Genomic DNA, 247,570 nt, shown 5'->3' with positions numbered 1-247,570 from the left:
CACTCACTCTTTCACTCACTCACTCACTCCTCACTCACTCACTCATTCACTCACTCATTCACTCACTCACACATTCACTCACTATTCATTCACTCACTCATTCATTCGCTATTCATTCACTCACTCACTAACTCATTCATTCCACTCTACATCATCGCTGTTATTCACTCTCTCACTCACTCATTCACACATTCCCACATTCACTCATTCACACATTCATTCATTCATTCGCTATTGACTCACTCATTCATTCACACATTCATTCATTCGCTATTCATTCGCTCACTCACTCATTCATGCACCCGTTCCACAAGCGCGGATCAAACAGCTGGGGCGCCCACTGGGCACCCCCCAGGAGAGCTGCTGGAAGGGAGCAGAGCTGGGCCCACCTCACTCTCCAGAAGGTGTGAGAATCATCAGGACAGGATCGTCATTCACTCACGCTTTTTCATCTGACAGTGTGTCGTGACTATCTGCCTGGGTCATTAAACATGCTTCTGCAACACACTTTTTTTTTTTTTTAATCCTCACCCCAGGATATTTTTCCATTTATCTTCTGACAGAGTAGGAGGGGGGGAGAGAGAAACATCAACATGAGAGAGACACATAGATTGGTTGCCTCCTGCACAACACTGGTCAGGGACAGAAACACAAACAAAGTACATGCCCTCGACCGGAATTGAACCTGCAAGTCTCTGGCCCGTGGGCCGACACTCTAACCGCTGAGCCAAACTGGGCCTGCCGGATCTCCTCGAAGGCGTGTTCCAGGGCTTATCGAACATTCCTTTGCTGTGGGCGGCGGGACCGGTGCCAGGTGTTAGGCCGGTGGGGTCAGACCGGACCTGGGTTCAGCAACCTCGGCATGTGAGTTCTGGCTAGGAAAGAATTCAGAGCCAAGACTCAAGCTATAAGAGAACATCGATTTGGAAAATCACAGAGGTGGAAGAAGCAATTCATGGAAGAAATGGGCTCAGGAAACAAGTTACAGAGTTCAAGGAAGGGCCCTTAGTGCTTGGGAGCGAGGAGGGTACTGGTACTGTGCTGGGGGGAGGAGCACGGGGCGGGGGGGGGGTGCGGGCGTGCTCCCAGTGGGGAGGGTGTGCTGGTCCTCGTCCTAAGGGTTTTAGGGGTGCGGGTTTTAGGGGAGGTCCCGGGGGAAGATCTCAAGAGCATACTCAGCAGCTTTCCAGGTGTGTCCTTCCAGGGTCTAGGTGTCCACTGACTGATGGGTCAGCACCAGGGCGGGGCTTGTTAGTCAATGCAGTTGGTCCTGAGGTCGGCCGTGGTGTTGCCTGTCTGGTTTTGCTGCATTTCTGGGTCTGGAGCTGAAATACGACCGAGGCCTAGATGCTGGGGCCAGGCCCGGGTTTTCTCTCAGCCTTCAGTTCCGCCCTGTGCTAGGCCCCCGGGCTCTCTGCCCTGGTGACCGTCTGTACCTGGCCCATCCCCCTCGCTCTGTTCCTGTCTGTCTAACTGCCCCCCTCCCTTAGTGAGCTCACTTCATCTTTTCCTTTAAATCCTCGCCTGAGGATATTTTTTATTGATTTCAAAGAGAGAGAGAGAGAGAAACATTGATGTGAGAGAGAAACATCAATCGATTGCCTCCTGTACACTCCCTAACTGGACATCGAACCCGCAACCTTTTGGTGCACAGGACGACGCTCCTCCCCACTGGGCCACACCTGCCAGGGCAAAGGCAGCTCACTCTCAAAGCTGCTGTGTGTGCCAGGCACCGGGTGAGCGTGGTTTCGGAGAGCCTGTGGACCAGGTTACCCCACCGTGCCGATGAAGAGACTGAGGGTCAGAGAGACGCCCGGCTATGCTCACCAGGGAGAGCACCTGGTCTGTTGGACTTTGCAGCTGATTTCCCCCCTCAGCTTCCCTTGGAGGGGCCCTTTCTGTCCCTCAGCAGAGTCAGCCTTGTCCGGGATGCCTCTCCCACCAGGTTCGTGGGGACCCAGTTAGACGTTGCAGACGGAGACCACAGGGCCAGGCAGTCGCGTCCTCCGCCACTGTTATCAGCATCTCAGGGCCTCCCACACCCGTGAGGACACACCACGACCGTCGGGCCCATCCGACAGAGGAGGAAACCCGCTCCGGCTGGGCCACCTGGCCCGGCGGTCCTGGTCCCCGGTGGGGGCCTTGTGCCCAGGCCAGGAGCTTCCAGGGACCCTACTCTGGCTCTGGGTCGCCTCTGAGCTTCGTTTTAATTGTGGTAAAATACACACGACATTGACCGTCCCCGCCACGTCCTAGGGCACCGCTCCGTGGCGTCGGGAACATCACACTGTGGTGCAGCCGCCACACCCTCTCCAGGACTGTCCATCCTCCCAAAGTGACTCTGTCCCCACTGGACACGAACTCCCCGCCCTGGCCCCACCGTCTACCTCCTCCAGGGAGTCCTCCAGGGACCTCAGATGAGCGAAATCATAGCGTGTGTCCGTCTGGGACGGCCCCTTTCACTCAGCACTGTGTCCTCCAGGCTCACCCACGGGGGAGCGGAGTCAGGACGTCCCTCCTTTTCAAGGCTGAAGAACAGCCCACAGGGTGGATGGACCACGTCTGCCGAGTCCGTTCTTGTCAGCGGACACTCGCGGTGCGACCCCGATGCAGCGGCTGTGGGTCACGCTGCCGTGTCTGTGGGAGCATGGACACCACCTCCGTCCCTACGGTCAGCTCCCGGGGGTGCGGCCATCGGAGTTTAACTTTGGGGGGACCTCCACACCGCCCCCCGCAGCGGCCGCACCATCACATCCCCGGTGGCGTTGAGCAAGGTCCCAGCTTCTCCACATCCTCATCAGCGCTTGCTATTTTCTGGTGTTTTCAGAAATGAATCCATGATCGTGGGTGTGGGGTGGGCCCCGTGGCGGCTGCTCCCGGCACTCTCCTAGCCGTCCGGGAGGCTGAGCGTCTTCCGTGTGCTGACGGGCAATTCGTCTGTCTTTGGAGAAACGTCCATTTGATTCCTTCTTCCATTTTTATTTTTTTAATCCTCACCTGAGGATATTTTTCCATTGATTTTCAGACAGAGTGGGTGGGGAGGACATCGATGTGAGAGAGACACATCGACCAGCTGCCTCCTGCACAACCCGAGCCAGGGCTGGGGACAAACCGAAACCAAGGTTCGTACCCTTGACCAGAATCGAACCCGCGACTCATTGGTCCGCGGGCTGACGCTCTACCGCTGAGCCACACCGGCCAGGGCTCCTTTGTCCATTTTTAATCGGGCTTTTCAGGTTTGGGTCGTTGAATTCTAGGAGTTTGTTATACACAGGGTGCGGCCAAAGGAGGGTTACCGTTGTGAGTACTCGCAATGCAGTTTATTCTTATATTCTCATTTGTTAATGATCGTGCTGTCCTCCAGACGGGCTACCGTGAGCTGACTTTTGCCCCACCCTGTATTCCGGTGTGACGTCCCTGTCACATGCGTGACTTGTGGACGCGGCGTCCGGGTCTATGGCTGCCTCTCGCCACCCTGCCTCGGAGAAGCCCCCGGCTCCTTCCCATCTGCACGGCGCGTCCGCTCCACCAGCCTCCCGGCCAGCCCACGGGGGTTCGCTCCGTGAATATCTGGACCGAGCAGCACCCTGGGCCCCGGCTGGGATGAGCAGGGAGTCCCCACAGCGCTGGGCATTCTCAGGCCGCCACGGTGAGCCACGCGCCAGGCTGCGTTGATCTGTGCCGGCAGGGTGGCTGTGGTCGGGCCTGCCGCCCGCCATGACCCGTCTGACTTGCAGGAGCCAGACTGGAAACCGATGAGCACAGGACGGACCCCAGCTCTGCAGCGGTGAGCCTCTGAGGGTGGCCCGGGGCCGTGCCACCTCCCCGCCGCCTGCTCTGAGCCACCGCACTGGGAGGGGCCTGGCTCCAGGGGCTTCAGCTGGCTTTTCCTGCCCGTCGGGGTCACTCTTCAGGAAACAGATCTCTCGGGAGGGCTTTGCTAAGCAGAGCCCTCCGGTCTTGCACTCGGGCCGGGGCATGACCACACGTGGCCCCCTGGGAAACAGGATTCCATTTATCACCAAGAGGGAGCCACGCCATGTGGCACTGCGGTCTCCCGATGTCCCCTCTCCAGCACCCGGTCACTCCGGGAAGGACACGCCGGGGGAAATGGCACTGTGCAGCTTCACTCGGCATTGCAGGGTCCTCCTGCAAGGGACCTGGGTGGGCTCACTGGAACGGGGAGGCCTGGGGGGGTTCTCCTCCTGCGGGAGTGAGGCCGGCACCTGGCCTGCCTGTCCTTGCTCTGACGGTGCAGGTGGCAGAAACCCCGACGGGCCCGCCCCGTGCCCTCGGCCTCGCCCGTAGCTGACTCGGACGTGCCGCTGAAGTCCATCGCCACAGCCTCCCTCCCGTTCCCGCAACCTGCTGGGCGCCACCTCCCTCCCCTGGACACTGCCCCCAGGACCCAGCTCTCAGACCACCCCTCCTCCACCCACGGTGCCCTGGGAGGCCTTCCCTCCGCCTTCCCACGGAGTAGCAACCAAGCCTCTCGAGCTGACCTGTCCTTCCTGGAGTCCTCTGAGCAGGGGGCACGTCACCCCAAAACCCAGGCTCTGCTGACCCCTCTCCTGGCCGACTCCACACCTGACCCATCTGCCTGGGTGAGCTTCTCAAAAGTGATCCTAAACCACAGCACCCCTGTTACAGCCCCCACATCCCCGCTCAACAGACTCAGGGTCCAGAGGCCTCCTCGCTGGGGGCCTGCATGACTGGCCACCTACTGCCCAGAGGACCTTGCTCCCTACCCGGCCCCCTGCACTCATGCTTCTCGGGGGTACCAAGTGCCTTGCGCCCCAGAGCCTCTGCGTGAGCCCAGCCCCTGCCAAGAGGCTCAGCCCCACAGACCCCCCAGACCCCCAGAGGCCTTTCCTGACCGCCCCAGGTGGGCACCGGGCCGCCCCAGATACACCGTGGTCTCCGCTCCTCGGTGAACAGGTGAGTGTGAGTGGGAGCCCACCCTCGCCCCACCAGACAGGCTCTGCCTCCTGCCCCCCCCCCCCGCAGGCTCTGAGCTAGATGAGGGGCTGCCCAGGGGCGTCCCCTACCCAGCCCAGGGCCCCCTTCTTGCCCTGCCCCTCGGGGGTTCAAAGGAGCCTTGGGGGGCCGCGCAGACCAGAAGGGAGGAAATCCTTGTATTTTTTAGGACAAATGGGAACAAATGGCTTCTTGTTTACTTCCTGGTGAATTGTGCGCAGGGTGGGAGTGGGGCTGGGGGCCGGCTGGGTTAACTCTTTCTCCTCCGAATTTAATTGTCCCCTCTTCCGCCCGGGCTCCTGGAGGCTCCGGCGTCTGCGGAACTGCCTTCCTGGAGCCAACTCCGGGGGAGGGGGAGGGGAGCGGCTGAGACACAAATCAAAGCCCAGGCGATAAATCAGCTCTGGCCCCGAGTCTGGGAACCTGGGACGCCCTGCCAGCCCCCATGACAGGGATGTGGGGGGCACCTGCGGGGAGCCAGGGGCTGAGCTGGGCCCGCAGGGGGGGACCCCTAGGCTTCTGCTCCCCTGCAGCTGGGAGGAGCTGCTGTAACTTGTGAGTGGCTTTGGGGATCCTGCACTGGGGGGTGCGCCTGCTGCAAGTTTTTCCCATGACCTCACCGGAAGGGCTGAGCTGGGGGGGGAGCCCAAGCGTCAGGCCAGTCCCCCAGCTTCGGGCCCCGCCCCCCGGCCTTTGCACGCACCTGCCAGGCAGCGAGCGGCCAGCTGCTGGGCTGACCCTGCGCTGGGCTCACACCCACGTCTCCGGGGACTCGGCCCCCGGTCTCCCCTGCAGCCTCTGGACTGTGGAGTACGGATCGAGGGCACCCACACTGCGGATTGGGCTCCACCTCGCAGGGGTGGCTCCGAGCTGGGCGGGCCAGCACCGTCCGCAGTGGGCACGCAGGGTCTCCCCGCTTCGCAGAGAGGAAACTGAGGCTGGGGGAGGTGGAACGATGGCTGCAAGCCCCACAGAAAGTGGGGGCAGACCCTGGGAATGGGGTGGCCCTCCGTGACCTGCCCCTCCCGAGGGGCTCCCTGGAGGTCGGCGGCACTTGGCCGCCTGGGCCTGGAGAAGCGGTCTCCGGACCACCTGCGTCTGGCCCCGCTAGGCTTTGGCCTGGTCACCTCCCCACCCCCACCGTCTGGCTGGCCCCTCCCGTGCGCTGGTTCTCACAGCCAAAGCGGTGACTCCCACACTGTTTCCTCAGCCGGCTCCTCCGGCCTCCAGGCCTCCCGCCCCCCAGCTCGCTAGAAACACCAACCAGATGTTGGGCTGCGGCCTGTGGGGGTGAGAGGAAGTGGCTGTCAGGAAGGCCCGGGCTGCAGGCGGGGGCCTGGCCGTCCAGCCGAGAGCCGGCCCAGCTCCCCTGCCCTTGCTCAGAAGGGGGGACGGGAGCTGCCCCTGCCTGGGCCCGGGGACACCAGCCTCCTCTGGGGCCTCCTGCACCTCAGCCTCCCTGAGCCTGCCACAGTACAGGGCACCCTGGTGGGCACTGGCGACGGCGGCGGCCGCGGAGGCTCCACACCCACGAGCCCTGCTTGAGCCATTGGTCGTTGTGGAGACCACCTGCAGCAGCCACTGCTGTCCACTGGCCACTAGAGTGCCCTGTCCCCCAGGAAGCCCTGGGCTGCAGAGCTGCTGACAGCCCCACTCCTGCCCTGCACACACGTGTACGATATGTGCATGCATGTACGCACTGCACATCCAAGCGTACAAGTGGGAGTGCCCTCCAGAACTCCCCCAGAAACACATGCACATGTGCACATAGTGTACACAGGCTGCCGGAGGAGATGCACACTCACACCAGCACATGTCTCTGGGTCACACGCGCTCATGCTTACACACACACATGTGTGTGCACATGAACACACGTGCAGCGATATTCACGAGGCCATGTTCCTGCACACACAATAAAGGCACACCTGCACGCAGACACTCACACTCACATGTGCACGCATGCCCTAGAGGCTTCCCCTTTCCAGGGCTCAGGTCACAGGGCACCCAGACCCCCCTTTGCACCCCCAGGCCTTTCCCAGGCCCGGATCTACACCAGGACAGTTCCCCAGCTGCGAAGTCAGAGGGGACTAGCCGAGGGCTCTGGTCAGGGCAGGGTGGGGGCAGGGAACATGAGGCTGTGGTGCCCTGTGGGTGTGGAGGGACACACTGCCGGGAACTTGAGTCTGCTCAGCCTCAGTGCAGGTGGGCACCAGGACTGCCCCCGGCTTCCCTGCACAGAGGGGCCTTCAGGGACTCGTTGAACCTCCCACCATCTGGAAGCACCCTCGTCTCCAGCCGCGCCCCCTGGCCTGGACAGGAGCCTGGAGAACAGGACCCCCGGGTCCCACGACACTCGGCCCCCCCAGACTCTTGACTTGGCCCTGTGTCACCGGATAAACATTTATTGGATATTTCCTGCCTGGCCCCAGCCCGTCTCTGCCATTAGTGTGAGAATGTGGGAGGTGGGTGAGTGAGTGTGAGCTGGCTGGCCCAGGGCCTCGTCTGCTGGTGTGCAGGCTGCCGTGGGTGGGGATTGGTTGGGGGGCCCTCTCAGCGGAGCCCAGCTCCCCTTGCCTTCCTGGCCTGGCCCCTGGGCTCAAGCCACATGGGGGCTGCCCTTCTCAAAGCCAACGAATGTGGCCTCCAGGTCTTTGCCTGTCTGACCTGGCACACCACGCTGTTCCCTGTGGGCTCACGTGACCCTGTTCATCACCCGGCCTCAGCCCCCGCCAGCCTGCAGGGCTCCCCTTTCCAGTGTGCGCTTGTGGGTGAGTTCCCAGAGGCCCTGCGGCCGGACTCACACGTGTGCTCACCAGAGACACGTGGAGTGAATAAATGAAAGAAAGAATGAACGAGCGAACGGAAGAAAGAGTGAATGAGTGAATGAGTGAATGAATGAGTGAATGAATGAATGGGTGAATGAATGCATGCAGGAAAGAATCTACGTTGCCTGGGAAGATCCTGAGGGAAGTGGTTCAGAGCCCAGGAGGGAGACTACCCAGCCTTGCTCCCTACCCCTCCCACAAATGCCTTTCTCTGCACACCCCAAGGGGCTGTCCAGCCTCTGGTCCCATGTCCCCACCCTGCAAATGCAAAAATCAAGGCTCAGAGAATTGAGGTGTTTGCCCAAAGTCACACAGGCCCAAACCTTTAACTTTGCAGGGGGACGACGAGGTGTTGCCCCATCCCGCAGCCCGGTTGCTGGTCCTGGAGGCACCACGAGGGAGGAGGTACAGACTGAGTGGCAGGACAGTGACCAGATGCCCAGAGTCCACGCCCAGCCGCCACTCTAGCTGTGTGGCCTTAGGCAAGCGGCAGCCCCCTCTGGGCCCGGCTCAGCATTTCCTCCTGTCGCGGGGCTAAGTGTCAGCTCCACTGGGGTGCCGTGGCTTCCAGCTCCTCCTGCTGTGCTAGCCTGTGACCCCGTGATCAGAGTGCATGGGGAGCGTGGGAAGCCTGGGTAAGGTGGGAGGAAGGCCCTGGCTCCAGCCAGCCGGGGGGAGGGTGAATGTGGGGACACCGCGGGAGCCGCTCATTGTGACTCGGGCCACAGGGGAAGGAGGGAGGAAGTTGGGGGGGCCTGCAGACCCCAATCAGGGAGCGGATGAGAGCAGGTGGGGCCAAGGACAAGCTCCCTGGAGACCAGCACCTTCCTGGCTGCAGCCAGTCAGCGCAGGGAGGCCAGCGGGACGGTGGCCGTTCCTGAGCCCCGTGTGTGCCCCGCTCAGAGGCTGGCACTGCGGTCAGATGGAGAAGGGGGACCCCGCAAGCCTGGGATGAGGCCCAGGAATGCGGGAGGCTGTGCCGGTGGGGGCAGGGCATCTGATGACACGGTAGCGGTGTCCCGTGGCCGCTGGAACGAAGTGTACGTTCCCTCACGGTGCCCAGGGCGGCCTCCCATCCTGACGTGTGCTCCCCAGAGGCGCTAAGGGGAGGCCCACCCCATGCTTCTCCGGGCCTCTGGTGGTCGCTGGCAGTCCGTGGTGTCCCTGGGCTCGAAGCTGCATCGCTCTGATCCTTTGGGGGCCACATTCGACCCACCATGAACCCCATGGGTCCCCAGTCCAGCACGAGACATTTGTGGCCCCTCCCCAGGGCTGCACTCCGTTCCCAGGGCGCTCGGGTCCGAGTTCGCTGCGGGAGCCTTGGGGAAAGGGGTCCTGGCAGAGGGCACAATGTGGGCAAAGGCCCAGAGGCAGGGCTGGGTGCTGGAGGCCCAGGCCCAGGAGCAGGCGGGCCTTCCCGCCTCTCGGGAGACTGTCAGCGGTGCCAGGCTTCCTGGAAACGACCAGCCCTCTCCCAGCTGTGCAGGTGGGAGGCTCTGCACCCTGCAGCCAGGAGCTGGGCAGTGGGCATCATGGCTGTGGGCAGAGCAAGGCCAGAGCACAGAAAGGAGACACCGCCTGTGGGCCCGAGGGCCTGGGAAGCCTACCGCAGGTGCGTCCCCAGCCCCCACGGCCCAGCCAGGGCTGGGCTAAGGTTTCCGAGCTGGTGCCGGGGACGGGCCGGGGCCTCCCCAGTGCGGGCCAGCCCGTGGCCCGGCTCCCAGGGCGCCACAGAAATGTCCTTTTGTTGGCTGAACAAAGCAGCTTTGAGCTGGGCCCTTATCTAGGGCCTCGGTGAGATGGGACACCACAGATCCGGGCGGGAGCCAGCCGGTCAGCCTGGACTGGCACCCCCCTCGCCAGGAGTGGCAGGGAGAGGCTGCCGGAAGGAGTGGGGGTGGGGTGGGCTGGGGCTGCCTCCCATTGTCAGGGGCCTGGCTGGGCTCACGAGGGACACAGCCAGCCCATGGGGTAAGGGCCAGGTGCACCCAGGCGGGCACAGCGGGCACAGACATACAGGTAGGCACAGGTGGGCACAGGCACAGAGGGCACAGACATTCAAGGTGGGCACAGGTGGGCACAGGCACAGAGGGCACAGACATACAAGGTGGGCACAGGTGGGCACAGGCACAGAGGGCACAGACATACAAGGTGGGCACAGGTGGGCACAGAGGGCACAGACATTCAAGGTGGACACAGGGGTGTATAGGCACAGAGGGCACAGAGGGCACAGACATTCAAGGTGGACACAGGGGTGTATAGGCACAGCGGGCACAGAGGGCACAGACATTCAAGGTGGACACAGGGGTGTATAGGCACAGCGGGCACAGAGGGCACAGACATTCAAGGTGGACACAGGTGGGCACAGGCACAGAGGGCACAGACATTCAAGGTGGACACAGGGGTGTATAGGCACAGAGGGCACAGAGGGCACAGACATTCAAGGTGGACACAGGTGGGCACAGGCACAGAGGGCACAGACATTCAAGGTGGACACAGGGGTGTATAGGCACAGCGGACACAGAGGGCACAGACATTCAAGGTGGACACAGGGGGGCACAGGCACAGAGGGCACAGACATTCAAGGTGGACACAGGGGTGTATAGGCACAGAGGGCACAGAGGGCACAGAGGGCACAGACATTCAAGGTGGGCACAGGTGGGCACAGGCACAGAGGGTACAGACATTCAAGGTGGACACAGGGGTGTATAGGCACAGAGGGCACAGAGGGCACAGACATTCAAGGTGGGCACAGGTGGGCACAGGCACAGAGGGCACAGACATTCAAGGTGGACACAGGGGTGTATAGGCACAGAGGGCACAGAGGGCACAGAGGGCACAGACATTCAAGGTGGGCACAGGTACAGAGGGCACAGCGGGCACAGACATTCAAGGTGGGCACAGGTGGGCACAGGCACAAAGAGCACAGACATTCAAGGTGGGCACATGGGAGCACAAGCTAGGAAGGGATGTGGGTGCCCTCCCTCGGGACAGGTGCCAGTGGGTCAGGGGCTGCTGACCCTTGGCCCATGTCGGAGCCCTTCTGCAGACAAAGCCTGGGCACCTTGAGGGCAGGAAGAATGGCCTTCAGCGGTGTCCTGCCCCTAGTGCAGAGCCAGTGTCCCTGGGAACTCCGAAACTGGCCCAGGTAGCAGATTGGGGTGCCAGCCAGAGTGTGGTCTGAAGGGGTCAGGAAGTCAAGACACCTCCTTCTGCCCTGCCCCTGAGGTCAGCTTGGACCTGCCATCGTGACCCGAGTCTCCGTTCCCCCATCTGTGCAGCGAACGGAAGGGCCCACGAGCGGAGCGTCAGTCACCCATCCTGCTGCCCACGACTCACCTCAGGCCACAGGGGAGGACGGGGTGGGTCTGTCAGCCACACAGCAGGTCTGACCCCTGCAGCCCCGACACGGGGAAACATCTGCTGGCCTGGGAAGGGGCACAGACCCGGCCACTCTGCTCCTCACCTTGAGGCCCTTCCCTGCCTCCCTGACCTGTGTGTCTCCGGCAGAAAACATCTGTTGGGTGAGTGGGTGAGGGAGGGAGACCCCGGGAGGAGGAGGAGGAGACAAAGGTGAGCCCACCAGCCCCGGTGTTCCCAGCAGGACATTGGTCTCTCCAGGCCCAGGGGCTGCCGGCTTTTAGAGGAGACTGGGGGCTGAGGGGCTTGACTGGAGCCGGCGAGGGGGCTGGCTCCTTGCCTGGTGAGGCCGCTCTGCAGACAGCTCCCCGCCCCCAGACTCCTTGGGGGCTGCCAGGCCACAGAAAGTCGTCCCTGTGGCTCGGCAGGGCTGGGAAAGGGTGAGACCAACTGCAGGCCTGTCTGAGCAGGCCTATTTCAGCACCCAGTGGGGGGCAGGGCCCCCCACCCCCGCAGCCAGCTCAGCGGCTATAATTAGCCCCTAGTTGGAGCCAGGCCCTAGAAGGACCAGAGTTGGTGCCCCACAGAAACCCCCTTCCCGCCCCCTGGGCACTCAGCCAGCCTGTGCCTCCCCAGGCCCAGAGGACAGGCCTTGCTGGAGCAAATGTCCCTTCGCGCCCGAGATTAGGGTCTTTCTGTCTTCCTGTCCTCTCACCTCCCCTGATTTTCCCACAAGCATTTTTGGGCATAAAAATAACTTCATGGGGAATGACAATCACTGGATGCCTCGCTCTGAGCCCCCAGCCCAAGGGGCCCTCTCTGGACGGCCCGCCGGACATCGGGCACCGGCAGCTCTATTTGGAGGTTGTTTTTCCAACAGAAATACCCAGGCTGGGTTATTTATAAGTGGCCGCGTCCAGGGGCGTCGGTGCGGAGCTGACGCGGAGGCTGGGGCGGGGGCCGCCCGGTCCCGGCGCCGGGGAAACGCTCCCCTTCGCCTCTGGTTCTCCTGGCCGGTGGAACGTTCGCGACACGCAGCCGATCAGCAGGAGAAAGTCGGCGTGCAGCAGGTTCCCACAGAAATTCACATAGCGTGGGAACCCCAGAGACAGCAAGGCAGCACGGGGCGTGGCAGTTCTTTTGGACTAAGGACGAGGACGTGGCAAGTCACAGGTAGAAGAAACAGACAGAGCGGACCCGTGGCAGATTCGGCGGGGCCCCTGGAAACAGCAGACGGAGGGAGCCCAGGGAGCCGGTGTCCCGTGCTGCACGGCATTGCGTGCTGGTCCCGCCCAGGTCCTCCCCGGGGCGGGTTCCCATGCAGACCCCTCGGGCAGGTGAGGGGGTAACAAACCCCGCGGGACAGTGCGGGGCTGTTGCTGTGCTCGGCTTGCCAGGGGGCAGGCCCTGGGCAGACTCGCTGCCGCCCCCGCCTAACACAATGTATTTCAGTGCCAGGGCCATGACATCTGTCACTGAGAACGTGCCCTTCAGAATCTTCTTTTCCTTATCCTGAAACAGTCTGTATGCAAAGCGCGGCCCCTCTTCCCAGGGGCCCACGGCGCTGGGAGACCCAGCATCACAGCCCTCGCGGAGGCGGCTCGGGGGTGCACTGTGACTGGTCCCAGAAGCAGTCTGCCCCAGAGGGTGGGGGAGGTGGAGGGCCCAGGAGCCTTCAGGCTCAGCGGGGGTTCGTGGGAGGGTCCTATGTGGGTGCGTGCGTGGTACCCGGGGCCGCTGTGCCAACGCAACGGTGTAATTATTCTGATTCATAGAGAGAAGCACCTGCCTGCCCCGACTCCCCTCTTCACCGAAGCCCCTCGGCCCCACTCTGGGCTGGAGCCTTCAGAAGTGGCTGGTGTCATCTGCTGTCCTGAAGCCTCCAGCGCGGCCTTTGTTCCTCTGTGGGTTTCCGCTGGTCTGTGCAACCATTTCTTTTTTTTCTTTTTTTTAAATTTTGTTCTTATTTTTTTTCCTTTATTGATTTTAGAGAGAGAGGAAGTGAGAAGGAGAGAGAGATGGAAACATCGATGAGCGAGAACATCGACTGGCCGCCTCCCGCATGCCCCCCACTGGGGATCAGGCCCACAACCTGGGCAGGTGCCCTGACCGGGAATCAAACCGGCGACCTCTTGGTGCAGGGTCCACGCTCAACCCCTGAGCCGCACCGGCCGGACTGTACAGTCGTTGCTTGAGGCGCGCTCTGAGCCGGGCCTTGTCTTCTGGGAGACGCTGGACATTTTTATGAATCTGGAAACCTAAGGGATCCGACAAGATGCCGCCAGCTTCCTCAAGCCTCCCCGGCCCTGGGTCATCGGCTCGCCCGGGATCTCTGACCTCACCCTCCCTGTGGTCACCCAGACTGCAAGGGTCAGGAGGAAGGCTCCCACCGATGGCCCACATGTGGGGACACCACAGTGAGAGAGGAGAGGACAAAGGTCTCTGCCTATGTGGGGCCTGGCACGGTGGACAGGGCGCAGGGCAGACATCACGCTTCGGTGGGGTTTCCGCTCGGGAAGTGGCATCCGGCGGTGCCCCACGATGGCAGGGAGGGGACCGGCCAGGCAGGTGTGAGGAGAAGGGCGTTCTGGTCACAGGGACAGCAGTGCAAAGTGCCCAGGCGGGTTCGGAGCAGAGGCGGGGGCCTGGGGGTGAGGTCTGGGGGCCACGACAGGACTGCAGCTCCTCAGAGTTCAGCGGGGCGCCCAGGGCCTTGCACCTGGCACCAGTAGGCCCAACAGGTGCTGGCCCTGATGTTGTGCTGACGGACCCTCTGCTGTTCTGTGCCTCCATTTCCACCTCCGCACCCCAAGCGCCCTCGGATCTTCCCGGAGCAGCAAAGCTCTGCGGCCAGGGTGCCTCGGCGGCTGGAGTTTGCCCGCTCGGCGGGGCCTGCTGGGCAGCAGCAGGCTCGGCACCGGTCAGCGGGGCTTTGGGGAACGCGGGGAGCTGCACTACCCCAAATAAACAGAGGTGGGAACCAAGCACAGGCAGAGGGTATCTCAGCACCACGTGGCTCAGCTGTGTGCAAATGGATTTGGAAAACTTGGCTGAAGTGGACATTTTTTTTATCCTCACCCGAGGACATTTTTGCATTTATCTTCAGATAGAGCTGGAGGGAGAGAGGAAGGAAGAGAGAGAGAAACATCGACGCGAAAGATACACATCGATCGGTTGCCACCCACACGACCCCAACCAGGGCTGGGGACAAACTGCAACCGAGGTACATGCCCTCAGCAGGAACCGAACCCGGGTCCCTCTGGTTTGTGGGCCGACGCTCTAACCGCTGAGCCAAACGGGCCAGGGCTAAAGTGGACAGTTTTAACCAGAACGTACTTTAAGGTACCGAGAATCTGAACACGTCAGTGCCCGGAGAAGAGAATGACCAGTGCTTCTGCCTGCCTCCCGCCCGAGCACTGGGCTCCAGCCGAACCTGCCGACGGTCAGGAGGAGACCCCCCGAAGCTCCCCAATCACCCACCAGAGTGGCTGCAGCCCAGGGGCTGGGAGGGCGGACGAGAAAGCTTCCCATCTGATTTTATGAAAACAGCACAGTATAATAACCGAACCCAACAAAAATTGCTCTAAAAGAGACAAGAGCTGCCCTGATATTGAGAATCAGCACAAAAACCCCGGGGAAGCCTTTACTGGCAGAGCCCAGCAGTGCGTGAGGGCTGGGGACCCTCTTCCTCTCCTGCCGCTGGGCCTGGGAGGTGCGCTCTGGCCCCCAACCCCACGGACTCTGCCACCAAGGCACCGGTAGGGCGGGTCACAGCTCTGCCACCTCCCCTCCTGCAGGCGGGGGTCTTCCCTGGACCAAGGGCCGGGCCTCTCTCCAGTTTCCCACACTCACCTGCCACCAGCTTCGAGCCTGGGGCTCATATGGCCCTGGGGTGACACTCCCCCCGGAGGGAGTCCCCATCCCTGCCGGCACCTTTGCAGACAGTCCGCCCCTTTACGGCATCTCCAGTTACCTCCGTTGGGCGCACCATCTGTGCTGTGCAGCCGGAGTTACGGGATTATACTCCACCCCTGATTAGCTCAGAAGAAAAAAATACAAAACACGGATTCATCTCCACGGATGCCCGAAAGGTATTTGGCAAAATTCTCGATTTAAAAAAATGATCATGTTTCCTTCCCTTGATAAAATATCTACCTTAACCCCAAGCCAGCTTAACGTGAACATTCTAGAGGCATCTCTATTAAAGTCAGCGCCAGGACAGCGGTGCCCACCAGGCGCTCCGTCTGGAGGGACGGCCAGGGCACCCAGACAAGGGAAAGATGCAGCCCCGGCCGGTTTGGCTCAGCGGTTGGAACATCAGCCTGAGGACCAGAGAGTCCCAGGTTCAGTTCCCGCTAGGGGCACGTACCAAAAAAAAGAAAGAAAGACGTAAAGGCCGCGCTTCTGGAAAAAGGAGGACCTCACATCCACAGCCGGTTTCATTAGACTCCTGAAACTCTGAAAGGGTCCGACAGTTGGGCAAAGTGAACGGGACTCTCCAGACCCTTCGTACACACAGGGGACAACCCACAATATGACTGCTGGGAGAATCGTAGGCTTTGGAAATCAATAAGAAATCTACCAGAGCCATATATATATTTTTATCCTCACCCGAAGACATTCTTTCATTTTTTATTCAGATAGAGTGGGAGGGAGAGAGAGAGAGAGAGAGAGAGAGAGAGAGAGAGAGAGAGAGAGAAACATCGATGTGAAAGGCCAGGGTTACTAGAGCCATATTAAGAAAGCTTTGCACCCTGGCCAGTTTGACTCAGCGGTTAGAGCGTTGGCCTGCGGACCATAGAGTCCTGGGTTCAATTTCAGCCAAGGGCACGTACCTCAGTTGCGGTTCGTCCCTGACCCCTGTTGGGGTAGGATCGCGCAGGTGGCAACCTATCGATATGTCTCTCTCTCTCTCTCTCTCTCTCTCTCTCTCTCTCCCCTTCCCACTCTGTCTGAAGATAAATGTAAAAATATCCTCGGGTGAAGATTAAAACATAAATAAATAAATAAAAGCTTTGCAATGCAGTTGAGGAACATTAAAAAAAAGTTAAACAAATGGAAAAGCCCTGTGGGTTTTTTTTTTTTATATAGAAAGACTTAATCTAATAAAAACATCAATTCCTTTTAATAAATCCATAGATATAATGACATTCCACTTCTTAAAACAAACAAGACATTTTAAAATTAAACAAAACCAATTCTAAGGCTCACACAGAAATCTAAACAAGTGAAAACAGCCAAGAACCTTCTGAAAAAGAACGCGTATGTTTCGATCAGGACGAGGTTTGGCTGCACCTAACAGGCACTGTAGTCAAAGCTTTACCTGAGGAGTGTTCTGTCTCCCGTCGAAGCAGCCCTGAGTGAGGCAGGCAGCCCAGGAATGGGTGGCCCGGTGGTGTCCAGGCCTCAGATCCTCCAATCTCTCTGCCCCACCCTCCTGTCGTGCGCTTTCCTTTCTAAGTTTGCCCAGTGGCCCAAGATGGCTGCTGGAGTTCCAGTCATCACTCCCACATCCCAGGCAGCCAGAAGGAGAGAGGAAGGAGAAGCATTCATGCTCTCTGTTATAGGGAAAGTCCTTGGCCACCCCTCGCTTCCACTTCCCTCTCACTGGCCAGCACATTGTCCCGTGATCACACCTCTCTGCACGGAAGCTGGGACATGCAGGTTCTGAGTGCTTTGCTGCCTCAAATAAAATCAGGTTGGTTACAGAGGAAGAAGGGGGAAGGCCAGGGATGTTGGGGTGGGCTCCTGCAGTCTCTGTCGAAGTGAGAAGTGGACACTAGCAGCCCCTCACCAGATACTAAGACATGTTATAAAGCTACAATAATTAAAACAGTGTGATGCCGGTGCAAGAAGAAGCCGGCGGAGTCACGCCACAGAACAGAGCCTAGAAACAGGTGCAAACCTGTAAGGGAATTTAGAAGGTGACGAAGATGCCATTTCAAATCAATTAGCAACCAGGGGTCACTCAGGACCCCACCCGTGCCTGGGAAGCCCAGCAGCCTGGGGAGAATGAAGCTGGATCTCACACCACAAACCAAAATAAACCCCAGAGAGGTCAGAGGTGTCAAGGTCAAAAATAAAACCACAAAGACTAGAGAAAAAACAGAGGAAATTTCTTTGTAAACCTAAGGTGAGTCCTTACCAAGCATGACAACGAATACATCAGTGTCATACACACACAACTGTGTGACAAATGTCTAATCACTGTGTTGTGTGCCTGAAACAAACATAATATTGTCTGTCAACTGTAACTGAAAAATAAAATTAAGAAAAAATTTTTTAATAACATCGAAAACATCAAATAAAATTTCTGCATCACAAAACCCCCTGAAGCTAAGCCGCGGTCTGCTGTTTGGCAAGGTGGGGACATGTCTGCTAACAAAATCACACAGACCCGGGGCTCGTTTCTCTCCTATGTAAAGAGTGTCGGCAAATCAACAACAAAGGTTAACAATCCAGGGGGGGAAGGAAAGACTGAGAGGAATGACCAGAGCTCAGGGCTCGCCAAGGCGTGAAAGGTCTCAGGTTCCCTCCTGGTGATGGAAACGCAGATCAAACAGCTGACGGCGAAGCCGCCCATCAGAGCGGCAGCGCCCTTGCCACACACCGATGTGCCCGCATTATTGCCAAGGGTCACGAGAGGGCAATTTAGCAAAATCTCTCAGGATGATGAATGCACATCCTTTGGCCCCGCAGTGGGTTCCCTCCTGGGAAGGCGCCCTGTGACCATCCACATCGGCCAGCCCTGGGCCGCGCAACCCCCAGCACAGCGAGGGAGGAGGCCGAGGCGGGTGAGGAGCACTAGCGGCTGCAGAGAGTGGAGGGGCAGGGAAGGACGCCCGGGATTCCCCACACGCTCTGGGCCCTGTGGAATGTCTTCTCACTCAGAACACAGGGCGGGAGGAAGGGGAGGAGGTGGGTGACGGCTGGGGTCCCACCAAAGCCCGGTCCCTGTTCCAGGCCTGGGTCAGGGCTCTGGGCGCGAGGGAGCAGGTGGGGGATGCTGAGGTCGCTTGTTTGTCCATCAGACACTGTGCTGGCCCAGAGCTCAGCCCTGACCAGGTAGGCCCTGTCCTCCCAAATCTGCCCTTGGCAGAGGCCACAGGGTGACAGCCGGGTGGGATGACAATCTATTGTGACAAGGGCCAAGTTGTGGAGGGGCACCTACCAGGCTGGGCTCCCAGACAGAAGGGGCGGGGAATAAGGGAGACCAAGGTGGACCGGAGCCCAGAGACAAGTGTGTGTGTGTGTGTGTGTGTGTGTGTGTGTGTGTGTGTGTAGGGGCAGGTCAGCCCCTCCCTCTGGGCTTCAGCGGGGCAGCTCCCAGACTCACTTTCTGGGGAGTCCCAGCCCAGGCTCATCAGCATCTCATTTACATGGCCATTCATCCTCTCCCAGCATTCCCAGCCCCCCAAGCCCTCTGTGCCCTGGGTCCCCCGCAGAGGGAAGAACAAGGGGTGGAGGGAGGCGGGGGAGGGGCTGGCTGGCCGCGGGCGGGAGCCATTGTGTGGGAACCTGCTTGTTTGCAGAGCGAGGGCCGGGGCTGCTGAATGGGCACAAGCATCCCAAGAATGCGGCCGGAGGCAGAGGGCCTGTCCCCCAGCACCCCGCGGCCCCCCTCACTGAGCTTCTGCGTCTTCCTGTCGTTCGCACCTGTGGTGGCAGAGTGAGGAGAGGGACCGGACTGGCCGGGCACCAAGAGGAAGTGGCCCAGTGTGCCAGCAGCACCCCCCCCCGCTCCCCCCGCCTGACCTCTGTGGTCGCAGCAGGAACAGGGCCTGCCCTGAGTGGGGTGTGCTGTCAGCAGGGGCAGCGGGCGGGGCGGAGGGCAGATGGGGGGAGCGCCCGGGCTGGGGAGGAGAAAGGCTCCCCCCTGACAGGCTGTGGGCATTGCGGGGTCCCAGACGCTGATGGGGTCCACCCTGCAGATGCGGGGGACCCTGCCGGCGGCTCAGAGGGTGCCACGTGTCCCTGTGGGCTGAGACCTTGCCCTGCTCCTATCTGAGAAGTGAGGTGCAGGAGGCCGGTAGAGTCAGCACCCCAGAAACCGCAGCCAGTCTGATGGCCACTGTCCCCGACGAGGTCCTGGGAACAGGGGGGCGGGCAGAGGGGGTGCACCTGGCCGGGGAACTTTCCCGGCAAAGGCCCCGAGGCCTGCAGGCTTAAGGGGGCCACGGGAGAGGCCACTGAGGGGAAGGAGGCCCGGGGGCAGCGAGTCTGTCCCTCTCTGCCCAGCCAGGGGCACCACCCTGTCCGCAAAGCAGGGAAGCCACAGAGAGGTTGGGGGGTCACAGGGCCCTGACTGCCCTGTGCTGGCATTCATGACCCTGGCGAAGAGATGCAGGCTGGCAGCACGCCCGCCAGGACCAGGGCATGTGCCAGGCCCGGATCCCTGGACGGCCAGCTTGGGGACAGGGCTAGGGTGGGGCCTGGCAGGCCCTACTGCTGCTCCTACTGCAGGGCCGGGTGAGGCTCAGACTCTCCATGGAGCTGGCCCACCGGTTCCTGTCCTATCGGAATAGCCAGGAGGGCTCCTGGTAGAGCAGCCCTGGGGGTGGGAACGTGGCCAACGGCAGTGGGCCCGGGGCCCTGGTGCTGGGCAGACGGGTTCTCAGTGTGAGGATGGGGAAACGGAGGCGCAGGAGTAGCAGAGGCTTGGCTCAGGCACTGATGGCGGGAGGAGGCCCCTCTGGGGAGAATGTGGAGCCTGAGCTATGGAGAGGTGGGGAGCGGGCGGAGGCCCCAGATCTCCCCAGGCCTCCGGAAGTGGCCCAAGCGCCCAGAGTCAGGACAGAGGGGGCGTCTGCCACAGCTCCCCACATGCCCTGCTAGGGTGAGCCCACCCTGGGCAGCAGTGCTGGGGCCCATGTTCCCATTTGGGGGCCTGATAGGAAGTGAGTCTCAGCCCAGCTCTGGCCCCGGCGCAGGGCCCTGGCTCAGCTCCTGGGCTCCAGCTGGGCCCTGGGCGACAGCAGGGTGAAGGGGAGGCCTGGCCGGGTGAAGGGCCGGAGGGACGAGAAGGGCAGGGCCAGGAGCTGTTTATACACAGGGTCAGACCGTCAGCCACCCCGGATGTGGGCGGGACGGCTGACCCTCCGGACAGAGCCTGGAGTGTGTGCTCCCTCACCTGGCCCCAGCCCGGGCCCAGCCTTTTTCTGTCTCCAGTGACACCTTGGGGACACAGGCCCCAAAACTGACCTCACCTCTCCCCATATCCCAAGTCTACTTCTGAGGGGGAAACCGAGTCAGGGTGGCCCCTCTGCACATCCGCTTTGCAGTTGGAGACCTGGCTTCAAACTCCACACTGCCCTCAGCCAGGTCACCTCCCTCCTGAGCTGAACTTCTTCACCTGGGAGGGGTCGGAGCCAGGGCTCACCCCTGGGGGGGGCGGGGCCAAGATGGGATCTGCTACCTGGAGACCCCGCTCTCATTCTTTTGTTTTTGTTTTTGAGGATATTTTTCCCTTGATTTTTTAGGTAGAGTGGAAGGGAGAGAGGGAGGGAGAGGGAGAGAGAGAGAGAGACACATTGATTGGCTGCCTCACGCAGGACCCGGACCGGGGCCAGGGATCAAACCTGCAACCCAAGTATGTGCCTGTGACTGGGAATTGAAACTGTGACCCTTGGGTCCCCGGGCCAGCGCTGTAACCGCCGAGCCACACCGGCCAGGGCGGATTCTTTTGTTTTTCCAGTTGAGGTGACGCTCACACAGCACAGGCTTGGACACCTGCAGGCGGTGATTCCGCGGCGTCCCGTGCGCTCTCTGTGCCCTGCGAGTATCACCTGTCTCGTCCTCCGAGACCGGACCTGCCAGTGCTCACCCCTGGCAGCCGCTCGGCTCCTTGCTGTCTCCGTGGCCTTGTCTCTGGGGACAGCGCGTGTCAATGCCCTTCCTGTCTGGTTTCTTTCACAGACACGATGCTTGCGGCTCGTCACAGTGTAGCACTCACTCATTCACGCATTCGTGCGAGGGAAGAGCCTCGGCCGGCCCCGCTCCGTGGGGTCACATGTCGCCAGACAGCCTAGGCAGCCCCGATGTCCCATCCCCCACTTTCAGAGAAGACTGAGGCCCAGGGAGGTTAGACGGCTGCAGTTCTCAGGGGTATGTCCCGCCCTGCGGGTGGACGATGCACATTCAGACTCTGGGACACTCCCACAGAGGGGCCAGGCTACGGGTCCCGCGTGGGAGCCAAGCTTCCTTAGGTCCAGGAGGGGTGGGGGGCCCTGCACCCCCACAGGAGGCTTGTTTGGGCCGGCCCAGCTGCGCCCCAGCAGGGATCGGATCGCGCGCTGCCTGGTGATCACGCGGGACCTGTCCCAGTGCCGAGGTGATCAGTGAGAGAGCGGCTGTGCTGGCCTCTCCCAGCCTGGCGGCCCCCCCATCACCCCGAAAGGGCAGGGCACTCCCGGCCGCTGCTGGGGTCTGGGGCCATTTCCCAGACAGGGCAAGGGGAGGCCCGGCTCTGTGTGTGGGACCCTGAGCCTGGCCCCTCCCCTCTGAGGGTCCCGAGGGCTTTGGGGGTCTGGAGACGGCTCAGACTCTCACCCCAGGAAAACTAAAGCTCAAAGTTGTGCATAAAACCACAGCGCGGCCCCGGCCTGTTTGGCTCAGCGGTTGGACCATTGGCCTGCGGACCAGAGAGTCCCGGGTTCGGTTCCAGCCAGGGGCATGTACCAAAAAAACCCCAAAAATAACCCGCAGCGTGTCCTCAGAACCAGGAGCGCACTCCGGTGGCCGCAGGGGGCCTGGTCCGACCCTGCCTCGGCCTTTCCCTCAGCAGGTGACCGGCTTCCCCAGACGCCGATGGACCTGCCTCAGGGTTGGTAACGCACTGGAGACGCCAGAGCGGTGTCTGCTGAGATGAACGTGCGCTGTCGTCACCGGCACCCCTCCCGCCACCGGCCCCAGGTGCACACTGGAGGTCCAGGGCCCACACCGGCCCCCGCCCTGGGAGCCCTGCCGCCTGGGAGGGGACGGACTGTGGTGGTCACTCTGCAAGTGAGGCTGGGAGCAGGGAGGTGCCACCCACTGAGCTGAGGCTACAGTGCAGAGAGCAGCCTCCAGCCCTGGCAGGCCCAGGGCAGCTGGCCAGCGGTGGCCGTCCCAGACCTGGAGGCCGTGGGTCCCCCCATGGCCCTGGGGTCCTGTGGACTCAGAGCCCTCTCGAGCTCAGGTCTTTGACCATGAGAAGGCGTGTGCCTCACCCCAGGGCCTGCACTTGGCTTTGGGGGGTGTATTGACCCTCCGCCTGTTGAATTCCTGACTACCCTCTGACCTCTTCCTTTCGTGGGCGCCCACTGTGCCCAGCCCCACACCAGCCCTGTACCCTGCTGGGTGGACACAGGCTGCAACTGCCTGCCTGGAGCTCAGGGTAGTGCCCGAGGTGCCCCTGCCAGGGCCTGGAATTCGTGCTTCTGCCCCGGGGGTCCGCCCAGCCTGGCCATCCTCATCCGCAGAGCGGCCCCCTCTGATTCTCCGGGGGCAGAGATGCCATCCCTCCTACTGGTCACTGTGCCCTGAGCTGCAGGCCCATCACAGGGCAGGGACACCAGCTAAACCCCGTCCATGTCCTTGTTGAGACCCCACAGGCTTGTGAGGAAGAGGTGGCAGTCGGGGGTGAGGCAACAGAACAGACGCCCTGGGAGGGGACCCCTCACTCCATGCACCCCTGGGGGTGCAGATCCCAAAGGGGGTGGCCCAGCAGTGAGAACCGGCCCCTCCTCTACCATCCATGCACCCCAGCAGGAGGACCACAGGGAGGAGGCTGGCGTGCTCCCTCCCAACTCCCTTCCCGAGACCCCACCGCGGATGCTGATCCAAGGACAGACCCGGACCCAGCCCCGGGGGGCCGGGCGGAGGGTCTCTGAGCTGCTGGGAGGCTTGATCTGTGACTCACACGGTGTCGTGAGCAGGTCCCAACCACGGACCAGAGCAGAACATGGTAGGAACCCAAACCACTGTTCTCCACCAGCCGGAACCGGGCGGACACTGGGGTGCGTTTGCATCTGAAATTCGAGGCTTTGGTCTGCTCTGCCCCGCTGCAGCCCCGGCAAAGACCCCACCGTTTCCTGCCTTCCCCCCTGTTTCCATCATTTCCCACGTCGTCGGCTCCCACAGACTCGCCTTCACCAACTGCACATTATTCAATTAGACGGACGTGTGCTGGTCTCCGAGCCGGCCTCGCGCATCTGGGCCGCGGCCAGGTTCCCGCTGTAAAGAACGCTGCCCGAGGGATGTCCCAGCAACGGGCCATCTGGGCTCCACATGGCTTCCTCGGCGTGAATTCCCAGAAGTGGGAGCGTTGGACGTGTCTCGCTGCACACTGATGTCAGGAGGAACCTGGATTCCGTCTGAGAGGGAGACGGACCCTCTGCGGAGCCTTCTCCTGGAGCTGGGGTCTCCCCACGAGGCATCGCCCCTGCCGCACCCCGGAGGCTCTGGCCACGCAGGACCGCCTCACGCTGAGCGGGCCCTTGCACCGCGTGGCTTACCTGATTCCATTTTTTTATCCTCACCCGAGGACATTTTTGCATTCATCTTCAGATAGAGCGGGAGGGAGAGAGGGAGGAAGAGAGAGAGAGAGAGAGAGAGAGGGAGGGAGAGGGAGACACCCATGTGAGAGAGACACATCAAGTGGTCGCCACCCGCACAACCCGAACTGGGGCCGGGGACAAACTGCAACTGAGGTACGTGCCCTTAGCGGGAACCGAACCCGGGACTCTCCGGTTCGCAGGCCGACGCTCTAACCGCTGAGCCAAAGTGGCCAGGACTTACCTGATGTCAAATAGTTCTCGCACTCAGAGACACGCAGGGACAGGCTTCCGTTTGGGGGTGACTCAGAAGGCCCCTGGGATCCGCTGGGGCTGGGGCTGTGCCAAGAAGGTCCCGGGGCGTCTTCTCGGGGCTGTACCAATAGACACACTCTGGTCTGAGAGGCCACCTGAGGTCAAGGTGAGGCCAGCCCCGACTCGGAGGCAGAGACCTGCCGCTGACTCCCAGGCTGACCTCAGGCTACCCCGTCCCCCCAGGCCCCCGTTTCCCAGGCACAGCTCCAGCTGGGGAGCCCAGGCCGGCAGGCCAGAGGGGGGGGGCGGGGGCGGGGGAGAGGGCTAGGCCACAGAGGGCCTGGCCAGCTGGCCAGGGACGGGGGCTTCGTCTGGGACGTTGAGTGGGCACCCATCTCAGCGGCTGTGGGCTCCCTGAAATTCACACATGCCGGGCCCTGGCGGTGGGACCTCAGCCGAGAGCTTGCTTCGCGCTGCGGGGGTGGACATGACACGGAGAAGGCATCATTTCCTGCCGGGTCTAAACACTCGGCAAAGCTCTTTGACCCGGCCCTTTCCTCGCTCGCTGGGGCTCCAGCCCCCCGTGGATTTTCCTGTTTACTGCACCCCAGAGGCTGGCCTTGACCTGGCTCTGCTGGGGCTGCTTCCCAAAAGGACAGTCAGACTCCATGTCCAGCCTGGGCCCCAGGTCCTCGCCGCCGGACTCCAGGCCCTGTCTGTTGCCCACACTGCCCCTGTCCTTTTAGCCCCTGACTGCTTCTCCAGCTGGCCAACAACCCCACTTAGCTGTCCTTCCTTTGGGACGCTGTCCCCACATCCCGCGGAGGCAGCAGAGGGGTCACCTCCTGTCATGGGCCTGCCCCGAGCTGTGATGGGCTGTCTATGTGCACTTGCCCATGAGGCCAAAACCCAGCGCCCAGGTCCCCGGCGGGGCTGGGCCCAGGGTGCACTCAGTAAATGCTCCCTAAGTCTGAATCTAAACCAGATGTCTTAGAGCCTGGAACCCTAAGGGGGTTTGGGAGCAGGATGGTGACCCCCAGCTTCCAAGTTCCAGGAAAATCCCAGACGGAGGGATGGTGCTGAGGAGGACGCACACAGGGTCTCAGGGACAAGGTGCCGCAGGGAGTAAACAATGGTGTAAACAACCTGTAAAGTGCCTCCCTTGCCTTGTGAATTACCACACGGCCGATGCCGTTTCGGGCTGATGCTTTCCAAGGTGGCCTGGGGTCCTGAGCAGTGCAGATCGTCGGCCAAGAAGAGTGGGAACTTCACAGTTTACGCAGCATTTTCACCCCATGTCACCTTTTTCCGTCCCTGGCCCACCTGATGGGGTGAGTGGGTAGGAAGGAATACCCCCGATTTCTGGAGGAGAAAAGTAAGGCTCAGAAAGGCAAGGTAGCATGTCCATGGTCGCAGAGCTGCTGAGTTACAGAATGAGGCCTCAAACCCGGGCCTCTCCTGTCGGTAAGGGAAGGGGACAATCCTGGGGGAGGGGGGCAGGGCAGGAGGCCCAAGGGAATCCCTGTGGACAGCTGGCCAAAGACCCCAGTGCCAGGGAGGCTGCTGCCCAGGAGCAGGGCCCCCCTCCCAGGTGAGTCTCCCAGGTGAGGCCCCGGGGCCCGCACTGGCAGCGGCACCTCCTGTTGTAACCTGAGTGTCCCCGTCCCACACCTCTCTAGACCGCCTGCCGGGCTGGTTCTGGGGGCAGGGTCTAGGCCACTCACTGCAGCTGTGAGACACGCAGGGAGGGGAGCTGAACCCGCCTGAGGAAGGGTGAGGACCATGGAGTCAGGGGGAGCCCAGCGCTGTGGCCCCGGCCAGCCTCCGAAGCCCTCATCTGTCAGGACAGAAAGGAGCCCGCGCCGCAGGGCCCGGCTGCTCTGGCAGGTTCCTGGCTGGCTCGTGGGCTGGACGCGGGGCCTGGCAGTGTCCAGGTGGTGTCAGGGTCCCACACTGCAGCCCGGCTCCTGCCAGGTGGATGGAAACCTTCTCCTAAAGCACACTGTGGCCTGGCCGGGGCCCTGACCCCCGCTGCCAGGCTCTGAGGCTCCCGAGCGCTGGGTTCGGAAACACCTGCTCGGCCTGGGGTGGAGGCTGTGGGCGCAGCTTAGCACACGGAGCGGCAGGGTCAGGCCGCTTCCCCCTGGAGCTGATGCCCTCCCTCGGTGGCTGCCCTGCCAGAGGGCCCACTGGGCTCAGTTTGAGGAAGTGGGCAAGCGGGTCTCGGCGGGGCTGCCGGCTGCTGTTTGGCAGCCGGGCCTCCGCGGTCTGGCTGTGAGCAGGTCAGCTGGGAAGCCCTGGGCCAGCCCCACAGGCAGGGGCTTGCGGACAGAGGTCTGGGGGGAGGCAGGCCTGGGCGCTCATCTGGCTCTGCCTCCAACTCCCTGTGCACCCTGAATAATGTCCCTCTCAGGCCTCAGGGTCCCCATGGTCCCCCTCAACTCGCCCCTTTGTCCCCTACTGAGCGTCTCCACCGCGCCAGGCTCTGTGTTGTCCCACCCACACCTTGTCCCCATCTGTGGGGTAGGAATGAAGAAGCAGGAAAACAATGACAATTCCCACCGGTCAGGTGGGCCCAGTGGTCAGTGGGGTGGCTGTTTTGGGAACCCCCCCCCAGGAGCCCGTGAGCCGGGCTGCAGCCCACGGCGGGTGCCCTGGTCATACCGTCCACCCTGTAGGTTCCCCTAAAGAGAAGTCCCCTGTTACGTAGGAAGCTCGACCTGCCGCGCTGGCCGAGATGTGACCCCCTCCTCTACGCTCCGGTTCTGTCTGCGCTTTCCTGGGGGGGGGGGCGAAGAGCGACACTTTCCTTCCCGCCTCTAAGCTCTTCCAGCCGGGCTAGTAGTCAAACAAGCAGACGAATGAACAGGAGGAACTCACATGTCAGGACAGTGGCAGGAGGGATTCACGGCAGTCCCAGAGGCCGTGGGGGGACCCTGGGTGTGTGGGAGTCGGGACAAAGGAGAAGGGGTGGGACTTGTTCCAGGAGTGAGGGGCAAGCTGCAGGTGGTCGAGGAAGAGTGGGGCTCACCTGGCGGGAAAACGAAGGACGCGGAGTACCTGGCTAAGGACGCGGGGTACCTGGCTAAGGACGCGGGGGTACCTGGCTAAGGACATGGGGGTACCTGGCTAAGGACGCGGGGGTACCTGGCTAAGGACGCGGGGGTACCTGGCTAAGGACGTGGGGTACCTGGCTAAGGACGTGGGGGTACCTGGCTAAGGATGCGGGGTACCTGGCTAAGGACGTGGGGTACCTGGCTAAGGACGTGGGGGTACCTGGCTAAGGATGCGGGGTACCTGGCTAAGGACGTGGGGTACCTGGCTAAGGACGTGGGGGTACCTGGCTAAGGATGCGGGGTACCTGGCTAAGGACGCAGGGTACCTGGCTAAGGACGCGGGGGTACCTGGCTAAGGACGCGGGAATACCTGGCTAAGGACGCGGGGGTACCTGACTAAGGATGCGGGATACCTGGCTAAGGATGTGGGGGTACCTGGCTAAGGACGCGGGGGTACCTGGCTAAGGACGTGGGGTACCTGGCTAAGGACGTGGGGGTACCTGGCTAAGGATGCGGGGTACCTGGCTAAGGACGTGGGGTACCTGGCTAAGGACGCGGGGGTACCTGGCTAAGGACGCGGGGATACCTGGCTAAGGACGCGGGGGTACCTGACTAAGGATGCGGGGATACCTGGCTAAGGATGTGGGGGTACCTGGCTAAGGACACAGGGTTTCTAGCTAAGGAGGTGGGGTACCTGGTTAAAGACATGAGGGTACTTGGCTAAGGACGTGGGGGCACCTGGCTAAGAATGCCGGGGTACCTGGCTAAGGATGTGGGGTACCTGGCTAAGGATGTGGGGTACCTGGCTAAGAATGCCGGGGTACCTGGCTAGCCCCCAGCCGGAAGCTCTCTACTTCCACACCTAATTCAAAGTCGGCTAAGGGGACACCCTGGGGTTGCCTTCCCGGAGGAGGTTCTGTGTCTGCATCTTTGGGGCAGGAAGGGGGAGGCTCAAAAGTTCTTTCTGAGGCTTGTTTCTTAATATTAGACTCAACACCCCAAAAAGGCGGCTGCAGGGCAGCTAAACTACGGTTTCCTTCGGGGCTGGGGCCATGGACCCAGTGAACACAGGCCGCTCCCTGAATCTCATGGCACCTCCCTTCCCGAGGGCCTCTCAGGACACAGGCTACATCTGGTGACCCAGGGCCGAGCTCAGGGCTGAGCCACACGTGCAGGGGTGGATAGCGGTAGGAGGAGGGTTGACCAGCGCCCCATCTGTCCCGGGGAAGCTGGTCGGAGCCTCCTGCCTGCCGGGTGTCTTTGGAGCTGGTGCCTGTCTCAGCTGAGTGTGGCAGAGGGCCCAGAAACACGACCCACCGTCGCCGAGTCCCTTTGGTCCTTCCAGAACCCACCCCCGGGCTGTCCACAGTGGCCGAGCGCCTCGTTCTGACATAGAAGGGAACCCCGGAAGGGGGGACTGTTGGGCCAAGGGCAGCTGTGAGGGAGCTGGGGCAGCGCCCCAGAGCCACACCCCCCAGGGGTGCCCCTCCCTGCTGTTCAGAGTCCCCTTTGGAACCAAAACTCCACATTCTTGCAAGAGAAGATGAGCCGTCTAAGCAAAGGTCGGACGTGGTTTCCTCGTGCCCGTCTCTGTCCAGCCCGCTCGCTCTGCTGGGAGGCTGGTCTGAGCGGGGCCGGCCATGGCGAGGGAGGGGCGAGGACGGCCGGTGTCAGCTGGGGCGTGGTGGGGGACCTCCACAGCTGTCACCTGCGTTCCTGCGTTTCCCCCGAAAGCCCGAAATTCCTGCCTCGGCCTCGGGGTGGGCCTGGCTGGAGACGGTGCGTGTGGACAGAGCACATTTGAGTCTCAACGTCATCACATTCTTGCAGTGTTGGCCCTGGTGGGGACGGGCGTGTCACCTCTTGTCCCTCTGTGTGGCTGGAAGCGGATTGGTCCGGCTCTGTGGACCAGCCTGGACACAGAACGTGAGCCCTTTGGCCATCAGAGAGCCTGGGGCCGAAGCAGCAGGCTCTCTGCTCCCTGTGAGGACAAGCCAAGTCCCACTTTGTAATTCGCAGACATGAAGGCATCTCATTATGTGGCCCCCTCTGAAGAGGGTCCTGCTGCAGCCACCGGCTCCCAGGTGGGCAGGGGGACCAGTGCCCGCCTGCGCTCCCCCGCCTGCCCCTGGCCACTCGACCTCCTGTGACTCCCTCACTCACTCTTACCCCGCAGCCTCGTGCAGACTCGGGAAACGAAAAAGCCACTTTCTCCGTGTTAAGATACCTCTACCCCTGTGTTCGTCTCCTGGGGCCACAGTAGCAGTGACCATAAACGGAGGCTTCGGACAGCAGACCTGTCTTCCCCGGCCGAGGCCAAGTCTGAAACCCAGGTGTGGGCAGGGCCCGCTCCCTCCAGGGGCCCCGGGAGGATGGCTCCCGCCTCCCCCCGCTTCTGCCGGTTGTGGGTGACCCTGCTTTCCCCAAGCCTGTGGCCATATCCCCCCATCTCCACCTCTGTGTCTGTGTCCACATGTCCTTCTTCTCAGGACAGCAGTCACTGGGGGAGAGCCCACCCTGCCGCAGACTGAGGTCGTTTTACTTGATTACACCTGCGAAGACCCCATTTTCAACTAAGGTTACATTTCTTTTTTTTTTGTATCCTCCCCTGAGGATATTTTTCAATATTTTGTTCAGATAGAATGGGAGGGAGAGAGAGAGAGAGAGAGAAACATCGACGTGAAAGGGACACATTGAGTGGCTGCCACCCCCACGACCCAACCAGGGCCGGGGACAAACTGCAACCGAGGTACATGCCCTTAGCGGGAACCGAACCCAGGTCTCTCGGGACCGCAGGCTGATGCTCTCACCGCTGAGCCAAACCAGCCAGGGCTAAGGTTACATTTCACTGGTTCCGAGGGGAACACATCTAACATGTCTGTGGGGGAACAGGGTGTGCAGGCAGAGTTGAATTCGCCCCGATTTTAAGGGAAGGACCCACCCACGGCTGAAGGCAAGGCCTTGGCCTCGGGGCTCGGCCCCCAGGAAGCAGATGCAAGTGGAGGGCGCAGAGGAGACTGCTGGCGGCCTGGGCACGGAGGGTCTGCCCGGGTACCCGCAGGGCCTGCTCTCTCCCTCCCTCGGGTGTCGCCTCCGCGCCGACTCCCATCTGAACTGTGCCCGGAGCTCCTCCCTCGGCCCTGCCCGCGCCCTCACCTCCGTCCCCCTCCACCGTCCTCCTTCCCCGAGCTCACAGTGCCACCGAGAAGCCCCGGTGTTGGCCACTGTCCTCTGCCAGCACCTAGCAGGGCCCCAGGCGAGGCGCCCTCTGACCCTAGCACGCCCCCCCCCCCCCCCCCCCCCCGTCTGGCCAAGGTGTCTCCCTGCTCCTGGCGGTGGGGGTGGGGTGACAGTGTCTCCATGTAGAGGCATCAGCTTTGCTTCGGGTCCTTCTGAGTCACCTCCAAGGCTCGAGGTCCAGGTGGGGGGGAAACATTACCTAATACAGCCACTCTCGGGGCCCAGCTTTGGGGAAAGGAGAACAGATACCCCGCGAGTGAGGGCCCCAAGGAGGGGCGAGGGGCACATGTCACATCTGTGAGGGACAGACAGACATGAGCAGAGCAAGGACCAGGGCCAGGTTCAGAAGGTCACCGGGGCAGAAAGGCCGCGCCCTCAGCACCCGGCTAACCTTTCCTCCACTAACAGGCCGCTGGCCAGGCTGCTGGGCCTCTGACTGTTCCCGGGAAAGGTGATGTTGAAGCCTCAGCTGCATTTCAGCTCCAGGCCCAGAAAAGCAGCAAAACCAGACAAGTGACTTGTGGCCGCCTCAGGACCAGCTGCACGGATTACAGGCCCCCTGCCCTGGCACCGACCAATCGGTGGAGACCATGACCCTGCAAGCGAGCACCTGCAAAGCTGATGAATATTCTGCTGAGACCCTCCCCTGAGATTCTCCCCTGCGGGGGGGGGGGGGGCAGAGAGAGAGAGAGAGAGAGGGGAACACCCTCAACACAAAGGACCTTGCCATTCCCTTCCTCCTCCTTCCCTCCAAGGGTCCCCCCGTGGGGCGATGGGGGGCAGCAGCTCATCCTGGGCCAACTGAACCTGTTGCCAACGCCCCTGTTCTCTGACTTCCCAGTGAGCCAGGGCAGCCGCACCCAGGCTTCCTCCCTGCCTTTCTCCGCGTCGCTGTCCTGAGAGTGTTTGTTGCTCTCTTACTCAGCTGCACTTTGTCTCGACTGAAATCTTTCCTCCGAAGTCTCATCATCTCGTTAGTAACATGTTCCTGGAGAGACCCACCTGCCGGGAGGGACTTCCCAGCCCAAAGTGGCCAAGGGGTGGTGGCAGAGGGGGACTACCCTCCTCCCGCAGAGCTGTGCCCGCGTCCCTTCCCGGCCCCGCCCTCAGGCGATGGGAACCAGAGAGAGAAAAATCCAGCGAGGCTCTTCCCCCCCGCTTTGTGGGTCCGTCCCCCGAGCGAGATGTCCGCACGGTGGGTGCTCAGCCCACAGTCGTCACCCCTGACTCGGGACACCGCCCTGAATGTGGGTCTCCGTGCAGGTCACCTGGCTGAGCACCAAGACGCATAGCGGCTGTGGGTTCCCGTGTCCGCCAGCCCCAGCTCGGGACCTCTGGGCCCTGCCTGCGCCTGCCAGCCCTGGGAACATGCAACCCAATCCCACCCGGCCCGCTGGCTTCGCCTCCCTGCACATGTCCCTGTCCTCTTCTGCCCCGTGACAGTCCGTCTGATTTATGCTGTGCAGAGACCCTCAGGTGGCTGCAGCCGCACAGTCACCGCCACGCGAGAGCCCTGACCCTCCTCACTGATTTTTAAAAATTATTGCACCAAATGTTGACCAGCGAGACGCTGATTGCGATGACAAGGAGGTTGGAGAAGCCAAGGAAAAAGATGAGGGAGGGGTATTGCCCGTCCCTGTCCCGGCCCGGTTCCCGGGAGGAAGCCACGTCCCCTGGCAGAAGCCACCAAGGTGCCTGTTTTATGTGAATGGCCCAGAGCAAGGCTCTGACTAAACCAACATTCCCACGCCAACACTCAGCAGCGCCTCTGGTTCTTGGCAAACTTTTCCCTGAGCTGTCAAGGCAGAAATATAGACGAATTCTGGTCTCACTTAGGTTGTTGGGGTTCTTTCCCTCCCCTGGAGACAGGCAATCGCTCACAGATGTGTGTACCTGCTTCCCGAGCGGAGCTCCCTGCAACCCACACCCCCGCGTCCAGGCCCACGATCCTTTCCTCAGTGGGCCGTGGGGGTGTGGGGGAGGGCGGAAGTGCTGAGCATGTTTCAATGTGTCTGGAGCAGAGAGGGAGACACCGGTGAGGAGCTCAGAGTTCCTGCAGGCGGATGGCGGAGGCCGAGGGTGGCGAGCCCCACCTGGGGGGCAGGCAGGGGACATGTCCCAGGGGGGCCGGGGGACACCCAGTCTGTAGGAGCTCCTGGGCCCCCTCCAGCAATTCCTGCCGGCGCAGAAGGTTCTGCTGTGGGAAGCCGTTATCCTCCCTGTAAACATACAAATGGACATTTTTTTTTTCTTAAAAGGAAATTTCCAGCTATTTTTAACCCTAGAAAGGAAAAAAGGGAAGGAAAATAGAGAAGAAGGAAGGGAGGAGGAAGGGAGGAGGAAGGGAGGAGGAGGGAGGAGGAGGGAAGAGGAGGGAGGAGGAGGGAGGAGGAGGGACCCAGCTTGGCTGCTTTTCTGTGGGTGACTCAGGCCTCTGGAGGCTCCGCTTATACCAAAGCCCAGGGGGTGGGGCACAGCAGTTTCGTCCCCTGAGGCCCTTTCTTTTTGGAGAAAGCTCTGAGCCCAGTCTGCAGGGCCAGGCAGCTGGGTGGCACCTCCCCAGAGCCACCCTGGTCCTCTGAGCGTCCCCAGCAGGCTCTGCAGGGGACCCGGGGTCCGGTGTGGGCAGACCCTGATGCTCACCCCAGCAGGTTCTGCAGGGGACCCGGGGCCCGGTGTGGGCAGACCCTGATGCTCGGCTGGGCTCCACAACCCCACCGGGAGCACCACTGTGCAGTCCGGGAAATGGGCACCGTTTCATGTTCCCTGCCGGCAGGGTGGGGTAGGGGCACTCAGCCAGCCCCTTCGCCCTCACCCTGCCCCTCCTCCATGCAGCCCCCTGATTTGGGCAGGTCCAGCCCACTTCTCAGCGCCTCCCAGCCCCCCACCACTGGCAAGGTGCCCTGGAGTCCCTAGCCGAGCCTTCCTTCCTCTGAGGGTGCCCAGAGGTGACCACTGAACCCCAAATGACCCAACCCCAGACCCAACTCAGCCCAAGCTCTGTGGCAGCTGAGGGGACCCAGGACCCAGGGCCACCTGCTTTGGGGTCTGTGCACCGAGCAGTCCAAGGACTGCTGGGAGAGGCAGGTGTCTGCGCCCTGAGCTGCCAGGAAGGACGGACAGGGGGTTTCCATCAGGGCCTGCGCGGTTCTGGGTTCTGGCCACCCCTCGGCCCGTTTCTCCAACGCCAAGTACCGGGTGGGCCCCGTGGGCCGGGCGTCGTCAGCGTACCTGCCGGGGAGGCCGGGGCAGGCTACCTGTCGGGGACATGCCCAAGCAGAGCCCTCCCCAGGCTCCGTGCCTGCTTCTGGGGTGCTGACCCTCCCTCACAGGCCCCGGGGCAGCGGGGAACTCTCGTCCACTCGTGCCAGCCCCTGAGCTGCCAAGAGGCCCTGGGCTCCCAAGGAGTGACCGCTGTGGAACACAGCTGAGTGGGGGCGAATCCCCATTCACTGAGCCCTCCATTAGTCACAGGCCAGTCTGCTTCTGTGAGGTGGGCAGGGACCCCACCCCAACACCATATGACCAATGTTGGGGTGGGGAGACCTTCCTGGAGGAGGTGGAGGCTGAGGAGGACGGGTCACTTCAGCAGGGGACAAGACACACAGAAAATAGAGCAGGAAACCGACTCAATGCAGGTGGCCTGGGGTGCAGGGCACCCGGGAGCCTCCCCCATCGGGCCTGATGCTGGCTCAGGTGCACACTGGGCCTGGGTGACAAACAGTCCCCGCTTGGGAGCAAGAGGCAGGCGGGGAAGCAAACTGGAGACCCCGGCCTCCTGCTGAGGAGGGGGACCCCTGGAGCAGAGCGCCCCGCCTGCCCGCTGCTTGGAGGTGCCCTGCTCACTGCCAAGCGGCCAGCATGGGGAACGGGTGCCAACCCTGCCGGTCCACCTGAAACCACACAGCCATTAAAACCAGGTCTCAGAAAAACCCTCAAGCCTCTGAGAGTTGCTCCGGGTTGGCTGTAAGTGGGGAAGAGACAGAGAGGACTTTAGAAATCACTTCATAGAGGGGAAACCGAGGCCCGGGGGCAGCGATGGTCCCTCAGTGCCGGGCCTGGGTCTGGCCGTGGTGAACGGGGCCGGGGAAGAGGCTGGGCCCTCTCAGGCGCTCGGCTCTCTCTGCAAGCAGGTCTGAGCCCTTCCGCAACCCACTTCAAAGGAGGACGGGCACTACCCCCGTCTGTGTTCTGGGATCTTCCCACCGCTGCCCCAGGTGGCACCCCCACCCAGGCCAGACCACTGTGCCCTCACAGGCCACCCCACCTCAGCCCAGCCGCCAGCCCGTGTCCCCGCCCCTGGCTCGGTGGGCTCCGAAGGCTTTCTCGAATTCACAAGGAGTAACTGAGCGGGAAGAGGGTACTCCCTTCCCAAGGCAGGAAGGGGCCAGCGCTGGAGAGCTGTCTCCGTGAGGGGCCGAGGGTTCAAAGGGCTGTTTCAGGGTTCAGCTGGGGCTCCGGGCGAGCTGGCATCAGGGGGCCCAGCGGCACAGATGCCGCCTTCCCCGGGCAGCGTGTGGTCAGATCTGGAAGAGACCTGAGCTGGGCAGCATGAGGGGTGGAAACTTACTGTGGGTTAAGTGAAGGTCTGTGGTCTCAGATGCATCATGGGTCAGGTCTGTCACCTCTCCTTGCTCAGGGCCACTGTAGGCCACACGGGGCTACGCCCGAAGTCCAACCCGCTCCCCCACTGGCATAATCCGTGAAGCAGGGGGACAGCAGCGCCCCCAGCCCTGTGGTGTGCACATGCCGGCCACCTGGCCTTCGAGGGCCTGACCCGAGCCAGAGAGATGGGAGCTTTGTTCCCATGCCAGCTAAGGGGTCACAGGCAGCACCCGGAATCAGTGCAGGATGGGAACACAGACCCCGGGGCTGGTATTCCTGGGCCTGGCTGCACCTGAGAATCCTGGTACCTTCATTTGTTATTATTTTAAAAAATTTCTTTTCTTGATTGATTTTTAGACAGAGAGGAAGGGAGAGGGAGACAGAAACACTGATGAGAGAGAACATAGATCGGCCGCTTCCTGCATGCCCCCCACTGGGGATCGGGCCCACAACCTGGGCATCTGCCCTGACTGGGAATCGAACCGGCGACCTCTTGGGGCAGGGTCCACGTTCAACCACTGAGCCATACCAGCCGGGCATCTTTTTTTATATATAATATAATTTTATTGATTTTCGAGAGAGAGGCAGGGAGAGGGAGAGAGAGAAACATCGATGGGCTGCCTTCTGCACACCTCCCACCAGGGGCTGAGCACAACCCGGCATGTGCCCTGACCGGGAATTGACCCAGGAACAGGTGCGCACGCGTGCACACACACACACACACACACACACACACGGTGCTGAGCCACATTGGCCAGGGCTGGGAAGGGTTTTCTTTGGGAGACAGGAAGGGGCCAATGTCAGCACGGATCCCCAGCCTCCTCTGACGATGGACCTCGGTATCTCTGGAGGCAAGAGAAAGGGGGATGGACGCAGTGGGCCTGGGGGGGGGGGGGCAGAGTGCAAGGGCCTGGAGATGCCCAGCACCTGAAGTGGCCCCTGGAGAAGAAAGTGGCCACTGGACGCTTGTCCGGCTCCTCTGCAAGCCCGGCCTGCAGCCTCACCGCGCTGGTTCTGGGCTCCCCAGCCGGCGTGGGCCTTCATGAGCTGCCCGTGCCCGGACTGCCCTGCCGACCTGGTCTTGCCCCACATGAGCAGGGCAGGCAGCCCAAAGTGACTACACGTTGCTGCCCCCAATCCAGCTTCTTGCCATCCACCATCCGGGGCCCCCCACCCCTTACAGAAGGTCTCCAGGTCCTAGGCCATCAGGACCCCCATCCTCCCTCTCCCTCAAGACCCCTGGCCTGGGAAGGTTCGGACATAGAGACCAGAAAGGGAAGCCAGAAATCTCCTGCCTAACCCTAACTTGAGAATGAGAAAGTTTCTTGGAACCCACTTGCCAAGGCTGGCCGACCCCTCCCCCCTTCCAAGCCTGGAGGGGACGAGCCTTTTTCCAGCCCTTCCTAGCCCCAGCCACTTCTGGCTTTCCTGGGGTCTCCTCCTCGGCCCAGCTGCTCTAGGTGGCACAGGGGTTGGAAGCCTGGGAGGTCTGGTTGCCCTGTCTGTTCTCTGGGCTAACGGGAGCACCTGGCTCCTAACAGAGTTGTCACCTCTGGGCAGATTCAGGTAAGACTCCTCTCTCCTCTTCCAGTGCCCCGCCTCTTGTGCTCCTTGGCAGAAGGGTGAGAACTTGGGGCTGGACAGTCTTTACTTTGGGCCCGGGACCTATTGGCAGAGACACAGGGCTCCAGTGGGGGGCACAAGGCAGTGAGTCCCAGAGGGGCACTGGCTTGAGGCCTTCAGTCCAGCCCCAGAGAAGAGGGGGCATGTGGTGTGCACAGCCCTGGGTCTGTGAGCTGGCGGGAAACAGGAGAGGGACTTCATAGCGCCTTCTTCCTTCTCTAAAATCTGCTCCTCCGGGCTGCTGCTATTATGTAAACATCTCTGCTGTCTCTGGGCGCCTCCTCTCCCAGCGCTGACCCGGACGGAAGTCACCCCAGACTCTGAAAAGTGCTGCCGGCTTCTGCAAGGAGGCAGGCAAGGGAGGCTCCCAGAAGCAGCTGTCCAGAGCCTGGACTAGCTGTCCCTCCAGTGCTCACCACAGCATCCCATTGGCCACCAGTGCCCCGCATCAGGTGGGGCAAGAAGGGCGGGCCCGGTGAGCTGTGCCATCTGCCGGGACTGCCCCTTCTGCCCACCTCTGAGGGCCTCCCTGGGAAAGGTGGCTTCTCTGTCAGCCTCGGGGTTTTCTGCAGTCCTGCCTGGTCAATGCCAGTGCCCTTCACTGGCTAGCTCCCTCTCTACCTTTAGGCTCCCCTCTGGCATCCACCTACTCCAGGAAGGCCTCCAGAATGCCAGACTGGATAGAGTCCCCTCCTGCCACCGTGCTCAGCGCTCTGCGTTGGGATCGGGCAGCTGTTCCCGGTGAGAAGCCATGAACTCTGGTCTCCTAGGGCTATGGCAGGCATTTTGGACGCCCAGCGCGTAGCCCGCCTTGGCACAGGATGCCCACATCTGGCATCGGCGCGGAGAAATAAATCATCCGGAAGGAGCACGTGGGAAGACCCAGCGCTGTACAGGCGCTAGCAGAGGGTCTGCCTGACCCGCACGCTGTGTGGGGCACCACAGGCGGGGGGCACCGGGAGAAGGGGCAGGACGATGAAGTGACCAAGGGGCGTCTAGAGGCAGGTTCCTCCTCGGGGAGCCGGTGCGCAATCCGTCTGCCTAGACATCGGCCACAGGCTATTCCCTTGGGGCACTAAGAGTTTCCTCCCCAGCGGCTGCCGCCGAGGCGCCACCATCTCCTGGGTCAAGTGCCCCAGCAGGCAAAGCCAGGGGTGTCAGCCTCGGTCTCCCGGAGGCTTAAAGCTGACGCCGCGCGGGGCTCCTGGGGTTGGAGCCCCCGGTCTAGGGTCTCCCAAACTTGGCTCCGGCTGCTCCTCCCCACCTCTCGGGACTGAGCTCTCCGCCGGGCACGGCCCCCCAGGGGCTCCCCCTTCTCTCCCAGCCCTCGCTTCCCCTGCTATTGAGATGTAAATGGTTGCCAATTGTCGCTGAGCCCGGCACAGCCAGAGCTGGATCCCTCCGCAGCCCTGGACCAAACTTTTGGCCTCTGAAAACTTTCCGAACGAGAAGTAGTCCCTGGGGCCGGTCCCCGAGCCCCCGAATCTCCGCAGTCCCCAACGCTGCAGGACCCGGGCTCCGGACGCGCGCCCCGGCCCGAGGACGTGCAAGGCAGGTCGGGGCGCGCGGAGGGGCGCGGCCAGACAGGGGGCGAGGGCTGCGGAGGGATCGGCGGGGGCGGGGCCCGGGGCGGGGCCGGCGGGCGGGGGCGGAGCGCACGGCCGCCCTGCACCTCACTAGTGCCTGGGCCGCGGGAGGGAGCGCAGGGGCGTGGGGCGCGGGCGCGGCGCGGCGAAGGGACCAGCCGGGGCGCAGAGCCGCGGCGGAGCGAACGCAAGGGCGCAGCGCCGCCCGCCAGCCAGGAGGGAGAGGGCAGTAGCTGGCCGCCGCCCGTGGGAGCTCCCGGCGCGCGCGTGCCGAACCCCGCCGGCCCGCCCCGGAGGCCGCCACCGGACGCAGCGGGCAGCGGGCGGGCAGGCATGCCGCCGCTCCTGGCGCCCCTGCTCTGCCTGGCGCTGCTGCCCGCGCTCGGCGCACGAGGTAGGCGCCCGCCCGACCGTGAGCCCGCAACTTTCCGCGCCCTGCGGAAACTTCGGCGGCGACCTGCGCGCGCGCCCCGGGCGGCGGGTGGCGGGTGGCCAGGGTGGAGAGAAAGGGAGACCCGAGGCCCCGGGGCGGGGTGGGGGGACAGCCGGAGTCCGGGGCTGGAGGAGGGCTGGCCCTGCCCGCGCTGCCGGCCCGTCGGGGGGGACTCGTGCCCGCCCGCCCGCTCCTCGAGCCGGGTTTGAAGTTGGTTTTGAAGCCCGGCGTGGGGCGCTGGGATCCCCCGGGGGCCCAGTCTCGGGCGCGCGCCCTTCACTCGCTGTGCGTGGGGCTTGCCGCCGGGACGGACGAACTGCCTACCCCTTTTCGATTTGAATCGAGTCGGTTTTGGTTTCCTGTTGTTTGGGGGGCCATTTATCTTTTTTCTCTGCCTCTGGTCCGCGCCAGGGGCGGATGTTGGGGCACGGAGTGTGGGGTCCGGGGCGCCTCATTTCCCTTTACCAAGTCGTGCGGCCCGGCCAAGTGTGGGGCGTGGTGGGCCCGGGCTACCCACCCAGTTAGCAGAGTTCACGAAAAGCCGGAGAAAGGGGCGCCGACCCAGGATCCGAGGGTCCCCGGGCTCCTGGCCGCTCCGCCCGCCAGTGTCCCTTGCCCATCCCACGCCATGTCGCTGCCCCCAGCCCTGGCTCACGGACTGTTTGAGGGGGGCAGGTGTGGAAAACTCCGCTTCGACTAGGGGGAGTTTCACTTCTCGGAGTTCAAGTTTGGAAACCTTGCCGGAGTGGGGAGGGGGCGCCCATTCCTCTCTTCACTGGGAGGGGATCTCTGAGGAATCTAGTGGTGGTTAATTCAGTCCCCCTAAAAGTTGGAGAAGAGAATTAGCTCCCCACTTCCAGAAGGTGGGGCTCCATGTCACTCCCTGTCCCAGCTCTTCGGAGGGGCTTGATTTACGCAGCCCTGGCAAATGGGGAAGGAGGGGCTTGATTAATTGATCTCTTCTCGGGAATGGGGTCAAATTCCTTCCAAATAGGGCATCTTCATCTTCTTCCCTTGGGTGCGTAGGGGGCGCAGCCCTGAAGATGCCGGAGGGAGCAGGTATTGGGTGTCCTTGGGGGCGGAGCCAGGTCCCCAGGGTGCAGTCCCGGTGCCCCAGGAGGCGGCCCTGGCACCACAATGGGCTGCTCTGATTCCTCCGCCGGCGGGCGCTTTGTTGGCGGGCGGGGCGGCTGGCCTTGCAGCTGTCGCATTTTCCCACGATGGGGGGGAACAGGGGGGAGCTGAGTGTGGCCACCCCCAGCGCCGCCCCCTCGCAGAACGCGTTTGAACAGCCAGACCATCCTGCTGGCTGGATAGGGGCCCCAGCCCAGCCAGGGTCCCCAATGAAGACAGCGTGGGGGTGCAAAGTTTGGGGTAGTGCCCAGGGCCCTCCAGGTGGCATTTCAGGCCACGCCGCCCCACTTAGAGCATGACCTGTTCACCTGCCACCTAGCCAACCTGTTCCCCCTGCCCCCCATTTCAACATTCTGGGCAGAATATTGAAGCCCCTTGGGGTTCATGCAAGGGCTTCCTGGGGCCCCCCTGCCTCCAGCAACCCCATTATATAGCAGGAGAGGTGAGGAGTGGGTGAGGCACCTTGAGGTGAGCCCTTCCCGGGGCCCACAGCTCTGGTGTCTGGTGCCCGGGAGGCTAACCTCTCCTCTTGCCTGTCCCCAGGCCTGCGATGTTCCCAGCCCAGCGAGAACTGTTTGAATGGCGGGAAGTGTGAAGTGTTCCCCAACGGCACGGAGGCCTGTGTGTAAGTACGCGGTGGTGCCCCTGCGGGACCTGTTGCTTTGTGGGAGCAGAGCAAAGCCCCTGCCTCAGCAGCAGGGCCGGCAGGGACAGAACACTAAGCCATTGTCTTCTGGAGATGGCCCAGAAGGCTGGGCGCGGTCACGTGCTGCTTCTATTGGACAAAGTCTGGCAATTACTTAATCACCCGCAATTATGCTGCGTGTGGAGCTGGTTTGGCCTCTGCAGGTTTGCGCTCTCCTTTGTGGGCCACCTGGGCTCCTGGGGTGCTGAGTGGGAATTCCCGATACCCCGTTTCTTTCTAAAGTCCCCGAGAGACAATTGACCGCCCAGGGAGGCTGTGGGCCCTGGGCTACAGGCCGTGTATAGAGAGGCCCTGCCCCCACCACCCTGCCCACCCGGAAGGACTTCTGGGCAGGTGAGCGCCTTCTCCAGACAGGCCATGCCTCTCCGCGAGAAACTGACGCTTTCAAAGCCAAACCCACCCTCCTTGGCCCTCTGCCATCCTCAGCCTGCTCCTCTGGCCTCAGGGTGAGGCTGGGGATAAAAGTCTTGTTGGCTGTGTCCCTTTCTTCTGGTTTGAGGTGGGGTGGGCATCGGAGTACCTCCTGGAAGTTTGGTTTCTGTCCTGGTATCTGCCTCTCTGACCCGACCCCCTACCCGCCTGGCCCCTCACCCTCGCAATCTGCGAAATGGGTACGTGTTGGGGAGTGGGGTGCACGTCTGCAGTCTGCCCGCCTGGGAGTCCCAGTCAGCCTCGGGGAAGTTTTTCTTCGGTGACAGATGCCCTTCAACTTGAATTCCTCCCTGATGGGAAGGAGGAGGAGGTGTTTGCTGGATGGAGGGAGGCCCCACCTCCCCTGGAGGCGGCGGAGGAAGCAGCGGCTCCCCAGCCCGCCATCCATTCCAAGTGCTGAGGGCCCATTCCCTTGACAACCTGGCGGTGGGCAAGCGGCCCCTCCTTCAGCTCCCACCCCGCCCACACCGAAGCCAATTAAGCAGGCCTGTGAGCAGTTTAATGGACCAAGTGGACTGTGTCTTTGTCACACGCTGATGAATACACACTACTTTTTTTTTTTTTGCTTTTTGGGGGCCTTTTTCTCCTGCAGAAGCCTCACCGACGCTTGATGCCCTAAATCTTGTTTCCCCTCATTCAGAGACCGACAGCTGGGACTCAGTGGAAGTGCAGTGGCTATTGTTGGGGGAGGCGGATTAATGCTGTGATTAATTATGCGTGGCTTCCCAGAATGCACAGCTCCTCCCGCCAGCCCGCTCCTGCGGGGGTGGGGGGTGTCTCCATACTTCTGCGGAGGGTTTGGGGAAGGCAGGAGGGGTGCTGTGCTGGGGAAAGTGGGGGTAGTGTCTTCCAGTTGCACCAGGGAGTAGGGACAGCCTGGCCCAGAGGAAGCTGAGGTCGCCCTGGGCCAAAGCCCATGCTGCAGGCTGCCTGGGCCAGAAAGGGGGTGCCTTGGGATGCAGGCTGCTGCGGTCCCTCTGGCATCGGGATGAGACATCGGGGGCAAGGGTGACAGTGCAGTGGGCCCTGCCAGCCCAAGCCCGGCCACTGATCAGGGTGCGGGCCTCGTCTCTGCCCGGGGCCTGCGCCCCCTCCTCCTTGGCGGGAAGCCTGTGTCAGTCTGGCCTGGCACTCAGCCGAACTGAGCCCACAGAGACCCCATTGTGCACACCCTACAGATCCACTTGGAAGATGAACGGAAGCGGCACTCTCAGAGGCCCCCCACCTCTGGGTGGCGCCGTGGTAGAGGTGAGGGAGCAGAGCAGGGTCGGGCCCCCAGCCAGGTCCAGGTGTGGAGAGGCCCAGGCTCAGGTGCAATTTGGGGGTGTCATGGCCACTCAGGAGCAGGACCCCGGCTCCCTCCACTTCTGGGGCTTGTGCCTTCCCACTTGGCCCCCACTGTTCCCCGGAGGCCCCAGGAGGTCTGCTAGTGTGGAAGACGCCCATCTTGTCTGGCTGAGGGGGACGCTGTCCCCTTTTCTCAAAGGTGCCAGGGTGCAGGCTTCTGGAGCCCACCACCCTGGGACCCTGTGAACATTCACCTTGCTGGCTCCCTTACGGACAGTGCGTGGGAAGCGGTGGTGTCATGGATCCAGGCACGTCAGGACCTGGTGAATCATTTCTTTCCGCCCCGTAGAGAAGGAGCCGTCCCCAAAAGTCGCAGTCAGGTGATTGCAGGGCTCAGGATCGGAAAAAGAGGCGCATGTGTCTTCCCAGGAAGTTGAGTGGCCAGTGGCCCCGAGAAAAGGCTTGTCCCCGTGTGTCCCCGTGTGTGAAGCTGTCTCTGCACAGCTGCTGGGTGCTGGTCACTGGGGCTGCGGTGCAAAGGCTGGTGGCCGGCAGGCAGGCCAAGGGACGGTCACGGCAGCCTTCCGCCTGACTCCAGCCCCTTCGCCGGCACTTCGGTGCTGAGGGGGTACTGAAGTGGGCCCCCCTCTTTTTTTTATTGGGGAGAAGATCTGTAGGGACTGTCACCCTTTGGGTAGGCATGCTTTCTTGGTCCAAAAGGGGCTGCCCAGTTCATCTGGGAGCTGAGGCCCCAGGATGACAAAGGTACTCCCTTTGCCTTTGAGAAAGTCAGAGTGTCCCTGGGTGTCTTCCAGGGAGTCACAGAAGCGGGGCGAGCCACCATGCCTGGAGCCCTGGGAGGAGAGTCCGGCTGGCTGGCAGGTTCTGGGCTTTAGCTTCAGACTCTCCTGTATTTGATGCCTGGCTCCAGCTCCGTGACCTTGGGTCACTGGGCCACCTAAGCTCAGATTCCCGTCTGCCGCGTGTGTCTCACACACGATGACCCTCAGTGGGGCGTGAGGGCGTGCGTCCAGGCACCGGGTGGGTCCGTTTGCTCCCGTGTTCTCCTTTTGAGCTGACGGCGCTGGTTTCAGGATCCTCATTCTCAAATGTTTGGTTGGCTGTTGAGCTAATTCTAAGAACCCAAGACGTACCGCCCTGTGCTTGGCGGAGGCCCGGCCCGGAGGGGCTGGCCCCACCTGAGGATTTTGTCACACACGTGGCCCCACACGGCAGCCCAGCGTCTCCCTTCTGCCGACGCTTGTGGGCTCCTGCTGTGTGCTGGGTCCTGCTGTAGCACTGACGTGGGGGCTCAGGTCAGACTTTCAGCCAGCTTGGCGTTCACTGGCTCACGTGGGGGCGGGAAAGGCTGAAGCCTGGGCATGTGGCCGTGCGGTGGAGGGAGGTGCAGAGGGCGGGCAGCTCTCAGCATGCAGCAGGCCAGGGAAAGTCATCGGAGCACAGAGAGGCCTGTGCTTGACCCCGGGTCACACTGCAGACTGCTGTCTGGCCCCGCCTCTTTCTCTCCTGAGTTCCTAACCACTGCCCTGCCCCGCCACACTGCCCGGGCCCTCCCTGGCTACTCCTCGAGGAAGCCGGGCCGAGACCACGACTTCCTTTAAAAGAGGAGGTTCAGAGGTACAGGCAGGAAGTGGCTTGGGTGGGAAGTGCCTGGGCCAGCCACCTGGCTCGGAGGGACGAACGTTATGTTGCGTCGCTGTCACCTGGTCTGACTGTTTCCATTGAGTCACTTGCAAGTCTTGGGTGAGGCCGGGGGAGGAACAGGTTAATGCTCATCTTCGCCCCGAGGCTGAAAGCAGAGAGGTTGAGGACTTCCTCTGTTTACGAGGTGCCTGGGCTTCAAGGACGGACACAGGGTTAGAAAAACATGTGAACACGCAGCGGGACTGGAAGGTCTCGCTGCCTCCCACTGTGGGGAGATGTCGGGAACACGCCTTCGTGAACGGAAGGCACCTTCCAGGGCCAGGCCCCGCCTCTGAACAGCGGCCAATGTTTTTTCCATCAAAAAGATCACAATAATATTTTTTAGAAAGAGAAAGAAAACCGCTCTGAGCAGGAAGAGAATGGGGGGCAGGGCAGACAGTTGACCGAGGAGCTGGGTCTGGGCCTTCAGGGCGCAGTCTGGGTGCTGGGACCCCAGGGGTCCCCCGGAGTGACCGCAGCCCGAAGGCCCTCGTTCACTGTGCCTCTGGTGGGCAGCAGCAGCCATCGCTGGCAGATGGGGCCCACTGGGCAGTGCCAGGCTGGACCGAGGGGCTGCGGCCTCCTGGGGTGGGAAGGACACCTTTCCTGTTTCATGTCTATAAATAGTGAGAGGCTGTGGTTTGCAAGGTTGATTGAGCATTTAGATTGCTTTCCTTAATAATGGGATCATAGAAACTCCACCCACGGACAGCTGCTTTGACCGGGCATTATAAAACCCTGGGAGACAGGTATTCAACGGGCTCCCACCCCTCCAGGTGGTGGCCGACGCTGTCCCTTTTTATGCCCAGTTTACAGGTGGGAAAAACTGAGGCTGGGCACGGGGTAGGGACCTGAGGCAGCTCATGGCCGGCGCAGTCAGAACTTCCCTGCGCCTTCCCAAAGCTTGAACGAGCGGCTGGCTTCAGGGCATCCTGACTGTGGGTCGGGGTGTGTTTGGTCCTGATGGTGCCCTGCCGGGCTGGGGCTTGGCTGTCTCGGGGCCGTGTGGGCCCCAGCCCATGCCCCACTGTGGAGGGTCTAGAAGATGCAATTCAGCCTGGCTCTGGTTTGCTGTGCCCACCTCAGACATGCGTCTCCTCCCTGGGCCTCAATTTCCCCCTCTGAACATGACGGGCTTGGGTTAGGTGGCCCCGAACGCTCCCTTCCAGCCGCATCGGGCAGGACCCTGGAATGGGTCTGCAGATGCCCGGGTGGTGGCGTTGGGCAGTAGCGTGGTGGGGGAAGGGGTGCCAGGGAGTCGTGTCTGGCCGTGCGCAAGGCAGGTTCTGCCAGTCTGGGGCGAGCTCTGGCCTCTGGTGTTCTTACCACCTGGTCCAGTGGTGGGACGTACCTGCTGGGGAGCAGGCCGTGATTGACAGGCGCTCTGGAGGAGGGGCAGCCAGCCAAGGAGTGCCCTTTCCCAAAGTGGCCTTCTCCCGGCACCTCCCTCACGACTAGATTTGGGGGAGTGGATATGCACACACGGATGTTGGTGGTAAATCGCACACATACATTTTGCCATCTTAGCTGCTTCAGGTGTGCAATTCAGTGGCATTTCGTACGTTCACAGGGTTGTGCAACCATCACCGTCCCCCAGTTCCAGAACTTTCCTCAGCTCAGACAGAACTCGTGCTCGTCAGGCAGACGCTCTCGTTAACCCTGGCCTCTGGCCAACCCTCCTCTGCTTTCTGCCTCCGGGCCACCCGTTCGTACGGACGGGCCCGGAAAACACGTGTCTGCCGAGTCCGGCTTCCTCATTCAGCGTGTCCAGGGTCCACCCACCTGTCCCGCCTGAGACCAGCAGGGATTGGCCCGCGGCAGGCACTGGCGTCCAAGGCCTTGTACCGTCTCGGACTTGGGTGTCGGGGGCGCAGGTGTCTGGAAGGTTTTCCTGGAAGAATGGTGCTCGTTTCGGGGCTCGGAGGCCCCTCGAGCAGGGCCGGGGTGTCCCTGGGTGAGTTAGGGTGGCCTGGCGTGCCTGCCCCGCCTGCTCAGTGCGCCATGCCGGCTCAAGGGCTTGAGAGCTGGGCATCTGGCCTCTTATGCTTGGACCTAGACGGGTCCTCTGCAAGCTGCCCTCGGGCTCAGGGGACCCCGACATCGGCCCCTCTGGTCAGGCAGGTGTGTGAGTATTAGCATCAGGACCCTGCTTGTCCCGGGGTGGGGGCTAGGTGGTCCCCCATCACCGCTGGCTTTGAGACCCATGGAATTCTGAGAACAGAAGCCCCCTCCCCAGAGTTTCACCCCCGAGGGGCCCCTTCTTGCTGCAGGTCTCCTCCCCTGGCACCGGCACCCCCGGGGACAGAGCATTCTGGGAAACGGCACCCCCTAGCCCTGTCCTCCATGTCCCCGTGCTCAGCGGCAGGGACTGGGGCAGTGTGACTTCCGAGTGACTTAGGTGACGTGATGCCCCCTCCTCAATGTGAAGCTGCTGCTTTGCATGGGTGCCCCTCGGGTGCGCTGTGGACCTCCGAGGGGCCTGGCCGCCTGCCAGAGAGCCTCCCGCCCGAGCCCCACCGGGGTTCCTCCAGCTGGGGTCTGACGGGGGCCTCTCTCCACCTGAGCGGTGGAGGCAGCTTCTGCAGCTCGGAGCCTGCAGCTCGGAGTGGCCTGAGGAGTATCTGGGTCTGTTTCACGTGGGCCTTGGGTACGGGGAGGCCTGGCCCCTGGTACCACACCTGCGGTTCCCAAACCCAAGGGTCACCCCGACACGGCTGCCAGGCCCCACCTGCTCTCGGTCTGGGGGCCCCATGCAGCTTGGGCCCTGCACCCAGAGACCTCATCCCCGAGGTGGGCTCCGACTCCAGGGTGCTCGCCTGGCCCTACCTGCACAGGGCAGCCTAGGGGTAGGCGGGGACAGGTGGGCATGGGCGGAGCTGTTCTCTCCACCGGGAGGTCACGCTGAGCCCTGGGTGTCGTTCAGGGTCCGCAGTGCCAGGACTGAGGCTGTGGCACTCGCTGGCCTTGCTCGGGTTCGAGGGCGAGCGTTGATGCCGGGCCTGTGCTGCTCAGCCTGGCGCTGAGCCTGTGTCTCCGAGGTGCTCGGATGGGCGGTGGTTCTAAGCCGCGTAAGAACGGTCCCCTTGCCACTCTGTTGACACTGTTGACTTGCTGAACGAACCCCCCGCAGGGAGCTCACAGGCAGCCTCCCCCAGCCCGAGCCCAGGGGGCAGCAGGTCGCGCATCCAGCAGCAAGTCCTCTTCCTTTTTTTCAATCTTACTAAGTTTTTTTATTTTTATTTTTTCTTTATTAATTTTAGAGAGAGAGGAAGGAGAGGGAGAGAGAGAAACATCGAGGAGAGAGAACATCGATTGGCCGCCTCCTGCATGTGCCCTGGGCATGTGCCCTGACCGGGAATCGAACCAGCGACCTTCTGGCACAGGGTCCACGCTCAACCACTGAGCCACACTGGCCAGGCAGCAAGTCTATCTTAGTGCAAGTGCGGCAGGCCCAGGAGAGGGCTGGGGTTCAGAGGTGACCACGCACGTATGCGACCCTGCCCTGCTCTGGACCGGTGAGGGGGCCACGCTGCCGGAGGCTGCGGAATCCTGTGGACCTTGTGCCAAGGTGACACTCAGGTGCTCAGCGCTGGCCCGCCTGCCTTCCTCCCCTACCAGTCACAGCTGAGCTGCAGGCCTCTGCCCTGGGGGGCAGCTGGGGGCGGGGCGAGACCTGCTGTAGACGCTTTGCCGGAGGTGCCTGGGGTTACTGAGCGTGCTCAGAGGGCTCGGCCCGGGAAGGTGTTGTCACCCCATTTTCTGGGCAGACACACCCCTGGCTGACTCTCGCCGGCCCCTGCAGGGCCAGGGCTGCTGCGGGCGGGAGGGACGCGTGTGAGAGAGGGTGCTGGGCTCTGGGAAGATCTGTCCCTGTCTGAGCGGAGGACGGGGGACGGGTCGTGGGCCGTCGGGACCTGCCTCCCACCATTTCCTCTCGGTTTCGGTTGCTGATGAGCGGAAACTACAGTTACTGGAAATGAGAGGTTTGGGGGAGAAGCCAGAGTTTTGAGTGTGTGTGTTTTTTCCTGATGGCTTTTCAGTAAGAAGAGCTTGACTGAGGCTGGGCGGCAGGGAGGGTGCTCAGGCCCGCAGAGGAGACAGGTGGAACCGGGCCCCACTTCCGCCCCTCGGGGCCTCTGTCTCTTCCTCCTTCCTCAGGAGGCCCAGGTGACCTGACTCCCTCCGGCCTTTCTGGGTCAACTTAAAGGTGCCCCCGCCCCATCAGGCGGGCTGCCCTCCGGGGGTGGCCCCAGCGGTCAGAATATTGAGAGCCAGCTGTGTGTTGTCCTGTCCCCGTGTGGCAGGAGCCCAAGCCTTGCTGGCATCCAGGACTCAGGGCTGGCATAGCACAGGTGCTCAGCAGGTGTCTCCAGTGTGCACACCTGGGCCCAGGTCGGGGCTGGGCCGGCTGGAGCCAGGTGGGCAGCTCCAGGTGTCCGGAAGCCCGGCTTCCAGCCCACAGGGAGACAGTCCGGCCCGCCTGCTGTGACCGGGCTCCTCCTCGCTCCAGGGTGCTGCTCCTGCTGGGCCCGGGTGGCGCTGCCGTCAATGGCCCGGGCTGTGGAATCCCCCTCCTCTCCACTCGTGGGCTGTGCGGTCTCTCTGAGCTCCCGTCCTCCCGGAGGATGGTGCCCGGCATGGGAAGCGGCCCTCGGCGGTCCTGATGGGCAGAGGCGTGTCCTCGCTGCCTGTGTTATTTTTAACTCGGCGTCTTGTTTTGAGATGACTCGATTCACACGGGCTGTAGGAGTTAAGACAGATGGGTCCCATGTGCCTCGCGCTCCGTTCCTCCTGAGGGACGTCCATGCTTCATTCCCGGAGCCCCCTCCTGCCCCCCAGCCTTGCCCAGAAAGCTTCCAGGGACCAGACCAGCTTCTGGATTTGGGCAACGCCGTGCAAGGGTGCAGAGTCAAGTCCAGCCCCAGATCCTTCACTTTCTCCAGTGGAAAGTCCCCAGATAGCCCGCCACCCATGCCCAGTGGCCCAGCCCCGGGGCCCCCACGTTGTGAGTGTGGCCCCTCCCTCGTCAGGCCCACCCCGGCCTGGGTGCAGGTGGCTGGACTCTGCCTTCTATCCAGCACTGCTGTGTTCCAGGTCTCCTGGTGGCTGTGCTGGGCCGGGGGTGACAGAGAGGGCTGGGCGGGGACAGCCAGGTGCACAGTGGCCCTGGGCAGGCCTGGGCGTGGGGGCGCAGGGCCTGGCGGTCTGCCAGGGGGGCCTGGGGGGTGTTTGGCTGGTATGAACTGGGAGAGAAGGCCAGAGAGAAAAGGAGGCTGGTGACCCCGGCAAGGGGAGGGTGGCTTACTCGGGCGCAGCCCACAGCCGGCCTGCCAGGGTGCCCGCTGCCCAGAGTTGGTGTTCTGGGAGCCCCCTGTGGAGGAATGCCCAGTGGCCAGCCAGGTGTGGGCTTCCTTCCCTTGTCTCCAGGGCCAGCACTGAGGATGACAGGGTGACAGGTGTCTAGCGCTGGTGTGCCTCTTCTGCTGGACAGAAGGGGTCCAGAGGAGCTGGGGCCCAGAGAAGCCGGCTGGGAGGCTCCCCAGTTCCCAGGCCTCTCACCAAGAACCCCGCCCCGCACTGGGTTTTGTGTTTCAGCCAAGCCTGTGAGGATGTAAGAATGCATTGTCTGCTCGGCCCTCCCGCAGGTCTGGGCGGTCAGGTGGTCAGGGGAGAGAGCCAGGCGCCCAGCGGCTCCTGCTGGCCCTTGGCTGCCACTGGGGAGGCCCTGGTCTAACTGTCCAGTCCCCCCAGCCTCTCTGAGTCTGGCCACCATGGGGGGCAAGGAAGGTTAAGTGAGGCATTGAAATCCAGGTGGTACCGTGGGCATTACCTGGGTGAGCCCAGCGTATACCTGCAAGGCTGCTTGAGAATCCAAGATCAAGTCGGCAGTGTCCAAGTGCAGGTGGGGGTGGCCTCCGTCTCTTCCTGCCGGGACCCAGGTGAGCTGGAGCCGGGCCGCCCCGAGCGCCCGCCCGCTTCGCCAGGGGACATCCCTCTCCTCTCCCACAGCCCCCGACGGCAGCTGCTCCTGTGAGCAGACGCAGGAAGTTGCCAGAATCGTTGCTGGCTTTGGAGCCCGAGCTCAGCCCGGCAATTGCTGACTTAATTAATCGAGTTCGGGATTAAGTCCTCCCGGTGCGCCTGGCCTCGGCGCCCATCGATCCATCACTGCGTCAGGCTCCTCCCTACTGGGGAGCAGAGACCCCTGGCAGTCCTGGGGGTTCCTGGGCTTGTCCACGTGGGTGTCAAGGGGCCGTTTGGGGTGGTGGGCGGGTGTTCAGTCGGGCGAGCCCAGGGGAGGACGTGTATTCCAACTGTGTCTCCAGCTTGGGGCTCTGTGTTTTGGAGACCAGGTGGGAGAGTCCTCCCAGGGAAGGGGCAGCAGGCTCTGCTGCCTTAGCCCACCGCTCAGGGGGCTCCCTTAGGACCGTGGTCCCTGGGAGATCCGCAGGTGCTGGCCTCGTGTGGTGCTGGGGGGCCGGCCCGCCAGCAGCCTCCGCACCCTGTGGCCGCCTGTGCTGCTCTGGCCACGTCCGGGAAGCTGCTTGACCTCTGCCTCCGTCTTTCCGCTCTTCAGACGGGCACAGCACTTCCCACACCGAGGGTGGGGCCGCCGGGGGACAATGATCCGAGGGGCATTGTTTTCCCTGCGGTGGGAAAGCTAGCGTCCAGGGAGGACAGGCTCCCCACACAAAGGGCTTCCCCGGAGCCAGGACAGAAGACGTCGCTTTTCCTGCTTCTGCATGTTCCCAACCGTCCACAGATGCAGCTTGGGGGAAAGACTGCGGACAAGAGCCCAGAGCCCCGTGGGCCGCCCCGGACCCACCCCGATGCGCCGCTGCCATTCTGGTCTGAGGGGCACCTGATCTTTGGGGTGGGGTCTGCCAGCATCAGACCCGGCTGTCCCCTGCTCTGGGCCCCCAGTCTCCCTGCCCCTCTCTGGCTTCCCAAGGCCCTGGGAGCCCTGCGGCCCCATGCATCTGTGAGCAGCCCTGAACCCCTGCTGGGCGGCCCAGGCGCATCCGCCTGACCCCCATGGCCTGTCGGGCCAGGGCCAGAGCAGAAAGGGTGGAAGACTAGGAGATTCAGGCCCCTCGGGGCACAGCGGTCACTGGTCGGGAGCCTGGCCCATCCCTCAGGCAGGTGTCCGGACCTTCTGCGCCACGGCCCTTTGTGCTGGGGCTTTGGGGGTGAGCGTAAGGCCGGGAGAGCAGTTACCTGGCGCCATTCTCCCTGGTTCTCACATCTCCCGGGGGCTTCGTTCCGGAGGGGCTGTTCCCAGCGGGAAAGGACCGGGTGGGGAGACGCGGGAGGAGGACTGCAGAGGTCTCCGCGCCCCTGCCCAGCCTAGGAGCACATCACCCCTCAGCAGTCCGTGGGGCACAGGACTTGGCTCTGCTCAGGGAGAGGCCACGGTCCCAGGACACCCCGAGCCCTGGCCCGGGGCAGAGTTGGGCTGATTGACCCCACCACTTTCAGGGCAGGCGTCTAGGGTCCCAGAGTCGGTGCACCCCCGTCCTGCACTGCCCTGGCCTCAGTCTCCCACATGGGCCCCGTTTTCTGGGCTGGGACGGGGATGGTTCTGTTCCCCCAGGACAGGGGTTTCAGGACCTGGCCAAGCTGCACAGGGGCGGGGCCGGCCTGCTGGCTGTGGGCCCTTTTTGGTGCTCATCTTGGTGATTTGGGCGGAGGGCGAGGGGCTTTGCTTGGTGTGGCGGGACCAGGGTCTGGGGAGGACGGCGGGGTGGCCCCGGGCCATCCTCACTCCCCAGCCTCTCGTCGGCATGGGGTCCTGATGCTGCTGAGTGGTTTGGAACACAGGGCAGGAGCCCAGGGACCCCGACTCTTTCCAGGGCAGGAAGGCTGTGGGGGCAGGGGGGCTGCGCTGGTGTGGGGAGGGGGAGGGGCTTCGAGGCGGAGCCCTGCCAGGTGGGCCTTCGGAGGAAGTGTGGGGGGTGGGTCGGGGTCGGGTTCGGGTTCGGTGTGGCTGGTTAAGCACAGGAAGGTAGAGGCCAAGACGGCTGGCTCATTACAGCTGGTGGCTCCTTCCACAGGTGCCCGGGCAGGCTGCCCGGCTCGGTGTTCGAGGGGCCAGGGACCCACAGGGCTACCTTTGGGGTGGAGGCCCCGGGCCCTGCAGACATGACCTCCAGCCAGCATTCTGCTGCTGCAGGTCCCGGGCCCCGGGCAGAGCGGGCCTTTGTGCCAGGAGAGCCCGCGTGGTGCCCACGCTTCCCTGGCACAGACACGCCTGCCCGGGCACAGTGGATAAACCGAGGGTCTCAGATCCAGCGCTGGCCAGAGCGAGTCCCCTCAGCCCCGTGGCCAGGTCGCCGGGCCGCAACTCATGTGCAGGAGGGCCCTCTGAGCCCTTGCAGTCCCCCGGGCCCCCCACTGCACCCTCGGGAAACTGAGGCCCAGGCAGGCAGCGCCTTACAGCAGGTGGTTCCCCCAAAGTTTCCCTGGTGGAATGACACGTCGCCCACCCATCCACGGAGCCCCCGGAAGCACCTCCGCTGGGTGTCTGGTTGTCCTGTGCGTGGCCCCCCACCTGGCCAGGGGATAGGGTCCGCCTCACCCCACCCCCCGGGCCCCAGTGGACCAGAAACACCTTGAGGGCAGAACTGAGTCTGTGGGCTCCCCACTCCTCAGTGGCTCCCCCTTGGCTCGTTTGGGATGGAGGGAGCTGTCCTCTGTCCCCCGGGGGTGGCAGATGGCCGCTTAGCTTAGAAAGGAAAACAGCACAATTTAGAATTCGTCCCGGGTGAAAGGTCGCGGCAACATCTGCCTCCGGGTGCTCTCCGGGAGTCACATTTCTATGGAGTGCGGAGGGCGCGGGGGAGGGGAGCGCACAGTGGAAACACTGAGGCCGGGAACAAAGCGCAGGCCGAGCTGGGGGACAACAGGCACGGCGGCCATTTGGCGCTCCTCGGCCGGCAGGCGGCTGCCTGCCGGAAGCCGGCCCCTCCGGAGCCTGAGCCCCCAGCCCCACCTGTCACTCACCTGCTGCCTGCCAGGACGGGTCATCCCGGCCAGGGCTGCGTGTGGGGTGGGAGAGGAGGCCGTGCAGGAGGGACAAGGAAGGGACAGCCAGGCAGGGCCACCCAGGGCGGCCCCGGGGCGCCTTCGCCAACCCCAGGCACCTGTCCCCACAAAGCACTTAACACTGACCCCCCGAGATACACGGTGAGGACAGGATGGCCGCCAGGGGCTCGGTCCCCTGCACTGTGGCCCTGGCCCTGTCTGAGCAGGGGCCTTGCAGTCCCTCCCACCTTCTTAGGGGAGTCTGGTCTCTGTGGGCAGAGGCGGCAGGTGTCATCCATGGGCAGGCTGGGAGACAGGTGCAGGCAGGTGCAGAGAGAGGTGGCATGGGCTGGAGGCCACCCAGAGCGGGAGCCCAGGGGTCAGGGCAGATGACCTTCCGGACTGGCCCAAGCCCAGACCCTGCTCACCTAGCATTCTCCCTCCCTGGCTGCACCCCGCACCCAGCCGCAGCTGTCCCACCTCCAGGGGCTGCTCCTCCCTTGTGGCCCTCCTGTCCCGTAGCTGGGGTGCTGGTGGCGGATGCAGGCCGTGCCCGGGCCCAGCCCCGGAGTGGGCAGCATGCCTCCACGGCTTGTCCGCCAGGCCTGGGCGGGAGAGGAGACACAATGGGCCCTCTCAGCTGCTGCTCCCCCAAGGAGGAGCCTCCCCGCTCCTGCCCCGCCCGCCAGGGTTGGCGGCCCACTGCCCCTGGCTGGAAGCAGCTGCCGCCTGCGTCCCCTGCTGCAGGCACACCTGCTCCCGGCCGCCCTTTGTCCGTGCCCAACGCCTGATTTATTGGGCGTATTTTCCCTCTCACCAGCCCAGCATAATACAGCCTGGCTGGCTCTGATGTGCCCAGTCTGACGGATTCTCTCACAGCCTCTACCTGGGGGTCCACATTCGGGACAGGGTGGCCAGAGGGCTGGGGCGGAGGTTCAGAGTCCTAGCTGGGCTGGGCTCCCTGATGCGTTTGGGGACACCCAACGTCTTGACAAACTGGGTGCTGAGCAGGGCATTGCTGTAGTGGCCGAGGTCCCCGAAGTGTCCCCTGGGAGGAGGGCAGTGACAGAAGGACTCGATCACAAAAAGTAGGGCGCCGGGCAGCGTTCCTTCCCCTTGGAGCTGGCGAGGCAGGGACGCAGCCCCCCCGCCTTGATGGGCACTGCCCTCTGTCCAGCACCCACCGCCTGCCGCTCTGTCAGCCGCTGGGAAAGAGAGAGGAGTCTTTCCTCCGAGTGGGAGCGGCAGCCAGCTCCTGCCGGACAATGGAGGGCATTGAGTGGTTGGGGGAGGTGCCCCGCTGCCCCCACCCCTGTTCCCAGTGAGCTGGGGGGGGGGGGGCGAGGCCTGTAACTGGATCTGAGCACAGTGGGCCGGGCCGCCTTCCCCAGGCCCAGGGTGTTGGCTGTCTGGGAGCCCCGGCCGTGGGTGCCGAGCACCCCAGGGTTCTGCTGGCAGGAGGGGCTCCCTCTCCCATGCCGGAGGGCGGGAGCCCCGGCCCAGGCCTGACTTAGCTCTCCGGCCCTCCCAGAGGGGCAGCTTATTTTCTTTAGCCAATTGGTTTGGGACTTTTGGCTTCTGGCAACAGATGGTGGGCTGGAGTGGCCATTTCGCATCCTCCCTGCCCACCCTGCCCCAGCCCAAGCCGCAGCTCCAGATAAAAGTCCTCGGGGAGACAAATGCTTCCCGGGGCCGCGGGGTCGGGGACAGCCCAGTGGCTGAGGAAAGCGCTGACCCCGGCCCCCAAACCACCCCTGTTGCCCCTATAAGGCAGGACTTCCGGGGCCACCCTGCCCATGCAGGGGGGCGGGGGCTAGAAGGGAAGGGCGTGAGAGCAGCTGGCATTTATGTGGCCGTAGCTTCAGGTGCTGGTGCGGGGGCAGCCCCCTCCTGGATGAGCTCTGGAAGACGGATGGTTCCGTGCCCAGGAGAGCTGAGCCCCCTCTTTATCCAGGGACCCCCCTGGCTCCCAGCCAGCCCCGTGAGGTCCCACCCACCCAGTGCCCAGAGCTGTGGGTGCAGCCGGGGGGCTGCCTTCCCAGGCTGCCGCGGGCTGCGGGCACGTTCTGCCCCAGAGGCTTTGCTTCTGGGAAGGGTGATGATGGCCGGCTGGTCCCAGAGCCTCTCCCGGGCGTCCCCGGAACAACAAGGCCACCACGTGACCTCGGCTGCAGTTTACGGCCCAAGCTCTGGAAGCTGGGCCAGCAGGTGGCCAAGCGGGGTCCTGGGTTGGGGGCGGGAGGACGACGCCCCCTCCTGGCTCACCTGCCCCTGAGGGCCACACGGGGTGTTCTGGGGCACAGACATGCCTCAGAGGCGGCCACTCCTGGCACCTTCGTTCTCCAGCTGTGAGGGGGGTTCCAGTCCTCACTAACTCCGCCTGGACCTCTCTCGTGAAGACTTGATCCCGAAAGGGATTGGCCCTGCCTGGTGCTGGGTGTGGGGTGGGGGTGACGGGAGACCCTGGACGGAAGGAATTCCACGTCGCCCTTGCCATTGCGTGGACACTGAGAGGAGGGACAACTGAGCTTTCATTGCTCAAATAAGGCGCATTCGGGTAGGAAAGCCAGACGGCAAAGGTGGGATTTGCAGAGCCCGCCCCCCTCGACAGCAGCGGGGACTGGTCTGCGTGGCCCCTTCCCGGGGGTTTGCTGGGGTGCAGCCACGATGCCTGTGTGGGTGTTGAAATCTAAGCCAGGTCCTGCCGGACGTCTCGGTCTCTAGCCGGTTCCCCCAGCTCACGTCATCCTTTTTGTACTTTTATTTTGTGGCGGTGACATTCACTTAATGTAAAATTAGCCCCTGTAGCCCTGGCTGGTGTTGCTTAATGGTCAGAGCATCGGCCCCCCACACAGAAGGGCCATGGGTTCAATTCCCAGCCAAGTGCACGTGCCTGGGTTGCAGGTCCGATCCCCAGCCTCAGTCAGGGTGCGCGAGGGAGGTAACCAATGTGTCCCTCTCACATCAGTGTTTCTCTCTTTCTCCCTCCCTCTCTCTCTTCCACTCGCTCTGAAAATCAATGGGAGAACATTCTCGGGTGAGGATTAATGGAAAAAAGTCTATTTTTAATATATGCATTTAACATATAAGTCGGGTCCCGCACAGCGCGCAGGTCAGTGGTATTTGGCACATCCGCGGTGTTGGACCGTCACAGCCCTGGCCACAGAACACGTCCACCGCCCCGGAGGAGCCCGGTCGCTGCCCGCCCCGCCGTGCCCAGCGCCAGCGCGAGGCTGGCAGCTGCAGGAGCTCCCCCAGGGGTGGCCACAGCCCCGGCGGACCCCGTGCTGAGGGTGGGGGCAGCCGTGGAGCTGACCACTCGTGTGTTTCCTCTGCCACAGCTGCAGCGGGGCCTTCGCGGGCCAGCGATGCCAGGAGCACAGCCCCTGCCTCAGCGCCCCCTGCAGGAACGGCGGCACGTGCCACGTGGTCGACCGGGGTGGCACAGTGGACTTCACCTGCAGCTGCCGCCTGGGCTTCTCCGGGCCCCTCTGCCTGATGCCCCAGGACAACGCCTGCCTCACCAACAACCCCTGTCGCAACGGTGGCACCTGTGACCTGCTCACACTCACGGACTACAAGTGTCTCTGTCCCCCGGGCTGGTCAGGTGAGGCGCTAGTGGCTGGGCCCTGAGGACCCCGTTGGACCCTCAGTCCTCATGAAGGGCCGACTGACCCTGGCCCTGCCCCATGGCATGTGACAGGCTGGCAGGTGCCCCGCCCCTGTTGTGTGGCTGGTGACGGGCCCTGGGCTTTCCTTGGGCCCTTGGGGTCTGTGATTCAGGAACAGCTCTGAGCCGTCACCCTGGAGAGAGTCCCCATTCCAGTCCTGGAGTTGTCGGTTCTGGTTGCCCCACTCAGGGTCCCCATCCCCCCAGCCACCTGCTGCCCCGAGATGCAGGGGCCCGCCCTCAGGAGTGAAGTGTCCAGCAGTGTGGGCTCTGAAGGCACAGACCCCGTCAGGTCTGGGGGCCGCTTTCCTGCACCCCCGTATGTCCTGGGATGGTGATTCGGCCTCTGGGAAGCTCGGCCCCTGGTCTGCGGACAGATGGCTGTGTCGCGTGGTGGGGTCCTGAGGGTAAAAGAGAGGATGCGTCCATCCCAGGCCTGCACCTTCGTGGTGTTGGGGGAGGCCCCGTGGGGAGCAGTCCGGCCAGAGTGACCCTCTTACCCCCTCCCCCACCAGGGAAGACGTGCCAGCAGGCCGACCCCTGCGCCTCTAACCCCTGTGCCAACGGCGGCCAGTGCCTGCCCTTCGAGGCTTCGTACATCTGCCGCTGCCAGTCTGGCTTCCACGGCCCCACCTGCAGGCAGGACGTGAACGAGTGTGGCCAGACCCCCGGGCCCTGCCGCAACGGTGGCACCTGTGTCAACGAGGTCGGCTCCTACCACTGTACGTGCCGGCCCACCCACACCGGTCCCCACTGCGAGCTGCCCTATGTGCCCTGCAGCCCCTCCCCCTGCCAGAACGGAGGCACCTGCCGCCCCACAGGGGACACCACGCACGAGTGCGCCTGCCTGCCAGGTACTGCTGTCCGCCGGGCTTGGGGCGGGCTCTCCCGTCGGGAGGCCGGGTGCCCAGTGTGGAGGGGTCGGGCCAGGTCAGACGGGTGCGGGCCCCTGGGTGGTGTGGGGCCAGGTCTGGAATGAGGAACGCTGTCAGGACTGCCTAGGGTCTAGGTGCTGCCTGCCCCCGCCTGCCCATTCTGACGGGTGGGATCTGCTGAGACTGGACAGCTGGGCCCGTGATGCCCAACACTCCTCCCCTGTGCCAGGGACCCAGGAGCCCTGCAGCCCCCAGGAGGGGCTCCTTGGGGAGGCCCGGCTCTGGGCGAGCCTGGTGGGGGCCTCCTGGGGCAGCAGGCCACTGTCCAGTCCCCCGATCTGGGGTTCCCTGGAGCCCACGTGCATGTTGTAAAACTCCCCGTTGCGGAGAGTACTTCACTGTGTACCCGGGGCTTCCCCTGGGTCCTGGGGTGGGGCCAGCCAGGGCTTTCTCCCCGTCTGGCTGACCTCCCATGGGCGGGGTGGGGCGATGGCAGCCACAGCCCCTCCTCCACCTGTCCCCCAGCAGCCCCCTGCACTGGTTGCTTAAACTGTTCTTCCCATCGAAGTCTTTTTCTGACTACGCTTTGTCGCTGATGACCTAAAAATAATAATGACGAGGCTTGAAACCTCTTGGTTTGTCTGTCGGCTGCACGCCACGGTGGAGAGGTGGGACCCCAGCAGGGCAGCGGGATGCGGGGGGAGTGGGTGGGGTCCAGGTGCTGGGGGCACGTCGCCCAGCTGACCCCGGGATGACCTGGGCGTCGCCCCGCCCAGCCCTGCCCGCCCTGGCAAAGAGGAAGTGCTCTCTCGGCTATAGCGCCCGGGCCTGGAGCCTGTCACCGCAGGGCCTCTGTGGGGACGCCAGGCAGGCACAGTTCCTGCGTGTCACCGGGTGCTCCCCTCACCACCTGCCCCCTGGGGGCTGCCGTCTCTGGGGAGCTGAGGCTGCGCCCTCTGGCCGGGACTGCCCCAGGCTCTCAGTTCCGATGCCTGCTTGGTGGCTGTGTGACCTCGAACGGGGACCTCAGTGCTGGCCCTCCCTGGGGCCAGTAGGGTGAGCTCCCGGTGGGGGTGAGCCCCACCCTCCAGCCCCACCCACTTTAGAAGGCGAGCCTGCGAGGCACGGCCCCCCAACAGAGTGGGAAGTAGAACACAGGCCCCTGACTGACTTGGGGTGCTCTCTAAACCACTCTGATTCACACTTGGCTTTTCCCGGGGCAGCTGAAGGCGGGGCGGGGGCGGGGCCGGGGGGGGGGTTTGCGCTCTCCAAGGGCAAGGGGGTGTTCAAAGGCAGCCGGGAGGGAAGTTAATTAGTAACTGGCTGCAGGTTTGGCTGTTGCCAGACACACCTCTCGGGCTGATCACTGAACCAGTGGGAGTTGAATGGATTAATAGCTGACTGGCAAAGAGGCCCAAGCAGAGGTTGGCCCCGGGCTGGGGGAGGAGCTGGGCACAACGTCCTTCCTGGGAAGACAAGGCCCCAGGCTCTGCGCTCCCCCCAGGCTGTCCCCCAGGCTGCCCCCCTGGGCCCCTGCCTCGTGCAGCCTGTCGGATGGAGTGTCTGGCCGACCCCCAGCACAGTGCCCGGCCTGCAGGCACGCCCAGTTTGGGGGCCTCTGGGGCTCTGTGCCACAGAAGGGCTCCTACAGCAGACCCTCAGAACCCGTGTGCCCGAGTGTCTGGCTGCTCTTTACACAGTGATTCCTTGGAGAGAAACCTTTGGCCACGGGAGTGGGGAGGGCAGGGGCTGGGCATGGATCCAGGGCGGTGGGCACCGCAGGGCCAGGGCTGACCAGCCCCTGGCTCCTCCTACCGCAGGCTTTACCGGCCAGAACTGCGAAGAAAATATTGACGACTGTCCAGGAAACAACTGTCAGAACGGGGGCACCTGTGTGGATGGCGTGAACACCTACAACTGCCGTTGCCCACCGGAGTGGACAGGCACGTGCCCGGGGAAGCCGCCCTCGGGGCACCCCCGTCACCCTGCTCCCCCGGGGTGGGTGGTGGTGGGGGGCAGGGAGATCCTGCAACCTGGGGCGGCCTCTCTGCCCACGACCAGGGTCTGAGCCCCCACCCCAGGGTCAGTACAGACGTGGGCATTGGCCACCGGGCAGCTCTGTGCCTGAATCAAGTCCCCAGATTTGGGCCCAGCTGGCTGGGGGGGGACCACAGGGACGCTGGTTGGTCTGATGGGGTACCTGCCCCCGGGCTCACCGCCTGGTGGGTGAGCAGGCGAGTGCGGACCCGGTGCACCCCTGTGCCATCAGAGCAGGGAGACGAGAGCCCCTGGTGCCCATGGTTGAGGAGTCCTGGTGGAGGGGGACCTGCACCTGTGGGGTTGAGGTCTGGGCCTGTGGTCAAGGGGGCCGGAGGCAGCCGCCCCGCCCAATGGTCCTGGTGCCCACAGGTCAGTACTGCACCAAGGACATGGACGAGTGCCAGCTCATGCCCAACGCCTGCCAGAACGGTGGGACCTGCCACAACACCCTTGGCGGCTACAACTGCGTGTGCGTCAACGGCTGGACGGGCGAGGACTGCAGCGAGAACATCGACGACTGCGCCAGCGCCGCCTGCTTCCACGGTGCCACGTGCCACGACCGCGTGGCTTCCTTCTACTGCGAGTGTCCGCACGGCCGCACAGGTAGGGCCGGGGCCCCGCGACCTTTGCCTCGTGGGGCAGGCCTGGCATGCGTCACACAGGCCGGCATTTCGGGGTCCCCAAGGACAACCCAAAGGGGCCTTTCTGGCGTGAAGAGGGGCAGGGGGTGCTGGTGATTCGCCTGGAATAAGCCGAGTGTCCCAGGACACACAACAGGGTCACTCAGCAGCGTCACAGTGAGGCCCCTGCAGGTGTCCGGGTGGGATGGAGCCAGGCCGGGGAGGGGTATTGCCCACTGACAGCTGTCGCTGTGGTCAGGTCTTCTGTGCCACCTCAATGACGCCTGCATCAGCAACCCCTGCAACGAGGGCTCCAACTGCGACACCAACCCCGTCAACGGCAAGGCCATCTGCACCTGCCCCTCGGGCTACACGGGGCCGGCTTGCAGCCAGGACGTGGACGAGTGCTCCCTGGGTACGCCGGGGCTCTGCCCTCGGAGGGGGCCCTCTGCCGGGGAGGCGGCGGCCCAGGGCGGGCAGGCGGGTTGGGAGCAGCCCCTCACCATGTCGCACCCCCAGGCGCCAACCCCTGTGAGCACAAGGGCAAGTGCCTCAACACGCAGGGCTCCTTCGAGTGCCGCTGTCTCCAGGGCTACACCGGCCCGCGCTGCGAGATCGACGTCAACGAGTGCGTCTCGAACCCGTGTCAGAACGACGCCACCTGCCTGGACCAGATCGGGGAGTTCCAGTGCATCTGCATGCCTGGTGCGTGGGCCCGACAGGGAGGTCGCTTGGGGCAGAGAGCCCGGTCCTCCATGCTCAGCGGCAGCAGGCTCTGCCAGCATCTGGGGAAATCAAGGGAGGCCCAGCCCGCAGCCCAGAGCGGAGAGCAGGGTCGAAGCGGAGCCCAGGGTCGGAACACACAGCAGGCCATAGTGGAGAGTAGGCCGGAGCGGAGTCCAGGGTCGGAGCAGACAGCAGGCCATAGTGGAGAGTAGGCCGGAGTGGAGCCCAGGGCCGGAGCAGACAGCAGGCCATAGTGGAGAGTAGGCCGGAGCGGAGCCCAGGGCCGGAGCAGACAGCAGGCCATAGTGGAGAGTAGGCCGGAGCGGAGTCCAGGGCCGGAGCAGACAGCAGGCCATAGTGGAGAGTAGGCCGGAGTGCAGCCCAGGGTCGGAGCAGACAGCAGGCCATAGTGGAGAGTAGGCCGGAGCGGAGCCCAGGGCCGGAGCAGACAGTAGGCCGGAGTGGAGCCCAGGGCCGGAGCAGAGTCCAGGGTCGGAGCAGACAGCAGGCCATAGTGGAGAGTAGGCCGGAGCGGAGCCCAGGGCCGGAGCAGACAGTAGGCCGGAGTGGAGCCCAGGGCCGGAGCGGAGTCCAGGGCCGGAGCAGACAGCAGGCCATAGTGGAGAGTAGGCCGGAGCGGAGCCCAGGGCCGGAGCAGACAGCAGGCCATAGTGGAGAGTAGGCCGGAGCGCAGCCCAGGGTCGGAGCAGACAGCAGGCCATAGTGGAGAGTAGGCCGGAGCGCAGCCCAGGGCCGGAGCAGACAGCAGGCCATAGTGGAGAGTAGGCCGGAGCGGAGTCCAGGGCCGGAGCAGACAGCAGGCCATAGTGGAGAGTAGGCCGGAGCGGAGCCCAGGGCCGGAGCAGACAGCAGGCCATAGTGGAGAGTAGGCCGGAGCGGAGCCCAGGGCCGGAGCAGACAGCAGGCCATAGTGGAGAGTAGGCCGGAGCGGAGCCCAGGGCCGGAGCAGACAGCAGGCCATAGTGGAGAGTAGGCCGGAGCGGAGCCCAGGGCCGGAGCAGACAGCAGGCCATAGTGGAGAGTAGGCCGGAGCGGAGCCCAGGGCCGGAGCAGACAGCAGGCCATAGTGGAGAGTAGGCCGGAGCGGAGCCCAGGGCCGGAGCAGACAGCAGGCCATAGTGGAGAGTAGGCCGGAGCGGAGCCCAGGGCCGGAGCAGACAGTAGGCCGGAGTGGAGCCCAGGGCCGGAGCAGAGAGTAGGCCGGAGCGGGAGCAGGGCCGGAGCGGGAGCAGGGCCGGAGAGGGAGCAGGGTCGGAGCCGGAGCAGGGCCGGAGCGGGTGGGTAGGCCTGGGAGGCCGGTGGGCTGCAGATCAGGTGTGGGAGTTGCTGGGCATCGCTTTCTGGGCCGAGACCGTTCACGGCCCCTGCCCCCCCGCCCCTGCCCCGCCCAGGCTACGAGGGTGTGCACTGCGAGGTGAACAAAGACGAGTGTGCCAGCAGCCCCTGCCTGCAGAACGGCCGCTGCCTGGACAAGATCAACGAGTTCGTCTGCGAGTGTCCCACAGGTGCGCCCGGCCCAGCCCCCACTCCCTCCGTCCCGCAGGACAGGTCGGAGCCCTGACGCTCCACTGAGGGTGGTCTCTGCCCTGGCCCAGCCTCACCCTGCAGGAGCCCCTCCTGTTCTGCACCTCGGAAGTGGATGGGGGTGTCCAGGCTGGGAAGGGAATACTCGCCCCCCACCTTGCTGGGTGTGCTTGCCCAGGGTCGGGGAGCCCAGGGCCAGGAGACCTCCTCCTCGCTGCTGGAACTTCCTGGGGGCAGCAGTATGCTCCTGGGACCCCTGGGGTTTGGGCAGAAGGAGGCACCAGCCTGGCTCTCTAAGGGCTCGTGGCTGGGGTGGGGGAGCCCCCGAGGGCATTGCAAGACCCCATTCTCAACCCGACTGGGTTGTAGCCATGGCAACCACGTCACTCTGGGGAGGACCCTTCTGGGAGGGCACTGGGAGCCCTTGGCCTGCAGGCCAGGAGCCACGTGGGGGAGGGGAGACAGCTGGGTGGGGTGCACCGAGCCCCTGCTGAAGCATGCTTGGGGGAAGCCCATCTTGGGAGCCCTGCTGTGGTCCGGCCGGGACTCGGCCGCGGGGCACGGTGCCCGCCTGACCCGGCGGCCGTCCCTCTGCCGGCTGCAGGCTTCACCGGGAACCTGTGCCAGCACGACGTGGACGAGTGTGCGAGCACACCCTGCAAGAACGGCGCCAAGTGTCTGGACGGCCCCAACACCTACAGCTGCGTGTGCACCGAGGGTGAGGGGCAGGGAGCTGAGGCAGGGCGGGGACCGGGACCCCTCGCGCAGGGCCGAGAGCGCACAGCCCTCCCCTGCTGGGGCACAGGGGCCTGGTCGGTGGCAGAGTCCCAGGACGGGGACGGCCGCGTGCCCAGGGAGCCGTCCCCCTGAGCCCTGCGCGCCCCCCTCCCGTAGGCTACACGGGGCCCCACTGCGAGGTGGACATCGATGAGTGTGACCCCGACCCCTGCCATTACGGGTCCTGCAAGGACGGCGTCGCCGCCTTCACCTGCCTGTGCTGGCCGGGCTACACGGGCCACCACTGCGAGACCAACATCAACGAGTGCCACAGCCAGCCTTGCCAGCACGGGGGCACCTGCCAGGACCGTGACAACGCCTACCTCTGCCTCTGCCTCAAGGGGACCACAGGTGCCTGGTTGGGGCTCGGCAGGGGGCGGGGCTGGGGGTTTCCGGAGCTGACCGCCATGCGTCCCCCACCCCGCAGGACCCAACTGTGAGATCAACCTGGACGACTGTGCCAGCAACCCCTGCGACTCGGGCACCTGTCTAGACAAGATCGACGGCTACGAGTGTGCGTGTGAGCCGGGCTACACAGGTGAGCGGCCCAGGGGGCCAGGGACTTCACGGGGCTCTGTCCCCCCGAGGGGCTAAGGCTACACTCTAAAGTCAAGGTCAGCAGTGGCCCCAGGGCCCAGCCTTGGCAGAGACCGTGGTGGGACTGGGGCTCCAGCCAGCTCCAGGCAGCCCAGCAGGCCGAGAACAGCCAGGGCCCAAGGCCCTGCCGGCCTCTGCTGCCCCCGTCTGCCCCCTGGCTCTCTGGGCCTTCGGTGTCCCCTCGGGCAGAGGGATCGTGCTGGCTGTGCCCTGGGGCCTCTGGGAGGGACAGCGCTGGGCCAGGCTGGCTGGTGACGTATGGGACACTGTCGTGTACAATGCCTGCCTGGCCAGTGCACACCTCGAAGAGCCAGGTGGAGGGGATGGTTATCCCCGGTTTAACGGGCGGGAAACAGACTTGGGGCCAGAACTTTCTTGCCAAGCCCTTCCTGTCCTGGCCCCCTTGGGAGGGGCGGGCACGGGAGCTGAGCCCCTCTCGCCCTGTCTGCAGGGAGCATGTGCAACGTCAACATCGATGAGTGTGCCGGCAGCCCCTGTCACAACGGGGGCACCTGTGAGGACGGCATCAACAGCTTCACCTGCCGCTGCCCCGAGGGCTACCACGACCCCACATGCCTGTCCGAGGTCGACGAGTGCAGCAGCAACCCCTGTATCCACGGGGCCTGCCGGGACAGCCTCAACGGGTACGGGGCGCGGGGCGCGGGGCCGTCCACCCCTCCATGCTGTATCCACGTGAGCTGTGCCCCCAGGAAGGCCGCCTTGCATGGTGGCTGGCAGGGAGCAGGCCAGATGTTGGCCCTGGGCCGGGCAGGGGTGACGGTGCCTGAGGATGGATATGCTCTCTGTGCCCACATGGCACCTGCTCAGCCCTGGTCTGTGCCCAGCGCTTCCCCGAGTTCTGTGTTGCTGTGGGCATGTGTCGTCACAGCCACCGTCCTGTCCCCGGAGACCGGTCTTCAGTGACCCCCCAGACGCCGTGCCGCAGCTGCAGCCGGTGTGTCTGTGGTTTCTGAGGTGTGACGAGAAGTGAGCGTTTCGGGTTTTGTCCTGGCTCCTGCAGCAGCTCCTCGGGTCTGTAAAAGTGGAAGGAGCATGTTCTGTTAGGGGACGAGGTGGCTAAGGTAACCGAAGGGTGGGGGCTGGGTGCCAGGGACCGAGCCTGTCGTTAGCAGGTGGCACCTTGCAGTCCCAACCTGCGGAGTGTGGAGGAGCCGGTGGCGCAGCCTGTCGGGGCTGGGCAGCCTCTCGCCGCTCTCTGACGGGGTCCCAGGGCGCCCAGGCCGGGAACGCACTGCGGTGGGGGGGTGGCCGCCTGCAGAGGGTGGGCCCTCCTCCCCCTCCCCCAGCCCGTGCCCTGTGCATCTCTCCCATTGGCTGGTGACAAGTTGAACCTTTTGTAATAAGTCACTAATCTACTAAGTGACTCTTCCCCTGACTTCTGCAAGCAGTTCTAGCAAACGACCAAACTCGAGGGGGTTGTGGGAACCCCTGTGTATGGATGGTTGATCGGAAATACAGGGGACCACCTGGGGCGTGTGATTGTCGTCCGATGTGGGGCGGTCTTGTGGGCCTGAGCCCCATTTGGTATCAGAAGTATCAGGGTGCAGGGAAGAAACAGGAGGTCGCTCCTGACGCCCGCTCTGTGCCCAGCCCGCTGTCTAGACGGGGCCGTTGAGGTGGGCAGAGACCCTGGGCCCTCGTTTGCACAGAGAGAGTAAGCCCTGTGTTCAAGGCCACACAGCCAGGGGTGGGGAGTCTTCTGATCCCCGCCCTGTGAGCAAACCGTGGCCCGCGTCTTGGGCTGGGTGAGTGCTGCGGCTTCACTTAAAGGACTGGGGTTGGGGGCACCGCCGCCTCCGTGCCAGGGGGCGAGGAGGGTTAGAGCTGGGAACGCCCACAGCCCAGGCCCGCACGCTCGGCCGCCCGAGCTGCAGCGTGGTCACCTCTACAGGTACAAATGTGACTGTGACCCTGGGTGGAGCGGAGCGAACTGTGACGTCAACAACAACGAGTGTGCTTCGAACCCTTGTGTCAACGGTGGCACCTGCAAAGACATGACCAGCGGCTACGTGTGCACCTGCCGGGAAGGCTTCAGCGGTGAGTGGGTGGGGGCAGTACAGACCCTGGGGCGTTGGCTCCAGACCCAGGGCCCAGTGCAGGGGGACAGATGCAGTGACTGCTGTCCCCTCTCCAGGCCCCAACTGCCAGACCAACATCAACGAATGTGCCTCCAACCCATGTCTGAACCAGGGCACGTGCATCGATGACGTGGCCGGGTATAAGTGTAACTGCCCGCTGCCCTACACAGGTGAGGGCACTGTGGGGGTGGGCGGGGCCTGCGGGGCGAGGGCGGGGCCTCGGAGGGGTGAGGTGGCTGAGGGTGTCTTTCCTGGGCCTGGCCGGGCCTGGGTTTCATGACAGCCAGTCTTAAAGGTTCTGCTTTGTGCGGTGAGCCTTGGGCCAGCTGCCTTTGGCCTTGCTCTGCGGGCGTCCTTGCCAGATGAGCCCACAAAAATGCAGGGTGCCTGGGAGAACGTTTTAGTATCCGTACGCCCCAACTCTCTGAGCTGGCAAGCCTGTTCAGGAGGAGACTCCTCAGCAGCAGATGAGGGGGGCCGGCGGGGGGGGGGCAGCCCCTGGGTTGTCAGCCTCCACCACCGGGGTGCACGCCGCCGTGGCCCTGGGACCGGGCAGCCTTCCCATGGTCGGGCAGGCGCGGTTGCTTTGACGGCAGGCCCTCTGTATAGGGAACAAGGAGCCTCTGTCCCACTGAGCAGAGGCGGGAGACTATTCCCTGGGTGTCCCAGCCTCTGTCCTTGTCTCGGCCAAGGGGATCACAGGAAACGTCTCTTCCCTGGAAGGATTATGTCAAGAGTTAAAAATCAAAAGTCCACAGCCACTGGGCTCCACAGAGGAGGCCGAGGGTGCTGTCCCCGGACCCTGGTGGGCCCTGGGAACCCTGAGACAGCCTGGCCTAGCAGGCAGGGAGGGGCGGGGCCGCGCCTGTGGTTCCCATGACATCAGGCTGCCTGAGGCCAGAGCAGTGTTTTCTTTGACCAGAGCGAGGGACCTGGACTTTCTCTCCCGAATCAGCGAGGAAGCCCCGGTGGCCGCCCAGGGCTCCACGCCCGGGCGCGCCCCGGCCCCTTGCGGCAGGCAGGTCGCTATCGAGGTGCAGGGCCTGGCGGGGCGGAGCCGGCCTGCGCTGACCTGCTTCCCGTCTGCCCGCTTCCTGCTTCCCTTCGCACAATTGTCGGAAACTCTGGCGAATTTCCTGCCTGCCCAGGTCACCGTGGAAACCGAAAGAAAGAAAGGCCCTGGAAAATCGGCCGGCAGGCCAGGGAGATAATGGGGGACGAGGAAGATAACGCTTCCTCGCTTCCTCGGGAATCGGCCCCACGGGCCGTAAACAGGAAAGCTCCTCGGGGCTCGTGGGGAGAGCGGCGCCCGGTGTGCGCGGGGCTCCGGCCAGGCTCCCTGCTCCGGCCCGAGGTCCTGCCGCCGCCCGGTGCCCCCCGATGAGGAGGATGTGTCAGGGCTGAGGCTGGCACGGTCCCTGCCAGGGGTGGCTTATCCCTGCTGTCACACCCTTTGCGGAGTGGCCTCCCTTGACGGGCACTTCCTGCCTGTGACCGGAGAGGCTGGAAGCAGGCCCGCGGCCCCTGGCTGTGGAGAGGTCGCCGGTCCTTATTGCCAGGCGCCCCTCGCGAGGCCCAGGCTGTGCCCAGAAGCCCCTGGGGGGCCAGGCATTCATCTGGTTTGTCCCCCAGTTCGGTCTGACTCCGCCGGAAGCTCACACGGGGCCTAAGTGCGGCCCATTTGCCCCCTCGGGTCCAGCCCAGTGTGCTCGGACAGTGGAAGGACCAGCAGGTAGTGGCCACGGTGGCCTGTGGATGCCCAGGGGCGTTGACCCTCTGGGTCAGGGCTCCCGGGGTCTCGACATCTAACCCTCTTCCGTAGGAGCCACGTGCGAGGTGGTGCTGGCCCCGTGCACTCCCAGCCCCTGCAGAAACAGTGGCGAGTGCAAGGCCTCTGAGGACTACGAGAGCTTCTCTTGCGTCTGCCCCGGGGGCTGGCAGGGTGAGGCCAGCCTGCAGAGTTCCAGGAGGGACTGGGACACGGAGGAGGTCCCCGGGGGCTCGGGGGCTCCAGGATGGCAGGGAGTGAGCTCCCCATCTCTGGAGATGAGCTAGGGGATTCTGAGCCACCGGCAAGGGTAGGGGGGCCCTAGAGACAGAACCGACCTTGCCCTTCCTTTCTTCCTTGGTGTCCCCAAGGGCCACCCTGGGGTCGAGAACACCCCCTAGACCTGGGTGGACAGGGAAGAGACCTGGAGTGGGGCTGAAGTGACAATCCCCCCACCAGGGCAGACCTGCGAGGTGGACATCAACGAGTGCGTGAAGAGCCCGTGCCGCCACGGCGCCTCCTGCCAGAACACCAACGGCGGCTACCGCTGTCACTGCCGGGCGGGCTACACGGGGCGCAACTGCGAGACGGACATCGACGACTGCCGGCCGAGTGAGTGACCGGCCCCCTGCTCACCTCTGAGACGGCAGGGAGCTTGATGGGGTCCAGTGGGAGGGTGGGTGTGGCGGTGGCCATGCCCGCTGCCACGCCCAGAGAGGCCAACCCCGCTCTGTCCAGCGGGGCATAGGCCGGGAGGGAGCCGGGTTGATGCTGGAGAGGTGGCAGCTGCGTACACAGCGTCACTTCGGGCCTCGCGTGGACCGAGTGACATGATTTCGGGTGGTTCCAGAAGGCTCCGGAGCAAGACCGCCCAGCTTCTATCCCATCCGACAGCTCCCGGTCGGTTCCAGTAGCTACTGGCCCTGTGGCTCCTGTTGGTCCTGGTCACGGCCCACGAGGAGCGATCTTTGGCCTTCACCCTGCCCCCCGCTCAGGCCTGCCCTCCTGTCCCTCCCCAGACCCCTGCCACAACGGCGGCTCCTGCACAGACGGCGTCAACATGGCCTATTGCGACTGCCTGGCCGGCTTCCAGGGCGCCTTCTGTGAGGAGGACATCAACGAGTGCGCCAGCAACCCGTGCCGTCATGGCGCCAACTGCACCGACTGCGTGGCCAGCTACACGTGCACCTGCCCCGCGGGCTTCAGTGGGATCCACTGTGAGAACAACACGCCGGACTGCACAGAGAGGTGGGTGGAGCCACGGCCCCGGACAGGCTCGCCACGCCTGGGCTGAGGCCTGGAGGGAAATGGGCCGTGCAGGCCACGCACGGTGGCTGGCAAGCTGGCCCACCAAGCAGGTGTCCGCCTGCCACCTCGGAGCTAGCCGAGTTGGGTCAGGCATTGGACTGCAGCGTTCCCTCTAAGAGGGCCATTGTCAGCTGACGAGGAAGGAACCAGAACCCTGATGGTGAAGAACTGGTGTGCCTCCTTTTAGACAAAGAGGGCTTGTAACCCATCTTGTTTACCTTTTTGCCTTGGCTGCCGGGAAGCTCAACATTAAATGTCCTCTTTCCTGTTTCCTGACCTGATTATCTTCTACATTTTCTGTACAGCTTTTGGCTTCTCTCTAGTTTGGATCTTAACCTGTGTGTGTGAGAAAGCTCCTCTCAGGATGCGTCACAAGGGAGACAAAGGAAGAGAGGGGCCGTGATGTGGGCCGAGAGTCTGAGGCCCCTGGCCCTTGTGTCATGGGCCTCCTGAGGCCAGTCAGGCTGCTTGTGGCCTGTTGGGGCCGTCAGACCCCGTGGGCACAGTCTGAGCCGAGGAGGAGATGCCAGCTTGGAGGTGCCTGCTTGGGCGGGGTCCTGCACCCTAGTCACCTCCCCGCTGCCTTCCCGCCTCCAGCTCCTGCTTCAACGGTGGCACCTGTGTGGATGGCATCAACTCCTTCACCTGCCTGTGTCTGCCTGGCTTCACGGGCAGCTACTGCGAGCACGACATCAACGAGTGTGACTCACGACCCTGCCTGCACGGCGGCACCTGCCAAGACAGCTATGGCACCTACAAGTGCACCTGCCCGCTGGGCTACACCGGCCTCAACTGCCAGGTGAGGGCGTGAGCTGCAGGCGCCTGGCCGGAGGTGGCTGCGTGGGGCCCGCCTGTGGCACATCATAGCAGCCGGCTGGGCCCGCTCCAGCCGGCCCCAGGAGGGACGAGCCAGGCTCAGAGGGCAGGGTGGCCTCGGTCAGTGCTCCTGGGAGCCTGGCTTGCCGGGCGGCCGTCCAGGTCGGGTCGCAGAGAGCGGTGGAGTGAGAGCGAAGTTAGGTAGTTTGGGGAAAGATTGTTAAACGCCGGTGTACTTATAGGAACTATAAAGTGTTCAAGGTTGATCTTGCTGGGAGACTTTCACAGAAAATGTCAGTTATAAAAACTCCCAGCAAAATGGTTGACTTCAAGGAGTGGTGGTCTGGATTTGTTGAGGGCCCAGAGAGAGAGAGAGAGAGAGCGAGCCCTGCCCCTCCCCAGGGCCCACGGGCCTCCGTTTCCACCTGTGTGGGGTGGGGCGCGAGGCTCTGGCGTGGGTTCCGCACGGCCGGGTGGGCTGAGTGCCGGCCTGCTGTCCCCAGAACCTCGTGCGCTGGTGTGACTCTGCGCCCTGTAAGAACGGCGGCAAGTGTTGGCAGACCAACGTCCTGTACCACTGCGAGTGTCACAGCGGCTGGACCGGCCTCTACTGCGACGTGCCCAGCGTGTCCTGCGAGGCGGCCGCACGGCAGCGAGGTAGCCCGCGTGTCTCTGCCCAGCCCGGTCTCCCTGGCGGCCGTCCCCCAGGAGGGAAGCCCAGGCCTCACGCTCCCTGCCACCGCGCCCCCTGCAGGTGTCGATGTGACCCGTCTGTGCCGGAACGGGGGCCTCTGCATGGATGCAGGCAACACGCACCACTGCCGCTGCCAGCCGGGCTACACGGGCAGCTACTGCGAGGACCAGGTGGACGAGTGCTCGCCCAGCCCCTGCCAGAACGGGGCCACCTGCACTGACTACCCCGGCGGCTACTCCTGCGAGGTGGGGTGTCCCAGAGAGGGTGTCTGGTGTGTCATTCAGTGCTTGGTTCTGGGCTGGGAGCCAGCGCAGGAAGGAAGACTAAACCCAGCAGATGCAGACACCTTTCAGTCCCGTTAAGGGAGAGCCAGGGTAATCAGGGAAGATTGCCTGGAGGAGGTGTCCTGGGCAGGGGGCTGGAAGAAGAAAAATACATGGACAGGGTTTCCCCTCCAGTACGGTTCTTTTTCCCTTGCTCATCTGACATCCACGCCGAGACCCCCACATCTATCCCAGGAGTTGGGGAGTCTGGCCCTTGCCCTGGGCAGTGACTCTCAGCACCAGAGCCTTCTCAGGCTCAGCTGGACAAGAGTCTGCCTCTGGCTCAGCCACATGTGAGGAACCCAAAGCTTCACTAGGCGAGAGGGCAGCTTGTGTGGCTTTGTCAGGGGTGGCAGGTCGCGCCCCAGCTACAAACTGAGCCACAGCCCTCCGTCCCTTACCTGTCCCTCCACAGTGCGTGGCAGGCTACCACGGGGTGAACTGCTCCGAGGAGATCAACGAGTGCCTGTCCCACCCGTGCCAGAACGGGGGCACCTGCATCGACCTCACCAATACGTACAAGTGTTCCTGTCCCCGGGGCACCCAGGGTAAGGCTCCTCACCCCCAGGGCTGAGATCCAGGAGCAAGTGGGCAGTCGGGCACCCTGTGGCTGGCCAAGGCAACCTGGACCCAGCCAGAACATCATGAGGGCAACAGGCAGGTGCAGGGCTGATGGGGAGCCCGACCAGGCTGCTTGCACGCGGCAGCCCGTCTGTGCCAGCCTCCCGTCTCTCCTGAGCATCTGCGTGGTCCCCGTCCTCACCACTTGTTCAGGGGTTCCTGGGGGTGGGGGAGAGCGGGGGCAGCCTGCGGCCAGCACAGGCCCCTGACGTACCCACACCCTTGCAGGGGTGCACTGTGAGATCAACATGGATGACTGCAACCCCCCCATCGACCCCATCTCCCGCGGCCCCAAGTGCTTTAACAACGGCACCTGTGTGGACCAGGTGGGCGGCTACAGCTGCACCTGCCTGCCCGGCTTTGTGGGCGAGCGCTGCGAGGGCGACGTCAACGAGTGTCTCTCCAACCCCTGCGACGCCCGCGGCACCCAGAACTGCGTGCAGCGCGTCAATGACTTCCACTGCGAGTGTCGCCCGGGCCACACGGGTGAGTGCAGGGGCCTGGCAGGCGGCACTGGGGCTGGGCCGGGCGGGCCTCACACCCCCTCTCGTCCCCAGGGCGCCGCTGTGAGTCCGTCATCAACGGTTGCAAAGGGAGGCCTTGCAAGAATGGTGGCACCTGTGCCGTGGCCGCCAACACCGCCCGTGGGTTCATCTGCAAATGCCCGGCGGTAGGCGCAGCTGCTGGGGTGGGCGTGGGAGGGCTCCCTGGTAACAGTTGAACCCCACCAGCCGGGGCAGCAGTTTTAGATTTACAGAAAAATTGTGCAGAAAGTAGCGTTCCCGTTCTCCCCTCCCCACCATACTCCCAAGTTCCTGTTATTGGCATCTTGCTTTCTGTGGTCCAGAGTTACTATTGACATTGTTGCTATTGACGAGCTGACATGATACATTGTTGCTAACTCAAGTCCATAGTGTTCCCCAGGGTGTCAGGGCCGCTCCCCGGGCTGTGCTGCATGCTTTGGGTTCTTACCATGCACAGTGTATGTGACACGTCCACTCAGCATTGTGTGGGGGTTCTCAGTGCCCTAAAAACACCCCGTCTTCCACCTGTGCATCCTCTCTCCCTCCCTGCAAACCCCTGAGCTGTTTATGTTCACAGAATATCTCCTTAAAGGGTTTTGCTGCCCAGGGGAAGGCTGCCGGCCCCTCTCCTGGGTGGGGGCCTGGCCAGGTCCCATGGTGTCTGGGGAACCAGTCCGCTCTGACTCCCCTGAGCTGTCCTCTCCGGCAGGGCTTCGAGGGTGCCACGTGCGAGAACGACGCGCGCACCTGCGGCAGCCTGCGGTGCCTGAACGGCGGCACCTGCATCTCGGGCCCACGCAGCCCCACCTGCCTGTGCCTGGGCTCCTTCACGGGCCCCGAGTGCCAGTTCCCAGCCAGCAGCCCCTGTGTGGGCAGCAACCCATGCTACAACCAGGGCACCTGCGAGCCCACGGCCGAGAGCCCGTTCTACCGCTGCGTGTGTCCCGCCAAGTTCAACGGGCTGCTGTGCCACATCCTGGACTACAGCTTCCGGGGCGGCGTGGGCCTGGACATCACGCCGCCGCAGATCGAGGAGGCCTGCGAGCTCCCCGAGTGCCGCGAGGAGGCCGGCAACAAGGTCTGCAGCCTGCAGTGCAACAACCACGCGTGCGGCTGGGACGGCGGCGACTGCTCCCTCAACTTCAACGACCCGTGGCAGAACTGCACGCAGTCGCTGGAGTGCTGGAAGTACTTCAGCAACGGCCGCTGCGACAGCCAGTGCAACTCGGCCGGCTGCCTGTTCGACGGCTTCGACTGCCAGCGCGCAGACGGCCAGTGCAAGTACGGGCGGCGGGGCCGTGCCTCCGCGTGGTGCCCACGGAGCGGGGGAGGAGGGCCCCTGGAGCTCGAGGCCGAGCAGCGTGGGGCGGGACACCCGGTGGGCCCGGGCTGGGGTGCGGGGAGGCCTGAGCCCGCGCTGTGCCCGCAGCCCGCTGTACGACCAGTACTGCAAGGACCACTTCAGCGACGGGCACTGCGACCAGGGCTGCAACAGTGCGGAGTGCGAGTGGGACGGGCTGGACTGCGCGGAGCACGTGCCGGAGCGGCTGGCGGTCGGCACGCTGGTGGTGGTGGTGCTCATGCCGCCCGAGCAGCTGCGCAACGACTCCTTCCACTTCCTGCGGGAGCTCAGCCGCCTGCTGCACACCAACGTGGTCTTCAAGCGAGACGCCAACGGCCAGCAGATGATCTTCCCCTACTACGGCCACGAGGAGGAGCTGCGCAAGCACCCCATCAAGCGCTCCGTGGACGGCTGGGCCGCGCCGGGGGCCCTGCTCGGCCAGGTGAAGGCCGCGCTGCTCCCGGGCAGCGAAGGCGGGCGCTGGCGCAGGGAGCTGGACCCCATGGACATCCGCGGGTGAGTGAGCCGCCACGCACAGGCCAGGCCCCGCGCGACCCTCTGGGCTGCCCCTTGAGCGCTGTCTCCCTTGCCTGATGGTAAAAGAGACCGAGGTTCTGCCAGGACCTGGCACTTCTAGGGGCTGCCACAGGCAAGAGGTAGAGCAGTGTTCCCACCCACCCCGGGCTCTCGACCCCCAGGTCCATGCCCTTGGGCCTGGGGCCAGCTCCCAGGAGAGGAGCGGGCTTGAAATCTTTGTCCTGTTGAGATGAGGAAAAGGGGTGTTTTTGTCACCCAAGGGAACCACAGTGGGTAGCAGACCCGGGGTGGGTGGGCACTTTGAGGGGCACCGTCCTCCTGCAGGGTTGTTCCTGTCCAAACCCTGCTCCCTGCTGCCCCCGGCTGCCCCCTCCTTGAGTTCTGGAGCATGTGTCTTCTCGGGGACCCGTCAGGATGAGGCCGCCAGGGCCACATCCAGTCCCAGCGGCGGCGTGCTGGGCGGGCACGGGGGGCTGGGCTGAGCCTGACCCCGCGCCCCCAGGTCCATCGTCTACCTGGAGATAGACAACCGGCAGTGCGTGCAGTCGTCCTCCCAGTGCTTCCAGAGCGCCACCGACGTGGCCGCCTTCCTGGGGGCGCTCGCCTCACTGGGCAGCCTGAACATCCCCTACAAGATCGAGGCCGTGCAGAGTGAGTGCGCCCCGCCCGCGCCCCGGGGTCGGGCCCCTCTCCCTCCGGCACACGGTGGCCTTTCGTGTCACTTGCCGCCCGTCACCTCCTCCCCAACGTAGCACCAGCTGCTGGTGGGGTTGGCCCGGGGGACAGGTGCGTCCGCCTGAAAGGGGGAGCCTTTTTCCCTCCCCGTCCCTTCCCCCCGATTTTTCTTTGTTGGGTATTATTTCAGAATCATTACAGCTTTTTAAAAAGGAGAGAGAGAGAGAAGAATTGATCGGTGTCATGTGAAGAGTTGAAGTTTATATCTCGAAAATCCCTGTAAATCCTTTGTCTTAACAGCTCAGTGTGAGCGCAGCAGTTTCAAGTTGGCTAATCCTCCTCCTTAAAGGAGAGAAAAGTAGAAGCCGCCTCCAGATACGCGGCTGGTGCAGGAGAGAATTTAGCGATAGTTTGCAATTCTGATTAATCGCGTAGAAATGACCTTATTTTGGGGGGCGGGGAGGAGGAGAGCGGGTGAGGAGGCGCCCAGCTGCAGAGCCAGTCCACCGCCCCCCGGCCACCAGCCTGCCGAGTAGCCGCAGCCTGATGCCCGGGCGCCCACCGCCGGCCCCTGTGCCTGCAGGTGAGACCGTGGAGCCGCCGCCGCCCCCGCCGCTGCACTTCCTGTACGTGGCCCTGGCCGCCTTCGTCCTGCTCTTCTTCGTGGGCTGCGGGGTGCTCCTGTCCCGCAGGCGCCGGCGGCAGCATGGCCAGCTCTGGTTCCCCGAGGGCTTCAAAGTGTCGGAGGCCAGCAAGAAGAAGCGGCGGGAGCCCCTTGGCGAGGACTCCGTGGGCCTCAAGTTAGTAGACGCTGCCGTGGCTTCCCGGGGGCGTGAGGGAGGCAGGGCCCCTGCAGCCCCACCGAGCATGGCCAGGCGGCAAAGGCCACCCCGGGGTTTCCTGGGGAGCCCTGCTCAGTCTTGCCCCCCCTTCCTACCCCCAGGCCCCTGAAGAACTCCTCGGACGGAGCCCTCATGGACGACAATCAGAACGAGTGGGGTGATGAGGACCTGGAGACCAAGAAGTTCCGGGTGAGTCAGGGGCTCCAGGGCTTCCCGGGTGCCCCCCGCTCCCCACCCGCCTGACGTGACGTGGCGTGGCGTGGCTCTCTGCTTGGCCCCCTTCAGTTCGAGGAGCCAGTGGTTCTTCCCGACCTGGACGACCAGACAGACCACCGGCAGTGGACCCAACAACATCTGGACGCCGCCGACCTGCGAGTGTCTGCCGTGGCCCCCACGCCCCCCCAGGGCGAGGCCGACGCCGACTGCATGGACGTCAACGTCCGCGGGCCTGGTAGGTGTGCACCGGCCAGGGGCTCGAGTCGGGGTCACTCACGTTCGGTAGCCTGCGCTTTCCTGACCCCGTAGCCCACCTGCCTTCCTCCCTGAGCCCCTGGGGTCAGTATTCTGAAAGCTGAATAGGGGTGGGGGGCACTCTGTCCTCATCTGGCTGGCTCCCCACGCCCACTCTGCCCTGCAAATTGATTTCTTCTCCCAAAATGCGTCCTTGGAGGTATCTGAAGTGTTGATTTCCTGACTGCATTTTACGTCGTTCTTTTCCTGGGCAGGGTGTCAGCAAAGATCCCGCAGGTCGTGAGCAGAGCAGAAGGTCTCATTGCCCACAGGTCCGGTCCGCTGGCCACTGGACTTGGCTCTGTCTCTCGGGAAGCTCAGATAGAGTTTGGTGGCTCCCAGGCCCAGTGTGCAGGGCCACCACGGGCTGGGCCACGTGTCCTCACAGGCTGTCCACCAGAGCCGCTGCTGGGGGCCTGCCTCCCTGACTGCGCCCACCCTGTCCTCCCTGCAGACGGCTTCACGCCCCTCATGATCGCCTCCTGCAGCGGAGGAGGCCTGGAGACAGGCAACAGTGAGGAAGAGGAGGACGCCCCCGCCGTCATCTCTGACTTCATCTACCAGGGCGCCAGCCTGCACAACCAGACCGATCGCACCGGCGAGACCGCCCTGCACCTGGCTGCCCGCTACTCACGTTCCGACGCGGCCAAGCGCCTGCTGGAGGCCAGCGCTGATGCCAACATCCAGGACAACATGGGGCGCACCCCGCTGCACGCGGCCGTGTCAGCCGATGCGCAGGGTGTCTTCCAGGTGGGCTGTCCCCGCAGCTCGCCTACCCTACTGGTCTGGGCCGGTGCTTCAGTTCACGTGGACCCCGGAGCTCTGAGCCCAGAGCGTAGCCTGACCCAAGCATAGTCCCAGGGACAGCTGGTGTCTTTATTCCAAGCGAGGCACAGGGCTGGGGAGGGCATCAACCCCTCGAGTTGTCCTCATAGGGAGGCCAGGCTGGAGAAGGTCCAGCATGAGCCCTGGAGGACCTGCTGGGGGCAGGGCCTCCTCACTCGGACCTGAGACAGGCTCCACTCCACTGCAGTGGCCCCTCACACCTCCTCCCTCCCAGCATGGCCAGAGGTGTCGCCTGTGTTGGTGTGGAGGGTTCAGAGCTGCTGCTTGGGGCCTGCAAACCTGGGAGCTGGCCTAGCTGGGGAGCCCCGGATGGGGGTGGATTTGGGATTTGGATGCCTAGGTCTCTGGGGAATGTCCCTGGCAGAGGCTCCTTCTGTAAGCTGCCCACTGGTCCACTTCCTGCAAGGCCCTAGGCTCTGGGCAGGTGAGATGGGCAGAATCCAGGGGAGTCACCATGGAGCTTTTGATCCATAGTCTTTAGTACATTTCCCTGCGGAAATCAGAATGGAGATTAGTTGAAAGAGAACAATGTAAACGAGCCCCGGGAGGCAGGCTCTGGCCGCGGGTGCAGTGGCAGCCTTTTTGGCACGTGGAGACAAATTCTCACAGGCCCTTTGCAGGAACGAGGTCAGTCCTGCACACTGCTCGGTGCCCAACTTTTTTCACCCACCAGCAAGCAGTGATCAGCTTTCTGGCCTGTAACCCAGAGTGGGCAGCATCTGAAGGCTGCCTGCCCTGTCCCGCACGCCCGGCCAGACTCAGCAGAGTTCAGCCGTTCTAAGTGTGGTTCTGGCCCCTAAGTGTTGTCACCAAGGGGCTGGTCTGTGGGCAACACAGCCTCTTCTCTGGCCTCGTCCCCCCCAGCAGCAGCCAGCAGAGTCCTGCCCTCCCTGCCACCACACTCCCTGGCCTTCCAGCCTTGCTGGGGCCACACAGACCCAGGAGGGCCTTGGGCTCCACTTTGGCAAGCCTGAGACCCTCCCTGTTGCCCAGATCCTGATCCGGAACCGAGCCACAGACCTGGACGCCCGCATGCATGACGGCACGACCCCGCTGATCCTGGCCGCCCGCCTGGCCGTGGAGGGCATGCTGGAAGATCTCATCAACTCGCACGCCGACGTCAACGCTGTGGACGACCTGGGTAAGCGGGGCTGCAGCTCAGCCTGTGAGGGACGGGCCGCCGCCACCCGCTGCGCCCCGCTGACCCTCTGCCTCCCGCACAGGCAAGTCCGCCTTGCACTGGGCCGCCGCCGTGAACAACGTAGAGGCCGCCGTCGTGCTGCTGAAGAACGGAGCCAACAAGGACATGCAGAACAACAAGGTGGGCCGGGGCCGGCGGGCAGCGCCCTGGCGCCTCTGCTTTCTGACATTGGGCCCCCAAACCAGGGACTTAAAAGTTCCAGGCCTTGGCTTCTCGACGCGTGCGTGCCACTGAGAACCGGGCACAGAGGAAGGCAGACCCCATAGCTCCGTGCCTGAGTTGGCGGTCCTTCCGTCATCCGGCCCGTGCTCACTGGCCCCTCCCAAGCGTAGGGCTGCACCACAACAGGATGTTCGTCCTCGCATAGGGAATGACCTGGACCTTCCCTTCTGTACCGGTAGGGCAGGGTGACCCAGATGGTGTAGGTTGAGCAGATGCTGGTGGATGTCAGGGGTTCAGCCCTGTGTGGGTGGCTGCTCATGAGCTTACCCACCTTTGCCATAGACTCCCCTGCAGCCAAGGAAACTTTTCTCCTGCTCCAGTCCGACCCCTCCTGTCCTGAACCTGCATTGGGTTCCTCCGGCACTTAGCACAGAGGTGCAGGCACACCCTCCTGGGTGAGGAGACTCCGCAGCACTGGGCACTAGGGGGCGCCATTGGACGCAGCTCCTGAGTCTCTGAGGGGGCATTGAGCAGACAAGGCTTCAGACACAGGGACTGGTCCAGGGCATCAGGCCATTGCCAGGGTCTTACGTGAGCCAGGCGGGCATGTGTGGCATGTGTGGCAACTCGACTATACAGATGAGAAAACCGAGGCCCAGGGCAGGAGCTGAGATGTCAGACTTAGAGGCCATCAGGATGGGGCTCCACCTTGGGGCCCGTGCATGTACTTTAGGGATCCCCAAACTTCTGACGCTACTGCCATGCTCGCGTCTGCAGCTTTGGGGGAAAAGAGGCCAGTTAGTCAGATTTCCTGTGGGGGCTGTGACCCCCCCACAAAGGTAAACCCTCCTGATTCAGAATATAGAATCGCACAGACCACTCCTGGGCAGGTCTCAGAATGTATTTAAGGTTTTTTTCCCCAATCCTCAACCGAGAATATTTTTTTTCATTGATTTTTAGTAGAGTGGGAGGGGAGGAAGGGAGGGAGAGAAACATCGATTGAGAGAGAGACACCCACTGGTTACCTTCCACACGACCTCGACTGGGGCCGGGAATCGAACCCGAGGCTCTTCGGTCTTCGGGCTGACACTCCACCTGCTGGCCAGGGCAAGGTTTTGGTTTTTCAGAAGATTTGATCGGGTGACAGTAAGATGCTGGGTCAGGTCAGAGCAGCTCTCTCCTCTCTGCGGCGGGCGGGGGCGTCGAGCCGCTGGTCCCTCTGGTGATGGGGCATTGGTGAGGGTGACCCTACCTGTCCGGTGCCTGTGTCCTCAGGAGGAGACGCCGCTGTTCCTGGCCGCCCGGGAGGGCAGCTACGAGACCGCCAAGGTGCTGCTGGACCACTTCGCCAACCGGGACATCACGGACCACATGGACCGCCTGCCTCGCGACATCGCGCAGGAGCGGATGCACCACGACATCGTGCAGCTGCTGGACGAGTACAGCCTGGTGCGCAGTCCCCAGCTGCACGGCGCCACCCTGGGCGGCACACCCACCCTTTCGCCCCCACTCTGCTCGCCCAACGGCTACCTGGGCAACCTCAAGCCAAGCGTGCAGGGCAAGAAGGCCCGCAAGCCCAGCACCAAGAGCCTGGCCGGCGGCAGCAAGGAGGCCAGGGACCTCAAAGCGCGGAGGAAGAAGGCGCAGGATGGCAAGGGCTGCCTGCTGGACAGTGCGAGCGTCCTGTCGCCCGTGGACTCCCTCGAGTCCCCCCACGGCTACCTGTCGGACGTGGCCTCGCCGCCCCTCCTGCCCTCCCCGTTCCAGCAGTCTCCGTCTGTGCCCCTCAACCACCTGCCTGGCATGCCCGACACCCACCTGGGCATCAGCCACCTGAACGTGGCGGCCAAGCCCGAAATGGCAGCGCTGGGCGGGGGTGGCCGGCTGGCCTTCGAGGCAGGGCCGCCCCGCCTCTCCCACCTGCCTGTGGCCTCCAGCACCGGTGCAGTCCTGGGCACCGGCAACGGCAGCGGGGCGGTGAATTTCACCGTGGGCGGGACCACAGGCTTGAACGGCCAGTGCGAGTGGCTCTCCCGGCTACAGAACGGCCTGGTGCCCAATCAGTGCAACCCTCTGCGAGGGAACGTGGCACCAGGCACACTGAGCACACAGGCCCCGGCCCTGCAGCACGGCATGATGGGCCCGCTGCACGGCGGCCTCTCTGCCACCACCCTGTCCCAGATGCTGAGCTACCAGGCCCTGCCCACCACGCGGCTGGCCACCCAGCCTCACCTGGTGCAGACCCAGCAGGTGCAGCAGCAGCCAAGCATCCAGCCGCAGCAGAACCTGCCGCCCCCGCCGCTTCAGCCCCACCTCAGTGTGAGCTCAGCCGCCAATGGCCACCTGGGCCGGAGCTTCCTGGGCGGGGAGCCGAGCCAGGCAGACGTGCAGCCGCTGGGCCCCAGCAGCCTGGCTGTGCACACCATCTTGCCGCAGGACAGCCAGGTCCTGCCCACATCGCTGCCATCCTCCCTGGTCCCGCCCATGACCACTGCCCAGTTCCTGACGCCCCCCTCACAGCACAGCTGCTCCTCCTCACCCGTGGACAACACCCCCAGCCACCAGCTGCAGGTGCCTGAGCACCCCTTTCTTACCCCGTCCCCCGAGTCTCCCGACCAGTGGTCCAGCTCATCCCCACACTCCAACATCTCCGATTGGTCCGAGGGCATCTCCAGCCCGCCCACCAACATGCAGGCCCAGCTCGCCCACATCCCCGAGGTGTTCAAGTAGACCACCGGCCCTGGACTGCGCCTCCTCCCCCGGCCCTGCCGGGGTGTTTGCCGGGCACTCCATGGATGCTGGGCCGACCAAAGGAGCTTTTTTTTTTCTCTCTCTTTTTTTTTTAAAGAAACCTGTTTTTATACAAAATAAGAGAACAAAGATTTGAATTTTTTTTTTTTTAGTATTTATTTATGTACTTTTATTTTACGTGGAAACACTGCCTTTTTATTTATATGTACTGTTTTGTGTGGCACCAGGTGGAGACTTCCCGGTCCCCGGAAACTCAGTCGTTCTCGGCCATGACTTTTCTGCGTAGGGTCAGAATTGTTACGTATTTGTAAAAAACATAAAGATCCATGGTCTGTAAATGCCATTTATTTATTGGTTTCTTTTTCTCAAAATCCAAAAAAAGAAATAATGTTGGAGAAGGGAGGTTGGAGCCAGTGTCCGAGCAGCTCTTGCAGGTGCCCGGGCCGGCCGCCAGCACCCACGCCAACCTGCAGAGAGGGGCCGAACCCCTCGCTCTGGGCACGTGGGCTCGTTTGTGTCTGCAGTAGGAAAGGGAGATGCTGTGGCCTATACGTTTGGGTGTTTCTGGGTGGTTTTTTAAGAACATGCTTCTGCCTGTGTTTTCGGGGTGCCTAGGGCATTCGGGGTACCGATCACGAATCTTTGTTTCAGGGTCAGTGTTACGTAGTCACTCGTTGGTCTTACGAGGTCGCGTCCCTTCCTCCTCTGCCCGTGGTGTCTCAGCATCGTGTAGCGTGAGAAGTCAGGTGTGGCTGTGTGGCGCCCACCTGGGCCCTCGGGGAGGAATCCCACTCTTTTCTGGGGAAAGACACTGCCTGGGCCATCCCGCCCGACACCCCAGCACCTCAACTTGCACAGAGTCTTGCAGTTCGGCGGAAGGTGGACTGGCGCCGCCTGGGGTGGGGCTCGGCCCGTGTTTATAGACTCTCCCGAGGAACCTAGATCGAGGTTCCGGGAAATCGCAGCTGTCTGGCCTTGGTGTGCGGCTGCGGCGGTGGCCACGGGGACGGCAGGGGCTTGCTGTTGGGTCACCCCTCCTGATTTTGGGGGGGGCATGTGCCCCGGGAAGGGGCGGATTCTTGCAATATCAAGTATAAGCCTGTGGCAAAATAAATGTCTGTAAATACAGTTTTAAAGGTGGATTTTGTTTAAAAAATCTGAATGAACAAGTCTGTTGGGGTTCGTGCTGATGGGGAGGTGTCAGGAAGGGTCCCCAGCCCTGGGACCTGCGGCTGCCACCGCCGCTTCTAAGCAAGCCCGGGAAGGGTGTCCGCGTGCCTGGGCGGGCGTCCGCCCCGTCGGCAGCCTCTCCAGCCTCTCCAGGGGCGGTGTGTACAATCCCTTGTGGGTATGGCCCGACACATCCTAAGATGTTGATTCTTACTGTGTTTTATAAAATAGAGTGTAGTTTACAGGAAAAGGAACCTTTTGTAAAAGCTAATTACGTGCAAAACTGTAGGTAATAAAAATGATGTATTTTTTTCATCTTTTTGGTTAACTGGTTTGCAATAAAAACGATACTGATGTCATCCAGGTTTTGCTCAACTCGGCCGTGCTGTGGGCTCCCTTTCTGGGGGCTGGGGTGGGGAGAGGAACAGACACCCAGCATCCCTCTGCCTCTTCTGACAGGAGAGCGATGGAGAGACCGCCCAGCTGGGCCCCCCCCGCCCCGCCCCCCCCCCCCGTGAGCTGCTGTCCAGAAGTTCTGCAGCCCCATCGGCGGGGACTGGGCTACCCTAGGTCCTCCCATCCTTCTGGGCCACAGAGGAGCAAAGGCACCGCTTACCCAGCCTAGGGATGGCAGGCAGGCAGGAGGCACGGCGGTGTGGAGGGGACAGTGAGCTGGGAAGGTTCTATGAAGCCAAGAGGGTGCTGGCTCAGCAGCACTATTTACGTGGGAGTACTGAGCGGGACCATTAGACCCTGGCCCCTGCCAGGTGCCCGCGTGGGCCTCCCCTTCCTCTGCACCTGGCCCTAGCCCCAGGCAGGTGGATTCAAACCAGATTCGAGAGCCTGATGTCCCTTCCTGCAAAGTGCCGGCCTCCAGCCCTGCCCTGCCTATGCCGGCATGAGCCCGCCTCCTGCTGCCCGCCAGGGCTGGCATGGATACGTGGATGGTATGGGTGTCTCCAGGAAATGTACGGTTACATGGCCCACCTTTCAGAGGGACGGGTTCATCCCGAATTCTGCCCAAAGCGCCCTCAGCACCCCAAAATCCCAGTCCTAGGTGTACATCCAAAAGAAGCATCAAAGGACTCAGGTCCACGTGCACCCACGTTCGCAGCAGCACCCATCGAGGTGGGACCAGCCTGTGCCCGTCAGCTGACAGTGGGCGGACAGTGTGCACTGTCCACACCGTGGTGGTTCCTTCCGTGTCAGCTTGGCTGGGCCATTTGACCAAACGTGAGCATGTCTCTGGGTGAGCGTCGTGTCTGCACAGGTGGATGGAGCAAAGCAGATGGCCCTCCCCAGTGTGGTGGGCCTCATCCAATCAGGTGAAGACCTAAAGAGAACAGAAAGGCTGAGCACGAGGTAACCGGACATCAGATCAGCCTTCCCTGCCCCTGGACTGAATCGGCAGCTCTCCCGGGTCTCCAGCGGCTGAGCCCAAGTCTGGGGACGTGGTGTCTTTCATCGTGTGGACCAGGTCCTTGTAAGAAACCTCGGTGTGTATAGTATGTGCACATCCGGTTGGTTCTGTTTCTCTGGAGAACCCAGACTAACAGACAGTGCGGCATTTTCCGCCCATGCCAAGGCCCCGCCTCGAAAACGGCGGGATGGAGAAGCCGGACACACAAGGCCGCGTAGAAGCGACTTCATGTACGACCGGGATGTCCACGAACATCCAGTTTTATGTTCTGCAAGTTTCACCTCAACAGATTAATTTTAGAAAGAACAAGCAGCGTTTGACCTTCCAGGACACTCGTTCAGGGTGTGGGGTTCCCACGGACGCCGCAGGATGGGCCTTGGGGACCGGTTGGTCTTGAGGACCTCTCTGCTCCCCAAAGTCAGTGGAGCCCCTGCAGAGGACATGATGCCCCCTCTGAACCTCAATGTCGTGTGTAACTGGGCATGCTGGACATTGGCCCTGCCCGTCTCCCGGCAGGTGCCTGGCCTCTAGTTTCTTCATCAGGGGCTTGATCCCCACCGGTCCCAAGGCTCTGAGACACCGGTGTAGATTCCCCAGGCCCCAGAGACGCCCACTACAGCCTGAAAGGGGGGCCTGACACTCACCCACCTGTCCCACCGGGCCCCAACCTGCTCCAGCTGCCCTGGCTGCAGAGCCCCGTGCCCCGCCACCACACACCTCCAAGGGAGGACACGGCCCCTCCCTCAGGGCTAAGCTCAGCCAAGACACCCCTGACTTGGGAGGTCTTCTATGGGCTGAACTGTGTCTCCCCCAAATTCATCTGATAAAATGCTAGCTCCCAGCACCTCAGGATGTGGCAGTATTTGGAGATGAGTCTCTGCGGAGGTAATTAAGGTAAAATGAGGTCACTAGGGTGGGCCTAACCCAGTCTGTCTGGTGACTTTTAAGAAGCTCGGGACACAGACACACGCAGAGGGCAAACAGTGCAAGGCCATGGGAAACCAACCCATCCACACCCAGATCTCGAAGGTCCAGCCTCCAGGATGTGAGAAAATCAGTTTCTGTTAAAAGCCACCTGGTCTGGCCCTGGCCAGTGTGGCTCGGTTGGGCATCACCCTGTGCACTGAAAGGTCGCTGGTTTGATTCCTGGTCAGGGCACATGCCCAGGTTGTGGGCTTGATCCCCGGTAGGGGTTGTACAGGGAGCGGCCAATTGATGTTCCTCTCTTACATCAATGTTTCTCTTTCTCCCTCTCCCTTCCTCTCTCTCTAAAAAAAAAAAAAATCAATAAAGTACATTAAAAAGCCCTGGCCGGTTTGGCTCAGTGGTTAGAGCGTCAGCCCACGGACTGAAGAGCCGCTGGTTCAATTCTAGTCAAGAACACATACCTCGGGCCCTGGCCAGTTTGGCTCAGTGATTAGAGCGTCAGCCCACGGACTGAAGAGCCGCTGGTTCAATTCTAGTCAAGAACACATACCTCGGTTGCGGTTCATCCTCGGCCCTGGTTGGGGTCACGTGGGAGGCAGCTAGTCAATGTGTCTCTCTTAACGTCGATGTTTTTCTCTCTCTCTCCCCCTCCCGCTCTATTTGAAGATAGATAGAAAAATATCCTCAGGTGAGTATTAAAAAAAAAAAAATTGAAAAGAAAAAGCCACTTGGTCTGTGCCTAACCCCCTGACCTCGGGCTCCCTTCTTATAATGCAGGCCACATCTGTAATTTAAAATATTTTAGTAGCCACATTAAAAAAAGTATAAAGAAACAGGTGAAGTTTATTTTAATAATACATCTTAGTGAACCCAATATATAGTAGGCCCCAGAACAACATAAGGGTCAGAGGTGCCAACCCTCCGAGAGTCAAAAATCTGAGTACAACCTTAGACTCCCCCCAACTCCCCTTCTCACAGCTGCTGTTGACCGGAAGATTCGCGGGAATGCAGAGCCAGTTCACACGGATTTTATACATTGTGTGCATTACATGCTCTATTCTTACTCCAAAGTGAGCTAGAGAAAAGAATGTTATTAAGAAACTCGTAAGAGATAGAAAATACATTTACAGCATTTATGGGGGGGTGGGATCCACATATAAGTGGACCCGATGGTTTAAACCCATGTTGTTAAGGATTACTGTATCCAAAATATTACCATCTCCACATGTGACCTGCATGAACAGTTAATGGGATATCCTGTGTTCTTTCTGGTACTAGGTCTTTGAAGTCCAATGTGGGTTTAACGCTTACAGCACACCTGTTTGGATGGGCCACAGTGGAGGTGCTCAGCAACCACGTGTGGCCCGTGGCTACCACAGTGGACAGGGCGGATCAGATGATCCGGAGAGGGCCCCGCGAGTGGCTGTCCCGCACCGAGCACGCGCCGAGTCTCCGCAGACTCCACGGCCACCGTCGTCAAGAGAGTCTCGCTTCCGAAGACTGTCAGCGGGAGAGATGGTGCTTGGTGGCGGAGCCCATGTTCATTCTGGTTCTGTGTCTCACCGCAGACGACACGTCACCTGTGGGCAGCCCGATCCAGAAAGTGCAGGCAGGAGCCTCGCTGGAGGGGACGCTGTGGCACAGACAGGACACAGCGCTTCCCACGGCCACTTCCTGTGGGAGTGCCCGCAGCAGGGTCCCTGGCGTGATGCCTAGGATTCGCCTGTAAAAGTATTTCAACCAGAAACTCACCCGGCGGTCGGCTGCATGTCAGGGCAGACCGGGACTGGACAAGCCGTGTCCCAAAGGGTGTTTGGTGGAGGCTGACAGGTTTGCGGGCCCTGGGTCCGAAGACCCTTTCCTGCAGGACTTCTTCGAAATGACGGCCGTGCTGTGGGTCTCTCAGAGAGCAGAGTGCGGGGCGGCTCCCGCCGGGCCCTCCTTACTGCCACGAGAGAGGCACGGTGGTGCCCAGCACACAGGCTGTCCTGGTGGGCTTCCTCGTTGCGGCCCTTTCCTGTCTGCGGCCACTGGACCACAGGCAGGTGGGCGACTCGAGTCTCTGAGCTTCAGTGCTTCCAGGGTACAGTGGGAGCTGCCCCACGGTGGCCTCCTGGGCTCGCGGGGGGACCTGGAAGGTCCGCAGCACTGAGCTCCCTGAGCAGTGAGGACTCAGCCACCGCACAGGGGTGCGTGCTGACGTCACACTCCCGCGTGGGCTCCCTCGAGCCAGGCAGCAGCCCCCCTGGCGCCTGCTGTCACCATCCCTGCTCAGGGTGGAAACCCAGGCTCAGGTGTGACAAAGCGCTGCTCACACAGACACAGCAGGTGCCACCGGGAAGGCCCCAGAGTCAGATGTTTGGCATTTTCACACAACCCTGGATTTGCGGCCCTTCCCCGACTACGCATGCGGGGTGATCAGTAGACCTCACCAGTGATTATCACAAACCTGTGGTTGTCTATGGATTCATGACACTTCCTACGAGTCCCTGTGATACTGCACTGCGTCTTGTGGTGGAATGTCCCCAGCTCAAGGCAAACCTTTACGTTGTACGACAGGTCTCGTCGCTCCGCTTCACAGGACAAGTCCGGGAAAAGTGCGTGAACCTCGGTAAGTTACGTGTTCCTCGCCCACCATCTCCTCATCTGAAAAATGAAAGGCGAAAAGGCACCGACATGGAGTGACACTCCCTGGCCTCGCCTGGCTGAGGACCCCACCGTCACCAGAGCCCATAGTGGGTGCGGTGAGGCTGAATGGCTGAATATCGTCCTTACCAGCCCCCTCAGCGGAGCAGTAAATCACCGAGCACGGAGTTTGGAAACTACCTGTCTCTGTTGTTCCAGTAAGTCATGTCGGAACATTTACCTTCTCTCAGCAGAACCCGCCCCCCACACCCCCGCCAGGAAGTCCAGAGATGCATGCCCCCACCCAGAGGGTGCAGCCCCGGGGGATTGAGGGTAGCCACAAACCTTCCTCTGCTGAACTGGGGCCGGAGCCTGACGGAGCCTGGGTGTCCCTGATGCCAGCACCCCCAGCCGCCAACAGGGCGGACTTAGCAGGCCCAGCTTGCCCACTCAGAGGTGGCCCTCTGCTGCCCCCTGCTGGCGGTGCCCTGCCAGTGCACCTCTGGCAAGCAGGAGTCCTGATGGGGTCTTCCACTTGGCCAGGTGCCTCTCCACCTCCTGCAACAGTGCTGTTAGCCCATTTGACAGATGAGGAAGCTGAAGCTCAGAGAGGTGGGTGACTTCCTCAAGTCCACCCATTCAAGCCAGGGCCCAGTGACTCCCGGGACCATGTTGGGAGGGGGCAGGGAGCTGGAGGGCCTATGTCACTCAGCCTGTTACTTCTCAGACAAGGAAGCATGTTCAAGAAGGGACTTTCCAAGGTCACTGCCAGGAGTTAATGTCACAGCCAGCCTGGCACTTGGCAACCTGCAGATGTTGGCGTTCCTCCCAGCTCCACCCAGGCCTTTCCTCTTCCCCATCCACAGCCCCCACCCCAGCCTCCAAGCCCACGCCTGTGACTTAAGTCACCACCGAAGCTCGGGACTCTCACCTTCCTGTCCTGATGTCCCCTGGGCCAGTGAGTGCGGAGCGCTGTGCTGGGCTGGGTGAGGGCTGCAGATGCAGCAGGCAGCCAGGGAGTCGGGTCCTGCCCTGAGGGCCACCTGGGATTTGGCTCCCCATCAATCGGCCCCAGCAGCCTTGCCGCTTGCTTAGGGCCCTAAGGCCACGTCCGGGCTCCTGGCTCTCACTAGTGCCTTGCAGAGAGCCTGGGGGAGGCCTGAGGGCGGCAGTCCTGGCGGAAAAGCCCCGGGAAGCTTCCTTTGCTGTCAGAAGTCAAATCCCCTTGCTGGGCCTGCAGGACCCCCGCAGTGCGGACCTACCAGCCACGTCCCCGCTTTCCGGGTCCAGACCCTTGTCACTACAGAAGCTTGTTTGCTTCGGCCACAAACGCTCCTTCTCTCCCATCGCTGCCTCACCCCACGCCCCCGGCAGTGGGATCCAGACATCTGCAGCTGTCCCATGTCCAGGGGCCAGGGCAGTCTGCCTCACAGCCACAGCCCCAGCCCCAGCCCCAGTTCCTAGCAGTGCCTGGCACGTGAATTTCTGCGTGCAGTTTTGGGACGGTCTCCAGGGACCCTGCCGCACTAAGGGGCCACCACGCAGCTTTCCTGCAGCTCGGTCCTCTGTGGCCCCTGGTGGGTGCAGACTCGGCACCTTCCTTGTGCTTTCTACCTCGTCCTCACTTGTTTATCCACTTAGATGTGATTCAGAAAGTCCTCTGAGATGGCTGGTGCCAGGCCCATTTCCAGAGGATGCACAGGAGGGACAATGCCATGCTCACACTCACAGCAACAAGGACGGGGGTGACATTTGTCCGGTCTGGCCATGTCCGCGCTTGCTTGCCCTACGTGGATTTGCTCCTGCAGCGCCCCCAGGAGTCTGGGATGGCTCTCATGTACTGGCCTTCCACCCCAATCTGCACACTCTTCTCACACCGGCCTGGGCGCACGCCGCGGTGCCCCGTATGCCGACAGGGCCCGGTGCACAGGTCCATAGGACACGCTAGCCCTAACCCATCTCCACCTCCAGACCCGAGGACCCGACTCCCACGCCTGCCTCTCCAACCATCCCGTCCTCCTCAGCTCATCGCCTCCTCCGGAAGCCCTCCCTGCCAGCCTGCCCCACTTTGAGACCCTATGCACTTCTGCTCCAGGCTGCCAAGTGGGACTGGCCCCCCTTCCCCTCCCCAGCCCAGTGCCCAGGACCGAAGGTACACGTCAGGGGCTGAGGAGAGTGCCCGGCATGGAGCAGGCCTGCCCGACAAGCATCTGCAAGCCACACTTAATGCAGTCACCTTACGCCAGGAGAGTGAAGGGTGGAGGCATGTGGCCTGGCCTCGGAGACTGCTGCCCCCCCCCCACTCCCCGGGCTGGTGGTCAAGAGAGAGCCAGCTCCATGGCTGAGAAGCCACAAGCCCAGCCCCAGGCTGGGATGCCGCGTGGGGGTCCTTGCTCACCACTGACACCCTCACTGTCCGGTGGAAGTACAATGCTAACCACTGTGGAATTTTTTTTCTTTATTGATTTTCAGAAAGGGAGAGGGAGAGAAACAGTGACAAGAGAGATGGAATGGCCGCCTCCTGCGTGCCCCCCACTGGGAATCGGGCCCACAACCTGGGCATGTGCCCTGACCAAGAATCAAATCAGTGACCTCTTGATGCATGGGTCAGCGCTCAGCCACTGAGCCACACCGGCTGGGCACCACTATGGAATTTTTAACTTTCTAGTGGCTACATTTTAATCCAATATATCCTAAATATTATTTCAACACGTAATCAAAACACTAACGAGTTGATGGCCCTCCGGCAGGTACTCTGCGCTTGGAGGCCACTGCGGTTCCAAGCGGCCCATCGGGTGCCCAGGGGCAGTCTCCTTGGACGGATGGCCCCATAGGAGAGGCAGGCTGTTGTAATCATGGAAAGAACAGCTAGGTTCTCGGGCACATCCTCTGCTCATCATCCTGGCAAGCGTGCGGCCCGGTGTGCTCTGGCTTATGTGACAACAACTCTGTCATGGAACTCTGCGCGAGGAGCTACTTGCCCTGATTCGGCTACAACTTTGCAGCTGGTTCTAGCCCACCTAGGGGGGGTTCGGGAGCTGGTGACATTTCTATTGAGAAGTGGACATTGCAGGCAAAGGAAAGGAAGCCTGATCAAGAATAACGATGGCGCCCTGGCCAGTTTGGCTCAGAGGTAGAGCGTTGGCCCACCGAAATGAGTCGTGGGTTCGATTCTGGTCAAGGGCACGCACCTCGGTTGTGGATCGTCCTTGGCCTTGGTCGGGGTCGTGTGGGAGGCAACCAGTCGATGTGTCCCTCTCACATCGATGTTTCTCTCTCTCCCTTTTTCTCCTTCTCTCTTCCTCCCACTCTGTCTGAAGATGAATAGAAAAACATCATCGGGTGAGGATTAAAAAAAAAAAAGAATAAGGATGGCTCTCATGGCAGCACACTTTCTAGGCACAGGTCCAGGTGTTCTGCAGGGACTGTCACCCACATCCCAGTTTGCCCAAACAGCTCTAATACATGCCTGTTGTCCCAGTATATGTATCAACAGCGCCCCCTTCCAGTCCCCAAATTGTCCACATGCTCACCTTGTCTGAACTCCAACCTTTCCTGAACCCCAGGTTAATGCGGAGGGAGGTTAAGAAGGCTGACAACGGACACACAGCATCTAGCAGGCTGGGCTTTAAAGCAGAGGCTCTGTGGCTCAGAACCCTGGCCTCCTTGGCTCAGAGGCTTGATGGCTCCGCCCTGGCCCCAGAGCCCTCTCCTCCACACAAGGCTACAAACTGAGAACCTGAGGCCTTCATTCAGAAGCGTAGCAGGAGGGAGGAGGCCCTTGCCTGTCAACTTTGGGAACCTGAGTCACCCGTAGAAGTCAACACAGTGCTGCGTCTTTGACATCCCTGCCCCAGAGCCCTGACGCCTTGCATTTGCCCAGGATGGGTTGGTTTCTGCAACTTAGGGTCTCTCCAGGTTAGATTCCACCAGGGCCACACTGGACTCCTCAGAACACAAGAGGGGCAAGTCTGGGCCGCAGCTCTTGGGCTCTTTGAATTTGAGAGTGAAGAGGAGGCAGCCCTGAGCTTGGGACAGTCAGTGCCTTGGCCTCTGCTCCCCCTTTTCAGGAGGAGGGCTAACAATGACATCTCTCTCTGCCGAGTGGTTTGTTGGGACAGAGCGACTGCGGGGCACAACGACCACCAGGAAGAACTGATCAAGGACATGGGACCCAGGGCTGAGTTCCCCAACTCTGTTGAAATAGGCTGGGAACTCGATTTCTGAAAGGCAAATGTTAGCTTAGTGGAGCGGCCACGTCACACAGGCTGAAATGCTCCCCGCACCCGCCTGGGGCTCTGACAGCGTGGCTGCTTTCTCGCCAGCATCATAGCAAACAAACAGCCAGACCACACTCCTTCCTTCCTCCCTGGCCTCTAGGTCCCACTGGTGACCGGGGTGCCTTCCCACCCCAGGTCGTGTGCCTCAGCCACCGTGGCAGTAGCAGCAGCCGCTACTGAAGAGCTCGGCCACCAGGCGATGTCACGCAGGTACACTTGCCACCCACCCTTCCTGCCTTTTGGGAGAAGTTGGTCAAGTGGGGCGGGCTGCTGCTCTTCCCCATTCCTGCCAGGCAGGTGTGCAGGTGAGTGGGCCCGGCCTCCCTTTTCTCGGTGGGAAAAGGAAGATACAAATGGCAGCACCCCTTCTTCCCTAAGATCCTCCAAGGGAAGGCTCGGATGTTGCCTACTGGTGGGTAGGAGGAGGCAGCAGCCACGGGGCGGAGGAGACTGAGAGGCCCAGCAGCCTAACCTGTTGCTCGGTATCTCGGGGTCGCGCTCATTCAACACAAATATCCATTCAACAACGGTTGGAGCCTCCGTCCACGGGGCTCCGCGGTTTAGGGGACCCGGCTGGGCCGTCAAGGGGTACAAGGGCAGACAAGAGAGGAGCTGGGAACTGCGCGCCCGACGCCTCGCGGAGGGAACGGCCAAGACGGAGTGTGTGCATGGGACAGGCGCAGAGGGGTTAGGGGAGGATGGGGCCCACAGGACGACCCCCGAGGCGCGCACAGGCGGGCAGTGGGGCTCCGACGGCAGCCTGTGGACTGGGGGCCGGCAGCTCATGCCCCTTCCACGGCTCCGTGGAGCAGACCGGCACTGCTTCCCGGGAGGTAGGTGTGGACGACACCAACTTCCCGGACAAAACTAGAAACGGGAGACGCGAACAGCCGTAACCAGGCAACTGGCCGGCCGCCGCGAGGTGCGCACGCGCACTCAGCCGTGGCGGTCCGCGCATGCGCTCTCGCCTCCCGTCCGTCTACCAGCCTTCGAGTCCAACGACCGAATGAGAGGAACGCGCCTGCGCCAGAGCGCCGCTTGGGTTCTGGATTCAGCAGTAGCAGTTCCCGGCGGGTGCACCTGCTGGCATCGGTCGTTCAAGACTGCTTCTTCCCTTGCGTCTGATTGAGGAACCCCTACTCTTCTCGCATCCTAAAACGAGAAACGGCTGCGAGAAAGCCAGCGTAACCGGGGCGACGTCCCAGGGCGCCCCCCGCGCGCCCTGCCGGACAGGTGGGCTAGGGGCGGGGCCGAGGGATGGGCGTTGAAGGACTGGACGAGGCGGGGGGCGGGACCAAGGGGCGGGACTAAGGGATGGGGCGTTGAAGGATTGGACGCCGGCGGGGGCGGGGCCAAGGGATGCGGCAGTGAAGGATTGGACGCAGCCGGGGGTGAGGCCAAGGATGGGCCATGGTGAGCAGCTCTTAGGGGTGGGGCTAGCATGCGGGGCGGGGCGAGGGCGGGGCAGTGCGTCACGAGAACAGCTGCGAGGGGTGGGGCCGGCTGGCGTGGCGGGCAGGCGTGGCGCGCGCTGACGTCGCGGACGGACACGTCGGCGGCGCTGGGGCCGCGGCGACCGGAGCCGGATGTGCCAAGATGGCTGCAGCGGCTGCCATGTCTCCGCTCGTCTTAGCTGCCGGGCCGGCTTCCGCCCGCGGCTCCTGAGCGGCTGGCACCCAGGACTGCGGAGGGGCCGGGCGGGAGCCGGCGCGGGCCTCGGCCTCCCTGAGGCGCGCCGGTGAGGGCAGGGGTCGGGGTGGAGGGAGGCGGGCGGGCGGGCGGGTCGGGCCCAGCCCCGAGCGGGCGGTGCGTCTCCGGGTGCTGGCGGGGCGGCGGGGCGCCGGGGCGGGTGGGCGCCTGCGGGGCCGGGGGACCTGCGCGCTCCGTGGCCCGCCAGTCAGACTGACGCGGAGCCCACGGGACGGCCGGTCCTTGGCAAGTGCCCGTCGGCTCAGCTGTGGCGGCCGCGGCGTGGGGGCTGTTGGAGGATAGGCCGGACCTGCCCCAGGTTCAAGAGCACAGGCACGTAGGTCTCGTAGCGTGCCCTTTGCTGCCGGGGCGCGGAAGTGGTTCTGTCTCCCGCGGCTGCGATCCCTCCCGAGCCACGCGGGTGTTCGGTGGGTTTCCGTGGGAACCGCGGGGCAGCACTGCTGCTGTCGGGGCGGTCGGGGCCGGGCGCTTGTATTCGGTGCTAGGGGTCAGAGGTTGTGTGCAAACCGGCTCTGCCCTTTGCGTAATGCGAGGATGACAGTGCGCAGCCCGAGCGCACCGCCGGCGTTTAAAACCCTTTTATTTTTTTTTTGCCGCTTCACTTTGAAACGGCTTGGAGATGGGGCGGAGGTTGCTTGTAGAGGTTTTGTTTTCACTGTGGTCCCCGGAGCGACACTTTTGTAAGTTTCAGCACAACCACCCTCCCTGCGGTTTGTTTTTTTTACCCCCTGCCCTTTGCATAGGGCTGTGAGTGCTGTTATCTTACAAAGATAAAGAGGCAGAATCGCTTATTTCTTGTGCCGTGTGACTCATTCACCTTTTACTGCGATCGATCGGTCTCAGAACTGTACTGAGAGTTTTGAGGGCAGTGTGTGGACTTGAACATGATTCCTGCTTCCATCAACATCTTTCCCGGGCGCCCTTGTGGATCTCTGTCATTATTAGCAGTGTTTACACCCTCGCTGCTGCTTCTTTAACGTCTGAATGTGTTTGATTCTGTTCTTAGGGAAGTTGGAGTTTATGGTGTCTTTGGGTCAAGTGTCCCATAGTCTGGCAGGGGGGTCACAGTGGGGGAGACTGTAGGCAGAGGAGTTGACTCAGGTGCTGCTTGGCACTCCTGTTGGGCCACACACACCGCTGGAGGCAGAGACCGGGAGGGCAGGAGTGTGCTTTAGCTCAGTTCAGTGGCCAGGGATTTATATTGAAAACAGGTTGTGCTTAAGAATTTCAGTTTACTGGAAGGCCTAGGTTTATAAATAATGTATTTTTAAGATCAGCTGGTGTCTCTGAAACAGTCTTTTAAAGTTAGGTGACTTGAGGCTACAGAATGATTTACTGGACAATAAAATTCCTGATAGTCATGAGATAAATGGTATGCAGTGCATTGTTTTTATGCTGGTGAATAGAGAAAAAAAGGTTAAAAGAATAAGATTTTTAAAAGATTTTTCCCAATGAAATTGATATATTGCTAGAAAGTTCTCAATTGTGCTTGAGGGGGAGTAGGCAGTGCTACTCTGTAGGGACATGGTACTGTTTGCTGCTAACACAGTTCTTAGTCCAGGAGTTGAGAAAATGATTTTAAGAGTTTCTGCAAGGAAAATATTTAAGTATAAACCTGCGAAATTTAGATTGTGATAAGACTTCTCTATTAAACAGAGGTAGGAGTTAGGGCATCCTAGAATCTATTGCACGTAGAATTTCCTAAAATTAAACCAGAAGGGACCTGAGAAATCATCGTATTAATTCTCTCACTTTATGAAGAAACTGATTTGCGGAAAGAAGTGTGCCTGAGCCACTCAGGCGGATGCGGGCCTTGCGCTCACAGGGACCGCTGACCAACAGATCCTCTAGGCCTGTGCGCTTCTTTTTTTAAAAACTACTTAGAGTGGTTGAGGGGCTTCTGCTGGAGCCTTACAAGGAGGAAGCTGTGTACTGGGAGACGTCCTAGGTGTCTCTTCCACAGATGGGAGCCAGAGGCTCTGACTGCTCTACCCTCCGTCTCTACAAAGCTGAGCTGTGAACGTCATTTGTTTTAAAATGACAGCTTATGCCCTGGCCAGTTTGGCTTGGTGGTTAGAGCATCAGCCTGTGGTCCAGAGAGACCCGGGTTCAGTTTCCGCTAAAGGCAAGTACCTTGGTTACAGTTTGTCCCCAGCCCCAGTTGGGGTCGTGCGGGAGGCAGCCACTCGATGTGTCCCTTTCACATTGATGTTTCTCTTTCTCCTCCTCCCACTCTACCTGAACAAAATTGGAAAAATGTCCTCGGGTGAGGATAAAAAATAAAATGACAGCTTAGAATTTAACAAAGTCCCAATGCTGTTCCTCATATATAGTCCATTAAATCTGAGTGAATTGTGCTGATTGAAAGTGCTTGTCAGTTGGAAAGGGCTTTCTCTTGGTCTAGGACAGCATGTGTGGGCAGTGATGATAGTGAATTAATGGAGTCATAGGACTCGTTTTCAAGTGAGGATAGAAACTTTTATTTGTAAATTGTTTTACTTAAAATACACTCATAAGTGTTTTCTTTTTTCTGAGTAGTAGACAGATTTCCAAGAACAGAAACATTGCATGTCTGCAAAAACGTGGCTGAAACTCTAGTCCTTCGCCATTTCTCCCCGCCCCGGATCCACTTGTCTCTGTGATTGCTGAACTTTCATCCGTCGGTGAGGGTGGAAGGCCTGATGAACAGAAAAGGGCTTCTAAGGACAGAACCTGGATTTTTGTCTTGAAAGTACAAGTTCGCTGTTCAAGGTGATAATGTATTTTATTAAAAAACAACAGCCCAGCCACTGTGGCTCAGTGGAGTGAGCATCGTCCCATGGACTGAGAGGTCCGGGTTCGATTCTCGGTCAGGGCACATGCCCGGTTGTGGGCTCAGTCACCAGTCGGGGGCGTGCAGAAGGCAGCCGATTGATGTATCTCTCTCACATCCATGTTTCTCTCTCTCTCCTTCCCTCCCAATCTATCTGAAGACAAATGGGAAAATATCCTCAGATGAGGATTAAACAAAAAGCAAACACCAGAAAACACTGTAAAGAGGATTTTTCCCTTTTGTTTTCTTGGAGTGGTTTGTTGGCACTCAGCTGTTACTCAAAAGGTTTGAATCCAGTCACTTGGTCACTTTACAGCTGCTCTATGTGGCCTTGGGTTTGCCGGGCGGTCACAGCCCAGCACTGGTTTTCCTGTTGGGGTGCAGCCAGTCCAGTGCAAAAAATGGGACGTTTTACATGGTAGGGTAAAGGCTTTCTGGTGAATACATGTCTCCTGTTTATTTTGTTTGTTTTTGCTTATCCTCACCCAAGGATATTTTTCCATTGATTTTTTTTTTTTTTTTTTTAGATAGTGTGAGGAAGGGAGTGGGAGAGAAACATCAGTGTGAGAGACACATCGATTAGTTTTACTCCTGCACAGTCACTGGGGCCGGGATCAAGCCTGCAACCCAGGTACATGCCCTTGACTGGGAGTTGAACCCAAGACCCTTCGGTCCATGGGTTGACACTCTAACTGCTGAGCCACACCGGCCAGGGCTCGTGTTTATTTTGCAGCTTATATTCCTGTGTGCTTTATAGCGCTCTTTCGTGAAAGAAAAAGGAAGAGCCAATGTTAGACTTTGGTTTTCCTTCTGAAATTTAAAGTCCCCTGTATGGAAACTGTGATGCACAGTCTTAGCAGGAAAAGTGACCACATCCCTGGTAGTAAATCAGACTGGCATGTTCTGCTTATCCCGACCAGCTTGGTGAGGACATGACGGAGGCAGCGGCCATTCCAGTGGGTCCTTAGCTGGGTTGCATAACAGTCCCAGGAGAGGGCAGTGACTTGTCTGAAGTCACTCAGCAGGTTGGGGCACAACCAGCACGTGTGTTCCCGTCCAGTGCTGGCACCCCAGACAGTGGCAATTCTGGGTAGGAGTAGGGGTCGGAGAGGTGCATCCTCGGGACTTTCATGACATGAAATCACTATCTGTCATGTTCTTTTTTCTTAGTTTTTCTGATTGTAACCAGGTCTTCTAGTATATGAATTGTATGCCAATTTTTTCTTTTCTTTTTCTTTTTCAGTTCAAATTAAGAATAACCTAGATCCTGCTTCTCTCTGTAAGCGGCATCTAATTGTGCAAGAGCTCAGCCATGCAGCCACCGCCACAGGCTGTCCCACCCAGCCTGGTGGGGCCGCCTCCAGCTGGGAGCCCTCCGAGCATGTTCTGGTCCAGCAGCTCATACAGGAGACAGGCGGTCACTAGTGGACCATTGGCTTCAGTGACTTGCCCACTGCAGCCGGTAACGGATCCGTTTGCTTTCAGTAGACAGGCACTTGAAAACACCTCGTCCAGAAGCAGCCCACCCGTTTTGCCCGCCTCGGCCCCACCAGCATTTCTTCAGCACCCTGGTCTGCCTGCGCCTCACACAAATGCTGCGTATAGCTCCCAAGGGCCCTGCGAGCCTCTGCCGAGACCTCCGTCACAGCCCAGGCCAGTGGCAAGTCCACCTTCCAGTGTGTTGACCCCTCCAGCACCGCCGGGGCCTGAGGTGAACAGGAGTGCCCAGGTCGCTTCCAGCTCGGAGCACGAAGTTCAGGCTCCGTACATTCCAGGAGCGGGTTCTGGCAGTCCTCACAGGGGCCCTCTGCACGGGGACCTGCCTGGGCCTGACAGACCCCCGAGTGGGCAGAACACTCACGGCAGTGCCGCGGCTCCAGCAGCGTCCCCTTTCTTCTCTCAGCCTCGTCAGCAGATGCCAGGGCAGTGGGGGCCGGTGCAGGGAGGCCCCCAGCCCCCGGCTCAGCACTATTGGCCCTGCCCAGAAGGACCTGTTCCGCATGCGGCACCGCCGGCCTCCAGCGTCTCCCACGTCCCTGCGCTGTCCAGCCTGCCTCAGGGGTCTGACCACGAGTGGCACAGCCCTTCCGGCACAGGACCCTTGGCCGGTGGTGGAAGAGATGAGGCAGCCTTCCTGCAAAGTGGAAACTACTCAGCAAGTAACTTTGATCTTGAAAACGCATTCAGGCAGACTTTCAGAGTTGGGAATACCCGGGCTGGCCAGGAGTTCAGGCCGAACCCAGGAGCGAATAAAGAGCAGCTGCCAACCCCTGCCCTTGTGAGTCCCTTCGCTCGGGTACATAGCCCCGAAAGCCGTTCACACTGCCCACTGGGGGCCGGGAGCAGCCAGGCCCTGCCAGAAGCCGACTCGGGCGCGCTCTCCATGTTTTTCCGCGGAGGAGAGACGGAAAATGAGGAGACCCTCTCCTCTGAAAACGCGGGCTCTGCTGGTCCGGCTGACTTGGACGGTTTCTCCCCCAGCCGTGGCCTGGGCCCTCCTCCTGCACTTGGGGGAGCAGGCGGCGTTTACCAGGCCTTTCTCAGAGCCTCCCGCAGCGAGACCGCGCAGCCGGGTGGAGACACGCAACCTTACTTTCCTCAGTCTGCAGGCACCCAGCGCGATAAACCAACCGCTCAGAACACAGCTGCTGCTTTGTGGGGTGGCGCGGCCGGTGCAGGGACTCGCGACACTGGTGGCTCGCGCTGTGAGAACGTGGAGAACGTAGACTTCACTCAGAACCAAGAGGTTCCGCCAAGTGAGCCCCCACGTTTGGATGCTTCCTCCCCAGGCGATCAGCTCAGATGCGGGCCTCTTCCTGGGCCCGGGGTCCCCAGGCTCGCTGTCGCAGGCCACACTGGAGGTGGGGGCTCGAATCTCGAGGCCCTGGACATGCCACTGCACCCCGTGCGGTCTGATAGCGTGTCCTCTAGTTACAGCAGCAAGAGCCACCGGAGCGTCCCCAGTGCAGCCAGGCCCCAGGACCTGGGCACTTTCATCCAGCAGGAAGTGGGAAAACCTGAGGATGAGGCTTCAGGGAGCTTTTTTAAGCAAATAGATTCTTCTCCTGTGGGAGGTGAGACAGATGAGACCACCGTGAGCCAGAATTACCACAGCAGCCTGTCCCAGCCTTTGACCCCAAGCCCCCCCAAACCTACAGGGATATTTCAGACAAGTGCAAATAGTTCTTTTGAACCAGTGAAATCCCACTTAGTCGGAGTAAAACCAATCGAGGCAGATCGTGCCAATGTGGTGGGTGAGGTAAGGGAGACCCATGCTCACCAGAAGCGCAGACCAGCCGCTGCACCGCCTGACACCTGCCCTGGCAACCTGGAGCAGCCACCAGACAACATGGAGACCCTCCTCCCACCCCAGGTCTGTCCTCTGCCTCTTCTCGCACCTGCAGAAGCCGGTCACAGGCTTCCGCAGCCTGGGGGGCCACCCTTGGAGACTGTGCTTCCCACACCTGAGAAGAGGCCCTCGACCAGGGCCCAGGGAGCCGTGAAGTGTGAGAGCCCAGCAACGACTCTGTGGGCACAGAACGAACTGCCAGACTTTGGGGGCAACGTCCTTTTAGCCCCTGCTGCTCCCGTGCTTCACGTGCCTGGAAAACCTCAGCCGTCTGAAGTGGTTCAGCCTCCAGATGAGGGGGTGTCTGGTCAGCTGTCCCAGCAGCCAGGCTGCCTCCCCCCCCTGCAGAGTGGGGATGGCATTGGTGCTTCTGAGAACCTCGAGAACCCTCCCAAGATGGGAGATGAGGAGGCTCTCCTGTCTCAGGCAGGTTCTGGTTATGCCAGTCTGTTGTCCTCACCACCCACTGAATCTTTGCAAAATCAACCGGTCTTGATTGCTCAGCCTGATCTGAGCTCTAATCTGGCTCAGCCCATTCATTTTTCTGTGTCCTCGTCGAGTCCTAATGAGAAGACTCAGTCCTGGAGAGAGGCTCGGGTTGGGGACAGGTCTACCATGAGCAGCCGGGCCATGGGGAGCGATTCTGGAGAAGCCACACCTCTGTCTGGGGTTCCAGCCAGCTCTCTCATCTGCTCACCTCTGCCTAACAACCTTGGCCAGGGTAATTTTCCACACGTTTCTGAAATTCTTCCCACCCAACCTGCTAATTTGCTGGTTCAACCACCCTCTCATCCAGCTCCAAAGAACTTGCTTCCAGAAGGTCAGAAGATTCACAGTTCAGAGAACGCTCTCCCAGAGCTGGGTAACAGCCCTGCTGGGAACACAGGCATCACGTTGGTGTCGCCCACAAACACTGCCCCGGAAGCCCACAGTAATAAGGCAAATCACCCCAGTAATTGGGAAGAGACTTCAGGAGCACTGGACTTCACACTAAATAGGACTTTGGAACATCCCATGAGAATGTATAGCCTGTCCCATTCTGATGGCCCAGCCTCTTATCAGCAAACCATCCCCAACCATCCCAGACAGCCTGGGCCTGGGGTGCATAACCCAGACCATCTCTACCAACAGAGGACAGAAGGCGCTCAGGACCAGTGCAGCCCAGACAGGGCCCAGCAGGAGCTAGCTCCTCCCCTACAAGGGCCCAAAGCAGCACCTTCAGAACCCTCAAACCCAGAAAGTCCACTAGCACAAGGACAGCCCCAGAACCCAGCCCAGCCACCTGCAAGTCCAGCTCCAGCTGACTCGGGTCAGCAGCTGCTGCCTCGGCCACCTCAGTCCTCCAGCGCGTCGGTCGTGTCCAGCAGCTCCAGCCAGGCAGCTGTGCCACCGGGCCAGCATTGGATGCAGCCGCAGCCCCTGGACTCCGCGTCCTCTTACTATTACAGAGCCCCGTATGATGGCTGCCAAGCCCAGTACCCCTCACCGTACCCTCCAGACCCTGGCACAGCTCCACTCTGCTACCAGGTAGGGCTGAGCTTGGACGGTGGACCCTGTGACCAGCGGTCTTTTCCACATGCTCCTCGGCAGAATTCTGTTGGTTCAGAACCCTTGCAGGACGCTGGTCTGGTCACTGCTTGTGGGATAAGGGCTCTGCTCTGCCAAGCACGGCCCGCCTCACGGAAGTCCCACTAGCTGTTAGCTTGTTGAACCGTGGAGATGCCTGCTTGGTCCCTGTATAACGCACAGCTCCAACTTGTGGGACAGAAAGGCCTTTGCTTCCTGTCGCGCCAGTCAGTGGTCTGCAGAGCCCAAGTTCTTAGTTGCAGACTTTAGGGAGCCGGAGAGCTGCTTAAAGCTGCGTGTGGTTGTGACATCAGAAACCTACCTGAGAAGCAGCAGGAAAACTAGTCTTTTAAACCCCTCCTTCAGAATAAAAGTATTTAGGGAAAAAAGTTAGATTTAGCATGTAAACCAAGTGAAACAGCAAGAGGTGAGACTCCACCAGCTTCTCCCCGGTGTCTAGGAGTCTGCCAGCTGAGGGACCCCGCTGCCGCACAGAGGTTTCTCCTCTCCAGCACTGCAGGCTCCAGGTGCTGTCCAGATTAGGTTCCGTTTCATCCTGAAAAACAGCTGCCTGGCTGGAGCTGCTGGACCAATTTTGTCTGTAAAAGTGGGGTCCAAGTAGACACATTTCATTATTACCTACTTTTCGTCACCCCCCTAGTCCGGGCCCAGTGTCATTCCAGGTCAGCCGAGACAGCGGGATAGTGGACCAGGGAGGTCGAAACCACTGGCTCACGGCAGGGCAGGGGACTGATCTGGGGCCTTGTGCTCGGAAGAGGTTGGGTCAGGTCAGGTGATGGGAGGCCTGTGCCCTGTCATGGGCCCTCAGCATCTTTGTGTGTGTGAGCAGTTAACCTCTGACCACCGAGACCTGTGAGTCTAGGTTCCCACAGGAGCCGCGTCGACTTTACCCCTGTAGCAGGGAGGCAGGGAAGCTCCACGTCTTTGGGGCCTGTGCGCAGCACTGCTTCAGCGCCGGAGGTCAGCTTCGCCGGGGCCGAGCCCTCTGCCTGCTTCACGTTACCCTGGCTTCCGGCACCAGTCAGGAAATGCACGTGGCATGATTCCTGCCCTCTGCCCGCTGGCGGCAGTCAGGCTCTCAGATGCCTACGACTGGCACTGCTAGTGCCTGGTCGCCTGCCCCTGCTTCAGGTCCTTAGGGCAGAGCTGGGGTCAGTCAGTGATTTGTACTAGGGCTGGAAGCCTCTAAGGATAGAATGTCCTCTCTTGGAGGCTGCCCGTAGTTTCAGGACCCGTTCAAATGGATGCTTACCTGAGATGGTACCTCTCTATATGGCTCCTCAGGAAGCAGAAGCCTAATGGAGCCCTTGAGAGTTGCCACAGCTTCTTGGGGGTCCCTACTGACATCCTGGTGTCTCCTGAGTAGGGCCTGGCCAGTCGGTTTTAGGGCAGTCAGCTGTCTGCCGGGGCTGTCATCCTGTACTTTATGTTTTGCACAGAGAAGACCTGTGTCCAGCACCCCTGGGAGAACGGCGTCTGTACCTCTTAGAGCTGCTGCTGCTTACTGGGTGGGCTGGCTCCTCACTGGTAGCTGATGTCACTCAAACCTGTCTTCCCACAGGACATCTATGGCCTGTACGAGCCCAGATACAGGCCCTACAATAGTGCAGCATCCACCTACGCTGAGAACTACCGCTACCCCGAGCCCGAGCGGCCCAGCTCCCGGGCGAGTCACTGCTCAGATCGGCCATCTGCCAGGTAATGGACGTTTGTGTTGCTGGCTGTGTCAGTGATGTTGTGGTTTGAAGACTGTAAAGAATCACACGACCCCGTTGTGTCACTGTTTTGTCATATGGACAGGTTCAAGATGCGGTTCAGTTAAGGTCAGCGCACTGCCATGCAGCTGTGGCCACGTGGCAGACCTGGTGCGGGCCCCCAGGGCGGTCTCTCCGGCCCAGGCCATGGCTCATGGCTGGGCGCACACACACTCTGGGGCTCGCTGACGGAACACTCAGGGTCTTGGATGGCAGCAGCTCCTACCCTGTGGATTGTCCCCACCACGGGTCACAGAGAGTTCCTGGCGCTTAGGCCAGGCAGGCTTGGGCCAGAACACAGCTGGCCCCTTGACCTAAAAGCCCATGTTTTTCCCCAACGCTGCCTCCTATGCCAGAGACCCCAGACCTCACTGTCCTGCTTCTGTCGCACTGACCCTGGCTGGGTTCTGTGGTTACAAACGAGGGGCGTTGAAGGAGCCCTGGCACCCGTCAGAGGCTTCCTGCCCAGATGCTGGTGGAGTCGGGATGAGGGGAGGGCAGCTGTCCGTGTGTCCCACTCTGCCCGCTCCCAAAGCCTTCACCGGGCGAAGTGATGTCTCACAGGTGTAGGCTCTGCTCCAGGGGCATGTGGTCCCTTAAACTCAACAGAAACGGTCTGGTCGCTGATGTGGACTTGGTGTACTCAGCTGTCTTTCAGAACCTCGGGCTCCTTGTGCTGGCTCTTCCGGTGTCTGGGAGCTTGTCTGGGAGCCTTTGCTGTCAGCTGACCTCTGCCAGTGCCACAGAGGGACACACTGACCTGAGTGTAGCCCAGTGTACTGGTGCTTTATGTGAGAAGGTTCCGGGTCTTAGCACCTGGGCGCCCCCCGTCACCTGGGAAGTGTTTCGATTCAGTGAGAGCAATGGGCTGATGTTTTCTAGAATGCTTGGGAGCCAAGGGATCACAGAAGTGGGTGGAGCCAGGGCACATCTGGCTGTTCTGGGGTTTTTTTGCTTGCCCACTGCAGAGGGATGTGGCGACTCAGTGCAGAGGCCCGAGCCGGCCCGGTGTGCAGAGATGCCTGACCAGAGGCTGGGCGGTTACATGGAAGGTCTGTCACCTTCCCTGCCGTTTTTACGGCACTGTGGCAGTGCTGGTGAGCAGCCTCTCCTTCCTGCCCTGCTTTAGTGCGGGTACATGCGTGTACGTGGGTTTCCATGCAGTGTTTAGCATCAGCTCGTCGTTCTCATGCTGCTGTGATCACACCCTTGTGGGAGCTGCTCGAGGTGAGCATGGCCCTTTCGTTTCTGCCATTGTTCTTTCTGATGGATGCAGGGTTTGGGGGCCAGGTGTGTGTCCTGGTTTTGTGCTGCCTAGGGTCATTTTCCGGGAGCCCCCATGTAGACAGTTGCTCTCACGACGGGGTGGCGAGAGCGGGTGCTGAGGCCCCGCACTCCCTCCTCGGAGCTGTGCCTGCCAAGCCCTGGCTCAGCTGAGTGAGACGAGAGAAGTTCATTCAAAATATAATATTATCTAAAACTTGATGTTAAAAAAACAAAACAAAAATGTCATTAATTCTTTCAAGAATCTTATTGCCTGTTCTGACAGTTGACCTTCCTGCTGAGTTCCACTTGTCTGCAGTGCGGGCACAGGCAGGCTTGCAGTGAAGCCAGCCTGCCCGGTGCAAGGCGAGGCCCCTGCCGGTCAGCTCCGAGGGCCACCAGGGCCGGGCGCACCTTGACCTGCTCAGGACGCTCGGTGCAGTCTGGTCTGTGAGGGTCTGAAAGTCGGCATGTGGCTCAGTTTCATACCTGGGGCCTTCGGCTTCTGCTGGTCTGAGGTCCACGCCTTCGAGCATGTTTCGGCCCTGGCTGCACGGCGCCGGCTCCGAGAGCACTGGGCCCTGGCTGCACGGCGCCGGCTCCGAGAGCACTGGGTTCTGGCTGCACGGCGCCGGCTCCGAGAGCACTGGGCCCTGGCTGCACGGCGCCGGCTCTGAGAGCACTGGGTTCTGGCTGCACGGCGCCGGCTCCGAGAGCACTGGGCCCTGGCTGCACGGCGCCGGCTCTGAGAGCACTGGGCCCTGGCTGCACGGCGCCGGCTCCGAGAGCACTGGGTTCTGGCTGCACGGCGCCGGCTCCGAGAGCACTGGGCCCTGGCTGCACGGCGCCGGCTCTGAGAGCACTGGGCCCTGGCTGCACGGCGCCGGCTCTGAGAGCACTGGGTTTCTGGCTGCACGGCGCCGGCTCCGAGAGCACTGGGTTCTGGCTGCACGCGCCGGCTCCGAGAGCACTGGGCCCTGGCTGCACGGCGCCGGCTCTGAGAGCACTGGGTTCTGGCTGCACGGCGCCGGCTCTGAGAGCACTGGGTTCTGGCTGCACGGCGCCGGCTCTGAGAGCACTGGGTTCTGGCTGTACGGCGCCGGCTCTGAGAGCACTGGGTTCTGGCTGTACGGCGCCGGCTCTGAGAGCACTGGGTTCTGGCTGTACGGCGCCGGCTCTGAGAGCACTGGGTTCTAGGCTGCACGGCGCCGGCTCTGAGAGCACTGGGTTCTGGCTGTACGGCGCCGGCTCTGAGAGCACTGGGTTCTAGGCTGCACGGCGCCGGCTCTGAGAGCACTGGGCCCTGGCTGTACGGCGCCGGCTCTGAGAGCACTGGGCCCTGGCTGTACGGCGCCGGCTCCGAGAGCACTGGGCCCTGGCTGCACGGCGCCGGCTCCGAGAGCACTGGGTTCTAGGCTGCACGGCGCCGGCTCTGAGAGCACTGGGCCCTGGCTGTACGGCGCCGGCTCCGAGAGCACTGGGCCCTGGCTGCACGGCGCCGGCTCCGAGAGCACTGGGTTCTAGGCTGACACACTCGCATAGTGATCTTTAGAGAGAGGAAGGGAGAGGGACAGAGACAGAAACATCGATGAGAGAGAACATCGATTGGCCGCCTCCATGCCCCCCACTGGGGATTTGGCCCACAACCTGGGCATGTGCCCTGACCAGGCATCGAACTGGCGACCTCTTGGTGCTGGGTCTATGCTCAACCACTGAGCCACACTGGCCAGGCGCTCACATAGTTGTCTTAAGAGAGACTCTAACCCACTAGGTGATAGGGAATCCCTCAATCTCGTCTTTGTGTGGTTTTGGGTCTTCTGTTTAGAGTTTTCCACGACCAGTACAATCTCTACTGAGATCCTGCTGCTCTTCTCAAAAGTACGTGATTGTTGTTGACACTGTGATTTCAGGCAAGGGCATCCTGAAGATTACTACGGTTCCAGGCGTGGATGGAGCAGCCAGAGCGATTATGCCAACTACTACTGCGGCCAGTACGAGTACGCAGGTGGGTGGAGCCGCCGGCAGCCGGGGCAGATGGCGAGCGCGCTCTGCGGGCCTTAGGCAGAGTCCCTTCTCTAGTTCCTGTCTTCAAGAGCCCAAGTAATCTGTATCTGGAAGGAATTAGAATGCTGTTTTTCATTCAGAAGTTGCATCTTAATCTCAGCATGAATATGTCTATATCATATTAGCAGTTTTCTTTGATTTTTCTATCAGAACACAGTTATCAGTAGCTCTGGAGCTGCCTTGTCCACGGGTGACTGTTCACATTGATCAAAGGAAATAAAATGAAAAAGCAGCTTCTCAGTGGCAATAGCCATGTCTGCCGTGCTCTGTGGCCACGTGTGGCCGTGGCTCCAGTGTTGGAGGTGCAGACCTGTCCCCTTGCTGTCAGGCAGGGTGTGCCTTTTGGTCACACGTCCCTGAACCCTGCTCCGCCCTCTGCCCAGCTGTGTCCTGTGCTTGTGCAGAGGAGGGCCTCGAGCCTGCAGCGCACCTGCTCACAGGCCTCTGCTTCCCCTTCGTGTCTGCATCACTTCAAGCACGAATTCTGCACACACTTGCCAGAAAGGTGCATCTGGTTTGTTTTAATGTTACCGGACTCTTTAAAAGCTGTCCTTTAGCCCTGGCTGGTTTTGCTCAGCGGTTAGAGCGTCGGCCCGCAAACCAGAGTCCCGGGTTTGGTTTCTGCTAAGGGCATGTACCTCGGTTGCAGTTTGTCCCCAGCCCCAGTTGGGGTCATGTGGGTGGCAACTGGTCGATGTGTCTCTCTCACATCAACGTTTCTCTCTCACATTGATGTTTCTCTCTCTCTCTTCCTCCCCCTCTCCCTCCAGCTCTATCTGAAGATAAATGCAAAAATTTCCTTGGTTGAGGATAAAAAAATAAATAAAGCTGTCCTTTAGTTTTGAGAATATTTCTTAAACCTTTCTAGGCCACATTAGAAAAGACATGAGTAAAATTCATAGTTATGGGATTGACCATTAAAAAGTAGAAACTGTGGGCAAGAATTTAATCAAGATGTCACATAGCCAGTTTGTTGTTTGTTTTAATCACGTGTACTGAGAAAAAAACCAACGGCCATTAAGGATTATACATGCGGCAGGACTCAGCCAGGACCTGCGGTATCAGATAACACCCCAGGGTCGCGCTGACTCTGGGGAGGAAAGTTTGGTCTCAGGCAGCCTGGGAGCATACGTCAGTGCTGGGCGGCGCAGCTGGTCCAGGGCAGGCGGGCAGTGTCTTTCATGCATGTTGTATTCTCCTGTCAATCCCTTGCTTACAGATCCGGGTCGCTGGGATCGATACGCCTATGGTTCTGGGTTCAGGGATCCCCGCCCCTATGACCGCAGGTATTGGTATGACATGGAGTACGACCCGTACAGGAAAGAAAGCTACGCTTACGCTGACAGGTGGGTAAGATGCACCTTGCTGAGGGGTGGATGGGAGTCAAAGCTGTACTTTGGAAATGACCCAGGAGCTGCGGCTGGTGTGGGTTCCTGGTGAACAGCTGGCATCACAGTCCCTGTCTGAAAGGGGTGCATGGACCTGACCCTCCCTGCCTTTCTCCTTTGGGCCTCAGAACAAATGCCTGGGGGCTGGGGTGCCCCCTTGTCTTCCCAGTGTCCGTGAGACGCGTGACAGCTGACCATGAACTTGCAGCATTGTCTCTGAATCTTCTCACGGGGCCTGAGTTCGAGGGTGGGCTCCGACCAGTGTGGACTGAGTGGCGGGAGGGCGGCAGGGCGTGAGGACCGGGGGAGGGGGCTTGAGTGTTGAGCAGCAGTGCATCGCGCCCGGTGGCCCCAGTGCCCTCTCGCCTCTGCCCCACTGGTCCTCTAGGCCCGAGAGGTATGACGACCCCTGGAGGTACGACCCTCGCTTCACAGGGAGTTTTGATGACGACCCTGAGCCCCACAGGGACCCTTACGGGGACGACGTGGACCGGCGCAGTGTGCACAGTGAGCACTCGGGGCAGAGCCTTCGCAGTGCGCCCAGCGTGCACAGCCGCCACAGCAGCTTCAGTGCCCACTCGCAGCAGGTGGGCGCCGGGCTGGCGCTGGGCGGGCAGGTGGGCAGGCCCTCCATCCACTCAGTTCCCCCGCCCTGTGCTCTGACCGCATGCTCCAAATGTGAATTGCGCTCACGGCGACTGATTTTACCTCCTGGCTTTGTGTGTCCTAAGAGTCAGGTTTACAGAAGCTGCAATGTGACTGGGGGTCCTTATGAGGCCCCACCTCCGCCGGGCTCCTTCCACGGGGACTATGCCTATGACACCTACGTGAGCAATTTCAGCAGTGCCCAGGGCTTCCCAGAGTACGGCTACCCTGCTGACACCGGTTGGCCCACCATGGAGCAAGGTGTGTGTGGTCAAGGCCCTATGTGCCCACAGGTGCAGGGGACACCGAGTCACCCTGTGGGGTAGCTTCACAAGCCTGGGACAAGAAACAGGGAGTGAGCTGTAGCTGATGGGGGTTCAGGTGGCCTGGCCTGACCGTCCCTGGAAGTCAGGACAGCTGTGTCACAGCACGCCCATCCTTCTGAGCGACGGGGCTTGTCACGATGTGCTGATGGCGTCCCTCATCTGCAGTGTGGCTCACGGGGCTGACAGCTGCCCTGCCGACTGTCACCTGCCCTCATGTGCGGAGTGCAGGCTCTCCGCGGGGTCTTGGGCGGGCCTCATATTCCCATGCCGACCTCACAGGTAAGCAGCTTCTGGAGGAAACTTCTGATTCCCCTAGAAAACGGTCATAGACTTGTCACACGGGTCACATTCTCAGTCCCTCTTGAAACACTCGTTTAAACGCTGGGTCTTAAAAATTGTGGAAGAGTGTGAAGTTCTGAAACGTAATAGTGGACTTTCCTTCTTGAAGTAGTGTTGCAACTGAAAACCCTCTTTTTTATTTTTTTCAATCCTCACCCGAGGTCATGCTTAGAGGAAGGGGGAAAAGAGAGAGAGAGAGATCAGTTGGTTGCCTGTCCCCCTCCCCTCCATATGCACCTCGACTAGGGTCAGGGATCAAACCCGAAACCCAGGTGTGTGGCCTGACCCGGAATCGAACTGGTGACCTTTCGGTGCCCAGCACTGTGCTCCACCACCGAACCACGCAGCTGGTGAGCACCCTCCTTTTGGACTCGAGGTGTCGCTCTGGCACCGCACTGCACGTGGCCACTCGCTCCCAAGTGAGAACAGAAACTGAGGCACTGAAGGGCCTCCTGTGCCTGGCTCCGGGCCGTGCTCGGATGTGAGGAGACCGGTTCTCGTCTCCTGACGATTCAGATGTCCTAACATGCTGAAGTGCTGCTTTTTTAATGAGATGTTTAGCAATTATTAACTTTCAACTGGAAGTGAGTCGTTCTGGGAATGTTCTGGAAGCCAGCCGTGTGCTCCTGACATCCAAGCTACGAGTCTGGCTCCAAAGCACTCGGGACTGACAAGCTTGCTGTCTCCTGTCCACATCCTTCACTGCAGCTCCGTCGAGACCCACGTCTCCCGAGAAGTTCTCCGTGCCTCACGTCTGTGCCAGGTTCGGTCCTGGCGGGCAGCTCATCCGGGTGATCCCCAATCTGCCTTCGGAAGGACAGCCCGCCCTGGTGGAAGTGCACAGCATGGAGGTGAGCCCGGGGTGGCTGCAGGCCCGCGGCCGCCCTGCGCTCTCCCTGGTCTCTGAGAAGGCCCGGCAGAGCGGTCAGGTTCGCATGGCCGGTCAGAGCGTCAGCCAACAGTCGCAGGCTCGATTCTGGTCAGGGGCACGTACCTCGGTTGCAGTTCGGTCCCTGGCCCTGGTCAGGGTTGTGGGGAGGCAGCCAATGTGTCTCTCTCACATTGATGTTTCTCTCTCTCCCTCCCACTCTGTCTGAAAAAAAATAAATGGAAAAATATCCTCTGGTGAGGATTAAAAAAAAAAGTAGTTATAGGGTTTTATTTGTTCTATTTGGCCATACATCTTGTATCTTTATTTGCCTTTCTGATTTTGAGGGGAGGGTACTGTTGGTGTTGGTTTACTGGTGGTTTTCTTTTTCTTTTTTTAATCCTCACCTGAGGATATTTTCCTGTTGATTTTTAGATAGAGTGGAAGAGAGGGAGGGAGAGATGGAGAAAGGCGGGAGAGAGAAACATCAATTATCTGTCTCCCACATGACCCAGACTAGGGCCAGGGATAGAACCTGCCACCCAGGTACATGCCCTTAACCAGGAATCGAACCCATGACTCTTCCATGAGCAAACAATCTAACCACTGAGCCAAGTGGGCCAGGGCTTACTGGTGGTTTTCGATAACAGGTAGAGAGGTGGTGCTTTGTGCTCCTATGGCCAGGGTGGGGGGCTGCCCCAGGGGGCCCATGTGGGGCAGGCACTGTTTTGCAGCCCCACAGACCTGTCACATGTATTGGTTCAGAGTTTGGGGGGAATGGGTCTCACTGTCTAAAATGAAGTGTTAAAGTCACCGTTGCGGACCAGACACGGCCGTGCCCCACGATGGAGCAGCTTTGCCTCCCGAGTAGGGACCGGCTGTCCTCAGGTCAGCCGACACAGGTGGGCAGTGGCAGGGCCTGTCCCTCAACTGCCCTCCCTCCCCTCGCCTGTTCTCCGCAGACGCTGCTGCAGCACATGCCGGAGCAGGAGGAGATGCGCGCGTTCCCGGGGCCACTGGGCAAGTACGTCGCCGGGCGCCTGGGGCGGCCGGTGGGCTGCCGAGGCCGAGTGTGGCCTTGCCGCTGCGCTTGCTGTTCACCGAGTGCTGTTCTTGTTTCAGAGACGACACCCATAAAGTGGATGTTATTAATTTTGCACAGAGCAAAGCCACACAATGTTTGCAGAACGGAAACTTAATCGACAAAGAGTCTGCAAATCTTCTCTGGAACTTGATCGTTCTGATGTGCAGACAGAATGGGGTCTGTGTCTTTTCACCTTTAAAACACTTCTTTCTGTGGCCTGGAGCCTCTGGGACCCCCCAGGAGAGGGACGGGGTCTCTGCCGGGACGAGCACGCGCACGCGCACGCAGAGCTGTCTCAGCAGTGACGCGAGAAGTGGGACAAGCAGAGGACAGTGAGGGCAAAGGGAGGTGTGGGCCCGCGTGTCAGTCTGTCGGGCAGTCTGTGACCGTTTGAGCTGCGGCCTCCTAGCGTGCTCGTCTGCAGAGACCTGTTGAGGGTCTTCGCCGGAGCAGGGCTCGTGGGACGTCCTGTCCGTAGTGAAGCCCCTGTTCTTCTCTCTGTCCCTGCCGCCCTGCAGACCGTGGTGGGAACAGACATCGCGGAACTGTTGTTACAAGACCACAAAACAGTGTGGCTTCCTGGGAAGTCACCCAACGAGGCCAATCTGATTGATTTTACAAACGAGGCCTTGGATCGAGCCGAGGAGGAGGAGTCGGGGGAGGCCCAGCTCTCGTTTCTCACGGACAGTCAGGCCACCAGCACCGACACGCTGGAGAAAGAGACGGAGCGGTTCAGAGAGCTGCTGCTGTACGGCCGCAAGAAGGTCAGTCCTGGGCTCCCGGACCACGGCGTGGCTCAGCGTCTGCCCAGCGTGGCTCAGTGCCAGGGATCAGGTGTGGGGGCAGTCCTTCCTCGAGAGCAGTGGTCTCCGTGGTAACATTCATAAAGAATCGGCCTGGCCGGTGTGGCTCACAGTGAGAGCGTCAGCCGAGGCCTGAGGAGTCTTGGGTTTGATTCTGGTCAAGGGCACGGACCTGAGTTGCAGGTTCAGTCCTCGGCCAGGGTCGTGTGGGAGGCAACCAACTGATGTGTCTCTCACATCGATGTTTCTCTCACCTCCCCTCCCTCCTTCTCTCCCTTCCACTCTGTCTAAAAATCAATGGAAAAATATCCTCAGATGAGGTTTAACAACAATTTATTGATTTTGGGGAAAGGAGAGAGAGAAACGTTGATTGTTGTTCCATTTACACACTCATTGGTTGATTCTTTTTTAAAAATTTTTTTTCTTTATTGATTTTAGAGAAAGAGAGGGAGAGAGAGATAGAAACATCAATTGATGAGAGAGAATATCAACTGGCCACTTCCTGCACACCCCACACTGGGGATTCGGCCCACAACCTGGGCATGTGCCCTGACCGGCAATTGAACCGGGCGACCTCTTGGTGCAGGGTTGACGCTCAACCACTGACCCACACCGGCTGGGCTCATTGGTTGATTCTTGTATGTGCCCTGACTGGAGATCAAACCTGCAACCTTGGTGCATCAGGATGACACTTCGACAGCTGAGCCACCGGGCCAGGGCGGCTCGCCCTCCGTGCTGCAGAGTCTGCGGAAGCAGCGTGCGCAGCAAGGCTCACAGCCCGGCAGTGGGTGCGGGAGAGTCACGTGTGGGCTTGTCTTTGATTTCGGAGCTGTGCACAGGTGTACTGGGGGCCACTGAGGCATGTGTCTCCCCGCCATTGAGTTCTTTCTCCTTTCCTGGCGACGGGACCGTGCGGTCTGTGGCCGCCGACTCGTGTCCTGTGTGCCCTGTGCCCACTCGGCTCACCACGACATTGCTTTGCAGGATGCTCTGGAGTCTGCGATGAAAAATGGCTTGTGGGGCCATGCCCTGTTACTCGCAAGCAAGATGGACAGCCGGACACATGCCAGAGTCATGACCAGGTAAAGCATCTCTGGGCTGACAGCTTCTAGGTGTGACCAGCTGGTCCGGCAGTGTCTTGGCAGCTCTTTGAGGCACACAGGTGTCTGGCTCTCGTCACAGAAAGCTGGGAAATGCACCTGCACTGCGGTGCTTCAGAGCTCGGAGCTGTGTGCACTGCCCAGGTGGAGCATCGGACTGGTCACTGAAGGGGCTGAGATGAGACCAGACTTGTGTCTTGTTTTTAAGTCAAGTTAGATTTTTCTCTCATTGTGTTTCCCCAGGTTCGCCAACAGTCTTCCAATCAACGACCCTTTGCAGACCGTCTACCAGCTGATGTCCGGGCGGATGCCTGCAGCATCCACGGTCAGTGGGGAGCTCACCCCGTTGCTCCCGCGGCCCTGTTGTCGTGGGCACTGGCTCCTGGAAGGTTTCATCGCAGGATGAGACTGGCATTTTGCTGTCCATTGCCGAGCGACAGGGGTGCCCCTTCCCGTGATAAGGGTGTGCTCTGCTTGCTTCCCTGCGGCTTTAGTGTTGCGGAGACGAGAAGTGGGGCGACTGGAGGCCGCACCTGGCTATGGTTTTGTCCAACCTGAACAACAACATGGACGTGGAGTCCAGGACAATGGCCACAATGGGAGACACGCTAGGTGGGTCTGGTGCCGAAAGGGAGGCCCTGGTGCGGGGAACACGGGAGACAGCTGGGGTCAGGTGGGAGGGGCCACAGACTTCCGTTCCTCTGGCACCGGCCAGCGCCTGTCTGTAGTCTGATCCCCAGAGAGCCCCTGGCTGAGCCCTGGCCCACTTTGACTCCTCAGCTTCAAAAGGCCTCTTGGATGCTGCGCACTTTTGCTACCTCATGGCCGAGGTGGGATTTGGGTTTTACACAAAGAAAACCACGAAACTTGTCTTAATTGGGTCGAACCACAGGTAAGGACTTGCATAACTGTGTTTTCCTTTGGAAGGACACGCCCCCCCGCCCCCCATTAGTGAACCCAAAAATGGAGCCAGGAGGGCAGCTGCGCACCCTCTGTGGTGTGACACGCTCCTGGGGGCTGCTCCGAGGCCGACACGCTCGTTTCCCCAACAGTTTGCCATTTTTGAAGTTTGCGACCAATGAAGCTATCCAGAGGACGGAGGCCTATGAGTACGCCCAGTCGCTGGGGGCGCAGTCCAGCCCCATGCCCAACTTCCAGGTGAGCGCGGGCTGGCGGGTCTGCTGGCGCAGGCATCTGGGATTCTTGTGCAAAGGCCCTGTGTTTCTGGAAATCTTGGAGAGACGTTGGTTTTTTTGTTTTGTTTTTTGCATTTATCTTCAGGTAGAGCGGGATGGAGAGAGGGAGAAAGAGAGAAAAACATCGATGTGAGAGAGAGACATTGAGTGGTTGCCACCCACACGACCCCAACCGGGGCTGGGGATGAACGGCAACCAGGGTAAATGCCCTTAGCGGGAACTGAACCCGGGACTCTGGGGAGTCTGTGGGCCGACACTCTAACCGCTGAGCCAAACCAGCCAGGGCTTGGAGAGGTATTTGATTTATGACGATTGAGAATAAACCCTGTTGAATTAAGGATTTTGTTGTATTCAGGGTCTTTATATTTTAAACATTAAAGATCTTGAGTATTTTGTTTTTATCAGCTGTTTTTAGTATGAGGGGGAGTGTTATCCGATGCAAGAGTGAGTGCATGTGTGTGCATGTCAGTATGTGTGCAAGTGTGTGTGAGTATATGCACATGAGGGAACAAGTGGTATGTGAGCATACATGTGGGCCATTGTATATGTGTACACATGTGTGAGTGTGGACAAGCATGTGAGAACGTGTGAGTGTGTGTGAACACTTGCATAACCCTGAGCTAGTAGACAGTGGCTTTGGGACAGTCTGGCTGGGGGGGCGTCCATTGTGTGCTGAGTTGCGGCCTCTGAGTTATAGCCCGGTGGCTCTCTGAAGGTTGTTTCCTTTGGTCTGAACTCTCAGGGAATGGGGGCTGGTGCTGCTGTGGGGCTGCCGGGGCACACGAGACCACAGAACACCCCGAATACCTGTCAGCTTGTAGCAGGCTGTGGGGCAGCCTCAGGAAGTGCGGAGGAGCCGCGGGGCCGCTGAGGGTGGTCACTTGCTTGTTTCAGGTGTTCAAGTTCATCTACTCCTGCCGCCTGGCCGACATGGGACTGGCCACACAGGCCTTCCACTACTGCGAGGCGATAGCCAGGAGCGTCCTGCGGCAGCCCCACCGGCACTCCCCCGTGCTCATCAGCCAGCTGCTGCAGGTGCGTCCTCGGCCTCGGCCTCGGCCCCGCCAGGGCGGGCCTGCACTGAGACATTCTCAGGCGCTCTTTGGGGTCCTGCGCGTTAGCATAGGAGTCCTGCTGCCGCCTCGTGGGCACAGAGACTCAGCAGTGCCTCCAGGTGAGAAGGACCTGTCTCCAGGACTGTCCATCCAGAGGCAGTCTCGTCCAGCAGTCACCAGTGTCAGCCCTGGGAGTCCGACAGCTGGGTTTGGGTCCCACTGCCCCCCTGCAGGCCTCGTTTCCCGCTCTGGGACGTGGAAATAGCGTGACTGCTTAGCATTGTGCGAACGGTGAACGAGACAGTGGACATTGCCCAGCCAGCGCCAGAGCGGTCACACCGTTAGGTCTCCCCTTCCCCGAGGAGCGTTGTTTTTGAAAATGTGCTTGTGTGATACCTGAATAAGTTTATTAGGGATTTTTAGACAGCTTCACAGTTAGTAACTTGTTTCATCTGGACCCACCCACTGCCCCGTCCAAGTGTGTGCACGTCTGAGTCAGAGCAGCACTCGGCTCGGTCACCTCCGGTCTGTGTCATCAGGGGGCAGCAGGGGCAGCCCCAGGGCTCCAGGCACTGTGACCTCGCACCGACAACTCCAGAGGTCAGCCCTCGTGTGCTGTAGCGCCCAGGCTCGCTTTCTGACCACTCACGTCGCTGGGATGTGCGAGGCGTGTCGGCACTCAGGAGAGGCCACCGCTGATGTGCTGCCTCCGTGTGGCACCCGGGCATGCTCATCCCAGGTCAGAGAAGGTGGGCACTGGTCATGACGGGCCTGTTTCTCGTGTGTCTAGGTCTCTTCCCAGTTACGCCTCTTCGACCCTCAGCTGAAAGCGAAGCCGGAGGAGGAGGCCTTCGTGGAGCCCGCCTGGCTGGTGCAGCTGCAGCGCGTGCAGAAGCAGGTGCAGGTGCGCGGGCCTGGGCGCGGGCTGGGCGAGAGTGGGCGGGGTGTGAGCGGCGGGGGCGGGGTGTGAGCGGTGGGGCCGCGGAGCTGCGGGTGTAGTGGGAGGCCGCTCTCCGGGAGGCAGGGGCTCCTAAAGCGCAGAGTGAGCAGGGCAGTGGGAGGGGCGGACGGCTCCCCCGCCCCGCTGTGTCCCGACGTGAAGTCTCTCCCTCAGGAGGGCGCTGTGGTGTGGAGTCAGGGTGCCGTCTTCCCCCAGCGCTGTCCCAGCACACCAAGCTCCGAGGTGGGGCAGCCTGACGGCCCAGGACTCGAGCAGCCCTTGGACCTGGGCACTGAGAATCCACTACTGGCGCCCCCTGTGCCCAGTGCTGAGCAGGGCATGTGGCTGCTGCCTGTAGGTGAGCCAGCACGCAGGGGGAGGGCCCGCGCACCTGCTGAAGATGGCAGCTTGCAGCCCTGGAGAATGGAGGGGAAGCTTTGTACCACCTTCGTCTCCCCCTCTTGTGCTTATTCCCTTGCTGACCCCGGCAGGTCTCATGGCTTTGAATGACCTGAGGACGAGTGGGTGGCCAGTTTGAGTCCCGGAGGTGGAGTCCGGGTTGTGCTAGGGTTAGGGTCATGCCCCATGTCGCCGTTAACCATGTCCAGTCCTCAGCGCTAAGAAGTATTTGCTCACTTTGCCCCAAACCAGCGATGTCCTGGATTCTGTGGCAATTTCTGCTTTAGTGATCGGTTCTCCTGTGTCTCAGTAAGAAACGTGGCCGCGCAGAACACCCCGTAATTGTCTGGTCACCACCAGTGAGCTTGTTCAGCTGATGGGCTTCACCTCAGCACCTTTGACGTTCTCTCCTCCACTGTCTCCATGCAGCTCCACCGACGCTCCCCGGTGGCCAGCCCGCCACCCCTGCCAGGGTGCCAATGTTCCCGGTGCCGCCCCCAGGCACTGTTGAGCCGGGGCCTGGTGGTGGAGCCCCAGGGTCTGTGCTTGGCTTCGCAGAGCCCTCTGGGCCTGATCCTGCAGCGCTGTACCCAGGGCCTGGCATGCCACCCAGCACACCGTCTCTTCAGGAAGGTGAACAGCTGCTCCGGACCCAGGGCTCAGGTGGGTCTGCCGAGGTCGCTGAGAGCAGAGCTCAGCAGGGTTTCCTGCTCCAGGAGCAGTCAGGGGAAGAGACTGAAGTCGTGTGGACTCAAGACAAGTTACGGGGCGTGTTGTAGGCCGAAACCCCGGCTCTTTTAGGCTGAGTGGTAACTGGATGGCAGGCTGGTGGTTCTCGTGACCATCGTTAGGGTGAGGCGTGGCTGTCTGGGGCACGACCGCATGCCGTGGGGTACGCCCTGGCTGTGCCCTTGTGACCTGCACGTGGACTCTGCCTGGCCGTGCCCCCTGTCTGCCTCGTGGACAGAGCGAAGGGGATGCCCGAGGAGAACCACTGCCCTGGTTCTGGCGGAGCACTGGGAGGCCGGCCCTGCACGCCCCTCCTCTGTCCTGCGCTCGGCCCCGGGTCACGGGTCCTCTCTGCTGTTGACAGGGACGCTGCCACAGGACACCCACGGAAGAAGCTCACTGGCAGAGCGGAGAGAAGAGGATTTTGGTGGCAAATCGGATAATGTGGTTGGTACTCTCCCAGCTTTCGTCCGGTAGGGACCCACAGCTGTTCCTCAGCCCAGCAGACAGGTGGTGCTGAGCATTCGAAACGGTTGTTTAAAGTGTTTCTTAAAGAGAAGGCACTTCTAAAAAAGCTCAAATCCTTAAAAAAGGACGATTTGGTAAAGACATGAGGGGGAAGGGTGACTGAACTGGCATAACAGCGGTCAGGTGCAGGAGCAGAAACACCCCTGGCGAAGCCGGTGCTCGCTGCAGCTTCTCTAAGGCCCTCCCCTGCCTGGCTCTGCACCTGCTCTTGAGGTTGAGATTCACTGTATCAGGCCTGCTTGGTACAAATACCACCTCTGTTCGCTCTGATCCCCAAGCGGGAGGGTCAGATGCTTTTATACAAGCTGCTTTCTGGAAACGTCTTCATGGACACCCCGCTTGGCCTGCACGCCTGTCAGCAGGCGATCGGTGCTGCCCCACCTCACTGTGTGCTCGGCGTCAGGACCTTCTGTCCCTGGAAAGTGACACGAGAGCTTAGCTGTATCGAGACAGACTTACTAGCCCCGGGGTAGTTCACTTTCAAGAAGCCCGCTGTTCCGCCGACCAGTCTTGATGCTCTGTGCATAGAGTTCATTTTCTCCCACCCAGAGCCCACCTTCTGATTTCTGTGATGCCCCCTGATAAGTCACCCGTCAAGTGCGGGCTGGCTCTCCTCCGTTAGTCCAGGGAGCCAGGACCCCTCCCCCGTCCCCACCTTCCCCTCTCCTTGGTTTCGCCATCCGGCCTCTCAGTTGTTCTGGGGGCTCCTGGGAGGTGCCCGGGTGACTGTTCCCTCGTTGCCTTGGACAGGGCTCCTCGAGGAAGCCGCAGGACGCTGAGGCCCCCCCGGGGTGGGGCGGTGCCAGCCTGGGTTCCCTGCAGCCTCCATCTTTGACACCTGCTCCTGAAGTGAAGAGCCCGGTACAAGCAGCCAAAACAGAGCCCAGAGAGCCCAAGAAGGTAACACACAGCCCACCTCCAGCTGGGCGGGGCTGGAATAGGCCCCAGGGGGCTCAGCTCACATGGGCAACCCCCTTGAGGATAAGGCATTTGTTTCTTTTCTGATTAAGCCAAACATTTAAAAAATACCTTTATTAATTTTTTTAGAGAGAGAGAGAGAAACCCCGATCAGCTGCCTCCTGCACGCCTGTACCTGGGATTGAGCCCACAACCCAGGCCTGAGCCCTGACTGAGACTAACCGGCAGTCTTCAGTGCGTGGGACACCCGCCCGAGCCACACTGGCCAGGGCCAGCCAGACTCCTCTGCACGCGAGCGCATGCAGTGTGGAGGGCGCGCAGCTTCGGGGGGCTCTCTGTCTGGGCCATGGCACACCCCAGTGCAGAGCCAGGGCCGTCCAGCCTCCCAGCGTCCTCGTGTCCATGGGCTGTCGGCACCACCCCTACAGCCAGCCTGTCTCCTGACTTCGGTCGCCGTCGACGAGCTCTGGCTGTGGGTGAACCTGACGTGACCGAGGCTTGTCCTGCGTCACCATGTAGCAGCTCCTGCTGCGTGGGTGCCCTAGTGCCCTTCCTCCTGACGGCGCTGGGCCCTCCCAGCAGCCGTCCACAGCTGTACCCGCCATCCAGGCCTTGTCCCCGTGTGCAGGGTGGACGCTGCGGTCCTTCTGTTGGCCCTTCTGCTGGCTGGTGGTGCTCGCTGTGCTGCGTGGGCATTTCCTGGGCAGCGTGGCGCGCGATCCCCCCTCGCCGGCCTCCGCTGTGCGCTGTCTTCCCCGTTTTGCTTTTGTCGTCGGTGACTTGCAGGAGGTCTTTCCACAACGTGGGTCAAGTCCCCGTTAGGCTCCGGGTCTGTGCGTTGCCTTTCACTTTCCTGACGCCGTCTGGGGAACACGTTCTCAGTTTTAATAGGGTTCGTCCATCGAGTTTTTCCGTCATGGCTACTACCTGCTATGAGCAGTTTTCATTCAGAATGTGTGTGAATTGTGAGCTAAACAAGTCGAAAGCGAGCAGGTCACTGTGGGGTCTCCAGGGCAGGCCGTCCCCCTGCTGAGATCCAGAGAAGCAACTTTCGAGTGGGGGCGACCATCGCTGCTTCCTCCCTGTGTTTTTAGTAGAAGTGCAGTACAGTATTTGACGAAGACAGAAATTCCCAGTGGGTAAACTCTTCCAGCTTGGGACACAGAGGGACTCTGTGGAGGGGCCACGCTGACTTCCCAGACTGCCACTCACTGCTCAGATGGGGAGGGTGTCGGGTCCCGCACCTGTCAGCACACAGACACAGTATCTCTGGAGGCAGAAGTTTAACTGTGGAGCACACAGCACCACACTGACCGTGCCCCACGTCCTGTGCACAGCTCAGCAGCGTCAGGCACTAGCTGTGGGGCAGCCGCCATGTCCTCTTCGGGCCTGTCCATCCTCCCAGCTGACTGTCCCAGGAAACACCCACCCCACCCGTGCCCCAGCTCCTGCATCCGCGGTCCACTTCCTGTCTGTGGATCTGACTCCCCCAGGACTTCACAAGTGGGGTCACGCAGGACCGTCCATGTCGTTCCCTCTGTGTTGTCCTCAAGGCGTTGTCATGGTTTTGTGCAGAGTGGCGCGTCCTGGCTCTCTCGCTGGCTGTCAGGGAAGAAGAGGACAGAAGCACACCTGCCGGACGACAAGAACAAATCGGTGAGTGTCGCTGGAGGCGGCTCCCGATGTGCACGGGTGTCTGTGGCTCAGCTGCGCCAGCTTCTCGTGGAGTCGGTGCCCCAGCGTCAGACACTCTGTCCAGCTGTCTGCTGACGCTGGTCTGTCCTTCATAATCGTGGCAGATCGTCTGGGACGAGAAGAAGAACCGATGGGTGGACACCAACGAGCCCGAGGAGGAGGTTGGTTGGAAAGGGGGGGCTGTGCGCGGGGCGGGGGCTGCCTTCCCTGGCTTCTGCCCGCGGCCAGGTTTGGAACAAACTCCTGAAGCCACCGTCCCTCTGCAGAAGAAGGCTCCGCCCCCGCCTCCGGTGCTGCTTCCCAACGCTCCCCAAGCTGCCACCGCTGAGCCTGGGGGGCCCCCCAGAGCCTCTGTGAACATGTTTTCTAGAAAAGCAGGTAACAGAGCCAGCGAGGAGGCTGGTTTGGGTCGTCCATGTGTCCTGTCGACGGCCTGGGCTCTGAGCAGGGCACGTGTGCTAGGTGGCAGTGCCACACACGTGGGGCAGGTTCACAAGCAGGACTGTGCGGGGGGTGGGACGAGGGTCCCTGCTGGCTCTCCCCGGAAGCCGGGCCCTTGGCTGACCAGCCCCTCCCTCCCCACAGCCGGAACTCGAGCGCGCTACGTGGACGTCTTGAACCCCGGCGGGCCCCAGCGCGCGGACCTGGCTCCTGCCCCCGCAGACCTCTTTGCCCCACTTGCCCCACTCCCGATCCCAACGCACTTGTTCGGACCAAACCCAGGTGGGCAGTCGGGGTGCACGTCTGTTTGGCCCCCCTCCTGACCTTTGACTCCCCGGGAGCCTTCATCTCCCTGGAGAGGCCTGATTCCTCTGCCCTGAGAGCACTCCTGGGACGCCTTCCGGGGTGTGGTCACCCCTCCTCCGGCTCCTTCACAGATGCAGAGGGAGCCCCACCCGCAGAAGCCTCTAGCAGGGAAGGGCGCTGGCCGGCTGGGGGTCCAGCTCATCCCGAACCTTCCTCGGAGCCCCAGGTGCGTGGGCCCTGATTTCCTGGTCTGTGTCCATGGTGCCCCGAGAGTGCCCGCTTCTGCCGGAGGGCTCTTCCTAGCGAGTGTCCCCGGAGACTGCACATCGTCGCCACCTGTCTGGTGTCTTACCGCTGAGCCTAACCGGCCAGGTCGGGACTATTTTTTTAATGTTTAAAACTTTCTGTGAACTGGAATGGTTCAGGGTGCAGTTCCTGAAGTTGGATCAACCAAGATTCAGCCCTGGTTCCCGTCAGTTATGTTGAAATTTGGGGGAGTCACTTCTCCAGGCCTCAGTTTCCTTCCCGGGAAAGAGGGTGGGAAGAACACCCAGGCACAGGCTGCTGGGAGGCCGAGTGGGGCGTGGGCTGTGCAGGCCGGGCTCTCCCCACCCCCGAAGGACACTTTCCGTGGGGTGCAGCAGCCTGCGGCCTGGGCCAGACGAGGGCTGTCCCCGCCTGTGGGCACTCGCTGCTGAGCCCGGCCCGCACTGCATGTGTCTCTCCTGGCAGGCGCTGGGTTCGGCAGCCTCACTCCTGGCTTCTGAGCTGGTGCCCTGCCCAGTGGACGGTCCCCAGGGGGGAGAGGTGAGGGGCTCCCACCACAGAAGCCAGGCCCAGGAAGCTCGATCTTGTCTGCTGGCTTCTTCCTTTAAAAGCAAATGTTCGTGGGTAGGAAAGGCAGCTTAAACGCTTCTTTACCATTGTATTCCTACAAACACGGGCACACTGTGTGAGCAGCTGTCCGGGAGCTTGAACTGCAGGGCTGGGTGCTCGCAGCCTGGCGCCCGGCTCCTGCGTCTCGGGGCGAGGCCGGCGGCTCTGGCTGAGGCTGCGTTCAGGCGGGAAGGGAAGCTCATGCAGGCTTCTCCCTCTGGGCTCTGGCGGCTCTTTAAAGCTCTCGGAATCGCCGAGCTTGGAGCGAGCCGCACGCTGACCGTCTGTGTTGTGCTCTCGCTGTCCGTAGCTTTCGCGCTGCAGCTCGATGAGCTCGCTGTCACGAGAAGTGAGCCAGCACTTGAATCAGGTACCCGAGCTGGTGGCTCTCCCTCGCCCAGGGCTGGACTGGGTCACCTCTGTTCCTTAGGGCACTGTACTGGCCGGTCACTAACATTACCGTGGTGCTGCCCAGCGTCACGTGGCAGGATGCAGTGTTCCTTTCTTCCCGTCCCGGGGTCCCCGTGCAGGTGGACTGCAGCTGCGCCTCTGAATCGCTTCCCCGATGGCTGGCGTGGGCACAGCCTCACCGTGTGTGAGCGTGTCAGCAGCCACCAGGTCAGGGTGCTCTCGTTTGAAAGCAAGAACTTTCTCTGATCAAGCACAAAAAGGGTTATGTAGGCTGGGCAGAGTGGACAGCGACAGCTGACCTGTGGCCAGCGTGCGTGGGAAATAAAGGAATACTTCATCTTTGGTGTGTAGCGTGGAGCCAGGCTCTCCCAGTGACTCAGCTGAAAGGCTTCATGTGACCTTTGAACTTGCACATGAATCTGGATTCTGTCTCGGGCACGCTGGGTCGGAAGTGGTCACACACGCCCACTAACTGCCCGCTAGGCACCCGCGGCTCTGCATGCCCTGCCTCGAGGCGCCCGCTGCATGTGCCCTGCTTCCCCCGCTCCCCTGCCAGCCGCCAGCAGCGCGGCCCCGGCGCGAGCGGGCTCCCCGTCTGCTTCTGCGGCTTCTGTGAACCTATCACGAGTCCCCACTCAGCAGCAGTGTCCGTGGAACTGACGCTGACTTGCTGAGCTGGGCCCTCTGTGGTTCCCAGGCTCCCAGTGACTGCCCCCCGGCAGGGGACCCCCCCCAGGCGGCCGTGGCCTTCTACAACCCCACGCAGTTCACACAGGTGAGTCTCCCAGAGCGGGAGGAGCCTCCCCCGACCCACGGCCCAGCTCTGCGTCGGCCCTGCTGCGTCCTGCCGACCCACCTCCCTGCGGGCTCTGCGCCGGCCTCGCTGCCTCCATCTGGCGGCCGCGCCCTTCAGGCGGGCGTCCTCGACTTTTCCTTGTTCCTCTCCCTTCTCAGCTCTCACCTCTACAGTGTAGACTGGCTGCCAGGGTAGGGGAGCTGGGTGGGGGCAGGGGTCCACAGGGGGTCTTGGTCTGCAGAAGGGAAACCTCCGCTGAGCCTTGGCTGCCCTGACACACGCCCTGCTGCCCGCACCTTGCCGAGCCCCCTGCGGCCCTGCCCTGGGCGTCTGCAGGTGAGGCCGCTGCTTGGCCTCCCTCCCCTCCCCTCTCCCAGGACCAAGGCATCCCGTCACTACCCGGCCACTGTCTGCATGTCCGCTCCAAGGGGCAGTGGTGGTGGTCTTCCCCCCTGTGACCCTGACCTCGCAGTTCATGCCTCTGCCAGAACCCCTCGACCTCCGTGGTGCTCAGGGTCTGTGAGGGTGTGGCCAGTGGCCAGTGGCCGCGGCTGCTGGAGTGGGACAGAGCGAGCATTCCCCTCTGACGGCGGGTGTTCTCCGGGCTTGTCCCCCAGGCCCACAGCGAAGCGTGCTGAGCCCTCACTGAGTCGCCCAGCTCAGCGGTGGGCGCAAGTCGGTACATCCGTGTCGTGTCGTTTCAGGCCTCTGTCACCTCCGCAAGCTCAAGGTCGGGGAGGGTTGGCCAGAGGAAGTACCCGGTGTTGAGGTAGACGGCCCTGCTCTACACCAGCATTCGGCCCGAAACGACTCCACCAACACTCAGACTGATGGCCTGCGGCCTCCCTGCGCCCACATGGACAGCAGGGACTCGGAGCCGCAGCTCCGCACTGTCTGCAGGAAGTGTCACCCGCGTTAACCCCACAGCCCTCAGGTCTGGACGGGGGAGAGCCTGTGGCTCCTACCTTTCACCTACAGAGCGGGTTCAGGACAGCGGTCAGTCACTTCAGAACGTACCCCGAGTACAGCGACTCCCTTTGCTGCCGGGGGAACTTGGAACTGCGGGAACCAGGGCGTCTCCCAAAGCCTGGCGGCGAGTCCGTCAGATTCCTCCCGGTTCCCCCGAGATGCTGGAAGAAAGGGAGCCTGTGACTGGGGCACACTGAGGCCTGCTCTGCAGCCGCGCAGTCGGCAGCTGCCCAGCGGTGCAGACCCAGAGCGCGGCTGGTGGGCGGGCCTCGGCGGGCCTCAGGGCGTGGTCACTGCCCGGCCTCTGCCAGGTCCAGGCACCCGGCACCCCCGCGTCTCTCCTGCACAGACCTTGCAGTGGCGCCGGATTCTCTGCCCGACTGGGACCGCGAGGGCTTCCCGCTGCCGGGGCCTGGCTGCACGCGCCGCGAGGAGAGGCCGCAGCAGAGCTTGTCCGGTGCCGCTGGTCCTCCCGGCAGCCCTGGGTGGAGTGTGGCTCTTTGTCTGGGTCTCTTCAGCGAGTAGCGTGGCCGGGCTTAGGGCAGCCGTGTTGTGGCTGCCACACTCTACACGCCCGAGCCGCATTACCGCTGGTGGCTTCAGGGTGCCGGCCAGCTGCAGGCTTCCTCTCACCGGGTGACAGCGGCAGCGTTGTAAACAAAGTGGCTAAAATAATTTCTTGGCAGAAGCTCCTGAAGCTGGTATTTCTGCCCCTGGAATGTCCCCACACTGACCGTCAGTAGCTGGTGTGTGACTCTCCGCCGCCTGAGTCTGCAGAGGGAGGCCTTCCTCCTATCAGACTCAGGGCTTCAAGGCTTCATCGACTGTTCCTAAAACTGTTCACATTCTTGTGACATCTAAAGAGACTGAAGAAAGATTAAAATATTTATAAAAATCATTAGGAACTAATTTCTGTAGTTCTGCTTGGTATTTTAAATTTCTGTAGTCGTGTGACTGGACTGGGCACAGGTCCTCCTGTTCCCTGGTTCGGGGATCGCGTAGGAAGGGCCCACAGAATGTCCGCAGCCCTGCGTGACCGGACCCACAGTTCTCACTGGGAAAGGCCCGGCCCCAGCGGTGTGTCTCTTGTTCCCTAGGTCAGCAGGGTGTGACTCCTGGGGCCTGAGACCCTCCTGTCCTCGGCTTCCTCCAGCCCATTGTTCTCTGTTAGTGACTTTTAATTCAAGAAGCTTCCTCCAGGTGGGAGCTGCTATTTTTCCTAAATGCAAATTGTTACACTGCAAATTGTTAAATAAAATATTTTGCGCTCTGGGCGCTCACCTGTTGTTTGCTTTTGTTGATTTGCGGCCCTGAGCCTGCAGGACCCAGGTCCCCGCGGGTGTTGGGGCGCCGCACGTGGACCATCGCGGGGGCGGCCTGGGCGGACTGGCCTGCGGCCGCTCTTCCGCAGCTCCGGGGGGAGGGGCTCCCCTCGGGGTGGTGGGTAGGTTGTGAATGTGGACAGCACCATGAAAGGGGGACAGGTGTGTTGGGGTTCCATTTGCAGGGAAGGTCCAGACAGAGCAAATACGCTGAGATGGAATGGGGGTCTGGGCCCCCACTCTGGCCCAGCGGAAGGGAGAAAGTCTGATGATGGGGGCGGGGTCTCCGCAGCCCCGTCCGCGGTGCCGGCTGGGTCCTCCGGCCGCCAGGGGCCGCTGCAGGCTCCTGCGGGGCCGCCCCGCCCGCGGGTGGCGGTGAGCGGCTGCCGAGGCCCGCGGGGCTGGAGCGGGCGCGCCCAGAGGTAGGGGCGCAGATCCCGGAAGGGTGGGGCGCGGGGTCCTGCGCACCCGGTGACCCGGGCGGGGGTGCGTGGGTCCAGGGCTGGTGACCCCTGAGTGCGGAGTTGGGGCATGGGTGACCCCTGGGCCTGGGCGGGGTGACCCCGGGGCGCAGGTCCGGGCACGGGGTCGAGTTGGGGCGCAGGGGTTCTGGGTGGTGCTCGGAGCTCAGGACGCCAGGGCGGGGTGACCCAGGGCTCGAGATCCCCCACGGGCGGGTTCCCGCACGCAGTGATCCGGCGCGTCTCGCCCCACCCCCAGCGCCGCTGCGGTCGTTGCCTTGGGACCCGGCGGAGCAGGCCCGGGCGGGCGCTTGGGGGCCTCCCCTGCAGACCGGCTGGGGTCGCAGGCCCTCAGGGCGGGGTCTGCGGACCCGCGATGGTGCTGGGCTGGAGCCTGGGCCAAGGCCGGCGGCCCGCGTCGGAGGCTGCGCCCGCGAGCTGGCCGCCACCTTGGGCTGGGGCGTTCTTGCTGGGGCAGCCCCCTGGGGAAGGTGGCTTCCTGTAGGAGGCCGAGCTTTGGCCCACCGCCGGGGAAGGCAGGCCGGGATGTCTGAATGCTTGTCTCTGCTGGACAGCCCCCGGCCTGTCCACTGGCACCTGGCACCTAGCTGCCCTCCAGGGACCGGAAATTCGGGGAAGTAATAGCAGTTTTCCCGCAGGTCCCTGGGGGTCCGGGACTTCCAGGCCTCCGGCCATGCAGCATCTAGCCCCGTCCCTGCTGGACCACTCCAGGCCTGACCAGGAGCCCCTGCGGGTCCTCTCCAGCCTCACCTGGGACATCTGAGCTCGCGTCCCTGACCCTGGGCATCGCTGGCAGCCCCCGAAGAGCCGTCTTCAGGTCGGGTTGGCTGCCCACATCGGTGAGGGCTGGCCCTGGACTGCGCCATCCAAGTCAGCCTGCCTGGGGCGCTCAGAGGTGACTTCCAGGCAGCTCACCGCCCACAGCCACCCGGAGCCTGAATGCAGAATGCTCAAGGGGCAACTTCCAAACACAGACAAAGACCTGGCCTCCTGCCCAAGGTCCCCACCCACTGACGACTGTCCCGGCCCCGAGAAGAGCCCAGTGGTCTCTCTGGACATTCCAGCAAAAATCAGCAATGAAGACCCACAGGCTAAGACAAAACTCTTTACCCCAAAGCCACCCACGAAGCCCAGGCTGGAGCGGGCACTGTCCCTGGATGAGAAGGGCTGGAGGAGGCGGCGTTTCCGAAACAGCCAGGAGGACCTGCGCTCCCAGGATGGGGCCAGCCCCTCCAGGGGCTCCTTGCAGGACGAGGTCCCCGCGCCCCCCGTCCACACTTGCTTCCCGCCCTGCCTGAGCACCTCCTTGCAGGAAATCCCCACGACCCACAGGCCTCCACGCGGCTCAGGCGGGAGCCCCTCCTCGTGGGGTAACTGTGTCTCCGGGATGATGGGCACCTCCCTGGACCTCCTGCACCGGGAGAGGCCTTCAGCTGGGAGCAGCCCCAGGCTGGCCAGCGGGCTTCCCTCACGCCCACTGCCCGCCATGGACTGGAACGTTGCCTCTGACTCCCTGCGGACGGCAAACAAGGTGGACGCAGATCACGCCGACTACAAGCTCCGTTTGCAGACCAAGCTGTTCCGGGCCCACAGCAGCCTGGGCCCCGGCCGGCCCCCGAGCCCCCTGGCCTGTGACAGCTGCTCCCTGCGCTCAGCCAAATCCTCCTTCAGCCTCCTGGCCCCCATCCGCACCAAGGACGTCCGGAGCAGGTAGGGCCCCCCACCCCAGGCAGGGCCCCCCCAGGCAGGGGCCGGCGGTGCGTTTCCTTGGCCTTCATTTCAGGTTCAGAAGCAGCCTCCACGAGAGCCACGTGATGATTTTCTCATTGAAATGTCGGGACATAAAGGTGGAGACTCACTGGGTCCCACTTTCTTCCCCGGGGACTCCCCTGCCTGGGCTGATAGCTAGATGCTGTTGCTGGACTGGGGGGCCAAGCCACATGCAGGGAGAGTCCACTCTCGGGCAGGGAGGGGACGGCAGGCGGGGCCTGATCTCCTGCGTTTGCTCCCAGCAGGACCCCGTGCTGTCTGGTGCGCTGGGAGCCGGTTTGCCGAGCACCTGCCGTCACTCGTGGGGGGGAGGGGCTCGTCCCGTGGGAACACGGGTCCCTCCCGAGCTTTTCGGGCTGTAACGTTTAATCTGTGTCGTTTCGATGGTTTGAAAAGGACCTGGGTGCCATCCGTGTGTCTTCCCTTTTGCTCACAACTCCCAAGCGCCTGTTCTGGCTCCGCTCTCCTGGGGTCGGAGCCACGAATTCACCAGACGGGGGACCCTCGACCTCTTCCTGAGCAGAGCTGGTCCTGGGGGCTCAGTCCTGGCGCCGTCCTGAGCTGCCCAGCCGTACACTGTCCCCCACCCTGCCGCTGCCTCGTGGCCAGGCCGCGCTCCCAGCTGACCAGGCTGGGCGGCTGTTTGAAGCACACGTCGGCATGGCCCTGGGGGTCCGAGGGGCATGTCCGGCCACTGACCCCTCCCTCTTTCTGTCCTCTCTGCTCTGCAGGAGCTACCTGGAGGGGAGTCTCCTGGCCAGCGGGGCCCTGATGGGGGCAGACGAGCTGGCCCGGTACTTCCCGGACCGGAACGTGGCCCTCTTTGTGGCCACCTGGAACATGCAGGGCCAGAAGGTAAGTGGGCCGCCCGCCCCTCCCAGGACGAGGCCAGGGTTCCCGCTGGGCCTCTCCACGGCCCAACACCCCGGAGAGGCCTCCGGCAGTGACCGGGCAGCAGCCTGCCCTCTCCCCGCAGCCACTGTTGATCAGACGCGTCACCTCCAGCGTGGGGGGCGCATCCCGACCGCTATGGTTGGTCCAGGCTGCAGCCCAGGCTCACACGGCGATTCTGGGGAAACCTGCGGCCCCCCTGCTCCCCTTGCAGCCAACCCCGTGTCCCCCTGAGACCCCTTCACACGCAGGGTCTGTCCTCAGCCTGGTGGTCTGCACCCTCCTGCCTGGGGGCCCAAGTTCTGGGGCCGGGCGGGGCCTGGTTCTGGGCTGTGGGTGATCCTGACGCCCGTCGGGTGAGGGGCAGGGCAGTTGCCACAAGCGGGGTCTCGGGGACGTTTCCCGAGCGCCCCTGGTTGCTCACCTGCGCCCGAGAGTTGGCTGAGGCGAGACGGAAGGGCCTCCCCATGTCGTGGCCGTCTTCTGACGTCCGGTGACAGTCCCTGGGGTCACAGGGCTGCTTTGCGGATGAGGTTGGGCTGACGTAACCGGGAGCCTGGACGACACAGCCACCTGGGTAGAGGGGAGTGATTCCCGTTGAGTTGGGGGAGGAGGCAGGTGTCCAGGATGGTGGCTCTGCTGTCCTCAGGGAGCCGCCCACTCCGTCCACAGGGCATGGCCCTGTCCTGGGCCTTCAGGCCTTACAGGGCCCAAAACAGGTGGCTATTGTGGCCATAGGGTGGAGCGAAGGGCCAGGGGTACGGCCTCCCTGAGGGGTCCGCTGCACCCCAGCTGTGTGGGGCACACACTCAGGGTCAGGCTCAGGCCTGGGTATGCATGGGACCAGGGACAGACAGAGCCTGGGCAAGGACAGGCTGGTGGGGGAGAGGCTGCGTCCTGGGGAGGGCAGGAGCCCCGCGTGCTGGGCCCCTTCGGCCCCCTGCTAGGCACTGCTTCTCAGGAGCTGCCCGCCAACCTGGACGAGCTCCTGCTGCCCGCCGAGGCCGACTACGCCCAGGACCTGTACGTCGTCGGGGTCCAGGAGGGCTGCTCCGACAGGTAGAGCCCCCCCCCCCCAGCCTGCCAGTCCCTGTGCACAGCACTGAGGTGGGCCTGCTGTGACCTGAGACCCTCCCCCAGGCTGAGCACACCTTCTCTAACGAGGCGACTCAGAGAATTTAAAGGGGAAAAGGTTTACCTTCTGGGTAACAGCTGACCTGGGAGGTGGTGAACACGCAGCCCCCAGCCAGACCCTCCCGGGGTGCTCGCCTGCCCCGTCTTCCGCACACCCCCGGCGTTGTTGGGGTCACCTGGTGAGGGGTGGCAGCGGCAGTGCCCCGGCCTCACTCCCACCTGGCCTGGGTCTCCCCCGGGCCTCTGCCGGGCGGGCGGGAAACGTCTGCTCAGGTCTGAGCCGGGTCAGGACCTGGCCCCGCTCACGGGAGCCTCTCCAGGGCGGGGGATCCAGGAGGAAGCGGGGTTCATGGAGGCCGAGCCTCTGCTCAGCAGCCCCAGCGCCCCCTGTGGCGCTCATGCTGCAGTTCCCCCTGCAAGACGGGGCCGGCCCATGGGGGGTCCCGGGGTTGGACCTCGGAGGCCGGCCCGTGGGGGGTCCCGGGTTTGGACCTCGGAGGCCGGCCCGTGGGGGGTCCCGGGGTTGGACCTCGGAGGCCGGCCCGTGGGGGCGGCTCCCGGGGTTGGACCTCGGAGGCGGCCCCCCCATGGTGGCTCCGCCCCCCCAGGCGGGAGTGGGAGGCCCGCCTGCAGGAGACGCTGGGCCCGCACTACGTCATGCTGCAGTCCGCGGCCCACGGGGCGCTGCACATCTCCGTGCTCATCCGCCGCGACCTCATCTGGTTCTGCTCAGGTGGGCGGCCGCCTGCACCCACAGCCCTGCTGCGCCGGGCCCTCGGCTGCAGGTGGGCACCGCTCAGCCCGCTTCCTCCCACGCAGAGGTGGAGATCTCCACGGTGACCACGCGCATCGTGTCCCAAATCAAGACCAAGGGGGCCCTGGGGATCAGCTTCACCTTCTTCGGCACCTCCCTCCTCTTCATCACGTCCCACTTCACCTGTGAGTCGCCGCCCCTGAACCCAGGCGGGGTGGAAGGACAGCACTCCCCTCCCTGGGAGGCAGGGTGCGGGGTCCCTCGGCCTGACCTCACCTGCGGCCCTGGCCGAGGCCTGCCAGCTGGCCGGCGGCCTCCTGCGGGCTCCATTCCAGGGGGTAGTGGGCGGGGCTGCGGGGCTGCTGGGTGACCAGCGCTGCGTGGGCTCCACCCGTGTCCGCCGAGTCGGCCACCTGCCCCTCGAGAGGCCCCACCACTCTGTCCTTGCAGCTGGAGACGGGAAGGTCAACGAGAGGCTGCTGGACTACAGCAAGACCATCCAAGGCCTCGCCCTGCCCAAGAACGTGCCAGACACCTGCCCCTACCGCTCCGACTCGGGTGAGCGGCCAGTCCGCGGTGCCTTCGGGCTCTCCCTGTCCCCACGTCCCCACTGCTCCGACTTGGGCGAGCGGCCAGTCCGCAGGGCCTTCGGGCTGTCCCTGCCCCGGACACCCATCCCCACCGCTCCGACTCGGGCGAGCGGCCAGTCCGCGGCGCCTTTGGGCTCTCCCTGCCCCGGACACCTGTCCCCGCGTCCCCACCGCTCTGACTCGGGCGAGCGGCCAGTCCGCGGCGCCTTCGGGCTCTCCCTGCCCCGGACACCCGTCCCCACCGCTCTGACTCGGGCGAGCGGCCAGTCCGCGGGGCCTTCGGGCTGTCCCTGCCCCGGACACCCGTCCCCACCGCCCCGACTCGGGCGAGCGGCCAGTCCGCGGCGCCTTCGGGCTGTCCCTGCCCCGGACACGCGTCCCCACCGCTCCGACTCGGGCGAGCGGCCAGTCCGCGGTGCCTTCGGGCTCTCCCTGCCCCGAGGTAGCCGGGTAGAGACAGGCGGGGCCAGGAGCGCAGACTGTCCGGTTGCCAAGGCGCTGCAGTGGGGACACTGGGCTCACGCACTCTCTGGCTTGTGCCCCAGCCGACGTCACCACCCGCTTCGACGGGGTGTTCTGGTTTGGGGACTTCAACTTCCGGCTGAGCGGGGGGCGTGTCTCCGTGGAGGCCATCCTGAGGCAGGACGGGGAGGCCAGCGTGCCCGCTCTGCTGCGGCTGGATCAGCTCTCCCGGGAGATGGAGAGAGGTGAGGGGCAGCGCGTGTGCGGGTGTGACCGGGCGGCGGGGCCGGGAGAGGGTGAAGCGGAGCCCCTCGCCCGCCCTGAGCTGAGCTGGGCCCGCCCGGGAGGGGTGAAGCGGAGCCCTCGCCCGCCCTGAGCTGAGCTGGGCCCGCCCGGGAGGGGGTGAAGCGGAGCCCCTCGCCCGCCCTGAGCTGAGCTGGGCCCGCCCGGGAGGGGGTGAAGCGGAGCCCCTCGCCCGCCCTGAGCTGAGCTGGGCCCGCCCGGGAGGGGGTGAAGCGGAGCCCCTCGCCCGCCCTGAGCTGTGCTCGGCCACCCAGGGTCCGTCTTCAGGGGCTTCCAGGAGCCAGACATCCACTTCCTGCCGTCGTACAAGTTCGACATCGGGAAGGACTCCTACGACACCTCGTCCAAGCAGAGGACCCCGTCCTACACGGTGAGCCGCCGGCCCTGCTGGCCAGGTTGGACGTGCTCAGCCCAGAGCCGGGACCCGAGCCACAGGCTTCGGGTTCGGGTGGCGTGAGAGCAGTGCCCTGAGCTGGGCGTGACACCGGGCTCGGCCGTGACTGCACCCGAGTGCCTCCTCCCAGGGTCGTCCCGCAGGTGGGGGCCTGGCTCACAGCACACGCCGCAGCGTCCGTCACTCGGGCTGTGTGCTGTCGGGGTCGGGCCAAGGGAGATGGACATGCCAGGCTGCAGACCGCCCGTGGACAAGCACGAGGGGCAGGGTCGGATTTGAGCGTGTCTGCCGCTGCCGGCTCCCACGGAGCTGAGGGGAGCAGATGTTGCATGAGGGCGTGGGGGGGGCCTGGGCACGCCTGCCCCTCCCAGTGCCTGCACGCCTGCCGATTAGGGGGTGTGGGGTGCGGGGCTCCAGGACGGTCTCCCACGGCAGGACTGACGGGACTCTGCTCACGTCACGGGGGGAGGGCGAGCAGGGCAGACAGCATCTGGGTCCCGCCTCGGCTCCTGCAGGACCGGGTTGTGTACCGGAGCCGCCACAAGGAGGACATCTGTCCACTCAAGTACTCCTCCTGTCCGGGGATCAAGACCTCTGACCACCGCCCCGTGTACGGCCTGTTCCGGCTGAGAGTGAGGCCCGGCAGAGACAAGTCAGTATCCTCCTGCCTCTTCACTTCCGGGGCGCAGGGCCAGGCTGGGGGAGGCCGGGGACAGGGCAGAACCCTTGCCCACTCCTGGGGGTACCATCTTTGGACCTTGGTGCAGGCCATTGTGTCCGAGTCCTGACACCCCGGGCCGGAGCGGGGTTCCACAGCCCCAGTGGAGGTCACTGCCAAGGGCTGACGTGTAGAAGCTGTGGACCCGGCTATCTCCGGACCCAACGAGCACAGCGGAGCCGGCCTGGCTCCTAGTGCCCACTGTGGGAGCGCGGGTCGGCCGCCTGAGGGGCCAGGGCCTTGGCACCCCCTTCCCTGCGGCTCTTCCCTCCACAGCATCCCCCTGGCTGCTGGCAAGTTCGACCGCGAGCTGTACTTAGTAGGGATTAAAAGACGCATTTCCAAAGAGATCCAGAGGCAGCAGGCCCTGAAGACGCAGCACTCCAGCGCCATCTGCACCGTCTCCTGAGCAGGCTGCCCGAGGGCTGTGACCTAGCGCCTGAAGCCCCAGAAGGGACGGGGGCTGCTGTCTGAGACCGCTCAGCCTTCGGGGACGCTGATGACCTGCTGCTAGAGGCTGTCCCACCTTAGCAAGAACGTGACGGGCCTGTGGACTGCAGGGCGGCTGGCCCTCACTCCTGGACCTGAACCAGCCGCTTACTGACACGTTCTCCCTGCAGACACCCCAGCTTCCCTTAGCAGGCAGGGCTTGGGCCCGACGCCGCCTCGCCACATCCGTCACCATCCCTGGGACTCACACCTCTCAAGTCAGCGGCCACTCCAGCGTCCAGGTCTCCGTCCTCCAGCCCTCCCTCATCTGAGCACAGTTGACCTGGCACCGGAGAGGCTGCTCAGTGGGGTGACCTGGGGCCCCGGATGCCATGCACGTGCTGGGACCAAGCTGAGGCGGTCACCTGCGGAAGCCAATGTCCAGGGAGCTACCTCAGTCCCTGCTGCTGGGCTGGAATGAAGGGGATGTGACCGATGTTTCAGGGCTGGCCGAGCCCTCCTACCGTGATGCCACCTCCCCGTCCTCGGCTAGGATTTCAGACCATTTGCTCACGCACCCAGCGTCCCCATGACTGGTGTCCACATCAGCCAGTGACTGCTGGGAGCTTAGGAGGCACCACCCACCACCTCGGCTGGCACAGCCCAGGCTGAACTTCTTGCTCAAGGTGTTCAGAGACCATTCTTTCTTTCTGTCTAATTCCATCTCTTGAGACAAGCTTAGGCTTTGAATGTGGGGAAACCTAGGGGTATACAATTATTTATTTTTCCATATTTATATTTTTAAATAAATGCACATATTGAACCTTCAACTCTGTCTGGCCAAAGTATGAGTCCTAGAAAGAAACCACCTGTAGGGAGACTTTCTTCTCAGTGTTCTTGTAACAAACAGGTTTGCTCTTCAGCCGACAGTCCCTTCATTCACCTCTGCTGGTTTTGCTCCACATCCCGTCCATGCCCCGTCCACACCCTGTCCACTGCCCGGTCCACGCCCGGTCCACACACTATCCACGCCCTGCCCACATCCCCCCCACACCCCGCCCACTGCCCGGTCCACACACGATCCACACCCCGCCCACACCCTGTCCCCTGCCCTGCTGTGTTAGCTGGAAAGTGAATCTTTTATTTTTTAGAAATAAATAGAAACATTGATGTGAGAGAAACATTGGCTGCCTTCTGCACACCCCCTACTGGGGATCAAGCCTGCAGCCCGGGCATGTGCCCTGACCAGGAACGGAACCAGGACCTCAGTCCGTGGGCTGACGCTCCATCCACTGAGCCACACCGGCCGAGTTAAAGTGAATACTTTGGATGTGAACAAATCATGAAGTCAGTTCCAACGACTAGAAGACCCAACTGTGACTAGCATCAGCCTCCAAGATGAGCTTTAGGAGCACAAGCGCCCACCTGATGGATGAGGACGTCCCACCGAGCCGGCTCAGCCAATCCGGGCACCTCAAAGTGTTCGGACCGTGTGTAGAATTCTGCTAGTGTGCTGCTGTTAGACTCCATCAACTGAAAACCTTACACATCTGGTAAGATCACGGGTCAAAAGCTCAGTGATTCACTTGAACACCAGCCACTAGGTTTTAGATGGATGGAATTTCACTGGGCAAATCAGTTTAAAAACTTCAAAGCAATGCAAATGAAGTGGCCAGTCTCTGGAAAAGAGGCTTCGTGAGGGTGGTCTCGGGAGCCCAGCTCTCGCTCAGGCCGAGCTGTCGTCAGCTCAGCGACAGCCAGCCCGCTGGTCCCTGGGAAGCACGGTGCTGACCAATGGGGCAGCGAGGTCATGTCCAGGGCAGGGAGGGTGGTCCCCATGAGGCTGAGGGAATGAAGAACCTGGGCCCTGAAGGGGGCAGGGGAGCCCCGCAAGCAAACTGAAACTTTAGGGCCAGCTTCCAAAACAGACACCTGATTAGCAGTTTCTAGAACGTTCATCAAGATGCCGGGTCCTGAGAAGTCCAAGCCCAGCCCGGAAGGAGCTGACAGGTGAGGCCCCTTCACTCACGTTCGCGGGGTGGGCCTGCCCCTGCAGGCGCTTCCCCAGTGTGGCACCAGGGCAGTGGAGCAGCGTCTGCAGTCGGACTCAGTACCCGGCTCCGCAGCCGACAGCCCATGGCAAGTGGTGTACAGAGGGCAGCGGGACCGGGCGGCCGCCCGCACTGGGGGTGCTATGAAGGCACCTGGCAAGCCCCGACAAATCACAGCGCAGAACGGCAGCAGTGCACACAGGTTTATTTGACTTCCTTACCCCCCACCCCCGGCTTCCTAGGGCCACAGAATGGATGACATGCGGACCTCTCCCCAGCACCTGTGCAATGCCAGCAGCTGTGTGCCGGGCACTGCCCAGGTCTGGGAGCCGTGCATCTGTCACCAGTCGTGTGACCTTCTACTGCTGAACCTACAGCTTCTGAATCTTCCCCTTTTAAAACGTGACCACCGACCACCAAATCTAAGAAGCCCCCTACCCCATGTGTTCCGACACCCCTGAAACCAGACCCATCTTTCAATACACAGCAAGAGGCTTGCAACACGGAGTCAAGCTGAAGGCTCCCGGGGAGAAAGCGAAGGGCCGCTCCCGCGCCGTTGCAGGAAAGTTGCCAGTTGTGAGCCTTTTAACAGCCCCGCCCCAGGTCAAGGGTGGAGACAGTGGGCACAATCTATCATCGTGTCAGTGGACACGCACCCCACACAGGAAGCGGCGGCTCGGGTGGTGGCAGGCCCCTCAGAAAGCCAAGCAGGGCTGATGGCGCCCTCGCCTTGGCGATGAGCTGGTGTGGCACTTGCCCACCCTGACCACTGGACTTGTGACCTCACGGTGGCCCCACCTGCTGAGACTCACAGGTGTGCGCACCCACCGGCTTCACTACAGCAGCTGCTAGGCGCGGGGCTGGGCTGTGCGGTGGCACTGAATGTGGCCGTGATGTTTGGGGGGTGCGCCCTGCAGTTTGCGTCGTTCATGAGTTTTTGCACTAAATTCATCTCCAAAGAAACATGTGTGGAAACACACCACATCCGTCTACCGGAAGAGCCGGTAGGTCCTGGGCAGGCGCCCGTCTCTGCTGGACAGCGCTGCTTGGATGTGCTCGTAGGCTGGCAGGTCGCGCAGGTCGCCCAGGGCAGCCACCGCCGGCTTCCCGCGCAGCATTTTAGAAGCAACTCTCTTGATGTCCTCTGGCTTCACGCTGCCTGGCACAGGGAACAAAGACAGGGATGGCCTGACGCACACACCGTTCCATGTCTCCAGGTCGCTGAACGGACGGGGGACCCCAGGCAGCTCATCTATCACCACCACCCAGGGGAGGAGGCTGGGGACTCGAGGGCCCAGGTGCAGCTGTGTGGGGACTGCATGGTGAGTCAGCGCAAGGACAGGAACAAGTTTTGTTTAGTGAATGCGCAAGTGTCAAAGGTTTAAAATGACTTTTCAAGTGCATCAGGACATGCCCACCCCAACAAGAATTAAGTAAAAAGAGTCAGTGGCTGAGCAGAGAAGGCAAACCATCCTCGGGCAGCGTGGCCAGAGGGGAGGGGGAACGGGAGCAGGGGCTGCACGCTGGCCTTGGGCAGGGAAGCCAGGAACCCACAGCCCTGCCAACGCACCCTGCTCTTAAGGTGAGGTCACAGGGAGAGAGCCCTGTCACACTCAAAGGTCTAAGGGGGGACGAAACCCACGAACTCCAAGGGACGCTACAGAGCTGTACCAGATTCACACCAGGTGACTCGCCTCACGACAGAGACAGTGCTGACCCTTTGGGGTCACAGAACTAAATGCAGCGCCGGCCAAGACCGCAGTACTCACGGATGAGCGCGCACAGCTCGTGGGGCAGCTTCCTGGAGCGGGTCGCCAGCACCTGCCTCCCCACGTCCTCGAAGATCACAGGCCTGGACTCCAGGTTCATCATCAGCATGGACATCAGCTGCGTCTTGGCTCGCTCCAGCTCCACCTGAGGGTCGACAGCCCAGTCCCGTGGTCCAGCTCCCATCCCAGCCGGGCACTCACCGCGGCCCCGCCAGCCGAGTGCTCGGGAAATGTGACCAGGCCCAAGGTCTGCAACAGGGGCTGCAGCCCAAGCCCTGAGCACAGCCCGTCCCACTTCCGTGCGTTTTCTGGGTCAGGGCTGGAAGCACAATGAACAGGGCTTTTGCACACTTGAAACGAGGGAGAAACGTGCTCCCTGGAGCTCTGGTTCACTTTTTGAAAAGTGTGCCGCACAGAAGGGAAAGGGGGAGATGTCACACACTCAGATTCCAGGACCCCAAAGCTGGACACATGTCAAATCATGAGAAAAAGGAATTCAACACGGACTTCCGGGCTCCCCCCCAGTCCAGGCAACTGTCCTCCTCACTCCCTGGGAAATTCTGAGGGAACCAGTTCAATCTACCGACTCCATCGTGAGCCCTTCCGACCAAGTGTGAGACTTGAAACGGGGAGTGCAGCCAGGCCGGCTCAGGAGGTCCGCTGAGCCCAGATCGGACTCGGAGCTGTGTGAAAGGCGACCCGATGGCTCTGGGACCCAAGACTTCGAGAACAAACGGCAGACTGGCTGTCGACTCTCATTCTTTAAGTAAAGTAACTCCTACTTTAGGGACAGATTCTTTTTATCTCTGCAACTTCCCGCAAATACTTCACGTTTACCCCACAGGCCTTCGCAGCAGGACCTCATGGAACCCCCCAAGTGGCTTGTGAGCACACCTTTCTTTTAAATCAAGACTTCCTTCTGCTTAGGAAGGGACCACGTGATTGGTACAGAAAACGTGGAATGTGCAGAGAAAGATCTGAGGGCGAAGTGCACCAACCCGAGGTACAGCCCACACGCTGGGCTGGTACACGTGCATGTGTGTCTACACGTGTGTGTGCGTGTGCATAAAATCTGCAATTTGCACCAGCTCTGGCCCAGGACATAACAAGACGTCTGGGCACGTAAGGCATCAAAACTTGAGCTAGAAACCCAGGAACTAAAAAGCTAGGAGCTCCCCGAGTGGCTGCTCCTTCTATCTGGTGCTACTCTATCTCACACCGCTCTACAGGGCAACCGAGGACCTAGACTTGTCTGTAACAGGTTTGTCGGTATACCTGAAAAGGACACCTGGCAGATACAGCATGCAGGGGGCCAGCCAGGTGCAAGCAGACTGGGTACCCTGGGTGCAGACTAGGGAAGGCTCCGCACAGGCACAAGCTCAGCCGCAGATGGGTCAGCGGGTGGGCTGGGCACAGAGGACAGCTTGCCCAGCGCGGTGGGGATGTGAGAAACGGCACCCTGCCCTCCTTACCACATCCACAGTCCCACCCATTAGGATGAACTCCTTCGTGATGATCTCAACCATCTCTCGAACCTGTGGAGCAGGCATGAGGAGGAGGCGTGAGCTAGCAGGGGGCGCCCCACTCCCAGAGCAGCTTTATCTGAGGCAGGACTGCGGCAGGCCGGCCTCACCTGTCTGGGGTCAGCGCTGGCGTGGATGCACAGGAGGCCCGTGTCCTCGTAGCTGTGGTGGTAGGAGGTCGCATTGTACATCCAGTGGTGCCTGTGGGGACGTGGGGACATCTGGAAGGTGGCGGCATAGTCTAACGCCCCTCAACTGGACCTGTGGCCCTGGGGACAGCGAGTGGAAAACGTCACCCACCTGTTGAGCACGTTGAGGTAGAGCCGGGTGAACATGCCCTTGCCGGGACCGCCGGCCGAGAAAGAGCCGCCGCCGCCCATCATCATGTTCAGCACAGCGAAGGGGATGAAGTCTGCCTCCTGCAGGGACCAGAGAACAGAGCTCAGCCGAGGAGACAGGCCCGGCCCGGGCAGCAGCACGGTGGGAGCCAGCGGGGACTTACCAAGAAGGAACAGCTCTCCAGTCCTATCATGATGTGTGTGAGCTCGGGGAACGGGGCAGGGCCCAGGCTGACCTGCGACATGTCTCTTTCTAGCTGTAACGTGAGGAATGAACAGTGAACCAGCCCCCGCACCCCAACAACTCAGGTCAGATCTACCCTCAACCCACCCTGAAACTAAACAAGTCCTAACAAGCCCTCAACTCCAGAGGGAACACGTATCATGCTGAGACCAGAACATGTTCAAGATAAAGCCACAAACACACAGTTCGTTATAACACCTTCAGAACAAATACAAAAATGAACTAAAACCTGAGGTCATACAAGCATCCCTGACCCGAGGTCAGAGATCGTGTGTCCCGCTTTACCTTCACGACCCCCCCGGTGTACTGTGCCACCGATCGGTCGACATCCACAGGGGCCTCGCTTCCCCAGGCCGGCCGGGTGCCCAGGAGGTACTTCCTGGCGCATTCCACCAGGTGGTCGTGCTCAATGCCCACCCCTGCCAGCACCATGCGGTCGGGGGTGTAGTAGTTTCTCAGGTAGGAATGGAGCACTTCTCGGTCAATCTTCGCTATGTTCTCAGTGGGGCAGAAACGGTGGAGGCCGACGGTGTTCTCCTTGTAAGCCGCCTGACAACAGGAGTGAGAGAAACATCGTCACAGGAGGACGCCCCAGTTCCTGAGCGCACTGGTCCGCTGCCACCCGGCCTCCTGGAGAAGCCGCCACCACTCCGCTAGCTACACCTGGTCAGTGACAGCCTCGGGTTACCAAAGGGAAATCCACCTCTCCCACATGGAAAGCTACCAGACGATAACACGAAGGCTCGGTCTAGAGACGGAGTGGGAGAGACCCTGTTACTGCAAGAACTAGAAAGTTAAAAACCGGCGCAGACAGGTTTAGAGATTAGCCCTCACCTCGTGGACCATCTCGGTGAGAAGTGGCTCCGGGTCAGGCCGCATATTGAGGTCCTCCAGCTCAAAGCGGACAGCCATTCGCGCCATCTCGATCTCTTCCTCTGCAAGAGACACAAAAGTAAAGTTCAGACTGCACAGGCCCGGGGGACACGTGAGCAAGGGGGAAGCGCCCTGCTCTGAGCCTGGGCTGCCTTCCCTGGAGGCACTGACCCTGGACCTGCTGAGCTGTGTGAGGACGACAGTGGGTGGGCTGCTGAGACGGGCACAGCCTAGTGTCAGCTAACTGTAACAAGTACCAGAAAGACCCGAGCGCAGAGCTGCGGCCCTGGCCAGGATGCACGAGGCAGTGGTGAGACCCACTGCGACAGCAACAGGGCCCACGCCTGCCCCTCCTGACGGGGAGCTCAGAGCCCTGCATTTGTCAGGCTGCTGAAAGGATGGACAGGAATGGACAGGGACAGGTCAGCCGAGGTGCACAAAGATAGGCGAGATGTGCTTCTGAAACGAAAGAACCAATTTCGCTAACAAGCCAGGGGCAAGGAGGTGTCTGGAGTGCTAAGTGACCTCCCCGCTCATCAGCATCACTTCCAGTGAAAGCGTCACAAACCATGGGCAGGTGAGCTGACGCCTCCCACAACACAATGCTCGCCCCCACGGGCAATGCTCCCGCACACCCGTGCCCCAACCCCGCCAGCCCCTCAAGCAGCCTGGACACACCTGTGAGCCGGGGGTGCAGGACCACGTCAGCCAGCAAGCCGACCACCGTGTCCAGGCCTTTAGAATCTGCAGACACAGCGTACATGGTGGTGTCTCTGGAAAGACAGCACAGCCAGCACTGAGGTTGTGACGAGCGGGCCGGGGGCTCTTCAGCACCTGGCCTCTCCCTAGTCCCATCTTCGAGGGCAAACTCTCAGCAAGCGGAAACCACAGCTGCAAGAAGGCCGCGCTGACAAGACGCCGTCCGGCCAAAACGGACAAGGTAGCTCTGCGTTCTCTCAAGCACAGGCCCCTTCATCCCGTGGCCTGTCTCCTGAGTGAGCTGATTAGTCCACCTGGTGCATCAGCTCACAGCACAACGCAGTGACCACACGGGCACCGAGTCAACCCGGAGAGCCAGGAGATGCACCACAGACCCGGGGAGTCTGCAGGACAGACAACTGCCACGCGGACAAGCGAACCTACGAGGCGGGACAGGGCCACCAGTGCCTTCGCAGGGCAGAGCCATTCTCAGTGGGGCTGCAGGACCACATGGGACAGCAGCAGGGACAAAAACCTGAGCTGAGAATGAGTGAGCGTGTCTGGGTCAGGACACTGGTCAGAGATTGGAGGCAAAACCACAGAGGGTCTAACAGTAGGCAATGAGCCTGAATTCACTGATGGGCAGCTGGGAGCCAGCGGTTTCAGAACAGACCTTTCCTGAAAACGTGAGCACGTTACTGACGCTCACTCTGGCATGCGGGTCTAGAGAATCAACTACTTACACAGTGTGACCTTTGTCCATGCATCTCGCGTTGCCCTGAACAGAGCTTTCCGAACCTTTCTGAACGTGCTCCACACGAAGACACAAGCACCGCCCGGCCCTGCCCCCAGATCTGAGCTCCAGCCACGAGGGACCTTTCCCTGTCCTCGAGCAGACCGCTGTTCTTCTAGGCTGAGCCTTTGCACCTGCTGCTCCTAGGGCTGGGGCTCCTCTCTCAAGAGCCAGGCCCAATGTCGCGTTCCCTGCCGTTCCTTTCCTGACTGCAAACCAGTTCCGCGGCTCGTGCCCCCTGCTCCCACCACCCTTGGTTCCTGGCTCTCGCGTCCCCAGTGCCCAGCTATTGCCTGGCTCAAATCACAGGGTGAGCGGCCTCCTGGGAACTGCTCATCCCTCAAAATGTGTTCCTCTATGTACACGTGTGCTTCGCCACCCAACTCTGCCCCAGCGAGGGCTCACTTCTCGCCAACGAGCTCCATGGCCTCTCTGAGGAGGGGCTCAGGGGGACTCTGCCCAAGAATGAGAGCGGTTCCACGTGGACGAAGATAAGCGCGTGTGTAAAAGCTGGGGTACCTTGATGTCTGGCAGTCACAAATGCCCCCGTGCTTTTCCAAGGTGAGCAGAATCCTGTCTCTGCTGTCAAAGCGATCAGTGGACTAGTAAAAACAAGAAAGCCTATTCAGGTTTTAGCAATCCAAAACCACCCCTAAAGCACGATTTTTAGGGGGGAAGATTTACTTTTGCTTTCAAAACACATGAAATCAAACCTTTTGTTACCATTAACTTGGCAACCTAATCACCGGCTAAAATAACCATTCAAAAAAGAAAAATTATATAGATTCCTCCCAACTATACTCTCAAAATTCACAAACTGGACACTGACCGAAAATGCCAGCTTTTCCAAAAAGTGAGCAATTCCACCAAGGTATTTTGCTTCATATCTCGATCCTGAATTAATAAGAACTGGCAACAGGGGGAGGAAAAAAAGACAGATTAAACCAACATTCAAACAGATTTACTCAAATAAAACCTCAATATTGTGAGTACAACTAAACGGACAGACTTATGAAGGTGAGGAGTCCGTTCATTGCTTTGGTTGCCATGGTTTCAGAGCCATGTATGTAAGTTGACGTTTACAGAACAGCTTGGTTTACATTTGCGGTGGCTGACAATTTCCAGTTACCCAAAAGCAGAAAAGGGGGGAGAAAACCCCCCTGAAACGGCCACCACTCACCCCGCAGTCGCTGCGTTCAGACCTCACAGGGGCTTTCACCCAGGAAGCACCTGGCAAAGGGCACCCCCCACCCTACCCCCAGCAGCAGCAGCACTTACTTCCTACCGTACAAAACTGCCCAAACTTGTTTTGGGAGGCCACACGAAGCCCGTTTTCCAGCGTGGTGACTTTGGTCTCGAACTTCTCCTGTCCATCGACCGTGGCAAAAATGGGTCTGGGCACGCCGGGCAAGGGGGCGGAGAGCGGGACGTTGGGGTAGGCGCCACCGCTGCTGAACTGCCTGTGCGCAGGGGCCCCGAACCTGAAACAGAGAGGTGCCCCGTGGAGACGGACCTGCGATGCCGGCACCTGTGGGACCGCTTAGGGGCGCGTCCCGTCTTGTCTGCACTGGAAGGGGACACACGCGTCCCTGCTCCACGGCCTGCAGGTGCAGAGTCAGCGTGGCCAGGAGCACCGCGCCCCTCCGCACACAGGGCAGTCAGAGCAGCAGCTCTCGGGGTGCGGGTGCGGGTGCGCCCACCCCGGGGCTCTGGCCGCCCGCCCCGCCCCCACCGGCCCGGTCACAATGGCGCCGCCCGCCCCGCATGGCTGCCCGGCCCGGGCCCCTCCCTGTGCGGGTCTGGACGCCCGGCCCCGACAGACCCTGCTCCTGAGGTCAGGCCCGGCCGCCGTACGCGCCGCGGGGCCGGGCCAGGCGGCCCACCCGTCCGCGCCCGCATGAGCGCGCCGGGGCGAGGGCCCCCGGGGGTGCAGGCCGCGGCGTGGACCGAACCCCGGCTCCGCCCGCTCGGGCTCGGGCTCCGGAGGGGCGCGCGGCACGAAGGGGCCGGGCGCAGGCGACGCGTGACCGGGGCCCAGGCCCGTCGGCCCGGGAGTGGAGGGCGGAGGCGGCCCCAGCAGCCGGGCGGCGGGGAGCCGGATGGGGAACGGGGCCCGGGCCGGGAGCGCCGGGCAGGGAAGCGCCGCGGTCGCCTCGGGGACGAGGCCGGGGTCCCGCAGTCCGAGCCCGCCCGCCCGGCGCCACGTGTGGGCGCCGGGGAGCCAGAGGCCGAGCTCCCGGAGAGACGCCGGCCGCCCCGGGCCCCGGCCGAGCCCCAGCCGGCCGCCGGCTCACCTCAGCCGCGAGCGGCCCCACGAGCGCGAGCCCCCGAGCAGCCGCGTCGCCGCCAGCACCACCGCCGCCATCTTGCGTCGCCGCCCGCCGCTTCTGCCGTCACTTCCGGCGGCGCCTCGCCCCCCCGGCGCCGGCCCGCGGCCTTCCGGCGCTCGCTTCCGGTGCTCGGAGCGGAAGCCGCGGCGAGAGGCTCGGAGCGGCGTCCGAGCGGCGGGAGACGGGGCCGTGGGACTCGGGCCGCGGCCGGCGCGGAGCCGGGGCCATGGGGCGGCCGCTGCCGGGCTAGGGAGGGCCGGCGCCCCCGGGCCCGCGGCGATGGCGGGCTACGTTCGCCGCCCGGGCGCCACCCCGCTGTCCCGGGCCCGCAGCCTCGTCATTCCGGACGGTGAGCGGCGGGGCGGCGGGCGGCCGGGCGGGCGGGCGGGGGGGGGGAGTCGGCCCGCGGCGGCGCCAGGCTCCGGGCCTCGCCAGGCGGCGCCCGGCCCAGGTGAGGCGGCCCCATGGCGCCGGCGCGGCGCGCGGTGAAGTCGCTCTTGTTGTTATTCCAGCTGCAAGGTTCTTTGAGCGCCGGTCTTGTCTCCCCCAGCTAGACTGTGAGCGCCCCCCTGGCAGGGACCCGGACCCCCACTTCCTCGGCGTTCGGCCGACGTTTATGTGCTATGTGCCCAGTCCGGTGCTAGCTTCCGTGGGAGACGCAGGTGAGAGCCGAGCCGCAGGGACCCCGGGCGCGCTGCCCGCGGTCGCCCCGCCGCAGCCTCCACTCGCCCCTTACCCGGCGGTGCGCGCTGAGCGCCACGGGGTGCCCGGCCGCGGGGCCGCCGAGGTGGAGAGCTTCCTGCCGCAGGAGCTTCCAGTCTGGTCTTGGGGAGACCCTCCCCCCCAGACAGTTCCCTGTAGGATGGCCAGCGTGCTTCCCGGTGCTGGAGGGAGAGCGAGGAGCCCTCGACCGCAGGCGCGATTGGAAACCAACCCGCTGCAGCCTCAGTCTCCCCAAGCGGCTGCCCGCCTGCCCTCCAGGGGCGAGAGTTTAGGTGGTCAGTCAGGGCCCGGCAGGTGGAGGCATCCCCGGGAGCATTCGCAGGTATCCCAGACGGGAGGACACGCTGCCCCGCTGAGCGTCAGAACCTACAGGGAGCTTTTTCAGAACTGCAGGCCGGGCCCGGAAAGCAGACCACCCCTGGGGCAGGAGCCCGCCCAGGGGCTTGTATTTTAAAGGTCCCCCAGGCTGTCAGGGAAAGTTGTGGTTGCCGAGGATCCTCGTGACCGAGGGGACGGCAGTGTCTCTGCAGATCTTGTCTACAGAAAGGGGAAGTGTACTGAGCAAGGTGTATCAGGAGCCCAGGAGACACGTTTTGGGGGTAGAGAACTTCTGCAATCCCTTCTTTCTCTCTGCAACACTAAGTCGCAGGTCTGTGCCTGGGCTGGGATCGTCCACCTGGCAGTGTACACCTAATGTGCCTGTAGCCGCCAGAACAGATGGGCGGAATCACGGGTTCAGCCGGGACCCTAGGGTAGAAGGAAGGAGAGTACAACCCGAGACATAAGGGGTAGCAGGAAAGTGGGAAGTCACTCCTAGGCGTCTGAGAGACAGCAAGGGCTGGAATCACAAGAGCCAACTTTAAAACAAGGTTGGCACCTGGGCACTGACGACTGGTAGACTGAAACAGCCGCAGTGCGGCTGGTCAGGTAGTGGGAAGGTGAGAAGGGGGTGGGGAAGGGAGAGAGAAAAGGGTGGGTGAGGAGGGGAAGGACGGAGGTGCGGCAGTGATCCCCAGCTTGGCGGGCCTTTGGAGCTGGGACAGCCGCCCCCACCAGGTGGTCTCTGCACCAGAGCTGTGGCAACCAAGGCTGAGGAGGGAAAGGAGGACGAGAAAGTAGATCCGCCTTACCGGCCAGTTTTCTAAATGCTTCCTGGTGTCTGAGTTCTGGTGCATTGACCAGGGTGGCATTCCCGGTTTTAGATGGGGTCCTGTCCTGGAAAGAGAAATTTGATGACCTTCAGGAGACTTCACATTTGTGACATTTGTCATTATTTCAGATGATAAGCTTGGAGATCTCGAAGAGGCAAATCCATTCTCCTTTAAAGAGTTTCTGAAAACCAAAAACCTCAGCCTATTGAAAGAAGACACAGCCAACAGCAGACTTCATTCAAAGGTACACTTCAGGAGTCGTTTGCTGTGACTTGACAGAAACCCCCAGAGCACGTGCCCTGATTTGCAGGGTTCCTTGGAGGAGGTTGTGCAAGAGACATGGGGAAAGCCAGGCAGCTGCTGCTGGTGGGGAAGTTGTGTGGCTCCTTCCCTGGTGGAGAGATGGAGCGTCTGTGTTCCAGGAAGACAGGCCTGCGGTGGCTTCTGGGTCTGAGCCTTGCCTCCCACTGTGTCTTGTAGGAAGCCACAAGGCACTCACTGGGACTCAACTGCAGCTCCCCGACCTCCCAAGCCATGAGCTTCGGCTTGGAATATCAGCAGCCGTTTTTTGAAGACCCAACAGGGGCTGGCGACCTTCTGGATGAGGACGAGGACGAGGACGGGTGGAACGGGGCCTATCTGCCATCCGCTGTGGAGCAGACACACTCAAGGGTCACAGCCAGTGCATCACCCTGCAGCACGTACATCTCCTTCTTCTCCAGCCCATCGGAGCTGGCGGGACCCGAGTCCCTGCCCCCCTGGACGCTGAGTGACTCTGACTCTCGTGGCTCTCCAGCGGCAAGCCCCGGTGCAGACTTTGCAGCCCACGGAGAGTCTCTGGGGGACAGGCACCTTCGGACGCTGCAGATAAGTTACGAAGCAGTAAGTGAGGGGGCTGTGCGTCGGCACCCTGGTACAGAGCCCGTGTCTGAGCAGTGTTCTTGGAGAGAACTGGAGCCTCCTGGTGTCCTCGGTGGCCTGGGTTGGGCTCCAGGACCAGACGGCCTGTGTTCAGCAGCCTGCTCCAGCGTCTCCGTGCTGACTGGGGACGTGTGAAGAGAGCTGGCTGTGATGGGCAGTGAGGTGCGGCCATGTGGAAATGGACGGAGCAAAGTTGAGACCCTCAGAGGGCTGCCCCGCAGATAAGGTCCACTCCACCTGTCAGCTGTGGCGTCTTGCTACGTGTTTTGAGAAGAGAAAATTTTAAGTGTTACAATGGCCGCCCTGGCCAGTTTGGCTCAGCAGTTAGAGCATCAGCCTGTGGACTGAAGGGTTGCGTGTTCGATTCTTGGTCAAGGGCACGTGCCTGCGTTGTAGGTTCGATCTCCTGCCCTGGTTGGGGTCATGCAGGAGGCAATCGATGTGTCTTCCTTGCATCGCTTCTCTCTCTTCTTCCCTTCTATTCTGTCTAAAGTTAATAGAAAAACATCCTTTAGTTAAGACTTAACAGAAAGGGGGGAAAAACATACATATATGTATACGTAGACTACGACGGCCTACAGAGGAGTTAGTGAGTAACGCTGGGTGGTGATCGAGCAGAGTTGCTGCCCTCGCCCGTGGTTTCTCTGCGAGCGGACTGTGGGTCCTGTTCTCCGCGAAGTTCAGCGTCGTCACAGAAGTGCAGGCCCTTCTGAGCAAGGCGCTGGCTTTCTAATGAGGACTTTCTCCACAGCTGAAGGATGAGAATCTGAAGCTAAGGAGAAAGCTGACCGAGGTGCAGAGTTTCTCCGAGACGCAAACCGAAATGTAAGCCTTTCTGTCGCTTGCGCTGCGGGGTGTGGGGCGTCCGTTCTGAAATGGGGACATGCGGTCAGACTCAGGCTGAGCCTCACTTCCTGTGTGTGTCCAGGTGCATTTTATTTTATTAGTACTTTTTTTTTTTTTTTTTTTTTTATCCTCACCCGAGGATATTTTTCCATTTTTTGTAGAGATAGAATGGGAGGGAGAAAGAGGAAGGGAGAGAGAGAGAGAAACATCTATGTGAAGGGACACATCGAGTGGCTGCCACCCGCACGACCGACCAGGGCCGGGGACAAACTGCAACCGAGGTACGTGCCCTTAGCGGGAACCGAACCCGGGTCTCTCAGGACCGCAGGCCGACGCTCTAACCGCTGAGCCAAACCGGCCAGGGCTTTATTAGTACTTTTTAATCTTCACTCAAGGATATTCAGATAGAGTGGGAGGGAGGGAGAGAGAGAAACATGACGTGAGAGGGACACATCATCTGGTTGCCTCCCACACGACCCTGACCAGGGCCGGGGACAAACCACAACCTGGGTATGTGCCCTTGACTGGAATCGAACCCACAACTCTCCACAGGCCTACGCTCTAACCGCTGAGCCAAACCGGCCAGGGCTCAAAGTGCATTTTATTTTACTTTTTTTATTTATTTACTTTTTTAAAACCCTCACCCGAGGACATTTTTCCATTTTTGTTTAGAAAGAGGGAGAGGGAGAGAAACATCAGCATGAGAGGCACACATCGACAGGTTGCCTCCCCCGCGACCCCAACCTGGGCCGGGGACACACTGCAGCCGAGGTACGTGCCCCTGACGGGAATTGAACCCGCGACTCATTGGTCTGTGGGCCGATGCTCTAACCGCTGAGCCAAACCGGCCGGGGCTCAGTGCATCTTAAACGTTGTCCCAAATCCACCACATTGAGGATGGAGCAGCGGACTGTCAGATGCCCCGCAGGGCCCATGGTTGGCACGCACCCAGACGTGCTGAGGTTGTCGCCTCACGACTGCCTCGCTGACAGTCCATTCCGCTACAGTGGGCATTTGTGGTCTGTAGTGATCGGCCCAATTGCAGTGTCTTTCTAAGTACTCCCAGGATTAGTCACGTGCGGTGTTAGTGACGCAGGTGTGTTCTTTAACAAGGGTGAGGACGCTTGAGCGGAAATTAGAAGCGAAAATGATCAAGGAGGAGAGTGACTACCACGACCTGGAGTCCGTGGTCCAGCAGGTGGAGCAGAACCTGGAGCTGATGACCGTACGCACGGGGTGGCCTGGGGGGCATTGTGAAGTGTCGGGTGTGTCATTTGAAGGTGGACCTGAGCTCTGCCCCGGCTGTTCTGGAAGCCAGCAGTGAGCAGGGCGGAACTGCTGTGAGGGGTCCCCTTGCGATGGCTGTGCCTAGGTGGGCGGGGCCACTGCTCAGGGCACAGGTGTCCACATGGCTGTATCAGTGATGCTTTTGGGGGTTTTTGTTTTTGGTGACAGAAACGTGCAGTCAAGGCAGAAAATCATGTCATGAAGCTGAAACAAGACATAAGCTTGCTGCAGGTAACTGGAAGGTCTTGAGTTTCACGTCTTTGTGAATTCAGTGATTCCAGAAAAGACAGGGAAGAACCCCTGCAGGCTTCCCTCCCGGCGGACCGCACGTACAGATGAAGGGACAGCTCCCGCTCCACCCGGGGTGGTGTCCTCAGCTCTCCCGTTCCCCTGGGCTGGTGGAGGGGAGGTGTTAGGAGAGGCCCGTCCTCTGCCACGGTGCCCTGTTGGCTTTGGGTGGATGCTCCCTATTCACCTTAAACTCCTTAACTGCTGCTCACTCCACCCCAGGCGCAGGTCTCAAACTTCAAGCGTGAGAACGAGGCCCTGCGCTCGGGCCAGGGCGCCAGCCTGACGGTGGTGAAGCAGAACACGGACGTGGCCTTGCAGAACCTCCGCATGGTCATGAGCAACGCGCACACCTCCATAAAGTGAGTGTCGGTCGCAGGGGCGGGGTTCCACACCGTGAGGGCACTGCCCACTGACCACAGTGGCAGGGCTCAGGGCGGGGGTGCACTTTTGATGGTCCAGTGAACCCCAAGGACATAGGGCGTACTGGACCAGGAGGCTCTAACCTCCTTTGTGGTGGTGGCTGTGTTTACCTGAGAGGGGTGAACGTTGAGGCGAATCCGTCACCCCACCCCCTCGAGCTGGCTCCTCGGAGGCCCCTGCAGGGTGCCTGAGCAGTGGAAGCTCCCGGGAGACAGTGGTGTCGCAGACAGTCCTCATACCTGTCTCCCGCGGACTGAACACTGGAGTGAGCAAGGCGCTCGTCCCGCTAACGGCAAGGGCCCCTCAGGGCTAAGCCAAGACTACACGTACCCGCGTGTGTCCCTGGACACCTCGCTTGCTCGGTCCCTCTTGCTCTGGTGAGCAGCGTGGCAGTTTGTAACACCGCGTTTCCATTCTAGGCAGCTAGTTTCTGGAGCTGAGACGCTGAACCTTGTTGCTGAAATCCTTAAATCCATAGACAGAATTTCTGAAATTAAAGAGGACGAGGAGGACTCTTGAGAAGCTTCTAGCTTGCAGCTCTGTTTACATCTTGAAATCACTACTTACTAAATTTTAAAATACCATTGTGTCTTAAAATACGCAGTCTTCACAGTAACCATGTTTATCATGAGATACCAATTTCATGACCTAGGGCAGTATTATTAGCCAGCCGCAAGGAGGAGCAGCTTCATGGCGGGTCCCGGTGAGCTTTCTCTGTGGCCCTTCCTTGGTGAACTCCCTGCGGCTATAGCACTGGTCTACTGGAAGACGTTTCATAAAAGCCACCGATTGAACGGTACCGAACAGGAAAACAGCAGTTCTCTGATGCGTGTCATCCGTTCTTATTCCAGAACGTTCATTCTAAGTTCAATCAATCATCCTTGATTTTACAAGTAAGGAAAACACTAAGTGAGCCGAAATTCCAATGATTGCCTTGGACAGAGGCTCGTGCCTTTCTGCCGTCACTCGGCCCCTCTGCTCAGTCCACTCCTGCAGCCTTCACAGGGGTGGCGCCTGCGAGTGGTGGCCTGAGTGTGGATGCCCCACGTGGTGGGCGCTGCCATCCTCCCGCAGGGACTGAGGTCGGCATGGATTCTACACTGTGAAGCCGTTGAAGTGCACCTCTTTAGCATTTTCGGGTTTGAAAAACTGTCTGACGGAGGGTTTTGATACATGTTCCAAGTGGCCTTTTGTACAATGGCGTTCAGAGCTCAGGAACTCAGAGGGTGTGCAGCGCCTGCTGGGTCAGCACCAGGTCGCCGGGCTGCCTTTCCAGCCGCTGACGTAGGGGCGTAGCATACTCTCTGTGCCGTTTTGGCTGTCTTCCTGTAGATGTTATTTTTAAAAATGTTCCCTCCTGTTCAGATTGACAGCTTTCTTAATAAATCTAAAATTCACTTGCTTTGTTCCTGTCTTCCTGACTTAGCCAGTTCTCTATGCTTGAGAATCGTGGGACTGTCCTCTTAACACCAGGGCACGCGCCTGGTCCTCGTCGTAGCGGGTGGTTTGTGCAGAAGTGTCAGCCCTGCCTGTGGATCCAGGAGAGCTCAGACCACTGCTGCCTGGCCGGGAGCAGGAGAGACTGGATTCCAGAACTGGAGCATTCTTAGGGGCCATGTGGCTGAATTTTCAAAAGATGATTGAACTGCTAGACCCTCTGATCTTAGCCACGGGGAAGAGCCTTCCAGAAATCACCGTGGAACTGTCCTTCAGCTCACCCGACTCACCTGCTCCGGCCTCTTGGCGAAATGTGGTTCTGCCTGCTTGAGACGGCAGTGTAGTTGGGAAGTGCTAGACGGAGGCTCGGTGTGCACACAACCGCTCTGGGAAGCCCGTACTAGTAGCCGGGGCTTCTGGGGGGTATGCCTGCCCACAGCCAGGCCCAAAACAGTAGCCACCCAGAGCACCCCTGCACTTCAGCCCCCTCAGAATGCTGTGGCTTTGGCAGAGGGTGGGATGGACGCAGACTTGATTACACAGCCCTCTTTTTGTCTAGTTTGAAGTGTTCCCCAGTAAAAGCCTTGAGCACAGAAGTCCTGCTAATGTTGACTGCCCACCTGCTCTGGATGGCGGAGCAGGAGCTGCTTCCTGGTTCTGCCCCTGCAGTGCCCAGGCGGACTGAGACCCCGCTGCACGCTGCCGGGGGAGGACAGCTCCTTCGGCTGGGGGTGGGGGGACAGCCATGGGCCGGGAGGTCCCAGTTCCATCCCTTCCGGGCACACGCCCAAGTTGCAGGCTCCACCCCCAGTGGGGAGCCTGTAGGAGGCAGCCCATGGATGTTTCTCACGCTTATGTTTCCCTCTCTTTCCCTTCCTCTCTCTAAAAAGTCGATTAAAAAATTAAAAAGAAAAAAAAAATTGCCCGGCACATCCAGTCCCCTCCTGCCCTGGGGCAGGCACCCCGCTGGCCCTGCAGAGACCCCTTGGCAGGTTTCCTCACTGGCGGCTCGTCCAGCACCCCAGATACAATTCACAGAGAAGAACGGAGCACAGACGGTACCTCCTGGGGTCCCGCGAGCTGGGCCGGGCCAGCATGGGCTGGGGACCGGCCCCACCGAGCATCCCGCCAGTCGGCCGCCAGGGGGCATGCGCGCGGGCAGTGCCGAGGGCTGCCGCGAGGGGGCAGCACCGGCCCGTCCACCGCCCAGGGCCCCTCCCGGCGTCCCCGGGCCTGGTGCGCAGCCGCGGGGGCGGGACTTCCGGCCCGCGGCGTAGTCTTGTGGCTGCGAGGAGCGCGAGGAGCGTGTGCCGCAGCGGCGGGGCTGCCGGCCGGCGAGGGCGCGGCGAGGGCGGCGGCGGCTCCCGGGCCCGGAGCGGGACGGAGGCCAGAAGACAGCGTGCGTGCTGCCGGCCCGCGAGCTGCGTCTGTAAGCGCTCCAGGTGTGGCCCGGGCAGGGCCGGGGCTGGGCCGAGGGCGGGGTCGCCGCTCCTGCAGCAGGCGCCCCAGGTCAGCCCGCACCGGGGCCGGCCTGGCTGCGGGGCCAACCCTGAGCCCGCCGGCCTGCGGCCCGGGCTCTGTCCTTGCCCCGGCGGCTGCCTCGGCGGGGCGCTCGGACCCTCGGCCCGTCGGACCCTCGGACCCAGCCTCGCGCGCACGCCCCGTGCCGGTGGCTTCAGCACCCGGCGCGGGCAGCGGGAGCGCCTGGGTCACGCAGGGCACATCGGAAGGGGCAGGTTCCCGCACAGCCTGGTTTCCAACGTCTCTCGTGTTTCATGGCAGAAGCATGGACGTAGACGCCGAAAGAGAGAAAATAACGCAGGAGATCAAGGAGCTGGAAAGGATCTTGGATCCCGGCTCCGCGAGTTTCAACGTGGAAGTCTCGGAATCAAGTCTCGATTCGGATTCCGACGCAGGTGGGCTCCCAGGGGCACCGCCGCCTCTGCCTGCACCGCATGGATGGGTTCGGTTGTTGTTAATCCTCACCCGAGAGTATTTTTCCGTTGAATTTTAGAGAGTGGAGCGGGGAGGAGGGAGAGAGAGACACATTGGTTAGTTGCCTCCTGCACACAGCTAGTTGGGGCCAGGGATCAAACCTGCAGCCCTGCTGTGCCCTTGACCAGGAATCAAACCCAAGACTCTCCAGTGCTCAGGCCGACGCTCTAACTGCTGAGTCACGCCGGCCAGGGCTCCATGGACAGTTTCTTACTGTCCCTTCTTCATCAGCCCCACACCTGGTGGGTGTGTGCAAGTGACCTGCCCCATGGTGGGCACCTGCATCGGCTGCCCTGGGAGAGCCCCATGTGTAGAAAGCGGCCGCAGCTGAGCACCTCCCCCATCCCCCCATCTCTTCCCTGGGCTCACCCAACTGCCTTCTCTCTGGGTCCGCTGCTGCCAAGGCTACATTCTGCCCACCTACCCACTGCCCTCCATGCTCCCCTGGGGCCTGAGTGTCCCTCACACAGCTCCTGCCTAGAGTGGCTGAGCTGTCCAGAGTCCCCCAGCCCGCCCACCTCTCCCCAGCCCCAGGCTCAGCTCCGAGGTCCAAATTCTCACAGTTCCGAACACACCAGGGCCTTTCTTTGACCTGTTACCAGGGCCTCTGCTCTGTCTCCCCCCGGGCTATCCCTGTAGTCACTGTTCCCTGCATGCCGGTGACGCTCCATGCTTGGCCTCTGTCTTCTCTTTCTCACTGACCGTGCCCTGGGTCTGTACCCACCCGCCTGGTCGGTGAGCAGTGCTCGGCCTCCAGGACTGTCAGGGGGAAAGGCCCAGCGAGTCCGTCTCTCCCTGAGGTCTTTCAGCCCTGCCCTCACCTGCCCCGTTTCCATCCCAGTCCCAACAGTTACGTGCATTCCCACAGGTTTGCTGCCCGGCGAGGACTCGGACGCTGCTGGCGCCCTGATCTCGGTAACTACAGACACACCGCCCCTCGGGGGGGGGGGGCTTTGAACGCATCTCGGTGCTCCTGCGGCATAAAAGTAACGCTTGATGGTTATTAAAGATGACACATCAAACCACTTACCATCAGTGGTGAGCGCATCAGCCCGTGGACCAGAGAGACCCGGGTTCGGTTCCCGCTAAGGGCACGTACCTCAGTTGCAGTTTGTCCCCGGCCCTGGTTGGGGTCGTGTGGGTGGCAACTACTTGATGTCTCTCTCTCACATCAGTGTTTCTCTCTCTCTCTTCCCCCCTCTCTCCCTCCTACTCTATCGGAAGATGAATGCAAACATCCTTGTCCTCGGGTGAGGATAAAAAATAAAAACTGAAGTTGTCTCCACAAATAACTAGTGTTGCTAGGCTGGCATTTTTTTCCTCCTGACTTTCCCAAGCCCTCATTCATTTCGACATGATGCACAGAGGGCAAGCAGCAAGTCGCCTGGGTGCTGCTCTTCACGGTTCACCTCTGTGCCTCAGTTTCCCGGTCTGTACAGTGGGGACAGTGACAGCCAGTCAGTTTGCACACACGAGTTCTTAGAACAGTGCCCGGCAAGAGGTCAGGCTGGCGCCCGTTCCCATTCTTTGGGGCTGTTCAGACCCTGCCTGCTGACGGGCCGATCACTTCCATTCTAGCTGTGCACGTGTTGCAGTTGCAAGTCACGGGCGTCACAGAGCCCGCCGTGTGCAGCGGCGCAAGTCACAGGCCCAAAGAGTCCCAGTTTTGCAGAAACGCTTATAGAAAGTGAAACCGTACTGCCCTGGCCGGCTTGGCTCAGCGGTTATAGCGTCAGCCCGCGGACCAGAGAGTCCCGGGTTCAGTTCCCGCTAAGAGCATGTACCTTGGTTACAGTTTGTCCCTGGCCTCAGTTGGGGTCGTGTGGGTGGCGGCCATTCGGTGTGTCCCTCACATCGATGTTTTTCTCTCTCTTCCTCTCTTCCTCCTGCTTTATCTGAAGATAAAGGCAAAAATGTCCTCGGGTGAGGATTTTAAAAAAAAAAGTGAAACTACCGTTTCCTCCCACCTCCCCCACCCCCAGCTCCTAGACATTGAATCCCTGTGTTTTCCGTGAGGGAAGGGTCCGCTCTGGAACTCCACGTTGGGGGACTTGCGGGTCCGGTGGCAGGATGTGGGTTCAGAGGCTGGCGCACCATGGTGGCCCCGAGGACGGGGGAGCATTTGTGTGCCCCTTTCCCCAACTGCAGTCTCCCCCTCGTGACTAGGAAGAAGAGAGGTGGGACGAAGCCAGCAATGATGAGGACGACCCCAAGAAGACGCTTCCCGAAGACCCAGAGACCTGCCTGCAGCTGAACATGGTGTACCAGGAGGTCATCCAAGAGAAGCTGGCAGAGGTCAGCTTGCTGCTGGCCCAGAACCGGGAGCAGCAGGTAGGACAGGGTCTGGCCCCTCGGACCCCACAGCCGGGCCTCCCAGGACCAGGCGCCTTCTCCACAAGGAGAGTTTGCCCAGCCCACAGGGACCCCTTGTGTCTGCAGGAGGAAGTCATGTGGGACCTGGCAGGATCCAAAGGCCCCAAGGTGAAGGACGGCAAGAGCCTGCCCCTGAACCTGTACGTTGGGCACTTCCTGAAGCCATACTTCAAGGACAAGGTCACTGGGGTGGTGAGTCACGCAGCAGTCGGGCTCCTCAGGGGGCCGGCGCCCCCACTGGCTGCGGCTGTGAGAACTCCCTTGGTGTTCGGAATGATGTTCTTCAACGGCCTGAAGCTCTCCTGGGCCGGTGCTGAAACTCAGGCCTCCTCTCCTCTCCTCCTTCCACGGAGCAGCCCCGGGGCACGTCCTTTAGAGGTGGCCGCGGGTACCAGCTGGCAGGCGATCCAGTCCTGGGCGGTATGGGGCCCGAGGTCGCTAGTGGCAGCCACTCTGGGCCTAGGTGTCCAGGGCCAGGCGTGGCACGTGGCCGGGCTGCTCAAGGAGGCTGAGGAGAGGGGCCGAGTGCGCGCCGGGCGGGCTCCCAGTCTGTCCACTTGGTGACGCTGCGTCCTCCAACAGGGTCCTCCTGCCAACGAGGAGGCGCGGGACAAGGCTGCCCAGGGCATCAAGGCTTTTGAGCAGCTCCTGGCGACCAAATGTAAGAGCCAAGCTCAGGCACCACGGAGCTCCCACCCACTCTCCCAGATGCTGCCAGGTCCCCACGCACCCCCCACCCATTCTCTCCAGGGGCTGCCAGGTCCCCACGCACCCCCACCCATTCTCCCCAGGCGCTGCCAGTCCCCACGCACCCCCCACCCACTCTCCCCGGGGCTGCCAGGTCCCCATGCGCCCCCCACCCATTCTCCCCAGGCGCTGCAGGTCCCCACGCACCCCCACCCACTCTCCCCAGGCGCTGCAGGTCCCCACGCACCCCCACCCACTCTCCCCAGGCGCTGCCAGGTCCCCACGCACCCCCACCCACTCTCCCCAGGGGCTGCCAGGTCCCCAGGGCTCCCTCCGGGCCTTGGCCTCTGGGACGCTCCTCGAAGCCCCTGCCTCCACCACACCGAGAGTCCTTGTGAGGCCTCCTCGCCGTGGGCCTGGGCGGGCTGCTCTCTGTGGTCGGAGCTGAGGGTGGGCGAGGGCCCCGGGAGACACCAGCTCACAGGAGCCACCGCGGCCTCTGTCCCCAGGGAAGAGCTGGGAGAAGGCCCTGCTCAGGAAGTCAGTGGTGAGCGACCGTCTGCAGCGCCTGCTCCAGCCCAAGTTGCTGAAGTGAGTGCGGGGCTGCAGCAGCACCTCGGGGGGCCCTGCTGTGCGGGGAGGAGGCGGGGCTGGGTGGCCGCGTGGGAGTGGGGCTGGCCGAGCACCCACGTTACTTGCCTGACTCTGGCAGTTTCTCTGGTCTGGGCCTAGGTTCCCACCTGTGCACGTGGGGCCACGTGAGACCTCTATGTATGTGCTGATGCGGTGACATCGTGTGACCAAGCCACAGCACTTGGAGCCCAGCCAGTGGTCCCAGGGGCCACCTGTTGCCTCATGCCTTACGTTGGGGTCAGGGTTATCTGTGGTGACTGTCAGGTCCCTTCCTGGGCTGCGGGAGCAGCAGGCTTTCTCTCTGGACTGTCCTGGAAGTGGACAAGTGCGGGCTTCAGGACTTGCCTGCAGCCTGGGCACCGGCAGGAGGGTCAGGACATCTGCGGCCCGCCTCCTGGGTGCCGGCACGCCGGGCTCCGCGACATGGGGTGGCCACAGTCACCCCGCTGCATCAGCAAACACACTGCTGTCCTAGCTGCCGACGTGCCCGCTGTAACGGCCAGGAGGTGTCCCCGCGTTCTCTGTGGGCGAGGAAGCCAAGGCAGCTCGGGCGGTTAAATAGTCTGCGGGTCACAGTCTGAGCCAGGCTCCCAGTCAGTGTCCCCTGCCGCGGTGCCGTGGGAGGAACCTGCCCTGTGCGGGGTGCTGCCGGAAGGCCCAGCTGGCCTCAGAGCCCCCACAGGTGACCCAGTGCCTGCCCTGCCAACAGGCTCGAGTACCTGCACCAGAAGAAGAGCAAGGTCGCGAGTGAGGCGGAGAGGCAGGTCCTGGAGAAGCAGACCGGCGAGGCTGAGAAGGAGATCCGGGAGATCAAGTGAGCCGGGCCGCCGGGCAGCGGGGCGGGGCGGCGGGGGCGGGGTGGCGGGGCGGCGGGGCCAGGGTGGGGGGGCAGCGTGGTGGGGCGGCGGGGGCCCAGGGCGGCGGGGCCTGCCTGACCCGCTTCCCTTGCCCCTGAAGTCAGCTCCCCGAGGAGGCCTTGCTGGGGAGCCGGCTGGACAGCCATGACTGGGCGAAGATTTCCAACATCAACGTAAGTCCGTGCGCTCTGGCCACCAGCCCTGCACTGCGCCACCAGGCTGGCTTCCCATCTGGAGCACGTCTGCGTGTCTGCACTGGCCCTGCGCCCAGAGCGCCCCCTGGTGTACCCCCTGCCACTGTTCCCGATGGCACAGGCTGGGTCTCTCTGCAGTTTGAAGGTGGCCGCAGCGCAGAGGAGATCCGGAAGTTCTGGCAGAACTGGGAACACCCCAGCATCAATAAGCAGGAGTGGACCAAGCAGGAGGTGGACCAGCTACAGGCCATTGCGGCCAGGCACGGCCACCTGCAGTGGCAGGACATTGCCGAGGAGTTGGGGGTAAGGACCGGGCCTCAGACCCCAGGGGTGTGGGTTCTGCCGGTGGGGAGCCACCCGGTTTGGGGTCTTCATGAGCTATGGGTCACAGCACAGCCAGGCCTCATCACTTGGCACCTTCGAAATCTTGCCTGACAGCGTTCTAGGGTGCAGGCCTCGGGCAGGGTGACCCTCCACGTCTCTCGGAGCCGCAGCCCCTCGGGGAGTGCACTTGCCTTCCACACGCCCCGTAGACCAGCCGTCGTCTTTCCGGCGCCTCCTTTCCTGTCCCGCTTTCTCTGCCCCGTCAGGCTCAGAGGAGTGTATTTTGGGGTGCTTTAGAACACTTTCTCTCGTTCCTTTGTGGTTCTTTTGTTCTTATTTTCTAAGGTAAACACTAACCTTCACTGTCTTTGATAATAAAGGCATTTAAGGCCACCTTTTGTTTTTTCTTTTAGTCCTCATCCGAGGACATTCTTCCATATTTTGTTCAGATGGAGGTGGGGGGGGGGGAGAGAGAAACATCCACGTGAAAGGGACACATCGAGTGGCTGCCTCCCACATGACCCCACCAGGGCCGGGACAAACTGCAACCGAGGTACATGCCCTTAGCGGGAACCGAACCCGGGTCTCTCTGGACTGCAGGCCGACGCTCTAACTGCTGAGCCAAACCGGCCAGGGCAAGGCCACCTTTTTGACAACAGCTTGGCGGGAAATGTCCTTTTCATAAATTTCTAACTTCAGATTCATTGCCTCTTTAGATCTTAGCTTACGTAGGAATGTGTTTCCTTGTTTCTAAGGAGGTAGGTTTCTTGGAATTTGTGTTGTTCTTTAGTTTGAAGAACTTTTTTTCTTCAGAGCAGTTTTAGGTGCACAGCAGAATGAGAGGAAGGGAGGGAGGGAGATTTCTCTACCCCCTTTTAAATTTTAAACCAAGGATGGACCCACACTGCACCTCACCTTCACCCCAGCCCACAGCCATCGGGGTCACTCTTGGTGGGGTGTTCTGTGGGTGGGGACAGACGTGGGGTGACACGTGTCCACTGTCACAGCGTCACACAGAGCAGCTTCACTGCCTGAAAATCCTGTGCCCCCCCCCCCAGTCCCCCGTCGTTCCGCTGTCTCCAGTCTGTCCTCCTCCAGACAGACGGAGCTGCAGTCACAGTGTGAGGCCTCGGCAGTCTGGTTCTCAGAGTCACAGGCAGGTGAGGCTCCCCTGTCTGCACGGCCTCGGCCCAGGTCTCTACTGCCGAGTGATGTTCTGGTCTGTCCTCCGTCCCCTACGGACGGACGTCTTGGTGGCTCCCAGGTGTTGGGCGATTCTGAGCAAGGCTGCTGTGCACACCCGAGTGAAGGTGTCTGTGTGGACGAGGTGCTCAGCTCCTCTGGGTAAAACACCAAAGAGCACCATCGCTGGGTCGTGTGGTTAGAGGTTTGGTTTGTAAGAACCGGAGAACCTGCCTTCGGAAGCGGCTGCACCGCCCGCAGCCCCACCAGCAGGGGGCGAGCGTCCCCGCTGCTCCCTGTCCTCCAGCCGCCGCGTTGCCCTGCCCGGGGTCTGCCGCTCTGAGGGGTGGGCAGCAGTGTCTTGTTTTCACTTTCTTTCCTTTGCGACGTGACGTGGGGCTTCTCTTACACGCGTTTGCCACCCGCACATCTTGTCTCAGGAGGTGTCTGAAGGTCTTCGATCATCTTCCAATCCGGTTGTTTTTTATTGTTGAGTTTTAAGGTTGTGTCTTTTGGATGATAGTCCTTTATCAGATGTGTCTTTTGCAAATATCTTCCCTCAGTCTGTGGACTGTCTTCTAATTCTCTTGAGGTTGTCGTTCACCAAGCAGAAGTTGTTGATTCTAGTGAAGTCCGCTTGTCGGTTCTTTCTTTCCCGGGTCACCTTTCAGTGTTGTGTGTTAGAAGGTGCCACCACCCTCGATGAGCGGACTGCACAGGTCCCACACACATGCCCTCTTCGCCGCCCCGAGCTGGCTGCAGAGACCCTGGGGACCCTAGCGCGCAAGGTGGGGCGCCGAGCACGCCGCCGAGCTGAGAGACGCGTGCTGCTGGCCCGGGGCTGCAGCTCTGAGTGTCAGCGTGCGGCTTGGGTGTCGTGTGAAGTGTCTTTTCCCCCCAAAAGTGTCTGCTTCCATCGCGGGCGCCCTCGTAGGCCTGTCTTGGTCTGGTGGGAGGAAGTAGACCAGACAGACCACTGTTGCCCAGGAGCACGGGGCCCGCCTGGCGCCTCCAGCCCCGCTGCGGCCGGGCGCCCACCTGCACACGGGGGCTCCACTGACAGCCGCACTCTGGTTCTGTCCCGGAAGACCAGCCGCAGCGCCTTCCAGTGTCTGCAGAAGTACCAGCAGCACAGCAAGGCCCTGAGGCGCAGGGAGTGGACGGAGGAGGAGGACCACATGCTCACCCAGCTGGTGCAGGAGATGCGCGTGGGCCGCCACATCCCCTACCGCAGAAGTGCGTCTCGGCCCGCGGGGCCTGCGGGGGCAGGGTGGCAGGGGGGGCTGGGGGAGCAGGGAGGGCCGTCGGCCCAGGGGTCCTGGGGGGCCCGGGAGGTGCTGGGCCCATGCGTCCCCTCTGCCCCCAGTCGTCTACTACATGGAAGGGAGAGACTCCATGCAGCTCACCTACCGGTGGACCAAGAGCTTGGACCCCAGCCTCAGAAAGGGCCTCTGGACCCCAGAGGAGGATGCGGTAGGTGCGGGGCACCTGGGGCGGACCACCTCCTGGGAAGTGCACCTGGGCTCCTTGAGTGGCCGCTGGGCCCCTGGCATCACTTACTGGAACGGAGTTGAGGGCAGGGAGGTTGTGACGGCCGCAGAGGTTATCCGTCTGTGTCCCTTCCTGCAGAAGTTGCTTCAGGCGGTTGCCAAGTACGGGGAGCAGGATTGGTTTAAAATCCGGGAAGAGGTGCCAGGTCGGAGCGATGCCCAGTGCCGAGATCGGTGAGTCAGATGCACCAGGCAGTCAGGACTGGGTGGGCGAGGAGGCGGGGCTGGGTGATCACATGCAGGGGCAGCTTGGGGTCCGGGGCCTGGGTGGGCGAGGAGGCGGGGCTGGGTGATCACATGCAGGGGCAGCTTGGGGTCCGGGGCCTGGGTGGGCGAGGAGGCGGGGCTGGGTGATCACATGCAGGGGTCCGGGCCCGTCGGGAAGCTGGTTGCTGGGTTTTCCACACTGAACCTTACTCAGATTCAGCTTGGCTGCAGCCCCTCCTGTCCTGGGCTTGCTCGCACATCAGACGGGTTGTTGAGGTGCAGCTCACAAGCACACAGCTCGCCTTTCCGGGCATGAGCTCCGTGCCCAGCGTGCTCGCTGAGCCGTGCACAGCCAGCATCTCTAGGGCCTGCTGATCCTCAGCAATGAACCCTGATCCCCAACAAAGAAAACAAGCAATTCCAAAACGTGCAGAGGCCCTGGCTGGTTTGGCTCGGCAGTTAGAGCGTTAACCGAAGGGCCTCGGGTTTGATTCCCGTCAAGGGCACATACCTGGGCTGCAGGCTCGATCCCCGGCCTGGTCGAGGTCGTACGGGAGGCAACCAATCGATGTGTTTCTCTCACATCGATGTTTTTCTCTCTTTCTCCCTCTGCCCCCCGCCCCCTCCACTCTATCTAAAAATCAACGGAAAAATATCCTCGGGTAAGGATTAACAAAAAAAAACAAGAAATGGGCTAAGGACCTAAGTAGACCTTCCTCCACAGATTAAACGTGAAAAGATGCTCACGTCACTAGTCTTGTCAGAAGCGCGAGTCCACCCACAGTGAGTCCCACCTCACGCACACGGACAGGGCGAAACCGGGGCCCTGTGCGCCGGTGGGAGGGCAGCGGAGCCGCTGCCGTGCGGGACAGCGTGGGCCCCTCGCAAGTCCCACGACTGCCAGGTGGCCACAGATGCCATTGCACACCCAAAGGGGCGCGCGCAGGGGCTCGCCCTTGTCCGCACACCATGACCTCAGCAGTGTGGGTCACGGCACCGGGACCAGAACGCCCGTGCCCGTGCCCGGTAGGAGGCGGGGAAGGTGGCTCTGCAGCGACCTGCCGTGTGCTGAGCCTGGGCGGCGTGGGCTTTGTGGGCAGGTCGTGCACGGTGTCCTCGTTTCTGACACCCAGGAGTGTGGCTGCGGGTCACATGGTGGTGCTGATGTAACTTCTGGGGACCCCCAGACTGCTCTCCGTGGCGGCCGCCCCTCGGCGTGCTCAGGATTCCAGTCTCCCACGGCCTGGCCGGCACTTGCCGCTGCTCTGATTGGCCACCTCGGGCTGGCGCGTCCCGCGGGTGTGGGGACGTTTCCCCGATGCTGCCCGTGTGCTCCTCCGAGCTTGTCTCCTCCAGGGAGACGTCTGTTTGTGTCTTTTACCCACTTTTGCATCGAGTTTTATGTTTGTGTTCACGGCCCAGGGTTCTTGGTAAATTCCAGGTGCAAGTCCCCTTTTAGGCGTATGGTTTGTGAGTAACGGTTGAAGCACACGAGTTTTTAATGTTTTTTTTTGTCCAATCCTCACCCGAGGACATGTCTTTCTATTTATCTTCAGATAGAGCGGGAGGGAGGGAGGGAGGGAGAGAAGCATCAGTGTGAGAGAGACATCGATCGGCTGCCTCCTGCACGCCCCCCACTGGGGCTCGTGCCCTGAGGGGGAATCCCACCGGGACTCCTCAGTCCATGGGACAGCGTGCAGTCTGCTGAGCCACACAAGCCGGCACAAGTTTTTAGTTTTGATCAAGTCCAGTTTGCCTGTATTTTGGGGGTTGCCTGGGGTCCCGGTGCCAAGGGGGAGGCCACCCAGCATGAGACGGCCCTTGTTGCCGTGTCGTTTCCAGCTACCTCAGGAGGCTGCACTGCAGCCTGAAGAAGGGGCGGTGGAACCCCAAGGAGGAGGAGAAGTTGATCGAGCTGATTGAGAAGCACGGTGTCGGTAAGCTCTGGGCACAGCCGCGGGGGGCTGGCCGCGCTCTGCTCTTCGGCCCCTGGGCCTCTCACTCAGCAGGGGGCGTCCCCGGCGGGCGGCGCCGGTCGTCCCATCACACGAACTCGCGTGCGATCCGCAGAGAACGTGGAGAAGCCGAGGGGAGCAGAAGGAACCGAGGTGGCGGGCCCCCCGCCGGGTGCTCCCAGGGGGCTTTTCTAGGAAGGGCCGGTTCTCACACCGAGTCAGCTTTTTTTAAATCCTCACCATGTATCTTCAGATAGACTGGGAGGGAGGGAGGGAGGGAGAGAGAGACACATCGACTGCTGCCTCCCACATGACCCCGTCAGGTCCGGGGACTGAGCCACAACCAAGGTACGTGCTCTTGGCCGGAATCTAACCCACAACTCTGGTCCAAGGGCTGGTGCTCTAACCACTGAGCATACCAGCGGACAAGCAGCTGTTTGTTACTTGCCGGTGAGGCCTCAGCGCGGGGGCAGTGGAGGGTGAGCGGGAGCCCGCGCTGAGGGAGGACCCGCGTCCTCCACGGGGACAGCACTTCTCCGAGGGGCCTCCGGCCGAGGAGCCCGCACTGAGGGAGGACCCGCGACCTCCACGGGGGACAGCACTTCTCCGAGGGGCCTCCGGCCGAGGAGCCCGCGCTGAGGGAGGACCCGCGTCCTCCACGGGGGACAGCACTTCGAGGGGCCTCCGGCCGAGGAGCCCGCACTGAGGGAGGACCCGCGACCTCCGCGGGGGACAGCACTTCTCCGAGGGGCCTCCGGCCGAGGAGCCCGCGCTGAGGGAGGACCCGCGTCCTCCACGGGGTCGGCACTTCTCCGAGGGGCCTCCCGGCCGAGGAGCCCGCGCTGAGGGAGGACCCGCGGCCTCCACAGGGGGCGGCACTTCTCCGAGGGGCCTCCCAGCCGAGGAGCCCGCGCTGAGGGAGGACCCGCGTCCTCCACGGGGGACAGCACTTCTCCGAGGGGCCTCCCGGCCGAGGAGCCCGCGCTGAGGGAGGACCCGCGTCCTCCACGGGGGACAGCACTTCTCCGAGGGGCCTCCCGGCCGAGGAGCCCGCGCTGAGGGAGGACCCGCGTCCTCCACGGGGTCGGCACTTCTCCGAGGGGCCTCCGGCCAAGGAGCCCGCGCTGAGGGAGGACCCGCGTCCTCCACGGGGGACAGCACTTCTCCGAGGGGCCTCCCGGCCGAGGAGCCCGCGCTGAGGGAGGACCCGCGTCCTCCACGGGGTCGGCACTTCTCCGAGGGGCCTCCCGGCCGAGGAGCCCGCGCTGAGGGAGGACCCGCGTCCTCCACGGGGTCGGCACTTCTCCGAGGGGCCTCCGGCCGAGGAGCCTGCGTCCTCGGGCGGTGGAGCAGCTGCCCTGTCGCTTTGCGTTGCAGGTCACTGGGAGAGAATAGCCTCCGAACTCCCGCACCGGACGGGCTCCCAGTGTCTGAGCAAGTGGAAGGTCATGGTCAGGGTGAGCTCCGCCGAGCCCGTGCTACAGGGCAGGCCGAGGGCGCCGTGGGCAGAGGGCTCAGCTCCGGGGCCCTGGCGTCTGGTCCGGGAGGACGGGCTCCCTGCACGCACGTCCTTGCCCTGCCCGTGTCCCTGGCTGCGGAGCCCCGCCCGGGAAGCTGAGCCTCAGCAGCCTTTTCCCCGCACAGAGGCAGGGTCGGGGCCGAAGGCGGCGGCGGCGCCTGCGCAGTGTGCGGTGGAGCTCCAGCAGCGGGGACAGCAGCAGCGGGGACAGCAGCAGCCGGGACAGCAGCAGCCGGGACAGCAGCAGCGAGGACTCGGAGCCGGCGGACGCCCCAGATGCCCGGGAGGGTGGCCGGGCACTACCGTCGGCACAGCACCCCGTGCCGGACATGGACCTGTGGGTTCCTGCCAGGCAGAGTGCCCACGCCCTGAGGGCAGCAGGAGCTGCCTCGCCCGGCCCTTCCAAGGCCTCCGATGTGGCTCAAGGTGGCAGCAAGGGAGCGGAGAAAGTGGGCTGGGCACAGGCCGCCTCCGGGACCCACAGCGCCAGCCTGACGGATGTCGGGGACCTACGCTGCGCGGACTCTGATCCCACGAGCTCCGAGGGGCCAGCAGACAAGGTGGGCGTGGCCCTGGTGTGCCCAGGACTAGGGGGATTGGGTGCCGCTGTTTGGCCGTCACCAAGGCTGAACCTCAGGGCGGTGGCTGGCCTGACGTCCTTGCCTGAGGACATCAGCTTCTGGCCCGTGTGAGGATGGGGCCCAGGAAGCAGCCTTCCTCACTGAGGCCGCCGGCCCGCGTGTGCCGCCCCGGGAGGCCCCGGAGGCTGCCGTTCAGGGCACGTGTCTCCAAGGCGGGGCCGGCTGTGGGTCTGGTGTGCGTCAGCCCTGCTGCCAGGCTCCGTGCCCTCCAGCCTTGCTCTCTGTCTGTCAGAGTGGGAGGCGTCTGCTGAAGGTGCCTGTGGAGACCGTGCTCCGGGTGCTCAGGACCAACACCGCTACCCGCTGTCGGGCACTAGTAAGGGCCTGCCTGTGTCCACCCGCCCCCGAGCCCCCACCCTGCGGGCGTGCACACCCGCCCCGGGCACCCCATCCCACCCTGACCCCGGCTCCCTCCCCCTGGCACCCCGGAGGCGAGGGCAGTGACGGGCACCTTCCTCCACAGAGGGAAAAGCTGAAGCCGCCGCGCCCGCCCGGCTCGCCCGGGGGCACCACCCCCAGTGGCAGCGTCGCAGCCAGGCCCCCTGAGCGGCGGCGGCACCGGGGACATGCTCTGCAGGGGAGGCTCCTTGAGCGCCGGCTACTGATGGCCGTGAGCCCGTGGGTGGGCGACATCACCCTGCCCTGCACCCCCCAGAGGCCCACCGTGGTGCACACGCGAGGTACTGCCCTGGGGGCCGGGGAGGGCGGGGTGACCGGCAGGCTCGTGCTAGAAGGGCACCCTGCGTGGGGGGCGAGGGGCTCAGCCTGTCACCTGCATAGCACGGTGGTCGGTCCGGGAAGTGGCCTGGGTGCTGAGCAGGGTGGGTTGTCTGAAGATCAAGGTGCCTGTTGACATGCGCTCTCGGGGGGCCTGTCCTCAAAGGCCGAGCTGAGCACCGGTCAGGGCCAGCCTGCCCTCTGGCCTGGCCCCTGGGTTGAGCGTGGTGCCAGCTGGATTTGGGGTTCTTCGGGGCTCCCTGCCTGGCACCCAGGCTCCGGGGCTCTCGGGGCCACTTTGCACAGGTGCCCTCTTTCCCCAGCCGACAGCATCAGGGCACAGCTGCAGGATGCCCGCCTGGCCAGCACCCCCGTGTTCACCCTCTTTATCCAGGTGAGCCCACGTGGAGCTCCCTGTCTGGGGTGCGGGAGTTCGCGGTGGAGGCGCTTGGGGCACAGCGTTTCCAAGCTGTGGGTCAGTGGGAACAGCCTCGGTGGCCAGCAGCTCTGGGGCAGCGTGCCTGCCGCTGTCCCCTGAACCTGCTCCTGGAGGGGCACGGGGAGGTGCCTCCTGGCAGCCAGGGCCTGGGCCAGGGCGGGGGGCGGCACTGAGCAGCCTGGATCAGGGTGGGGGGCAGCCGGGGGCCTGGGTCAGGGCGGGGGGCAGCTGGGGCCTGGGCCAGGGCGGGGGGCGGCATTGAGCAGCCTGGGTCAGGGTGGGGGGCAGCCGGGGGCCTGGGTCAGGGCGGGGGGCAGCTGGGGCCTGGGCCAGGGCGGGGGGCAGCCGGGGGCCTGGGCCAGGGCGGGGGGCGGCAGTGAGCAGCCTGGTGTGCACTGGGCTGCGGTCAGTGCCTCTGGGGCCTCAGACCCGCTCCCAAGATGCGCTGTGGTCAGGGCTGGCCTGAGTCCCCCTGGGGCACCTCCTGTCGGGTGTCGCTTGTTGCCACACGTGTGTCACTCGTCTCCAGCTGCTCCAGATCGACACCGCCGGCTGCATGGAGGTTGTTGGAGAGAGGAAGGCCCAGCTGCCCACCCCGCCCCCGGCCGGTGCTCAGGTGAGGAGTGCGGGTGAGAGCCAGGCCTGGGCTCACCTGGCTGCTGCGCCCTTCCTGCACCCCCCAGGCCACCCGGGGTGCAGGGGCCGTTGGCCCAGCCAGGAAGTAAGGACGCCAGCTCCTTCCAGGACAGGTGTCTGGGGGCCATGGGGGTTGAGCTCAGGGAGGGTCTGCTCGTCTCCCCGTGAGGGGAGGGCTTGGAGCCCGAGACGTCAGACAAGTCCAGGGTGAGCCTCGCACGGTGTCCTGCTGCTGTTCCGAGGCTGCCCTGCTGGTGTGGGTGCTGGCCGGTGGCCGAGCCCATGGGGTCTGTCAGCGAGAGGCTGTGTCCTGAGCCCCGTCACCACGGGAGGAGACCACAAAATGACCTGAGTGTCAAATGTGGCCCGTGGTGCCTGTCCAGGCCCCGGAGCCACTGTGCCTCCTGCCCAAACAGCCCGGCCCTGCCTTTCTGTGTAGACCAGCCCAGAGGCAGCCCAGTGAGCTCTCCCAGGGTGTCTGTGGGGGGGCTGCATCGGAAGGAGGCCGGGGGCGGGGCTAAGGGACCAGGAGGGCTCTGCGGGCCGGGCCATTGCCTGCAGGGTGGTCCCACTATGGGCGGCAGGTGAGCCGTGGTCTTGGTCGTGGTGAAAAGGGGTCCAGGCCCCTGTGGACTCCCTGAGGTGCTGACTCTCCCTTCTTTTCCAGGTGCCCTCAAGTGCTCAGAACACCCCAGGTACTGCTTCCCGCTTTCTCTCGGTGGCTTTGTCTAACGGGGAGAGCCAGACCCGCCCCGGGCTGGGAGCAGCGTGGGCACGGCCCCCGATGAGGGTTTTGTTTGGGGCCCAGCAGCGGGACGAGAGCCTGGTGGCTTGGGGCGGGCACAGCGGGGGCGCCCAGCACGGACCTGGACGGGAGCTCCCCGGCGGCCACACGTCCCCCCACCAGCAGGATGGGTGGATCTGGGTCCTGAGAGGCAAGGCCAGCGGGGCGGGCCGTGGTTTGAAGATGCTCCAGAGGCCGCCCGACAGGCGCCGGGCTCACTGGTGTGTCCGTCCTCCTCAGGCGGCCTCCCGAGCGACGTGCCAGCCGCAGAGGCGACAAAGGACAGCGCCAGCCGCAGGGGGGGCCGGGGGCTGCAGACCTGCCGGGACCCCCCGGCGCCCCCGCTGGCTCCATGCCGACCCCGGCCCAAGCCCAAGACCGTGTCCGAGCTGCTTCGGGAGAAGCGGCTGCAGGAGGCCCGAGCCAGGAAGGCCGCGCCGGGCCCCCTGGTTCTCCCGGCCCAGCTGCTGGTCTCCTCGCCCGCGGTCCTCCGGGCCCCTCTCCCGCTGGCCTCCCCGGGCCCCCCCACCACTGGGCCGGCCGTCTCAGAGTCGGCTCTCTCTGGGCCTGGGGCCCCCGCCGTGGCCAGCCCAAGTGCTTCAGGCTCCCTGGTCGCAGCCACGGACAGGGAGCCCCCTGCCTTGCACGCCGGAGCCTCGGCTCCCGTCTCCATGGAGGCCGTGAGGGCCCCAGCTGCCCCCGGGGCCCCCGATCCGGGCCCCAGCCAGGTGCCTGCGAGCTGCCCTCTGGACAGCCTGGGACCGGCTCCGGCCCCCGCCACGTCCCGGAAGCAGGGCCTCCCCGAGGCACCTCCCGGTCTCCCTGCAGCCCCCAGCCCCACTCAGCTGCCCGTCCAGCCCCTCGGCCTGGCGCCAGCTCTGGGCACCCCCAGGGGTGGACTGCACACCACAGCCAGCACCCCTCTGCCTGTCGCCTGGGTGCTCACCGCCCAGGGGCTGCTCTCGGTGCCGATGCCGGCTGTGGTGGGCCTTCCCAGACCCGCAGGGCCCCCGGGCCCCGGAGGGCTGTCGGTGACTCTGTCGCCCTTGACTGAGGCTCCAGCAAGCCAGGGCCCAGCCAGCAGGGACCCAGCATCAGGCCCCGGAGGGCTGTCGGGGACTCTGTCGCCCTTGACTGAGGCTCCAGCAAGTCAGGGCCCAGCCAGCAGGGACCCAGCATCAGGCCCCGGAGGGCTGTCAGTGACTCTGTCGCCCTTGACTGAGGCTCCAGCAAGCCAGGGCCCAGCCAGCAGGGACCCAGCATCAGGCCCTCCCCCCAGGACAGACCTCGAGACCCTCCCGACGCCCCCGCCATCCCAGATCCCTGCGAAAGTGGCTGGGCAGATGGCCTCCCAGGCTGCAGTCCCGGCTGAGCACCCTGAAGCAGAGTGCCCCCGGCCCAGCCCGCCGCCTCCGCACTGTGCGCTCCCCTCCGAGTTGGGGGAGACCAGGGTGCCCGTGGAGTCGGAGCGGCCGCCCCCACCCCAGCTGGGGCCTGAGAAGCGAGCCCTGGACCTAGGCCTGCTCTCTCAGGAGAGCGAGACGGCCGTGCGGGAGTGGCTGAAGGGGCAGCGAGGGGTGTGTGTGCCCCCACTAGCCAGCAGGCTGCCCTACCAGCCCCCCACCCTGTGCAGCCTTCGGGCACTGTCCAACCTCCTGCTGCACAAGAAGACCTTGGAGCACAGAGCCGCCTCCCTGGTGCCCAACGGGGCGGCGGGGGCCCTGCCGGCCTCGCTGGGGCTGGTGCGCAGGCAGCTGCAGTACAGCCCGGCCTACCTGCTGCTCAAGGCCCGCTTCCTGGCCACCTTCACCCTCCCCGCGCTCCTGGCCACCCTGTCCCCTCGTGGTGCCCGCACCACCTTGTCGGCCCTGGAGGACGACCCCGAGAGCGAGGACGGCCTGGAGGGGCTGGAGCGCTCCGACAGAGACAGGGCGCTGGGCTGCTGGGCGCCGGGCAGTCCCCGGGCAGGGCTGGCGGCCACAGCCCCCGCTCAGGTGGGTGGTCGTGGACTCAGCGCCTGCGCCCCTCACTGTGCCCCTGCTGGGCGGGGGCGGGGGGAGGGCAGGTGGCAGTCAAGCCAGAGGCTGCGGCCTGGCCCCGAGGAGGAAGCGGGCTGCAGTCTGCCCGCTGCGTGGAGACCGTGTGCGGAAGGCACCTCCCCTCCAGCCACTGTGGCGCTGCGGGAGGAAGGAACCTCACTGCTAACGTGGGGGACCCTCGGCCCACGGCCATGTGTGAGGGAAGATGGGCTGGGCTTCCTGCCCCCCCACCCCCACATCTGCCCCGCATGTCTGTGGACACCAAGACCCCGCCTGGTGTTGGCTGTGGCGCCAGCCTCTCGGGGCTTTCTGAGCCGTGGGGCAAACCCTCGTCCCGTTTCCCAACGAGAAACCCGCTGGGCACGTGCAGGGGATGTCCCTGTGTCCCCCGTGGCTGTGGGCACCGGGAGTCCCCACGAGGCCAGCTCAGACACTTGGTGCCAAGTCAGGGAGGTTGTCCGGGTGCATGGCAGCCCTCCCCTCCCCTTCCCTGCCTGGGCAGCTGTGGCCGCGGAGCTGGGCTCGAGGCTGATGGACACTGGGAGGCAGGGTTTGTGGCTGAGGCTGTGCCACCTTCTTGGGGTCTCAGGGCTGCCGAGCTGTGGAGGGGAAAAGGCCTCCTGCCCTGCTGTGTACGCAGCCTCCCCACACCCTCCACATGGTCCTCAGACATGGTCCTGCTGGCCCGGCTCGGGGAACCAGAACCCAAGGCTGGCACCGGGGGTTCAGAGCGGGTTGGAACCCCCAGGTGAGGCAGGGGTCAGCCGAAAACCAGAGCCTGCGTGTGGCCCCAGGTAGGGCGGCGTCCTCCATGCCTGGCCTGCCGTGGCCCCTCCGTGTAGTGGTGTCACCGAGCCCAGTGTTTCTGTTGCTGGGGCTCGGCATGTCTAAGGGTGGCCTGCCCCAGGGTTGGGGCGTATCCACAGCTCCCCCGGCCCCATCCCATCCATCCTGGCTGGATGGTGACTCTTGTCCCCCTGCCTGGATTTTGTGCAGGGAGCCCCCACCTCCCCCGATGATTCCGATGACTTCGACGTGCTCAGGACCCGACATGGCCGGCACCCCCGGAAGCGCAGGAGGCTACTGTGAGCAGGTGAGGGGCTGGCGGTGGGCAGGTGGGTCCAGTCTGGAGAGTCCTGGGCGGGGGGCCAGCAGACTCAGCACACCCCGGCGTCCAGGCCCTTCGTGCTGTCCCTCTGTCCTGCAGAGACCTTCCCTGATCATTCCTGACTCAGTGTCCGTCTGTCCTGAGGCACCTTCCCCTGCCCGACAGTCTGTCGGTGCCGTCTTCCCGTGAACATGAGCCCATGCAGGCAGGCACACGACCTTTGGTTGAGATCGTGAGACAGACCCGAGTGGGGGAGGACACGTGGTCCCCGAGGCAGCGTGGGCCAGGGAGGGGCGCACACCACGGAGACGAGACGGCACTGCAGCCCACCCCGGCTCAGGGCCGCCCTCTGGGACCCTGCCCCCAGGCACAGCTCCCACCCCCGCCGTGGGCTCTGGCAGGGGTCAGGCGCCCACCACCCGGTGTTCTGGTTCCAGGACTGCCCGGCCCTGAGCCCACTGCCGCCGCCCACAGGAGTCAGGACCCGGCTGGACCCAGCCAGCCACCACCGCCCCGCAGGACGCAGCCGGGTCCTGGGAGGCTTTGCCGTCAGAGACCATGTTGTCACAGGGGCTTGGCCGCTCCCCAAGTCCAAATGGGAGTATTTGAAAGAATTAATAAATGTTCTTTTTGTTTTGTTTTTTGTTAATCCTCATCTGTGGATGTTTTTCCATTGATTTTTAAATGCTTTTTTTTTTTTTTTTTTATCACCCGAGGACATTTTTCCATTTTTTGCCCAGATAGAGTGGGGAGTGAGAGAGAGAAACATCGACGTGAAAGGGACACATCGAGTGGCTGCCACCCGCACGACCCAACCAGGGCCGGGGACAAACTGCAACCAAGGTACATGCCCTTAGCGGGAACCGAACCCGGGTCTCTCCGGACCGCAGGCCGACGCTCTAACCTCTGAGCCAGGCCGGCCAGGGCTGCCACTGATTTTTAGAGAGAGCAGAAGAGAGGGAGGGAGCGCGAGAAACGTCGATGCGGGAGACACACCAGTCGGTTGTCTCCCATGCGAGCTCGACCGAGGCTGGGGCTTGAACCCCTCGGTCCACAGGCCAACGTCTAACCACTGAGCCACACCGGCCAGAGCTAAACGTTCTGTTTCTTTATTGGAAAGTGAGCTGGGCTCTTGTGGTCCCTGAGATACTGGGCAGCGGCCAGGGGATCGGGCCTCTCCTGGACGTGCTAGGAGCCGCGGGCTGGACCCTGGAACCCTCGGGCCCTGCACCCGGGCCGTGCAGGGTGTGGGGAAGAGAAGCCGAGAGCCTGCCAGCCCTCGGTGCCAACTTGAGGACCGGGCCCACTTCCCCTGCCGCCCAGACCACACGGGCGGCCCAGACGGCCCACAGGGTGCTCCTCCCTTTCATGCGGCTGTTTCTCCAGCATGAGACCAAACCCCGGCGGCTTCCGTCCCCAAGACCCAGTGTGGGTTCGGCTGGCACCTCCCGGGCTCGTGTTCCCAACACTCCGTCCTCATGGGCACTTCACTGTGATTCGCTGACTTACTGTCCACAGTGTCCGACAGAAATGGAATGAGCAGGTCCAGCCATGTCCTGCTCCCGTCCCCTCACCCCCAGAGAGCACCCCCGCCCCAGGCCCCCTCACCCCCAGACAGCACATCGCACCCCCGCCCCTGCCCCTCACCCCCAGACAGCACCCCCGCCCCTGCCCCTCACCCCCAGACAGCACATCGCACCCCCGCCCCTGCCCCTCATCCCCAGACAGCAAGCTGCACCTCTGCCCCCGTCCCCTCACCCCCAGACAGCACCCTGCTCCCCCACTCCACGCCTCCTCATCCCCAGACAGCACATCGCACCCCCGCCCCTGCCCCTCACCCCCAGGCAGCACATCGCACCCCCGCCCCTGCCCCTCACCCCCAGGCAGCACATCGCACCCCTGCCCCTGCCCCTCACCCCCAGGCAGCACATCGCACCCCTGCCCCTGCCCCTCACCCCCAGGCAGCACATCGCACCCCCGCCCCTGCCCCTCATCCCCAGACAGCAAGCTGCACCTCTGCCCCTGCCCCTCACCCCCAGGCAGCACATCGCACCCCCGCCCCTGCCCCTCATCCCCAGACAGCAAGCTGCACCTCTGCCCCTGCCCCTCACCCCCAGACAGCACCCTGCTCCCCCACTCCACGCCTCCTCATCCCAGACAGCACATCGCACCCTGCCCCTGCCCCTCACCCCCAGGCAGCACATCGCACCCCCTGCCCCTGCCCCTCACCCCCAGGCAGCACATCGCACCCCTGCCCCTGCCCCTCACCCCCAGGCAGCACATCGCACCCCCGCCCCTGCCCCTCACCCCCAGGCAGCACATCGCACCCCTGCCCCTGCCCCTCACCCCCAGGCAGCACATCGCACCCCTGCCCCTGCCCCTCACCCCCAGGCAGCATGCAGCACCCTCGCCCAGGCCCACCTGACACTTGTTGCCCGTGTGGGGTTCGCTTTGCACCTGTACTCTTTCAACTGATTCCTAGTTTTCCTTGATTTCCGCTGGCCTCTGGCTTATTTAAAGGCTTGTATTTAATTTCCAAATATGCAGGGATTGTCCGGATATTTTCTGTCCCTGAGTCCTAGCTTGACCCTGATGTACCCCAGAACCCGGCGTCATTACTTGGTGCCCCTGTCAGCCTGTGTTACCAGTGGGGAGACGGGGTGATGGAGGGCCCTGCACAGGCCAGCCATTGGGTCAGAGTGCGGCCACCCACTCCTGTGGGAACCCCTGACTGCCCACTTCTGGCATGACATGGGGTCCCTGCTGTCCCCTGGGAGGGCCACACAGCCACCAAGACTCAGCAGCACCTGGTTGTACCAGGACTCTCGAGGTTTTAGCCAAACAGCTGACGGTCGTGGGTGGGCCGGGAGGCCGAGCAGCCGCCCGAGGCTCAGGGACCCTCAGGAAGGGAGCACCCGGGGGAGGCGGAGCTGGGGGCGCGGCAGCTGCCTGTCCTGCCTGTCCTGCCGCTGCCACCTCAACCCACGGGCTTGCCGGCAACTCTGTCCAACCGGTATGGCTGCCCTGGTGAGCGGAGGCCTGGAGCTTCCCAGGGAGGACTGGTGCCGTGGCCCCCAGAGCTGGCACTGCCCCGCAGGTCCTGGTGGAAAGGGGACGAGGGTGCCGGCTGCGGTGTTGTCTGGCGGTGACATGGGACAAGGGTGGCCGGCCCGTGCCTTGCAGGCTGCAGTGGCCTCCCTGGTTCCTGCCCTCAGGACCCTGCAGTCCCTACTGGGTCGACGCCTGTGCTGGCCTTGCTGTGGGGGAGGGGACAGAGTCTGGCTGATGCCCTCAGGTCCCTGGCCCAGCTCCCCACACTCACACCCCCTACGTAGGCCTGGCCCCCGCCTGGATGCTGGTCCCCACGGGGCTGCTGAAGGTGAACGGGCCGGGCACAGAGCTCCCCGTGCCCGAAAAGCCTCCAGAAGCTGGTGTGGGCCACAGCAGCCTGGACAGTGGGGGACTCGCCAGCGTCCGGGGAGCTTTTGCTGACTCGCACTGCCTGGGTGCTGAGGCAGCCCCGGCTTGGGGAGCTCTCGGCTGAGCCAGGCAACTTCCACTTTTCTCCTTGGCCTCCTGTGCCTCCCTGGCTGGGCCAATCAGAAGGCAGCCACCTGGGACTGTCCCCCTTCAGGAAGTTCAGGGCTCCCTCCGCCTCCACCCCCCCTCCCTGGCTGCCAGCAGCACCTCCTGTCCCTCATTGAATCGGTGGCTCCGGCGCTGGCTGACCAGCCTCCAACCGCACGCACGGTGCCCCCTCCAGGACCCCAAGGTAGGCCGGCCCATGCCCTGAGGGGGCAGGGGAGATGCTGGGCTCTGCTGGGGCTTCTGGAGCAGGAGCAGGTCCTGCAGGAAAGATCCCAGAGGGCACCCGTGGCCTCAGCTGCTGCCCTGTCCCCCTTCGCAGCCCGGGCAGCAGCTGTGTGTTTGGCTGGGCGGGGCGTCCGGCAGGGCCTGCGGGCTTTCGGCTGGAAAGGCAGGGACCCAGCACTGGTCTGAGGACCATCCGCCCAGTGGCTGTGTTTCCCTGGGCGCCTCTGCCTCGCCTGTTGCTGGGCTGGGGGGGGGAGGGTGGCCTAGCACAGCAGGAGGTCGGAGAAATTCCTCAAAAGCCCAGGCCTGCCCCCGCCCGGGTCTCTAGGACTGTGCTCGAGCTCCCGGGGCTGGGACCAGCCTTTCCCACGTGGCCGAAGGCTCTACCTCAGTCCTCAGGTGGCTGGGTCCAGGTCTCTGTCCCCCCCAGCCGGAGGAGCAGCCTCATCGCTGCCCCCCGCCTCGGCCTTCTGCTGTAGAAGGGAAAGCGATGGGTGTCCCTGCGCAGGGAGTCAGAGAGCTGACACGACAGTCCCAGAGTGGGACCCAGAGCCAGCCTCCTCTGCGAGGCGGGAGGGGAGCCCAGAGGTGGCTGGGTGCCTGGGACCAGAGCACCCGGGGCCAGCGCCAAAGCCACACTTCAGGCCGGCCCTGGTGATACCGCACACGGCCCCACCCCGAGTGCCCGCCCTGCTCCCCTGCAGGCGGCCCTGCCCAAACAGCAGTGTCACTCGGAGCCGGCCACCCTGGGCAGCGCCGGGTGACTTGCATCACCCGCTGGCGGAAGGAGGGAGGATTGGACTGGGATGTGAGCGCGAGGATCGGGGAATGAGGAAGTCGTGGGGCCATGCAGGTGGGAGGGTCACTCACCAACGTGCTTCTGGCCCCGCTGGGCACGCCCCGGCTGGGCACCCGCCGGCTGGGGCTGGAGCCTCCCTTCCCCACATGCCAGGGAGGAGGTTCCCGTGGGCAGCCGCGGCACGAACAGCTCCTCCTGCCCGCTCCCCTCCACGCTGGGGCAGCCGTCCCTGTCAGCTCCAGCTCCATGGCCCTTGGGGTGTCCGGGAGCAGGACTAAGGCCAAAGGGCCTGGTGCAGAGGACAGTGTTTCTGAGACTCCACCTGTTCCTGGAGCATCTCCACACCTCCCCCAACACTTCCTGGGTGACTCCGGGAGAGAGAAGCACCAGGGCGGCTAAAGGGTGGAGCAGGGCCCAAGGAAGGCTACGGAGGCCACCGCGGAGCTGATGGGGAGCAGGTCACCAGCACTGTGGCCCCTCCGTTGGTCGCAGAGACGGAGCGCAGGTTGAGGCTGCGCACCTCTCCCGACCCCGCCTCGTGGGGCTCTGCCCAGAGCTCTGGCCGCCCCGGTGGAGGCCTGGGTCCTGCCTGGCACTGACTGCTCAGTGGGGGTCACGCAGTGACTGCGCCGCCCCCCGCCATGTCGGACTACGAGAACGAGGACGAGTGCTGGAGTGCCCTGGAGAGCTTCAGGGTGAAGCTCATCTCGGTCATCGACCCCGCACGCATCACGCCCTACCTGCGGCAGTGCAAGGTCCTGAACCCCGATGACGAGGAGCAGGTGCTCAGTGACCCCAACCTGGTCATCCGCAAGCGGAAAGTGGGTCAGTGCCGCGCCCCCTCTTCCCGGCGGCCGGCAGCCGGCCCCACGGTGGCTGCTGCTGGCACGCCCCCCACTGGCCACATGTGCTTGGGAAATCCCTGGCATCCCCGCACCTGTGTACTCGGCGCTTGGGGCTTCCCTGGCAGCTGAGGCCGCTGGGAGGGCCCAGAGGTGGGCGGGCGACACCTGGACGCTGGCCCGGGTCCGGGCCTTCAGGGCTGTCAGCCAGCCCAGACCCCCTCCCGCGGCGACCACCGGCCCAGCCAGGCCCCTCTGTTGCAGGCCTGCTCCTCGACATCCTGCAGCGGACGGGCCACAAGGGCTACGTGGCCTTCCTGGAGAGCCTGGAGCTCTATTACCCACAGCTCTACAAGAAGGTCACGGGCAAGGAGCCTGCCCGCGTCTTCTCCATGATCATCGGTGAGGCCGGGCATGCGGCTGTGGGGCCTGGGGTCACGGGGACAGGATGGGGGGCAGGAGACCTCACGGGTGGGCATAGCCACAGGGCTGGCGGGCCCCTTCCTGTCTCGCCTCCCAGGGGATGAAATGGGGAGAGACATGGGGAGGGTTCACACCGGGACCGTGTCTGGCCCTGGCTCCCATCCTGTTCCTCGGGAAGCGGCTGGGAGGTGAGGGTGCAGAGGCCGACTCGTGGCCCAGAGCCTGTCCTGCCCAGAAGACCGTCTGACCCCAAGAGGTCAGGGGCCTGTTAGTCCTGGCAAAGGCGAGGCAGTGCCCTCCTGGCCGGGAGTCCAGTCCTGTTGCTTCCGGTCAAGATCCCAACAAAATCGGAGAGAGGGGGATGGGTGCCGGGCCCCTGGCTGCACCCTGCCCTGGGGGTGCTGAGTCAGAATCGCAGTCCATTTCCTCTGTGGGGAGCAGCAGGGACCAGGAATTGTCCCCAGGAGCGATTGGGCAAGTCCAGAGCCCAGGGTTGGCAGGGACCGGCTGACACTGGCCCGGATGTCCGCAGATGCCTCCGGGGAGTCGGGCCTCACACAGCTGCTGATGACGGAGGTCATGAAGCTGCAGAAGAAGGTGCAGGACCTCACGGCCCTGCTGAGCTCCAAGGACGACTTCATCAAGGAGCTGCGGGTCAAGGACAGCCTGCTGCGCAAGCACCAGGAGCGCGTGCAGAGGCTCAAGGAGGAGTGTGAGGCCTGCAGCCGGGAGCTGAAGCGCTGCAAGGACGAGAACTATGACCTGGCCATGCGCCTGGCCCGCCAGAGTGAGGAGAAGGGCACCGCACTCATGCGGAACCGCGACCTGCAGCTGGAGGTGCCCCGGTCCCGTGGGGGGCGCCGGGGCGTCGGGGCCACCGCCCGGGGAGGGCTGCCAGGCTGACGGCGCCGTCCTGCAGGTCGACAGGCTCAAGCACAGCCTGATGAAGGCGGAGGACGACTGCAAGGTGGAGCGCAAACACACGCTGAAGCTGCGGCACGCCATGGAGCAGCGGCCCAGCCAGGACCTGCTGTGGGAGCTGCAGCAGGAGAAGGCGCTGCTGCAGGCGCGGGTGCAGGAGCTGGAGGCCTCCGTGCAGGTGGGGGCCGCTGGGGCGGGCGCAGCCGGGGCTGGCGGGGCGGGCGCCTCTCCCGGCTCTGCCGCTGCCCTGCCGCCCTGTGCCCTGCGCCACCCACAGGAGGGGAAGCTGGACCAGAGCAGCCCCTACATCCAGGTGCTGGAGGAAGACTGGCAGCAGGCGCTGCGGGAACACCAGGAGCAGGCCACTGTCATCTTCGCCCTGCGCAAAGACCTGCGTCAGGCCGAGGCCCTGCGCGCCCGGGTATGCTGCTGCGACAGCCGGACACGGGCCTGGGGGCCGAGCCAGGCTGGGGGGGCACGCGGTGCCTGGAACGGGGCATTCGCTCGCAGCTCCACATCCCTACGTCCCCTTCCTGGAGGCACACGGGCCAACTCCTCACCCACCCTTTGCCCGCTCTGCCCCGGACGGTCAGGGCCAGCCACCAGTCTGGAAGCCCAGGGCGGGCAGGGCCCGAGGGGCTCGCCAGCCTCCAGAATGCGGGCGGCGGGTGGTGGAGGCTGGCTGTGTCTCCCGCAGTGCGTGGAGGAGAAGGAGATGTTTGAGCTGCAGTGCCAAGCCCTGCGGAAGGACTCTAAGATGTACAAGGACCGCATCGAGGCCATCCTGCAGCAGATGGAGGAGGTGGCCATCGAGCGGGACCAGGTAACCAACACCTGTGGTGGGCAAGGGTACACAAGGGGCGGCTCCCTCATCCACGTCGCTGGCAGAGCAACGGGTGGGGTGAGGGGAGGGCGTGGTCCAAGTGGTTTTTAAAGGACGAAGCAGCATGTGCTCATTTAAAACCGTGACCGGTAACGATATCGATACCGCCTCCCGCCTCCGCCAGCCCGCGGCAGGAAGTCCACTCTGAGATCGTCCACTGGACGTTCCAGATTTTCTCAGTGTACATATCGTTTCCGTGTTTGTGACGGAAGCCATCTGTCTGGTTTTGCAAGTGACTTTTTAAAACCTACAAACCCTGGGAGCCTCGGCGGGCTGCCGTTGCGGATGGGGCAGCGTGCCACCCAGCGCCGAAGCCGCTCCCCTTGCTGTCCGCCCCCCTTCCCCCGTCAGCCCCAGCGACATCCAGAGGGCGGCCGGCGATGCCAGGAGCCTTAAACCGCAGATCCCTTTTAACCCGGCAATTCTGCTTCTCGATACCTCTGTGCTGGGAGCGATAGGCATGCGGATGGTCTCAAGGGCAGGGACGACCGTGGTGGGGACTGGGAGGCACTGCGGGGAGCAGGGCCCCTCGCTGCACCTGCGGAGTCTCGAAGAAGCAGGCGGGGAGTGGAGGCCTAGTCACCCTGACAGCCCATGCGTGTCAGGGGGGCTGTGGGCCTGGGGAGGACGGGGCTGGGCCTCCGGTGAGTGCGCGGGACCATCTGCTTGGTCCTCAGTGGGAGGCAGGGACACACTTCGGACAGTTCTCAGTTATTAGTCAAACCTTGGCTGTTGGGGACCAACTGTCACCAGGGGTGTGGGTGGTCCTCCTACACGTCTGACTGGCAGCCAGACCTTCTGGACCAGCCGCTGTGGACAATGGCTGCCCCTGGCCGGTGGCTGCAGGCTGTAGGTACGCGTTCTGCCCTCAGATGTGGTCTGGCCGTGGTGCAGTTGTACATTCACACTCGGTGTCCCACGGGGGTGGGCATGACGGTGTGATGCATCCGTCGTTTTTCTTTTTCCTTTATTGGTTTTAGAGAGAGAGGCAGGGAGAGGGAGAGAGATAGAAACATCAATGAGAGAGAACATGGATTGGTTGACTCCTGCACGCCCTCCACTGGGGATCGGGCCCACAACCTGGGCACGTGCCCTGACCGGGAATTCAACCGGCGACCTCTTGGTGCAGGGTGGATGCTCAACCACTGAGCCACAGCGCAGGGCGAGTGTGCAGATCTTTGTCCTTCCTGAACGGCCCACACTTCCCACCAGGAGGCTTCATTACATTTACAAGCCCAACACCACGCCCCTGGGCAAGGCGGAGGAGGCCGGCTGGGCGGCTGGGCGCGGGCAGGGCTGTGCCGGTCCCACCCAGGGTCTCCCGCAGGCCATCGCGACGCGGGAGGAGCTGCACACACAATGCGCCCGCGGCCTGCAGGACAAGGACACGCTGCGCAAGCAGGTGCGGGAGCTGAGCGAGAAGGCCGACGAGCTGCAGCTTCTCCTGTTCCAGCGCGAGGGCCAGCTGCTGGCCGCGGAGGGCCGGCTCAAGCGGCAGCAGCTGGAGATGCTCATCCTGGTGCGCCTCCCTGGGGGCCCTGTTGCAGCGGGACACGGGTGGCCTCTCGGGAGCAGCCAGGTCCCCAGAGCCTGGAGGAGGAACTACTGGACGGCTTCAGTCCTGCGTGGCTCTGCCATTGTCCCTGGTGGCCCCGGGAGGTCCTGGGCCTTCCTGAGCCCCCTGGAGTGGAACCCACCTTGAGGAGCTCAGGACCTAGCAGGCAGCTCTGGGTGTGGTGAGGGGGAGGGGGAACCTCCCTGGAGGACAGCTGGCCTGGGACCCTCCATCACATCCCACCGCAGCCCATTCCCGAGGCGGCTCAGTTCCCCCACAGCCTGCTGACCGGCCCCTCTTCTGTGACCACAGAGCTCCGACCTGGAGGACAGCTCACCCCGGAACTCCCAGGAGGTGAGTGTGACCCCCGGGTGGGCTCCCAGCCACAGCCTCTGCTGGACCACAGCCCCACACACCTCTCTCGGGAGTTCCAGAAGTTTGGCCACCTGCCACCGGCTCTGGTGAGCTGGGCCGTCCCCTCTCCTCCCAACACTCAGCTGGGCAGAGGGAGAGCAGCTGGTGCCCGCAGGGCAGGACAGACCCGGCAGCACCCATGCAGGCCCTTGTGGGGGCCTTCCTGCTGCGCCCCTGGCCTGGCTGTGCAGCAGAGGTCCCCGAGAAGCTTGTGCAGAGGGTGACAGCGTTGGGGACAGTGGGTTAGATCCAGGTCCACAGGGGCAGCGTCCTAACCAGCTGCCCGTCTCTCTTTGGAAGCTCTCCATCCCCCGGGACCTGGAGGAGGACGCCCAGCTCTCTGACAAAGGTGAGGAGGAAGCTCGGGTGCCACCGAGGCCTCCTTGTTGCCCTCACTCGATGCCAGTCCTGACCCTCGGCACGCAAAGCCCCATGGTGCCTGGGGATGGGTCCCTCAGCCCTATCCCTGTGGTCTTCACAACTGCATTTTACAGATGGGGTCACTGAGGCTGGGAGGGAGAAGTACCCCGTGAAGTCCCCCAGCAAGCACACGAGAGTCCCATTAGCCCGGGGCCAGGTCTGCAGGGTCTGTGTCCCAGCTCCGGCCCCAGGACTGCACCCTCACCAAGCAGGGAGCAGTGGAGGTGGCAGTCAGCTAACGCCCAGGTGTGCCTGTCTGGGAAGCGGGGACAGAACGGGAAATAGGGGCTACCAAGGGTGACAGGGAGCTGGGGGCCTCAGGTAGCAGGCAGGCTCCCTCTGCCCGCCTGGAGACAGGCCTGCACGGGGGTGGCCAGGAGCTGGCCCAGAGGGGACCGGGGCGAGGGGCTCGCTCTGACGGTGGGTGCCAGAGTTCCAGAAGAGCCCAGTGCTGGGCCAGGACGGGGAGGGGAAGGGGCCACCGCAGAGGTTGCGTGGGAAGCCAAAGAAGACTTCCTCAGCGTCAGGCCTGACCCCTGCTCCTAAAGGGGGCAAAAGAGGAAGAAGGGGCATCAAATGGAGAAGTGTGGGCTGGGCGGTCTGCTGTGGCCCAGAGACCGAGCTCGAGGCCACCAAGGCCCCACAGGGGGACAGGCACAGGACCCACACGGTGGCAGGCCCAGCCAGCCCAGGGGCCCCCACCAGGTGTTGGCATCACCTGTCGAAGGAGCCAGCGTGGCTTGAGGGTCAGAGGCCGAGGAAGAGAAAGGTGTCAGCTCCAGGCAGAGACCTGAGCCCACTATGATGTCCCTGAGAACGGAGTCCATAGTCCCCCACCATGGCCAGTTTAGGGGAGCCAGCCCCTCAGAGCACCTGCTATCCAAGAGTCCTAGGGGCCCGTCCTGGTCCTGGCACATTTGGAGGGGTCCCAGCAGCCTGAAATCTGCTCCCAACCGCTGCAGTACCCCAGCCCCCACTGAGGAGGGGCCAGGCCATCCTGGTGGGAGGAGCCCCAGAGGGTCTCTTGGGAGAGAGGAGTGAGCCCCAGTGCCCTCCTCTGTGCATTGGGAGTCCTTGTGGGGTCCGAGTGAGGACCTAGCAGATGGTGCAGGACTGGCCAGGACTGAGGGGCTGAGTATTGGCCCTGCCAAGCTTGGTCCTAGTGGGTGGGCAGTACCCACAGGCACAACTTCCTTTCCAGGTGTCCCGGCTGACAGAGAGAGCCCAGAGCCGCCCTTTGAGGCTCTGCAGAAGGAGCGGCTTTCACTGAACCCCAATGTAAGGCAGCCTTGGGGTGCCCCTGGTGTGGGGAGGTGGATTCCTCCACCTGGACGCCGGGGTGGGGGTGGGGATACACAAGGGCCTCTGTCCAGGGGCTCTTGGGGTGCAGTGTTCGGAACATGAAGCTGAACCCCCTCCCTTACACAAGGCAGTGGGCAGAGGGGTGGCCAGAGCAGGGCAGTGCTGGGCAGCGGCAGCCGTGGGAAGCCTGTCTTCTGTGCGGGCCACGCAGCGCCGACGGACAGCTCCACTGCCCGGAGTCCCCCGCAGCAAAGGAATAGAGGAAGCCTGGCCCGGAGCCCCGCCCACGCGGGCTGCGGCTGGGTCTGTCTTGTCATCCGAAAGGAGGGACCCAGACCCCCGCTCCCCTCCCGGGGTGCGCGCAGGACGCAGCCGGCGGCGAGCCTGTCCCCCGCGGAGCGGGTGCTGCGTGCTCGGGCCGGGCCCCAGGCGCGCAGTCGGGGCAGAGGCGGGGCCCCTGGCGCTGGCCAGAGCCTGAGCCTCCGGGTTGCTGCAGGACGCACGTCTGAGCGGCGGGGAGCCCCCCGAGAAGGAGCGGCGGCGCCTCAAAGAGAGCTTTGAGAACTACCGCAGGTGGGCCTGCGTGGGCGCCGGGCCGGGAGCCGGGTGCGTGTGGGCGGCCCCGACCGGCACCTGCGCGCACCTGTGCACACCTGCGCGCACCTGTGCGTACCTGCGCGCACCTGCGCACACTGCGCCTCGGCTCTCCCGCAGGAAGCGGGCGCTCCGTAAGATGCAGCACGCCTCGAGACAGGGGGAGGTGGACTGGGAGAACACCACGGGCAGCGACAACACGGACACCGAGGGCTCCTAGCGGCCCGGCCCCGGCCCCGCAGCTGATCGCCCGGCCGCGGCGCGGACGCCGCCCGTTTCCGCACCGGCACGCGCACTGGGTCGTGCACCGGCGTGTCCTCCCTTCCAGTAATGCAGACGCACGAGCGTGTTAGTGCAGCTCCCAAATAAACGACCGCTGCGTCTGATGATGGCCTTACTCGCGCGCGCACCCCCGTCCCCGCGCCCGCCAGCGCGCACCGCCCGCCGCCAGGGGGCAGCAGAGCGCGCCCCGGCCGCCCGCACGGGGGCCGCTTCCGCCGCTGCCCGCTTCTAAGATGGCGGCGGCGCGGCTTCAGCGCCGCCGGGCGAGGGCGAGGGCGAGGCGGGGCGCTTAGGGTCGGCGGGAGGGATGTTGCGAGCGGCGGTGTGCCGCGTGTCGTCGCTGGTGAGCCGCGCGCGGCCCCGAGGGCCCGGCCTGAGGCGGCTGTGGGGGTTCGGAGCCCGCCCGGAGGCCGCGGGGAAAAGACGGCCCCGGGACTGCGGCTGGCGGCGCTGGAGCTCCGAGCCTAGGCCCAGGGCGGCGAAGTACCAGCTCGTCTACACCTGCAAGGTGGGCGCGTGCGGGGCCGGAGCAGGGAGCCGCACCTGGCGCTGGACCGCGCTGGGGCTGGAGGCGGCGCGGGATGGGACCCAGTGGAGGGGTGGAGCTACCCCTCAGGGGGCGTGTCCTCCGCGGAGAAGGGCGCTATCTCCTGGCGGAGGGGTGGAGCTACTACCCCTCAGGGGGCGTGTCCTCCGCGGAGAAGGGCGCTATCTCCTGGCGGAGGGGTGGAGCTACCCCTCAGGGGGCGTGTCCTCCGCGGAGAAGGGCGCTATCTCCTGGCGGAGGGGTGGAGCTACCCCTCAGGGGGCGTGTCCTTCGCGGAGAAGGGCACTATCTCCTGGCGGAGGGGTGGAGCTACCCCTCAGGGGGCGTGTCCTCCGCGGAGAAGGACACTATGTCCTGGCGGAGGGGTGGAGCTACTACCCCTCAGGGGGCGTGTCCTTCGCGGAGAAGGGTGCTATCTCCTGACCGCCAGGAGGGGTGGAGCTACTACCCCTCAGGGGGCGTGTCCTCCGCAGAGAAGGGCGCTATCTCCTGGCGGAGGGGTGGAGCTACCCCTCAGGGGGCGTGTCCTTCGCGGAGAAGGGCACTATCTCCTGGCGGAGGGGTGGAGCTACCCCTCAGGGGGCGTGTCCTTCGCGGAGAAGGGCGCTATCTCCTGACCGCCAGGAGGGGTGGAGCTACTACCCCTCAGGGGGCGTGTCCTCCGCAGAGAAGGGCGCTATCTCCTGGCGGAGGGGTGGAGCTATCCCTCAGGGGGCGTGTCTTTCGCGGAGAAGGGCGCTATCTCTTGGCGGAGGGGTGGAACTATGCCTCAGGGGGCGTGTCCTCCGCAGAGAAGGGCGCTATCTCTTGGCGGAGGGGTGGAGCTACTACCCCTCAGGGGGCGTGTCCTTCGCGGAGAAGGGCGCTATCTCCTGGCGGAGGGGTGGAACTATGCCTCAGGGGGCGTGTCCTCCGCGGAGAATGGAGCTACCTCTTAGGAGGCGGGCCCTTCTGGAAGACGGGCGTGGCCGCACTGAAGGGTGGAGCTACTATCCATCGGGGGTGTGTCCCTCGCGGAGAATGGAGCTATCTCTCGTGGGCGGGGCCTTCTGGGAGAGGGGCAGGGCCCCGTGGAGGCGGGGCGCTATCCTCAGGGCGGGGCCTTTTGGGAAACAGGTGGAGCCACCCTTTAGGGAACTGGTGCTTCTAGGACAGGGGCGGGGCCCGGTGGAGTGTGGTGCTGTCACTTAGGGGGTGGGTCCTTCTGGGGGAGGGGTGGGTCTATCTCAGGGAGGCGGGGCCTTCTGGGAAAGGGGTGGGGCCGGCTCACGAGGAGGGGTGGATTTATCCTTCAGGACCCAGGTCCTTAGGCAGAGGGCTGGTTCTGTCCTGGGGTAGAGCTAGTCCTTACAATGGGAGGGGCCTTTCCTGGAGGGGCAGGGCCAGACCCTTGGCCTCACCTGTTCTTTGTCTCCACCAGGTCTGTGGGACCCGGTCCTCTAAGCAAATCTCCAAGCTGGCTTATCACCAGGGTGTGGTCATTGTGACCTGCCCTGGCTGCCAGAACCACCACATCATCGCGGACAACCTGGGCTGGTTCTCTGATTTGGATGGGAAAAGGTGAGAACACCTGGGCAGGATTGGGGGAACAGAGCCCCAAGTCAGGGGCCCCACCCCACCTCCCCGGGGCACCCTCCTGCAGATGAGGTTTACCAGGCCCCCTTCTCCTGCCTTATCAATACAGGAGGAGCAGTTAAACTTGAATTTCAGATAAACCACAAGTAACTTTTGTATAACTATGCCCCGAGGATGGGACATGTTTTTATTTGCCAAATCTTCTTCCCTAGCTCAGCCCCCTTTGGCCCTGCTTCACTGCCTGACGTCCTCCCTCACTGACAGCAGGCAGGACCCACTTGTCCGGGCCACAGGCTTCCCCTAACGTGAAGGGTCAGGCTAGGTTGACTCTGAAAGCAACGACTTCCTTTCGTTTTGTGGTTCAAAGATTTCTTGAGTGCCTGCTATGGAGCAGGGATCCCAGCCAGTCTCTTGTCCTCTATCGATGCTGGCTCGTTGACCACCCCAGACTTGGGGGTGCATGTGAGGTGGTGTGGACAGGGCCCTGGGCTTGCAGAGTTGGCCTCACCCCTCTGTGGAGAGCAGTGGCAGGGGGGGGGGGGGTCAGGAGCCTTGTGGCCAGGTAGCCTGGACAGTTCATTCTGGCCTCTGAGTGAGCACTCTCTCCTGGGAATGGGACAGTATCATCTGCTGCCCAGGGGGCAGCATGCAGTGGCCCCGCTGCCACAACTGTGCAGGGACCCGAGTTTCTGGCTTGAGCCTGGCCTTGGGTGCCCTCGAGGGACAGTTGCAGGACTGGTGAGGGCCCACAGTGCCTCCTTCTCTCTCAGGAACATTGAAGAAATCCTCGCAGCCAGAGGCGAGAAGGTGCACCGCGTGGCCGGTGACGGGGCCCTGGAGCTGGTTTTAGAGGCTGTGGGGGCCCCCAAATCTACTGCTGCGACGGAAGGCTCTGAGGACCAGGATCCCACCTGCCCTGGCAAGACAGAGCCCAGCTGAGACGGCCTCTGCCCCGGGCCGCTCGGCACTTTGCCCATTTCTGTAAATAAACAGACAGCACTTGCAGATGACGGCTCTGTGCTCTTCTCTTGTCCCCGACTCTGGGGTCAGAATGACTCACAGGAGCCCTCCACCGCTGTCGCCCTGCTCAGACGAACTGCCCTTGTGCTCGCCCAGTGCAGGCCATGTCCGCGTGGGGAGGGGCTGGCCGCGGAATCAGAGCCCATCCTGGCTGGCTGTGTGGCTTGGGGAGGTCACTGTGCCGTCTCAGCCTCTGCCTTGCCGTCTCGGATGAAGGTGCTCATAGTGCCACTTGTCAGTGCACAGACGGGAAGAGCAGCCTTAGGACGGGCACAGGTGGCTCAGTTGTGCCCCATATGTCTGGGGAGAGGCCTGGAAGGGATGGCCAGTTAGCCACTGTTCTTCCTGGGGGCAGCATCAGCGTACCCTGTGGGTCCCATCCCTCTGGCCAGACACAGGGAGGCCCCACAGACCCCTCCCCTGCCACCTGCCATCCCCCGGACACAAACCAGGCTGCTCACCGAAGCTGCAGATGGGCTGGTGGCCTTGGTGACAAGGGCAGTGGGAGCTGGGCTGCCATCTGACAGGCGGGGGCTGAGTGCCCCACGTGGGCCCCCCACCCCTGGGGCGTGCAGTTCGTCTCGCAGCCTTGTTTGACGGCCTTCTCAGGATGTTCCTGTGTTTACGAAAGGGTGTTTATTTCCAGAAGTGTTCTGGGTTGTGTGACCTTCAGCATGAATCACCAGCTAGTCGAGTCCCCGCGGGATCTGAGTTGATGATCGCCGTGTCGGCACGCAGAGCTTCGGCTTTGTTCTCCGGAGCACCGGCGGTTCGTGCTTTGCCTCGATTACCCCCTGTCCTTCCCTCGGCAAACAACCCTCCATTATTCCTGCCCAGAGCTCCGTGCCGTTTGCAGACTTGTCAGCGGCCCCCGCAGGCTCCTCCGTGGAGGCACCGGGGCCACGCGGGGACTGGCTGCCCTTGAAACAGGAGTGGGGGCTGGGCCTGGCCGCCTCTGCCCCCCGAGTTGGGCACAGAGCTCGGGGAGGCCCCGGGGAGCTGGCGGGCTCTAGTTGAGCCACCCGGGATCTTCCCCTCATGGGTGGGAAATGGAGCCTGTGGTTTGGACATGCTTTATTTTTTGTACCTGATGTTTTGACATGAGCCATGCTGACCGTGGAGGGACTGCCTCCCCGTTCCCGGCAGGGCTGGTCAGTTCCCAGAGATGACACACGCTGTGGGCTCCCCTGGGCAGGCACCAGCCGGCAGGGCAGCTCTTCGCCGGAGCCCCCGGAGTTGTGCACCAGCTAGTCGTGGGCCTGCTGGGCTCCAGTACACGCTTCCCTCCCTCGACCACCCGCAGCCTTCCCGTGGGGCCGTGCCTGGTGTCCCCCCGTGCGACCTGTGAGAGTACCACCTGCCGTTATGGTGGTGTCGTCTCCTGATCTACTGGCCACACCACACCAGCAGGACAGTAAAACCTACCTTTCCAGTGTGGCCCTCCCCAGGCCTCTGCCCTTTTCCAGCCATGTCTGAAGCCCTTGGGGCTTCTCTGGCTTCTGTCCCCCACCCCCAGTGATCTGTCTTCCCCCAGCCTCAGTCCAGGGGCCTCTCCGAAAGGTCAAATCAGGGAGTCAGAAGCCTGGGGACACTCGATGGGGCTGGACATCACATGACTTCCTGTAGGACTTCTCAGAGCCTTGGGAGTGCTGACCTCGCGGAGCCGCTGAGCGGTCATGGCACCCGGTGCTCCCTACAGCGTCCGGAGCACTGAGAACTGGGGGGCTCCAGGAGAAGTGCCCGGGGCCCCTCTCCATCTCCGGAGCGCCGGCCACCCCGTTCTGCCAGCTTTCCCTCCCGGTGCACCCTCACCCCTCTGGGGCTTCCAGGCCGTGGTCAGTGTGGGGGTCACGGCAGAGTGAGGTGAGCAGGGCCTCCCCTGCCTCCCCCCGGTGCCCAGACCCTACTGGGGACTGCCTTATGATGGCTGTTTGTGGGGTGTCCGTATTTGTGGGGTGCTGTCCCCACGCTGCACCTTCACAGGCTGTCCCATCAGGGTCATCAGCCAGTGGCACTGCGGTTGTGAGGGCACAGGCCCACTGTCCCTCCCGGCTCCAGCTGGCCCTCGGTCCTGGGGGGACTCTGGAAGGCAGGCGCACTGGAGGGAGTCCAGTTCGGACGGTGCGGCCCCTCCCAGGGACCAGGCTGCTGGGCGGGGGTGGCACTCGGGGGCCCCCGGTCCTCTGCCCCGCAGGCTAGCTCACCACCCCAGTCTGAAATCGAAACGAACAGTGTTCACTTGGCAGACTTTATTTTCCAGAAAAACAAATGTACCTCTTGGGTTGGAAAGGACCCACGGACAACATGGAAAACATGAGGGCAATAAATACGCAGGACACTCAAGTACGCGCGGCCGAGCAGAAGCCTGGGCTCTGGCACCTGGCCCCACACCTGCCGGCCCCCCCCAGGCCCCGGGAGCCTCCCACCAGCCCAGAGCTCCCAGGCTGTGTGCTCTGAGCAGGACTCTGGCCCCTCCGCCAGGACGAGGTGCTGTCCAGGCCCTGGGGGCCGCGGCGCTGCAGCTCCACCCCAGGCTGAGGGGGTGCCGGGGGGACGGGGGAGGGGTGTGTGAGACCCGAGGGCACCGTCCCCAGGAGGCCTGTCTCCTGCCCAGCCCCATGGGCCAACTGGGTGTTCAGGACTGTATGGACCCCGTCCACATATGGGAGGAGGCAGGGACGTCCTATCTCTGGTGGAGGGGGGACTGGGTGCTCGCTGAGGGGCCCGGAGCTGAGCCGAGGCCCCCCAACCCCACTCACTTACCCACCGCTGTCCCCACGGCCCCTGTGCTGGGGCCTGCATGCCCACGGGCCCTCCCGGAACCAGGCCCATCCAATCCTGGGCCTCAGAGCTTGGAGCTGAGGAATGTCGGCGCTCACCCCATCCTTCCCCTCGGGCCCCAACTGCTCAGGACCCCATGGGGCTGGGGGCTCAGTGTCAGGGCCCAGGAACTACCTCCACGGCGGCTTCCTGCAATGCCTTCCTGTCCCCCTCCTCCGCCTAGGTAGCAGGGAGGGAGGTCTGGGAGGGGCCGCCGGGGGTGAGGCTGGGACACGTCTGCGCTTGGCCTTCCTGGGACCGGCTCTGGAGGACAGACGCCCGTGTTGCTGGTGCCCCGAAGAGGCTACAGAGAGCCTTCAGGTGTGGGGGAGGCAGCAGGGTTCACATTTGGCAGGACGGAGTGGTGGGGGCAGGGAGAGGGTACAGAAGGTCTGGACAGCACCGGGGTCTGGGGCCCACATGCTGAAGGCCTGCCTGCGACCGAGGCAGAGGTGAGGACAGAATGCCCTACCCACCTGGCAGCCCTGACCTGGGGACGGACATGCCAGGGGGCAGTGTGCCAGCGTCCGGCTCAGTGGGAAGGGTGGGGCTCAGCCGGCCCTCAGCCGTGGCCTCAGGAGGATTCAGCTTCTCGGGCCGTGAGCATCCCGGGCAATCGCGAGTCCCTCCCCAGGCGTCCAGGCGTCCAGGCGTCCAGGACTGAGGCTGAGGTGAGCCCGGTGTGGGTTCCAGGCCTTAGCTGGTGCCAGGCTGGCACTGTTGCCGAGGCTCCGGTGGCCCGCTCACCTCCTGCTCTGGGCTGCCGGTGAGGTCCACCCGCTGCTCGTCCATCCGCTTGGCCTGCACCCTCTGGATGAGGCTGAAGAAGTCCTCGTCGGGCATGGTGGGGCCACGGGGCAGCCCGTCGGGTGGCGGGCAGCGCTGGTCATCGATCCTGGAGGACTGGGCAGACACGGACACACGGGTCGGTGGCCTCGCCCTCCCAGGGCGGTGGCCCCGTGGACAACCCCGAGGCAGGGGCTGCTGTCCAGAGACAGTGCCAGTTCAGCAAGGGTCAGATGGCCTCGAGCCTCCCTGGCTCCATCGGGGAACCAGCTCCGGGGCAGCCCTGGGAGCCCTGACCCCAGGGACAGTGGGACGAACGACAGCTGCGGGGCAGCCTCCAAGGCCGCCGGCGGCGCTGTGGTCACGAGCCCCAGACAGAGCAGGAGGCTGCAGCTCCAAGCCCAAGACCCGAGGCTCAGGGCTCAAGGCTCAGGGCTGGTGCGGGTGGGCCGAGGGCAGCGAGGAGGCGTGTGGACTTCTCCGCAGGGTCTGGAGCAGGAGGGCCAGGCGCCCGCGTGCATGTGGCTGGGGGGCTTGGGGGTGCTGGGGAGGGGTTGGTTTTGAGACTCCCCAGGCTCGCCAAGGGCTGCGCTTTCTCCTCTTCTGTGGGAATGAACGTCAGGTGTGCAAACTGCCCGGCCTCTGCACAGCACCCGGCAGCGGCCCCTCCCCACCAACTCGGGGGGCTCTGCTGACCCGCCAACCCCTCCTGCTGGCCCAGACCCCAGCCCCACCCCGTGACAGGGAGCCCTCTCCCGCCCTCCACACTCCGGGGGTGCCGTCTGGCCCTTGGTTTTCTCCCTCCAGAGTGGAAGGCTGGTGGGCTCCCCGAGGCCACAGCCTTGGGGACCTGGTGACCCCCTCAGCTCTGAATGAACAGCTAAACTAAGGACATCCTGGGGTGGCCTTCTCTGGGGGGGTTCTGACCACCTGTGGGCGCTCGGGGACACTTGCCGAGCCAGCCTGTCATCCCTCTCCCCCAGACCCAGCCTCAGGTGGAGGCGGAGCGCCCCGTGGCCTGCCGGGGGCCTCCCTGCAGACGGCGGAGGGGCCGCGAGGCTCCGGGATGGCACGGCCTTCCCGGCTGCAGGCCTACCTGGCACTTGATGAGCATGTTGAAGAACTCGTCCCCCGGCTCCTGGGCGTCCGCGTCACCACGTAGGTGCCCCAGGTTGTTGTGGGTGATGCGCAGTCCCGGGAGGCTGCCCACGCTGGCCCGCTGGTCATCCAGCCGGCGGCTCTGGGAGCTGGCGATGAGGTCGAAGAACTCCTCGGTCTGGGGGGAGGCTGTCAGCGTGGGCTGGGCTGCGGGGACAGGGGACGAGCCCAGGGAGGACTTCCATGGGGGTGCTGGGCTGACAAAGGGATCCCGACAGGGTCCGACCTGAGGGGGCAGGCGGGGCTCTGCCGGCTGCACAGCCCACTGCACTTCCGGGGACACTCGGGGTCCCACCTCGGGGTTCCCAGGAGTGATTGGAGGAGCCTCCCCTCCCACACCCTCCCGACACTGATGCTCCTGACACCCTGTTCCGACAGAGGGCGGGACGATGACACGTTCCCCAGGACGGGGCTGGGGCAAGGCGGGGGCGGGGAGCTCAAAGCGACAAGGGCACTTTGCAGCTGGTCTGCACTGCCCCTCAGGAGCTCCAGGGGGCGCTGCTGTGCAGGAGCGGACAGCAGGCAGGGACAGCGGCTCTGCACCTCAAGGTCGGGGCGCCCGGAGGGTGCTCACCACTCCTCTCCTCCAGGGTGGGGGCAGCCGTGGCTTCGGCGGCCCCCGGCTGGCCCTCCTCCAGGGGGCAGCGCTGGTCGTCCATGCGGCTGCCCTGGAACTTGCTCAGCAGGTCGAAGAAACACTCCTCGTCAGAGGATGGGGCCCGAGGGATGCTCTGGGGGGCAGGGGGCAGGGGGCAGTCAGCACCGGCCACCTCTGTGGCCCTGCTCCAGTCACCGACCCCTCCCAGGCCCTGAACACCACGGGGGGCAGCTGGGCCTGGGCCAAGGTCAGGACTCTCATCTGCCACCTGCTGGTCCCCGGCCCCGTGTCTGCTCCCGAGCCCTCCGTCCTCCTGCCCAGGTGTGGCCACCCACACCCATCCCACTTGCATGGCCCGAGCCTCCCTCCCCCGAGGTCCACGGTCAGGTCGCCGCTTCCGGGCAGCCAGGCAGCCCTGCTGGCCTTGGTACATACTCGCCATGGGCTGCGCCAGGGCCCAGAGGTGCCGGCAGCGTCAGGTCGTATCACCAAAGGCGAGAAGACTGAGTAGGGGTAACTGAGGGCTCCTGTGTCCACCCCAGTCCCACCCCAAGCAGGAGTCTGGGCGACAGGTTTAAAAGGTCCTGGGCCAGTGGACAGACCCGGAGGACAGCAGACGTGTGAGGGCGAAGCCCCTAGAGAGCAAACGCTAGCGTGGCCGAGGTGGGAGGCTGCCTCTGGGGTGCAGCCCGGCTGTCCGGCTCAGGGCGCCGGGTTTGTAGCTGGACCGCACGGCCTCTGGGAGACCGTCCGTGCAGCTGGGTGTCGGGAGGGCTGACCCTAGGGTGACCGGCTGGGCCTGGACAAGTCCCACTGCTGGGATCAGCACAGGAGGGGGTTGGCTCTTGGAGGGGCCACAGTTCTGGAGGGAGGGGGATGGGTGGGGTGAGGAACGAAACCAGGTCACCAGGCCTGGCTGAGTCCCGACTGGCAGGGTGACCTTGGGCAAGCCTGCCCCACTCCAGCCTCAGTTTACACATCCACATGGGGGGCGGCTGGAGGGCAAGGTCTGCGGAGCCTCCCCACAGGGCACAGCCAGACAGGCCCACCCCCAAGGGCTGCCGGAGGCCCTGGGTGCATGCGCCCCAGCACCTCCCCTGGAAGCCGGGGCCCTGCTCAGCCCCCCCCCCCGCCCCGCCCATCTCAGCTGGCCAGTGGCCTCCTGGGGCTGCTCAGAGCTGGGTGCCTGGAGAGATCACAGCAGCAGACCAGAGAAGAAACAGCTGGCATGAGGGCCCAGAGGGGCCCTGGCAGGGGGCGCCCTTAGGGCCTCGGGACCCTGCAGGCACAGACGGGGGCTGCCAGGGCCACCCCCGCGGGGTGAGCACAGCGGCCCCTCACACAGGTCCCCTCCCGGGACAGGTGTGACCCCGACACTCCTCCAGCCTCCCTGGACGGGACTCGGTGCTCAAGGCACGCACCCGAAGGGGCAGGCTGATCCCGAGGCCTCTCGTGGCCCCATCGCCAACGTGGCCGTGGGCTAGAGGCCCCCACGCCGCCCAGAGGTCCCTGAGGCCCGAGGCAGAGCCCCTCCAGGCCTGAAGCTGGGGGCTGGCCGGACCAGGCCGCCTGCGAGGGCTGCCGTTCCCTTGTGTGCTGTGTGGGCTGTGGCCTGAGACCAGAGGTGCACTCAGTGAGGGTCCGGACAGTCCAGGGCAACACCTGGACCCTGGCAGGACCGGCCTGGGCTACCCCCATGCTCCGACCTCGCCTCTGCCCCCAATTTAGGCTCCATCTGTCCCAGAGTTCCTCCTCGGGTCTTACTCTGGTTTCTCACTGGGAGCGAGGGCCCCCCTCCCCTGGGGCTCCCCCTTCCCCTGCCCCCCCCCCAGCCTGCTTAGCCAGACCCTCCGAGCGGTGGTGCCACGGCCGGTGCTGCCCAGATGAGGGCAGGGCTGGAGGCCGTCAGGCAGGCAGAGGCCGCTGGAGCAGACAGCAGGACATGCTGGGACTCACCCCACGCACAGCCCGGCTGACTGCTTGGTCCCCTGGGAAAACTGCAAGCCCACCCTGGAGCCCCCCAGCACAGTTCGGCCCAGGCCCAGCTCCTCCGCCGGCGCCCAGGGCCCACACTCACACTGATCCGCAGCTCGCTGGACCCGCCAGGCGCTGGGAGGGGCTCCGCCACGTGGAGCTGGAGCAGGACCAAGGTGCCCCTGCCACCACTCCGCCTGTGACGCCCAGAGCCACCTTGCAGCTGAGCCCCACAGGGCCTGTCAGCTGAATGCTTAAATAGGACCTGGCGAGGGCCCCTCCCCATCCCCGCCCACCGGCACTGAAGCTGGGACACGCGCACACTCAGCGCACTCCGTAAACACTCCGAGATGGATTTCCCTGAGCGCGGCACGAGTTCTCTGGCTCAGGGCCTGTGGCGGCCACACCAGAGGGGCGAGGGGGTGGGAACTGTGTGGACGGCACTCTCCCACCCGACCCCAGGCCCTGGCCTCCTGGGTCAGCCCAGGAGAAGCCACCACTTTCTTTAGCGGACCCCTGAGCCAGGGCCGCTGCGGCCCCGGGGGAAGCTGGGCACACAGGCCCTTCCCATGCTGGAACTGTCACCGTGGGCATGGCCGGGTATCCCAGCACCCCCCAGCCACCTCCCCACACAGCAGCCCCCGGCCTCTCCCAGGCGCCTTGGCCCCAGGGCCCTCCCTGGCCTCCCGCTGCCCACCTTGATGCCCCTTTCCTGCTCTGGGAGGCCCTGTCCTGGCTCCCAGCACAGCTGCGCGGGGCCAACCATGAAGCAGGGGCCCACCGCACCGCCGACCCCGAGCAGCACCTGGGGAAGTGGCTACGAGCCCTGCAGGAGGGGCGAGGACAGGATGGGGATACCGGAGCCCTCCCTGCCCTGCTCCTTCCACAGCGAGCTCAGACCCCAGGGACAGGGGGGTCCCAGCCAGCAGCCCAGGCCCAGCCCCTCGAGGCTGCCTCCTGCCCGGGGAGCTGGGTCGGGTGTCTGGCGGGCAGGGTGCTCGGCCCGCCACCGGGGTCCGGGCCTGCAGCTGGGCCAGGCGCAGCACTGCCGTAAGAACCTCCTCCAACACTAGCACCACCCCAAGCCCTGCTCTGTTCTCCGTGGGGCCCAGCTCCAGGTGTCAGGGGCCCACCCGGCCTCGGAACCCCAGCTCCACCGGTCCTAGCTGGATGTCTCTGGGCAGATTCTTTGCTGCTGTGTGCCTCAGTTTCCCCTCTCGGGGTTCTGTAGATGAGCTGCACGTGACAAGCCTGAGCATCCACTGTTGTCTGCGACTGGAGGAAGGGTCCCAGGGTGGCAGCCACGGGGGTGCTGCGGGAACAGCGTGAGCGGGGCTCTCTGCTCATCTACTGCCCCGCTAGCTGGACCGGGACAGCCTGGGCCCCGGGAGCTGCGGCCTGCCCCTGGGGCCTGAGGCTGAGATCCTTGGGCTGGAGGCACCAGGGGCGCAGCTCTGGCCTGGTGGCCTTTTCGTGAAACTTCCAAGCCGGCCACGGTGCAGGGGGGCTGATGTGGTTTAGGGGTGTGGGGGACCAGAAAGACAAGTCTCGTTTTGTTCTCGCTGCTGCTCGGAAGGGACTAGACAGCTGGGGCTCAGGCTCTGCCCCCTGCCTCACTCGGCCCCACTCCACTCGAGAAATGGTGGGTGCGGACAGTGTGAGCACCCGGGAAGTACAGTCCCTGGACGGAGCTCAGGCCAGGCTTCACCCACCCTCACCAGCCCTGCTTGGGTTCTCCCTGCTCCACCGCCCACCGTGGCTCCCCAGTGCCCCGGCGTTGGGAGTCCTCCCCTGCCCAGGCCTTTCTGGCTGGGCCACTCCAAGACTCCCCTGGCCCCCACCTTCGGGGCCAGCCCAGCCCTGTTCCCTACGCCCTGACGCAAGTTCTTGAAGCCCTCGGACCACACAGCCCTCCGTGTGGCGGCGAGGCCCTGCACGCCTGCGCTTGGGTGGGGCTGGCCCCCAGCAACACAGCCACAGTGTCAAACCCCCCATTCACCCGGGGCGGCCGGTGCCCCTTCCCCATGCAGGGGTCCCCTCCTCATCTCACTCCATGGACACAGACCCTGGTCCATTGGGCAGCGCTGCGGTCAAACAGGGTGGGCAGAGACACACCCCCCCCCCTGGCCTCCTGGGAAAGAAGGCGGGAGCAGCCAGCGCTGTGGAGGAACCCACACCCACACCCACACCCACACCCACACCCGCCACGGCTGGGAGGTGCTGGCTGAGCGCTCGGAGGGAGCTTTTACCCTGACTCCCGCCAGGCTGCAAGAGGCCCCTCCAGCCCGTGAGCTGTCTCTGCCCCTCGCTCTGTCCACCGCGTCTCGCGCAGCCTGGGTGCAGCGGACAGTGAGGCACAGCCCCTGCATGGCCAGCAGGCCCTGCCCCACCAGGTCCGGGGACAGCCAGGGCCGTGCCCTCTGCCCCTGGAGGAGCTCCCGTCCGCTGGCCCCGCGGCGGAGGCCCTGCTGGGCTCCCTGCTGGAGCCCACAGAGAAGCTGCCTACCGTTCGAGGAACCTGCACCCGGACGTCCGCGCTGTCCAGTGGGGAGTGGCCGCCCTCCCGGGGCCTCCTCTCAGCAGCGTCCGGCCCTTCCTGGTACTTCCTGCTCCTCATGGGGAGGGGGAGCAAGTCCCTGCCCGGCCCCCGCCAGTCCCCAGAGTGATGGCTGTCTCCATTCTGCTCCTGGTGGGGGGAGGCCAGGCGTGGGTGGGGCCACCAGCAATCCCAGGACCCTTAGGCGGCCTGGCGGGCACAGTCACCCCCATGTCACACACACAAGGGAGGAGAAAGAGAGGGCCAGCAAGGACCAGGGGGGCGGGGAGGGCAGAGCAGGGCCCGGAGGAGCTCAGGCGGGGCGTCCGACTGTCCAAATGTCAACCTTCCCACACTAAGCAACAGGTGACTCTGGGGGACCCCGAGCCTCATCTCCCAGCAGGCTCCCCACGGGCGTCTGCGACCAGCCCAGTCTACGCTGGAGACAGAGGCTGAGGGTAGATCACTTCCCCAGGGCCACCCCAAACCCGCCAGCAGAGGCAGAGCCGCCCAGCTCCAAGTACGTTTGGGGTTCGCAGAGCCCGAGAGGCTCCACCGGCACCAGCTGTGTCCCCGTGAGACTGTCCGAGTGGGAGGGAGCAGGCTGGGCAGGGGCAGGGAAGTCTGCAGTGTGTGAGGACCCGTGGCTTGTCCGCTTGTCCCCGGGGTGTCCAGCGGGCAGCACCCTGAGGTGATGGGAGGGAGTGGGCGCTGGTGCTGCCAGGCCTCTCAGGGAGCCAATGGGAGCAGGCGGCATATTTGTCTTCCGTGGCAGGGACACGGCGTGGACGGGAGTGGGGTCGGCTTAGCAAACACAGCGGTGGCCTCCTTAGCCGGCTGCCCGCGCTCTGCCGCTCTGCCGCCTCCCTCGCGTCCCCAGCTGCCCCGTCCGTGCTCACCCGCTCTAGGGGCAGCCTCAGCAGGTCCCAGGTCTCCGCGCTCAGCCTCTGCGTCCTCTTGGGTCTGGCCCCTGCAAAACGGTGGCTCAGTCAGCTCGGACCCCGGCCTCCAGGTCGGCTGACCCCACCCCAAATGTCTGCTGTGGAGATGGGGGACCCCGCAGGGCCTGGGGGTCTGGCTTCAGTGTCCCCCGTAAGGCCCAGCTCCCACGTTCTGGGCCCGGCTCTCCAGCGCCCACTCTGTGGTCACCCAGCGCCCACAGGCTCCACGCGTGCAGCTCAGCTGCTCTGCGGCCCTGCAGGTCGACACGAGCTGGACCCGGATCCCACCTCCCGCGCCAGCCCTCGGCACGGCACCTGCCCGGCTCTGGGCCACCCACCTGGACACCGTGGCCAGAGGGAGGGGCCGCGCCAGGCGACCAGTCACCTAAACCAGCCCACACCCAGTGTTCAGGCGCACGAGAACGGGCGGCCCAGAGACAGCTGGAAGGGCCGGCGTGGGCAGCTGCCCTCCTGCCCTGGCCTCCAGGTTCTGAGGAAGCCACACCCTGTCCCCCTGTTCTCTAGAGGGTGGGATGAAGGGGTCCTTGGAGGCTGCCGCCCCAGTGCCTAGGGAGGGAGTTGTCCTTCCTGCCCCTACCAGCCCTACAGGGGGCAGCCTGACCCCAAGTCTTGAGGTTACAGACACGGAGGCAGAGAGTAGAGTCAGGGTCCCCCCACTCCTCCCAGCCCATTAGAAGGACCCATCCCCAAACCCCACGGCACTTGGGGGCATGGCCTATCCCTTGGGCCCCGGCAGCAATGGGGGCAGATGGGGGGCAGGGAGGGCATCTCAGTGCCCAGCAGAGGGGCTGCAGGGCAGGACGGGCACTGGGCAGGGGCCCTACTCACCACAGCCAGTGGAAGCCCTGCTCCATCGCCCGCCAGAGCCCGGCTGCGGCCTCTCTTAGCTGCCCCCTGACACCCTAAGGGCCCCACCCGGTTTCCCCACCTTGTCTGCTGGGCCCGGGCCCCCTCGGCCGCTCCTGCCCTGCCTGGCCCTCCACGTCCCTGGCCCCCAGAGGCAGGAACGCCCCTGACACGCAGCGTCCGGCTCCGGGGCGGGTCCCCTCACGGCCGGCCAGCGGCAGGCCCTCTGGGCCCAGCTAAATGCACCCTCTGTCTGGAGAGTGCCCAGGTCCTCCTCGCCTGCCAGTTCCAACGCCCGCACCCTCAGCTGACCGGGCGAGGTCCGGAAACTCCCCTGAGCACCGCCCGCCCTGTCCACGTCTGAAGAGCTCCGGGCGATCGTGTGTCCCAGCAAACATCTTCACAACCTGGCCCTCCCACCTCGCGGGGACCCTTGCCTCCCCTGCCTGCCTGCCTGCCTGGCCGCGCCCCAAAGTCCTTCCTCCATGCAGGGCCATGGATGCACCCAGGGTCTGGGTTCGAGCTCATTCCTCCTCTGTCGACCCCACCAGAGGTTACACAAGGGCCCCTGAGGCCCTCCCTGCCCACCTCAACCTCCCCCCTCTCGCTCATCTGCTCCAGACACAGCCCGGCTGCTCTGCCAGCGGCTTCCTCCAGCCTGCGGCCTCGCAGGGCACTTCCCTGTCGGGACGCTGTTCCTCCACCTGAGCTCATGGCTCCCTCCCTCCCCCCTCCGAGTCGCTGCTCTGAACTGGAGGTGTCTGCTGGGACAGATGCTGGGGGGCTGAGGCCATGGCGGGGGGCGGTCGTGGGGGGATCCGTGTCCTTCCGAGCAGAGACCAGAGGACGCGCTCTCTCTCCCCTCCTGCACCCAGCTTCCCGTCTGCAAGCCGGGAGGGCAGCCCTCCAGAACTGCACCGTGCTCCCCCGAGCTCGGACCCCAGAACTGTGAGAAAGAACTTGTTTAGCCCCCCTGGTCTGCAGTGTTTGGTTTCGCAGCCCGAGCTGACTGAGACCATAGCCTCCTTGAAGCCCACCCGCGGTTCTGCCCTACCGACACCCCTCCCAACCTGCAGGGGGACATCCCACAGAGAGGGCAGCTGGTCAGGGGGTGTCGCAGGGCCCCATCCAGCATGGCCCATCTACAAGGTGCCCCTGCTAGGAGGGGCAAGGGTGGGGCACCCAGGACTGACCTGGGCTCAGACAGACAACAATGACAGGGAGGTGCCCCTGCCCAGACTTGCTGGGGGGGGCCTCTTTGCTGGGGTGGGGGCGGCAGAGCAGTGAGGTCAACTGAACAGCAGCCAGCTCTGGGTCCTTCAGCTGCAGAAAGGGCCCTTGTTTTTTTTCACGAGGGGGGAAGAAAAGCCCTCGGCCCCGCCTCCAGCTGGCCAGCCCCACCACGCCCACCAGGGCCACGCCCACCAGGGCCACGCCCACGGTGCCCTAGGAATTCCTGGGCCGCCTCCAGGACCCAGCTCAGGACCTCCTTCCTACCTGAAGTTGCCCCTCCACATGACTGGGTTAACACCCCTCCGGTGCTCCTGTCCCCCTCTAGCACCCCCCAAACTGACAGCTCTGGATATGCAACTGCCCATCCCCCCAAGGGTCAGTTTCCGGAAGGCAGGCGCCCACCACCCTGGCTGGAAATGCACGGACTGTATGAACGAATGGATGCTGCCCCCCTGCAGGGAACCCTGCCCGGCCAGGCTCACCTGAGGGGGTCTTCTCCAGGGGCGCCCAGACTCAGGGCACCTGCCTGCCTCCAGCAGTTGCACCCCAGAGCAGGGCCCCCAGGGCTGGCGGCCCCCACACCCGCCTCCTCCAGCCTGGCAGACCACACAGCCCCCACCCTCCCAGGAGGATGGCGTGTTCCCAGGGCCTGCGGCGGAGGCTTCTGGGGGCCCTGGCCAGGGAGGGTCCGGCTCGGGCACAGCGGAGGAGCTGGTGTGCGGAGGACAGAAGCTGCCTTGTTCCTGAACAGCCAGGCTGTTCACCCACCACGGCCCCCCTTTCCCAGGACAACGGGAGCTGGGACGTGCCTCCGTGGGAACCTTTCCAGACGCCGGCCCAGCCCTGCCCCCCTACTGCTGGGGTTCCCAGAGGGTGGTCTCTAAGGGCCTGGGGCTGCAACCCTCAGAAAACCCTGGCCTGCTCTGGCCGGTTTGGCTCAGTGGTTAGAGCATCGGCCTGCGGTCCAGAGAGAAAACCCTGGCCTGATATTTCCCGGGAACCACACTCCACCCCATCCCCTTCAACCACAGCACCCCAAAACAGGGGCAGGCTGAGGGTCCCAGAAGCCTTTGCTTCCTCCTTTCAGTCCTCAGCAATCTGAGTTGGGGTGACATGTGCCCCCCATCTCCTAGGACAGGCCATCGTCAGAAACCCTGAGGACGCACCTCCCTGCCCCACACCCACCTGCAGCCACCTGGGGAAGCCAGGCCAGGGAGGCCCCCCTCCCCCAGGCCCCCGTCTTTATTAGTCTGTTTGCTTTGCAGAGAACGGTCTGTCCTTGTGTGCACATGGCTGACCTGTATGGGGCGCCCAGCAGCCCGTGAGTGATGAGGTCACTGCAGCGGCGGGGACCCGGTTAGCACCTGGTACACCCTCCCTGGGCCCCTCTGGCTGACAGCCCCTCCCACCATGGAGGGGTCCTCTGCCCTCCCCTCCTCTTCCTACCTGCGGTGGTGCCACTGGGCGATAAACCTGGGGGGCCCGGGTGACCACAGGCCCTCAGAGACCACAAAGATCGGGGCTAAATGCCGTATTCGGGCCACCCCTTCCCCACGCTGTCCCCACCCCTTTCCCCACACTGTCCCCACCCCAGTATCCCTGGTCCCTGCCCTGCCCTGGGAGAAGGGCCCACTGTCTGTGCCCTCAGCACCTGGACAGCCTGGCATGCCCTCACCCCGGCCGTGAGCTCCGGAGCAGGGCAGAAAAGGCTCCAATGCTGACACCCCCAGGCATAGGGGGTCCCCCTCCTGCGAGCCTTTCCCTGCTGAATAGCTGTTAGGGATGCTGCTGTTCGGGATCAGAGCTCCCCTCCGTGGGACCCGCACCCCCAGGCCGCAGTGCTGCCAGGGTCCCCTCCCCAGGCGGCCCTCCTGTCACACCCTGCCCACCAAGGCCCTGCATCCTGCCCAGACGCCCCTCAGCCCAGGTCTGAGCCACAGGGAACCAGGCTCCCTCCCCCAGCCCAGGGACTCACCTTGGGCCTCGTAGCCGGCCAGGTCTGGCTTCTCTGCGGCCGCGGGGCTGGTCAGCCTGCCCAGTGTCAGCTGTAACTGTGCTACGTTCATGCGGGCCGTGAGTTCCCCGTTTCGGTCCCCGATCTGTGGCCAAGCAGGGCCAGGTCAGTGGGCAGATGGGCTGGGAGGCCCTCCACGGGTCTCCAAGGGAACCAGGCCTCACTGTGCCCCTGAGCTGAGTCTGGGGTTCTGTCCCTGGGTGGGGGTGGCCTCAGTACCCCAGACCACCGCCCTCACAGCACAGGAAGGCTTGGGCCTCAAGCAGCCAGGCCCTGTGCTCCGTGGGGCCCTCCTCCTCGGGCACCCACCGGGGACTGTCAGCCTGCTCTGGCCAGGCTGCCCCCTCAGGTGCCTGCCAGGCTCCCGGCTCCTCCCCAGCTCCCAGTTCAGAGCACAGTCACCAGGAGAACCCCAGGCAGAGGGGGCGTGCGTGGCCCAGGAGCAAGCCAAAGGGCAGGCCCGCAGTATGTCCGCCGGAGCTCCGGGGCCACTGCCACGCCCCAGCCTGTGCTCAGACGGACAAGGGGCTGCTGCTGGCCCCCGGTGGAGGGTCCTCCAGGCCAGGCCCTGCCCATGCACACGGGACTGAGGGGCATCTGGGCAGGTGCTGGAGGGAGGCGGAGGGCGGGGGCAAGGAGCAGGGGAGGGTGAGGTCAGGAGAGGTCAGGCCAGGAGCCAAGGAACCAGATTCCACCTGTGATAACCCTGTGGGTCCCAGCCTTGGGCTACCCTGCAGGATCAGCCTGGCCAGTTCCGCTGGGGACAGAAGGACCTGGACATGGGCTGCCCACAGGGCACAATGAGACTCTAGGGGTGGAAGGCCCCCTGCTCCCCCCACTCCCACCTCCTGGCTACAGCAGCCACCAGGTGGCCAGCCCTGGGGCAGCACGTAGCAACAGACCGGAAAGGACACAGGGACCATCAGGAAAAGCCCAGGGCACCCAAAGGCACCTGGCCGGTCTGGAGTGGGCCGGGCAGCCCTGGGGGCCTCCAGCACCCGCTGAGGCCGTGGTTGGGGCTGAGGGCCGGGCTGGACTGGCTCACCTCCTGGGAGATCTCCAAGTGCTTCTTGGCAAAGGTCAGGGCCTGCGCCGGGCTCCCCATGGACACGTAGGCATTCCCCAGACTCCAGCACGCCCGGCCCTCGCCCACCCTGCCAGGGAGAGAAAGCGAGTCCACACCTGCACCCCCAGGCCACCAGCCTGCCCACCAGCCTGCCCACAGCCATTCCAAGCCCCCAGCCTCCCGGTGGTCAGGCCCAACATGACTGCACCGCGGAGGTGGGGGGGCAGCCTGTGACCGAGCGGAGTTGAGGGGCTGAGCAGGCTCAGCTGCCAGGGCTCTTGGTGTGGCCTTGCTCGCCCCCTAGTGGTCGTTGAGGCTCTCACCCCACGGCTCCCTCCGCCCTTGGGGACAGTCGGTTCGGTCATTTTTTTTTTTTTTTTTTTAATCCTCACCCGAGGACATTTTTCCATTTTTTTGTTCAGGTAGAGTGGGAGGGAGAGAGAGGAAGAGAGAGAGAGAGAGAAACATCGATGTGAAAGGGACACATCGAGTGGCTGCCACCCGCTCGACCATCCAGGGCCGGGGACAAACCGCAACCGAGGTATATGCCCTTAGCGGGAACCGAACCCGGGTCTCTCTGGACCGCAGGCTGACTCTCTAACCGCTGAGCCAAACCGGCCAGGGCCCGTTCAGTCATTTTTAATTGAGGTGAAAACCATCTAACGTAAGCTTAACCATTCCAGAGCACACGACTTGGTGGCAGTGGGTACAATCTGTGACCATTGCCACTGTCTAGTTCCAAAGCATCACCACCCCGAAGAAAAAGTGCCTCCCGGCAGGGCCGCCTTCCAGGAGACCCCTCCTCTACCACCCACGAAAGGCCCACAGCCTGTGGCTCTGAGCCCCTTGTTCCGGCCGCAGCCCACCCCAGGCCGCTGCGTCCAGCTGTGTGTTTAAGAATCTTCGGTCTGGCCCTGGCCGGTTTGGTTCAGCGGTTAGAGCGTCGGCCTGCGGTCCGGAGAGACCCGGGTTCGGTTCCCGCTAAGGGCATGTACCTCGGTTGCAGTTTGTCCTCGGCCCTGGTTGGTCGTGCGGGTGGCAGCCACTCGATGTGTCCCTTTCACATCGATGTTTCTCTCTCTCTCTCTCTTCCTCTCTTTCCCTCCCACTCTACCTGAACAAAACAAACAAACAAAAAAAAAAAGGAAAAATGTCCTCGGGTGAGGATAAAAAAAAAGAATCTTCGGTCTGTCTGTTTCTCCATAGAGACTGACATTCATGTAGATATGGGGGGGCTCAAAGGGGTGACGGACTGGGAGACGGGGGTGCAGCCCTCCCATCAGCTTGTGCCAGGGGTTGCTTCGAGCAGTCCTGCTCAGGGTCAGTCGGTGGTCAGCGGCCAAGCAGGGCCTCGGACCCCGGCTTCGGCCGCAGGGACTGCGGGGGCCCTGGGCCATCCGCACGCACCTGTCAGCCAGCTCCTGAGCGATGAGCAGGTGTCGCAGGTGGTACTCGGCCGCACGCTCGTAGTCCTGCAGCAGCGTGTACGTGTTGCCCAGGCTGTAGCAGGCCTGTGCCTCCACCGCCTGGTCCTTGAGCTGCCGGGACAGCTGCAGCGTCTTCCTGTGGGGAGGGGGCAGGGCACTGCTCACGCGCCCTCCCCTGTCCCGGGGGCAGACAGGGGTGATGGGGCAAGCAGCCACCCGCCCAGAGGCCTCCAGGGCCAAGATCCCACAGGGATCTCTCTGGGCCTGGCACGTCCCATCCTCAGATGGCCCAAGTACCCGACTCTGTTGGGAGCAGACAGATGGGCCCCCCCAGGCTCTGCCCACACTGGCCAGTCGCCTCACCATCCTGAACCTCCACATGTCCACGGGGTCCCAGGGACAGCAGCACTTGGCTCAGGGTCCTGACGTGAGCGTCAGGGCTCAGCACAGGACCTGGGCACATCACCTGGTCTCTGCCCAGTGGCCACTGCTCAGCGATTCAGGCCAGGAGGCAGATGGCCCAGCAAGTGTCCTGGTACTAGTCGGGGATACTCAGGAGCTAGCGAGGTCCTTACTGTCCTGAGTCCACATGGGAACGGCTATACCTGCTCTGGGGTCCCCCCAATCACGGCACACGCTCACCAAGTCCCTGGCAGCCCTGGACTTTGCCAGTCTGCTCTTCTGGGGTGGCCGGGGACTCCCCACCCCCGGGCCCTGGGGAGCCTGGGAAGTCAGACTCCTCCCCACCGTGGGGTGGTGCCTCCCCTGGGCCCACCCTCTGCCTGGCTGGAGTGGGGTGCTGCCTACTTGTAGTATTCTGCAGCTACGTCGAAGCGCCCCAGGAAGATGTGGGCGTTCCCCAGGTTGCTGTAGGCCCTCCGTTCCGCTGCCTTGTCTCCAAATTCCTTAGCAATGGCCAGGCGCTGAGGACACAACCCACAGCCCCGGTGGTCACAGAGCAGCCCCGGCCCCGACGCATCGGCAGGTGCTCCCCGCCCAGGGTGGCCGGCCCGAGCTGTGTCAGAGGAGCAGCCCGACAAAGCCTGGGCGGATGCGGGGCTGTGCTGCTGCCCACCCGCCATCTGTCCGCTCACCTCCTTGTGGAAGGTCGTGGCCTCCACGAAGCTCCCCAGCAGGTAGTGGGTGTTGCCCAGGTTGCCGTAGGCCCTGCCCTGGGCTGCCCGGTCACCCAGCTCCTTCACCAGGGAGAGGTTCCTCCTGGGGGCAGAGTCTGTCAGAGAAGCAGGACCCCACGGCCCCTCCCCCCAGGCACAGGACGCCACGTGGGTCCCTTCAGCTATGGTGCCCCTTGATGCAGTCCAAGCTCCTAGGCTCGGTTTGGGGGCTCCTCTGTCCCCGACTCTGGTTTTCAGGTATAACCAATGTCCGGCCCCTTTTCCAGCTTTTTTTTTTTGGTACATGCCCCTAGCGGGAACCGAAGTTGGGACTCTCTGGTCCGCAGGCCGATGCTCCAACCGCTGAGCCAAACCCAGCCAGGGCTCCGGCAAATATTTTTTAAATGCCACGCGCTTCGGTCAGCAGCTTCCCTGCGCCTCCCCACTGCTGTGGGTGAGCACGAGGAGGGAAAAGCGAGGGCTTCGTGGGTGCCCAGCAGCCCGAGGACAGGTGTGGGCAGGGCGTGGGGTAGGAGGCCAGCCTGGCTGCCACTGTCCGAGGAGCTTGGGGGGGGGGCGCTGCACCTGAGGCTGTCGTCCAGTCCCTGGCGGCTGCAGGGGCCCAGGTGGTGCCCCAACCCCGCTGCCCACTCACTCGTAGAACTCGGAGGCCCTGCGCAGCGTCTCTCGAACGTCGGGTGGCAGGTGCCCGGGGTCCTGTGCCGTGTTCCAGGACAGCTGCTTGCCCTTGGCGTGGTACACGTTCCCGATGTTGTAGAGTGCCCTCGCCTCCCCAATCTGTGGGCAGCACCAAGGTTGGGGTGTCTCCGAAGTCACAGCCCCCAAGGAGCCCACCAGCCTCGGGTGGGGACATCACCCCGAGGCTGGCAGGTGAGGCTGGGGTGCCCACCACTCAGAATGCTCCTGGGCTCCAAACGCAAGCGCCTGGGAGGGCGTCGAGAGGTCTGTGCTCAGGTGGGAGGGGGAGGGGAGGCGCCCGGGGCCGCAGCCTACCTTGTCCCCCTGCTCCTGGGCGATGTCCAGGTGCCGCTGGCAGCAGACCACCGCCTCGTCAAAGCGGCCCAGGACCTTGAGTGTGTTGCCCAGGTTCCCACTGGCCTTGGCCTCCCCCATGCGGTCACCGATGGTCCTGGAGGGACGAAGGAGGGAGGGGTCAGGCTGGGAGCTGGCGGGAGGAGCTCAGAAGGGAGCCGCAAGGGCGGGTGAGGGCCTGGGAGGCCCAGTCCCTGGTCAGGGAGCAGAGCTCAGGGTCCCTTCCGCTGGGCCGCGTCTGAGGGCGGCCCCTGCATGGCCTGCAGCTGTCGGGGCTCAGGGGGAACCCCGGATCGAGGCAGGGAGAGTTGGGGGCCTCAGAGTGAGAACTGCCGTCATGATGACTCCTAGTGAGTCTGGGGCGCGCCTGCCAGCACCACGCGGGGCTGGGGGCTGGGGACAGGATATGGGGCCCGCTGGCTGGTGGGGAGCCTGGCCGCCGAGGCTGCTGAGGGGTCACCGCAGCCTGAAGGAGCAGGAGGGGGCAGGCACAAGGGAGGGAGGGGTGTTCTGGGGTGGGAACCGCATGGGCAAAGGCTTGGAGGCTGGAGGAGAAGAGACAGAGACACCCAGAAACACAGGGGCAGGGAGGGGTGGCTACTCCTGCACAGTCCCAGAGAGAGACACAGGCCACTGGGCCACATACGGACATACAGACACACTCACAGGTGTCTCAGCTCACACTTCCTGCGGCCCGAGAGCCCTGCCCCGGGCTTGTCCCTGCCACTCCCACTGGGCACCCAGCTCACCGGGCCAGCAGCAGGTCGTGCTTGTGGTACTCCAGCGCCCGGGCGTACTCCTTCAGGTAGAAGTAGGCGTTGCCCAGCTGGCTGTAGATGGCGCTCAGCGTCTTCAGGTCCTCGGTGCCCACCTGCACGGCCGCCTCGAAGAAGACCACCCCCGCCTTGAAGTCCCCAGCCTTGCAGAGCCGCTCACCCTCCAGGGCCAGCTCCAGGCACGAGGCCTCCATCCTGCGGGGAGAGGAGGGGTCACCGGGGGCCCAGGCTCCTCCGCTCACGGTGGGCCACAGGGTGCCCCGGCTGCGGCCCGTGCACGCACACGTGTAAATCTCTCATGCACAGACGCCCAGAAGTAGGTACTGTGCTGGACCACACCTGTGCAGCTCACCTGGCCCAGCCTCCTCACTGCCAGGCAGGGCACCTGGGGCGAACTCGGCGTCTGTGACCGCAGCAAGACCCTCAGCCCGATGGCAGCGCTCCAGGCCGAGCTCCCCACTCCGCCGACCCGCAAGTGTCAGCTGCCCGGAGCGTGGCCGCCTGCGGCCAGGTGAGCACCTGACCGAGGCGCTGGCAGCCTGGATCCCACAGAACCACGGGGGCTCAGAGAGGGTCAGGGAGCCGACAGGCCACACAGGCAGATCTGATCCCAGCCCCTCCCCCAGCCTGCACTGAGGGGCACATCCCCAAGCCTTCAGGGGGAACTGGAGGCTGGGCCACGGTGTCCTCACCTCCTGTCCTGAGCCGAGGGTCAACCCGCCCGCCCCTGCCCCCCCCCCCAGGCTAAGCGCTCTGCTGGCCGCTGGCCAGGACCGGCCTGAGGCCTGAGACACAGCTGTTCCCACAAGCGCCCCCACCCCCCACGGTGCTGGTGCTGCGGGAGGAAGTGGACAGCACTATGTCCCAGGCTGAACCCAAATCCTGGAAAACGGCCCCAGGTTCCTGCGTGACCCCCGACACCTCGCTGGAGGCTGTGCTGTCTCCCCGGCCCCCCTTGAGCAGGGCCTTCAGAGAAAAAGCCCCTTACGGGTGGGCGCCGCACAGCACCGAGGTGGGGCCCTGCCCCGAGCCTCCCAGCCCTGGAGCAAGCTCAGGACACGGCCTGACCCGCTCCCGGCCCTGGATCCCTGGATACACACGCCAGGGGGCACAGAAGCCCCACGGTGGAGGACACCCTGAGGGTGGAAGGGGAGAGGAGGGGGCGCCGGGCTGTGACGGGCTGTGACGGGGCCACCTAGGCGGCAGGCAGACCCAGCAGTCACAGGCCAGCCCCTACTGTCCCTGCCTCGGTTCCACAGCTTTGAGCTTTTCTGACTTTGTGGAAAACCTACAGAGCAGTTAAAAACATCCACAGCCCGGCCGGTGTGGCCCAGTGGATGGAGCGTTGCCCCACGGACTGAGAGGTGCCGGTTCGATTCCCGGTCAGGGCACAGGCCCGGGCTGCCGGCTCCATCCCAGTGCGGGGCGTGCAGGGGGCGGCCAGTCGATGTTCTCTCTCATCGATGTTTCTCTCTCTCTCTCCCTCTCCTTTCCTCTCTCTCTACAATCAATAAAGGAAAAAAATGGACAAGTTGTCTAGGCTGGTGCTTCTGAACCGTTTTGACCAAATGCCCGCCACACGAACACAGGCCCCGCTCCCTGTCGCCGCACTATCGAGAAGTGGGCAGTCACTTTTCCGACGACAGCAACACCACGCTGACAAGCTGGGCGGGGCTGGTGAGCCCCTCAGAGACTATACCCAGGGCCCTGCACCCCACAGCTTTCTGCTGGGGAAGCCCCCCACCGTCACAGGGCCCCTCGTCCAGCTGAGACTTCCCAACATCAGGGCCACTCGTCCTGGGGGGAGCAGCTCCTCCCCCCACGGAGAGCCCAGGGCCTGGGACTCCACCACCTCCCTGCCTCCCCGAGATCGAGCAGAGCAAGGGGTCAGGGACACGGCCTTGAGACCTCAGGACACCAGAACACGGGGCCTCCCGCCCGCCCCCGCATGCCAGGGCCTCCCACAGATGTGCCTCTCCGAGGGCTGTGGGAAGTCATCCGGATGCCACGTCACGGAGCCCACGGGCAGCCCTGAGGTGCCACGCAGGGGGCCTCTTTATCAGGCACTGCTTGTCCCTGGCAAGTGGTCAGGTGGGCAGACTGCCCCGACCTCCCGGTGGCTGCGGAGGGGACTGAGCTCGGAACCGTGGGGACTGTCCGGGAGGGCAGGCCTGCTGGCCCGGGCAGACCTGGAGGCCTCCCGACCTGTCTCTGAGCACAGGTTTCTGGCTTAGGAACCGGGGCCCCGAAATCAAGGGGATGCGGTCATCCTGATGGGGGTCATCGCGAATGCAGACTGAAGGGTGTAACATGGGCCCCCGTCAACATGGGGGGTCCCCTGGAGAAGCACCAGGCAGGGGGTGCAGGGCTAGAAGCCCCAGCCTCTCCGCTTGCCCCAGACCGCCAACGGCGCCTTGACCTCCCAGCCGCATCCATCACCCAGCCCTGCCCGGGCGCCCTCCCAGGTGCCCACTGCACCTCGTCCTCTGGTTGCGCATCTTCTGCACGTACACCCACAGTTCCAGGCCCACGGACAGCAGCAGCGGGCGGGGGCGGGGGGCGCCGTACACCACTCTGCACATCGTCTTCTCCGCCAAGCTCAGGGCCACGGGCTGGCCCTCCATGGCCACAGCCAGCACCGGCCACTGGCCTCCCTCCTGGCCAGCTCTCGGGGTTCCCTTGCCTCTCCCCACCCCAGGGTGGTGGGCTGAGGCTCTGGCAGCCTCAGGTCCTCGGGCAGATCACTTGGGGCTCCCAGGGCCTGGATCAGTGGATCAAGGGCAGCTCAGAGCCAGGGATCAGCACAGTCAGCAGGGCCGGGTGACAGGGGGAGGGGCCCAGAGGGTGTCCCTTGGGGGCTGGCAAGCAGCAGGGGACAGGGGCAGTGGCCTGTCTCCCACTCACCTCGACCCCTGCACAGACTGTTACCCCCCCGACCCTGAGGCCAGCTCTGGGCCACAGCATCACTGAGCACAGAGGAGCCCAGGTCAGCATCTACAGAAAAGGGCAGACGGAGATGGGGCAGCGGGCTGTGCCAGCCTCCAGCCCCAGCCCCTTCTCTCCCACGCCCACCTGGCAGGGGCAGAGATGGGCAAGCCCACCCCTCCTCCAGGCCCACCTGGAGCCAAGCGAGGATTCCTTTCGGGCAGGGTCTGCACCTGCCCCCTCAGAGGCCCTGCCCCTGCTCGCTCATGCCCCCACCTGCCCAGACCCAAAGCCTGGCCTGGCCCGCAGCGGGGTCGACAGGTGTGGCACAGGGTGCAGGTCATCCCCTTAGTGCTTCCCAACTCTCAGAGGGCCCAGGCCAGGGGCTGGGGGGCTGCCCAGGGCCGGCAGACGTCTCCCCACCTCAGCTCCTTTCCTAAAACACGCCAGCCCCTCGGCTGCCCGCTCTGCCCGGTTCCCAGCTCCTCCAGCCACCTGTGGCCACGAGGAGGGTGGCAGGTGTGACCTTCCCTGGGCAAAGGGAGGAGCCCCCTGGAGTAGCAGATGGGCGCCAACGTCCAGCCACTGAGGCTCCGAGCCAGCGGGTCCCCCATCCAGGCCCATCAGAGCAGCCGGGTGGTGAGAAGTCAAGGTGTCTCTCTGGGGCCTCCCTCCCACCCCAGGAGCCCCCGGGACCCCACGGGCCTTTCGAGAAGTTCTCTCTGCGCACTCACGGGCAGCCCTCCAGCCAGGCCACTTGTCTTCTGTGGTGGGCACTGGGGTGGGAGGGGTCCCCAAGGCTGCGCAGCTGGGAACCGAAGAACGGGGAGGGGGGAGCGGCTCCGGGGCGAGGGAACCAGAGCCCAGGTGGGTTCCGCCGCCCGAGACCACCTGAGTCTGAGCAGAGATAGGAGCTCAAGGATGAGTGGGGTTGTGCGGAGGGTCCTGCAAGCCCTGCACATTGGGGGTGGGGTCTGGGAGGGCAGAGTCCTGGAAGGGGCTGAGTGGTAAATACCAGAATAAGGGACCAACCCTGGCCAGTTTGGCTCAGCGGTTAGAGCGTCGGCCTGCGGTCCGGAGAGACCCGGGTTCGGTCCCCGCTAAGGGCACGTACCTCAGATGCAGTTTGTCCCCGGCCCTGGTTGGGTTGTGCAGGTGGCAGCCACTCGGCGTGTGTCCCTTTCACGTCGATGTTTTTCTCTCTCTCTCCCTCCCACTCTATCTGAACAAAAAATGTCCTTGGGTGAGGATAAAAAACAAAAAAAGAAGAATGGGGGACCGGGTCCCAGGCTACCCACCACACCAGGCCCTGCTCCCAAGGGTGTCCAGGCTGGGCACTCTCCACCCAGCCTGAGGTCTCTGTCCAGCTGCCACTATCCACCCCCAGGACAGCTCAGCTGAGGTGGGCAGGACCTAGACCAGCTCCTCCCTGCCCAGCTCTTGGTGACAAGCTGAACCCCCAAACTGCACGTTCACATCCACCCCAGCCCCCCATTCCGCCTCCCGGGGCTGCCACCTGCCAGCTGCACTGAGGCCGCTCTCGCCTGTCCTCTGGACATGCCCCGCATGGCAGGCCCTCTCCCTGCACCTCTGCCCAGCACCAGCTCAGCCCTGGCTGGTGTGCACGGCGGTCAGAGTGTCACCTGTACACCAAAGGGTCTCAAGTTCAATTCCAGGTCAAAGGCATGTACCCGGATTGCAGGTTCAACCCGGGCCCCAGCGGGGGTGCGTGAGGGAGTCAACCAATCATGTTTCTCTCTCTGCCCCCTCTCCCTCCCTTTCACTCTCTCTAAAAATCATCGGAAAAAGTATCCTCAGGTGAGGATTAACAACAAAGAATACCAACACCACCTCTGCAGGCCTGCGGGTAGGTGCCCGTGTGCACTGGGCAAAGTGGTGTGCCAAGCGGCCCTCCTGCCCACTGCCGCTCACCCAGCCCACAGGGCTGCCTGGGCTTCCCAGAGGCCTGTGCGCGCCCAGGGCTGCCAAGAGTCCCGCTCTCAGGACAGGAGTCTGGGGCCAGGCTGGACGGGGCTCCCTGGCCCCCAGGCTGTGGTCTTAGCTCCCCCTGCCAAACTCACCACCCACACCCTGGGGTGGGGGAACAGCCTTCCCATTTAGGATTTGCCATCTGGCTGCAAAGATGCTTGAATGTCCATCCCGTCCTCCACACCTCAGGAGAGACCTGCCCGGGCCCTGGGCGCCTCGGGCCCAGCCTGCCCCAGCCCGCTGCTGCACCTGTGCGTGTCCACGAAAACATCACGCCTGCCCCACACCACTCTCCCCGGAGGGGCTGGCCAGGGCCGGCTTTCCCAGCAGTCAGACCGCAGCGGCCAGGAGGCTGGGCGCCGTCTGCCAAGCTCCCGTTGACCGCCTGCCGGCTCACGGGGTAATGTGGTTACCGAGTCCCAGAGGCCAGCCTCCAGATCATGGTGGGCTCCCCCACCGTCCCCAACATGCAGGCTTCAAGGGGGCAGGCCTCCCCTCTCCTACCCCACAGCCCCATCCAAAACGGGTGCCCCCACCCCTTCCTGCCAGACTCCAAAGCCAGCTCCGACCAGGAGCGGCCCTGCCCACACCTGGCCATGGCCACGCAGTCGGGCCCAAACCCCACAGGCCTCATCGGCCCTGCAGAAAGCTTGTGGCCTCACATCCCAAATCTGTGCCAGGCTCACCCAACCCAGCTCAGCATGGGCCTCGGCTGCCAGGCTCAAGGCCGGCCCCAGTGTTCCCTCTGAGCTGCCCCCTAAGCCAGGGTCCTGTCTGGTGTGTCCCCACTAGGCTCCGCCACCGGCCTACAACCCAGGCTCCCACGTCAAGCTGTGGAGTGACCAGGATGATGTGGACCCCAGGCTCAACCGTGAGAGGTCTCCCAGTCCTCTCTGTCCGTCCGTCTGTCTCTCTCACACACACTGTCACAGCCAGTGGCAGCCAGGTTAACTCCTGCTGTTCTCTGGGACAAAGGCCCCCTCTCCGTTGCACAGATGACCCCGGCACAAACCCGCCGGCACAGCTGTGCACCCCGTGGCAGCCGTGGAGGGGATCCCTCCGGCAGGCCTCCAGCGTCAGCTGCCAGCGAACGCACCCCCCACACGCCTTCCCCCTGCACGGGGCCCAGAAGCCAGGCCCAGGGCTCAGCACACACAATGGGGGCAGTGTCTCTGGCCAGCAGCACAGACCAGACCAAGGGAGGGAGGGGCAGCGAGGCCTTGCACCCACCACCACGCCCTCATTCGGCACACGGGGGGCACAGGCAGAGGTCTGCTGCGGAAGGACTGCCCGGCTGGGACCCTGCAGGCTCAGCAGCTGGAGGCCACGGTGTTAGGGGTGGCCAGGGGAGCTGGGTGATAGCGTCCTTCGAGTCAGGGTGGTGGGTGCTGTCGGGCTCGCTGCAGGCAGCCAGGCCTGCCTCTGGGAGGGGCCCCCAACAACTGCCCCTGCCCAGCACGCATGCCCGCCCCACTCTGTTGGACACCCGCACAGGCTGCCGGCCCCCTCAGAGGGTCCTGCACGGCCTGGGCTGGGCCCCGGGCATCGCCCTGTGGAACACCCTTGAAAGGCCTGGAGTCACCAAGGAGGCATGCAGCCCTGGGCAGGGCACCGTCCTCCCTGGCGCGTGGGACGCAGAGCCCGGGCTGCTGCCATCACCCATGAATCTGCCCCAAGGCAGGTGTCTTTTGAGGCAGGCACACACCCACCTGGAGGCTGGTTCTGCAGCCCCAAGCCCCGTGCAGGCCGCTGGACCCAGGCACAGGATGGGCTGGTGTGGGGCAGAGCGGCACCCACGAGACAGCCTGGTCTCTCGGGCCATGCTGCCCCCGAGTACCTGGGCCGTGGCGGCGGGGAGGTGATGCCAGGCTGGGGAGGGGGTTCCCTGGCAGCCCCCCCTGCACACACGGGCTGTGCCAAGCGGCCCAGCTGCCAGGGGAAGCCGCCAGCTCTGTCCGGGTTTCTGTCCCGGGGTGGGGGTCAGCAGGCAGCAGCCCACCCGGCCACCCACCCTGCCCACCCTGTCCGCTTGGGCTAGTCCCCAGCTCTCACAGCATCCCCCCAGCGCCCATCCGCGCCCCCACTCCCACACCCCCAGCGCCCCACTCCCGCGCCCTCCCCTGCCACCCCCGCACTCCCACCTCTGCGCCCCCATCGCGCCGCCCGCAGGGAGGGCGCGTCCGCGCCACGTTGCGCTCCCGCCGCCGCCGCCTTTGTTTCGGGCCGCCCGCCGCCCGCCGCCCGGACGCAGGGTCCCCGCCGCCGGCCGCCCAGCCCACCTGGAGTAGAGGCGCCGGGCCGCGCCGGGCAGCTCGTCCACTGCGGCCGGGGTCGGGCCGGCCATGGGCCGGGGTCGCCGAGGGCCGGGGCCGCGCGCCCCTCGCTCGCGCTGCCCAGGGTCTGTGCCCCGTCCGCGGTCCGCGGTCCGCGGTCCACTGTCCGTCCGCCTGCCCCGCCGGCGGAGGCGCCGAGGAAGTGATGTGCGCCGGGCACCGCCCCTCCCGCCGTGGCCGTGATGTCATCGGCCCCTCCCCCCTCCGAGGGGTGGGGGAGGGGAGAGGGAGGAGAGGAGCCTCTCCAGGGACGGGCCACGGGGGAGGGCCGGGTCTGTGCGGCTGGCACTGGGGCCGGCCGTGGTGCGCCCCCTGACCCCCCAGGATCGAGGGCTGGGGGCCTGGCGTTGGCACTGCCGCTGGACCCTGCTGACCCCCCACCCCCTTCCTTCCACCTCCCACGTGGGGCTGTTTGAGGGCAGCTGCCTTTGTTTGGCTGGCGCCCCTCCTTGGTGTCCTCTGCCCCTCTCCTCTGGTCCAGCCCCCACGTCACCCTTTCTTCAAACTGGCAGTGGGGTGCGGGCACTGGGGAGCCCCTCTACCTAGTTGAGAGAGACCTGGCGGGCTGCCGATCACAAACACCATTCTGTCCCCCAGTAAAGTCACAGGTCTGGGAGGAGGGGACGGAGGAGGAAGGAGATGTGTGTGGCCTGGCTCAGGAGCCGTGGACAGTGGCCCTGCTCTCCCTCACCAGCGAGGCCTTGCGGCGCCACGTTGCCCTCTTACCCTCGGCCTTACCTGTGAGAGGAGGCGACCGGGGAACTGGGAAGGCTGCGGGCGGTGCAGCCGGCCGAGCCCACGGCCGGTCCCTGCACTGGGACGCCTCCTCCACTGAATTCCTGGAGCCCCGGTGGCCCGACTGTGAGATGTGGCCTCCTATTCACCCACCCGACTCTGCCCTGCTCCAGGGCGTCCCCGCAGGTCTGGGGCAGGGCCAGCTCCTGGGCACAGCCGGCCCACAGCAAGCCCTCGGGCACACTTGGGTCTCACCTTCTGCTTCTGTCCGCTCCCTTCTCCTCAATCCCAGCCTTCCTGATGCAGCCAGGAGACTCCCCTGGAAAGTCTGTGACCGAGAGGGAGAGACCAGTCCAGGAGCAGGGAATGGGCTCCTTTCCGCCGGAGTGTCCCAGCCCCTCCGGGAGCTGCCCTAGGTCAGATCAATGCCAAGGCCTCCAAGCCAGACCCTGGGCAGAATGCAGCCCACAGGGCGCTGGCTTCGGGCGAAAGAGGAGGGACCGAGAATAAACACAAGATTAAAAGGGCCTGCTGGCTGGCTGGTTGTTTTCCTGTGGCAGAGAGGCGGCCTGCAATGAGGCCCATCTGTGCTGGGAGCCGGCGCCCCAGGCTTGTCCCACGCACCCTCCCCCGATAACCACAGGAGCTGGGCAGGCCTTGCTCCCGGCCTTGGCCGCAGCTGCCAAATGGCCCCCGCGGGGTGGGTGGTGCAGTGGGGGGAGGCTCCACCCTGGTCTGCTGTGGCCCCAGGCCTGCCCCTTTGGGGGCGCCCCCGAGCTGGCATCATTGGAAGGGCAGGGGCTGCCATGGGCCCACCTACGCCAGGCCTGAGCTGTGTCCCCAGGAAGCCACCTCTGCAATTCTCCTACACGTACCTATGTGTGTGGCCAGGTGCCCGGTGCCAAGAAGGTCTTCATAAGTGATGTGACGTGAATGGCAGAGGGGAGAGCTTGGTGGCCCCGTAGCTGTCACCACAGGGAGAGGCTCCCCTTCCTTCCTGAAAGCAGGGTGACTAGGGCAGGGGGGTCCTGGGGTCCCTGGGCTAGGAGAGTCTCAACTTTGTATCAGAGCTTCCTGCCCTGGCCGGTTTGGCTCAACGGTTAGAGCGTTGGCCCGAGGACCAATGAGTTCAATGAGTTGCGGGTTCAATTCCGGTCAAGGGCACGTACCTCCGTTGCAGTTCGTCCCTGGCCCTGGTCGGGGGTTGTGTGGGAGGCAGCCAGTCTGTGTGTCTCTCTCGCATCAATGTTTCTCTCTCTCCCTCCCTCCCACTCTATCTGAAGATAAATAGAAAAATATCCTTGGGTGAGGATTTTTTTTAAAAAGTGTGTCAGAGCTTCCCCGGGGAACTGGAACTCTCTGGGAGTCTCCGGGCAGTGAGCTGGCCAAGGCCTCAGACTGAGCCACCCGGTCCCCACGGCTGTGTGACCTTGCACTAGTTGCTCTTCCTCCCGGAGACTCGGTTCTGCCACCTGTAAATAGGGTCCACAGCCCCGTCCTGTCAGTGCTGGTCGCTGAGCCCGGTGCACAGGAGGAGCTCGCGGTGCCAGCTGTCGGGACCCTGCCGGCAGTTCCAGCTGGACTGCCCCCCCCCCCCCTGCGGAGATGTGTCTTCTCCTGCCTGGAGCTCTGACTGTCTCCCAGCGAAAGGAGAGTGGAACAGGACAGACAGGTGACAGGTCCAGCATTCAGTGCCCACACGGCCACTCACTTGTGAGAATGGTTACACCTCCTTCCACAGAGAGCGGGGAGGTCCTGGGGGGCACTAATCCTCCATCGCTACCGCCTGGCCCCCATTTACCCTGCTTACTCTCCCAAGCTTGTCCCCTCGTCCCCCAGCCTTGGGGGCCCTTGCTGCTGTGCACCCCTGAGCACCTCACTGCATTCTTTCTTGTACCCCCCAAGCTTTGTGCACCAGTCTGGGCAGAGTGCTCCCAGGGGAGGCCCCGAGCAGCCCCTCCATCCATCCCCAAGGGGCCTCAGCCCCACAGGCACGTTAGAGAGAAGAAAAGCAATTCCCCATCCAGCCATCCTCCTGGCCCCAGGCGGCAGCTCAGGAGCCCGGGAGCAGGGAGGGAATGCAGGGAGGGGGTGCAGGGAGGGGTGCAGGGAGGGGGTGCAGGGAGGGGTGCAGGGAGGAAATGCATGGAGGGGGTGCAGGAAGGGGGTGCAGGGAAGGGATACAGGGAGGGAATGAAGGAAGGGGGTGCAAGGAGGGGGTGCAAGGAGGAAATGCATGGAAGGGATGCAGGGAGGGGGTGCAGGGAGGGATTGCGAGGAGGGGTGCAGGGAGGGGGTGCAGGAAGGGGATACAGGGAGGGAGTGCAGGGAGGGGGTGCAGGAAGGGGATGCAGGAAGGGGGTGCAAGGGGAGAATGCAGGGAGGGGATGCAGGGAAGGAATGCGGGCAGGAGGTGCAGGGAGGGGGTGCAGGAAGGGGATGCAGGAAGGGGGTGCAAAGAGAGAATGCAGGGAGGGGGTGCAGGGACAGGTGCAGCCGGTGATGCTGGACCTGGGCCCGAAGGTGCCACCCCTCACACACCCGCCCACCGCATTCAGAGTGCCAAGGGTTTATGTCAGCACACTTGGGACTCGTCAGCAGCGCCACGCCTACCTGAGGGCACCTGCCACTCGGCACTCCCTGGCATCCTGCCTCATCGCACAGACGGGAGGACAGAGCCCTGGTTTCCTGACTTGCCCCTTCCTGGGCCTGCCCTTGGACAGGCCTGGTGGGAGCTGACAGTGGACAGTGGCAGAACTCCTGCTGTGCCCCTGGGAAAGGGAGGCCTGGGCTCCTAGAGAGGTGGGCACTGAAGGCCGGAGTGGGCCTCAGACAAGGGCCAGGCCGGGGCAAGGTGGCCAGGCTACCTGGAGCCACCACGGGCACAGAGAGCCCGACCACAGGCTTCGTGGGGACAGGCAGCCTCTGCAGCCCTCCAGGCATGTGCCAGCATGGGGTAGGTGGGGGTGCCCCATGGCCTGTGGGCAGCTCCGCCCACCACCTCCCACTCCCTGCCTTCCTCCTGTGCCCACCCCCCTGGAGCCCCTCCCAGCAAGGCTGCTCTCGCAGGGCCCAGGGGCAGCTAGGACCCCTCAGTCATCACCCCTAGGTTGATTAGGGCCCCACAGAGGCCCCACACCAAGGGGGCCTGAAAACTACGCACCAGACCCCAGGGTCCCTCCGTCTTCCTGCAGGCCTCACCAGACGGTTCAGAAATTAGGGAAGGGCCGGCTCCGCTTGTCCCGGGGCAGCTGTGAAGAACCAGCCAGGGAACAGTCTGGTGCGCTGGGCTCCCAGCAGCACCCAGCTCTCGGCCCCCGGAGGCCAGAGGCCAGCGGAGAGGGCCCTTGAGGATGGGGTTTCTATGGCAACCGCCAGCTGCCTGGGCTGGGAACCCCTCCGCAGAGGCTCAGGGAAGAGCCCGAGTGGGGTAGGCAGCAGGGGGCACGGGCCCACTCTCCTTTCCATCCCATTGCTGCTGGACAGACAGATGGACTTCGCACAGACCCCCGAGGGCCCCAGCTCCTGCGGGCTGCCCCAAGCCTGCCCAGGCCTCATATCCACTTGGAGGCTGGAGTGCCCACGCCCTCATCAAGTCCAGGTGTGGGTCTTGCCAGCTCAGGAAAGGGGTGTGTCAGTTTGGGGTGCACTAGTGTCCTCAGGTCCCGCTCACCCGGGGTCCTACACGCTCCAGCCTTGTCTGCTGTGTCCCCTGGCCGGCACCCTTACAGTGAAATGGCTACACGTGCCCCCAGCAGCCCCCATTCTCTGACACCGCTCTGCAACTGCCCTCCAGCCCCCCTGGCTGCCCCAGATGTGGCTGAGAGCGATGGCGTCTGTGGACAGGTCAAGGGGCAGGGACCCTGCCTCCTCCATGCAGGGCAGTGGGTGGGGCCTTCAGGAGTCCAGCCTCCACAGGAGGGCAGGCGCAGGTGGGTAGGGGGCTCCTCCGGGTGAGTAGATCCCACAGGGACCCGGTATCCTCCAGCCCGACTACCACACCCCTAGCATGGCAGCAGGCACACAGGCGGTGAGCACCCAGGGGCCAAGGCCAGAGAGAGTGAGGACAGGGTGGGAACAGTAGTGACAGGGATCCCCTGCTCCAGGGCCCGGAGCCCAGGGCGGCGTCCTCCCCTTCTGACTGCTTTTCCAGGTTCCCAGCCAGCAGCCAGCTCCTGTCCCGCAGCCCAGTGACCCAAGAAGCGCCCGGGCTCCCTCTGATCGTGCTGCTACATGGAGTCCCTTCCGGCCCACTGGCCCACACACAGGCTGTGCCTGGAGGTCCCCCTGCCTCCCAGAGCTCCAGCCAGGCAGGAGTCGCCCGAGGTGGCTGGCGGGGTGTCGGGGCGACAGCTCTTCCCGTGGACTGTCTGCTCTGCTCCCAGCCCATGCCAGGGCCCCACAGGAAGACTTCATCCACCAGGAGCCCGGGAGCCACTCGAGAGGAGACAGCAGCCCGGAGAACGGCCCCAGCTTGTGAGCCCTGTCTGTCTGTCCCTCTCTCTCTCTCTGGCCGTCTGTCTCTCTCCCTCTCTCTAGCACTCATAGCACAGCCTGCCGGGCCTGGGGGCGCAGATAGGATGGGGGCAGGGATTTTGGTGGCACAGGCCAGGACCAGCCCTTACAGACCACCCTGCCACGGACAAAGGAGTGGGTGACTGTTTCGTGGCCCTGACTCTGCCCTCAGGCCCCGGGGACATACTTTGGTGGCAAACCTGGCAGCTGCCAGCAAGGGCCCAGGAATGCCGCGTGCCCAGTGCGCTCGATGACTCGATGGCACGGGACGGTGGTGCCCCGCCTCACGCGGCCTCCAGCTATGTCCTGAGTGTGCGTCACCCCGGCGAGCACCTGCCTGGGCCCTTCTAGTCCCGGGCGACTCCCACGCTCGGACTCGGAGGCCCCACGGAGAGGAAATGGCTGTGGGTGATCCACGGGGGCCTCGGGGCAGCGGGGGGCACGTGTTCCCCAAACTGTACAAAAGAATAAGTTTTTTCTCAGGGTAACGAGCTTGTTTGAAGCAGGGATAAACCTGCCAGTTGTTTTACATGAGCGAGTGTGTGTGTGTGCGTTTGTGTGCGTTTGTGTGTCTCCTCCTCCTCCTCCCTGCCCACCACGTCCCTCCCCAGTTTGGAGTCCATGGCAGAGGTTGGCCAGGACTCCTCAGGTCCTGGTGGCAGGACTGGTCAAAGCTCGGAGCCAGGCAGATCCAGAAATTAGGGAAAGGACCCCTATGAGCCGGTGACAACGCCCCTACTGTAGACCTGCTGTGCTGGGGGGGGGGGCATGGGAGCCTGTTTTCTTTTTTCAAATAAAAGTGTTATTGATTTGAGAGAGAGAGAGAGAGAGAGAGAAAGAAACACCGATGCACTGCCTCCCACGTGTGCCCTGACCGGGAATTGAACCCACGACCTTTCGATGTTCCAACCAACTGAGCCCCCTGGCCGGGCTGGGAGCCTCACTTTAAGGTGGGGCAGGTGGCTGTGGTTTGGGGGCACGGCCTTCGCCATGTTTCACTTCCAGCTTCCAGGTGGGGGACAAACCGACCCCCATTTCTTTTATTTTTAAATACTGTGGTCTTCGAAACTTCTATGCATATATGCATAAGCAACCGACACCAACGACAATGTGGTGGGGGGTGGGCGTGGGGAGGAGGGTGTCAGTGAGGGAAAGAAGGAGGGACATCTGTACTACTTTCAACAATAAAGATAAATCTAAAAAAATAATATGGTCTTTCCTTTTTTGAAATCACATTTTTAAAAAATACGTTTTTATTTAAGAAGTGTTTTTATTGATTTTGGAGAGAGACTGCAGAGCAGCGAGAACCTTCACCGGCTGCCTCTTGCCCCCCCTGCAGGGGATGGGCCGGGCCGCCTCTGTGCTCCCAGCCCCTGCTCTCGGGGCTCCCAGCCCCTGCTCTCGGGGCTCCGGCTCAAACTGGTCTCGAAAGAGGTCACGCTGCACACTGACAAGTCACACGCTTGTTCTCATGCGGGCAGTGGCGACTGACTACGCGTCTCAGGTCTGAGCGCCAGGCTGGCCTGCAGGGGACAGACACTCCTCCCACCCCTTCCTTCCGAAGTCCCCCCCCCCGGGCCTGGTCGGAGAGCAGCGCTGCGTGGGCTGGTCTCATCGTGTACACCGACTTCCACGGAGTTGTCAAAACACATTCCCAGACGTCCCACGGCGTTCCTACACTCAGGAGCAAAGACCTTTTATCAGAATGGGTTCTATCTGGGGCTGTGCACAGTTCAAAAGGATCAGATCCCTTTGAGAGTCCAGAGTCCATTAAACAAACCGACCCGGGCCGTGGAGAAGCCCCGGTGTGCCAAAGGTCGCCTTACAGGACAGGACCCTCAGTGAGCACCCGTGGCCTCGGAGCCAGAGGTGGGAAGGGCCCCTGACTCGCGAGGGGGCGGTGGCTGTGAAGTCACTGTCCCTCCCTGAGGCGGGCCCCTCGGTCCTGCGGGAAGGAGAGGTGGAGCTGTGGGTGCCGGCCGGCAGTTCTGCAAACATGGTCTGTGCTCGCTTCCAGATGGCCAAGGATGGGCTTCTGCAGAGGGAGAGCGAGACCTGGGAGACGAACACGGAACAAAATACACTGGTCACCACGGAAACTGAGGGGCACACAGGGGAGGTCTGCTCACCAGGACGGCAGGTTGACGTCACCTGAGGGCAGCAAAGGGGAGACGGGGGCTCTCTGCAGAGGAGGTGCCCTCCTGGAGCAGACCATCCTGCCCTGCGTGTTCATAAAGTGAACCAGCCCGGAGCACTAGTGCAGACATGGCTGTGGGGACTCCAGAGGCAGAAAACCGGCCCTTGTCCTGGGGCCACACTGCCAGGGGTCCATGGGGGACAGCCTCTCCCCTGAGGCCCAGGCTCCCTTCTGAGAAACAGTGGCACCCAGAGACCCCAGCGGCTCCTGGGCCCTGGACTGTGCGCCTTGTAAGTTCTCATCCCCGGATGGCGTGTGACCTGGGGGCTGGGGGCCCTGACGTCAACTCCACCTCTGGCTGTGCCTCAGGTTCTCTCCTGCCTGAACGTCAGGCTCCCCGCGGAGCAAAGCAGGGTGGGACCGGTCCCCTGTCCACCCTCCTGCTGGGCGTCCCGGGTCTCTAAGCGGCCTTCCCGCTCCTGTGCCCGTGCTGTTCCCACTGTCATCGCTTCTGGTGGCTTCCTGGTGCCAAGGGTGCTGCTCGTGGCCGGTGCGGGGCTGAGGGAGGCTGCAGCTGCCAGCACCCAGGGGGTGGCAGTGCCGCACAAAAGGTGACACACACACGCGCACACATGCAGATGCGCACACACACAAACACACATGCAGATGCGCACACACTCACACACATGTGCGCACACCTGTGCACACACGTGCACCTGCACACACAAGCACACACAGACACACAGACCTCAGATGCCCCTCCTCCAGCCCCACCCCTGTGCGTGCATATTTTCTCTGCCAGGTCAGACAGAGAAGATGGAAACCGGCTCCCCTGTGCCCCTGCCATCCCGACTCACTTTCTAGTGGGACCCAGGTGCCCGCGTCACCAAGTTTCCAGGTTGGGGGCTCCTAGGCGGTCTCTGCAGCCTCCTGTCCAGCTTCCCCCGCCTCTAACGAGTGGCTGGTCCGCATGGAAAAGAGGGTCTTTCGTGGAACAGACTCTCCAAAGTTCTTTTTTTCTTTTTAATCTTTTTTCTTTATTGATTTTAGAGAGAGAGGAAGGGAGAGGGAGAGAGATAGAAACATTGATAAAAGAGAACTTCGATTGGCCGCCTCCTGCACGCCCCCCACTGGGGACCGGGCCCACAACCTGGGCCTGTGCCCTGACCAGGACTGAACCAGCGACCTCTTGGTGCAGGGTCGACGCTCAACCACTGAGCCACCCTGGCCGGGCTCTTCGTTCTTCACCAGCTGTGCCGAGATGATAAAGGGAACTCGAGACCCGCGATCAGAGGTCAGCAAGTGTTCCCTGCAGCAGCCAGAGAGTGAGCGGTTTCTGGGGTCTGTGGAAACTCCGATCTTCCCTCCTCGCGTGACGGCAGTCCCGGACAGCGTGTGAGCACATACGTGTGGCTGTGTGGTGGGCCGTTAGGAGCGGAGCAAGGATGATGGGCCGGGTACAGAGGTCACGAGGGCAGAAAGCCCCAGTGCCTAGCAAATGGCAGCTATAGGGTGGGACCTCGCCCCCAGGGTGGCCTTTCCTCCTGGCGTGTCGGTTTGGACCCCCTGACCTTTTCTCCCCAGAGATAACGTCTAGGCCTCGGTTGTATTTCAGCTCCAGGCCGACCTCAGGACCAGCTGCACTGACTGACGAGCCCCGCCCTGGCGCTGACCCATCAGTCAGTGGACACACCTGGAAGCTGCTGAGTCTGCGCTCTAGATCTTCCCCCGGGACCGCCCCGAAAACCCACACCCCAAAAATCCGCACCCCGAAAACCCTTAGGACGAGGACCAGCACGCCCTCCCCCCTGGGAGCACGCCCGCCCCGCCCCCCCCCGCCCCGTGCCCCTCCCCCCGACACGGTACCAGTACCCTCCTCGCTCCCAAGCACTAAGGGCCCTTCCTTGAACTCTGTAACTTGTTTCCTGAGCCCATTTCTTCCATGAATTGCTTCTTCCACCTCTGTGATTTTCCAAATCAATGTTCTCTTATCGCTTGAGTCTTGGCTCTGAATTCTTTCCTAGCCAGAACTCACACGCCGAGGTTGCTGAACCCAGGTCCGGTCTGACCCCACCGGCCTACCACCTGGCACCGTTCCGCCGCCCACAGCAGTTGTATTCTAATAAAACCGTGGTGGAAACTAAAGCGTGTGTTTCACGTCTCTGTCCTGTACTAGGCTGAGCGGCGCTCTGCTCTCCAGCCGCAGGCCCGAGGCTCAGATTTCCAGGCCACGAGGTGCGAGCAGTCAGCCTCACAAGCTCCATCTCGAGTTCGAAACTCATCGTCGGAACACAGATGAGTTGAGGCCCACAGCCCAGGTCTGGGCGCAGCCGAGGGAGGAGCCCGCAGGCGCACGCGGTCGGGGTGACGAGGCACCTCCGTGGACTGTGCCCAGGATCCTGATGTGGGACTTCGAGGACTAACGTTGGAGACCGCGGCCCATCTGACAAGGGCAGGTGGAGGGAGACACCTCCACAGGACAACAGTGACACCAGAACGGACACCTGCAGGGTGCCCTCCTGCGAACGCGCGGTGTGACAGCCGTGTGTCCGGCCGGGTGGCCGTGGAGTATCGGGGGCCTTGCTGCCTCAGCAGCCCTTGCAGGACATGGACGCCTGGGGCCCACGGCTTCCCCGAGTGACCAGGGACGGCCACTCTGCCAGAAGCCCGGACCGGGGCACACTGGGGACTCGAGGACTTTCGGTTCATTAACCCCAATACTTGTGTGTGCATGTTCTGATGTGTTTGGATTAAATCTGCGGTAATAGCCCGGCGGGTGTGGCTCAGTGGTTGAGCGTCGACCCTGCACCAAGAGGTTGCCTGTTCGATTCCTGGTCAGGCACATGCCCAGTTTGTGGGTCTAATCCCCAGTGGGGGGCGTGCAGGAGGCAGCCCATCAATGTTCTCTCTCATCAATGTTTCTCTCTCTCCCTCTGCGATCCTCTATCACTAAAAAAATCAATAAAGAAAAGAAATTTTAAAAAAATAAATAAATAAACCTGCAGGAATAAAGGCTAAGTTGATGGCATGGGCACCTGGCTTGGCTCACGGCTGTTACTTGGTCTCAAGAACCTAGAGAACTTGGTGGCCACCGAGGCTCCTCAATCAGCACCCTTGATACCATCCGGGGGCCGGGACACTAAGTATCGACTGCTCCGGACACTCTGGCCACTGGGTCTGTGGGAGATCCCCCGGTCCCCGAGCACCTGACAGGTCAGAATTCAGCCTCCAGATGTTCCTCCGTGGGACTTTAGGGACTTGGTTCAAGGTTTGTTGGGCGAGTCCTGAACACACCCTTCCCTCAGGACGGCCCGTACTCCTGGAGGACCCTCTGCCCTCAGCACTACTGGCTTCCAGCATCCCCCTCCTGCCTTGGCTCACCTGTCCTGAGCCAGCCACCCTGTCTGCCAGGCAGTTCCAGCCCCGCAGAGGAACCAGAGGGGTAATAGTGACAGGTGCACGGTGGGGACCCAGGCCCTGTGCACGGCTGGCAGAGGTGCATACCTGGTGAGGCTCTGAGGCTAGAGAACAGTGCCCACAGGCTTTGGCTGGGACAATAGGAAGCCATGGCAGTACGCCGTCTCCTGGCCTGCCGGGATCGGTGCAACACAATGAACTACAGGCACACGCTGCTCGGAGTGAGAGGGAGCTTTGCAAGGGAGCAAATGCTCCAGATCTTTGGACGTAGTCCCATTTATTTGCAGAATTGGTTCCCCAGGTTACAAGTGGATTTATGTAAATTATTTTCTTGAGATGGCATCTCTGCAAACCATACAGCCTAGCCTTGTCTCTCGCTTTTTACGGCAGAAAGAGACTTTAAAACTCAAAAATAACAAACCCAGACATTCTTGAGTCCTACGACCCATTTGTCCACTCGAGGTGGTGTTCCAGCCACAGTCATGCAAACCTTATCTTATTCACATGCAAAAGAAGCACTCAAGGCACTCTGGCTGATTTGGCTCAGCAGTTGGAGCATCTCGGCCTGCAGACCAGAGAGTCCCGGGTTCGGTTCCGATAGGGGCACCTACCAAAACACAAAACAAACAAATAAACATAAAAAGGATTCAATACAAGCAAGGTGATCTTCCTGCCTATCAGTCAAACCTGTCTGTCCACACACACACTTTGATCTTAGGCTGCCAGGTTGCAAGGCTACAAATCGTCCATCTACCAACCCCCCATCCCCATAGCAGTATGTGGGCATCTGAACCAGGAGCTCTGCTCAGGGGACCCAACCAGGGGTGTCCTCGGGCTCCGGGGAGCAGAACGGGGCATAGCAGGGAGGGTGCCGGGGCAGCCTGGCGAGGGGCTCTGAGCGGAGCACGGCTGGGCAGGACCCCTGAGCAGGAGAAAGGGAAGCGTGGGGAGCGGTCATCCCGTCTGAGCCACAGGGCCCCTGGCTCCGCCCCTTCAGGCAGAGGTCCAGCCCAGGGTGGCATCCGACACGGTTCCCGTTCGGCAGCGATGGCCATTTTTAGGGCAGTCATGGAAAGCACACCCCGCCACCCCCACCTGCCAGCCCTCAGCCCCCAGGAAAGACTCAGGACAGCGGGTGTGGTCATGGGGTTTATTTGGAGCCGGTGCTGTTGGCCCCAGGCAGGGGCAGGGCGTGGGTGGAGGGCTCCCAGCTTCCTGGCCCGGGGCAGCCTCCTAGATCAGCTCCTGGGACACAGAAGGGCAGGGCTCAGGGGCTGCCCGCTCCCAAGGCCCCAGGCCGCGGTCAGGGCCACGTCAGGACTGGGCGTCCTGGCCACTGTGCTGGGAGCTTTGGGCAAAGCACAGCCCAGTTTCTCTGCCTGCCAAGCGGGTGACAGCCCCCAGCCCTCGGGCGGTGGTGAGACAGAGGGGTTGACAGGTGACGGGTTGGCACGTGTGGGACATGGGGGCCTGAGACGGTGCCCACAGGGCCGCACCAAGCAACCCTCACGCCCTGCTAGACGGAGAGGGGAGATGGGGCCCAGCCCCCCCCCCACTGCCCTGCCCTGCCCTGCCCTTGCCCCCCAGCCTCCAGGGTCCCCCCTGGCATTCTGTAGCCACCACCCTGCAGGTCCGGATCCAGAGGGGCGGGGCTCCCGCCAGGCGGGGGACTCAGGGAGCTCAGAGCAGATGGGGCGAAGGCTCACCTCCTTCAGGAGCTTGGCGCACCTCCCTGCGGGACGGGGGCGGGGTGAGGCTGGACTTCCGCCCGGACCCCCCCCCCCCCCGCCCCCGCTCTGCAGAGCAGGCAGCCGAAGGCCAGGCCCCTCCGTGGCCCCCGCAGCTCGGCCTCCTGTCCGAACCTTGGCTCCAATGGCCGCAGAGAGAGCCCACCGCCCTCAGTCCCCAGCCCCCTCATTCCCCGTGTGGTGGGGAGGAGAGGCGGACGAAGCCCCAGCTGGGTGGTGGGAGTGGGGGGACCCGGAGCTCACCAACCGCAGCAAGTTCACGCAGGTCACTGTGGACAAAAGGAAGAGTGAGAGGCGCCGGTGCCCGGCCTGGGCTGGCTGGGGGAGGGCCGCACCTGTCCCCGGACTCACTGTCCCGGGTGAGCTGGTACACGTCCCCTGCCGAGAACCCGTACTCCTTGGCCACCAGCTGGAACCTGCTCAAGGCTTCCTGGTTGGGCTCTGGGGCCCGGCCTGTGGAGGGTGGGGGGCCGACTGGCTAGGGGGCACGGGACACGGCCGGAGCCTCCTCCTGTCTACCCGCCCTGCCCCATCCGCTCCCAGCTCTCCCCGGCCGGCGTGTCACACCTGGGCACCCACAGTGGGGCTGGGCCGGGACACAGATGGAGCACCCCCCCTTGGTCCCCGCCTGGGCTCACTGTAGAGTTTCAGGACCCTGAAGCTCGACGCTCCTTGGTGGAGGATGACGTCCATGATGGCAAAGCTGTCGTAGTCTATGGCCACCACCAAGACCTCTTTGTCTCCTGGGAGACAAGCCAAACAGAGCTCCCAGGCTCGGGTGGCGCCGCCCTCCGGCCTCACTGCCTCCTGGAGGCCGTGCCCCCAAGAGTTTGCCCCAGCGCATGCACACGGGTACACATGCATGCACACATACATGCGTGCATGTGTACACACATATGTACGCACATGCACACCCCCCCAGAGAGTTGGAATGGGCCTTCTGGATTTCCCGGGACCTCCCTAAGGATGGTGGACAAGGGACCCTGCTGGCCAGGACAAAAAGACACCTAATTAGACATTTCTAGGCGTTTCAGAGAGGAGGCTACACAGTCCTCACCAAGATCCGGGGCTGAAGCCACTGGCTGGGGCTGGGAAGGTAGCCCCGGGCTCCCAGGCGGGCCTGGTCCTGAGCTACATGCCGAGGGCTCTGGCCCAGGGTGACCATGAACACCCCGCTGAGACCAGGTCCCCACAGGAGGGCACAGAGTTGTCCCCTCCCAGACCCTTGGTGACCAGTGTGAGCTGAGCAGGAGCCGTGAGGGGCAGGACCAAGTGTCCGTGTGGATCTGGCCCACAGGGAGGGCGTGACTGGGGACCCCACCTGCTGAGCGCCACCCAGACCTCGGCAGCGCCGGGCAGTGGTCAGGAGGGAGGCCTCGGGCAGCTCCTTACCGAAGTCTTTGGGAAGTCTGAACTTCCCCGGGGCGTCCCCCTTCAAGGCCAGCCTCTTCTCCTTCACACAGCCGTCCTCACTGGAGAGCAGAGACCCCTGCCGCCAGCTGCCCCGCCACCAGGCCCACCACGTGACAAGGGGCAGGCTCGGACCACCGGGACCCCAGGCAACGGGGCAGAAAGAAGCTGCCCTCCGGGAGTGGGCCGAGCTAACCTCCCCGACCCTCACAGAGTCCAAGCCATGTGCGTGACAGCCAGCGGGCAGCGTGTCCCCGAGGAGGGCCCCCAGGCTCCCACAGCTCCGGCCACCACCGCCGAGGGTGCCAGGAAGGGCAGCCAACCAGTCATGGCTGGGCCAGGCTATTTGGGGGCCCTGACACCTGGGGAGGAGGGGTACTAGGGGAAGGGCTGGAGGCCGAGCCCCTAAGGTCAAAAGTCACCTCGTGAACTGTCTTAGGAGAGTGAGCCCTGCCCCCCCCCCCCCGACTTCCACTCGCCCTGCAGGCCCCTCTGCTCAAACCTGGAAGGGTGACCGCGGCACACGGCAGGGAGGAGCCCCGCTCTGTCCTCCGCACCTCACTCACTCGTCATACGAGGTGGTCAGGGCCAGGTGGTCCCCCTCCAGCTCCACCAGCACAGCCCCCACCTTCCTCACCTTCGGGGGTGAGCCCCGGAACTTGGAGGCAAAGGCAATCTCGTACCAGAAGCCTGAAAACTGGGGGGTGGGGAGCTGCTGCAGGCACACGGTCCAGGATCAGGGCCACCCCCTCCCCACCAAGTGGAACAACAGTCAGAAAGTTCCAGGGGCACCCCACACTGTGGAGCGGGCAGGGGCTCCAGAGGGAGCGGCCCTGGAGGCCCCCCAGCATGTCCAGGGCAGCGGGTCCCCGCCGGGGGGCACCCTGAGCTTGCTACCTTGACAGCGTCAAAGTCCTTCAACACCAAGTTCTCTTTGCCAGGCACCAGCGCCACACACAGTGCCAGCAGGCCTGTGAGCACCGTGCCCTTCATGTCCCGCAGGAAGGTGGCTGGGGCAGGCTCCCTAAAGCAGGCTCGCGGGACAGGCCTCAGGCTTATATCCTCCTCCGTGGGCTCGCGGGACAGCAACGGGCTGGCTTCATTAAGCAGGTGGCAGCACACGGCAGACTCACCGGCCGCCACCCACCCACCAGGCCCGAGGGGAGCTGCCCACTGGGCAGGGGGCGTTTGCTGTCAGGTATCACAGGTAACTGCCCAGCTGGCCCCGGCACCCCTCCCTTGATGACAGTCCACCTGGGGCGCTCAGACTGTGCGTCCTGTGGCCGGAGGGCAGTGCCGGGCACTAGAGTGAGAGGACAAGACAGGGTGGGCATGACCGGCTGGAACGTCGTGGCCCTGGGGAAAGGGTCTCCCCAGATAAGCACGTTGGGAACGTGTGCTGGACTGGTCACCGCGCCAGGACCCCAACACCGCCCAGAACACTCCACACAGGGAGCCCTATGCTTCCTCAAGTGGCGTCCACCTGTGTGGCCCGCACAGGCCCTGGTCCCCCTCGGACTCCAGACACGCCCAGGACGTGGGCACAGGCAGGCACAGGGCCTTCAGTCAGTGGGGCGAGACCAAGGACACAGGTGCCCACGAGATGCTGCTGGCACGGCCAGCCCAGGGCTGCAGGCAGTGAGCAGCTGGCCGGGACGTCCTGACCCTCCAGCCCTGCTGCTTAGTCACCGAGTCCTTTGAAGACCCCATAACCATCACCAAATGGCCAGTTAGCAGCATCCTGCTGACCCAGCCAGGAGCCAAAGGCACCCACCTCCTGGCCTCTGGCTCTCTACCACGAAATCGTCCCCCAGGCCAGGAGGGAGGCGCCTCTAACAGGTGAAGAGCCGTGCAGAGAGCGTGACGCACCTGCCCAAGTTCACCAGCAGGGGGCAGCTGTGCGATCACAGTGGCTGTCATTGCCCTAGACCCCCACACCCACCCCAAGTGCTGTCCTGGTTCTCACCCAGCAGGCGCAAGGCGGAGACACAGGTGGGGGTTCTCCAGTAGGCAGCAGCAGTGTCCAACTCCTGAGGGGAGAGACAGAGACAGACAGAGGGACTGAGAGAAACAGAAACAGATAAAGACAGAGAGACAGAGACGGAGAGAAGCAGACAGAGACAGGCAGAAAGACACGGGGGAAGAGCTGAATGAAAAATGCAAAAGTGACTCTTGGGGGAGCTGAGTGATTAGACCCTACAGAGGCAGCGGCCCGTCTGATCTGTCCCTTAACGTACACGCTTTCCTCCGGGTGGAGGCACCAGGGCCAGACCTGACCTTAGGACATGGGGAGTGGCAGGCCCCAGGCCAGCTGGAGGAGGGTCAGCTGCCCCACTGCCCACCCCCAGCCTGGGCATCATGCAGTGTGTTTGCCCTGCCACCCCACTCAGGCAGTCCCCAAAGTGTCAGTAATTTGATTCTAAACCTTATGCCTTTTTAAAAAACTTACCTTTATTGTTGAATGTATTACAGACGTCCCCCCCTTTTCCCCCCATTGACCCCCTCCTTCCCAATCCCGCGCCCCTCCTGCCTCCCCACACTATTGTCTGTGTCCGTTGGTTATGCATATGTGCATAGAAGTTTTTGGTTTATCTCATGCCGTCCTCCCTCCTCCCTTCCCTTTGAGGTTCATCAGTCTAACAACCTATTTGTCCTCCTTAATTCCTTCATCTTTGTCACCCATCCCCTCAGCCCCCTCCCATCTGGCAAGCAACAAAAAGTTCTCTGTATCTATGAGTCTATTTCTGTTCTGCTTGCTCATTTTGTTTGTAGATTCAATTGTTGATAGATATTTTATTGTTCATATTTTTGTTCTTCTTCTCCTTCAAGAAAACACTTCAACATTTCATATAATACTGGTTTGGTGGTGATGAACTCCTTTAGCTTTTTCTTGTCTGGGAAACTCTTTATATGGCCATCGATTCTAAATAATAGCTTTGCAGAATAGAGTAATCTTGGTTGTAGGTCCTTGCTTTTCATCACCTTGAATACCTCTTGCCACTCCTTTCTGGCCTGCAAGGTTTCTTTTGAGAAATGGACTGATAGTGTTATGGGAGCTCCCTTGTAGGTTACTAACTGCTTCTCTCTTGCTGCTTATAAGATTCTTTCTTTGTATGTTTCTCTTGCTGCTTATAAGATTCTCTTTGTATTTAATCTTTGGCATTTTGATGATGATGTGTCTTGGTGTAGGCCTTTTGGGGTTCACCTTATTTGGGACTCTCTGTGCTCCCTGGCCTTGTATGTCTGCTTCCTTCACCAAGTTAGTGAATTTTTCTGTCATTGTTTCAAATAGGTTTTCAATTTCTTGCATGGTCTCTTCTCCTTCTGGCACCCCTATGATGCAGATGTTGGCACACTTGAAGTTGTCCCAGAGGCTCCTTACATCATCCTCATTTTTTTAGGATTCTTTTTTCTTTTTGCTGTTCTTATTAGGTGTTTTTTGCTTCCTTATATTTCAAATCGATGGTTTGCTTCTTGGCTTCACCTACTCTACTATTGATTTCCTGTAAATTATTCTTTATTTCAGTTAGTGCCTCCTTCATTTCTGACCAGTCCTTTTTCATGTTGTTGATGTTCTCACTAAGTTCCTTGGAGTTCTTCTTAATGTTCTTGAGCATCCTTATAATCAGTGTTTTGAACTCTGCATCTGATTACTTGCTTATCTCCATTTTGTTTAGTTCTTTTCCTGAAATTTTGTTCTGTTCTTTCATCTGAGACATGTCTCTTTGTCTCCTCATGTTGGCTGCTTCCCTGTGTTTGTTTATATGTATTAGGCAGAGTTGCTATGTCTCCTAGGCTTTGTAGGGTGGACTGGTATAGTAGGTGTCCTGTAGGGTCCAGTGACACAGCCTTCCTGATCACCCCAGCTGGGCCCTTGAGGTGCACCCCTAGTATGGACTGTACATGCTTCTGTTGTAATTGAGTCTTGATTGCTGTTGGCACATCAGTGGGAGGAATTTGCTCAGGTTGATCAGCTGCAAGGACTGGCTGTGCCCACTGACCACTGGCCTCTGACTCCCTTGGAGGATCAACTGTGCAGGTGCCCACCACTTAGAGCAAGACTTACTTCATCAGGGCTCTTGTACCCACTGAGTCCGCTCATTGAGTGTTTCACTTGTGGAGGTGGTTGGGTGGTGGTGTTTCGCTGTGGTCTGAAGCTGTCCACTAGGTGTGCTGGCTCTGGGGCAAGGTCAGCCACTGCCTGTGTTCTACCCGGGGCCACCAGGCATAAGCTACAAAGTGATCTGCTGATGGCTGCTTCTTGTGCTGGGCTTGGAGGTGCCCAGGAAAAGCCAAGTTGTGAACCAAAGCTGGCTGCTTCTAGTGCCAGTCCTGGGGCCACTTAGTGAGAGGTATGGGGCTCGCTGGGGCCAGATGCTGCTTGTTTGAGAGATTTTAGGAAAATCTGAAGCAGGAGCCCAGACAGGCCAATCCTATGGTAAAGCCACTGGAGACAGCTTGGATGGGCCCGAAAGGTGGGTGGGGCAGGGCCTCAGGGAATCACCAGGGTGCTGGAGTCCCAGCTATGGCGGCTGTCTGCTGCCCAGGGGAAGGGCTCACCAAAGGAACAACGGTCTTCGGTCTCCACCAGCACGTCTGCCCGGGAGAAAGCTGCCTCTCCAGCTCTCGCCCCAAAGCCGAACAATTCAGTTCTTCCCCGTATGTCTCTGGTGCCTTTCAAGCTGCCTCCCCCACGCTGGAGCCCAGAAGGAGCAAGTCCAAGTAAGTCCGTGTGCTGGTCCTTTTTTATTTATCCTCATCCGAGGACATTTTTTCCTTTTTTTTGTTCAGATAGAGTGGGAGGGGGAGAGAGAGAGTGAGAGAGAGAAACATCAACGTGAAAGGAACACATCGAGTGGCTGCCACCCGCACGACCCGACCAGGGCTGGGGACAAACTGCAACGAAGGTATGTGCCCTTAGTGGGAACCGAACCCGGTCTCTCTGGACCGCAGGCCAACATTCTAACCACTGAGCCAAACCAGCCAGGGCAACAACATAAACTCATGAACTTCAATTTTTTTTTTACTCCTCACCGAGGATATTTTTACATTTATCATCAGATAGAGTGGCAGGGAGAGAGAGAGAGAGAGAGAGAAACATCAATGTGAGAGAGACACGTCGACTGGTTGCCTCCTGCACAACCCAACCAGGGCTGGGGACAAACCGCAACCAAGGTACGTGCCCTTGACTGGAATCGAACCCAGGACTCCTTGGTCCACAGGCCGGTTAATTTTTTTTTTTTTTAATCCTCACCAGAGCACATTTGCATTTTATCTTGAGATATAGAGTGGGAGGGAGAGAAGGAGGAAGAGAGAGAGAGAAACATCAATGTGATAGAGACACATCGAGTGGCTGCCACCCACACGAACCTAACTGGGGCCGGGGACAAACTGCAACCAAGGTACATGCCCTTAGTGGGAACCGAACCCGGGCCTCTCTGGTCCCGGGGCCAATGCTCTAACCGCTGAGCCAAACCAGCCAGGGCCCTGTGCTGGCCCTTTAAGAGGAACTGCCTGAAGCTTCAACAGTCTCAGCCTCCCTCAGCCTCCCTCAGCCTCAGTTCCCGCTGGTTTTACAGCCAGAAGTGATGGGGATTCTTTTCCTGGCACTGGGACCCTGAACTGGGAGCCTGGTGTGGGACAGGGACCCCTCACTCCTCAGGGAGGACATTCCCAGTCGCAGTGTCCGTCCTGATTCTATCTGCCACACATGGTGTGGGACCAGCCCATCCCCCTCCGGCCCTCCTACCAGTCTCCATGTGGCTTCTTTAATGTCATGGTTGTAGGACTTCCATCCAGCTTGATGTCAGGCGGTTCTGAATGGTGGTTGTGCTGTAGTTTAGTTGTAATTTTGATGTGTTAAACCTTGTGGTTTTTAAAAATATGTTTTTATTGATTTTTTAGAGGGGGGAGGGGAGAGAGAAACAAAGTTCGACTGCCTCCTGCACGTCCCCTACTGGGGATCGAGCCATAACCCAGGTATATGCCCTGACCGGGAATCAAACCTGGGACCTGGTGCAGGGTCGACGCTCATCCCCTGAGCCACACCGGCCGGACTTAAAACGTGTATTTGTAAGTGAAACCTGATGGGACAGCGGCACTCACTCTGCGCCTGCGCCGTCCACCGGGGCTCGGGAGGTCTGCTCTTGTCCCTCATGCAGGCCTGGGACTCTGACGTCCAGGACCACCCAGACCCAGCAGCCCGTTCTGGCAGTTTGCCAGCTTGGGAACAGGGACGCCACCGAGCCAGCGCAGGATCCAGATGCCTCTGCAATCACCGAGCGCCTGAAAAATGCGGTCCTCCAGAACCGCCCCTGACCACTGCCCTGGGAGCACCCCAAGTCCTTGGGGCCCCAGAGCCAGGTGGCCCTCCCAGGACTCACTCACCGGAGGAACCGCGGTGGAGGAGGTTCCAGAGACCCCTGCTGGGCCCTAGAGGAAGCCCCCCGCGTGCCGGGCTTCAATCAAGGTCCAAACACCATTTCATGTTCTGAAACAGGCAGGGTCTGGAGAGCTCCCACATGGTCCCCAGCTCGTGCTTCCTCTCATTTGTCCATGACCCTCTGCCCAGCTGCCGCTCAGCCACCGGCCTGCTCCAGTGTTGGCTCAGGGGTGCCCTCGGGCTCCGGGGAGCAGAACGGGGCATAGCAGGGAGGGTGCCGGGGCAGCCTGGCGCGGGGCTCTGAGCGGAGCACGGCTGGGCAGGACCCCTGAGCAGGAGAAAGGGAAGCGTGGGGAGTGGTCATCCCGTCTGAGCCACAGGGACCCTGGCTCGGCCCCCTTCAGGCAGAGGTCCAGCCCAGGGTGGCATCCGACATGGTTCCCGTTGGGCAGCGATGGCCATTTTTAGGGCAGTCATGGAAAGCACACCCCGCCACCCCCACCTGCCAGCCCTCAGCCCCCAGGAAAGACTCAGGACAGCGGGTGTGGTCATGGGGTTTATTTGGAGCCGGTGCTGTTGGCCCCAGGCAGGGGCAGGGCGTGGGTGGAGGGCTCCCAGCTTCCTGGCCCGGGGCAGCCTCCTAGATCAGCTCCTGGGACACAGAAGGGCAGGGCTCAGGGGCTGCCCGCTCCCAAGGCCCCAGGCCGCGGTCAGGGCCACGTCAGGACTGGGCATCCTGGCCACTGTGCTGGGAGCTTTGGGCAAAGCACAGCCCAGTTTCTCTGCCTGCCAAGCGGGTGACAGCCCCCAGCCCTCGGGCGGTGTTGAGACAGAGGGGTTGACAGGTGACGGGTTGGCACGTGTGGGACATGGGGCCTGAGACGGTGCCCACAGGGCCGCACCAAGCATCCATCACACCCTGCTAGATGGAGAGGGGAGACGGGGCCCAGCCCCCCCATTGCCCTGCCCTGCCCTGCCCTTGCCCCCCAGCCTCCAGGGTCCCCCGGCATTCTGTGGTCACCACCCTGCAGGCCCCGGATCCAGAGGGGCAGGGCTCCCGCCATGCCGGGGACTCAGGGGGCTCAGAGCAGACGGGGCGAAGGCTCACCTCCTTCAGGAGCTTGGCGCACCTCCCTGCGGGACGGGGGCGGGGTGAGGCTGGACTTCTGCCAGGACACCCCCCACCCCGCCGCGGAGTTCCCAGCCCACAGCCCATCCCAGAGACCTGGGCTCACCGTGCCGGGCCGCCAAGTAAAGCCCGGTTTCTGCGGTCAGCTCCCGGAACCTCCAGAAGCCGGGCTCATCCTCGTCCTCCAGGCTGCGAGCTGTGGGGGGAGGGGGCTGAGCTGGGGGCCGGCGGGACAGCAGCAGGACAGGCCCCACCCGCTGAGCTTACTGAAGTACTTGAGCACGTGGAAGTCCTTGCCCTGCCAGTGGAGGGACAGCCTCAGGATGGCGTAGCGCTCGTAGTCCGTGTCGATCACGTGGATCTCCCTGTGGCCTGGGAGCAAGCAGAAGGGGCGAGACCGTGCACACCAGCACCTCTGGGGTCAGACTCCATGCTCTCCCCACCCCTGCCTGACCCATCCATAATTTCCGGGGGGTCTGGAGGACTGGAGTAGCTCTTGAAGGGTGACAGGTTGATTGGTGGCAGAATGGGAGAGTCTGGAGCAGGAGGAGAGCACAGGAACGGTGTGGGGAACAGCCCGGGGACACTGCAGGGAACAGCATGGGGAACAGCACGGCCGAGTGCTCCTGGTGTGCAGCACCAGGGTGTTGTCGCTGCAGCGACAGGGCCACGTTCTTACCGGGAAAAACAAATCTCCCCGAAACATCCACTTCTGAGCCCACGATGTTTTCTGTCTCACAACTTCCTGAGCTGAAAGGTAGCAAAGGCCTCACTAGGAAGAAGCCAGACTGCGTGCCTCCTGCTGGGTGCACTCAGGGCGGCGTGGCGTAAGTGTCTTCAGGAGGACGGCGGCAGAGCGAGGAAGGCACAGGTGTGTGTGCAGGGGTCGGGGTCTTGAGTGGTGGACACAGGGAGGGCGGAGCCACCCAAGTGATGATGCCGGCTGAAACCCAAGCCACAGTTGGAGCAGCTGGGCCGCTCCCGGGCTCCTGGCCACACACCTGCTCCTGCGTGAGCTCTGGGGAGCCGGCCCTCACCTGTTGTACGCAGCCTTCACGGTCAGCTCGTCCCCACTCAGGGTCAGGAACAAGGCCTCCATCCTTTTCGGGGTCTTCAGTGCCAGGTTTTGGTTGGAAGCCACACCGACTTCCCGCCAGAATCCTGCAATCTAGAGAGAAGAGAGAGAGCCAAGCCCCTCTGGGGCAGCCAGTGGGGATCCTTGTCTTTGGGCTCCATGGGGTGGACCCCCAGGACTCCCCAGGTAGGTCAGTGGACACCCGCAAGGCTCAGTGACAAAGCAGCAGGTGGCCATCCTTCCAGGGGGTCCTTTCTGACCAGACAAGATGCCAGCGGGACGAGCCCCTCCCCACCCAGGCCCGTGTGCATTGTCCTCCGGACAACGACCTCTGCTGCTGCCTGTCCTTGGGAGGGTCGCCAGAGGGCAGATGGGCTGGAGAGGGCCGGCCGGCTGTGAAAACCTCCAGGGAGCCAGCGGCCCTGCGGGGCCAGCAGCAGCCAGCAGCCCTGCCCCCCGGGAGAGGCACAGCTCTGCCCGGCCTCACTTTGGGGGGGGGCTCCTTCCTCCAGAAACTTATCCGGAGCCCACAACTTCCATCTGAATCTTTTAGAAGCTGGTCATTTTGGCTCCTGGCCCCGAAACCAACCCAGACCCAGCAAAGAAGGGGCCCAACCACAGAAGCATCTAGATGGGACCAAAGCCCCCAGCCACCCTTCCCACCGGGACGGGCCCCCTCTGGTTCCCACGGTGGACAGGGCCAGAGGGGGCAGGACCCCACTGACCTGAAAGCATGAGGTGGCCACACCGAGCCCTGGACCCTGGACACCCCAGAGGACCAGCAACCTGGCTGAGGACACAGGTCTACCCCCAGGAGACCCTCAGGAAGGGCTCTGCCCTTCTCCCCACCCCACCCCCCCGTCCTGGGGCGCTGCCTCCCAAGGAGAGGCGAGAGCAGGTGGGCTGAACTCAGACCCTTAGCCACCTGCCCTTGTAGGGGCTGACTTGGGCAGGTCTGGGCCCCCGATCCAGGCAGCTGCTCAGTCATCCGCTGGGGGGTGTTGGAACGGGGGACTAGACTAGCCAGACACTTGGGCCCATCCCCCCCAACCTCTTCAAGACAAGGAAGGGAAGCCACCTTCTCCATGTCCAGGTACTGCATGGCCGTCTGCACCTGCACCATGACAACACCCAGGATGGCGCTCAGCAGCCTGGCCTCCATCCCTGCTCAGCGCTCACGACACCTCTGCCCCCGGCGCCTGGGTTTATATCCAAGGGACAGCCAGGGTGATGCAATCACCTGGGAATGTCATCAGGCAAACGTGGCCACACACTGCTCAGAGAAATTCGCCTTTTCTGCAGAAGGTGCCGTCCAGGCCCTGTGACACCCACAGCCACGGGGGTGGGGCTGGCCTGGGCTAGCAGCCTGGGGACAGGGCTGGGTGAGGCACAGGGGCCTCCTGGGGCCTGAGAGCATGAGGACATCCCGCCCCACCAGGATACGCGGGACCCCATCTCCAACCCACACAGGGCTGGTGGGATGGACGCACCAGCCCAGGCCCCATGGCATCCAGCATGCGCCCTGGGCACCTCCCCACGGACGCACAGGTTCCAGGCTCGTTCTGAGTCTTGGGACAAACGCTTGAGGGCTAGTACAGTGATGCCCAAGCGCTGAGCGGGGTCCTGCCCTCCAGGCGGGGGAAGTGAGTGAGGGTTTCCTCTGCCTGGGGGTCTCCACGGGGTGTTTCCTGCACAGGTAGCACCTCTGAGGCCTAGTGAGGGCGAGGGGCCCACGGGAGCCGGAGGTGGGGTCCCGCTGGCCTGACGGACCTCTGCAGGCACAGGGACCCGCCCCCGTTTTTCTCTTTCCTGTGCCTATGTCCCCTCCACCATGATAGTAGCCAGCCCCAACCCGTGCCAGGCCCGTGCAGAGCATCCCCCCGATTCATTCAGGCCCCACAGTGCACAGCAAGGTGGGACCCCCACCCAGAAGGCTGCCTCGGAGAGGCCCTGCCTGCCCGCGGTCTGAGGCCGGTGGCACACAGCCGGGATCTGAACCGGTGTCAGCATCCACTGCTCGCCACCAGCGCCCCAGGCCTCCTCCCACCGGCACTTTCTCACGGACCCAGGACAGACGATAAGCATGTCAGGGTGGATGGACTCAGGCTTCCCGGGCACCAGCCCTGCCCCCTCCAGCCCTGGGACCCAGCTACTCTGCCGCAGTTTCCCCATCTGTAATGATGACGAAGCACAAGGGGTCTGAGGGTGCCCAAAGCAGCTCCTGTCCAGAATGACACCCCTGGCCTGTCCACCGTCCAGGCTGAGGAGGCCCGTTCACCAGGGACTGGCCACCTTGCCTCCGGGCGCGGCGCTGCCCTCCCACAAGGGCTGTCAGGCTGGCTTCAGGGGCTCAAGCCAGGAGAGGGTAGCCCAGAGCTGGCTGGCACACTGGAGACCAAGGGGGACCGTCCAGAGGACAGGAGCAGCTGAGGGGTGGGGGCTGAGGAGGCTGAGGGCTGGCTGGCCCTGCCCCAGCCTGACCCTAGAACTGGGCTGACCCCAGCCCCGGGCTCATAAGCCAGGGCCCCCTGGGAAGGGCTTCGCCAGGCAGCAGAGGGAAGGCAGGACGTGTGAGGGCGCCCAGTCTCTGGGGGACCAGGAGCAGGATGAGGACAGATGCCCTCGGGGCCCACTGCTTCCGGCTCCAGTCCTGCGGGGGCTGCACCGCCCGGAGCAATGAAGCGGGACCTCCAGCGCCTTCCTGCCCGCCCCACGTCTGCCCCTTTGAAGTGTGTGCTCTGGACGGAACCCAGCGTTCAGAGTTCCTGCAGGAGGGCTCCAGGCACAGTGTCCGGGGCGACCATGGTGGCAGGGGCCCCGGGGAGGGCTCTCCTTCCCCCACATCTCATCGACGGTCAGCACAGAGCCCAGGCCCTGGAGCCTGGCCACTGGGCCTGAACCCCCAGCTTGGCCCCTTGCGGGGCAAGTCGCAGCCCTCTGCATGCCCCAGCTTCCAGGTCTGTGAAACAAGAAACGCAACAGGCTCACTGCGCGTGTCCAGCAGCCCACCATGGGCTACGCTGGAGGCGAGGGCTTGGAGTGCACTGGCCACCACCGTGACCCGTTACCAGGCCTTCCAGAGGGTTACACGTGTGCCCAAGGTCCAGGTCACATGGGTGGGGGCAGCGAAGCCCCAGAGCCACGCGGCTCGGCTTCTAGCTCCTCCCGCAGAGCCCGGCAGCGGGCTGGGCTCCACAGGGTGGGAACCCATGGGGGTCGAGCCAGTGGGTGCTAGATGCTGCCTGGGGGTACAGCCCCCCCACAGGTGCCAGGAAGAGCCCAGCAGCCAGAATCCCCTTCACACCCACCTCCTTGCCTCAGTTTCCCCAAGGCCGAGACGGGGCCCACTGTGCTCCCCCTGAAGGCATCTCCAAAGAAGTGAGCCTGGAGCCAACAGAATGTGTTTATTGAGTAGAAGGGGGAGGCCCAGGGAGACAGCCCCCTGGGGATGAGGTGGGCATGAGGAGGGGGACAAGGCCAGGAAAAGAGGGAGAGCCGAGGGTCTGGACAACTTGGGGTGACGAGGCCTGTTACTCCGCTTGCCCTGCACAGAGAGGAAAGGCATGGTCACTCCACCCACCCACTCACTCGGCAAACATCCCTCGGACGCCCCAGCTGCCGTACACACTGCAGGGCACCACCCCCCAGTTCACGCGTCACCCACAGGCCCGTCTGAGCTATTCTGCCGCCCAAACTTCTGCAAATGTGGAAACAGCCCCCCACCGCTCCCCTGGAGCCCCGGGGCTGTCCTCCTGCCCAGTGTGCTGGGGCCCCAGCCTCGCTGGCTGGCTGGCTGGCTGGCTGGCATAGGGGCTGGGGTGGAAGAAAGCCCCAGAATGGCCAGGAAACACCACAAAGCCGCAGATCGGCACCTGAGCGGTGGTCCCCGGGAGGCGCTTGACCCCCAAAGCCGCCTTTTCTTTGTGAGATTATCTGGGGGTGGGGTACAGAGCGGGAGGACAGGCTCACAGTCCCCACGGGGAGAACCCTCTGGGTTTGACTTGGTTCTGTACCCCCAGTACGGCTTCTGAAACAAGCACACTCGTGACGGGAGACAGCGCCGGGATGCGGGGAGCGTCAGACCCACGACAAGCGAAAACAGCCCAGATGTCCCCATCGCCTCTGGGCAATAGCCAGGACAGCCGTGAGGGACACAGGGAACACTGATGCAGGGTAAGGGGCCCCAGGCACCACCACTGCCAGGGAAGGTCCGAGGCTTGCCTCCTGATGCTGCTCACTGTTCTGCCACATCCATTATTCATTTTTTTTTTTTTTTTATCCTCACCAGAGGACATTTTTCCATTTTTTTGTTCAGATAGAGTGGGAGGGAGAGAGAAGAAGAGAGAGAGAGAGAAACATCGATGTGAAAGGGACACATCGAGTGGCTGCCACCCACACGACCAACCAGGGCCGGGGACAAACTGCAACCGAGATACGTGCCCTTAGCGGGAACCGAACCCGGGTCTCTCAATACCGCAGGCCGACGCTCCAACCGCTGCGCCAAACCGGCCAGGGCTTCATTGTTTTATTTAGGTTCCCAGATTCTTCACCGTAAACTTGGGTAAGGGGCACAAAGCTTCCCTAGTGTCTACTTTGGGTGAAGGTGTCCCCCAGAGCCCACCGGCCTCCATGTCCCAAGGGCTCCTGGGGACCCAGCCCTGTTCTGGCAGCGAGCAAGGATCGCTCATGGGACCCTCAGGAAGAGGACGAGGACCCAGGCCATCCCAAGGCAGGGCCCCACGCCCAGGAGGTGAGCCGGGGCACATGAGGACATAGGGTGCACTGGGTTGGCAGGGTTCCCCCAACATTCAAGTCCACCTGGAACTCTGTATGTAAACTTTTTGGAAATAGGGTCTTTCAGAAATATTTAGCTAAGGATCTCAAAATGAGATCACCCAGGATTTAGAGTGGGCCTCACAACCAATGACAGGTGTCCTTATAAGAAGAAGGAAAATTGCCCAGCCTGTGTGGCTCAGTGGATTGAGCATCATCCCCATGGACTGAGAGGTCCCAGTTCCATTCCTGGTTAGAGCACATGCTGGGGGTTCAGGATCGATCCCCAGTAGGGGTCGTGCAGGAGGCAGCCAATAACTGTTTCTCTCTCACATTGATGTTTCTATCTCTCCCTTCTTCTCTCTCTAAAAAAATCAATAAAAGCCAGGCCGGTGTGGCTCAGTGGTTGAGCTTCGACCCCTGCACCAAGAGGTTGCCACTTTGATTCCCGGTCAGGGCACATGCCCAGGTTGTGGGCCAAATCCCCAGTGGGGGCATGCAGGAGGTGGCAAGTCTATGTTCTCTCTCATTGATGTCTCTCTCTCTCCTTCTCCCTTCCTCTCTCTCTAAAATCAATAAAGAAAAAAGAATTTTTAATCAATAAAAACATATTTAGCTCTGGCTGGTTTTGTTCAATGGTTAGAGCGTCGGCCCATGGACCAGAGAGGCCCAGGTTCGGTTCCTGCTAGGGGCATGTGCCTCAGTTGCAGTTTGTCCCCGGCCTGGTTGGGGTCATGTGGGTGGCAGCTAGTCAATGTGTCTCTCTCACATCGATGTTTCTCTCCCTCTCTCTTTCTCCCTCCCACTCTATCAGAAGACAAATGCAAAAAAAAAAAAAAAAAAATGTTCTCAGGTGAGGATAAAAAAAAATATATTTAAAAAAAGAAAAGAGGCCCGGCTGGTGTGGCTCAGTGGTTGAGCATCGACCCATGCACCAGGAGGTCGCCAATTCGATTCCCAGGCAGGGCACATGCCCAGGTTGTGGGCCCGATCCCCCGTGGAGGGCATGCAGGAGGAGGCCAATCAATGTGTTCGCTCATCGATGTTTCTATCTCTCTCTCCCGCTCCCTTCCTCTCTCTCTCTAAAATCAATAAAAAGGAAAAAAATGTCTAAAAAAAAAAAAGAGGGAAATTTGGATAGACACACAGAGTGAAGACGGCCATGTGACAATGGACGCAGACATGGCAGTGATGTGTCCACAAGCCAAGGGACGCAAGAGTGCGGCACCCCCAGGAGCTGGGCCAGGTGGGCTTCTCCTCCGGAGCCCCTGGGAAAGCAGCCCTGCCCGCCCTTGGCTTTGGACCTGTGGCCCCAGAACTGAGAGGGACAATGTCTCCTGTTTTAAGCTCCCCGTTTGTGAGTTGTTACGGCAGGCGGGAAATCAGTGGGGGCTTCCTGGAAGAGGTGATGTGGAAGCACAAAACCCAGGCAGAAGAACACAGAGCGGAGTTGGTGGGGAAGCCACCAGGCCCTGCAGGACGGGAGGGCTTACCCTGTCCTCCCCCCGGGAAGGGCCGAGGTGGGCCTCCGGGCTGTCAGGGGGCCTCCTTGCCCGCCGAGGAGCACGCATCTGAGGGAAGAAGGGCAGTCCCTGAGAGGCTGCGCTGGGGAACAGCGCCCTCGGCTTTTTGCAGCCCCCCCCCCGAGTGTGTGGGGATGGGTACAGCCACCCCCAGAGGGTGGAACTGAAAGACTCTCCCTCCTGAGCTCCCCACAATCTCTCCCTTGGGGTGTGTTGGGGGAAGAAGCGGCTGTGGGCAGGAGTGGCTGGAGGTGCTGCCAGCCCAGCCCCTGGCAGGAAACTCGGGCGACCAGAGACCGGCTGCACGCGGACTTGGCGGGGGTGGGATCTGGTCGGGGCGGGGCCTGGGCGGGACCTGGGCGGGGTTTAGCCGGGGCGGGGCCTGAGTGGGGCGGGGCCTGGGTGGGGCGGGGCCTAGCCGGAGGCAGTGCTTGGCGGGGTACCTGACTTCGGCAGCACAACCTTCATGTCCTTCGCAAGCCCCACGGTGGGGTAGAAGTCCTGGAAGGCCGTCAGGGCCTGGGGGCTCGCTTCCTGGGTCCGGCCTGGGGCAGAGCAGGGCCCTCGTGAACCCCGAGGCTCGCGGAGGAGAGGGGGAGAGACGGGTGTCTTCTGCTCTCTTCTTTGAGGGCTGCCACCCGCGGTGGGGCAGGCTGAGCCCGAAAGCCCCTGCCTGGCTGAGCGGCCAGTGGGGACTGGGATTGGCCCAGAGGGGCGCCTCTCCCAATTCACACCGGGGTGTCCAGGAGGTTGGGAACTCAGCTCTTCCCCCTGGCCATGCTCCCCTAGGCTGTCCCCTCCCCCAGGCATCTTTTCCTGCGGCTGCCAAGGGCCACCCTCTCGCCCTAACCTCAGCCGCGCTACCCTGGGGAGCTGCGCTCTGCCCACACCTCGGAAATGAAAGCCCGATGGGGTCTCAGCCCTGGTTCAAGTTCTCAGCAGCCCGGAAGATGGGTCCCCACCCTCAGAGGCCCCTCCAGCCAACCCCTACCTATCCAAAGCCCTGTTCAGCCCCTGCCTCACCCGCACCTGGTCCTTGCGGGCCCAGACTTGGGAGTGTGTGACCAGGAGGGGGAAGGAAGATGGGGACTGGGCGGGGCCTGGGGGGCTGGGGCTGGAGGGGCCTCACTGTAGAGCTGCACCATAGTGCTGAGCGCGCCCTCCAGCTCCTTGTAGATGTAGACCACGGCGAAGGAGCTGTAGTCCGTGTCCACCACGCGCACGTCCAGGTAGCCCAAAGCTGCGGGGGGAGAGAGCTGCTGGGACCCGGGTGACCCCCACCCACACTGACCTCTGCTGCAGTGGCGAAGGAGAGGGACAGGAGGAGGAACAGGAGATGGCTTTGGAGGGGGGATCCTGGGACAGTCCCATTATCACCCCCATGGAGAATCGGCATCAGGTGCCTCTAAGGTGGTGGGGCGGGACCTACCTGGGGCTCTGAAGTGTCCCTCGGAGCCCACCTTCAGGTACTCAGCATCCATTCGGTTACAGCCGTCAGCCCTGGAGGTACACAGCCCATTCCCTCTGGGAAGCTGCCCAGGCTCACCCTGCCCTGCCAGCTGCACCCAGCCCCACTGGGCTCACCAGGGGAACTCCATGTGGACGCTGAGGTTGCCCTCCCCCGTGGCCGTGACGGCACTGGTGGACATCAGCAGGTGGTCCTTCCTGTCCAGGTAGACCTTGCAGTCGGAGACCATGGCCACCACGTACCAGAGGCCTGAGAACTGTGAGGTAGTTCAGTGACTGGCAGGCGAAAGGGCCCAGGAGCACAAGCCAACAACCCAGAACCAGAACTTGTCTGAAACTACACAGCCAGCGTGTCCACCCGTTGGCTCTGCGACCAGGGTGAACGAGAGCCCTGTCTGCATTTAGCTGTGCAAGTCACATCACCACTGTGAAATGGGTCAGTAATCACCCCCACAGGGTGCTTTCAGGGTTCCATAGAGAGCACGTGGAAAGGCAGCATGAGGCCCGAGCCCAGCAGGTGGAGACAGCTCCTACCGTTACCCTGTCGCTGTGGTTTTCAGCAGAAGCTCAGTCCCCAGCCCCCCACAGCACAGCACGGAGGCCTCCAGTACCTTCTTGGCATCAAATTCTGGTTGCACCAGGACCTCAGCCCAAGCTGTGGACACCCAGAGCAGCACCAGAACCCGGCCTCGGAGGAGAGACTTCATCCTCATGCCTGTGCCTGGCTCCTGGCACCATGTCTGAGCCCAGCAGGCCGGGCCCTTATAGCGTAGCCAGCAGCTGACTCACCAGATCAGCAGGTTGGGGCGTGAAAGGCATTTGGTCTCCGGAAACCCCAGGCTTCCTTTGTCCATTGTGTGGCACAATCACCCAAGTGTCCCCGCCGGCTCCAGGGATCATTTCCTGGAGGGCTCCAGAAAGCTGGGCTTTCACCCGACTCCTCCAAGCTGTGGATTTGTCCCCCTAACCTGCCAGGTAGTCCTGGGGGCCCACGCAGAGACTGTTGTGGCCTGCAGGGACTCAGACCCTCAGCACCTCTGTCCACCTCGGGTCTGGCTGGGGCTGGGGGCCCAGGGCCCTTGGGGTTGCTGCTGGGAAGCAGTCAGGCTCAGGTTTGTTCTAGCCAACGGGCCCCCACTCAGGGCCTGGGTCCCCCACTGTCCTCACTCCCTCTGCTCCCCACTGGTCAGGCCTCTGGACCTCATCAAGGGGCAAAGCCTGTGCCAGGGCAGCTGTGATAGAGGTGGCATCAGAGGCCTGAGCGACCCGCACTCCAGACCCCCACTACCCCCTCGAAGGCACCAGCTGGGCCTCCAGCAACAGGTCTGGAGGGCGGGGCTGAGCTGCCACTTAGGATGGATTATGGTCTCCAGACCTTATCACTGGTTGCATAAGCATTTGGGCAGCAGTGTCGCCAGGCAGGCACCACCAGCTGGCGAGGGCTTGAGGTGCCCTGGCCTCTGCAGGTGATGTCTTGTGTCCATGCAGAGTGCCCAGGGACACCGTGCCAGGGGCAGCACGTGGCCTCGGGGCACACCACCCAGATGCCCCAAGGTCCCTGGGGAGGACCAATGCTCAGAGCGGAAGGGCGTCCGGGTGGGAGAAGTCCCTGGTCTCCACGGAGGGAGGAGTAGCCAAGGTCCCTGCTTGCTGCCTCCACAGGGTTTCAGGAGGCACCTGCTCTCAACCAGGCCCCAGAGCTACAGGATAGACCAGTCAAGGGCTTCCCGTGAAAATATTCACAAGACACATCTAATAAAGGACTTAGACCCAGAATGTACAAAGAATTCTCAAGACTCGGTAACAAAAACAAACCACCCAATTAAAACAAAACAAAACAAAACAAAACGACAAAATGATTTATTTGTTGTTAATCCTCACCTGAGGATATTTTTTCCATTGAGTTTTAGAGAGAGTGGAAGGGAAGGAGGGAGAGAGAGAGCAACATCAATGTGAGAGGGGCCAAGGATTAAACCTGCAACATAGGCACGTGCCCTTGACTGGGAATCGATCCTGTGACCCTTCAGTGCACAGACTGACGCTCTAACCACGGAGCAACACCAGCCAGACCAGGAGAAAATGATTTAAAGAGACATTTCACCAAAGAACACACTCGGATGGAAAATAAACACATGAAAAAGTGTTCAACGTCATTTGTCCCAGGGAGAGACAAATGGAGACCACCCGGGACACACCTACACACCTGTGGGAATAGCAGCATGTTTTCATTTTTTAGCTTTTTTTTTGTTAATCCTCAACAAGAATATTTTTCCATTGATTTTTAAAGAGAGTGAAGGGAGGGAGGGCGGGAGGAAGGGTGGGAGAGAGAGAGAGAGAGAGAGAGAAACATCGATGTGAGAGAGACACATCAATTGGTTGCCTTCTGAACGACCCAGAGGTGGAACCTGCATCCCAGGCACGTGCCCTTGACTGGGAATTGAACCTGAGATGCTCTGGTTCACAGGCTGACACTAACCACTGAGCACACCGGCCAGAGCATGGCAGCATGTTTTGACACGAACACCGCTGGGCTGAGTGGGGAGGTGGAGCAGCCCCCGGGAAACCGCTTGGCAGGTTCCTGTAAAGCTCTGTCCAGTTTAACGATCACATACCTAGGTATTCACCACGGAGAAATAAAACACACAAAACCCATGCATGGGAGTCGATGGGACTTTATTCACAAGCACTGAGAAGTGGAACAACCGTGGGTCTCCGGGAATAGATGACCGAGCTGCAGCCTCCATGTGATGGGCACTTTTCAGGAACAAAAGGAAGAAATTGTGGGGTCACACAGCAACTTGGATAAATCCCACACCCCGTACGCTGAGAGAAGCCAGAGTGGAAGGCCACAGACCTGGATCCTTTTTCTAGGACCTTCTAGACAAGGCAAACCCATAGAGACAGAAAGCTGCTCCACGGTTGCTGGGGGTGAGGTGGGGGAGTAACTGACGACAAGGGGCATGCAGAGCCTTTTGGGATGATGGGCCGTGGTGGTCACATGATTGTGTCTAAACTTATAAAAAGGGTGACTTCCGCCCTGGCCGGTTTGGCTCAGCGGTTAGAGCGTCGGCCTGCGGTCCTGAGAGACCCGGGTTCGGTTCCCGCTAAGGGCATGTACCTCGGTTGCAGTTTGTCCCCGGCCCTGGTGGGTCGTGCGGGTGGCAGCCACTCGGTGTGTTCCTTTCACATCGATGTTTCTCTCTATCTGTTCCTCTCTCTCCCTCCCACTCTACCTGAACGAAAAAATGGAAAAATGTCCTCGGGTGAGGATAAAAAAAAAAAAAAAAAAAAAGGGTGACTTCCACTGTATGTAACTGGTACCTTAATTTTTGTAAGCGTATATGTAAGCTACATGTGTATATAAAGTTGTCCCCCAATGCTGCCTCTTGGGTAAAGAGCAGGATGGCTTGAAGGAGTATAAGTCCCCGGCTACAAATCCAGAGCGCCAGGGAAGGGGTGGGGGCGGGGATGGGGCAGGACAGACATCAGACCTCCCAGCACAATGCCAGAGTGTAAAGTTTCGGTCCTTTCCTGGGTAGCAGGGATCAAGGGACAAATGACTGGGTTCTCCTGCTAATCCGGGAGCCCGTACCCTTCCAGCAATCTCCTATTGGCAAGGTGCCTGCGAGTCCCTCCCACCACCCTCACGTATCCACTTATGCAACTCCTGGTGTACACATAGGCACACCACACAGCCTGCAGGGTGGAGGGGCCCCTCCTGGAACCAGGCACCCAGTCCCCTGCGGGCTTGCACAAGAAGAAACATCCAGGAGAGCAAGAAGCCCCCCCCCCAAGTCAGTGGGCTTCAGTGGAGCCTTCAGGACAGAGAAGGGAGGTGGCCTCTGGTCCCTATCTGGCCCATGTGGTGGGGACCCCAGCAGCATTTCCAAAAAGCTTCCTAAGGCGCCCAGAGGTGAGACCCTGGGAGAGGCTTCAGCCCTCCCAACCCCGCCTGTTCACTCTACTGGTCAGCACTGGGGGCTCACAGCCCAGACAGAAGGCTGTGTGCTGGGAGGCAGGCAGGACAGAGGGCTCTGGTGGAGTCCAGCTC

At 62.8% G+C, this 247,570-nt stretch overlaps 11 protein-coding genes across 22 annotated transcripts; 8 read left to right on the top strand and 3 right to left on the bottom strand.

Moving 5' to 3' along the window:
* Positions 1–38,155: 38,155 nt before the first annotated feature.
* On the top strand, positions 38,156–82,162 carry NOTCH1 (notch receptor 1). Of its 2 annotated transcripts, XM_036260387.1 has the most exons (35): positions 38,156–38,454; positions 40,171–40,252; positions 56,122–56,387; positions 56,966–57,304; positions 59,146–59,268; positions 59,735–59,968; positions 60,245–60,400; positions 60,505–60,690; positions 62,124–62,237; positions 62,861–62,974; positions 63,151–63,384; positions 63,461–63,571; positions 64,082–64,274; positions 65,543–65,688; positions 65,786–65,899; positions 67,552–67,671; positions 67,957–68,109; positions 68,517–68,745; positions 69,403–69,604; positions 70,125–70,278; positions 70,376–70,560; positions 71,054–71,186; positions 71,488–71,745; positions 71,817–71,929; positions 72,493–73,064; positions 73,213–73,641; positions 74,165–74,313; positions 74,921–75,137; positions 75,281–75,368; positions 75,465–75,630; positions 76,144–76,439; positions 77,529–77,676; positions 77,759–77,856; positions 79,174–80,469; positions 81,301–82,162. In XM_036260387.1, exons 1-35 carry the CDS (start codon positions 38,394–38,396, stop codon positions 81,385–81,387), a joined length of 7,566 nt encoding a protein of 2,521 aa, XP_036116280.1. In that variant the 5' UTR covers positions 38,156–38,393; the 3' UTR covers positions 81,388–82,162. The 2 variants fall into 2 exon arrangements, with proteins under 2 accessions (XP_036116280.1, XP_036116279.1); XM_036260386.1 differs by lacking the exon at positions 81,301–82,162 and having other exon boundaries at positions 79,174–80,708.
* A 10,002-nt stretch (positions 82,163–92,164) lies between these two features.
* Positions 92,165–124,688, top strand: SEC16A (SEC16 homolog A, endoplasmic reticulum export factor). Of its 4 annotated transcripts, none has more exons than XM_036260389.1 (31): positions 92,165–92,304; positions 95,320–95,532; positions 96,837–100,469; positions 102,091–102,227; positions 105,457–105,551; positions 106,830–106,956; positions 107,387–107,585; positions 107,730–107,904; positions 109,017–109,159; positions 110,139–110,200; positions 110,299–110,437; positions 110,779–111,024; positions 112,048–112,145; positions 112,407–112,488; positions 112,658–112,775; positions 112,944–113,055; positions 113,216–113,321; positions 114,254–114,394; positions 115,205–115,318; positions 115,529–115,712; positions 116,183–116,416; positions 116,847–116,929; positions 117,761–117,910; positions 119,504–119,584; positions 119,728–119,784; positions 119,890–120,001; positions 120,209–120,346; positions 120,502–120,596; positions 121,557–121,616; positions 122,355–122,432; positions 123,158–124,688. In XM_036260389.1, exons 3-31 carry the CDS (start codon positions 96,906–96,908, stop codon positions 123,224–123,226), a joined length of 6,999 nt encoding a protein of 2,332 aa, XP_036116282.1. In that variant the 5' UTR covers positions 92,165–92,304; positions 95,320–95,532; positions 96,837–96,905; the 3' UTR covers positions 123,227–124,688. The 4 variants fall into 4 exon arrangements, with proteins under 4 accessions (XP_036116282.1, XP_036116281.1, XP_036116283.1 ...); XM_036260388.1 differs by lacking the exon at positions 92,165–92,304 and adding an exon at positions 92,682–92,809; XM_036260390.1 differs by lacking the exons at positions 92,165–92,304; positions 121,557–121,616 and adding an exon at positions 92,682–92,809.
* Positions 124,689–125,113: 425 nt separating this feature from the next.
* Positions 125,114–133,489, top strand: INPP5E (inositol polyphosphate-5-phosphatase E). 3 transcript variants are annotated; one of them, XM_036261987.1, is made up of 11 exons: positions 125,114–125,166; positions 125,865–126,936; positions 127,728–127,851; positions 128,849–128,946; positions 129,630–129,754; positions 129,841–129,960; positions 130,226–130,333; positions 130,911–131,072; positions 131,385–131,500; positions 132,040–132,176; positions 132,519–133,489. In XM_036261987.1, exons 2-11 carry the CDS (start codon positions 126,173–126,175, stop codon positions 132,649–132,651), a joined length of 1,887 nt encoding a protein of 628 aa, XP_036117880.1. In that variant the 5' UTR covers positions 125,114–125,166; positions 125,865–126,172; the 3' UTR covers positions 132,652–133,489. The 3 variants fall into 3 exon arrangements, with proteins under 3 accessions (XP_036117880.1, XP_036117877.1, XP_036117879.1); XM_036261984.1 differs by lacking the exon at positions 132,519–133,489 and having other exon boundaries at positions 132,040–132,490; XM_036261986.1 differs by lacking the exons at positions 125,114–125,166; positions 132,519–133,489 and having other exon boundaries at positions 125,793–126,936; positions 132,040–132,490.
* Positions 133,490–134,919: 1,430 nt separating this feature from the next.
* PMPCA (peptidase, mitochondrial processing subunit alpha) lies at positions 134,920–143,326 on the bottom strand. 3 transcript variants are annotated; one of them, XM_036260721.1, is made up of 13 exons: positions 143,256–143,326; positions 142,240–142,442; positions 141,791–141,870; positions 141,481–141,563; positions 140,148–140,242; positions 139,431–139,531; positions 138,882–139,145; positions 138,517–138,609; positions 138,315–138,433; positions 138,125–138,215; positions 137,964–138,026; positions 136,492–136,636; positions 134,920–135,881 (listed from the first exon to the last, which is right to left on the bottom strand). In XM_036260721.1, exons 1-13 carry the CDS (start codon positions 143,324–143,326, stop codon positions 135,712–135,714), a joined length of 1,578 nt encoding a protein of 525 aa, XP_036116614.1. In that variant the 3' UTR covers positions 134,920–135,711. The 3 variants fall into 3 exon arrangements, with proteins under 3 accessions (XP_036116614.1, XP_036116616.1, XP_036116615.1); XM_036260723.1 differs by lacking the exon at positions 143,256–143,326 and having other exon boundaries at positions 140,148–140,240; positions 142,240–142,354; XM_036260722.1 differs by lacking the exons at positions 140,148–140,242; positions 143,256–143,326 and having other exon boundaries at positions 135,712–135,881; positions 142,240–142,354.
* Positions 143,327–143,570: 244 nt separating this feature from the next.
* On the top strand, positions 143,571–150,327 carry ENTR1 (endosome associated trafficking regulator 1). Of its 2 annotated transcripts, XM_036260726.1 has the most exons (9): positions 143,571–143,640; positions 143,804–143,953; positions 145,294–145,409; positions 145,646–146,047; positions 146,838–146,911; positions 148,046–148,157; positions 148,388–148,450; positions 148,730–148,869; positions 149,350–150,327. In XM_036260726.1, the coding sequence occupies exons 1-9, from the start codon at positions 143,571–143,573 to the stop codon at positions 149,447–149,449; spliced, it is 1,227 nt and encodes a 408-aa protein (XP_036116619.1). In that variant the 3' UTR covers positions 149,450–150,327. The 2 variants fall into 2 exon arrangements, with proteins under 2 accessions (XP_036116619.1, XP_036116618.1); XM_036260725.1 differs by lacking the exon at positions 143,804–143,953.
* Positions 150,328–151,768: 1,441 nt separating this feature from the next.
* LOC118629973 (snRNA-activating protein complex subunit 4-like) lies at positions 151,769–164,535 on the top strand. The gene is made up of 16 exons (XM_036261671.1): positions 151,769–151,796; positions 152,150–152,283; positions 153,231–153,277; positions 154,529–154,693; positions 154,802–154,927; positions 155,318–155,396; positions 155,932–156,013; positions 156,765–156,869; positions 157,013–157,085; positions 157,245–157,409; positions 159,701–159,848; positions 159,979–160,085; positions 160,242–160,336; positions 162,212–162,306; positions 163,702–163,781; positions 163,969–164,535. The coding sequence occupies exons 2-16, from the start codon at positions 152,154–152,156 to the stop codon at positions 164,533–164,535; spliced, it is 2,064 nt and encodes a 687-aa protein (XP_036117564.1). The 5' UTR covers positions 151,769–151,796; positions 152,150–152,153.
* Positions 164,536–164,537: 2 nt separating this feature from the next.
* LOC118629972 (snRNA-activating protein complex subunit 4-like) lies at positions 164,538–172,632 on the top strand. The gene is made up of 10 exons (XM_036261670.1): positions 164,538–164,621; positions 164,717–164,800; positions 164,948–165,164; positions 165,525–165,595; positions 166,170–166,256; positions 166,944–166,971; positions 167,301–169,054; positions 170,096–170,184; positions 172,013–172,210; positions 172,443–172,632. The coding sequence occupies exons 1-10, from the start codon at positions 164,538–164,540 to the stop codon at positions 172,630–172,632; spliced, it is 2,802 nt and encodes a 933-aa protein (XP_036117563.1).
* Positions 172,633–173,923: 1,291 nt separating this feature from the next.
* CARD9 (caspase recruitment domain family member 9) lies at positions 173,924–182,393 on the top strand. The gene is made up of 13 exons (XM_036261367.1): positions 173,924–173,979; positions 175,441–175,644; positions 175,926–176,063; positions 176,617–176,921; positions 177,004–177,183; positions 177,283–177,426; positions 177,703–177,828; positions 179,216–179,407; positions 179,756–179,797; positions 180,158–180,206; positions 181,479–181,555; positions 182,076–182,152; positions 182,294–182,393. The coding sequence occupies exons 2-13, from the start codon at positions 175,461–175,463 to the stop codon at positions 182,391–182,393; spliced, it is 1,614 nt and encodes a 537-aa protein (XP_036117260.1). The 5' UTR covers positions 173,924–173,979; positions 175,441–175,460.
* A 369-nt stretch (positions 182,394–182,762) lies between these two features.
* DNLZ (DNL-type zinc finger) lies at positions 182,763–185,579 on the top strand. Its single transcript, XM_036261766.1, has 3 exons — positions 182,763–182,963; positions 184,423–184,562; positions 185,348–185,579. Exons 1-3 carry the CDS (start codon positions 182,763–182,765, stop codon positions 185,514–185,516), a joined length of 510 nt encoding a protein of 169 aa, XP_036117659.1. The 3' UTR covers positions 185,517–185,579.
* A 2,266-nt stretch (positions 185,580–187,845) lies between these two features.
* Positions 187,846–213,237, bottom strand: GPSM1 (G protein signaling modulator 1). 3 transcript variants are annotated; one of them, XM_036261646.1, is made up of 14 exons: positions 213,155–213,237; positions 205,935–206,156; positions 205,147–205,282; positions 204,788–204,930; positions 204,112–204,235; positions 203,825–203,940; positions 202,998–203,153; positions 201,570–201,678; positions 200,486–200,609; positions 196,369–196,439; positions 195,440–195,619; positions 190,936–191,092; positions 190,300–190,508; positions 187,846–189,320 (listed from the first exon to the last, which is right to left on the bottom strand). In XM_036261646.1, exons 1-14 carry the CDS (start codon positions 213,217–213,219, stop codon positions 189,114–189,116), a joined length of 2,019 nt encoding a protein of 672 aa, XP_036117539.1. In that variant the 5' UTR covers positions 213,220–213,237; the 3' UTR covers positions 187,846–189,113. The 3 variants fall into 3 exon arrangements, with proteins under 3 accessions (XP_036117539.1, XP_036117538.1, XP_036117540.1); XM_036261645.1 differs by lacking the exon at positions 213,155–213,237 and adding an exon at positions 208,440–208,724; XM_036261647.1 differs by lacking the exons at positions 195,440–195,619; positions 196,369–196,439; positions 200,486–200,609; ... (6 more) ...; positions 205,935–206,156; positions 213,155–213,237 and adding an exon at positions 191,395–191,649.
* Positions 213,238–239,152: 25,915 nt separating this feature from the next.
* Positions 239,153–244,269, bottom strand: LCN15 (lipocalin 15). The gene is made up of 7 exons (XM_036261643.1): positions 244,131–244,269; positions 243,637–243,776; positions 243,482–243,552; positions 243,182–243,292; positions 242,496–242,597; positions 242,023–242,100; positions 239,153–239,300 (listed from the first exon to the last, which is right to left on the bottom strand). Exons 1-6 carry the CDS (start codon positions 244,230–244,232, stop codon positions 242,066–242,068), a joined length of 561 nt encoding a protein of 186 aa, XP_036117536.1. The 5' UTR covers positions 244,233–244,269; the 3' UTR covers positions 239,153–239,300; positions 242,023–242,065.
* Between the last annotated feature and the right edge of the window lie 3,301 nt (positions 244,270–247,570).

Source organism: Molossus molossus, unplaced genomic scaffold (genome assembly GCF_014108415.1).
Source record: "Molossus molossus isolate mMolMol1 unplaced genomic scaffold, mMolMol1.p scaffold_m16_p_14, whole genome shotgun sequence".
Lineage (NCBI taxonomy): Eukaryota > Metazoa > Chordata > Mammalia > Chiroptera > Molossidae > Molossus > Molossus molossus.
This window is presented reverse-complemented; position numbering and strand designations above follow the sequence as displayed.

Bases quoted from the DNA above. Each gene is read 5' to 3' on its own strand.
- NOTCH1 (XM_036260386.1), top strand. From the start codon at position 38,394: ATGCCGCCGCTCCTGGCGCCCCTGCTCTGCCTGGCGCTGCTGCCCGCG. The intron at 60,691-62,123 runs GTGCGTGGGCCC...TGCCCCGCCCAG, and splicing joins CCAGTGCATCTGCATGCCTG to GCTACGAGGGTGTGCACTGC. The intron at 63,572-64,081 runs GTGAGCGGCCCA...CCCTGTCTGCAG, and splicing joins GTGTGAGCCGGGCTACACAG to GGAGCATGTGCAACGTCAAC.
- SEC16A (XM_036260391.1), top strand. From the start codon at position 96,906: ATGCAGCCACCGCCACAGGCTGTCCCACCCAGCCTGGTGGGGCCGCCT. The intron at 116,930-117,760 runs GTTGGTACTCTC...TGCCTTGGACAG, and splicing joins GTGGCAAATCGGATAATGTG to GGCTCCTCGAGGAAGCCGCA. The intron at 120,597-121,102 runs GTGCGTGGGCCC...CTCTCCTGGCAG, and splicing joins AACCTTCCTCGGAGCCCCAG to GCGCTGGGTTCGGCAGCCTC.
- INPP5E (XM_036261984.1), top strand. From the start codon at position 126,173: ATGCTCAAGGGGCAACTTCCAAACACAGACAAAGACCTGGCCTCCTGC. The intron at 131,073-131,384 runs GTGAGGGGCAGC...TCGGCCACCCAG, and splicing joins CTCCCGGGAGATGGAGAGAG to GGTCCGTCTTCAGGGGCTTC. The intron at 131,501-132,039 runs GTGAGCCGCCGG...CGGCTCCTGCAG, and splicing joins AGAGGACCCCGTCCTACACG to GACCGGGTTGTGTACCGGAG.
- PMPCA (XM_036260721.1), bottom strand. From the start codon at position 143,326: ATGGCGGCGGTGGTGCTGGCGGCGACGCGGCTGCTCGGGGGCTCGCGC. The intron at 139,532-140,147 runs GTGTGTCCAGGC...TGTCTCTTGCAG, and splicing joins CCTGCACCCCCGGCTCACAG to AGGAAGAGATCGAGATGGCG. The intron at 138,610-138,881 runs GTAAAGCGGGAC...CTCACGTTACAG, and splicing joins ACACCGGGGGGGTCGTGAAG to CTAGAAAGAGACATGTCGCA.
- ENTR1 (XM_036260726.1), top strand. From the start codon at position 143,571: ATGGCGGGCTACGTTCGCCGCCCGGGCGCCACCCCGCTGTCCCGGGCC. The intron at 143,954-145,293 runs GTGAGAGCCGAG...TCATTATTTCAG, and splicing joins AGCTTCCGTGGGAGACGCAG to ATGATAAGCTTGGAGATCTC. The intron at 148,870-149,349 runs GTGAGTGTCGGT...TTTCCATTCTAG, and splicing joins AACGCGCACACCTCCATAAA to GCAGCTAGTTTCTGGAGCTG.
- LOC118629973 (XM_036261671.1), top strand. From the start codon at position 152,154: ATGGACGTAGACGCCGAAAGAGAGAAAATAACGCAGGAGATCAAGGAG. The intron at 154,928-155,317 runs GTGAGTCACGCA...GTCCTCCAACAG, and splicing joins AGGACAAGGTCACTGGGGTG to GGTCCTCCTGCCAACGAGGA. The intron at 156,014-156,764 runs GTGAGTGCGGGG...CCCTGCCAACAG, and splicing joins CTCCAGCCCAAGTTGCTGAA to GCTCGAGTACCTGCACCAGA.
- LOC118629972 (XM_036261670.1), top strand. From the start codon at position 164,538: ATGGGGCCCAGGAAGCAGCCTTCCTCACTGAGGCCGCCGGCCCGCGTG. The intron at 166,972-167,300 runs GTACTGCTTCCC...CGTCCTCCTCAG, and splicing joins AAGTGCTCAGAACACCCCAG to GCGGCCTCCCGAGCGACGTG. The intron at 169,055-170,095 runs GTGGGTGGTCGT...GATTTTGTGCAG, and splicing joins CGGCCACAGCCCCCGCTCAG to GGAGCCCCCACCTCCCCCGA.
- CARD9 (XM_036261367.1), top strand. From the start codon at position 175,461: ATGTCGGACTACGAGAACGAGGACGAGTGCTGGAGTGCCCTGGAGAGC. The intron at 177,829-179,215 runs GTAACCAACACC...GGTCTCCCGCAG, and splicing joins TGGCCATCGAGCGGGACCAG to GCCATCGCGACGCGGGAGGA. The intron at 181,556-182,075 runs GTAAGGCAGCCT...GGGTTGCTGCAG, and splicing joins GGCTTTCACTGAACCCCAAT to GACGCACGTCTGAGCGGCGG.
- DNLZ (XM_036261766.1), top strand. From the start codon at position 182,763: ATGTTGCGAGCGGCGGTGTGCCGCGTGTCGTCGCTGGTGAGCCGCGCG. The intron at 182,964-184,422 runs GTGGGCGCGTGC...TGTCTCCACCAG, and splicing joins AGCTCGTCTACACCTGCAAG to GTCTGTGGGACCCGGTCCTC. The intron at 184,563-185,347 runs GTGAGAACACCT...CTTCTCTCTCAG, and splicing joins TCTGATTTGGATGGGAAAAG to GAACATTGAAGAAATCCTCG.
- GPSM1 (XM_036261645.1), bottom strand. From the start codon at position 208,585: ATGGAGGGCCAGCCCGTGGCCCTGAGCTTGGCGGAGAAGACGATGTGC. The intron at 203,941-204,111 runs GTGAGCGGACAG...TTGTGTCCTCAG, and splicing joins CCACGACCTTCCACAAGGAG to CGCCTGGCCATTGCTAAGGA. The intron at 189,321-190,299 runs GTAGGCCTGCAG...GTGTCTGCCCAG, and splicing joins ACATGCTCATCAAGTGCCAG to TCCTCCAGGATCGATGACCA.
- LCN15 (XM_036261643.1), bottom strand. From the start codon at position 244,232: ATGAGGATGAAGTCTCTCCTCCGAGGCCGGGTTCTGGTGCTGCTCTGG. The intron at 243,777-244,130 runs GTACTGGAGGCC...ACTACCTCACAG, and splicing joins CAGAATTTGATGCCAAGAAG to TTCTCAGGCCTCTGGTACGT. The intron at 242,598-243,181 runs GTGAGGCCCCTC...GCTCTGCCCCAG, and splicing joins CACTATGGTGCAGCTCTACA to GCCGGACCCAGGAAGCGAGC.